This window comes from Urocitellus parryii, chromosome 12 (genome assembly GCF_045843805.1).
Source record: "Urocitellus parryii isolate mUroPar1 chromosome 12, mUroPar1.hap1, whole genome shotgun sequence".
Classification (NCBI taxonomy): domain Eukaryota; kingdom Metazoa; phylum Chordata; class Mammalia; order Rodentia; family Sciuridae; genus Urocitellus; species Urocitellus parryii.
Window position 1 is genome coordinate 52,968,377 of NC_135542.1, and position 263,480 is coordinate 53,231,856.

General features: G+C 43.4%; 2 protein-coding genes and 1 pseudogene across 6 annotated transcripts; all 3 read left to right on the forward strand.

The window, feature by feature from the left end:
• Positions 1–201: 201 nt before the first annotated feature.
• Plb1 (phospholipase B1) lies at positions 202–128,056 on the forward strand. The gene is made up of 56 exons (XM_077791736.1): positions 202–262; positions 22,625–22,683; positions 27,117–27,157; positions 27,807–27,850; positions 29,457–29,547; positions 29,875–29,926; positions 31,517–31,603; positions 34,352–34,414; positions 35,076–35,155; positions 36,060–36,138; positions 37,319–37,417; positions 38,368–38,424; positions 43,417–43,488; positions 44,344–44,418; positions 46,401–46,464; positions 54,273–54,331; positions 56,291–56,364; positions 57,829–57,872; positions 63,635–63,743; positions 64,284–64,335; positions 65,737–65,817; positions 67,516–67,581; positions 67,886–67,986; positions 69,887–69,968; positions 72,829–72,933; positions 73,052–73,147; positions 73,276–73,347; positions 74,455–74,493; positions 75,034–75,094; positions 75,923–75,981; positions 76,897–76,970; positions 80,676–80,719; positions 81,239–81,347; positions 82,712–82,763; positions 83,151–83,231; positions 83,786–83,851; positions 84,874–84,974; positions 86,981–87,062; positions 87,805–87,909; positions 89,215–89,310; positions 90,600–90,671; positions 96,550–96,615; positions 99,651–99,711; positions 100,267–100,325; positions 101,879–101,946; positions 102,215–102,258; positions 102,482–102,581; positions 106,450–106,501; positions 107,400–107,480; positions 116,569–116,634; positions 116,821–116,915; positions 117,929–118,007; positions 119,233–119,337; positions 119,664–119,759; positions 126,104–126,178; positions 127,590–128,056. Exons 1-56 carry the CDS (start codon positions 202–204, stop codon positions 127,791–127,793), a joined length of 4,257 nt encoding a protein of 1,418 aa, XP_077647862.1. The 3' UTR covers positions 127,794–128,056.
• An 86,191-nt stretch (positions 128,057–214,247) lies between these two features.
• Ppp1cb (protein phosphatase 1 catalytic subunit beta) lies at positions 214,248–255,574 on the forward strand. Of its 5 annotated transcripts, none has more exons than XM_077792079.1 (9): positions 214,248–214,272; positions 214,795–214,935; positions 234,944–235,075; positions 237,603–237,833; positions 240,665–240,769; positions 242,542–242,613; positions 248,184–248,335; positions 251,069–251,203; positions 253,765–255,574. In XM_077792079.1, exons 2-9 carry the CDS (start codon positions 214,884–214,886, stop codon positions 253,789–253,791), a joined length of 906 nt encoding a protein of 301 aa, XP_077648205.1. In that variant the 5' UTR covers positions 214,248–214,272; positions 214,795–214,883; the 3' UTR covers positions 253,792–255,574. The 5 variants fall into 5 exon arrangements, with proteins under 5 accessions (XP_077648205.1, XP_077648203.1, XP_077648204.1 ...); XM_077792077.1 differs by lacking the exon at positions 214,248–214,272 and adding an exon at positions 214,480–214,577; XM_077792078.1 differs by lacking the exon at positions 214,248–214,272 and adding an exon at positions 214,544–214,643.
• LOC113196536 (elongin-C pseudogene) lies at positions 238,031–238,373 on the forward strand (annotated as a pseudogene).
• Positions 255,575–263,480: the final 7,906 nt, after the last annotated feature.

A 263,480-nucleotide genomic window follows, 5' to 3' on the forward strand; every position in this document is an offset into this window, starting at 1 on the left:
TTTGACTCCTCTGCCTCGATGTTAATATTTATCATTTACAGCCAGTCCCTGCCCCCTTTCAAAGGTGAACACAGTAAAATTTATGACAGGTGCACTATCAGATCCCAGAGGAGCACAAAAGCAGCAGGAATCATCCCAGCCCATCTATCTGTGGAAGGAAGTCGTTCGTCCAGAGGCTTGAGACACCTGGAGCATTCTGGAATGGGGCTGCGGCCGGGTGTGTTCCTCATGGGGCTGCTGCTGCTGCTGCTGCTGGGGCAAGGTAAGTGTGCCTTCTGCTCAGAGACAGCTGATGCCTCGGCCCTGTTGGTGTCCTCTATTGCGTAGGCATGGTGTGTGGGAGCACAGTGTCCTTTTGATGAGACAAAGCACAAAAGGAACAGTTCAAACACAACAAGGCCATTGGGCCTCTTGTTGGGTGGGAGGTGCACCTATCTGCAAAGTGACCCAGGGTTAGGTGCCCCAGAGGCTGTAGGTTGAGAAATGCAGGTAAAAAACGCAGCCAGGCTGCAGCGCCATGGTGGGCGACTGTGTAGAGTCACGGAGGCCTGTATCCTAGCTCTTTGTGCCGTATGGCCTTGCGCCAGTTCTTCTACCTCCCCGACCTTGATTTTTTTCCGTCTTTAAAATGTAAGTACCACTAGTAATGATGCTTTGATCATTACTATTACTATTTATGGGCTTTGTTTATTGCTGAAAGGATACAGGAAGAGAGATCAAGATGACAAATTCTAGGAAACAGCCTATTGAGCTTCCACAGAGCTGTGTGGGCTACAGGCTGGGTCTGCCTTCCCCCTGGTGATCAGAAGCAGTGGTGCCTTCAGCTTCTCCTCCCTGTCTCTGATTCTTCCTGGGTTTAGGAAGGTAGAATCTTTCAACTCTTGGGCCCTTAAACATGACCTTTCAACCTCTCAAGATGAGATGCCTGGCGTGGAGCAGGAAGGCCCTTGTCCTTGAGCCCCCAGAGGTAAAGGGGGTCAGGGGCAGAGACCTGCCTTCAAGCCAGTTCCTCACCAGCCTCAGGGGAGATGAACAGTGCTGCTCCACGGGCTGCTGCATTTCCCCTTTGACTGATGAAGCTAAGGAGTTGTTTTTTTCCCCCATGCTTTTCAAGCATTAAATTCCTCTTTTCTTTAAGTCTTTCCCCCAGTTTTCTTTAGGTAAATCTTTTTCCATTGACTTTTAGAAGTTCCCCTTGTATGCTCTGAATAGGTTTTTTTTTTTTTATTGTTTTATTTCTTTTTTTTTTTTCTTTTTTGTGGTGCTGGGGATTGAACCCAGGGCCTTGTGCATGCAAGGCAAGCACTCTACCAGCTGAGCTATATCCCGAGCCCATGAACTGGTTCTTTGGTGGTGATATATATATGGCAAATATCTTATCCCACTCCAAAGTGGTCTTTCCATTATCTTTTTTTTGGGGGGGGTTAATTTTTTAGCTAGTTGTATCTCTTTGTTTTTAAATTTATATATTAGTTCTAGTCAGTTATACATGACAGTAGAAAGCTCTTTGTTTGATTCATTGTACACAAATGGTGCAGAATTTTTCACTTTTGTCGTTGTACATGAAGTAGAGTCACACCATTTGTGCAATGGTACATGTGTCTAGGGTAATGATGTCTGTCTCATTCCACTGTCTTTCCTACCTCTTTGCCCCCTCCCTTCTCCCCTTTGTCCCATTCAGAGTTTCTCCACTCATCCCATGTCCCTCCCATAAGGATTAGCATTCACTTATCAGAGAAAACATTTGGTCCCTGGTTTTCTGAGATTGACTTATTTTGCTTAGCATGATATTCTCCAACTCTATCCATTTACCTGAAAATGCCATAAGTTTATTCTCTTTTAATGATGAGTAATATTCCATTGTATATATATAACATAGTTTCTTTATCCATTATTCTATTGAAAAGATAGAAAAATGGTGGGCAAAATTCTCAATTTTGTGAAGGTAAGCCAAAACCACCCAAACGAGAACAGAGGCTATTTATTCAGAGCTTGATAAAGTGAGCCGCCATAATTCACCCAAAGACAGACTGGGGAGTAGGAAAGCTTTGGGTCTGTTGATTGCAGGCTGGTGGTGCAGGGACACGGGAGGCTAGGGGCATGGGTTGGCATCTTGAGGAGCATATTTGGCTTTCTCCAGTTGGCCCTGAGATGGAAGCAGGAATGAAATATCCAGAACGGGGCAATTGTTAACCGAGCCCTGACCATCTGGGCTAAAGGCTGCAGAGGTCATGGTGGCCCCTGGGCCAGTTAGGGCAGATCACAATTCAGAATTCTGTACCATATGTGGTCTGGCCATTATCTGTTTGTATATTCTGTGTTGATTCCTAGGTATATAAATTTTGTAATGTTTTCCCTTATGGTCTGTGCTCTTTGTTCTTAAATTATTTAAGAACTCCTGTGGGGGCACCTTTTATAACTCAGGAGGGTGAGTCAGGAGGATTGCAAGTTTGAGGTCAGCCTCAGTAGCAAGAACCTCAGCAACTAGCGAGAATGTCTCAATGCAAAAAGTTAAAAAGGGCTTGGAATGTGGCTCAGTGGTAGAGCACCCCTGGGTTGAAATCTCCAATACCTTAAACAAAAAAGTCTCTCTTACACTCTATTACTGACTCCACCCCCAGCTCTTTCCCACAGCTCTGCAGAACCACCTCTGTCCACAGGTGAAGGATTCCCTGTGACTCCATGTGTTTCAGAGGGCCCTCTTTTGCTTGGTTATCTCATTTTTCTATCCCCGGGCCAGTAAAACCTTGTTTTAGTTCTGTAGTTTCATAGTAAGTTTTGTTATTTGACAAAATAAGCCTTTGGAAGTTTCTTGGCTTTGAATTTCCATATAAATTTAACTATCAGCTTGTCAATTTCTACCAAAGAAAAATCTATTCGGATTTTGACAGAGATTGCTGGAATTCCATGAATCAAGTTGAGAAAACAGATTTTTATGACAGTGAGTCTTGCCAAACACGACCAAGCATTTAGATCTTGAGTGCTTCTCAAAGTTTTCTCTGTGGAGGTCTTACACATATTCTATTAAATGTTTTCCTAGGTATTCATATTTTTATTGTATGGCTAATGGTTTTTTGATTTTTTTATTTTGGTAACATTTGCTATACATATATAGAAATGAAATAGATTTTTACATCTCAATTTTTGTACCCAACAAAATTCTTAGAAATTTTAACTTATTTTGCACATTCTTTAGGGTATCCTATGCACACAATCCTGACAATAATAGTTTTGCTGATTCCTTTTTAACCTGTATACCTCATTTCTATTTTTGTGCTGACTGGTGCCTGGTCTGTACTTTTTCATAGAAGAGATGGTTGGAAGCATTTTTACCTTATTCCCAAGTTCAAAAAGGAAATGTTTAATTTATCATCAGTAGGTACGGTGTTTGCTCTAGGGCTTTTTTTTTTTTTTTAAAGATACTGTTTGACTAAAAAACTTGTTCTCAGCAAAAGCAACAATCAGTGAGGTGAATAGAGAGCCTACATAAAGGGAGCAAATCTTTACCACAAGCATATCAATACAACACTAATATGTAGGATATATAAAGCACTCAAAAACCTTCATCCCCTCCAAAAAAAAAAAAAAACAAACAAAAAACAAATAGCCCAATCAATAAATAGGCAAGGAACTGAACAGACACTTCTCAGAAGAGGATATACAATCAATCAACAAACATATGAAAAACTGTTCAACATCTCTAGCAATTAGAGGAATGCAAATCAAAACTACTCTAATATTTCATTTCACTCCAGTCAGAATGGCAGCTATAAAGAATACAAACAACAATAAGTGTTGGCAAGGATAGGGGGGAAAAGGGCACACTCATACATTGCTGGTGGGACTGCAAATTGGCACAGCCAATCTGGAAAGCAATATGGAGATTCCTTGGAAAACTGGGAATAGAAACACCATTTGACCCAGCTATCCCTCTCCTCAGTCTATACCCAAAGGACTTAAAAACAGCATACTACAGGGACACAGCCATATCAATGTTTATAGCAGCACAATTCACAATAGCTAAACTGTGGAATCAACCCAGATGCCCTTCAGTGGATGAATGGATAGGGAAACTTTGGTGTATATACACAATGGAATATTACTTAGAATTAAAAGAGAATAAAATCATGGCATTTGCAGGTAAATGAATGGAGTTGGTGAATATAACACTAAGTGAAGTAAGCCAATCCCAAAAAACCAAAGGCCAAATGTTTTCTTTGATATGAGGATGCTGACTTGTAATGGTGATGTGGGAGCAGCATGGGAGGAATGAAGGAACTTTAGGAATGAAGGCAAAAGAGAGGGAGGAGAAGGGAGGGGTTAAAGGGGTAGGAATGATGGTGGAATGAGTTAGACATCATTACCCTATGTACATGTATGAAGACACCAGTGGTGTGAAAATACTTTGTGTACAATCAGCAATTTGAAAAATTTTGCTCTATATGTGTAATTGAAATAAATTATATTCTGCCATCATGTATATCAAATTAGAATAAATAAATAATTTAATTTTTTTAAAAAAGATACTGTTTGAGTATTCCTAATCTGAAAATCCAAAGTCTGAAATGCTCCAAAATCGAACTTTCTGAGCATAGGACCATTTTGAATTTTGAAGTATTTCTGAACACAAATTGGATGCTCATCAGGCCCCAGCCATTTCAGAGAAGGGATGCTTGATCTGTACTCCTCATGAGACTAAGAAAGTTCTATTTTTTCCTAATTTGCAAAGAAAAATTTTGAAAGTTGTAAGTGAATGCTGAATTATGGTCTGGTCCTTTTTTTTTTTGTCATTTATTGACTTGATTGTGTAATTTACTCCTCTGATCTGATAATGTACTGGGTTAATAGATTTTTATTTTCTTAACCCTTGGTTATTAGATTCATCAGAGACTACACACTGCATTTATTTATTATGTATCTTCAATCTCTTTAAATCTAGAATAGTTCTTTGTCCTTTTTATTTGTTACTTTCTTTTATGTCTCTAAGAAATTAAGCTGTGGGCTGTGTGCACGTGTATGTCCGTGCACCTTAAATTGAATCTGTCCAAATTCTTTTTCTTTCTTTCTTTCTTTCTTTCTTTCTTTCTTTCTTTCTTTCTTTCTTTCTTTCTTTCTTTCTTCCTTTCTTCTTTCTTTCTTTCTTTTTTTCTTTTTTCTTTTTGGTATTGGAAGTTTAACTCAGGGTCACTTTTTCTGACCTACATCTCCAGACCTTTCTTTTTATTTTGAGATAGGGTCTTGCTAAATTGCTAAGGCTGGTCTCAAATTTGATCCTCCTTTTCAGCTTCCCCAGTTGCTGGGATTACAGGCATGTTGCTAAAATCTGATGAAACTCTTTTGGCAGAAATACAGCATAGATCATTTTGTGTCCTTTGTGTGCATTCAGGCAGGGAACACAGTGATGTTGGAGAATTCCTGCATTGGTGACTTTAAATTTGATTATTTGGCTAAGGTGGCTTCTGCCAAATTTCTTCCTTGTAAAGGTAGCTCCTGTCTTTGTGATTCATAAATTATCTGCAGAAGATCCTGGGAGCCCATGTGACTATCTTTTACCCAGTGGATTTTCCCATCGTTTTAGTATTCACTGATGTTTCTTGCTGAGTTATTACCAAAGTGTGTGTAAAATGAAGATTTTTTGTTTCTACTCTGCCCTCTGTCTTCTTTTGTTAGTTGACTTTTCCCCATAAATCAGATTCCCTTCTCTTATAATAGGGAGTTCAATTAAATATTTTTTGATGGAATCAATTTGTTATTTTAAAGATAAAATAACATAGTAGTAAAAATAAGTGCACAATTTTAGTTATAATTATTATTTTTATACTATAATATAAAACATTTTATACTATAATATAAGGTGCATTTTCAGGCATATTATGAAGCTGTTAAAAGTGCAAGGTTGAACACTGCACATTGTATTCATTTCCTAGGGCTGCTGTAACAAATTACCACAGACTGAGAGACTTAAAATAGCAGAAAATTATTTTCTCATAGTTCTGGAGGCTTAAAGTCCAACATCAAGGTATTGACAAAGCCACACTCCCCCAAAGGCTCATGGGAAGGATGTCTCCTTGCCTTTTCCAACTTCTGGAGTCTGCTGACATCCCTTGGTTTGTAGATACTTCGTGCCGTTCTGTGCCTGCATGTCTATATGGCCACTTTCCCTTTGTGTGTCTCTTGTTTTTTAAACAAGTCTTTATTGGTGCATTATAGTTATGCTTAATAGTGGGATGCATAATAATTGTTGTCTTACATGAACACAATACAATTTGGTCAATTTTACTCCCCAAAACTCCCCTCTCGTTCCCCTCCTCATTCTCTCTGGTCCCCTTCCTCTACTCTACTAAGTTGCTTTTTCTATTTTCATGTTTTATCTTTTTCATATGAAATGGGTTTAAGGGGGCTGGGGATGTGGCTCAAGCGGTAGCGCCCTCGCCTGGCATGCATGCGGCCCGGGTTCGATCCTCAGCACCACATACCAACGAAGATGTTGTGCCCGCCGAGAACTAAAAAATAAATTAAAAAAAAAAAAAAAGAAATGGGTTTAAGACTCTCTTATTAATCATTGTGTTGTAATTTTCATTTTCTTTTCTATCATCATCATCATCACACACACTGGGGATTGAACCCAGGACCTTGCACATGCCAGGCAAGTGCTCTATCATGGAGTCGCATCCCCAGTCTTTTTTAAAAAAAAAAAATTATTTTGAGGCAAGTTCTCACTAAATTGCCCAAGCTGGTCTTGAACTCTCGATCCTCCTGCCTTATCCTTCTGAGTAGCTGGGGTGACAAGCTTGCGTCACCCTTTTTGACTTCATTTTTCATGTTGATGCCCAAGTTATTATTGCAGATTTGGCCCGTAAGAGTCTCTTCAAGACTCCTCTGTGCTCAATTTTCAAGCACTTTTGAAATTCATGGAACAAGATATTCTAGGCTTAACTTCCTATTTCCTGTGAAAAATGGCTAACCTCATATTTTCCACAGCTGGAATTGACTGTTTCTTCAAAGTTCCAATTGGTAAGGGATGTTGTTTAGGGTCTGCGTGCTAGGAATGTTTGTTGCTGCTGGAGTGTTGCTATGTCTAGGCCCTCTGGATGACAGGGCTTTGAAATATAGTTTTCTTAGGAAAAAATACAGTGAATTTATACAGATATCTTTAGCTTCAGTCAGAATTAGTCTTTCTCATCTATTTCACCCATTTTGTGCCTATGTTGTCCTTCTGGAGAGCAAATCTAAGTTACAAAATGTATTGATGAATTTATTCATTTCCTAAATCCTATAATATACACAACATAATAGTGGAATTGTTATGAAAATAGCACCATAACAATTCTGGACAAATGAAGGTCAGGATTTCTTTGCTGTTCTTTTGTCCTTAGAACCCAGCATACTTGGGGTGTCTAATAGAAATACTGTGTGCAAAATCACTTGGATTGCATCTTTTATTCCCCTCTATGTTATGACTTTGTAATTGATGTGTTAAACTTGTCTGTTTATATTCAGTTTAGTGTTTCTTGTTGATTTCACTTTATTTTTTTGAATATGTAAATGTTAAGATGATTCCAAAGTGAAAATTATAAGAAAAGGTAGACTCAAAGAACTTCTGTCCCCTTATTTAGCCTTTTCATTCCATTTCTACCACCCTGTAGGTAACCAATTTCACTAGTTCCATATCATCTGTTTTTTGAAAACATGTGTTCTTATTTTTCTTTATCTTAAAAGATAACTTATTGTATATGTTTTTGCCACTTGATTTTTTTCCCCGCTTAACTATATATCATGAAGTCAACTATCTAAGTTCAGAGATCTTTAATTTTTTCCAACTCGAGAATATTCTATCATATATATTCCACCAGTCTCCTGATATGGAGATTTGGGTTGTTTCTAATATTTTTGTTATTATGAATAATGCTGTCTTGGACAATATTATACTATGTCTCTTTTGTGTTTTTGGAAACATAGCTTAGGATAAATTCCCAGAACTGGGGATTTCTGGGTCAAAGGATAAACACACATAAAATTTTGTTAGTTATTATTAAATTTTACTTCGTAAGGATTATATCATTTTTGCATCCCCACCATTTATATATATATAAATGCCATTTTTCCGTGAGGGATTTGTGGCTCAGCGGTAGAGTGCTTGCCTAGCACATGCGAGATGCTGGGTTCGATCCTCAGCACCACATAAAAAATAAATAAATAAATAAAGGTATTGTGTTCAACTACAACTAAAAACATTTTTTTTAAAAAAATGCCATTTTTCTACAACCTGATAAGTGTGTGTCTAGGCCTTAGAATTTTGGTAAATGTCACAGACGAGAAATGATATTTTAATTTTTCCTACAAAAGAAGTTGAATATGTTTTCATATTTCTAATGACTGTAGTCTCAGTGTTCCCGAAAGCAATGGGAAATGAGTATTTTCTTATTCAGGCAGATGATGGCCTTTGGGAGTGATACATAAATGCATATATAATGTGTGGTCACATTAGGGAAGTAGTCATAAGTTTCCATTTCATTGGGTATTACCCAGAAATCAATATTAAATTTGCAACAGTATTTTCAGCATCTATGAAAATAATCAAGTGTGATTCTTTCCCCTTAGATTTATTATTATGTTAAATTATATTAATAGATTTGATCCAACTAGATGTTCCTAGTTAGACTCAAGTTGATCATGGTATGTTTTATTTTTATATATTGCTGAACTTTGCTAACATTTGCTTAGAATTTTTTTTCTTATGTGCTCATGAATGAGATTGAATTTTAATTTTTTTTTTATCCCACTGTCCTTCTGGATGTTGGTTTCAGTGTTATAAATTCTCATAAAATGAATTTGGAAATGTTCCTATTTCTGTTTTCTGGAGTAATAAGAATGGGACTTTCTCCTCTGATGTTTAGTAATATTATTTTTGGTAGATTTTTTATTGACTACCGAGTCCATTTTTTAATGGTTATAGAATTCGTCATATATTCTATTTCTTTTTAAATCAGCTTTGGAAAGTTTTATTCTAAGAGTATGTCCACTTGGAGTAGATTTTTAAAAACTTGGCATACAATTTGTGTATGATATTCTGTTACTATCTCTTCAATATCTGCAGGTTTTACAGTTATGTGCCCCCCCAACACACACACGTTTTGTTTTTGAAACTGGTTATTTGGGACTTTTTCCTTTTCCTTTTTGTCCTTTATTGGCAGGGGACTGGAGATTGAACCCAGAATCTTATGCCTGCTGAGCACACACTTTACCTCTGAGCTGCATCCCCAACCTCCTTTTGCTGTGATTCCTGTTATCAGAAGTTTGTCAACTTTGTCAATATTTTTCAGGAGCTAAGTTTTTATTTAGTTGGTTGTTGTATGTCAGAGTTATCTTTTGCTGCATAGCAAATTGCACTAAATCTTGGAGACTTACAGCAGCAATCTTTGTATTTACTCACAATTCAGCAGAGACATTTGGTCCCTGTTTCCCCATAGTGTCATCTGGAATTAACTTGGAGGGGGACATGTTTGGGGACATTGTGGTGTCTTGGTGCTCCTCCACACACTCTCAACTTCTTTACATGGAGACTTCAAAAGAGCACAAATAGATGCCACAGGCTTTCTAATGCTTAGGTCCCAAAGTCACTTCTGTTGGTCAATACAAGTTTCAAGGCCAACGCAGATTCAAGGGGAAGGAAACAGAGGTCACAGCTTGACGGGAGGAGTTACAAGTTTCATTACCAAAGGCCAGTCCTTGCACAGGGGAGGAAATGCCAGGGTCCTCTTTGGAAAAAAACATACCACAGTCTATATTGCATGTTTGTTTCTAAGTTTATCAATTTCTCTGAGTTTATCTTGCTTGGCATTTGTAGTGTATCCTGGATCTTTGGCTTCACACCTTCTTTCAGTTTTGAAGAATTTTTGGTCAGTAGTTCTTGTATTGTTGCCTCTATTCCACTAATTCTGTTTTGGAGACAATGCTGATAAAATGTTTTTTGTTTGGCTTTTTCATGTGCAATGTCTTTTTTCCTCTCTTCCAATGTAACTATCTTTTTCTGTACACATTCTAAGTAATTTATTATGATATATTTAATTTATTCATTCATTTTCAGTTATGTCTAACTTGCTATTAAAGATGATCATTGAAGATTTTGAGAATTGGTAATTTCATTTTCACATTTACACTTAGTTCTTTACCAAATTTACAATTTTTATGTAATTTGGCTTTCTATAAAAACCTCAAGTATAAATTGTTTTTAAACCATAGCCATTTTATAGTTTTTGTCTGGTAATTTCAGCACCCACTTTTTTTAATATTTATTTTTTAGTTTTAGGTGGACACAATATCTTTATTTTATTTTTATGTGGTGCTGAGAATCGAACCCAGTGCCTCACACATGCTAGGCGAGCGTGCTACCACTTGAGCCACATCCCCCAGCCCTTAGCACCCACTTTTTGTGATCTGTTTGAGTTGTTTTTTCCTCCCCTGCTACTTCTTGCACATGGATATCTTTTTTTCTTTATGTGCTTGGTTACTTTTTTTGTATGCTACTCAAACTTCTTAAAAGTTTATTTGTGAGATTTTTTTGAGGCCTAGAATGAAGGTAACAATCTTCAAAGAGTATATAAATGTTCATTCTGTTGGGCACTGGGGATATTATCATTCAAGGATGACTTCAAACTAGATTCATTGTGTGAGGTTCCCTAGAACAATCAAGTCCCAAGCTAAGCACTTACTTACAATTGTCCCAGGACAACCCCACCCCTAACAGTCATGTGTCCACCATGCACAAGTTCCTCATATAAAACACATAGTATTTGTGTATTCCCATGCCCTGTATATTTTAAGTCATCTCTTGATGACTTAATACCTAGTTTAATATAAATAGCTATGATATTGTATTATTGATGGAATAATGATAAGGAAAACATCTGTTATGTGTTCAATGTAGATGCATTTTTATTCAAATATTATCAATCTGCAGTCGGTTGAACCTGTGGGTACAAGAATGCACAGGTGTAGAGAGCTGATTATGTACCAGCTCCCATGACCCCCATTCTACAGATGAGAAAACTGAGAAGTTAGGTGACTTGCACAAGGTCATCCAGCTAGTAAATAATGGAGCCTGAATTCAGTTCCAAGTCTGAGTCCAGAGCCAGGGCCATTTGCCAGCCCTCTGTGTGACAATAGAGCCCAAGGGAGGAAAGAACCAAAATTGAACTTCTGTTTAAATTTCAAAGTAGACTCAAGAAACAAAACATATGAAAACAGATTCCTACTTTCAAAATTTCAGCTTGTAAAACAGAAAGAGCATTATCTCCAAACTGCAATTGGCAAAAGCAAGTTGGCAAGGAATCACTGTATCCAATAAAATACAATTTTTTTTGCTAGAATTTCATTTTCCTCAAGTGGGTCAGAAGTTCCCCAGGAGATTGCTGTGCCTGTGAATAAAAACTCGTTGCCTTGGTAATGCACCCATGACAGGCCTGTCAGTGTGCAGCCAGGAGTGGGAGGGGGATGAACTCATTGTGAGAGCAAAGAAATACCTTTTCCCTACTAAAGCACATAAAGAGGTTTCATGTTTGTTTTGCAAGAACTCCGAGTCCTACCTGGAATTTGGCTTCTCTCCCTCTAGGAATACTATCTTTCTCAATAAGAATGCAGAGGCATGTCAGAGAACTTTTGGTGGCTCAAGAATTTCAGATTATTGATGCAAGAGGGAAGGCCACCTGCTAGGTCACCTGTGTGGCTGCAACTCAGGTGTCATGTCAGGCTCTCTACATCAGGCATCTCTACATCCAGCCTTGGCCTTGATCCCTACCCCACCTCCTCTGCATTGACCTCCAAATGCCTGCCCTCAGCAGCCAGCACAGGTTTGGGATTTTCTGTGGGGCCTCAGGAGCTCTGCTTTCCCAAAATGTCACCTGTGACCTACAGATTTCTAGGACTTCCCTGTCATCAATCATCCTTTTCATCAAGTTGTGGTTTCGCTGCTGTCAATTAGCTGAGCACCCTTTGAAGGACACAAGTTGGGCTGAGCCTGACTGGCAGACACTAACCCAACTCTGAGGAACCCTCTGGGGACAGAGAATGGATCTGCAAAAAGCCACTGGAGAAGAATTAAGCACCCAAATAGGTGCAAGTCGCTGTGATAGGAGTCAGTGGGTCTCAGAAACCAACCTAGGGATGGATGTGGGTTGGAGAATTCTCAAGAGGGAGGTGAACTCCTTGAGTGCTGCAGATAGAGTGACTAAAATAAACCCGGAGGGCGTGCAAGGGGAGGGAGCCACGCACCCAGAGGGGGAGTGGGGCTCTCCACAGGCTGAGGAGCAGGGAGCAAGCTGGCTGGATTAGAGTAGGGCTTGGTTTAAGGGGGAGTGAAGAGATGGATTCTGTGAGATGTTGACATTTCAGCACAAAGAGAATAATATGATCAGAGTGTCTTTGGGCTTAAAAAGACTTCCAAAATGATTTAAGCTCTATCTTTTATTTTATAGTTATAAAATAAAGGTTGAATGACTGACCCAAGGTCACACGGCTGGCCTGGAGTTTAGATTTGCTGTAGTGGGCAGTGGGGAGCTATTAAGAGCTCTTGAGCTGGGGAGTGACATGATATAAGTGGTATTTTAAGCAAGATGAGTCTGCCAGCTTCAGACATAAAAGGTCATATGTTGGAAGAGATGACAAACTGGTGAAGGGAGGCCTCCCGCAGGCTAGGCAAGTCCTTTACCCCTGAGTGACATTCCAGCATCCAGCAGGCAGTTTGCTGGGCTCTGGGAAAGGCCAGTGTGTTGTCACCATTTCCTTGGTAGGAACAGTGGTGCAAGGCTTCTTTCCTGCCACAACCTCCCATTTGTTTTCTGGAAGAACTTCCTGATGGTGAGACCATGAAGCCCCCTCATAGTTCCTCGAGATTCCCTTTCTCTGGGGGCTTCCGGATCATCACCCCTGCTTTCATCCAGCCTTGGCCTGCAGTGGCTGAGGCAGAGCTGGAGCAGGGGGTGGTGATGGAGGAACTTTGAATAGGAGGTGGTAGAACTCTGGAACCTGCCCTGGCAAAGGACTGCTTGCTCATTGTCACCCTGAGACTTGGATCTGGGTCTGCCTCAACTGTCCCCCTAAAAATGTTGAAAAAGTACAATCTCAAAGTAAATCAACCTCAAGGGCAAAACTGCTGGTCAACTTTGGATATGCCCTCTCCTGTCTGGACTGCCTCCTCTTTGGGGCCCCGGAGGAATGGTGTTGGATATGAAGTGGGCACCAGGGGATGGAGACGAAGGCCCCATTCACTGGTCTCTTTAGAGAATGGATCCTGGAATGGGTGGAAGTGTCTGCCTTTGGCCACTGTTACAGGACACAGTGTTCAGAGAACGGTGGCTTGGGATTTTTCAAACTCTCTCTTATGGTTTTTGTAATGTCCTCAGACTAGATGTTGAGGCTATCCACAGGTTGTGACATTGTGAATTCTCGATCGTTCTTAGTAAACCTGGATTGACAGTTGAAAATACTGGTCTCATAGACATAGCACAGAAAACATTTCCCACACGCTGGCAACTCGGGGTGGAAGACCAGACTTCCTATAACTTCCTTCAAAAAAGACTGTGGTCTCCAGGAAGGCATACCCCAGACTAGGTTAAAGAGAACTGAGTTCCACCCGTGTTCTGTTAGCAACTTCCCAGTGGGCTGGGCACATTTGCTAGCCTCTCTGGATCCCAGTTTCCTGAGGCAGCAAACAAGGTGATCTCAGAGGCCTGCCCCGTCAGCGGATAAATATTCAGAAGCCAACTGATCTGCCCTAAAGTGCACAATAAATTCTTGGGTCCTTTGTGTCACCTTCCATTGGCTGTGACACCTGACTGACCCAGCATCACCTGACAGGGATGCCTGCACTCTTCCGAGCTCCTGGAGTTCTGAGGTCAGAGCAGCAGCCAGGCAGGACTCGTGGCTTTCTGACTTAGTCCCACTGTTGGTCACAGGAAGGGAACGGCTCACAGGTCCACAGCTGCCCGCAGGCCTTGATGTGAACGAGAATTGACGGTCACCCGGAGGACCTGCTTACAGTCCAACCTGGTGCGGGGACCACACTGCTGGCTTCCATCCGCCCCTTCCCTGCTCACCAGCATGGCTTTCTGCTTGCTGCCATGGTATCTGGGAGCCTGTGGCCTCTCTGAGTCTGTAAAAATGCCAAGAGGTTCATAACCCTGCCTCTAGAGTTGCTATGAGGTCATTACCCTTCACAAAGGACCCGAGAATTTATTGTGCACGGGGGCATGACCTCAGTTCCACGGTACTGTCCTTGACCTCCCTCCCTAGTGCCCAGGGGACGCACCTTCCGTTCATCCAGGAAGACCAGGCACCTCCCGACTGCCCTCTCCTGCTTCCACAGCAGTTTTCTGTTCTTTGATCCTCCCAACAACCCCAGGAGGAAGGCAGGGAAGTCTCACTTCCATTTATAGGTGAGGATGAAATCCTTGACCAAGGTCAACAAGCGGCTGTCCTTCCTCAAGGAAGGGCTCAAGGGAGGAAAACTGTGCTCCGGACACAAAATAAGTGGACAAACATCAAGGAAATCTACAAATTAGACAGCATGTGCTGCTCTAATTTGGCTTGTGAAATTGCCCCGCCCATCTCTGGCCAGCTGCTGGGCTAAACAATTTGGGTTTCCTTGTAGAGTTGGGCTCTTAACCTTGGAAGCTCATGAATGTCACCTGAAGGACTTTTAAAACTGCCCATGCACAGCTCACCCAGGTCCCTCCCAGGTCAATCAAATCTGAATCTGTGGAGGGGTGGTCCAGGCACCTGGGGAGGGGTCAACAGACACTGCTTTAGAAGGTGTGTCTCAGGTCTGGTGCTGTAATGGCTCTTTGTCGGTTTCAGACCCTGAGGTAGCAGCTCTGTGCTACCTGGATGACTGAGCTCAGCCAGGTGTTCCTCTGAGTGTGCACAGGTGTTTTTCTCTTTCATTACCATCAGAGTGGAAAAATACATGTATTTTTCCCTTGCTGACATTATTGAGGTGGAGATTTTTCAAGGAGCTCAAAGCCCTTCATAGATTCATGAGCTTGAAGAGTTCCCTTGGGGTCTTGTGATTTGGGTTCAATGATGCCACAAGTGTTTTGATAATTTCTTCCACAGTGTCTCAGGGTACTTTGGAAACAGGCAAGAATTTTTCTTCCCATATACCTGGTAGGAAGCAGAGAATGGGAATGGGACCCAAGTCTTTCTAGAAGTCAGTGGGGACATAATTGAAGAGCCCTAAGTATCCACTTGGGTTTTCAGGTCTGGACACTCCTGTTCAGATTCCAGGCACAGCCTCTGTGACATCCCAGGGCAGTTAGCATGCATGACTCACACCATCAAGTTAAACACAGGGACTCTGGAGCATTTAACTTGACATCCCAGAATACTGAGGCTGGAAGGAGCTGACAGATTATCCATGTCAGCCGCCTCTGATGCTAAGATTATAATGACTGTAACTACCAATTAGTACATCTTTCTGTGTGTCAGACACTGTGCTATGTGTTTACATGCATTTAGTTTTTACAAGTGCATGAGAAAGGTATTACCAGGTTCAATTTATAGGTGAGGAAACTGAGGTTGACAAGTCCAAGGGTGTCTAAGCTTTTAACCTCTCCCTCTACGTGTGCCACATGTGCACCATGATGCCTGGCACCTGTGTGGACCAGCACCCTGGGTAGTGCCTTCTTGTTTGAGTAGCTCCAGCTATTCTGACAAGTGGTAGCCTGTCTCTGCTGGCCCAGCCTGGTTTGGGGGCCACATTATCAAGGCAAGTGCCCTTGGTACCTAGTCCTGAAGGTACTGAGGAAGCTCCCATAAGCCCTTCTCCGGGTCCTTCTTGCTGTGTTTAGATATAAGAGCTGCCTGTTTAGGTTTTGGTGTTCACTGTTCATTCTATGGAATTCACAATTTCACTTTGACCATCCCACCCCGAGGGGGCTGGTGCTAATCACCAGCGATGCCATCCTCCGGTTTCACCTATATGACCTCCTTTCAGTAGTAGTCTAGATCAGGAGTTGGTTGGCAAACTGTGGCCCCTGGGCCAAATCCAATCTATTGCATAATTTTATATGACCCCAAAGCTAAAAGTGATCTTTAAATTCTTCTCTTTTTTTGCATGTCTGCATCCAGTTGTTCCAACACCATTTGTTAAAGCATTTCTCTACTGTGTTGCCTTTGCTGTTTCTTATTTATTTATTTATTTATTTAGTTTTAGATGGACACAATATTTTTATTTTATTTATTTATTTTTACATGGTGCTGAGGATTGAACCCAGTGCCTCACCCATGAGAGGCAAGCGCTCTATCACTGAGCTACAGCCCCAGCCCTGCTGTTTCTTATTTATTTATTTGATACTAGGGATTGAACCCAGGGGTGCTTTACCATTGAGCTATACCCACAGCCCTTTTTAATTTTTATTTTGAGACAAGTTCTCACTAAATTGCTAAGGATGGCCTTGAACTTGAGATCCTCCTTCCTCAGCCTCTCATGTTGCTGGGATTCTAGGAGGGTGCCGCTGCTCCTGACACCTTTGCTTCTTTGTCAAAGAAAGGTTAACTATATTTATGTAAGTCTACCCGGGTTCCCTGTTCTGTTCAAATTGATCTATTCATGTTTTCTTATGCCAACATTGCATTGTGTGATTAACAAAGCTTTATAATAAGTCTTGAAATTGGATAGTATCAGTCTCCTGATTTTTGTTCTCCTTTGACATTACATTGGCCATTCTGGATCTTTTGCCCCTCCATGTATGCTTTAGAATCAGTTTGTTGATAGCCACAAAGGTTTCTACATCTTCAATTGGTCGTTAAAATGAATAAATAAATAGGCAGTATTTAATGACACCTGAAATTTCTATGGAATCCAAGTTGTAGTTCCATTAATAAAGTTAATTTGTTTACATATGGCCTATGACTGCTTTAATAAACAGTAGCAGAGCTGATTAGTTATAACAGAGGATCTGTGGTCTACAAAACCCAAAATATGGATTATAGATGGCCTTTATAGACAGAATTGGCCAGCCACAGCCTAGATCTTGGGCATGGGGCTTGCACTTAGCTTGTTGGTTCCAAGCAGGACCCCAGGAGCTGGATCAGTCAGGTTACCATTTCCAAGTCCATTAGTCACCACTTGCTAGCTGTAGCACCTTTAAAATGCCACTTAACATTCGGGGCCTCACTGTCCTATCTGTAAGATGGGGATGAGGGTATGTGTCTCAAAACTGTTGTGAAGATTAAATGGATTGTTTTGTGTAAGTGCTTAGAACAGTGCCTGGTACAGAGAGTTCTGTATGAAAGTGATGGCTGCCATTTGTATTTTTATCCAAATATTACCAAAATAGTCTCTAATCTCTGCCCTGATAACTCATCTACCCTGCTACTCTCAAAGTGATGATCATCTTAAAATACACCTTAAAGTCATTTCTGCAGAGAAGTTAGGGCTCTCAGTCACTCCTGGGCTAGCCTGGCATCTGTGGCTCTACAGCCCTGTCTCTACAGTCTGTCTGGGCAGCCCCGTCTACCCTGCCCACTCTTCCCTGTGCTGTGGTTACAAACCCTGTGTTCCAGCCTTTTCCAGCACTCTGAACTTGTCCACACCGTTATACTTTCCCATCGTGGGGCTCTTTCTGCTCAGAAAGCTTGCTTCTGGGAATTTCAAAAGGATCACTGAGATCTGGAGACAGGTTACGGTCATTGTTCCCTGGGTCAGCTTCCCTGGGGAAGAAGGGCCTGACCTCACAGTGGGCAGAAAATAGAAATGGACTGCCTCTCCTCATGAAACACTAGATAAATTATTTTCAGGGTCAAAAAGTAAAGCTGCAGAAGAAGGCTGGAATGGAAAAGAAATCAAGCCTTGTCCCCCAAGTCAATGCTTTCCTGAGGCATTGTGTGATGCCCTTTGGGGGTTCTTTTCTGGTATCCCTTATAAGGGGAGTACACTCTGGCTGGAGAACCAGGTGGGGAGAATTCAGAGCAGATCAGAAGTGTTGATCAAATCTCAGGATCATCAATGTGTCATGTAGCAGTTGGAATAAGTATAAGATTATGTAACAGCAAAGATGCTCACAATGTAACATTTAAAGGAAGCTGGTAGGGTCAGGAGCTGTAGCTCAGTGGTAGAAGTACTTGCCTAGCATGTGTGAGACACTGAGTTTGAGCCTCACATAAAAATAAATAAATAAAACAAAGGTATTGTGTCCATCTACAACTATAAACATTTTTTAAAAGCTGGCAGGATACAAAATTGTGTGTATGTTGATTAAACTGAATGAAAAGTATGTTTAATCGTGGTCATGAGATTATGAACAGATGAAGTCACATATGAGGGTGAGAGTAAATGCATTGTTAGTAATTTTTTTGTTTTCTTTATTTATAGTGCTGTTAATTTTACCACTTGTATAGTTAAGCTAAATGTTTTATAAGAAAACAACTTGCACATTTAAAATAGACCAATTTATTATATGTAAATTATAATTTGAAAAGTAAACCTAATTTTTACTTTTAATAAAATAAAAAGTTTAAAAAGACTGGCCCAAAGTAAGTGGGACAAGAAACTTCTCCCTTTGCCTCACATTCAACAAGACCCTTGGACACATCCCCTGTCTGGGTACTTAGTACAGTTGTGTTTGCTAGAAATTCCATGGTTATCTTTGCTAAGATCACATCACCCTTTGGACTCTTCTGGAATGTCCTTTGCCTTCCTGCTTTATCCTGGATCCACAAACAATAACAGTTTGTCCAATATTACCTTCATGGAAAGTTCTGCCTCTTGATAAGGAATCAAGAGGCAATCTGTGATAATGTGTTTGTGCATGATACAGTGTGATTGCTGACCCCTCTCAGGTAATAAATACCTTTGCATTTCATCTTGGGATACTGCCCTGTAGTTCCCATTAATGGAAGCACAGTGTCCTGTGATGGCAGGGGGAATGGAATTGGGGTTTTCCTAATACAAAGGTCACCATTGAGCTGGGCACATAGTTAGGGCTGGGAGGAAGGGCGTGGAAGACACAAGTATGGATGGGCGAGTGGGCGTTAATTTCAGCTAAAATATCTGAACTATTTTTGCTGCTTCTTTTTTTTTCTTAAAGGGACCACCCAAATCTATTCTTCTCCTGAAGAAAACTCATTGGATGGACAGCAATGGCCCAAGGTGAGGGCTATTCCTGGTGGGAGGTGGGTTCCTGGTAAAGGACAAATCCAAGTCTGGGTGCAGGTTAATGGCCTCTTCTTGAGACCTGGAGGGGATGGGCAAGATGAGCTGCTCCCCTAGGACAGTGGCTGCCTGGCAGGGCATAACCATATCTCCTGGTATTTGGGGCTCATCATCCCAGACTGAGTGGGTGATTCCCAGAAGTGTCCACCAAGCGTTATAAATGGACTTGTTATCTCTGTGAGCCTTGAAGCAGATGTTGTGAGTTATCTGAAAGCATCTGGATGAGGTCTTCCCAGAACATCCATAAGATAAGACATGAGAGTAAATGCTGTATTTCTTACTGTAACCAAGAGAAATTCACTGGGTCCTTCTGTGGTCCTGAGATGTGGTCCAGCACTTGATTTATTGCAAACCGACCCCCCTCCCAAGTTGGAGTATTTCCCCTTCTACTCTCAATTTTGGGGAGAAAATACACCATCTCCCTTCCCCACATTTTCTTTTTATTCCCTGAGACAGAAGCTGCTCTGGATTCTTGGCAGCACCTACAGAGGCCCAAGTGGCCTTGAGGACATGAGTTCTGGTCGCTCTCAGCAGTCCATCTGATGGGGACACAAGAGTCTTCCAGTTTCAAGTTCATCTAGGTTTCAGCATAAAATGAACATAAGGGCTCATATGCTTTCTTTAGCATAATCACAATAAAAGAGGGAAAGTGATGATAAATAAACTTAAGAAATAATTTTTAAAATTTAGTGTAGACGTATGGATTTCTTAATTACGTCTTTTTCATTGTAGTAATGTATACAACATAAAAGTTATTGTTTTAACTCTGAGTGTACCATTCAATGGCATTAAGTACACTCACATTCTTTTTTTTTTTATTGTTGGTCGTTCAAAACATTACATCTAACTTGATATATCATATTTCACAGTTTGATTCAAAAGGGTTATGAACTCCCATTTTTACCCCGTATACAGATTGCTGAATCACATCAGTTACATCAATTACATTTCCATTGATTTACATATTGCCATTCTAGTGTCTGATGAATTCTGCTCTCTATCCTGTTCTCTACTATCCCCCCTCCCCTCCCCACCCCTCCCCTCTTCTCTCTCAACCCCCTCTACTGTAAAACACTTCTTCCACTTGTATTATTCTTCCCTTACCCCTCACTTCCTCTTGTATGTAATTTGGTATAACCCTGAGGATCACCTTCCCTTTCCATGCAATTTCCCTTCTCTCTCCCTTTCCCTCCCCCCTCTCATCTCTATTAATGTTAATCTTCTTCTCCTGCTCTTCGTCCCTACTCTGTCCTTAGTTACTACTCCCCTTATATCAAAGAAGTCATTTGGCATTTGTTTTTTAAGGATTGGCTAGCTTCACTTAGCATAATCTGCTCTAATGCCATCCATTTCCCTCCAAATTCTATGATTTTGTCATTTCTTAATGCAGAGTAATACTCCATTGACACTCACATTCTTATGTATCCATTAGCTACTATCCATCTCCAGAACTTCTCCATCAACCCAAGAGCAAAATTTTATTCTTTTTCATTATCTGTTCCCTGCCCCCATCCACCCTACTGTTCTGAAACATCCTTATACGCCACCTGCTAAAACATTATCAATAGACATGTTTCCTCTCACCAGGGGAACCAGGTATGGAATTAGAGGAATGTGACCATGGGGCAGTTGTTGCTTCTGGGTTTTAGAACCTAGATAGAACAAGTGCGCGGTCATTTCTACACAAAGTGTTCCAAACCTGCGCTACTCCCATCTAAGGCAGCTGATGTTTCAGATGTTTGATTTCAGTTGCAGACCCTGAAGAATTTACCAATCCGATGCACCCCAGTCGGATCGAATGCATCTTCTAAATCAGGTATGTGCCCATTGGCCATGAGTATCTTCTCTTTGATGTGGCTAGCAGAGTCTCCAACCCTACTTTTCTTGTACCTTTTAGCCATTTAATTCTCCCTCTTCATCCTCAGTCCCTCATGCAATGCCTGTTTCGCCTCTCAGCCATTTCTAAGGAGGGACAGAGTCCAACACACGCCTCAGGGACAAAAACAATTCCGGGCCACAGTGCCTTTCTTGGTTGGAACAACCTCTAGGATCTCACCTCCCTGTGGGTAGACAATGTCACAGCAGCTGTGGGTTGGAGCTTTGTCACTCATGTGGCTTCCACATTCCTGTAATGGAGCCACAGTGGCCATTCTAGCCATTTCCCCTTATCCTGAGCTAGCTTTGCCTAATACCTGGATATTATTACTGCTACTCTTGAGCTGGTCTCCTTCTCTGGCTTTACCATGTTAAATGGCTGGCTAAGTTTCATGGCTTTATGTATACTTGCACTGTACTGACTTGATCAGTGTTTCCAGTTAAGCTTGCTGTTCTCATTATTATGCTGTATAAAGACCTTGGGTAGAAAAATAAGCAGGTGTGCTTTTTAGGAAATGGCATCTTTAGGAGGTTACATTTAAATACTCCCGTAATGCAAGCAGGAAGTTTGGTCAGTGGTTTCTAGGGAGATAGTTTCTAAAAATGCTGGTCCCTCAAGTGGGTTGAGGAGGTTCCCGTGGGTATCGTTTACATACAACTTGCATCTGCTCTTTCTGTGTGTTCACAGGCTTTGGGTACTGTTTTAGTCAGCGTTTTCACTGCTGTGACTAATAAACTTGACCAGAACAATTGTAGAGGAGGAAAGTATGTGAGGGCTCACGATTTCAGAGGTCTCAATCCATAGACGGCTGGCTCCATTCCTCAGGGTTTGAGATGAGGCTGAACATCATGGCAGAAGGAAGCAGCTCACATGATGATCAGAAAGCAGAGAGAGACTCTACTCTCCAGATACAAAAATATATACCCCAAGGGCATGCCCCCATTGACCCATCTCCTCCAGCCTCACCCTAGCTGTCTTCAGCTACCACTCAGTTAATCCCATCTGGAGATTAATTAATTGATTGGGTTAAGGCTTTCATAACCAAACTGTTTCTCCTCTGAACCTTCTTGCATTATCTCACATATGAGCTTTTGGAAGACACTCACATCTAAACCATAACAAGTATTTTTCCAGCCTAAGTTAAGCGTTGGGTACTCAGGTGATTTAAATTTTAATCTGCTGTCCTCTTATTAATGGTGGTCCAGAAATGAATGCTAAGCCATCGGGTAGAGGGAAGTGAGAGGCAGACAGAAGACCAAGTGAGAGGGGAAAATGGGGATCAGGTATGACCTTCCATGGGACACCTGCTTGGACAACCCACGTCCAGGTAATAATATGGCATCCAGAGAGAGGAGAGTCTCACTTCCAACATGGTTCTCAGTAACTGCCTGATCTCCAGCTTTCCACTCCTAAAGCAACAGACTGAACCTCAGCAACTGTGCAAGGCTTGTGAGATAAGGGTCTGCTCCCTGCACCCCATGGTCTACATTGTGAGGAATATAGATCTGACCTTGCCTTGTGGGTTCTTGTCTTCACAGTCCACTCTCTGAGGCCTTCAGACATTAAACTCGTGGCAGCCATTGGCCACCTGGAAACGGTGAGTATTTTAAGTAGCTTGGAGAAGGAAATGGAATTTCATACTGGTAGACTCTGAATGAGCTGCTGGTAATTAGGCAGAGTGTTTTATCTGGAGAGAGCATTATATGAAAAGAAGAAATCCTAAAATCCAGGAGGTTCTGAATGTTTTCATAAATTAAACCAAATGAAAGTTTACCTCTATATCAGTGAGGAGAAATATTTGGAGCTTCTCATTAATAAATTAAATCCATTGCACAGAATTTTAAAGCAACCTTTTAAACTTTATTTTTGTAAGACAAAGAAAACTCCTTGCATACTTTGTAAGTTAAAAATACATCAATCTTTACCAACTTAAAAATATTTTAGGTACAAGTGGGGTAAACACACACCCATAAAATTAACCATTTTTGACCATTTTTAAGTCTACAGTTTGGTGTGAAAAGTATATCCTCATTACTGTGCAACCAACATCCAGAATGTTTTCATCTTATAAAACTGAAACTCTCCATCCACCAAGGCACAATTCATTCTCCCTTTGCCTCAGCCACTGGCAACCACCATACCACTTTGCTTCTTTGAATTCAAGTTCTCTAGAGGGCTCAAATAAATGGAATCAGACAGTATTTGTCTGATGACTGTCTCATTGCACTCAGCATAATGTTCTTATGTGCCAGAATCTCTTTCCTTTTTAAATGATGAATGATGTCCCATTGTATGGCTATACCGCATTTTATTTATCTTTTGTCCATCCATTGATGGACATTTGGGTTGCTTCTACCTTCTGACTATTGTGAATAGTGCTGCTATGAACACGGGTGTGCAAATATCTCTTCAAGATCCTGCTCTCAATTCTTTGGGATATATATCCCAAAGTAGAGTCACTAGATCATTTGATAATTCTATTTTTAATTTTTTGAGGACCCGCCATGCTGTTGTTCGTAGTGGCTTCACCATTTCACATCTCTACCCACAATGCACAGGCTTCCAACTTCTCCACATCCTTAACAATGCATTTTGTGTTGGTATCTTTTTTTAATGGTAGCCATCCTAATGGGTATGAGGTAGCACCACATTGTGGTTTTGATTGGTATGTCCCTAATAGTTATTAAGCATCTTTTCATGTGCTTGTTGCTCACAAATTCTAGTGTATTTTATATGGTCAAGTAAAGGAGAAAGAAAGGTATTGTGCAAAGAAAGGTCCATCTGGAGAGAAGAAAGCTAGCGAGCAGAGCACCCCAGTCCCCTTACACACACAGGCACATCAGTTACAGCTTCCTAAATCCCACCTGCCCTGGTCTTTGCAGGGCTCAGCAGCTGATCAGACACTTCCTTATCAAGCCTCTGCTCTGTTTCTGGGCCCCTCTTACGCCCCCCGCCCCAAGCCTGAACTAGGACGCTGTCCTCTCTTTTCCAGTTCTTCCTCCCAACTCACCCCCTCAGGTTCTTCCCTGCATCCTTCCCTGTCCCTGTGATACTTTCCTGAACCTCAGCCTCTTCTTCAAGCCTGGCCTCAAGCCACCACTTCCTAGTCAGTGCCAGCAGACCCAATGCCTCCAGAGATTTTAGCTCTGTCCTCTGACCTCATCTTCTTGAATAATCAACCTCTCTGGGACACTGAGCCCTGCTGGGGTTGGCTCCACTTCTTTTTGAAGGCCACCTTTATGTGAGCACTGGGACAGGCTGCCGAGAACCTTCCCTATTCTTTTGGCAACTCCATGGCGTGAACATGGGTGTAGGTATAGCAGGCAGAGGGTGAGGAGGTCCTGGTGTGTGGAGGTGGGGATTAACATCAGGAAATGGCATTAGGCCAGTGGCATCTGGTGGCTGGAGCTTCCCCATTCTTGCTCTATTCTTTCTATAACTGTGGGGCCCTGTGTGTGTGGAGGGGGATGAAGGGGGGACTCACCACAAGAACAGTGTGAAAGGGGGGTGGAAACCAGTGAGGAAAGAGGTCTCATGTCTGGACAGCAAGTTGACTTGGCTAAGCCTGTGTCTCCTGCTGATGTTGACTCTACAGACCCAGCAGATGTGACCCACCCACTGGAGGACTCTGGATTCCTCCACCTGGGGCAGAGAAATCTCCACCAAGTTAGGTTCCTAAAATTCAACCCCTCAGGAACTTCCATCCTCCCGCCCCATGTCTGAAGGCTCCCCAGTTCATGAGTGATTCAGGCCTGGCAGCTCCTGCTGTCACCCCCTCCCCTCCTCCCTGGGGAGCCACAGCAATGGAAAGAAGCTCTGTCTAGATGTTCTCCAGCCCTGGAATCCTCAGTCCACGGCCAGGCTCCATGGCCAGGCACCTCGGCCTTTAGGATCCAACTTGAAAGTGAGGTCCCTTGTAGGCCTGCTTCTGTCTGCTCCAACAGAGGTGAACCTCGCTGGGTTTGAGTGCTAAACAGGAATGGAAAACATTGGAAGACAATGGATTTAAAAAGGAAAAGAAAAACAAAGCATCTGTATGCTGATGCTTTTACTTTGAGTTCCTGGAACTTTTGGTAACCAATGTGCAGCCATTTATTTGGGACTGTAATCAACACTTTCTAAATTGCTGTAGACTCCCCCTTTTCCCACAAAACTTTAAAAATCAGATATGCAAACATTCATAAATTTCATTTCCAAATAATACTTGTGTTACATATTGATTATGAGAAATAATAGGACACATTCAGTGTGAAAAAAATAGAACCCTTCACCTCTTATTCCTCTGCCTCACCTCACACGCTCACTCTCTCACATATAGCAATACACAGGGACATAGGTGACATATCAAACCTAAATGAGATCATACTGCAATAGCCTGTGATTTTTTTTTTCTAGTTAACGGTCATAGACATTTCCTATTTCGGTGCCAGGAAAGGGGGAAGTTATAATCCACTCTATTGAATTCCTTGAGGAGAGAGCCTGAGTCTTGCCTTGCCCTGTGTCCCTGATGTCACAGTGCCTGTCATGAGGCAGATTCCCATAGAACGGGAACGAGGGGAGAAAGTGGCTGGCAGTGGAGGGAAGGGAGCAGTGGGAGCTGGAGGGGCTCACCCAGCCCTCCCTGCAGTTACTTGCCACTGAGCTCCCACTCACCTCCTGGCCTTGTCTCTCTGGTTCTCTCACCTTCCTTCTCCGCCTGACCTCTTGCACCGTTGCTGCCCCTCTGAGGACAAGATCTGCTCTCCATCTATTAATTATCCAAAGAAGCAAATTGGGGGTCCCAAGACGTACTGTGCCTTTAACTGGATCAGCTGCCAACTGAAATAAGATGTCAAATAAATGTTTGTGTTTCCAGCTTCTCTTGAAAAATAAGAGCTGGCAGCCGCGGGTCCACATTCCCTCCAGCAACCATCCGCCCAAGCTGGTGGACAGCGTCCCCTCTGGTCAAGCATCCGGTGTCCAAATTGCTCCAGCCCAGGAGGCCTGTTCCCTCACTGTCTAACCTGCCATGCTCTTTGTGTACCACCCCTGACTTGCATCTTAGTGTGATTTTTGTTGACCTTGTCACCACTCCCAGAAGACTGACCTTTCCAAGTCCTCTTATTGACAAACAAAGGCCTCTGCCCCCAGTTGTGGTCAGCCTGCCCTCCCTAGAGGGCTCTGGAGATGTGACCCAGTTCTGTGGTCTGGCCATGGACTAAGCCAGTGGTTAGGACAGCTGGTCTCTGCAAAGTGCCACAGCAGGCTGGGTGCACACAGTGAGCGTGTCACTGTCTACCTGTCACCACCTCACCTGACGTCTTGTCTTCAAGGAGTTTTGGGAGAGATGATGTGTGTCAGAAACTGGGAAAATAATACTAATAACAATAACTAATATCTGCTGAGCGCTTTCTGTGTCCTGGGCAGAGTTCCAAACATCCTTTGGAGCTTGTAAAGGACATGGCTGCCCTCAGGGGTCGGGGGTTTGCTGTGGATTCACTTACAGCCCTCCATTTAGGACTTCTCCAACAGGGAGGGTCCTGTGCTGTCCAGCATTTTACCAAGGGGAAACTCAGAAACTTACTTTGTTCATTTGGAGAATATTTATTTAACAAATATTCGTTGAGTTCTTACCACATACTGAGCACTGTTCTAGGTCTAAGAAATAGAGTCAAGTACATGAAAGTTCCTGCTCATGTGCCTGCATTCTAGTGAGGGAGACAGATGATAAGCAAAGTAAATTTTAGATTATGGAGGGTCCCCCATAAAACAACCTTTCCATTCCCTATAGAATGTAATTTGACTGTACGATGCACTTAAATCGAAGCTCTGGGGAAAACATTCACCCTTCTGGGGCTCAGAGGCCTGGCAGGCTTCCTGCTGGGGCAGCACCTTTCCCTCCATGCAAAATGAACAGGGGAACTTGGTCCTTCTCTGGATCCGGAGGGTCCCTCTTACTGGCTGGAAAGGTGTTTTGACAGGCAGTGTGGAGTCCTGGGAGAGGCTCTGCCCTCTCCTTTGCTGGTTTGTAACACCAAGTATCTTTTCCAGCTGCCAGACTCCGGGATGGTGGACCTGGAGATCCATGAAAGGTACCTGCCCTGGAGCAGAGTGAGCGGAAAAGCAATCCGAATACACTCTGATCTAATCTTCTTGCTTGATTCAAGGGGGGAAACAAGGCCAGAGAGGTCAGGGACCTTGCTCAAGGCCTCCCGGGGAGCAGGGCACAGACAGGGTCCAGAACCAAGTAGCCCAAAGTTCCCAGGGCCTGTGCATCCAGGTAGTTCCTCTGGGTTATCAGGGGGAAGTGGGAAAGGCCAGAATGATGGAATCCCTCTGGGGATGGAACCCAGCGCCTTGTGTATGCTAGGCAGTTGCTCTACCGCTGAGCTCTGTCCCTTGCCTGGAATTCCTGCTTCCTGTCACCAGGGCCTCTCACTCTGCTCTTGGGGAACCATGCAGGAATTGGATCAGGGTCATTTGACACTAGGATCAGCATCCCCTCCTGGCTTTGAGCCAGATTAGAGAGCTGGGAAGGGGGGTCCAGAGGGAGCTGTTTACCCCATTTTAGCTGCTGTGTCACCTTTGAGGTGTGCCTCTGACTCCAGAAAGGATAATTCCAGAAGCAGAGCAAGGCCAGGCCCAAGCTTGTGATGAAGTAGCCCCCCACAGTGGCCAGAGGAAAGGGTTGGGGGCAGTGACAATGCGTTCTGACCCCTGCACACTGGCTTCTGCTTGCAGGACAGAGGAAAGGCCAGACAAGACGTGCATGCACGTGATGACAGGTGAGTTCTGGTCTTCATGGCAAGATTGTCCCCGTCCCTCATGACTCAGAGGCAAGTTTGTTAATAAACAGAATGTACTCTGTTGGTCACCTTCTCACCAGAGCTTGGGGAAGAATTCTGAGAGGGCAGGTAAGGGAGCCTGGGTACGGAAAGGGGCACTCCCTGAATGGAGGGGTGAGAAGTGTGTCCAAGGGTCTCTGCTCAGACAGAAGCCAGGAGACAGTGGTTTAAGATTGAAGGACATGGGAGAGGGGTGACTGGACCAGAGTCCTGAGATTCCTGCTCCCCTAGGGCTGGCCTCCCAGCACTCATGTAGTCTAGCCATGCCCTTGCCCACATGGCCATTTTGCAGGTGGGAAAACTGGATTTTTAAGTGGGCTTTCCCAAATGAAGTGCTTAGGAAGCGGCAGAGTCCCTGGGAGCCCATGTGGTCCAGTCCCCTAGGTGTGCCCTTTGTTCTGACTCCACTGCCACCAGAAAGCCCTGAGAAAAGCCAGTGAGGACAAACCAGAAACACAACAGAGGAGACAAAATGACTAGAAAATTTATCTGAAAACTTCTGAGGTCAAATTTGCTCACCAAGAAGAGCAATGACATAGATACCTTTAATTTGGGAAGCAGTTCTCTTTCAAAGGCTTCTCAGCACCTACTCATGTTTTGTCATTGATCCTTAGAGACCATCCTCGTATAAAGGACAAAGCGTTCCCCATACACACCCTCACACGGTCCCTGTTTTCTTGAACTGGGCTCAGAGTTTCTGATTCCCCACCACGTGTGGGCATGGGCGCTTTTTGCAAACTGGCTTGGGTTAAGGAGAGGAAAATAGAATTATATGCGCATTAGGTCTCTGTCCAGTCACAAAGCCAAGTGGCTGGCCTCCTGACTTCCAGCCCAGCTCCCTGCTACCTGCAGAGTCAGCTTCCCTTACGGGGAGCCTCTTGCATGCTGCCTTCTGTTTCCTGCTCCTATGAAGCCCCGAGGCACTCCTGGATGGGGGCAAAAAGAAAGGGAGACAGGAAAGGGGGTGCAGACAATTCCTCCATGACACCCTTCCCGCTCTGCCCTCTCCTCTCTCGGGAGCAAGACACAACGGCTCCTGACAGCCCTATTTTTAGCAGTCTCCTGGCTGTCAGCTCTGGGATGTGTTTTCTGTGTGTTCCCCAGAGCTTTCCCGCCCTGCTGTCACTCAGGAGGAGGGAGGGGGGCTGGCAGACAGCCCAGACAGCTAAAAGCTTTGGCATCTCCAGTTCAAATCCCGGCAGCCTCCTGTAGCTGGAAGAGCTTGGGTGGCTTGCTTGGTTTCTCTGTCTCAGTTTCCCCCTTGCTAAGTTGGAAACCGTGTTGCCGTGAGTTTGTTCCTGAGGATTGAATGACAGATGCGTGGAAAACGCTTAGCACCGGCCTGACTCGTGCTAGACAGATGTTCATTCCTAGCTCCATTCACCTCCAGGGCCTGCTACAGGGGGGCCCCACAGCCCAGGGCTGGCTGTGAAGGCTGTGCCCTGTAAGAGAGGCAGTGACTCTGGCACCTCACCCCAGGACTCCATAGTCTTTAGAAGTGGCCTCCAGCTGTCCCAGCCAGGACACAAACCAGCTGTCTCTTTAGTCCTTGCAGACATCTTCCGACATTTCAATCCTTCTGTTGTGACGCCTGTGTGTCCTCCTAGAAAGAGCGTTGTCCCTAACCATGGTGCTGAGTAAGTCCCCTTTCTCTCTCTCCAGGGTTGTGTATTCTGCTGGTCTGGGGTACGCAGCTGGTAGAATTTGGGAGTCAGGCAAAGTCAAAGAGGCTTAAAAAATAGAGGTCATATTAAGTCTAAGTCAACACCCCCCCAGTGCTGAGTTCAGTTGGCCAGGTGGGCCTAATTTTAAAAAGCAGGTCAATGTCTGCTCTTCAGAAGCCAGGGGTCCAGCATGACCTCAGGCTCAGAGATTGGCTCCTGAGTTGGGGTAAGGACCAGACTTCCAGACCCTCTAAACAATATTTTACTGATTTTTTTTTCTACTTCCCTCCCTCTGCACAGAGACCTGTGGACTCAGGCTAAGGAACTGGTGAGACGGTTGAAAGAGAACCCGGTAAGGTCCAGCTAACTCTGATGTGGTTGAGCTGCCTCTGTCTGCCACAGGCAATGAGACTGATCCCAGGAGTGAGGACAGCCCTGGCTCCATCTTGCCATGAGCTCAGCAGCCAGTGTGGCCTGGGCTCTCCGAAGGCACGCTTTCCGCACTGACTCTCTGAAGGTCACTAGAAACAAGGCCACCTCTCGTGTGCAGAGTGGTTTTCTGTGTAGTGCTGCCAAAAGGTGGCAGATGATTTCTCACACAGGGAGGCAGTTGGGTTCCAGAGTGAGCCTGGCTTGAGTTCAGATCCTGAACTTTCCACCTGAGGGGATGTCCTGGGTAAGGCACTCAAGCCCCCAAGCCTCAGTTTCCCTGCTTATGAGGAGGGAGTAATAAAAGAGCCTGCTGCATGGGATTTACAGAGGATTAAATAAGGTAGTAGATGTCCCTGGCACCGAGTCAATGCTCAGTAAAAGTTGGTAGCTGTCACTGTCGTTACCATTGATTGCTCAAAAACTGTATCTTTTCTTGTGCTGCCTGTAGGGGCAAGTATCGAATCAAGGCAAGCCTTGTACCAAGCTGGTTCTAACCAAGCACTGAGCCTGAATTCCTCAGTGCTTTATATATGTTAGAGTTCAGGAATTAAAATGGAGGTCACTCCAAGACACATAGGAACAGCACCCAATGCAGGAGCTATGCCACAAAGAATTCCGCTAATGGTTGAATTCCAGAATTTCAGTAATAATAATCATATAGAATCTTCTGCAAAATATCTGGGAGGTTCTGAATTCAGCTGTATAATTTCACAGATGAGGAAACTGAACTTTCAAGAAGTCATGTGACCAGTTCAAGTTCACACAGAGCTAAGCTCTAAAGTATATAATTCACAGTCTAATGTTCCTCAACTACACTGTGTTGTCTCTGAAAAAACAAAGGTTTATTTTTTCTTATACAAGTAACACATAGTCATTAAAGAAAAATCAAAAAAATATAAACAAGGAAAATTAAAACCATCCTTAAACTTAATACCCAAAGATAATTACTGTTAATAACTTGGTGTATATTCTCTTCTACATTTTTTTCTAAAGATATCTGTATATCTTTATATATTTTATAAAACCAGGATATTACTAGATGTAGATTTTTTTAACCTATGTTTCTCAATGTATATTTTCCCATGACAATAATTACATTTTCCCGCATTGTTTTAATTGCTACATCGTGTTTCATTTTATGAGTCCATAATTTACACAGTAATCCCCTATTTTAGACATTTATTTGCTTCCGGTTTTTCATTCCTATGAACAAGGCATCATTGTAGCTAAATCTTTTTTATGTCCTTGTTTCTTTAAAATACATTATGTGAAATAAAACTATTGGATCAAAAGTCATGCACTTTTTAAAAAAAGTTTTTGATGTTTTGCCAAATTGCCTTCTAGAACAGTTATACCACTTGAGACTCCCACTGTATGTTTCTTTTGACAAAAAAAAATCCATAAATATGATTTTAAGGGGGTGGGTGCCTGAAATTGAAAGACATGAAAAGAAATTTCTTTGGGCTTAAGGTCTTACCACTCTCTCTTTTTTTATGCAATTGCTCTTTAGCAACTCGACTTTCAACATGACTGGAAACTCATCAATGTGTTCTTCAGTAATACAAGCCAGTGTTACCTGTGTCCCTTTGCTCAACAGGTAAACGGCAGGCTGGGAGGCTGAGGGATTGCGAGTGCTGGGTGAGAGTGGGGAATCCAACAAACCTGCCTGATTCCTACCTGGAAATAGGGGCTGAGGCCACCTATTCAGAATTAGGGCAGGTGGATGGCCGAGAGGCTGAGCAGATGGGTAGATGCTTAAGGAAACAGGTAGGGACGGGTGTTTTGTGTTTGCGTTTTTATCCAATTTTTTTCTTTTATTTTTGTGGTGACATACAGGTAACACAAAGTTGACCATCTAACCATTCTTGGGTGTACAGTTTGGTGGTTTAAATACATTCATAATGTGCATTCCTGATATCACAGGGGATAGGTGTTTTTGACCTACCATCCCTCATATGGGGAAAAGGAAATGAAGACATAGATAAGTTGAGTCGAAGGTCATCCTACAGCTAAGGAAAGTCAACCTCCTGATTGGTTTAAAATCATTTTGCCTTTCTTAATTCTCATTTCGTGTAAGTACTGACTTTAGGAAATGAAGCAGGACAGGGACTCTGTTGTCACCCTTGGCTATGAGCACTGGTGGTGGTGGGAGAGCTGCCGCTCACTTAAGGTTGATTGCAGACTGTACCTGTATTCCCACAAGCACATCTCAGGTATGATCTTGCCATCAGTAACTGTCAAAGTGTGTTCTGCAGAGTCCCATGGGGCCCCTGGAGGTGCCTCTGGAGGCAGAGATTGACCAGGCAGTTTCCAGATCCCACCTGTTTTCATACAGTCACTGTGCCTTTACCTGTCTCATGTCAAGCATTTCTTGAAAGTTCCTATGAGAACAAGAGTTTTGCCATTAAGAAGAAACTATTTATTTATTTATTTATTTATTTATTTATTTGTACTGGATATTGAACCCAGAGTCATTTAACCACTGAGCCACACCCCAGTCCTTTTTTATGTTTTATTTAGAGACAGGGTCTTGCTAAGTTGCTGAGGCTGGCTTTGAACTCACGATCCCCCTGTGTCAGCCTCCTGAGCCACTGGGATTATAGATATGTACCACTGCGCTGAGCTGACAAGAAATGTTAAAGTTCTGTCCGGCCTTAGGACCTGGATTTCTCTTCCCCTAAGAATTTTGGGTCCCTTCAGTGAGGATCAGATAAGGCATTGTGCCCCCACTTTTTCTTTAGGGGCCTCTTAAGACCAAAGCCCTAAGACAGTGCCATCGGGGACCATCCACTAGGCATTGCGATGTCTTGTCTTCAGAGGGAGCTAGTAGCCTGGCTCACAGCAGTGCACAGGATACTTTCAGGGTCTTGATGCTTGATGCTGCTCCCTAGTTCAAGTCTAGTTTTATTAATGAGTAAGATAAAAAATCATAAGAGAAAAAAAATCCTATGACATGGTGAGAAAACACACATATTCATTGCAAATGCCATTAGGAACAGGTGGCAGCGTCTTGGAGGATACACTGGCAGTATGATTCAAGAGACCTAAAACATTCTTATCTTTGGCTCAATAATCATCTTCTTTGGAAAAAATCCCAAGGAAATAATTTATTAGAAAATGTTAAGTCTGGTCTCTGATTATAGGCTATCTTCTGAATCTGGAGGGAAAAGATATCTTGGGAGAAATAACAATTTACAAACTTGGAGCTCAAGGAGTTTATATGCTATGTGACCTTAGAGAAGAGGGACATTTTATAAGAACATAAATGTCTTCCACTAAGAAACAGGGACAGTTGTTAGCCCAAGTGGGAATCATTCGGAGCCAGGAATGACTGGGTGAGCCTGGGTCCCGTCTACAGCTGTGAACTAGCACCTTGATTTCAGGAGCTACTAAGGCAGGGTTCTCATTTGGGGGACAGCCAAGCAGGGCTTCCCCAGCCCCCTAAGGAAGGTGAATGTCCTGAATGTGGTACAGATGGGCAGCAAGGACACTTTTAGGCTGAGTTCCCAGGGCTCCTCAGGAGGGAAAGTGTGATGCCTAATGTCATGCTCAGGAAGAAACTCGGCTTTGTCACTGGCCATTGGACAGACCAAGCTGACCTAGCTGCCCAGGGACAACCTTGCACCAAAGCACAGAAACAGATGGGAGAGACAGGAACTTTGCACGACCTAGCATGCCGTAGGCAGTGGGCCGCCCTCCCCACAACCCTGCCTAGTGATTGGCAGCTGTCTCTAGCCTGAGTCCCCCAGGAAACAGAACTGCTCTCAGCCTTCCTTATCTTTCTGTCTAAGTCGCCTCAGGGGACAGACAGGTGTGCTGGTAGCTAAAGAGTTTGCCTTCTTGTAAATTTTATTTATTTATTTTTCAGATTGGACAGGTAATCCAGGGTTGGTTTTTGAGGTGATTTCATTTGTTTATTTTCATTACCTGCAAAGAAGGAGCGGGGTGTGTGTTGGGTAGGTAGCAGATGTGTTTAGACTCAGGTGATGGAGCCCTCCTGCCATTCCATCAGCCCCTGGGAGGGTCTCCCACCGGACTCCCACCCCTCAATGTGAACATCAAAATTGCAACAGGGGTTTCTGACCTTGGTCTAACCTTGGGTTTGCCCTTTCCTGGCATGGGACTTCTCACCTGGGGGAGTTTGTTTTTGTCCCTGGTGAATGATGGTTTGGGGAAAGCCAAAGAATGGACCAAACCAAAAAGCAAAACGAGGAAGTCCAGAAACTCTAACTGGTGGGGAGCCAGGGCCTCTAACGGCCTCTCCTGATGGGCTGGCCTGAGACCTGTCATGCTCAGCCTCGTCCCTGCTGCTGCCTCCCTTGCTCAGTCCAGTCTCCTCCCGTAGGAAAGGCAGCTGACGAGCAGCATGAACAAGCTGGCTGGGATGTTGGACTACCTGCATCAGGAGGTGAGGCTGCGGCTCCCCAGCCCCGTGGGACCTTGGGCAAGCTTCCTCCAGGCACCTCCTGCAATGCTTCTGAGGGCTGGTGGGCAGCGTGTGCTTTACTCTCAAATGGCCTCTTCCAGGTTAGGAAGATGGGCTCCTGTGAAGGACAGCAAGACCCTCAGGAAAAGCAGACCTCCAGAGGACTCTGTCCAGTCATCCTCTAACATGACAAGTGCTCAGGAAATAGTATTTTGCTCTTGAAAAAAGGTGTTTCTGAGGGAGGCTTGGTTCCTCCCAGGGACCCAGTGGCCCTGCTCTTTTCTAAGGCTGCTCTCTGGCCTGGTCTGGGGCAGTGACCACCAGGGTCTTGAGGAATTGCAGGGCTTCTCTGCCTAGAGCCACCAGGCAAAGCTGCAGGTCCTAAGGGGCCAGCACAGTACTGTGACTCTGGCCTGCCCGTGTGCTCCCTGGGGGTCTGTGACCCCACTGACACCATGCTGGGAGGTTCCCTGCCCACCAGCTGCAGGGGCCACAGCTTAGGATCAACCCTGATCAAACATCTGCCAAAGGGCTAGTCTGTTTAACCAATAGGTGGCCCCCCAAACCAGGAGTTCCAAAGAGCCCCTGGGCAGCCATGGTGACTTGGTAAATGCTCACCTTCCTATCCCTCATGTCCTCCTAGGTCCCCAAAGCATTTGTGAACCTGGTGGATGTCTCTGAGATTGCAGTCACATCACGGGGGCTTCAGGGGACTCATCTCAGGTAAAAGGGATAGCAGAATGGGACGGACATCTGCTGTGTGGTGCCACATACTGGGCACTTCGGGAACCCTCTATTTAATTGATCCTACGAGCAGACCCAGAGCACAGAGACTGGGAGGGGATCTGCAGCATGTGTGAGCTCACACGCTAGCAAGTGGCAAAGCTGGAGTGGGGTGGGCCTGCTGCCAAGGAATGCTTTGGGGACTGAGTTAAATTTGGTCTGGTTGATGTCGTGCCAGACCCCCTCCCCGCCCCCCCACCTCCTGCAACCACCGGAATGATTTGAGAGTTTAAAAAGCGGGTTTAGCAAAACATCTCTAAACCAAGAGGTGTTACTTCTAGAAATTGGATAGAAAATAAATGTAGCCTGAGTGTATTTTAACTTCTCAGAACTTGATTCCTATGTATTTCAAAAACTTTTATAGAATTTAAACTTCTTGGACCCACATCCTAAAATCCTGGCTTTGAACCTAGAAAAGAAGTTCATGTGGAAGAAGTCAGGGAAGAACAGCTGGAGAGAGGAGAGAGAGCCAGGACTGAGGGAAAGGGGTTCGGAAGGGGAAGAAGGAGAGTGAAGTAGATGAGAAAGGGCAGGTTGTGGATTTCTGGGATGAAGAGCAAAGGAGAGGAAGAGGAAGCCCAGAAGATGGAGGAGCTGGAGAATACCTCCGCAGCCCATGCCCACCTCCTGGGGACAAGGGCTCCAGTGCCTCCCCACGTGCCTTTCTCCTCCCTAGTATTTGCCTCCTCCCTTCTGCAACCTTTAGACTCCAGCTTGCTCCCTAAGCAGCTGTGGGAGGCAGCCCGGCACCTCCTGACTCCTGTCCCTGCGTGTATGCATGTGTGCAAACACACACACACACACACACTCAGTTCTCTCATTTCTGACTCATTCTGACCTGCAGCAGACCTGGACCAGAGCCCTGCAATTGCTCAGGGGACACTTCAAAGCTGGCCAAGGTTATAATGCAGTGGTCCTATCAGGTGAGCCCAGGGGGAGCCTGAGCTGCTGGCTCACAGGTCAGGGTGGTCATGAGGGGAACAGGGATGCTGGGAGCAAGGGGTTACTTTTGCTCCAGTGGAACTTCTTCAGCCAAATTCAGGACCAACAATCAGGAACTAAAGAGACAGTAGCTTTGGTTCACTGTGATGAGCCCATCTTCCTGTATGTAACTCAGGGGCACTGCAATACAGGGGGATTGGGCATAGGGGACCATGACCTCTCTGTGCCTTGGCTCTGCATCTAGACAAGAGAGTGAATAACTTTGCAAATTCACTCTGAAAGGCTTTTTGCCATCATTTCCACTTTTACCATCACATCTGTGGTTGGTGATCTGGTTTTGCCCAGGTGGTACCTATACTCCAGACCACAGCTCAAAGACAACCCAGGGTTTCCAGAGATGTGCATGCCAGTTGACAGAGAGGCCCCAACAGAGTCTAGAGGGCTCAATGAAAGTCATCGCCTTCAAAGTATGACTCTACTCACATGTTAATGTGAGGATTTGTGTTTAAGAGAAAAGTTGTAAATGAAGTTGTGTGACACTTCTGACACTCTGGAAATGACAGCATTTTGCAGTGGCTCATGGCTCATACCTCTGCAGAGCTCAGACCTTGGAGAGAGTCTGGGACCCAGTGGCATACTGGGCCACCTTATATTCTTTATTTTATCTATCTATCTATCTATCTATTTATTTATTTATTTGGTACTGGGGATTGAACTCAGGGGCACTCAACCACTGAGCCACATCCCCAGTCCTATTTTGTATTTTATTTAGAGACAGGGTCTCACTGAATTGCTTATTAGAGCCTCACTTTTGTTGAGGCTGGCTTTGAACTCATGATCCTCCTGCCTCAGCCTCCCCCGTGGCTGGGATTACAGGTGTGTGCCACAGCGCCCGGCCCTTATATTCTTGAGCTTCCAGAGACTAGTCTTCAGTACCTCTCTGGTCTTACCTGATGCTGGAGTTTCAGAAGCAATCGAAAACTGGGCTTAGCCCATCAAGGTCTCCAAAGCAAGAGGCAAAAGGGACCCTCCCCATAGCTTGTTTGTGCACCATGTGTGATGGCAGACCCAGCAAGGGGCTGCTGAGAAGCCCCTGCCGGGGCTGGGCCCGCTCTGCTGGCTGGTGCTCCTGCATGCGCACCCCTCTGCTCTCTTCTTCAGGAAGCCTGGGAAAGCCTCCTGGCCTCCAGCAGGTTCAATGGGCAGGAGTCCTTTGCAGTGGTTTTCCAGCCCTTCTTCTATGAGATGTCGCCACCTCTGGTGAGTGAGGGGCGGGAGGCAGCAGGAGCATGGATGGGGAAGGCCAAGGCCATGCATCTGCTCCCACCTCCCTCTCCCACCCTTCCCCTGGCAGAAGCCCTAGCCCAGTCCAGCTTTTCAAAACCCAAGATACATAGACTCAAGGGGCAGTGATGCAAAATTCTCTTATGCTTTCTTACACAATTTCCCCAGGGGGTTGCATAGCTGCATGAGGCTGGGTAGCCCAAAGGAAAAGAGCAGAGACACAGGCCAGATGGCCCAGCTTTTAATTGGGCTCTGGAATGGGCCAACCAATTAGGCAAGTGGTTTGATCTCTCTGTGCCTTGACTCTGCATCTATAAAACCAGGACTGTTGGTCTGATTCCCTCCCTCTAGGGTGATTGTCAAGGTCACATGACAGGGAGAACTCAGAACAGTGTCTGGGGCTTGGGAAGTGCTCAGTACCCCTGAGCTGTGGTGATTATCAGGTTGGCATTTTCACGGGTACCAACTCTTCTCCTCCCTCTGCACACTCCTCCACCTCCATCCCTGAAGGGAGGAGAGTTTGTGTTTTCCTCTCCCCGAGGTCACGCAGTCCTGGGGTGGGTCCACACTTAACCAAGGCTTCTGAGGGCATCTGAAGATAGCTCCTGCCTCCAGGCCCCCAGCTCACGCCTGTGAGGACCATTGTGTCAACCCCAGGGCTTACCCACATTTAAAGCCATGGTTAAGGAGGCGGAAGAGGAGGTTAGCCTCCTGTCTCACTTCACCATCCTACTTCCACCACACCAGATTGCTTCCCTGCCACCTGCTCCCTCTGTTCCTATAATGCCACCATATCGCTGAGGGGAGGGCCTAAAGGACAGAGTTGGGCCAGGCCACCCAGCTCCGTGCTAGGGAGTGTCAACATGTGCAGGGGCCATCACACCCTGGGGGCACACAGGCTCCTATTTTACCTGCTTCTCTTCCAGGAGAGGCCCCTGCACCAGGATCCCACCACTCTCGCCTTGAACCTCTGGAACAGCATGGTGAGTGGACGGGGCTGGGGCTCATGCTAGCCTGGGAGTGGCCCACAAGAGGGGCAGGGTTGCCATCGCCACAGAGCCCCCTCGCCCTGCCCTGAGGAGGAGGTGCAGGATGTCAGGGGAGCTCGTCGCACCTGGTGCAGGCCCAGGTCTCCTCTGAAGAGTTTGACCCACTGGTCCCAGAGCTGGGCTGCCACCTGCCAGTGACAGGCAGTGAGGGGATAGTGGGGGACCCACTATCCTGCTGTCCCCAGAGTCGGTGTGGTAAACCTCTGCTCTAGTGGGGCTCTGGGCACAGGAACTCTTGGCCATATCTATCCAGTGTCCTCACACTTAGATATCCTTGGGTAGATCTAAAGGCCCAGGGGGCACCTGGAACCAGCATGGACTTCAGAGTGGTGAAGATCTGGGTCCCTTCTGAAATCTGAATCCCCTCCCACAGCTGTGTGAACTCAGGGTCTCAGCTCCTTTCTGCAAAACCCTGACAGCGCCTCCACCTGCATGTCCAGTGTGTGGCTTGCTTCTGGCCCACAGTGACCCTGCTGCTCTTTGTACTGTACCGATAGCGCTCATCCCCACATCCTGAAGCCACCCAGGGTCTTGGGGTTAGTGGGTGGATAGAATGCTGTGCAAGGCTTGGAGCCTTTCCAGGGCACCAGGCAGAGGCCTCTTTTTGTCATTTATCCCCTGCCCCGCCCCTACCATCAGAGCTGCCCTATTTTTAGAATTCTAGTGTCAGAAGTTTGTTTTTCTTCTTCTCTGGATTAGAAACATTTCTTCCATCTCCTCCACTGGGTGTGCTCCCTGGAGTGCACGAGCAGCTACACTTTGGCACGTGTTTGGCACAGAGCAGAGAGGGAAAGGGAGCCTCCTGGCAGTCCCTGAGGACGGAGCCACGCTGTCCTTTGGAGAAAGCACTTGATTTCTTTGAACAGGAAGACTATTCCGTGGCTCTGATCTTTGCGTAGGAAATTCCCGCAGGAAACCACTCCATTGGTGATCTTCCATGGGGGGCAGAGAAGAACCTGGCCCCTCCAGTGGGAGCTGCCCTCCCACCCACTCTCTCTGGGGTGAAGGCTGATTGTTCCATCTCAGCCAGATTCTCCATCCTTCTCCCACATCACCTTTCTCCCGACCAGCAGGCGGGCGCCTTCAGCATGCCTGATGGGAGCCAAGGAGTATTCAAGAGATACCAATGTGGCCTCCATCCTCATGGAGCTTAAGTGTGTGGCTGGGAAGGTCAGGGGGCCAGCAGGGATATCCAAGCTGTGTACCCAGAGGCAATATGGACTGGGAGGTCAGGAGAGGCAGTGAATGGGATTAGAAGAGGCTGAGGGTGTTGGGGGAGGTCAGTGAGAGGACCTTTGTGAGCAAGGGGCATGGAGGAAAGAATGGGCCAGATGTAGCATCAAGGGGTAAGAAGGAGGCTGGTCCGGCCAGAGAGGAAATGTTATCAGGCCCCGAGAACAAAGGGAGCCCTTGAGTGCAAGACAGGGGAGGCACTGGAGGGAGATTGGGGAAAGGGCTGGGTTCCTTTCTCTTTCTCCTTTCATCATGTTATTTATGGTCCTTGGTGTTGATGGCAGCAGGGATGATCATTGCCTTTATTGGGCTGCCGAAGGATGTCCCTGTGCACACAAATAGACAGATGCATGCCGTTTTTCCCAACCCACTAGAGGGAAGCAGGGACACCAAAGGGGGATAGAAGGCCTCACTCTCAAGGCCAAAGGACTGGGGCACAGTTCCCAAGTGCTCTAAGAGGAGGGAGAGCTTTCCTGGCCAGGCAGCTACCCTACTCTCCCCAGACCTGGCCAACCCACCCTAAGTCCACAGAGCCCAGCAAGTCCCTTGAGGCTCCTGCAGCCAGGAAGGAAGGGAGGAGTTCCCTAGGAGTCCCTAACCTAGTTTCTTCACTGGCAAAATGCCAGGCCACCCCACAGCTGTGCTGGAACTCATGGACAGCTCCTACAGGCCGGAACCCATCCCTGAGAACATGACAGGTTAGGGTGAAGGGTCCTGGGCGAGGAGCCAGAACACCTGAGCTCTGGATCCAGGCCCACTCTTGGTGGTTTCCTGAGGCAAGTCACATGGGTCTCCATTTTCTCTACCTGCCAAAAGAATATAATGACCCTCTGCCAACCTCAGGGGGCTTGTGAAAGCACAGGAGCCTTTGGGCGCCCCATGCCCTTTGGTTCACTGACTGTCTTTCCCTGGAGCACAGGGAGGGCAGGAATCTCTGCTATACCTCCTAGATTCTGTGTTGGGCCTCACGGGAACCACCAAGGCAAGAGCCAGGTGTGCACATTCTATGCCCATGTTCACAGACACTCAGCCCTGGTGAAGGCCCCACAAGTGTGAGCTCCGAGGGCCAGAGAAGAAAAAGTTGCACACATCCAAAACACGCCTGGAAGTGTCCCAGCTGCACAGGTCCCCACCCTACCCCCAGGCAAAGCTTAAGCTCCTGGTACCAGAGGAGGAGGACTTTGTGTTTGGGGCAGAACTCATGCCCTAGCCCTTTCTGCTGCCACTGCCTCAATAATTTCTCAGAATTCTTACCCAATGGTGGCATTGAAAGGGACCCACCCTTAGAGAACTAGTCCCAGATCCTTCCGGCAATCACCGACTCCCACCTTCGATCAAGCCCCGAGAAAGGTGCTAGAGCCACGGGGCAGGGTAGGGAGCAAGAAGGATATGTGTGACTAATACAGAGACATGTAGGACAAGGTTCTTCATAGAAATTGATTTATTGGGAAACCCTCTAAATTTTCCTTCTTTCATATCCTTAAAAAGTAGGCTCAGCTCTGCTGGCTGCAAGGGACTAATCTGTGTTCCATGTCTCTGGTACCTATTCTACCAGAATCCTTCAGATGTCACTTGCTCAAGTTTACTTTCCAGATTATTTTATTGCTTGAATTCTTAAAAGATGGGGGAAAGAACAAAAGCAAAACATATTAACATGTGGCCTTCAACCCAGACCCACTGAACATGCCCTTTGCAAGTGGCCCTGAATGTCCTGGGTGAGCCCTTCCCCTTCTAGGAACTGCCACCATCAGAATAAAACTGAAAGGAGCTGGGGAGCCCAGTTCCTCCCCAGCCCCAGAGCTAAAGAGCTGCCACTCCTTTTCTGACATTAATTATGCCCTCTTATCTGACTCTTCTTCCATTTGGTTAAGCCAGTCCCAGGAGGGGTAAAGTTCCTTCCTGGTTCATGTTCACCGAGCACAGAGGCTGCAAAGGAATTTTGTAAAGGATCTGAAATCCTTATGGCAGGTGCAGACCCATGACTGAGCCAAGGAGGGTAGCCCAGCCAGTAGCCTCCTACATCCCCTGCCAGAGTCCTTAGAAGGATACATGAGGGACAAAGGTGTTACCAGAGCTCTGCACCTTGGGCAGCAGGGTGACTTCAAAACATGAGGCTCCCAAACTGTAGAAAACAGCACATACAGAAGAAGATCTGTGATTCCTCAAAACCATTGTGTTTTCTTTTAAAGCATTTATCTATGTATACTGAATGATTTAAAACAGCAAAAAAAGAACTTTTAGAAAACCTTCCTCCTTCATCTAACTCTTCAACTGCCTTTATTTATTTCTTAGTACTTTTCTTGTTGTTGTTGGGGGTGTATCAGGGATTGAACTCAGAGGCACTCGACCACGGAGCCACATTCCCAACCCTGTTTGGTATTTCATTTAGAGACAGGGTCTCACTGAATTGCTTGGCGCCTCGCTTTTTCTGAGGCTGGCTTTGATCCTCTTGATCCTCTTGCATCAGCCGCCCCAGCCGCTGGGATTACAGGCATATGCCACAATGCCTGGCTCTTTCTTAATTACTTTTACCTAAATTTATAATCTTCTGGTTCCCTTTCTGCTATACCATACTCTTTTGAGGGGGAGGGGAAGGTGCTAGGTATTGAACCCAGGCCCTCAGGCATGCTAGGTAAGTGCTCTACCATGAGCTACACCCCCAGCCCTTTTTAAATTTTATTTTGAGTTGGGTTCCCTAAGTTGCTGAAACTGGCCTTGAACTTGAAATCCTTCTGCCTTAGCTTCTGGAGTTGCTGGGATTACAGGCTTGTATCACTGTGCTCAGATTGGCTTATACCACATAACTTTTGTCTGTTGTTAGTAGCTTCATGGTTTTCATTTAAGGAGCTGCTAATGTCAGAGCTGGTACCACACCACTCATTCCTATATTGCTAGATATCTTGGTTGGCTGTGAGGGACTAAGCTGTGTTCCATGTCTCTGTGTTTCTGGATCCTGGTTAGAGATATGGGCTTGCTTGCCCCATAACTTGCCCCCTCACAGCTGTGAAAACTGGGACTAGAGGGTCCTCATTCCCTATTGAGAATGGCAGCACATTGTTGGCACCCATGTAGGTGATGGGCGTGGGGTGGGGACCTGGGCAAGGACCTGTACTTTACACAGAAGCCACGGATTTTCCCTTCCTTCCCATACCTGCGCTTCTCTCGAAGGGAAATTTCATCACTGAGCTGGCCAAAAGCCAGGCAGCAGGACAGAACAAAAAAATACCCTCGATAACAGGCCCCCAGGTGACCAGGGAGCTGTGTGACCCACAGAGAGAATTTTGTTTGGATCCAGGACAGCAGTGTCATGGTCTAGCTGTGACTAGCTGGTGGGGCTGGCTGGGCTCCACCTCACCCTCTCTGTGTTCAGTTCTTCCTCCCATACTGTCAAGAGGGAGGGACCAGGAAGACTCTATAACGCCAAGAATCCGCTGATTCTTCTCAAACAGTGACTCTCCAACTTGAGCGGGCCTCGGAATCCAGAGGGGACTTGTTAATATGCTGAGGGCTGCACCCCAGTCCCGAGCTTCAGTCTCATTAGGTCTGGGATGGGGACAGGGAATTTGCCTTTCTCGTGAGTTCCATTTGGCACCAATGCTGCTGGTCCAGTGGTCAAACTCGGAAACGCTAAAAAGTGTTTCTTAAGAGTACTTCAGAGGGCTGCTATCTGTTTAAGATCACCTTATTTTCTAGATGGAGCCAGTGGGACAGAAAGATGAGCCACTCAGCACAACAGAGAGGAAGCCAGTGAAATGTCCGTCTCAGGTAGGAGGGGCTGGGGGGGGGCGGTAAGGGACCAAGTGACTTTGCTGAGAAGTGGGGTCTTCCCTGACTGAGACTTTAGCCCCTGGAGAGTGTTGGATCTGTTCTTTGCATGTGAGCCACTAGAAGAGTTCTAGAAGAACCAAAGCCCTTCACATCTGTGGAAGGCACAGGAGCAAAGGCACTGCTCACCTGGCCACCAGGGATGGTCCCCCTCACCTACTCTGTTTCCCTGGCTCTGTGCTCCAGATGCCATTTCCAGCCCCCCCCCACCTCGGGTAGAGAAGGAGTTAGGAATGATGTCATCTCAGTGGTGATGAAGGAGAGTCATTGTGGGTGTGTCCTAAACGTGCCTCTGATATGTAGCAGGTGTGTAATTCACGTTGCCAAATATGTGGACCAGAAAATGACGGCAAATAAATAAATGAGATGTCTTCTACCTTAATACTAGTTAAAATGTCTAGCTTTGGTAATGAATTGGTACATTTGGGGTTCCTAGGCAGTAAGAAATATGTAATTCACCCTGTTTCTGACTTGGCTTTGGCTGCTAAGAAGCTTAGAATTAATTTCTCTTCTCATCAAGTTGCATGTACTTAGCCTGGCAGCACCAACATCCAGGGTCATCCAAGAGAGAGAGAGACAGAGGTGCTGACTTGCAAATAGGGCATTTCATCAGTGAGCTCCTCCAGGAAATGATTGGGCATCGCAGGGAAGAGAGGCCAGACAATGGTTTTGTCATTATTAAAAGATGATGTAAATGCTCCCCATTGGCCAAAAGTATTGCTAGATGATAAGCCCTGATTATTAAGAGATACAGATTTCTGGGTCAAGGTTACAACATATTACATTTCCCTGCAGGAGAGCCCCTATCTCTTCACCTACAAGAATAGCAACTCCCCGAACAGGTTTCGAAAACCCCAAGAGAAGCTTGAGGTAAGGAAAGTTCTTTTTGAGACTGACAAATGAGTGGATGGACCGCACACCTTGATGAGTTTTTGGAACCTTCCAAATGGGTTTTATTTTATTTATTTATTTATTTATTTATTTATTTATTTTTCTACTGGGGATTGAACTCAGGGACACTCAATCATTGAGCCACATTCCCAGCCTTATTTTGCATTTTATTTAGAGACAGGGTCTCACTGAGTTGTTTAGCACCTCGCTGTTGCTGAGGCTAGCTTTGAACTCCCCACCCTCCTGTCTCAGTCTCCCAAGCTGCTCAAATGGTTCTTTGTGTCCTGGAATTCCATTTGCCTCTGTGCACACTGGGAGCTGCAGAGGGCCAGAGGCTGCCATAGCCATCTGAAGTTCAGTCAGGGTAGGCTCTGGGAGAGTGATGGGTCTAGTGTGTGGCTAACAAATCTTCCTACAATACTCTCTTGGAACCACCCTGGCACCTGCTCTTATGGCATGGTGGGGTATTCATGCTGCTTGTTATTGCCTGTTCCCAATTAGTGGGATGCAAGACAGGACTCCTCAGACACTTCCCAAACCTCTGACAAGCACTTCTATGTAAATGTGAACTCTTGATCTGACCAGAAAGCTAGGGAAGGGTAGAGGAAAGTGGTGCGGTCTGGAACCAGTCAGTATGCAGACCAAATGGCCCTCAGGGGTTGTCTACACCCACAGAGGTCAGGTCACACTCTCACATCTTGCTTATGGCTTATCTCAGGCATGTCTTTCTGATATCTCCTGTGGAGATTAGATAGGGCACTCTGCACTCCTCTGAGGAGCCAAGAAATACTTAAAGGTGGGTGCCTTTGTTTTTGGGGAACTGGGGACCAAGGTGGGCCAAATCGAATTGGGGCCTAACCCTTGCCTTCCTATTTGACAAAGGAGGGTAAAGTTTACTCCAAGTGATGAAAGTTAAGTTCACAGCCTGGGCCTCCACCCTGAGACCCTGTGTAAAGGACTTGGTGGTCAACTTGTCCCAGCATCACAGCTGAGTCACATCAGGAGGCAGTGTGGTTCAGAGGGTAAGATAACTGGCTCTGGACTCTTCTGCTTACTAGCTGGGTGTCAGTGAGCAAGGTCCTTGACCTCTCCATGCCTTGTTTTTTTTTTTTTTTAACCTGGGAAGTAGTGACAGTATCATCCTACCACAGAATTATGAAATCACATGTTAATAAATACAAAGCATTTATAATATTTTTGTGGCATAGCATGAGTCCTATATAAACATTGCTCTTATTATCATCTGATAGAAGAGAGTAATAAATTCCTTCAGGACACACATTAGGAAGCACAGGCTGTGAACTTCCAGGCTCAGCGAGTGCAGAGTCTCAGGGTCAGTACTCCATAGCTATTTGTTGACTGAATAAATAGAATGATAGATTGATCCAGGCCTGGGAATAAAAGCCTATCTTGGGACATTACTTGCCATGGGAGGGAGGATGGACTTCATGCCGAAGTTAATACAGAGTAGTAATTTACTTCTTCAACCAACAAATACTTGCTGAGCATCTACTGTGCCAGCCGCTGTTCTAGGTTCTGGGGACACAAGAATAAGGAGCACAGTCAAAACTCCCTGGCTTCATGAAGAACTTGGGCAGGGGAGCGCCATAGCTGTGTTCTCTTGAGAGAGGCCACTCTGAAGGGACTTGGAAGGCTGCAAGCCTGTGAGCCAGAAGTTGGTGGCTCTGGGGAAAGCTGCAGTGCTCCAGGCAAGAAATAACCAAGGCTGAGCTCAGGCAAGGAGGAGGCACCAGAGAGGAGGTGGTGGATTTGGAGCCCTGGGAAAGGATGCTGTGGACAGTGGGATAGGAGGGACAAAGGGAAAGGAGGAAGAGTAAAGTCACCAAGGTTTTTGTTTCCTAATCTTAAATTATAGGTTTCAAAATAGAGGTCTACTCCAGACCCAGATTCCAATTTAGCACGGTCCATTTCTTCTTATTTCTCTGTGTGTCTCATTTCAGGTGAGAGAAGGAACAGAAATCATATGTCCTGACAAGGACCCCTCCAACACGGTCCCCACCTCAGGTACACAGCTTTGTTCAGTGAATTTTAAACTCATGGGAAGCCTGAAATCATCCGAGTCAGAGCCACCTCAGGACGGCCAGGCAGCCTAACCCCACTATCTGAACTACTCCCCAGGGGATTTGCAAGGACAACAGAAATTGTTCTCTGTGTGTGTATTTACAAGGGCACATGAGTATTTGATTAGTCTTTAAAATATGATAGCATCATTATCAGGGAGCATTTATTGAGCACTGATCCTATGGTAGGCTGTGTTCTGAAAGAGCCCAAGGGTAGTTGAGTGAATTGAGGTCACCGTCTCTGATTGGAAAGTGAAGTGACTCTTTCTCCATGAAAGAAAAAGTACATTTAAACTGAGAAAGCAAAACTAGCCAGTCCGTAGTTCCCACTGAGGTTACCTGCGGGTTGCACTTGAATGCTACACAGTGCCCACAGTACACACACTCCTACAGATGTGCATTCTCATGCCTCTCAGTATTTCTCAAATATGAGCCTGTTGCTGGATTCTGAATGTGAGACTCATGGAATGTTCTATGAAGTCATCAGCAACCTCCTCAAAGAGGTGCTGCCCTAGGACTGCCCCTTTTCTTCCAAACAAGGAACCTAGGAATGAAGGCTTTGTGCATATGGCCTATATGATGTCACCTGGTAGCTCTCATGACTCAAAACATTAGCCCAAGAGCATCCGTGCAGTGGGTCCCTGTGCTTGGTCCTGGAGGGTGACTGGATGTGTTCATTTATTTGTTCACTTCATTAGTTAAAGAATTGTTTAATGCCTCCTGTGTACCTTCTAGGAGTTTACATTCTAGTTGATCTATTGCTCTCATGGCTTCAAGATTATCAAAAAGATAGAAAATTTAGTTTGGAGATGTCACAGTGCCTCCAAGGAATTTCCATGGATGAAAAGTCTTTGTGGTCAGATTGACTCCTTGTGCTGTGAATAGAGGGAGTAAATGCCATGGCTTACACTCGCCCTCCACATATGTCAAATTAAGCCAAATGACTGGCAAGTAAGTTAAAAATCTTGATATTGACTCTGTTCCATGCTATAACACATAGTTCACTGTACTCTTTTTCATTGCTATAACAAAGTATCGGAAATTTGATACTTATAAAGAAAAGAGGTCTATCTACTCACAGTTTGGGAAGTTAAATGTCCAACATCAGGTGACCTATCTGTCCAGCCTCCGGTGATATCACCTTGACTGGGTCACAAAGTGGTAGAGAAAATGGGAAGGGAATTGGTCATGTGTGGACATGCCAAGTGCATGAGGTGACCACACTTTATAACAACCCACTCTTATGAGAACTAATTCATTTTATGAGACCAGAATTAATGTCTTCCAAGAGCAATGCCCCCAGTGATCTAATTACCTTGCACTAGGTCCCATCTCTTAAAGTAATACCACTACACTGAGGATCAAGGCCAACACTTGAATCTTTGCGGGACAAACCACATCCAAACCATAGAAGGGACACAGATCTTACCATGCATTTATCTCTAGACTTCTTGTCCCTACACTTAGTGACAATTCATTCCTATTGGTTAGTTTACCAATTGGACTTTAATAGCAGAAATAAAAGGCCAACCTTCTACATAGGACCTCCTATAGCAAAAACCCTTACTCAGAGATAGAGATATGTGTGTATGTATATCTGGATAGAGATAAAATGTCAATCTGAATGTTTTAATAGCCATACTTTTTACAATGAAATAAAATCTATTCCTTTCTAATCTTATCACTCTGAAAGGATGATCTATGATTTTGCAATCTTTTGGTTGCATTTTGATTGATAACATTTTGCAATCTTTCTGAATTATGTTTCTGTCATGACAACCAATCCATTAGGACATATCTCAACATCTAAAAACCAGATAAAATATGAGCCTCTTTACCCCCTGACCCTGAAGATCCTTGTGCTTATTGGTGCTTGAAGATGAAAGAGTAAGAAATCTCAAGACCTTAAGATCTGAGATCCCTTGGTGATAGGGGCTGTTTGAATAAACAGCTAGGTAGATTTAGGGCTCCCTGAGCTAGCTGATGTGACAGGGAACCATAACACTCACTTCATCTACCCGGGGGCAGCACTCCTACATGAGTGTTCCAGATTCTGAACATCTAAAACATTTTTTTTTTCTGGAAAGTGTTATCCAGAAAAATGACCACTGCTAACTGAACAATAATGAAAAACACGTTTCTATGACTAACCATACTTGTTCTATTGTGGTCAACGAGGGAGGATGGGTAAGGAGGCACAGGGTCACCACATTATTTTCCCTTGATAATTATCATGTTGCTAATAAATTCTTTCCCTCTTCTGGAGACCATGTTTGCAGTCATGCCAATTCTGATATATGTCTTGGAAGAACTGGTCACCTTATGTTGATATCTCCAATGCCTCAGCATGTGATAGAAGCCCAGTAAATGTTTGTTGGATGACTCTGAATTACTCTAATTCATCAAATCAATTCTCAGAGTTGAAAAGATCTAAAAAAAAATCAGCCAGACCAAAGTAACTTCCATTAAAATTATTTTGCACTATCTTATAACTATTTTGCCTTCATAATTGTTTTCAAAGCCTTCTTTACAGTCCCCTTTCTTAGTGTTCCTCTCAATCCACAGATGCATGGATCTAAATATCACCCAAAATGATATTTCCCCAATAGGATAGTTCAAGTCATCACAGTCTGTTGCCTTTGACAGTCTGGGTACCTCATTCTTGTCACGCTTTATAGCTCATGGGGGATGAACCTCATCCATTGATTTGTGGGGCTTTGAGGTAAGATATAGAGAATTGATACATGTAATTTTTTATAATCAATTGGCATTTGGTAGTTAATAAAAAATAAATGCTATTAAGTTTTCCTTCCCAGTCAATGCATATGTGCAATTTGCTGAGTGCTCTCTCTCTCAAGGGCTTGACAATTTTGTAGACACTTGAATCAATATTTTATGTTACTGGCTGACCCTCTCTCACATGGGGTTAGGATAGCCAAGAAAAAAATATGGTGGGTCTAGTAGCTGACTTGAGGTTTTCCCAGTGAAAAAACTTCCTGCAAATAAGAATGGCCATGAGGAGCGAGAGGGAATGTAGTTTGGTGACTATCTAGTGGAACTGGCTATCTGAGGTCAAGCTGCTAAGTCCATGGAGAGGGAAAATTTTGTAGCTTTTGAAAATAGGGGTCCCCAAAGCTAATTCTATGCTGCTGTCACCAATATGACAAACCAGCAAGATTCATTCATTTTAAACCATTGATTCCTGCTTTAGTTTCCAGTATCATTTATTTAACCCATTTAGCTACATTGAACTCTTCAAAAACTAAAACAGGCAGCCCACTTACAGCACCAGGTGGCCGTTGCTAGCGGTCCCAACCCATTGTGAGCAAGCAGTGTAATGTTCACGTACTAGGTCCTGAAGCTGTTTCTATGGTCACCACCTGCTCACGGCTCCTGTGAGTTGGCCTAGCCTGTCATCAGGAAGTCATGGTGCCCCACAGGGCCAATAGTCTACTCCTCCCCAGGTGCAGCCAGCCTATTGAACAACCTCAAATTCACCCCCAAGACATTTATTCATGTTTCCTTGCCCCACAGTTGTTATCTTTTAAAAGTTTAAGAGCTGTAAAATCCCTGTTACAGACCACATAGCCTTTAATTTAATTCTTTTAAATTAATATATATATATATATATATATATATATATATATATTAATTGGCACATAGTAATTGTACATACTTACGGGGTACAGTGTGGCATTTCAATACATGTATACAACATGCAAGGGTCAGACCAGACTAATTGGCAGACCTACCACCTCGGGCCTGTATCATTTCTTTGTGAATGCATTTCTTGAGCTTCTGCTCCGTGCAAAGTATAATCACATAAACTCATACCAAGGACTCCAAGGGCAGAAACAAGGTTTCAGTCTGTGCCAGCAAACTGCCGCCACTGTGGAGGTAATTTCACAAATCCTTAATATCAGAGAGTGAATGGGATGGGCAGCCCTCGCCGACAATTAAGAGTTGGTTTTTCAGATCATAGCTGCAGTGGTTTAAGTTGCTGGGGTCCATAAGACAAAACACCAGTGCCCAGCCCTGTTCCTGGGGACAGCTTTCCATGTACTAGAGACTGTCTTCCCCATTCCTTACTCTGTGGAAGTTTCCCCGCTCTTCCTAATACTTCATCAGAGCTCAGAGGGCCTTCTGATAAGAGGCTCCCTCTCTGGAAATCTGATGAGTTAATGATATGTTTATCAACTTCTTTCAAGGTAATGGACAGTTTGTACCAGATAATGTTTAGCTAATCAGTCCACACAAATTTAATCTTATCTCTAAATGGTTCTTTTTCCAAGGAGAGCAATTTCTAAAGCACTTTGCTGTGTTTCCAAGCCATGTCTTTGTCGTATATGATGACATTATAAATCTCCAACCAAGGTCTACAGAAAATTAAACCAATGAAATGTTCTGGAGTCCATCCTAACAATAAAATCCCAGATAAGTCACCTCCTCCCATCCAGGCTGATTCCACTGATTTATTATCTCTTGCTGAGAATCCTTCCACCTGATCAAGTGGAAACCAACTCCCCCCCCCACAGCCCTGAAACAATTTGTCTCTCTTTTTCTACACACACACACACACACACACACACACACAGAGAGAGAGAGAGAGAGAGAGAGAGAGAGAGAGAGAGAGAGAGAGAAATGGACAAATTTAGAGAAAGGAATGGCCAATTTCAGCCACCGTTTTAGCAAATCATAATAACAAAGCTTTTTGAAGCAAATCTGTCCATCTCGTCCATATTTTACTAGCCTCCAAAGATTTCCCCTAACCTTTGCATACCAGCTCGTGTTCAGAGAATTCATTCTATTGTGGCAGTAAGAATGTAGTGATTCACTGTCATCACTAGGAGCTAAAATAATCCATCTCAGGTTGAGGGGGAAGGGACTTATTTTCCATTTGGCTGCCTTTTTGACCCACAGCCTGACTCCTTTGAGAAAAGGTCATTTTCAAGGTCTCCAGCTTAGCCCTGTAGATGTGTGCTAACATGTGCAGCTGACTTTGTGATTGTATATTGTTCTTCTAACCACATAGTGTAGCTGTGGAAGGCTGGGAGGTATCAGCTATAATCATGTAGAAGAGTGTGTGTGTGTGTGTGTGTGTGTGTGTGTGTGTGTGTGTGTATTCAAGGCATGGTGACCAGGAGGAGGGAGGACTCAGAAGGTCGTCACTCAGTGAACCCACCCTCTGGCTTTACACTATGGCTGCAGTTGTGTAAGAACCAATTTGTACATAGACATGGCAGGAATGGCCCTGGCTTTTTCATCTACATCAAAGATAAGCCACTGTCAACAGCTTCAAAAATCAAGAGGTCTCTACCATTAGTTCTCAAAGTGTGGTCCCAGATAGGACTGGCAGCATCAGCAGTACCTGGGAATTTGTTCAACTTGCAAATTCTTGGACTCACCCCAGATCTTCCGAATCAGAAATTCTGAGGGGAACCCGGCTGCCTGTGTTTTAACAAGCTCATCAGGTGACTGTCGCAAGATGGAGTATCAGGACTGCTAATCTGAATATTTTATATGCATATATTCAGAACTTTGGGCGTGTCAGTTTGTGTCCTATCATAGGAAGTAGCAGGGACTTTTCCCATGAGAGTAAATGCTCACGGGCATGGCACTTCCTCCCGTACAGACAGCACGGCCAAGGCATCTCATGGGAGGAGACAAGACCTGAAGGTGCTTCTGAGCATCCTTTCCTCTGAATGCCGTACAGCCTGCTATGCAGATATCATTACTCAACCATGATTTGGGTGTTGAGGGCTGCTACGGGTTGATTGTAGTCCAGCTATGCCAAAAGAATTGCCCGTGATTCACTGCAGCAGAGAAAGCTGCCCAGGAGGCCTCCTGAAGACAGCTCCAGTTTATTCATCTCAAGCCATGGGCCACTTAAATGATGGGCTTCTTGTTCCAGGGTGGGCCAGCCCCTGGAGCTAACACTGTATGAGGCTTCTTCCGAAGCAGGAGAACTATTCTAACAACTTAGTAGTGCAAAGATGAAGCCATGGCAAAGTCAGGGTGACCTTGGGAGTAAGGTATTTGGGGGAGAGGGAGGAAAGTTTATGACTGAAGGGACAGAGTTCTATATATGGCATGAGGAATTCTAGGTGTGGTTCCCAAAATGTCTTGGAGTCATGTTGACATGTGTGTGTTAGGCAAAAGGGATAGATACTCATAGGGTAGATGCATGTATGTTCATAAATACATACACAGCAACACTCATCTTCATCTCCTGACTTGTTAGCCAGGAATAAAAGACCGGCATCCCTAGGCTACCTTTCCAGTGTTATTTTGTGTTCGTCTCACAAGTCCTTAAACCAAATTGTACCACTAGCTGTGCTTTAGATACATACATTTTACTCTACTGTAGCCCCTCTACCCTTCCATCCAAAACACCTTGCCCTCCCAGACTCATCCCACCATTCCCTAGGGCCTAATTCATGTGATGCCTTTTCTATGAAGTCTGCTCTGACAGCCTCCCCTGCCATGCCCCTGGGGAGCCCATCCGTCCAGCTCTGGACCTTCTTAACAATTTGCACCTCCTACAGTGCTTATCAAGCCATAATTTTCATAAGTAGGGATGCCCCCACACTCTCCATAGCCTGTGAGCTACGGGAGAGCCATCTCCATTTCTGGTCACTGTGTTGTCCTTAGAGCAGCAGCTGCTGCCTGGTGCCCAGCATGCTTGTTGCTGGAGTCAATAGCTACATGACAGTATGTGATAAAATGCAAGAGATTCTTAAAAAACTAAGAAATTTTTTTAAACATTTAAATTATAAAATCCCATATAAAACAGTTTAGTACTTCTTCCCCAAAAGGTTAAGCATAGTATTATCACATGATTCACCAATTCTACTCTCAGGGTAAATAGCCAAAATAATTGAAAGTAGTTTTCAAATAAATCTTTGCACACAGATGTGTATGGCAGAACAAATGCCCTTGGATGCATCAATGGGTAAAGAAAAGTGGTATGTCCATTCAGTGTAATACTACTCAGCTATGAAATATCTGGCATATTGATGTATCCAAGCATATAGTTGAACCTCAAAATCATTATGCAAAGTAGAAGAAGCCAGACATAAAAGGCCATATATTGTGTAACCTATTTATCCTAAACATACAGAATAAGTAAATTCATAGAGAGATAAAAGCAGATTGCTAAGGTCTGCAGGGAGGGAAGATGGGAAGTGATTTCTTGATGGGTACAGGGTCTTCCTTTGGGGTAATCAAATATTCTGGAACCAAATAGCACTGCTAGTTGTACATTATGATTGTTAACCTTGAAATAGATTATGTTTGTTGACTTTTACCTCAATTTAAAAGAAAAAACTCAGTGGTAAAAGTACTTCCCTTTTCACTCCAGAGAAATTGGGTTGCTCTTTCATAGGATGATGTAACATTTTATCCCAAATCACATCAAAGCCTGGAATAGATTAAATATGGATTCCATCTCCACTTCAATTCTTTCTTTACTCACAAATAGCCTTGTAGCATATGTGTGACCCACAAAGCAGAAGATCCCCTTTTAGAGCTCCTACCCTCTGCCCCAAGGAGGAGACCCACACTTGGGCTCCTGGCTGCCATTGCTTAGCCCTATCGGCAGGATGGGATTTTCAGATCTTTTTTCCAAGGCGTGTTCCTATAAACTCACTTTCTCTCCATTTTCCTGGAAGATGTTCACTGGTTTTCAGGGGAGAGAGGTCCAGAGATTTCCTGGAACTCCTACGTGCCATTCACTCCAGCTTGTATTCTTAGTTCATAGGCTGAAGGCGGCTGACATCAAGGTCATTGGAGCCATAGGAGACTCTCTCACGGTAAGTCACTCTAATTTTAGAAGGGAAGGGTGGGAAGGGAGGTTTTGATGGATTTGAGAAATGTGGAGGAGGAAATGGAGAGAGGAAGTTTCACTCCTGGCTCTTAAAGATGGTCCAGGCCTCATCTCCGGGCCTTCCCCATTCTATCTGCCCACCCCAGCATCCAGCGTTCCTGGCCCACCACGTTTTCCCATCTCTACTCTGACCTCATCACTCCCCCTCCCCGCATACTGGAGTGAATGGGAAAACAGGAAGTGGAAGGACCTTTGAGAGAGTGTGGGTGGCAGAAGTGGCCACCCCAAGTCACACAGCCCATCAGTGGTAGGAGCATTGGACTAGGTCTCCTGGCCACGGTGCAGAAGTCTTCAGACCCAGTGGTTTGATTTGTCCATGAAGGGAAGCTGAGGGAAGGTGCTGAGGCAGGGGTGAGGAGGCCCTGGGACAGGGACAAGTGCTAATGGGGGCAGGGAGGTACAGGGGTGAGAAACTTCCCGAGTCAGTGGAAGAGGTGCATGTTCCAAAGATAACCAAGCCCATCTCTGCAGCTGCCCCATGGTCTACTCTAGACATCACAAAAAGCAATCCACAGAGAACAGAATCAGGCCCTTAGAGAGCGTGGATCTGGGGTGCCCAGATGTCTCCAGACATAAGCACCCCTCCAGAACCCAGCTGCTCTTCCCTGAGGGGTTAGTAGAGTGTGGACTCTCCCCAGGACTGAATGACACCTTTCCTGTCTGTCCCTGTTCACAATGACATTAGCTTCCTCAGTATACCCACAACAAGAAGCCTGACTTTCCTTACATTCAGCCAATAAAGAAGGTGTAGTGAGTACCAAAGGCCACCCAACTTGTGCCCAGGCCAGAACTCAGGGATCTAAGTCCAGGATCCTACCCTTGTACTGTGGCAGCCTCCTCCATGCCCTCTGCAACTCGTTACCCCCAAGGCCCCACTGTAGCTGCACAGAGGGACCTTCACACACTGTGCATCCCAGCCACATCCTGCTTAGTGGAGCCTGACATCCCCTCCATCTAACCCCCTGGGCTCCTGAAAGATGCTCTTAGGAAAAGGAGCCATCAAGAATCCTATGGCTTGCCAGGCACAGTGACACATATCTGTAATCCCAGTAACTTGGGAGGCTGAAACAGGAGAACTATAAGTTCAAGACCAGCCTCAGCAAATTAGTAAGGCCCTAAGCAACTTTTCAAGACCCTGTCTCAAAGTAGAAAAAAATATAATAATAAAAAGGGCTGGGTATGTGGCTCAGTGGTTAAGTGTCCTTGGATTCAATCTCTAGTACCAGGAAAAAAAAAAAATCCCATATCTGCTCAGGACTACCGGGGGAGGCAGCATCTTGAGTGTGACATACCAAGCAGGTAGCATAAGAATTGGGTACAGAAGATTGGGGAGCAAACCCTGGGAGCATCCTCAACACACCCTTTAGAATGACTCTGCTCAGGAACAGCATGCTTCAGGTGAGGGACATGCACCTGGAGAGGGGTTCACACTGTAGGGTTTTAAAAAGCCCTACTTTCAGCTGAATTAAGAAACATGGATTTCATCATATTGCTATTTTTAAAACTGTACATGTATGAGACATAAGGATATGAAAGGATTATGGTATGTTTCCTTTTAGGATGTATTTCACGACTTTAAAAACCGAGGAACATAGGACCCTGAAATAGGCCCGATAAGGAATACATGCCATGGCTTGTTTTGAGCCCTGGGCTTGCTGCTTGCCCTTGGTCCTGGCCCAGGCAGCCTTTCTCAGGATGTGCACAGTGCCAGGCTTTCCCCAGGGGAGCCTTTCTGAAGAGGCAGGAAGTGCCTGCAGATGTGGCGCCATCTAGATCTGGACTGCAGAGAACATCCAGGCGGTGGTGGCTGGGATGAGAATGAGGAGGCGGGCAGCTGGGGGACCCAGGGAAACCGGGGAACTCATGCCTCATTGTTCCCTCTCAGGCAGGCAACGGGGCCGGGTCCAAGCCTGGGAACATCATTGACGTCATAACTCAGTACCGAGGCCTGTCTTGGAGGTGAGTGAGGGCACAGTAGGGCCCTGAAGACCGCAGAACCTTCTAGAAAGCAATGCTTCAAGAAGGGGATGGGCCTCCTAGTTCTTTTCCATGACTAATTCTAGGTTTAATTTGAGGAAGGTATTTACCAGCTCCCTCAAACCCCCATAGTCCCTAATATAGGAAGTAAGATCTGAACAGGAGTGGGGAGTGGGGGCTGGGGAGAAACCACATAAATGTTTGGGTTGGAAATGCTTCTCTGTTTTCTGTTCCTCCCTCTGTGATGTAATCTCAGAGGGAGGCAGTGGCCTGAGTGATGAGTGGGTCCTGGCTTTGAGAACTGAGTTGTATCTGAGCCCCACCTACCCAGCTCTATGTGACCTTGGGTACATGTTACTTAACCTCTCTGAGCTTGTCTCTTCATCTTGGATGCAGGGATAATGTTATTGCTCGAGCGCTGTCTAAGGATTAGAGAGAATTTAAGTGTCCAGCCCAGTGCCCAACACAAAATAGGTCTAAATGGTAGATGGGATCATTATAAATGGCCTTCATTCTACAGAGGAAGCAAGGCTCAAGAGAGGGCAAGCAACCTGTTCAAGATCACACAGCCAGATGATAAAAGAAAAAGAAACCAAGAAGATGGTTCCTGACCCTATTTGGCTCATTCTCCCAACACATATTACTTCAGGCAGGCTGATCCTGCTCTACCTGTGGTCTAACCACTGACACAAGCTGTGGTGAGCAGGACTGAAATGGCTCAGGCACATTTGGTGTGTCCTCAGCCTGGAATGTGGCATCTCCATCCTGCACCGGCTTTAATCCAAGTGCAGAATCCCTGGCTTCCTTTTCATGTTGCGCAGTTAAATCTCGAACATGTGGGGAACCTTTTTGATGCTTCTAGCTGTACTTGGCACAGAATAAGAGGATACAGAGGAGCAGAGATTCTGGAAAATGCCATGTATTTCCATGCCTAGGCACCCATCTACCTTTGGTCTTGTTGGAATTTGAGCACTGGACTGGGAGACGGTTTTCATCTAGACCATGCCCTTTAAAAATGACTTTTAAATAGAAAGAAAAGAGAGCAGGGAAAAATTTTTACATTGTATTTTTACTAGTACCAGGCAGCTGTGGTGGCTAATTGGGGAAGGGCTGGCAGAAGAATGGCCACTGTACCTTTGGAAAGCAGGGTGTGGGGAACCCACCTAGTCACCCCCGCCCCCTGCAGACAGGTCATCGGAGCTCAAAGTTCAAAAGCAAACAAAGCAGCCATGACAGCTTAAATCCATTTTTGGGGTGGATGTGGCAATTGGTGGGAGAGGGAAAAGCATTGTACTCTGGTTTGTTGTTCAGTCCTTTACCTAAATGATGGGAGAAGGCCCGCCCTCTGGCTGTATTTCAGGAGAAAGGTCTGTTCTGATTGTCTGAAGCTGTCAGCATCGCAGCATCGCTGGCATTTAAACCTCCGTTTTATTTTTTGGTTCCCAGTGTCGGCGGAGACCAGAACATCAGTACGGTGACCACCTTGGCCAGTGAGTAGCGCAGCCTGAGTGCCTTGTGGCGGGCTGGGGGACCTGCGCCCTCCGCAGCTTCTCCTGGAGCGAAGCGCGGGCGGCGGGAGCCAGCTGCGTGCAGTAGGGGGCGCTGCTTCCCCAAGGCTGCCACCGCGACCCAGCTTTCTGAGTGGGATTAAAACTTTGGAGTTTGGGGTTTATTGAAGAAGGAGGATAAGAGAGGGAGGAGGATTTCCTTTGTTCAAGGAGGAGTACGAGAGGGAAAAAGAGCTCAGACCAAATCTTAGTGCCGGTTATTAAAAAATGATTCAAAAAGAAGAAAAGGGTGGGAATCCTCTCTACTTTGCCTGTCATTCATTCTGAGCAGAACATCCCAGAGGCCCAGAGAGAAGCATGGGCTGCTTGTGGCGATTCTGTGTGTCGCTTTATGAATCGCAACGAAAGATAAAGCTTCTTTGTTCAGACTGTGCAAACACAGCCGTATTGGGGGCTTAACATTTTTCTTGATTACTTCAATAACAACCTGCTTGGTATGATTTTTTTTTTTTTTTTTTTTTTTTTTTAAAGCCTGGCTGCATTCTCTGGCAGGTCTTATTCATCTTTTGATTTTCTTTGGTACATACCCATCGCAGTGCTTTCTTAAAGTACACCTGCAGTGAATGTTAATGTTGAGTTATTTCCCTTCAGAGTCTTCTGGCTAATAAGTTTGCCTAAGAGGGAATTAATTGGTCTAATTCACATTAACTTTTCTCCTAGATATTTCTTTGTGATATATCTTTAGGAGCTAAGAAATTATTTAAATTATTTTTGTTGTACTAGGGATTGAACCCAAGGCTTTGCATGTGCTAGACAAGTGCTCTACCACTGAGATACCCCCCCAGAACTGCCTTCTCCTTTTAAAAAGTATGGGTGTGTGTGTTTATCAATGGCACTGGGAATTGAACCCGGGGGCATTCTACCACTGAGCCATATCCCCAGTCCTTTTTTTTCCTCCCTCATTTTTTTTTTTAAAGAGAGAGAGAGAATTTTAATATATTTTTTTTAGTTTCCAGCAGACACAACATCTTTGTTTGTATGTGGTGCTGAGGATCGAACCCACACCGCACGCATGCCAGGCGAGGGCGCTACCGCTTGAGCCACATCCCCAGCCCTTTTCTTCTCCCATTTTGAGACAGTGTCATGAGAAGTTGCCCAGGCTGGCCTTGAACTTGTGGTACTACTGCCTCAGTTTTCTGAGTAGCATGAGCCACATTTTAAGTTGCTGAGACTTTGATGACAGGGATGCTAATCTTCACTTAGGCAGAACTGATCAGACTTTACATTTGTTATCTGGTTGGGTTATTGGCATATCATATTGAATTTAAATAGGTACAGTTCTATGCCCCAGTACTCCCTGTCCTCTTGATTTCTAGTCTACACGCAAGAGCTATAAATAAACTGCCCTACTGCTAGGCAATAGTTTGGGATGCTTTTGTGAGCATGATTAACTTGGGTATGACATAGCCCAGCATATACAACAGTTTGCTGGACTTTCTCATTCCCAGGCTGTTATTGCAGACAAGATGATTGGAAATCATCTAGTTTAAGATCTTTTGCCAAAGTGATTTACAAAGGATTAAGGCAACATCAACCCTCAGGTGGATCCCACCCTCTGATACACTTAACCCAAGGAATGGTAGCTATTCCGACTTCTTCTTGCTAGACATGCAAAGATAATTTGATTGTAGGGGCTGAATTATTCTTGGGGGAAATAACTACAGGGAAATGCATGAGAAATTTATGAGATTGTAAACTCAAAAAAATAACCTCTTCCCAAGCCCCTGTTCAGTTTAATTCGGCATATACTCCAATATACTCCACTGCTGGGTGCTCAGAAAATAGGAGAACAATGTCCTGATGACATCACTAAAGTCAGCATTACTCCCTAAAGAGAGACACGATTATCCACATACTGATAATTATATCAATGAACAAAACCTAGGGAGGAATAAAAAAGAAGACTGCTAACTCTCTCTTCTGAAAAGGAACTTTAAGAACCAGATTCTATCAGGTAAGGAAACAGGATGGAATGTTCCTGGCAGAGATAACTGCATGAACCAGCAAGTTCTTGCCCTTTCCAGTGTATCATTCCTTTCTATGACATTCCTGCCGAATAGCTACATAGCTGGTGCTCGACTCCTCCAGTAATGTAGAACCTGCTACCTTCTAGGACAAACAGTTCCGTTTTCAGATAGCTCTAGTGTTTTAATCAGCCTTTTCATTGTTGTGACCAAAAGATCTGACAAGAATAATTTTAGAGGAGGAAAAGTTTATTTGGCATTCATAGTTTTAGAGGTCTCTGTCTGTAGATGGCTGATTCCATTGCTCTGGGACAGAGGTGAAGGAGAACATCATGGCAGAAAGATGTAGAAGAGGACACCTGCTCAGGTCATAACAATCAGGAAGCAGAGAGAGAGAGAGTTCCACTCACCAGGGACAAAATGTAAACCTCAAAGCCCCCCCACCCACCCACAGCAGCATACCAACTCCAGCTACTCCCCACCTAACTACAATTACTACCCAGTTCATTCACATTGGGATTAATCCACTGATTACATTATTACTCTCACAACTTAACCACTTCACCTCTGAACAATTCTTTCCTTGTCTTACACATGGGATCTTCATATCCAAACCCTAAGATCTGGTAATTTCAGTTTTTCTATTGAAGCCATCAGGATAAGCCCAATCTACCTGTATTAAGTATTAAGAAGAACCAGCAATGCTGGGTTCTAAAGAGCATCCTTCTGGATGACATGAGGCCCTGATATCCCATCTGCCATCCAGTTAGTCCCATCCCCGCCTCCTAGTAGACTAGGACAGGGGAAAGTGCCTGTATTGGACCCGAGACACCATGGTTCTAGCCTACCATTGTTTTCAGTGGCTATAGGACTTTAAACAATTCTCCTAGCCTGGGTGAACTTCATTTTATCTCATAAACATTTAATGAGCAGCTTGGGAGGCCCTGGAGTATGTACAGACCCTGCTCTGAGGAGTTCTCCACGAAGTTAGGGAGATGGGAAAGTGAGAAGTGAAGAGTAGATCCATGTGGTAAAGCCCAATAAACTAGATAACTTAGATGAAATGGGCAAATTCCTAGGAAAAAAACAAACCACTGACGTGAACTCAATAAAATAAAAAAATTAAAAGCCGAATAGATTAATAATAATAAAGAGATTAAATTAGTGATTTTAAAACTTTCCATACACACATGGGAAAAAAAAAAAAGGCCAGGCATTTCTGGTTTCACTGGTAAATTCCATCAAAACACTGGGAAACCAAGTCTAGCAATATACAAAAAAATCATACCACACAACCAAGTGGGATTTAGTCTAAGTCCAAGAGTACAAAGTTAAAAAACACCAAAATCAATTAATGTCATATACTATGTAAACAGAATAAAGGATAAAAACTATATGATCATTTTGATTATGATGATCCAGAAAAGACATTTTGTAAGGTCTAGTACCCTTTCAAGATGAAAACAGTCAAAAAAGTAGGAATAGAAAAAAGAATTCCCCAATCTCAGAAAGGGCATTGATTAAAAGCCCACAGCTAATGTCATGCTTAATGGTGCTGCCTGCTGGGGAATAAGATAAGGAATAAGACACTTTACTCAACTTTTTACTGGAATTTCTAGTGAAGACAGTTAGGCAAGAAAAATGAAAGAAAAAGTAAAGATTGAAAGTAATGCCTTGAAGATTAGAACTAATAAATGAGTTCAGAAAGTTTATGGATAAAAATATATACAGAAATCAATTGTATTTCTATATACTAATTAATAATCTGAAAATTAAATAAAACAATTCCATTTACAATAGCATCAAAAAGGACAAAATACTTAGGAATAAATATAACAGAAGAAGTGCATTTCTTTTGGTCTTAAGGTCATGAAATATTGCTAAATGAAATTAATGTCCTAATTAAATAAACCTCCCATTTTCATGGATCAGATTTGATTTTTATATTTCCCAAATTAATCTACATATTCAACATAATCCCTATCAAAATTCCAGGTGTCTTCTTTGCAGAAACTGGCTAGCTGACCTTCAAATTTATGTAGAAGTTCAAGGGACTCAGAATATCCAATATAGTTTTGGAAAAGAACAAATTTGGAGAATTCATACTCCCCAGTTTCAAAACTTAACTATAAAACTACAGTAATTAAGATGGTGTGGCCCTGGCTAAGAATAGACTTATAGCACAATCCACTAGAACTGAGAGTGGGAAATGAACCCTTATACTTATGGTTAACTCATTTTCAACAAGAAGGCCAATACCATTCAATGGGGAAAGAATAGTCTTTTCAATAAATGGTACCAGGACACTTGGATAGTCAAGTACCTAAGAAAAAAGTTGAATTTTTACCACCCACAATATATAAAATTTAACTTTAAATGGATCATAGACCTAATTGTAAGAGCTAATATGACTTCTAGGATGAAAATATAGGAGTGAATCATCATGATTATAATTTAAACAAAATCTTCTTAGATAAGCTACCCAAAGAACAAGTGGAAAATAAGTAAATAAATATTGTTCTTCAAAGGATATCATCAAGAAAGGCAACCCAAAGAGAGGAATATTTGCTGATCATATGTTTAAATGAGAAACTTATATCTGGAAATTATAAAGAACTCTTAAAAGCCAATAGTAAAAAGACAACCCAATTAAAAATGGACTAAGGATGTGAATACCGTATCTTCAAAGAGGACATACAAACAACCAATGAGCACATGAGAAGATGCTGAACACCAGTAGCCATTGGTGCAAATCAAGAGCACAATGAGATACTGCTTCATATCCATAGCATAGGCATAATAAAAAGACAGATCAAGTATTGGTGAGGATGTGGAGAAGTAGGAGCCCTCATGCACTGCTAGAGGGAATATAAAATTGTTTCAGGGTAAAAAGGCTTGGAAATTCCTCAAAAGGTTAAGAAGAGTTACCATGTGAGCCAGCAGTTCTACTTTTAGGTATGTATCCAAGAGAAATCTACACAAAAATTTGTACACAAATTTTCTTAGCAGCATTGTTCATAATATCTCAAAAGTGGAGACAACTCCAATGTCCATGAACTGAAGAATGGAGAAATATAATATGGCATATCCATACACTGGAATATTATTTAACAATAAAAAGAAATGAAGTACTAATGCATGATACAACATGGTTGAACACTGAAAACGTTATGCTCAGTAAAAAGTGCCGGCCCCAAAAGACATTGTAGTGTATGATTTCACTTAATATGAAATGTCCAGAGTAAGAAAATCTTGAGGGACAAAGTAAATTAGTGGTTGCCAGAGGATTGGAGGGAATGGGGACTGACTGCTGATGGTGCAGATTTCTTTGGTGGAGATGGGAAGGTTCTGAAATTGTCATGTTGGTGGCTTGACTGTGTGAATATACTCAAAATGATCACACTCTATGTCCTTTTAAGTTGGTAGCTTTTGTGTCATGAATTATATCTCAACACAGCTTTATATATTTTGAAAAAAGACAAAAATGCCTGAGAACGCACCTAACCTGGACTCGCATGCATTAAACAGTAATTTACTGGGCATCTATTGCGTGCTGCCCATGGGCTGTGTGGTTAAGCTGGGCACATTTTATTCTCATACTGACTAACAGTAGGGTAAGAGTGAGGACTGTCCCTAACACCTAATGGTACTCGTCATAGGAATCTGACGATTGCTTTGGGGTACTTGCTAAACATGTCTCTCCCTTCCTTCTGTTTCCAGACATCCTCCGGGAATTCAACCCTGCCCTGCAGGGCTTCTCCACTGGCAAGGGGACGGAAAACACTCCAGGGGCTTTCTTAAACCAGGCGGTGGCAGGAGCCAAAGCTGAGTGAGCCGGAGCACCCTGGGGGTGGCAACGCTGAGCCCAGGGGGTTGCCTAGATGGGGGTTTACGGCTGAAGGTGGCGAAGGAGTATTTGGGGTCAGAGGCTGGACGGGACTCTCCTAGTGTCCCTTGCTGTTGGACACAGACATCTGCTACTCTATTCCTTGTCACCTTGACAGTGAAGAGGGTGCTAAGGTCATGGCACCTGCCAAAATGAGCACGTGCTGAGCTGTACATGACGTGAAACATGGACAGGCAGACCTGTTGGCCTTGGGCAGGCCTGGCTGGGAAGAGAAAGAAGAGTAGATCACCTAATATGCCACTCACAAATCAGTCATCCTGAAAGTCACCCCTCAAATGTGCAGGGCTCTGCTCTTTCCAAGCACAGTCATTCCTCCTCCCCATCTCCCAGTAAGAGCCCAAGGAGGGAAGGAGCTCTGAGTCGTGGCCTTCAGTCCTGCTTTCCTATAGGAGCCCCTGGTTCTCCTCTGTATCTGATCTGCTCTCTGCTCCTCATCCCACTTTCTTCTGTGTGTGCCCACAGGGATTTACCGGCGCAGGCCAGGAAGCTGGTGGACCTGATGAAGAACGACTCAGTGAGTCTGGGGAGTCAGGGAGGGACTCCTTGGGACAGGAAGTAGGCAGGATAAACCCGTGGACATAGAGAGGGTCGGGTGGGGTGAGAGGGATGTGGGAGTCAGGCTGGGCATCTAGCAGTCAGGTTTAGGCTTGGACCTCTGCTCCTCTGACAAGAGGCTTCCCATTCATTTGTTTGGTCGGTCAGCCAGCTGTTCAGATTAAACACCAGGAGCTGGAAACTGGGCTGAGGTTGGGAATGCACAGAGGAGTGGAACACAGTCCTGTCCTCAAGAAGAAGCACAAGGGGGAAAAAAAAACAATGTGAAGAACAAAAATCACGAAACAGTTGACATATGCTATATAAAGAGGGTTATGTGTAAGGGAGAGTAGGGGTGCAAAAGAAGGGGCAGGCCCCTCTGCTTGGGGGGTCCAAGGAAGGGGACTGAGACTGTTAAGCTCAAAAGATGAATATGAGGTTCTCCCTCAAATGAAAGCAGATTCACAATTCAGACCTTTTGGAGCTGTTCCCAAGTGGATAAAATAATTTTTAAAAAAGAGGAATTGGGATTAATTATTTTATTTGTATTTTAGTATACTCCAAAGTCTATTATTGGTAAATTTCAGAATATTTCTATCCTTATGTCAGACTTCTCTGAATTTTTTAATCTTTCTCCTTTCACCTTTTCTGAAAGCCAAAGAAGCAAAGTTACATAGATCAGGGACAATGTAAGAGATTGCAAGGGCCACAAATTCTTGGGCCACCATTTATAGAATTTGTATGGCCAGATCCTTCCACCCAATCCTGTGACTTCAAATATTTCCCCGGGTCCCTCCTGGAGGATGCAGGTGCCAAAGGTAAAAACAAAACAAAACAAAACAAAACAAAAAACACCTTTTCTGAGCTTCTGAGCATGTGCTTAGAGTTGCCATCTTGCTCTGACCAGCATCTCTAGCTGATCTGTTCACGGGCAGCTTTGACTTTAGTGTATGATCTGAGTTTGAGGGCTCCCTTACTTCATGGAAGATGGTCCTTTCTCTCTTAAGGAAAAGTAAGTATTCCAGGTTTTTAGAAGGTCCCAGAACTAAACTTCCCTTCCCAGGGCAGGGTCCAGCTTCTTGTATTCCCCACCCAAAGCTCAGAAGGCACCAGCATATCCACTCCCACCAGGACAATTGAAAATTGTGACCTGTGTGCTGCTATGTGTACACAGAGCCACATGGAAGTCCAGTGACTCCATCTAAAATAAATGAACCATTTAGCATTGATGACCTCAGGAATCCAAAATCAAAGAACTGGAAATATGAATGTCCACTACATTCTCTGGCCTGTGAAGATCCATCCCTTCCCATGTTCAGCACTTTGTATTTTCCTAGACTTAACTCTGAGACAGGCACTTACTTGTTCATATTCATTTCAGAGGATAAATTTTCAGGAGGATTGGAAGATAATCACCCTGTTTATAGGAGGCAATGATCTCTGTGATTTCTGCAATAACCCGGTAGGTCTCTGGGCCCTTCAAGACTCATTCTCACAAAAAAACACCTCCTTGTTCTAACACCTCCATTTCAGAGGGGCCAGAGGAGGGGGTGTGCCTTCACTAAATCACTACATCTGGTTGATGTAGTAGATCCAGACCTTTCTGTAGCTCCATGTAAAAGAAAGGCCATTTCCCTGAGGACCAGGAGCTTGGGATCAAAGATGGAACCATAATGCTGGTTGCTTGGCTTCTGGAGAAGCACATCTAGGTTCGACAGGGCTCGTGGTTTGGATTGGAACCAGCCTGAGATTAACCCTGGAACTCAGAGGGCATTCACCTCCAGGGAGAGATGCAACAGGACAAGCAGAATCTAGAAAATTGATCCTGATGAAGTTTCCTAACCAGAGGATCCTGGTCAGATCATTCTAGAAACCGGGATAACATTCCCATGATCCAGAAAAGTCTTGCCTGTCTTCAGACATAATTATAAGTCAGCTTCTTAATCATAAGTCCAGGCTTGCCATGATTTTGCGCTGTCACTTGTATAAAGTTGATTTCCTAGGAGGGTGGTTAGTCTGGGTTCAGAGCCACATCATTTGGGGCTAATGGGAAGCCCAAGATTCAGTTGCTGCACGTCTACCTGGAATCCTAATATCTCTGACCAGAAAGAAACCCCTGGGGCCATATTGATAAGTCCAGCACCCATGCACCCATGCACTGCACTAGGAGCTGAGCAGTAGTGAATGAAACAGGTTCTGTCCTTGAGGAGCTGCCCTGTGGGAGAAGGAAGAGAAGCAGGAAAATCACAATAACAAACATCACCATGTGCTCTGGTGCTGCACACAAGGGAGTCTGAGTTGGTGGTACTTGGTGTGTGCGTGGGGTGGCAGTCATCAGAGCACAGCATGGAGACTTTCCAGCTGGGGCTTGAAGATGAGTGTATTGGAGCTGGCAGAAAGGGGATCAGTAGAACAAGGTGTGCGAGGTGGTGATCTTGCTGCAGCTTGTGAGTGCCTGCCCAGAAGGGCAACCCTGCTCCCAGCCCCACAGCCCACAAGAGCCTGGATCAAAATCACGTGGGGCCAGGGCCTTTCAAGTTGTGATCTGAAGCACCCAAGGGAAGCAAGAGGCAGGTGGGGAGCCGGGACCATGGACCACTCCCTGGCTCCTTTGAGTGACAGCTCTGATCTGTTTCATAGAGCAAGGCTCTTAGTTGGATTTCATTCAGAGAAAGAGTTCTGCTGTTTTAACAAAATTTTACAAACCACAAATGGCAAGATCAGGAGAAATAAGAGTAACGTGTCTTTGCTTGGGGGCAAGTGTTCCATGAGACCCCTGTCCCCTCCTGTTATCTCCATAAGCCAGTTGCTTAAGATGTGGCACCCCAGATACCTGAAGCCCAAAGTCAGGGTGCAGGAGATCTCAGAGGCCAATTGTTCTATCACCTCCATTTCAGAGGCGCCAGAGGAGGGACGTGCCTTAACTAAAGCACTACATCTGGTTGATGTGAAGTAGATCCAGAGCTTCTATAGCTCCAAGTAAAAGAAAGGGCATTTCCCTGAGGACCAGGCGCTTGGGATCAAAGATGGGACCCCCAAAGATAAACCCTCTATTTCAATATTGTCTGCTCTGACTCCAATGCAGGTTAAGGAGAAGCTGATAGAGAAAATAGCCCTGGTTGGGGTAAATGGGGTTCACAGACATTCCCTTTGCCTGCAGGTCCACTCTTCTCCCCAGAACTTCACGAACAACATCATGAAGGCTTTGGACATCTTCCATGCTGAGGTACGGAGGCAAAACTGCCCATCCTCTGGCAGCTCACCACAACCTTCATCCGGGGCCTCTGACCCAGGCTAAGTCAGCTCTGGGTTCAAACACCTCCCTGCAGGTCCTCTGTGTCCCCAGCAACCTGGGTGCACGGGCCCCCAAGAGGAACTGAGAGGAGGGATTAGGGAAGGAGGAAGGAAGGGATGGGGCCAGACAGACCTCTCTCCATCTGGACTCCAGCAGGAGGAGCAGCCTGGGTCCACACAGGAGGCTGGAGTCGCCCAGCCTGGTTCTCTTGGTGATGGATTCCGTCTTTTTGCAGGTTCCTCGGGCATTTGTGAACCTAGTAAAGGTGCTGGAGATTGTCAGCCTGAGGGAGCTGTACAAGGAGAAAACAATCAGCTGCCCGCGGCTGATCCTCAGGTGAGATGGAAACTCTCCTCCAGTTCCAGAAAGGGTTGTGGACCCTTAGCAGATTTGTTAGAAAACCCCAGGGCAGAGTGTGAGGAGTGTGAAGGCTTCTCTATTTTCTAAACTGAAAATGGCTCATGGGGGAACATCCTAGGGGTTCTGAGCTGGGCATGGGCCTCAGCACCCTGCACATGAAGCCCATCCTGCTTCTGACACATTGGTGGGGAGAGAAGGGCATTAGGAATGGAGTCGGGCCATATGGTAAGGTTTACTTCTCAGTGTATCCAGAGTGTCACCTCCCAGAGGTCAGCCCATCTCCAGGACAGACAGTGCCTGGGGTTGGTATGTATACTCCAGGCTGGACATTCACAATACAGAGCCATTGTTACTTGTTAAAGAATGAGGTAGCCATATCAGTCAGCAGTGTGCAGAGAATAGAGTCTTCCCCAGAGAAGAGAGAAGCCTGGTCCTGGGAGGGCCCCTGAGAGACTCTCTTCATCAATCAGCCTCCAAGACCAAATAAAGATGGCTTCCCTCTCTAGTATTTCATATTTCCATGACTTTCAGGAATAAGATGCCTTCCTAACTGCCCATTTCCCACAGCATTCTTTCTTACAAGTCCTATGTGAAACATAGGTTACGATGGTTGCGCAACCCTCCCCCCAGCTCTGAATCCCTGTTCAGGCCCTTCCATGTCCCTGAGCACATCATGTGGTAATTATTAATGATCCCCCACCGCCCAAGAACTCTGAGTCACTGTTAGCACAGCACAGGGGCTCAGCAGCTGTTTGCTGAATAGCTGAGTGAATAATTCACAAGGGCCAGATTTGCTCTTGGAAATTAAGGGGTACGTTGGCAATCCCCTGACAATCCATGCCAAACCTTACCTAGGGGGCCCAGACTGCACAGGTCCCCTGGGAAATCATCAGGGACCCTGAGCAGAGACAGGAGGCTGCTGAGTGACATACGCTGATTAAGGTGACTGGTGCCAGGCATGCTATTTTCAAATACTGATTCATTCACTGGCTCCCACTTTCTCCAATCACTGGGCCACACAGGGGGCTCAGGGTATTCATTCCACTTCAAGAACAGCTCTCCAAAAAGTCTTGCTACTGGTTGCTGCAGGGTTTTTTAGACTATTAAAACCAACGGTTCAGAGTAGGCACTTGCCAGGCCTGTTTGGAGACCTGAAATGGCCAGGTCTGTGAGTGTCACAGTTGGATAGAATTAGGGTCACCTTGTCCTGTGACTCTCCTCCAGTGCTCTGTGAAACCCTGTGTCTCTGCTGTCTTCAGTGGCCAAGCCGTCCTGGGTGGGGCTGGGTCTACGCTGAGCCCTCTGCACTATTATTACTTCATCCTCCTGGTCCAAAACCCAAATGTGCTGGATGGCTAGCCAGTGCAGAGCTGCAGATCAGACATGAGCACCAGAACAATTTAGTATAGAGACTCAGAGCTCAGATTCAGAACCAGAGAGACTCAAATTCAAGTCCAGGCTCCCACACTCAGCATCTGTATGACTCTGTGACTTTGAGAAAGTTACTTAACCATCATGAGCTCTGATTTCTCATCTATAAAACAGGAGGATTAAACAAGTTAATACCCATAAATCTCATATCACCAGGATTGGCACAGTTAGCATTTAATGTACATTAACAATTATTTTTGTCACTGTTACTATTTAGAAATATGTGGACCTCTCAGCACAGGATGGGCCTCAGACAGCCATAAGGTGACTCATCTCCGAAACAATCACTCCTACAGCTGTCAGAGTAACTGTTTCATTTTCAAGAGCAAATCTAGGTCAGGGACACCTTCATTGACCCTTAGCATAGCTTTGAAATACATTCAGAGTCTCAAGCCAACATTCCTGCATCACTTATTCGACAGTGTCTCTTCTGTTTTATCTACAGGTCTATGTGTCCCTGTGTCTTAAAGTTTGACGATAACTCAACAGAACTGGCCTCCCTCATCGATCTAAACAAGAAGTATCAGGTGAGCTGATTCTTACTCCTATAGGGAAAGGGCTTTCCAACTGCCAGGGACTGCTGTGTGGGTTAATTGCTGGGTTCTGAGAATGAATCGATGCTAGGTAATTCGGCCCCGACTGTGTTGGCAATGAACCCTGACTAGCATGCAGTTCTCAACACCCCCGAGGGGCAGCAGAGGCTGCGGTTCTGTTTATTTGAATGAAGCCACAGAGCCAAGTCACAGGATGTACTTCACTGAGCCCGAGTTCCTGGCCTTTACATGAAAACAGATGATTCCAGTTGTCATGACGAATGTGTATCACGGAAAGAAGGCTCAGTGTGAATCCACCTAGGTCCCAGCCACTGTGCTCTGAGCTGCTGTCACCGGGAAGCTCAGGAAACAGGCTGCAACATCTCCTCCCTACAGGGTCATGAGGATCCTGAGAGGCCCTCCCATCCCTGGGGACAGCTGTTCCTGGAGAGCACAAGGAGAAGGGCTCATCAGATGGCCTCTGTCTTGTGGATTGTTCTTTCTAATTCTTTCATTGCCAAATCTTTTTGTCAGATAGCTGTCTCCCTTGACTGTCCTGAGTTATCCTCTAAGTAATTGTTCAGTCATTTGAAAGGGACTGTGGTGGCCTTCCTTTCACAGGCTGCTAACAACTTGCGGAGGTGATTACCCCTCTCAAAAATCTATGGACTCCTTGGTTGCTTCTTTTGAGGCAGCCGTACTTGCTAGGCATTCAGGGGCTCTGAGAAATGAACCTATATTCACCATCCTCTGGTGACTGACTCCCCAGCCTCCTTGCCTTCTACCATGAAGAGTCATCTGTCACTCCGGTGAGGAAGTCCATTCTTCAGTCTATCAGGAGAGAGAAGATAGCTGAAGTTATGACAGAGGGATGGGTGCAAGCAACAGAAATTCATGTAGATTTTAGCTAATTTAAGCAGATGTGATATTGAAACAAAATCTCGGAAGAGTTAGGGTGCTCTCAGGTCTGAGGCTAAGCTGTTAAGAATTATAGAATCAGACAATTCTAAGGACCAAGCCAGAAGAATCAACATGAGGCCAGAGACCTCATCCAGGGGAGACATGGTGGATACCACCGTCATTGCTGCCCCTAGGGACTGAAAACAACTGCTACTCTTGGTGGAATGGATTCTGTTGTATCCCTGAGACTGGGCTTGGGTGGGGGAGCCTCATCCTGTGGCCACACCCTCTCTGCAAGGGGGGTTGGAAAAATGACCTTTGTCTTTTCCAGCTTCTCCAGTAGGAAGACTGCTTTTCCTACAGTGGGGAACTTAAACCTAGGAAGTGAGTTCAGATGTTGAGTCCAAAAGGAGAGATACAGGTGGTCCTTTATATTTGCAGATTCCATATCCCTGGGTTCCACTAACCAGAGAGAGAAAATACTCAGGAAAAAAATTGCACCTATTCTGAACATGTACAGGCATATTTTGTCATTATTCATCCCCTAAACGATATAGTATAACAACTATTTTTATGGAATTTATGCTGAATTTCATATTTTAAGTAATCTAGAGGTGATTTAAAATATATGGTGGGTGTGTATAGGTTCTGTGCAAATACTATGCTATTTACGTAAGGGACTTGGACACCCACGGATTTTGGGATTCGTGGGGAATCCTGGAATCAACTCCCCACAGATAATGAGATAACTATATTTTACCAAAATGGCCTTCCTGGACCTCTGTTGATAGGCCAGCTCTTCCCAGGTCTGATCTTGTCATGTCAGTCACATGAGGCCATCACACCCTCTCAGGATCATCTCACTCCCCATTCCCTGCAAAAGCTATGGTTCTCCTCATTCTCCCTAGATGTCACCTTTACTGTTAATAATCACACTCACCACGCGCCAGAGGCTCTGCACACTATTTCTCTCAATTGTCCAACTACAAGTCTTGTGGTTTATCCCTGGAAAATCAGTGCATCGGAAGGGCCCCAAGAGATGATTTAGGGCTTACCCAACATCCTCCATTTAGAGATCATAAAAAGGAATCCAGAGAGGGAAGCAGCTTGCTGAAGGTCACCCAGCTAGTTAGCACTATAGCACCTTCCTCTCCTCTTTGGAGAAGCCACCTTCTCCCCAACCCCCTGACTTTCTCACGGCTTTGCCTGTTACTGAGGAAACTAGCCCAGGAGGTCAAGCAGAGTCTTCTCTGACACAGGGGATCTCTTTCTCTGGCCCTGGGAAAAGACAGTAATTGCATGGTGAATTCTAAGGTGACCACACTAATGTTCCCAACTTCCCGACTTGCTTCTCTGGCCAGAAGTCCTGATGAGCAGTGACATGGCAGAATCTGGCAGAAGCTGGAGCCCTAACTAGGGTGGCAGATTTTCCCAGAACTGAGCCCAGGCAGCACCCATGAGGGTTACTGCTCTGTTACCCTCCTGGATGGATCCAAGAACCTCGAAACAGTGCACACACGTGTGCACACATCCTGGGGCACAAGCAACATGAATATGCACTAAATGGTGTTGATTCACCTTTGATTTTTCTGAAAAAAATATAGGACAGAAATAAATTAAATGTAAGAATTATCTAAAATGTCACTTAATCAAACACCCCCTCAACCAAGGCTTTAATCAGAATAGCTTTAAAAGGGGCTCAAGCTGACAGACTTAGTTTTATCTTACCTTTCCTTTTTCACAGCCTGAATCAAGTATATAAAGTTGCAGCAGAGGTGGGGGCCCAGGGATGAAATTGGGGCTCACCCAAAAATTAGCTATCTGGGTCCTGATCAGTTGAGATTTTACTGAGGTCTGATTTTACCCAACAGCCAGATTCAGAGAAGAGATTGATCGAGGGCCAAGCAGATGCCAGAGGACCACCTGACCCATTCATTTCTTTTTCCTCCTGCAGGAGGGGACTCAGCAGCTGATTGACACTGGGCGTTACGACACGAGGGAGGATTTCACGGTGGTTGTGCAGCCATTCCTTGAAAAAGTGGACATGCCAAAGACCTTGGTAAAGCCCAGATGTGTCCTGGATGAGTAGAACCCCTAGAGCCACACAGCTGTTCTGAGTGTCGGTGGTGCCATCCCAAATCTCTAAAACGGACTCTTTTTTTCTGCCTGGTGACCAGGACGGCTTGCCCGACAGCTCCTTCTTTGCCCCTGACTGTTTTCACTTCAGCAGCAAGGCTCATGCCCGCGCAGCCAGTGCCCTCTGGAAAAACATGGTAAGATGGCTAAGGGAGGACACGCCCTCTGAGTCCTGTTCCTTCATCTCCTCCACCCCGACCTGCGTCCTGACCTCCGGCTCCGGCTGCCTCTCTCTCACTCCCCATCTTCCTGCTTCTTGCTTCAGCTGGAACCCGTAGGCCAGAAGACGACACGGCATAATTTTGAAAACAAGATGGAAATCGTGTGTCCGAACCAGGTACAGTGAGAAGCATGACCCCGCGACACCTCCAATGACGGCATCTTCTCCAGGTCCTGGCTCTCATTAGGCTTCTTAGTTCCTTTCATCCCAGGCATTCACCCCAGTCCCCGCTCTGCCCACATATCCAGCCCACTCAATACCCCAGGTTATTCATCCAGGGTAACCCCTTCGGTTGACCTGAGAGGGATGAGGATTGTGACTTGGAGGCCCTGGAACATTCCTGTCTCTGCATGGCAGGGAGCCCTGGCATAAATCCAGGCTGGGCCCCACTGTTTTGAGCAAACAAGGAGAACATGGCAGCCAAGTCCAGCTCTTATACTGAAGGCTGGGAGCAGTGGAGAACTTTAGGGGCGATGGGACAGAAGGATACCCAGTCTTGATGTGCCTCCATGACAAACTGGGAAGAGCAAGAAACAAAGAACTAGAATGATCTCTGATTGGATGGAGGGTGGAGGCGGGGCGGAAAAAGGGAAGCTAGAACGAGGAGAGCAGACACTAAGCAGGAAGGAAACGTGGAACAAGACCCCTGTTTCATCCACAAATTGTCAGAAACATTCTTGGAGCTCTGCAGCTGCTGCCCTCATCCCCAGGAGTTCCTCTGTGTACCCAGAAGGGTCCCAGGCGGCCTGACAATGAGAACCACTGTACCGGGGCTTGCATGGGAAAGGACCAAATCCTGAATTCCTTGCAGGAGCAGGAAGGAGTCCATGTGGCTGCGGGGTAGGGTGGGCATGGGGTAACAAGGGAGCCCAGGAAGTGGAGACAAGGATTTCAATTACCAGAAAGAGGTGCACTTTGGGGAAGGGATGGGATGCAGAAAGAGAGGGAGCTTCACATCCCCAGCCAGCGGGGTGGCGATGGAGGGAAGACCTAAGCCTTCCTGGGAGTCACTTGAGGGTTTTCTAAGACTTGGTGCTGGATTTGGATTGTAGAGGCCCCAGTACATCCTGGTAAGAAACCCCCAGTGGACAGCCTGGCTGGCAGAACCTGGGATTGGAATGTAGAGTGGGGGAGGCCAAGGGTGTGCATCCAGGTTCACACTAACTGCAGGTTGGTAAACAGAAGGAAAGCAAACACGCTGCTCTTGTGCCCCTCTTCCCACAGGTCTGGCCGTTTCTGAGCACGTCCAAGAACAGCATGCAGGTATCTGTTGATTGCTTTCTTTGGGCTCAGCAGGCAGGGTGATAGGAAGCTCCTGAGCAGGAACTGGCCCATCAGGGTAGGTTCAGTTCCTGACAGAGAGCCTAGGGAATGGAGGGTCACACCCTTTTATAAAGACCATTCACTGGTCCACACCTGCAGCCAGGGTAGAGGGCACAGTAAAGTCCATCGTTAATGGCTGAACAGGAAACCAGCCAACCAGACCACAGCCCATCAGGATGTCATGGAGACACCCATCCTCACAAAACCGGGGCAGGAGCCGAGGTGTCCTGGGCGCAGATACTGAAGCTCCAAGTCTTCATTGGCTGGAGGAAGAGTCTGAACTGGACTACAGATTATCTCAAGCTGGCTGGTATTCAGAATCACCTAGGGAAACTTCAGATGCCCTTTTGAGACCCTTTCCCAGGTGTAGGGCCCAAGATCTTTTATTATTTTTAAAGTCCTATGGGTATGTTTGGTACCCAGCCGGCCTCTCTGGACCCTTCCAACTCTGAGATTCTGGGATTTATTCTGTTTCCTTAGGCCCATGGGACCTGGCTTCCATGCAGGGACAGAATCCCTTCTGCATCACCGCCCACTTCAGGTATGCCCCCACGACACAGCAGGATCCAGGGCCCTTTCACAAGGACTTACATACCCGTGAGCAGTCTGGCCAGACTTTCCATAGCTAATTGCATGGCACAGTTGTGACTGGTGCTTGCTTCCTATCTGGGGTGTGTACCTGCTTTGCCTTCCTATGACCTATGACAGTGTCATGCTAGGAGCTGTTTGCGTCACCTCTTAGAGGGGGCACAGGTGGAGAAGCCTGTGAGGTTCCAGGGGGTGGCTCAGTCCTGTAGTGTGGTGTAGCTCAGAGGGTAGGCCAGGGAGTCCCACGAGAAAGCCTCCTCCTTGGACTTGGGACCTTAGGCTCTGCAGTCACTGAGCCTACAGTAAGGCCTGGAAGATTCCTTGGGCTCTTCAGAAGAGATTGGGGAGGGGGGTAGAGAAGAGTGAGAGAGGAAAAGGCCCCACATGATTTAACTCAGATTCTTGGTGGAAATTCAAAACCCAGCTCTAAGAGGGCTGTATGCAGGCCCAGTTCCTCACCTCTGATGGTCCAGTGCACTCAGGCCACAGCTGACCTCTCACAGGACCATTAGCACTACAGTGGTGGATCCTACTCTGTCCATCCTTCCTTCCCCTTCTGTCCTTTGGTTTCTCTGCCCTCTCCCCTGTCATAGGTCCAAGGTGAGTTATGGGGAAACTTCCTTCATATAACCTCCGCTTCTGTGGCACTACAGAAGCCCAATCCTGCATGGTCCAAATGTACATGTAGGTTGTGTTTCTGGTCTTGCTTAAAGCAAAAAGCACTAGACTCTGACTCCAGCTTCCTTCCCGCAGACTCAAGAATGTCTGCTTATCTTTCCAGTGCATGCCCTGAGGCCCGCAGATATCCAAGTGGTGGCTGCTCTGGGGGATTCTCTGACTGTAAGGACCTTGGGCCCCGGGAGGTTTGGGCACAACTGGGCCAGTTCCAGGTTCCTTTCCTCCTCATTCCAGGACCCTCACTGCACAATCTTGCTCCTTTGTCCTGGCTCTGTCAGTCCAAGAGAGTGGCAATGATTGAATTTTGCAATTACTTTTTCAAGCAGAAGTGCAGGGGAAATCTTTTCCAGGAATGAACTGAAATGTGTCAATCAGCAGAGGTTTTGAACACTCACCAACACTTTTTTTAAAACATATGCAAAAATATGTCATTTTCATTCAAAATTCTAAACCTGCCTGTGTGGGTGCTCTTTCCCCTCTGGATTATGCTTGATGATTCGTCCCGACCCCCATCTGTTTCCTCTTTGCATGGGCAAGAGGACACCTCCGTAGAGGAAAAGCTCTCCTGAATGCCCAGCCATTGGTCCAGGCTGCCATCCCGGAGCACCATTCTCTGGTGGCACTCTTAAACCTTTGTGACTGCCTTGTGGAACGTCCTGGAGGCAAAAAGGAGAAATGGGAGATTTATGAGAAATCTGTCCACCACAGTGGCTCAAGTCTAGGAGCTCTTCATGTTCATAAAGGACTGAGAAGCATAAAGAGGGAACAATATTATTAACAGTCTCTCTGCGTTATTTCTGAAGTACTTGAGAGTGTTCAAAAGAGTTTTTACAACTCTGATCCAACTTGGCCCCCAAATCCCCCTTTGAGCAGGGCTTGTCCTTAGTTCAGTAAGGAGGCAGTCATGCTCAGGGAAGCCACACAAGATGGCAGCCTGGGTCTTCTGGCTCTGGATCTCATGCTTTGCTCCTGCTGCTATGGTGCCCTGGGAAATGTGTCTTCAGAAGCCCTGGGAATTCACAGCTTCCCTTTTCTCTGACTTTCTGCTTTTTCTGTGGATTTGCTATGTTTCCAAAGGCTGGCAATGGAATCGGCTCCAAATCAGGTGACCTCCTCGATGTCACCACACAGTATCGGGGACTGTCATATAGGTAACGTTAACCTTTGAGACTTATTCATTCTCAGAGCTTGTTTTGGAGGTTGGGTGGGGGGTTTTCTTGTAAATACATAAATCCCAAAGAGCAGGGACTAGGTAGGTCTGGAAAGGGCTTTCAGCAGGAAAACAGATTTACTGTAAAGTGTGAACATTGGCTGGAGGGAGAGGTGATTTGACCATTGATTATGTTTTTATTTTTAAATTGCACAGAAAAAGTAAACCAAGGTTCTTATCAGACTCCTGGGACAGAAAATGCAACAGGAAATGTACCCGAAAGACACCAAATCCCTGAGTCTCCACCTGCCTGCTTCCGTGTCTACATGTACATGTCGATGCTCTTCCGTCTCTGTCTGCGTGTACTTATTCATGTCATTCAGTAGTTGTACCTTTTCCTTTGTGTCTATGTACACATCTGTACACAAAGCTTCTGAGATAAAGTCACAAGCAACGGGCATCCCTGAGCCTACCTGGTGCTGTCACAATGTTAGGAGGTGATGTGGGTGAGGGAGGGAGCTGTACGTGCCCAATTCATAAGTGTCCATTAAAAATTGAAGATACCCAAGGCTTCCCAGGGATGGTGATACCCAGCACCTCTAGAAAAATTAGCATTAGACAAGTAGCAGAGACAAGAAGGGCACCCAGACAAGGGAGTAGAGAATGCAGGTGTTGGGTGAGCAGTGGATGTGGGGATTCCTAAGTTTCCTTCTTTCCTAATAAATAATCCCAGTTCTTGCAAGTAGCTCAGAATTTATCTGTAAAGCAACTAGACCAAAGGCAGCCAGGAGAGTGCAGAGCGCAGATGAGCAGTGGGTGGCACGTGAAGGTGTTTGCTGCCTCACATGAAGTCATGTGATGTATATCAGCCCCAGAATGAGAGGGAATAGGGTGGGGTGATCAGGACTGTGACCGTTCTCTGGCCAGAGCCGAGCACAGTCCCAGAGAGAAAGGTAAAGAGAAAGGCTCTTCTTCCAGGGCAGAAGAGGGAGCATCACACAGCCTGTGGCCACCCACGGGGAGGACAGGGTGTCCTCAGCACAAGAACAGAACCTCTCCTCCCCTACAGCTGAGGTCAGTGCCTTCCAGCTCCCAGGTGCCTGAGTTGCCACGTGTCCCTAGCCCAGTCAATGGTCTGGTCTGAGGACAAAACAGCCTGGATTACTCCTCACTCTCCCAAATTGCTACTGAGACTAGAAGAAAAGGAAGAACCACAGGGAGAGACAGTGGGCTTGTTACAAGGCAGAAAAGGCAGTTGGGGTGACCACCCTTGGTCTCCACTTAAAGAGGGCAGTGACCTCACATCGTAATGTGGGAAAATAGAAAATGAAGCAGGCAAATCACACAACAGGCAGGTAAGCTGCACCTTGTGGAGTGACCCGGGCAAGTGAGGTGATTGGCCCAACTTTGCAGATCGTTCAACTCTCTGGGCTCCCAGGGGTCAGGTACAAAGGCAATCTTCTGCTCAAAGTTTCTTTCTCTCTGCAGCCGTAGAAAAATGCAGTCATTGCTCTCTTCCTTCCAACAAGTGAAATGACTGAATTTTCTAGTGCCAACTCAAGTGCCCCATGATCAATGGCTGCTATCCCTTACCCAAAACTCTTTATTTGTCCTAAGTGTTTCAAATATCTGCTCCCAAATGAACCTATGTTAAAGATGGAAGTTCCAGGTCAGAGGCTGAGAGTCAGATTGAATATTGGTAGACCAGATAGACTAGTGTTTCTCAGAATGTGTTCCAGGGAACTTTTAACTCCATCCAAGAGGGAAAATTCCTTTGTATTTATTGGGAAACATAACCTACCAAATCCTTCCTCTGGAGAATTTATATATATAAAAGGCTCTGAGAAGTGCTTCATGAAAAATCTATTTAAGTTTCCTTTGATCCAACTGTTCCTTTAATTCCAGAACTCTTTGTAATATCTATTAACATTTCTGAGAAATGTCTATGACTGATCTGAGAAAAGCCGCTTTCTGGGGCCATTAAAGATTCTAGATTGTAAATAACAGGCAATTAATGATTCCAGGTAAGTTAAGAATGTAGTTTGATCCTCTTCCACCAAGGAAATAGAGAGTAGAAAGATTGGACCTCATTGAGTTAGGGGAGAAGTAGACCCAGGATTCTTGGGGGATAGTGGCTGTGAGCAGGACCTACAGAAGAGGTTTGGTTGTGAATATTTCAAGGCCCCTTAACCTGTGAGATCAAGCACCAGTGGATTCTTCCAACTTCCCCTAGCTTCCCCAACCAACATGGTGGGTCAGAGGTCTTTAGAGCAAAGCCTTTTCTTCCACTGAAATACATTGGCCGGTTTGGGATCATTCAATGGACCAAAATAAAATTTACTTACCAAAAACAAAATGCATTTCTTTGTTTTTTGTTTTTTGTTTTTGTTTTTTTAATCAACAGTTTAATTTTCAACAAAAGTTATCAAGCATCCACTTACTTTTCTGTAGTGCTCTGTAGGGGAACAAAACCTAGCCGTTGAGCTCAGAGTGTCATAGAAATTACATTCAGTGAAGGGCCTAATGAAGACGAGCTGTTTGACATGGTTCTACTTCCTGTCCTGTTTCCATAGCTCAAAATGACAGCTTAGTTTTCTTCCTCCATATTTACTTGTGTGACTGTCTTATTTTCTCCTAGATCAGGGAGAGATTTTCTTACCATCATCTGCCTTCATCTGCCACTACACTTGTTTTAACACCAAAATACCTTTAAATCAAAAATGACAGTAGAAAGTACTTGATGTGTGTGTTTATGTACATGTCCATGTTTTTGTGTTTGTTGAGGGGGGGGGGAACAAAGCAGAGTTAGAAGGCAGTGAATGGAGGCCATGTGTGGATTTAGTTTTCTTACAAATGTAAAATATTCTGATTTGGTGCTTTTGGTCCAAAGAAAGAAGGTTCAGGAAGCAACTAAAACAGCGGCTTCCTACAGAATTGGAAAAGAATCCAAAGAAGCGCAAATGCCCAACCATAGGTCGTGAGGGGATGGTGGAGAGAGCAAGATAGAAGGGCAGGCCTGATTCAGCTTCTTTTTGTCCACCACCTGGGCTGCTCACTGAGCCTGTGAACTAAGCACTTGACCAGCCTGGTACAAAACAGTCAACTTCATTCCAAGTATTCCTTGAATGAAGAACAACTACCACTGATTGCTGGCCTGTCCTATAGAAGCCTCTCCAGGTGGGCTAGATGTGCCCTGAAAACCTATTGTCCTGGAATAACATCTTGGGATTGGGGAAAGAGGCATAGGAGAAAAATAATAGTAAAAACCATACACCTGAACATCATATTTTGTTAAATAGAAATATTTTTCTCTTTACCTCTTGTACATTTACTCAATTCAAACAAATGAAAAGAAATGAAATATTCTAGAACATGTCTGAAGGTTTAATTGGAGGAAATTAGACTGGGCATTGGAAAGCAGTGATTCTGGCCTCCCTCTGAACCTTCCAGTGGAATGCACCTAATACTGGGCAGAGAAGAGTTTATCTAGGTTCTAAAGTTTTCCAGCTCAGGCTAGGTTTGAGTTACCTTTAGCAACCTAACTAACCTCCATGTGCCTCAGTTTCTCACTCTGCACAATGGACATGGTCACATCTACCTCATAGGCTTGCTGGAGAGAGGAGAAAGAACCCACATAGAAAATCTAAATTATTCTTAGGTATTGACTCCATCTCTCTCTCCCTTACTGACTTCTCACCCCCTCCAGTTCAGGCGGGGATGGCTCCCTGAAGAACGTGACCACCTTACCTAGTAAGTAGCCACCAAGGACTTGAGTCGCTCATTCCTTCTGACCCCCAGGCCTCTTGAGAGCACCCCACTAAGAAAGGAACCGCCATTGAAGTAGGAGGGGAGGCCATGGGCAGGCAGCTGGAGGAGGGGAATGAGCACTGGCTTTGGAGCCAGGTGGCTGGGTCCAAGCTCTGTCCCCTTTCTGCTTATGGGGTGACTGAGGGTGAGCTACCAAACATTATGAGCCTTAATTTTTTTCAGCAGCTCAGGGGATGCTGAGACAGATCAGCCAGGGGCCCGTCACTTCACTGTGAATTGCATAAAAATATTTTTTTTTTAAGTGAAGTGCTCTTGTTGATGTGGCTGTCCCTATCATCAAGTCATTTTAGCTTATATCTCCCTGCAAGCCTTGTGGCCTTCCTGCCTTTCCCCAGGAAGCATGAAGATGATGGGGACCTCGCTGTGGGGATCCTGGGCTGCAGGGGACATCCGGCCTTCCTTTCTGAGATCTCTGTGCCCTGTCCACCCCTCTTCTTTCAGATATCCTCCGGGAGTTTAACAGAAACCTCACAGGCTACGCAGTGGGTACTGGTGATGCCAATGACACAAATGCATTCCTCAACCAGGCTGTTCCTGGAGCCAAGACTGAGTATGGCGTGGGGCGTGGGCAAAGTGGGGGAGCAGAGGAGGCACACGGTCCCTTTGAGATCACGTTGCCCACTTCTGTGCACAATGATTTCAGAGGCCAAGGCCACTTTCCCTTCTGTCCCTGTGACCAAGGTGGTAGCAGGGAGGCTGGAGAGGCTGTGCCCTGGGAAGGCTCTCCACAGCAGTTGCCCATGCCCAGCCAGGCTTCACGTGTGGCATTCTCTAAGAGCTGAACTAACTGACCAACTTGCCCAGTTTTTACAACTTACCTCAGCACAGTGGTGCAGGAGAAATCCACTCTTCCCAGAGCCTCAGAAGTGGCAATTCCCCAAAAGTTCAGGCAAAGCCCACCAAAGTGATAGGCAAACAGAACCTCGGCCTGGGAGGCCCCTGGGCACCAGGGCATGACCTCTCCCTCACCCTGTTATGGAGCTATCAAGAAATGAAGTAGAGATGCCCAGAGGCTGCTGAGGCACAACTGCCTGGCCTCTTGTGATGGTCTCCAAAGGGGGCCCTCTGCCTGCTCCTGGAGGCCCCAGAAGCCTGGGTCTCCTGTCTCAATCACCTGAGCCTCTGTCACATGATCATCTAGCTCAAGCCTAGACCCTCTTGTTGGTGGGCAGGGCCCCCAGATATGCTCAACAGCCTGGGAAGCCTCTTTCAGGAAACAGAGCAGCTCAGGACACGTGGTCCCACCATCATATCCCAGGAGGTAGTCATTCCATGGGTATGCCACTCAGGAACATAACAAGAAGTGGGGGTCAGGTGCCCAGGACCAATTCCTTCCCTAAGCATAGGCTGACTATGTGTTTACTCCCCACCTTCTAAAAGAAGCATTTAGATAAATTCACAAAAATAATATATTTAACGTAAGAGAAAAATCATAGCCATTGAGGGAAACAATTATGTCTGTGTGAGCATTTTTATGGTTATTGGGCTTGAACATCAAACTCTCAATTTCCTGGCAGCCAGAGGGGAAAGAGGAAACATGAGAAAACTTTCATAGGACTAATTGCAAGGTCTATAGTCTTGCAAGTGTTTCAAAAGAAACAAGTGGCTTTTAGCCTGGAATCCTAGAAGACATTTTGCATGTGAAGCTCTAGAAAGGAGACTGTGAGCAACAAATGTAATTGGCCCGCACTTTTAACTATGACTTTAGGATAAACACATATCTGGCTTTTCAAATGATAATTTGTTATAATGACTCTCTAGAAGAGGCAAGTAGATTCTAGTCTTTGAGCGTTAGGATCTCTGCCAGCTCATGCAGTAGGGATGATATCATAGAAGCCTCTAGTTTAGATCCTTTAGGAGAAAAAATAAGGGCATGTTCTACAACAGAAGGACTGAGTTTTCTCTCTTTCTCAGGCAACTTGCAAACCAAGCCCAGACTCTGGTGCAGAAGATGAAAGATGATCACGTGAGTCAGATTTAATTTAAGGTTGTTTATATAAACATTAATTTTCTAACCCAATAAATTTGCCCCCAGATAAAACAGTCTACCATGTAAAGCAGTGAGACTCCTGTCACCAGAGGCACTCAAACAGTGGTAGTGCAGATCCCTGTCCAAAGACGCTATGTCAGTGGGGAAAGGGTTGTTGCTGGTCACAGTGACCGTGAAAGTCCCTCCTGATGCTAAGATCCTGTGTCTTATAAATAAACCTCTAAAATTCCAGCAGCTCTGAGATTCTGGTTCTATAAGTTCAAGTGGGCAAGGAAGTCACAGAAGGTCGAATGGATTTCTTAGAGCTGTGATGTTTTTGTTTGTTTCTTGGAAATCATCAAGCATCTCCCTCCCTCCGTGTAGAGAATCAGTTTCCATGAAGACTGGAAGGTCATCACAGTGCTGATTGGAGCCCGTGATCTATGTGACCACTGCACAGATTCGGTAATGGGGGCGGGGTCTGTGCCTACTCCTTGCTCCTGACTTTGACTAGATTGGAGATTCTAAGAACAATCCCTAGAACCAACCCGAGGACTGTCCAACCACACCTTTATCTGCATGCACACACGCATACACACACACACACATACTCGTGCATGCCCGCTTCTGACTCTACAACCCTGGGGTTCCTAGTGCCATCTTCATATCCCAGGTGACAAGGCAGCAGGTGGCTGACATATGGTGCATCTTCTCCCTTTTCTTACAACTCAAGATCTCAGAGAAGAATCTGCAGACACCACACAGTTGGGAGAGGGTGCTCCACTTTCTGCTCCTTTTTAAAGCTCGGGCTGCAGGCTCCTGTCTTCTGGCTGCTTGGTCTTTGACAATGGCGAGCAGTCACCTCTTCAGCTCCGATTCTGATGTGCTGAGCTAGTCACTCTCTGGAGGCCACAGGAAGAACAAGTCCCTGGGGCTAGAGCCAGCAGAAGAGCCTACAACTGCCCCTCTACACTCTCATCCAAACCAGTAACTCCTCTTCCTCCCTTGTCTCTTTCCAGAATTTGCATTCTGCAGCCAATTTTCTGGATCATCTCCGCAATGCCTTGGACATCTTGCACAGAGAGGTGGGTGGGGGCTCCCAAGGTTGAAGGTAGCTAGGGAAAGAATGGTGGAAGTGCCCCCTGCCTTCAAGGAGAGAGCCAAGAGCACAGGCTCCTTCCCTGTCCAGAGGTTGAAGTCCACTCCCAAGCATGTTTCATTCTATGTGGAGTTAATCCAGAAGGATCTGAGGGTTTTATTTTTTTGGGGGGGGGAACGGTACCGGGAATTTAATGCAGGGGCACTCAACCACTTAGCCACATCCCCAGCCCTACTTTGTAATTTATTTAGAGACAGGGTCTCAATGAGTTGCTTAGCGCCTTGCTTTTGCGGTGGCTGGCTTTGAACTCATGATCATCCTGCCTCAGCCTCCTGAGTCGCTAGGACTGCAGGCATGCGCTGCTGCGTAAGGCAGGATCTCAGTTTTGAAGAAATGAAGGCAGTGCATCCCCCCACCACTATTCCTTGGAGGCAGCAGCTGAGTGACACATAATCTGGGCTCTGCATTCTGAGCCATTAGAGCAAGCTCCTATCTGGTTCTATACCCATTTTGTGTCCCCCTACCCAACTGCCATCTCCTGGCAAGGGCAAGTTGCCCTGGCTGCCCAGGAAGGGCATATTATGACCACTAGATGCTCTGCTGAGTGGCTGAGTCCCTGTGCCTACTCAGCAGAGTTAGGCCAGGTTGGGCTAGCAGGAACTGGTCAAGGGCCAGTGGCCTGGCAAACAGATCACCTGTCTCACCAAACATAGAACCAACCGGTGTCAGCTCACTAAATGAGGCTGAACAGAGCTGAGTTCTCAGCATTGATTGTTGGCTCCAGGAGGGGCCACTTCTGCTGCAGCCCACCGGGCAACCACACCCTAGTGGGGCATGTAGTGTCCTAGGTGGTGGCCCTGTATAGATTTCTCTCAGAACTGCAGCCAAGAGATACACTGACCTGGAGGTCTAAAGGGAACTTGTAACTGGCTCCTACTTCTCAGGGGCCCGAGGCAGCTTGAGGAGGAAACCCGGGAGCCCCTCGCTCATCTGCAGCTTTGCCCTTAGGTGCCCAGAGCCCTGGTCAACCTTGTGGACTTCATGAAGCCCAGTGTCATACGGCAGGTGTTCCTGGGGAACCCAGACAAGTGCCCAATGCAGCAGGCCAGGTAGGCAGTGCTGACAGCCCCGGGCTGGAGACACCCTTACCCCATGGTCTGGCCCCCATGCAGCAGTGACTCATCCGGGCCTTTGTGACTTGGTCTGTCTGTGTGTCCATGTCTATAAGAGAGGACTTGTGTCAGAATCATCCCCTTCTGGGAGATAGAGCTTTGACCCAGCCTCCACTCACCTGATCCCAAGGTGCTAGGTAGGAACTTCTGTGACACCAGGAGCCACAGGGCTGGTGTTTGGGAGACCCAGACTATGAGGGGGCAACACCCAGGGAGGTACGTGTATGTGATCAAACATAAGAGAGTGGGGGAAGAAATTCACAAGTCAGTTACTGATGGGGAAGAAGAGGACTGGGAGGGACACATGGGAACTTCAAACTGGAATTGTTCACGGCTTCCACTGGGTGGCAGGTACATGGTGTGTTTCACTATTCTTCGTGCCTCATGCACACCTCCAGCAATTTAACAAACTCTACAGAACTTACTGTGTGCCAGGCACTGTGCTAAGAGCTTTAGAAACACAGCTGGCTGGGGCTGGAGTTGTGGCTCAATGGTAGAGCGCTTGCTTGGCATGTGTGAGGCCGGGGTTCGATTTTCAGCACTGCATACGAATAAATTTTAAAAAATAAAGGTCCATTGACAACTAAACAATATTTTTTAAAGAGAGAGAGAATTTTTAATTTTTAGTTTTTAGTTTTCAGTGGACACAACATCTTTTATTTTAGTTTTATGTGGTGCTAAGTATCGAACCCAGCGCCCTGCGCATGCCAAGCGAGTGCGCTACTGCTTGAGCCACATCCCCAGCCCAAAACAATATTTTTTAAAAAAGAAAGAAAGACATACAGCTGGTTCCTGACTTAGGATTAGTGGCTTTATGATGATGCAAAAGTGATTCACACCCTGAAGAAACCATACCTGGAATTCTGAATTTGACCTTTTCTGAGTTTGGTGGCATGTAGTACCACACTCTCGGGTGCTTCTGGGTGTAGCTGTGGACCATGGCCCACAGGGTACTGTAGTCACCATGGGAAACAACCTACATGCTACAAGTGAGGTGTGGCTGAGCTGTTATGTTGGGCAGGTTAGATGCCCACGATGCACTTCTTTTTGTTGTTGTTGTTCAATATATCTATCTATATCTATATCTATTTTTTAGTTGTAGTTGGACACAATACCTTTATTTCACTTATTTATTTTTATGCGGTGCAAAGGATCAAACCCAGGGCCCTGTACATGCAAGGCGAGCGCTCCACTGCTGAGCCCCAGCCCCGTAACAACGCATTTCTGACGTGCTATTTCACCTTACCAAAGGCTCATTGGGATCAGCCCCACCGTAGGTGGAGGAGCATCTATAATCTTTCCTTTTAACATTAAGGATGGACGAATGTGAACAAATTCATATAAAACAAAAGGGGACGGCGTGGCACTGAAGCAGGTGTCTGAGGGTAGGAGCATCGGAAGCCCCCAAACTCCTGCTCCAACACTAGAGGATGCGTTTTTAACTTTTTAAAAAATCAAACCTTGCATCCTTATGGCCTAAAGTCCTCTCTCATAGTCTGTTGCAGGCCCAGCACTGCCATCCAGTGCGGGCACCGTGTGAATATGGGCCCATGCTTCTTCCAGCTTCTTCCCCAGACACTCTCTCCAGTACCCTTTTTTTTTTTTTAAAGAGAGAGAGAAGAGAGAGAATTTTTTGAGAGAGAGAGAGAGAATTTTTAATATTTATTTTTTAGTTCTCGGCGGACACAACATCTTTGTTGGTATGTGGTGCTGAGGATCGAACCCCGGGCCGCACGCATGCCAGGCGAGCGCGCTACCGCTTGAGCCACATCCCCAGCCCCCCTCCAGTACCCTTAAAACCTGCCCCTGGGCAGGTGCGTTGGAGCCTCAAGGCACGTGTGCTCCTAAACCAGGGGTTGAGTGAGCCACTGCACCCTGACCCCAGGCAGCCAGAGCGGCCCCTGAACGAGTGTGGGCTCTGAGTTCTGCTCTTCCTTGCGCAGCATTTTGTGTAACTGTGTCCTGACCCTGCGGGAGAACTCCCCCGAGCTGGCCAGGTTGGAGGCCTTGACACAAGCCTATCAGGTGAGACAGAGAAGGGCACCACCCTGCATCTTCTCCCCCAGGTCACTCTGACACCACGGCCCAGGGCCCTGGGGAGGGGAGGCGCAGGAAGGAAGAGCTATGCAGGGGTTGAGGAGAGACACGTCACCCTGGGCGCCTTCTTCTGCCTCGCCTGGTTGAGTGTCTCAGGTGCCCTGTGGGAGCCATCCCAATGGCATCCAGTGGCAAAGCTCTCATGGCTGAGCTTAACCCAAATCTTGGCCAGTAGCCCTGCATGGCTGTGGACCACCCTAGAGGCCCACATGCTCCTGTTCCTCTGATTCTCAGTCCCCTTGCTCCCAATCGCCCCCACAGGCAGGCTGCAGGAGGGAGGCTGCAGGAGGGAGGCTGCAGGAGGGAGGCTGCAGGAGGGAGGCTGCAGGAGGGAGGCTGCAGGAGGGAGGCTGCAGGAGGAAGGCTGCAGGAGGGAGGCTGCAGGAGGGAGGCTGGGAGCCTGGGCCCCCTGGAGTCTCTTCCCAGCTGTCTATTCCTCGTGGACCTCCTGCCCGGCCCCTCAGATATTGCAGACCACTTAAAACCAAAGCCAAAATGTGATCTATCCAAATTCTCCAGAAAGGGATTGGCCATCGTGCGCATTTCTGTTCTCAAGGGCTGGGCTGAGTCAGCTCTGCTGTCCAGGGAGAGTAGGGCGGGGACGCAGCCCATACCCCCAGCTCCTACACTACCCTGTGCTGAAGGCCCCCATGTGTGCATGTGTCCCCAGAGCAGCATGCACCAGCTGGTGAACTCAGGCCGCTATGACACGCGGGAGGACTTCTCTGTGGTGCTGCAGCCCTTCTTCCAGAACGTGCGGCTCCCCATCCTGCAGGTATACACTCCCTGTCTGCACACACCATGGGGCCAAAGGAGGGCCAGCCACAGGTGCCCTCAGGGGAGGACATAGGAAGAGATGCTACATGCTTCTTCTGTGTGTGTGTGTGTGTGTGTGTGTGTGTGTAGAATGGGAAATGCACGGAGAGCTCTCCAGATGCTATTCTGGCAGGTTCAGTGTCCTTGAACACCTGAGCCACATTCTCAGAGGCAGCCTAATGTGGAACGGAACAGGAGTCCCCATAGCTCCTGAGAAGAGCTCCATTGTGTTGAGCTCTTACTACATGCCAGGCACTGAGCTTCCCGTAGGTAAAATCATCACAACTGCCTATCATCATCTCCAGAAAACAGGGCTGCAGGGATGGGAGGTGTCCTGCCCCAAATCAGATAGGGCATAAGGGACAGAAAGGCCAGATTCAAAGGTATCCAATTCCGCATTATTAACTTGCTGCTATGCACATCATCTTTCTCTCATACATCCCTTCAGTTATAACGTAAGGTTCTGGCCAGGGCCTGTGGTGCATGCCTGTAATCCCAGTGGCTCAGGAGGCTAGCGCAGGAGGATCACAAGTTGGAGGCCAGCCTCAGCAAGGCCCTAAGCAACTTAGAGAGACCCTGTCAAAATAACAAATAAAAAGGGCTGGGGATGTTGCTCAGGGGTTAAGCGCCCCTGGGTTCAATCCCCAGTCCAAAAAGTAAATAAAAATAAAGTAGGGTTCTGGTATTATGTTTTCACCCCCCTGCAAAGGCCTGAGGCTTCCACTCAGAACAAAAGAGATCTGTGAATGGAGAGATAAAGGTTTCATCCCAAGAGACTCTCTTAACTGGAGGGAAGCCAGAAGGAGAACACTTTGTATATCCCACATGCCACAAGAGAGGAGCTGGAGTCATGTGGCACCCTGCCCTGCTTCAGGCTTTGCCCAGGCCCGCCAAGGCTTTGGCTTCCTTCTCCCCATGGAGACCAGCAGGACCAGTGGCCTGTAGGCTGAGAAGTAGCTTTTCCCACCTAGCTGGTCAAGGCTGGAGTGTTATACAAGTGTGCGGAAAAATAAAGCAACATTTTAAAAATTAAATAAGGGGGAACTGTGGAGCCAGAAAGAAGAGAGGGAGGTCGGAATCACCCGAAGCTCCCCACCTGTGGTATTGCACTCATCTCCCTCTTAAGGTGAGCAGGCCCTAGGGCCCTGACCTGGAGCCCTCTCAGGAGGAAGGCATTGCTTGGTCAGTCCCAGGGATGAGATCAACGGACTATGACTCCCTCTGACCCAATAAGATCTTGAGAAAGTATATTTGTCTCTTCCAGAATGGGCTTCCGGATACGTCCTTCTTCGCCCCAGATTGCATCCACCCAAATCAGAAATTCCACTCCCAGCTCTCCAGAGCCCTTTGGGTCAACATGGTAAGATAAGTGAGTGTCCCTGGGGCTCTAGTCTACAGTGGAGCTGCAGCGCCTATAGAATGGGGCCTGGCCCAGGGCAGCAGTGGCTCGTTCATCTGTAGAAATTGATGGAAGGGAAGAGTCTTTTGTTGTTGTTATTTTTAGACAGACATGACTGGAGAATGTATTTTGGCATATTATTCGTACATGAAGTATAACTTATATACTTCATGTAGGGTTCTGGTATTATGTTTTCACCCCCCCCCTGCAATTCTAATTAGGATCCTGTTCTTGTGGTTGTACATGATGCAAGAGTTTCCCTGGTTGTATATTCAAATACAAGGAAAGTTATGTCCAATTAATTCTACTGTCCTTCCTATTTCCCTTTCCCTCCCTTCCCTTCATCCCCCTTTGTGTGATCCAATGGACTTCCAGTCTTCTCCCCTTCATCCTCCCTTGTTGTGTGTTAGCATCTACATATCACAGAGAACATTAAACCTTTGGTTTGGGGGACTGGCTTTTTCACTTAGCGTGATAGTCTTCAGTTCCATCCATTTACTGGCAAATGCCATAATTTCATTGTGTCACATTTTCTTGATCCATTCATCTGTTGAAGCTCACCTAAGTTGGTTCTAGCTTAGCTATTGTGAATTGAGTTGTCATAAACATTGATATAGCTGCATCACTATAATATGCTTATTTTAAGTCCATTTGGTATAGAACAAGGAATGGGATAACTGAATCAAATGGTGGTTCCACTCCAAGTTTTCTGAGGCATCTCCATACTACTTTCCAGAGAGGTTGCACCAATTTGCAGTCCCACCAGCAATGGATGAGTGCACCTTTCTCCCCACATCCTCACCAACACTTATTGTTACTTGTATTCTTGATAATTGCCATTCTGACTGGCATAAGATGGAGTCCTTTAAGGGTCTGCTTGGCCCAGGTTCCCATCCACACTCTCTTCTGTGCTTGGATTGTGCTAAGGGATGCTTTCTACATGAGAGCCAGGCAGAAACCACATTTCAACATTTTTTGTGTGTCAACACTGTGCTAGGCAGTTTACGCCACAGGATCTCCTTTCAGCCCCTCCACAGCCCTGCAAAAGAACGTTAGATGTTTCTGAGGGAACTGAACCTCAGAGAAGCTGAGAGATTTGCTTAGTGCCCTACCACAGACACCTGGCAGAGCCAGGAGAGGACGCCAAGCCCTCTGAAATGAAATTCTGAGCCTTCTCCACAGCAGGACAAATTAGTACTTCAGCAAGGACAAATTAGTACACGTGCATCTCTCTTTTCTTCCCCAATCAGCTTGAACCACTGGGAAGGAAAACGGATACCCTGGACCTGACAGAGGATATCCCCCTGGCCTGCCCTACCCAGGTACTAAAGGAGACCGTCTTTGCACCTTTACAGAAACAAAAGCTTGACTTGCCCTTCCTCCTCATCCTCCAGCCCAGCTTCCACATCGCCCATGTTGCCCCTGAGCTGATAGAGATGTGGGAGATGGGCTTTGGGAAGTGAGGAGGGGACACAGAAGGCAATAGAATGCAGAAGCAGTTCCACCTGTGGGAATGAGCAAAGCAGCCGGACCCAGGGAGGCGATGGGGTGCAAAAGGGGGGGTCTCCAGAGGAGCAAGAAAAGTGGGGAAAGGGCAGAAGGCTTGTTTGGGCAGTGGTATTTGGGACACATGGGGATGTCCCACTGCAGGTTGGAGGGCCTAGGGAGGGACCAGGCGGGCTCAGAAGTGGTGGTCAGAGAGTAGAGAGCCTGGACTGGGGAGTTGCTGGCAGGAGAGGGGCACAGAGGAAGCACCCAAGGGGAGAGCCCAAGCTGTGGAGGAGGGTGGGGAGGACGGGCCTGTAAGGAGGATCAGCTCAGGCTCCTTTTAAGGAGGAATATGTAAGCAGTTGTTAAACTTGATTTCAGGCCTGGGGTGGGGGCAGTGCCCGTTCCCATTGCCTTTAGCTCCCGTTCTTAGGTTCTGTCTTATGGCTTTTTAGCCAAATAAGGCCAAGGCCAGAAAATCCTCTGTGGCAGTAAAAGCAGAGGGCCTGACCTCATCTGGGAGGCTGTGTTTCCCTCCTGGGATGAGCTGCGCCAACCTCTCCACCCTCCTGGCTGAGTAGAGCTGGGGAATGGGCCTGCAGCTCCCCCATGTGTCTGCTGGGGTCCCTGGAAGAGGGGCACCCCTGCCCAGACCAGCCATGGGCCCACGCTCGGTCTGATGTCTTTTAGCCTCACCAGGAGACGATAGTGGCAGTACAGGCCAGGATTGCTGGGTGTGGTGCTCAGAGCAAAGGAGAGTGTCAACCCAGCACCACATGGATGCCTGCAGTCACACCATCAGACACAGGCCAGAGGGCTGGGGCACAGCCAGGTGTAAACCCTTTAATTGCTAGATCCTGAGGAAGTCCAGGATTCTAGGAGGGCCAGGGCAACCTAGCTATAAACTACACTGTAAATATTTAATTGGGGGGGGGGGAGGGCCTGGGAATTGAGCCCAGAATCCAAAGGTGCTAATCACTGAGCCACATCCTCAATCTTGTTTTAGATTTCATTTAGAGACAGGGTCTTACTGAGTTGCTTAGGGCCTCGCTAAGTTGCTGAGGCTGGTTTTGAACTCGTAATCCTCCTGCCTCAGCCTCCCGAGCTACTGGGATTACAGGCGAGGTGCACCACCTCACCTGACTTTAATTATCGTTCAACAATCCAGATAGTATACTATTGACTATCAGCCATAAAAGGGCCTCTCTAAACTGCCCACTCCCCTTCCATTAAACAGGAGAAGTAATAACTCACACCAAGTAGTCATTGCTCGGAGCCTAGGCACAGGGTCAGGGACATCTCTTTCACCATGAACCTCAAGGCAACTGCTGCCACTCTGTCCCTGCCCCCAGACTCGGCAGGGAGCCCCAGATGGGTGGTGCACCAGCCGAAGCATCTGAAGCCACAGTGGGCTCAGCCCCTCTCTTCTGGACGAGGCCCCACTGAACCTGATGGGCCAGGGAGAGCCTATCCAGCCTCCTAGAGCCCAGAGAAGCCCCACTCAGGAGAAGCTGTTGCTAAGCAGCCCTGGAGGCCATTCCCAAAGGGTCCATCTGTTGGCCAGCCCAGCTTTGCTGCACTGTGCCTCGGGTCCCATCTGCTCTCTCCTGAGCCTCAAAGCCATGCAGAAGTCCACCCGCGTCTCTGAGCCGAAGGGCCAGGCAGCATATTTTCATCCTGCCGTGTTTAAACATAGAAGCAACAGGCAGGATGCAGGGGGAGGAGGTGGCCTGGACGAATGAGCCACCAGTGAGCTCCAGTGAGCACCAAGGAGCTTTCCCAGCTCCCCCTCTCCTCCCCCACCCCCAGCCACACTGCTAGTACATTCTGCCGTGCCAGGTAGGGCGTCTCCACAGCACTCTGTGGATTTCTGTTGTATTTCCAGTTTGGACAAGTGGTTTTATAGCCAATTTTAGATTCGTTCTGTGGACTCTATTTTTTCTTCCATGCCTTCACTGGCTCTCTGCCCATTCCTTCCCTAGCCCTCAGCGGAACCATCTGGAAGGTCAGCTCTGTCCCTTTTCAGCTTTTCTTCTCAACCTGTCTTGTCAACAGAACCACCTCCTCCTTGAGACGGATCCCTCCCTGGGCTGTGGATATTCAGCCACCTCTCACTCCCCTTCTCGTCTCTGTGAACGACCCTGCTCTCTTCTCCTAACCCGGACAGCGGAGACCTTCTCCACTGTCACGCCCCGGGCCTGTTCTCTTCTGTCCCTCCACAGCCCCTCACTCAGAGATCTTTTTCATTTCCGGGATTTCCTGCTGAAATTTCCTTACCATGGATTCCTCTGTGTCTTCATTTTTTCTTTCCTAAACTCCAAACATGTATTTCCACACCTTAAAACACGTTTCTCCTTGGAGGTGTAAGGTCACCCCCATGTGTGGTCAGGGAACCCACAAAACAGGGAACCAGAGAGAGGAAGGGGGAGAGATGGGAACGGGAGCGGGTATGAAATGATGTCACCCTATCACAAGAAAAAGCAGAAGTTTATTGGGTTCCCAAAACTTTATTGTTTACCACTTTTTCTATTCTGAAGTACACCCGGGGACACCATTATCTTTTCGATGCTCAGAGCTTCTAAACCTCCTAATCTTGCCCTGACCCCACTTCAAACTCAATAGTCACTCAAAATAGAATTGTTTTGTTTGTTTTTTTGTTTGAGGTACCAGGAATTTAACTCAGGGATGTCTTACTACTGAACTAAGTCCCCAGTCCTTTTTCATTTTGAGACAAGTTCTCACTAAGATGCTGAACCTGGCCTTGAACTTGCAATTCTCCTACCTCAGCCTCCCAAGCTGCTGGGTTTACAGGTGTGTGCCACTGTACCTGGCTGGCCAAAATATAATTGTTTTGTGTGAAGAATGTCTACATAGCAACTAAATGTCTGTCTTCTCAAAGTCTTCTCCTCGGGGCTTGGCATTTGTGTGTTATTTTGCAGGCACCCTGGCTAATGGGATTCTTCCCAGGGCCCATGCACCTGCCCCTCTTTCCATATGTCACTGTTGCATGTAAAATCATCTCATCCTACTTTCTCATCATAAAGCCCCAGAGGGGTGGGGGGCTTAGAGATCTGTTGACACACAGGAACCACATCCCTCCCCAGGCAGCATGGCCTCTGGTCTACCTGCTGCATCCTCTTAAGGATGCTTCTCAAACTGCAGAGGGCTACCCATCAACAAACAGGTGGTGCCATCAATGGAGATAAAGAACCAGCACACTCTGTAGAGTGTGGATTGGAATGCACAGAAAATACCAGAGGGCGTTCCATAGAGCACTGTTATACACCCCCCTCCTATTACCACCCAAGACCACCTCAAGCCATTTCTTGCAGCCCTGGCCCCAAGTGGACATTTCCTCTTGAAATGTGGCCTCCTTAAAGTTGGTGACCATGTACTTTGGTTTGATTTAAGCAGCATAGAAGGGAAGAACAGCACCACTTCTTCTCTCTGGAATTCAACACCTAGTACTGCAGTCAGGATGCTTGTGGCCTGTCCCGTGGCCACTGACTCAGCTGCTGGCCCACAGCAGGTGATCATTTGGGCTCAGCTCTTGGGGCAGCACACTATCTCAGCACAGCTGGGACTAGATTGCTTTCTGGAGCCGGGACTCAGTCCACTTCACTTTCCACCTGCTTGTGCTCCAAACCTCACCCTTGAGAGCCACCCAGACTCCCCCTGACCTCTCTAACATAAACCTGCTCCACTCCAGGCAAATCACTGGGACTCACTTCTGCATAAAGTGTCAACGAAAACAAGCCCCGGGACCCCAACTCTCCTGAAAACCACTGCCTGGACCTGTTCTCATGGTGCCTGCACTGACCTCACTCCCTGCCTCATTTTAGTGTCACCTTGACCTCTGGCCCCTTCAATACCATCTCCCCTCCCCCAAAGCCATGGATTTCTTCATCAAATAGATAAGACCACAGAAGCTCTCTGGTTTGACTCTCCATTCTCCCGAAAAGACCGAGATCATCTTTGCCCTCTGCTTCTTCCTGTCACTCTGGAACTAGTTCCAGCCCCTGGACCCTAAGCCCAGGCAGAGCCCCTTTGTGGAGAGAAAATCATAATCAGCACGTGCCGCCACAGTCTCCCGTGGAGGAGCACATGTCCCAAGGACTTGCAGCAGCCCCTCCACAATGGCTGAGCTCGCTGCTTCGCTGCCTCGGAACCTCTCCTGTCTATGCCCCTGCCCCTTGGTAACCTCCCTTCCTCCTGGTGCTTAGAACCCCACTCTTTTTGCGGGAGCTGCTGCACAGGTGTGGGTCATTTCTTACAGACTGCCCTCTTCAGAGATGACTATTCAGGGGACACTGAACCACAGGGACTGATACAGCCTAGAGAGCCGTGCAGACCTGCCATCACAGCCCTCCTCTGTCTTGCACTGTGGGGGGCCATAAGGGGCACACTTCTACCCTTGGCCCTGAGCACTTCAGTGTCCCCTGGTTCATGCTTCAGCTGGGAATGCCGAGACTCAGAGGAAAGGGGGACTTGCTGGTACCTGGGGGAATCAGGCTCTGTGCTGGGGGCTGAGGCTTTGTGTATGTAGACTCTGTCCTCCAAAGTGACCTTCTTTGTGTGGCCTTCAGCGTCTGTTGTAGACCTGGTTCTGGGGTGAGGAGTGGAAGCAGGCCAGAGACTGTCAGTTGGGGGTGGGGGTGCAGCCAGCTCTGCACTCAGACTTGCTCTCTAACCTGGAACAGCTCCCTTCCCCACTCTGGGCCTCGTCAGTAAACTGGGGACATTTGGAGTTGCAAAGTCAACTGTCTACAATGCCAGGCAGGAAGATGATTGCCTTGAAGGGGTCAGGCATGAGACAAGAGGAAGAACCAAAGAGGGCATGCCCCTCCTGAGGGCCCTGAGCTCATCCTCCCTCTCCTCCTCTTCTTCCTCAGTTGGCCACAATAAAGCAAAACATCTGTCTGGGCTTGGCCCATGTGGAGTCAATTTCCATCGTTCTGGATTTCCTTTCTTATTTCCATTTTATTTCCAAAGTTTCAGGCCACGGCCTTTCTAGTTCACCGCAGGTTCTGTGCGTGGTCCCTACCCTGGGCCGACTTTGATATTTCCTGATCTGGGTCTTATTATCTTGATCCTGCTTTGCTCTCATTTTTACATTTCCTCATTAGCTTGCTTTCCCTGTTTCTCCTTTGCCTACTCCTTCTTCCTCCTTTAATTAACCCTTCACCTGCAACTGGGTGGACCTGGAGTCTTGATTGTGAAAACTGATTGTGAAATAGGTAAATTACAAGGGGAAAAAAAAAATCCTCTGAAAATAGAGGAAGCCAACCTAAATGGGATAACATAGGTAGTTCCAAGGAGACAGAAAGACAGAAATAACAGATAATTAAATATATTGATGATCATACTATCTCCTGTAAAAGAAAAAACATTGCCGTGTGAATCGCTTGCCAAAGAAATCACAAAGAAAACAGGTAAGCCTGAGGCTCTGGAAACCCATGCACAGCTAGGGTGACAAAGAAAACCTGGGGCCCAGAGTGTAATAAGCATGGAGCATTTTTGAAGCCTTTTATTGGACACCCCTTGCTAAAGCTGTTATGTAAAAACCTCCAGGGAATGAATGAAATTATGTTTACACAGTCCTTTCTATTTAAATGCATCAGAACCTTGTTAAGTAAAAGGAGATGGAAGGATTGATCTTCAGCATTCTTTGGCTGTCTGATCACCCCTCCCTGTGGTTTTTTTCTCCCTTAGGATGAGCCTTTCCTGAGAACCTTCCAGAACAGTAACTACACATACCCCACCACGCCAGCCATTGAGGTAAACCCTGACTCACTTCTGTCTCAGATGCCATTTCCACCTGTCAGGGACCTGGGGTGTGGTCCAGGTTTCAGACTGTTGGATTAAGCAGAAATGTATCCTCCTTACGTACTGGGAATCGGAATGTACAAAAGGCTCCGGAGCCACGAAGCCCCAGGATTGTCCTGACATGTTCTCAAGTTGCCTACCTGACGTCAGCAGCCAAGCAGAGGAAGTGCCTGGGAATCCATTGTCTTTGACCTTTGCGATTCTGTTTCTGATTAGGCAGTACAGCTTTTCAAGGGGGTGGCAGCAGGCACGGTATGCCATCAGCTTCCTGAAGGTGGAAGCCCAGTGGGAAGGAATCTCAGTGCTGGGGTGGGGCCGGACAGGAAGCTGACTCACGTCCACATGGACCCCAGGCAGGCCCTGTTTGGTTCACGTCATTTGTTCCAGCTCTAAGATTTAGGCACTGCTACTCCAAAGATGGCCTGTAGGATCCGGAACCACACGGAGCCCTGCAGGGCAGGCCTGGTCCAGACGAGTTCTATTGGCCACCAGGACAGGGGATCAACCACAGTTTCCATTCCACACCCGTGGTTCCACACCAGTGTCACACCAGTCTTATGTTAGGGGCTGGTGGAGACTCAGAGGAGAGCCCAATAGAGATCTCACCACCATTTCTTGAGTACCTACTATGTGCCAGGCACTGTTTCAGGAGTTAGAGGAGTAGATGGAAGGGTCCCAGTTCTCATAGTTTACCATCTGCTGGGGGAGGCATCCAGTAAATAGCTAAAACTTATTGTTTCAGATAGTGACAATGACTCAGAGGAGGATGAAGTGGAAAAAGAGGGATGGGGCCAGGGGAAGGATGGCAAATTCCGATACATCATGCAGGCTGGGCTTCTCAGAGGAGGGGAGATTTGAACAGAGACATACAAGATAAAAAGATGCTGGCTACATGGACAGCCAGAAGCAGAGTCCCAAGTGGAAAGACCAGAGATTGCAAAAGCTCAGAATTGGGGCTGAGTTGGGTAGAAGAAGAGGAAGAAGGTCATAGTAGCTGGGAACTGGTGGTAAGGGAGGGGGGTGGGACAGGGAAGCACGTGAATGAAGTAGAGAGTGCGGGAGAAGAGATCAGGGGGTGCTCAGGGCCAGATCAAACAGAGACTGAATCCCTGAGTAAGAAGGCTAGATTTTTAAGTGGAGAGAGGCAGGAAGCCTTTGGTGGCATGCTCTGGTTTATGTCTTTAAGAGGTCTCCCTGTCGGCCATGTGGAAAATGGATCGGAGATCAGTGACTGGGGGCAGGCCTTTTATAAGCCAACTGAAGAGTTGAGATTAACCTACATCCACATATTAAAAAAAAAAACTGCCTGGTGCTAAGCTTTGGAGTACAACCAATAACAGCCTCATTGCTAAGGATTACGCTCTCCCCAGCCTGGATGCTCCCTAGTGCACTTAGCATAATGGAGTCTTTTCCTGGATGAACCAGTGCCCAGGTCTGTTAGAACTGAAGGGTCAGCTTCATCTTGTCAGTCAAGCCTTGACTTCTCCATTTCACACTCATTTACTGGGTGCCTAAATGGAGCAGGCGCTGTGCTAAGTGCTGAGTAGACAGTGAGCAGAGGGCTCTGGGGCTGCCCGCTGGGATCCTCATCCTTACCCATCATTTCTTTAGCTGCTGGAAGAGTTAAAAATGCCTGCCTAGAAGGGTGTGTTTGTTTGAATAGCTTCTGCTTAAAGCAGCCACAGATCTGTCACATCAACATTACCCAGAACTTGTCAGAAACACAGAATCCTGAGCACTATCCCAGACCTACTGGGTCAGAATCTGCAACTTCACAAGATCCCCAGGGAATTAGGCTGCACTGGTTTAGGACACAACCTGTGGTTCCCCCTGGTGACAGATGAGCATGCTCAAGCTCCAATCCATGTCTGTTAAATCACAGGCATCGTGCATGTCTCTGGATCCCTGACTATCTAAAGTGCCAATGTGGTATCACTTTTTTTTTAAAATTGCATTTTCCTCAAGTATTTGTCGTTGGCACCCAAGCCTGTTCTTGATTTCCGTAGAGTTTCCAAACAGAAGAAGAAATCCATCAGTGTGTTGAACTGAGCAATCCCTTGGGATAAACTGAATTCCACTGGATTAGGCAAATAACATTTAAGTTTTATTTTCACTCCCTCATGATAGGGATATTTTAATAAGACTTGCCTTCATCTTCATCTGACCAAACTGATGAGAGGAGTGTTCAGGAGTTTTCCTCTGGCAGCCACACTCCAGGGGAACCTGTCAACTGTCAGTGGAGTCCTACTGTGTGTGCAGATATAGGAATTTGCATAGAAATTGAGTTCTCTGCCAACCTCCTTGAACTAGCTGTGTCTGTGCCTCTGTTACCCCCACCCACTCTCCTAACACCTGGAAAATAACATCCTGTATTACAGAGATGAGGAAAGTTTACCAAGAGCATCCAGGCATTAATTTATACACATAGAAGCAAGTTAAATATGCAAAAAGATTAGTGGCTCTTAAGTTAAATATGCAAACAGACGTACAGGTGTACAGAAAAGATAGGCAGAAGCTAGAAGCTTTGCATTTGGAAAAGTTTTGTGTCTTCTTAAAGATATTTTAATTAATGTTTGGTTAGGCCCCAGCGTTGCAATTAGTGTCGATTGGTTACTGTTAACAGCAAAGCTCCTGTGATCTCTGGAGGCAGGCATTCAAACATGGGGTTGGCTTTGGAACAAAGTCATTGTTTCTTCCCCTGCTTTGGGGAAGCTGCTGGCTCCATTCTAGAGTCTAGAGAAATGGGAACAGGAAAGGCTGTGTGAGTGTGCATAGGTGTGTGACCAATGCCCTATACATGGTACATGAAGTAGGCAGATTCCCATTTCTCCCCTCTAATTTCCCTCTTAGCCCATCTATAACTAACAACCCTTGCCCTTCCATAACCTCTTCCAGGGATGTTTTCCTACCCTCCACCAAAAATTCATTAGTTGGTCCTTGCACTGACACTGCCTGCACAATGACTGTGTCTCCTCCTGTTGATTTAGAACTGGGGCAGTGACTTCCTGTGCACAGAGTGGGATTCTTCCAGTAGAGTTCCCACCTCAGGTGAGTGAAATGTCAACAACCCCTTCAACTAAGGGCTTCATGAAGCATCAGGCTGGAGGGGGGACCCCACAGACATACTCTGGGCTTGGAGCAGGCCTTGCTGATTCCCACACAAGGCAGACCTTGGTCCTGGAAGACCCAAGAAGCTGGCTCAGAGCCACAGCATTGGACTCCCATGTGGAGGGGTACAGGCCTCGCCCCCAAATCACTCTTCTTGACTCCTTGTCGTCCCAATGGCAGCCTGTCAGGCTTCCATGTCCAGGGAGGCAGTACAGTCAGGAGTGGGCCCACCTGTGTATGCTCCGTGGACCACTGGGCTCCTCTCAGAATGGGCGATAGCCATCAAGCCTATTGCTGTCAAGCCTTGGTTGCTCTGAACAAGTGGGTGGTGGTGGTGGGGGGGACAAAATTGCTAAAGCTTTAGGCTGGAAATAAGTGACCTATGGGACTCTGGTGACCTATGGGACTAGGGCAGAGCCAGGGGCCCTGGTAAAGTTCCTACTTTGAAGAGCAGATGCTCCACCCTTACTGCAACCATCTCTCTTCTTCCTCTAGTCCACGAGCTCCGTCCAGCAGACATCAAGGTGGTGGCTGCCCTGGGAGACTCACTGACTGTGAGTACTGAGCCACGTGCCAGGGTGGGTCCCAGGGAGCCCAGCCAGGCCCTGTGCGGTCAGCCCTTTCTCAGCACAGGCTCTATAGTCAGCAGTGCGCCCCATGCTATGTGTCAGACACCAAAATAGGTGTCCTCCCCCTTCATCGTCCCCCCACCCTGTTCAAACACCACCTGTTCCATGAGGGCCCCCCCCTCCATCCCTGGGGAAAAGCCATCTCCCATGTCCCCTTGTTCTTAGGTATTTCATTGGTGCATCATGACACTTGTCTAAGCCACCTGCCTTTATCAGGAACTCATCTGCACCAACTCAGATCCAAAGGGTGGTAGATCTTACCACACACTGCCCACTGTCACCCCCAACTTAAGGACATGTTGCTTCGAGGCAGAGGGATTCCAACTCAGCACAGCAGCACAGTCTCGCTAAGTGAACGACCTGAGCCAACTGTTTAGCTCTGGCTGTGCTCATGATGCTCGATCATCCAAAAGAAAAGGATGAGACATAGCCCTCCCGTAGGGCCACAAGAAAATTATGCAGAACCATGGAGGTGACATCCAGGACTTTCAAAATAGAGTATTCATTTCTGTGGAAACAAACCAGCCCCATGTGTGCGGATGTTTTCATTTTGGTGTAAACATGAGAAAGCTGCAGAGGGCACTTCCCAGGCTGATAACCTTGAATTCCCCTGGTGGGGTGGGGGAGGGGGATGACCTCTGGAGCAGGGGCAAGATTCTTGAGGTGGGAGTAGATTGCTCATTTTTTAAAAAATCTTTGTATGTTTTGCTGATTATTGAGTTCCTTTCATAAATTTCAAAGAGCTTCTTCTTTTTAAAGACAGATTGTATAGAGAAAGCTTTATGGAGGAGGTGGAAGTTAATGAGCATCTCAGGGCATGTACTGGAGGTTAGAGGCTGGAAAGGAGAGTGCTCAGCCCTTCAGGAAGGATGGAATGGGTGGGCAGGGGCAGAGTAGTGAGGCCATATGGCTTGGGAAACAGTGACAGGTCAATTTGCTGAGACCTGATGGTTTGTGTGGACAGGGAAAGAGGAAGGAAACAAAGGGAAGGAAAGTGGGTACCACATGACGGAGTCCACATTGGTGAGAGTTTGGCCTTGACCCTTGGAGATGCTCTGAAGGGTCAGAGGTGTACTGGCCAGGGAGGCACGCAGAGACAGAGATGCTCAGAGGAGCAGGTCGCAGCCCTGCTGGTGGGAGGGGAACAGAGAGGAGATGGAAGGTCAGGCAGGGGTCCAGGGTGCTGCCCACAGCAGGGAGATGAGACGCTAATCCAGAAATAAGGCAAAGACAGCGAGAGACAGTCACAGGTGCCAGGGGGCTGGGAAGAAAGAATCCACAAGACTAGGTTCCTGGCTGTTGGGAGGGGCCTGGGGAGAAGAATGTGATAATTTGGATTTGAAGGTGGCCTGGAGAAAGCCAGTATGATTTTCAGAGGGGCAAATCTGGGTGCTGGTGTACCCCTGGGCCTCTCCCAGTATACTTGCTCTGCATCCTGGCCCAGCAGCCACCTGGAAACTTCTCGTTGCTTTTCACAGACAGCGATGGGAGCTCGACCAAGCAAGTCCAGCAACCCACTCACATCCTGGAGGGGCCTCTCATGGAGGTGAGGCTATTTGGGGCTTTTCCTCTGTTGACAATGCTTCCCCCAAGAAGGTATGAGGGTGTGTTTCCCCTCTCACCCCTCCAGGAATGAAGTCAGATCCCATGGCTCCGTGCTGAGACCCCAGAGGATGCCATGATGCTTACCTTAGCTCTGAGGGGGGGGGGGTGTGATGCTCCAGGGCAGATCCTCTGGGTCTGGCTCATACACATGCTGACACATGGAGCAGCAAGTCAGGGTGTTTTTAACCAAGTTTCTTGTTCTTCCCCAGCATTGGTGGAGATGGGGCCTTGGAGACCCACACCACACTGCCCAGTAAGTAGCCAGCACCAAGAAGCCATTATACCCCTCACTGAGGCCAGGGCCTACTTCCTGCAGGAGGGGAAGAGAAGGTTGTCTGCAGGGAGGGAAGTCAGCCTGCTCCAGAAAGACCAGAACCCTCTTGCTCCACACCTGTATCCCAAGACTGTAAGCCTCTTTGTTCCCAAGGGCTCCTGCCTCCTTTCACCTACATTCTCTGTCCCACTCCTCTTTAAAGACATTCTGAAGAAGTTCAACCCCTCCATCTTTGGATTCTCCACCGGTACCCACGAGGAGACAGCAGGATTAAATGTAGCAGCGGAAGGAGCCAGAGCTCGGTGAGTAGCTCTGGGTGTAAGAGGAGGGTTGGGGGGTGAGGCTGAGAGATCAAGATGGGACATGGGAGGGGGCAAGGAGGACAGAGTTTGGGAGCCTAGCCCCTGTTGGGTCATAGAGCTGTGCAGATGCACTTCCTGCATGCTGTCCCTGTGCCAAACCCTCCCTGTGAATTAGCTCATGTCATTCTTACACTTTGGACACTATGATGAGGACACTGGGGCTTAGAAAATTTCCTGAGCAGCCAAGGGAACCCAGCAAGCTCTCCGAGGAGCCAGGATCAGACCATGCCTGAATGCAGCTCTGGTGGTGTATTTTACCACTTCTCCAGGGCAGCAGGAGGAGCACATCTGCCCTGACCCTGGTGGGCACTGGCCCTGCTGACTCCAGCTCTACCTCCTGTCCATCAGAGGTACATGTCACACATATAGGTTGGCTCTCAGCACAGAGAAGCTCAGTGCATGACCCTGTGGGTGTCCACCCTTCCTTTCTTCCCCATATTGCTTCAGAACCTTGAGTCTGACTCTGAAAAATTCATATTCTGACACTAGGGAGTTCAATGTCAGGGCCCCTCAAACAGCATGGGGGTTGGTTGTTTTCACTGGGGTCTCTGCTGTTGACAACAACCCAGATCATTAGAGCTGAAATGCCTGAGCGGGTTCATTGATTTTCTGCATGGAGTGGAGCGGGCTGGGCCTTTGCTTTGTAGAAGGATCGCTGCGTTCAGATCACCAGGGAAACCACGCTGCCTTCACTCACTGTTTACAGGGAACGTTCCTTTCAGAAATGATAACCCGGGCCCCAGTCACGGCGTGAGCCTCTGAGCCACAGGAAACACTGTCAGTTCCTCAGCGTCATAAGCAGGAAGGATTTATTTTTCTACCAAAAAACTGGGCTAGTTGGGGCCATTATAGGAACATGTACTGTTAGGATTGCCATCATCAACACCTAATTATTACCATACAGCTCAGCAGCTGATAGCTCATTCTGTTGGTACATGAGCCCCTTTCTCCTTCTCTATTTATTGCTGCTTAGCTTCCCTGCCAGACAGGGTTAATAGCAGGAGAGGTAGATGAGACCTGCAGACATCTCTGATGTCTGGTGTTAGGAAAAAGAAGAGTAAGTCACTGACTTAAGTAAGGTTGAATGACTGTCCTATGACTTTTTTTTTTTCTCTGTCACTTATTAGCATGGATAAGAATGAGTTCCCCTGAAGAGAGATAAACACCATAGCAGAGCACCTAAAATCATGAGATAACCATCTCATGATCATGGCCAAACCATTTGTGTCCAAATTCTGGCTCAGAGACTTGCTAAGCTGTGTGATCTTGAGCAAGTTGTTTAGCATCTCTGAGTCTTAGTTTTCTCTATGAAAATGGGATAATAATATTGCCTACCTCTCAGGATTGTCATAAGGATTCAATGAGGTAAATGATCCTTGAAAAGAATTTAGAACTGTATATAGTATGCATGTACACATAAAAATGTTTGCCGTTATCAGGTTGCTTAGTTTCAAAGTTTTACTTAACAGTTAACTTCCCTTCCATCAACCAACAAGCAAGAATTCACTCAACACCCGCAAAGGAGGAAGCCTCAAGGTGGTTACTAAGAGACACAAAAGAATCCAAAGGTGAACTCCCTACTCGCAAAGAGCTTGCGGTCTACTTAAGGAGACTTAAGCGAACAGGAAATAACTTTTGGGGAAAGACAGTGTTGTGTGTGGCGACCCTGCAGACTGACATGATTTGATACTTAGTCACACACAACAGTTAGGAGAACAGAAGAGTGTAAAGCGTGAACCAAAGACAGATGTTCCACTGCCCAAGGACAGGCTTGCCCCGACCGGCACCTGGTAGAGTGTGGGAAAATTAGCGAGGACCCCCCAACGTCATTTAGCCCAACCTGCTCCTTTACAAGATGCAGAGCCAGCCCCAGCAGGCAGGGTTCAGCAGGCTGTGCGAGCTCAGAGCAAGGTAACAGCAGCGCTGAAAGCAGAAGCCCTGAGCTCTGGGCAAGGAGGAAACGGAGGAAATGTGGACAAATGAGCACCGAGCAAAGTCTCCCGGGGAAGCAGGACTTGGCCTGGGCCTGAAGGGTGGGGAGAACACGGCTGGGAAGAAGGAGGGCGTGGATGTTCCTCACTGTCCCTTCTACCCCCGGAGGGCTTATCACCTGGGAATTCTCTTCATCACATCTTGAACCTATCAAAAGGTCACAAGCATGCTGTGGTCGGTCACCTTTACCCAGGACAGGCTTCCTTTGTAGTTTTCTGATGTTCTCATCAGTAGCACTAGTGTACAGGAAGCCAACTCTCCTCCAGGGGAAAAGAGGACAGGCGTGGTACCCTGTGGGCTCGGCCACACAGAGGTCTTAAATGGCCATCCCACATCAGTGCTTACTTTTATGGCTTCTTTCGTAGAAACTTCCACTGGCTGTATGCATTTTGATGACCTAACTTCTCATATACATCTCTTTTTTAAAGAAACAAATATAACTAACACATGATAAATGGTATGAATGTAAAGCATACAATTCAGGGCTGGGGATACAGCTCAGTTGGTAGAGTGCTTGCATCGCATGCACAAGGCCATGGGTTCGATCCCCCACACCACACACACACACACACACACACAAACACAAACATAAGTATACAATTCAATAAATCCTGACATATGTATATACCTGTGGAGCCACAATCAAGATCAAACATGCCCATTACCCACAGGAGTTTCCTTGTACCCCCTCATAATTTCTCCATTCCACTTCTTCCTGGCTCTACCCAGTATCCTCATCTCAGACCACCACTGATCTGCTTTCTGTCACCATAGGTTACTTTGAATTTTCTAGAACTTTATTATTTTTAAATATTTTTTTTACTTGTAGTTGGACACAATACCTTCATTTATTTTTATGTGGCGCTGAGGATCAAACCCAGTGCCTCATACGTGCAAGGCGCACGCTCTATCACTGAGCCATAACCCCAGCCCCAATTTTCTAGAACTTTATATAAATGAAATCAAAAAATATGTACGTGTGTGTGAGTGTGTGTGTGACTTATTTCATCCAGCAAAAATTATTTTGAGAAGGATCCATGTTGGGTAGAGCCATAGGTCATTCCTTTTTATTGTTAAATGATATTCCTTCGGCATGCATATCACTTTTTCAAAATGCAGTATTTATTGTTTTCTATATGGCAGGCATCTAGGGGTTGAAGGGAGAACTAACCCTGTTTTGTTAGAGAGGCAAAATTTAAATAAATAAAAAATAGGAAAGGAAGGAAAGAAGGAAGGAGAAGGAAAGAAAAGAAAGAAAGAAAAGAAAATGCGAGGAGACATCCAAGTTACCCCAGGGAAGAAAAACAGAAGGATTAAAGGAGCAGAGAGTGGGACTTAGAAGTAAAGGTTAAAGGAGTCATTAAGCTGGGAGAGGAGAAAGCTGAGGGGTAATTTAGGTCTGTGACTTTTTTCAAATATACAAAAGGTTATTTTTAAAACAGGCAATCGAGTAAGAAACGAACAGGCTCAGCTCCCAGGGAAGCAGACTGACAAAGTAGCAAGAAAATCCCTGATGGGAAGGTTGACCACGTCTCCAGCCAAGTGGCCAGTGAGGCCCGGCCCTGCCAAAGCGGGCAGTTGGATACAGATAACAAGGTGTCAGGGTCTGGGTCAAGGTGGCCTCAAGGTCCACAGCAGCTCTCTGAGGAGGACTTGGCTGAGATTCTGGAGAGCAGAAGCTGGTTGATGGGTTCGGAAAGAGTAACCTTTGTAGAATGTTCTTCTTCCTGAAGCGTCGCTCTTCCCAGGCCAAAACCCACAGCATGAGCCCTTGTTTCTGGGTGACTCTAAGGTCCTTTCTCTTACCCCTGCCTAGGGACATGCCGGCCCAGGCCCGAGACCTGGTGGAGCGGATGAAAACCAGCCCTGTGAGTACAGGCCCTGGGCCCCCACTGACCAGCTGTAAGCACCCAGGGACTCCTAGTCCCAGCTGGCCTTGGAGAGGGGCCAGGGGACCTCCTCTGGCCCTGTGCCCCTAGGGTAGGCTGTGAGAGGGCCTGGTGGAAGAAAGAGCAGAAAGGGGCCTGGGACTCTGGCAGCCTCCTCTTTACCCAAGAGCTGGCTTCTCAGAGTCCTGTTATATAAACGCAAGGTACTAAAAATAGGCTCCTCATTCCAATCCTTCCTCCTTCCTGCTCACCCAGCCCTTCTGAAACTTCGAGCTGGCACTTTTTTTCAAATGCTCTGTGTTTATGCCTTGGAATGGAGCTCCTGGCAGGACTCCTATTATGGTGGTGGCTGAGCGGGAAGCTGCTGCTCCCAGGGCCTCCCCGGCCCCCACCCCGCCTCCTGGCCCTGCGGGCTGTGGCTCCAGTTCTCCCTCCTCAGACTCAGGCCCCAAGAAGGCTTCTAAGAGGCAGCCCGGCTTTGACTTCTAGCTGCATGTTTGCCCTCTGCTCCTTTGAAGGCTTTAGATCACATTTCAGAGGCGTGTTAATCCAGTCAGCCTTTAATGGGCTCAGGGAAGGGTGGAACATGTCCACTCTCCACTTCATGGACTGCAGTTCTTTTAAGAGGATTTCAAAGGGAAATCGACCCTGCTCAGCTGTGTGAGCTGAACACTCCCCCGACACACACACACACACACACACACACACACACACACACACACTCTTCTCTCTGTGGCAATTCTCCCACCTCCTAGGCACCAAGATGAGAGTGAGGCACCCTCCCCTTCAACCTTCTCTGTCATGGGGTCTGTCTGGGTGGCCTGGTGGGTGCCACCTCAAATGCCCCAGGGCCTAAATTCGGGATCTGTTCCCTCAGGAAGTCAACCTGAAGAAAGACTGGAAGCTCATCACACTCTTCGTTGGTGTCAATGACTTGTGTCACTACTGCGAAAATCCGGTAGGCCCCTGGTTGACCCCCTCAGGGACCAGGAATGAAGTTGTTGACCTTGGTCATCATGCTTGCCCCAGGTCCTGGCCCTGTCTCACGTTCCTTTCTCATGGGAGTCACACTTGCCTCGGCTTCCCGTCTCCTGAATCTGCCCAGGCAGCACCCTCCCCCACCCCTTCACACATAGCAGGTGAGACCGGCCTTGCCTACGGCCTGAGTGGCCCCCGGTGCCGCAAGCTGCCCGGACCCGGGTCGAGCGAGCTGGCTGAGCCCCGTTCCTGCCGCTCGCCGATCACTGCCTGCGGCACCCCTGCTGAGCGATCCCCTGCACGCCGGCTTGCAATCTTACAGCCCGGTTGGGCACAAAAACACAAGCCAGTCAAACTGAGACAAAGTTTTATTTAGAGAGAGGCCATGTGCGTCCCCTAACAAGTGGGTCCACACGTGTGTTCTACCTGAGCCGGGGGGGTTTCCCCTTCCCCCGGAACACCCTCCTACCATCCTTTCCCAACCAATGGGAACTCTCCCATTACAAGAGTGACATGAGTAACCTGAGTCCTGAAAATGGGCCCAGCTGGACAGCATGAGTCCAAATACCATATGAATGTGAATTGCTGGCTGGCAGTCAATAAAATCCAAAGGTGCCTGTATCAATATTTTTGCTGTGGCTCCTAACATCTGCCCCCTACTGTTTAAATAAACAACAGGCAAATGTGGCTAGGGACCGTGCCTGTTAGGTATGTCCAATTCACATATGGTTCTTACCCGTCATGGGAAAACTGACCTTATTGCGTCAGTCTCCTGGCTTAGGTTGATACCACTGTAACCGAATCATACCCGTCACTGACTACCGGTCCAGTATATAGCCATACCTGTGTAATAGGCCTATGCACCAGTGGGGGGGTGAGGTTCTTGCCTCACCTCTGTTGGCCCCCAAATTTAACCTTGGTGCCAGTGGGGGGGTGAGGTTCTTGCCTCACCTCTGTTGGCCCCCAAAATCAGACCATCACTAGCAGAAGGGAGAAAGACGCAGAATTGCCACGACACCAAGCCAATTGACGGCTCCTTTGGAAACACTGGTGACACATCGGCTAAGATATTTAGCACTACCAGTTCGCTGTATCAACAAATAGAGCACAATGCATACAGGTGATACATAGTCCAGACAAGTTGTGTAAGCAGTTCAAAGTGGAGGAGTCTATCAATATGTCCATTTCCTCCCAAGGTAAATTAAGTCTTTGATTGAGCAGTTCAAATTGGAGGAGTCTATCAATATGTCCATTTCCTCCCAAAGTAAATTAAGTCCTTGATTGAGCAGTCTTATTGAGTTATTTTGATTGATGTATCAATTTATACAGTTTATAGTGATAGCTATCATAAAAGTTGTAGTTTGGTCTTAGTCTTCACCGGCACTGGGATGGAGATGGGAATTATGGCCATGTTGCTAAAGAGACATTATCCTGAACAGAATTATGAAATATAATGAAAAGGAAAGGTGAAAGTAAACAAACATATCTGTTAACCACCTTTAAAAACAAAATTTAATAACAGCTGTTTACCTAAAGTAAATTAAACCATATAAGTCACGTGACTAAATTTTTTTTTTTTTTGAATACTTGTATCTATATATACATGAGCGCTCCTTATAAATGAAATATGGACATACACACATACAGACATACAACACAAAACAGCATACATAACATAGAACATATAAGACAATAGTAAATAAAGGCCTTGTAGCTATAGCTAGGTGAAATCTCCATTGCAATGTTTAAAAACTTTACAGTTAAAAAAAAAAAATAAATAAATAAAACACAGTCAAAAAAATAAAACTGATCAGAAAAACACTAACCTAGGTTTGTATGAGCTTAAAAAAATAAGGTAAAATAAAATAAAATAAAATAAAACTTTATGATGTGGGAAAAATGCAAATAATAAAATAGATATTGAAAAAGGCACCAATGGTAAATCACTGTCGCAGATGCAAGAATAGCCAGGCTGGAACTCTGGATATCAGCTGTTATGGATTTGAGTCAAATCATCTTCTTTTTCTGTAGAAATTGTTTTAGTTAATCTCTCTGGAATCCAAATTGGTTGCTGTTCCTCCTGTGGAAAAACACAGACAGAGCCCCGACTCCAGACTATTACTGGGTCCGGACCTTTCCATTGTCCTGTTAGAATATCTTTCCAAAGTACCTTAGGCTTATGTACATTTTTCGGATACATATGTCTTTCCGCAGCACTAAGTCCTGATGAATCCAAATTTAGAAAGTTTAGAGTAAAAAGGGTTATTTTAAGTTTATCTTTGGGGGATATATACCCCTTACTAATTCCCTCCCTTTGCTTTAATAAGTACATTTTTATAGTTTGATGAGCTCTTTCAACTATGCCTTGTCCCTGTGGGTTGTATGGGATTCCTGTTATATGAGTAATGCCAAATGATGAGCAAAATTGTTTAAAAGACTTGGAGATGTAACCAGGACCGTTATCGGTTTTTAACTGTTTAGGAACACCCACAGTGGCAAAATTTTGTAAGCAATGAGCTATAACATCTTTAGTTTTTTCTCCGGGATGAAGGGAGCCCATCAAAAATCCAGAAGAAGTATCAACTGTAACATGTAAATATTTTAATTTTCCAAATTCTGGCAAGTGTGTGACGTCCATCTGCCAAATATGGTTAGGTATCAGTCCTCTAGGATTGACTCCAAGATTAACTTGTGGCAAAAATGTCACACAATTTTGACATTGTTTTATTATATGTCTGGCTTGTTCTTTAGTTATTTTAAAACGTTTTTGTAAAGTATTAGCATTGACATGGAACCTTTTATGAAAATTTATAGCTTCTTCTATTGTGGAGAAAATATGTATGTCATGTGTAGATTTATCTGCTAGTTCATTACCCAAACTAAGGGCTCCAGGCAATCCTGTATGTGCTCTGATATGTCCTATAAAGAATGGATCCTTTCTATCCCAGATTAGACTCTGTATAGCAGAAAACAAAGAGAAAACAGTAGAGGAAGGAGAAATCCTACCAGCATCTTCAAGGGATACTATAGCATTAACTACATACTGACTATCAGAAAATAAATTAAATGTAGAATCTTTGAACATCATAAAAGCTTGCAATACTGCATTGAGCTCTACCTTTTGAGCTGATTGTTTGGGTACTAAAAATGTAAAAGTTTGATCAGGAGTAACTACTGCTGCTGTACCATTATTTGACCCATCAGTGAATATATTTGGAGCATTTATGATAGGGGTTTTTCTTGTCATTTTTGGAAAAACTACAGGATGCTTAGACCAAAAGGACAACAAAGGATTAGATGGCAAGTGATTATCAAATGCAACACTAGATTTACACATGATTATTGCCCAAGTATTTAACTCATTAGCTAACTCATCAATTTGATCCATAGTATATGGAGTAATAATTTTATTGGGAGAAATCCCAAACACTCCTTTTGCTGCTTTTATTCCTTTGAGTATTAATTGCCCTACAGCTTCAGGATATCTAGTAAGAATAGTATTAGGAGAATAAGATAAATGTATCCATAATAATGGACCTTCTTGCCAAAATACCCCTGTAGGAATATTTTTTGTCGGTAATACAATAAATAATAAAGGCAAACTTATATCAATTCTATCCAAATGCATATTTTCCATATATGTTTCAATGATTTTTAATGTCTTTCTAGCTTCAGGCGTTAACATGCGGGGTGAATTTGGATCTGATGGACCTTTTAAAATATCAAATAAAGGTCCTAATTCTCCTGTTGGTATGCCTAGATAAGGCCTTATCCAATTTATATCTCCCAATAACTTTTGAAAGTCATTAAGTGATTTGAGTTGATCTACTCGTATTTGAATTTTTGGTGGACGGACCATGGTTGAGGATAATAGAACTCCTAAATAATTAATTGGAAGATTTAATTGTACTTTATCTATTGCTATCTCTAGATTATAATTTTTTAATAAGTTTGTAAGCGTGGCATAACATTCTAGCAATGTGTTTTTATCTTTATGTGCCATTAACACATCATCCATATAGTGAAATATCTGTAGTTCAGGGTTTTGAATTCTAAGTGGCTGGATTGCTTTATCAACATAAATTTGGCACAAAGTTGGGCTGTTAGCCATCCCTTGAGGGAGTACTTTCCATTCATATCTCTGATCAGGACCTTCATGATTCAGTGCAGGGATAGTAAATGCAAAATGTGGACTATCCTCGGGGTGAATTGGAATTGAGAAGAAACAATCTTTAATATCTATAGCTAGAACATGCCACGTTTTTGGTAAAGCAGACAGTTGGGGAATCCCTGATTGAGCAGGTCCCATAATAACCATCTCATTATTAATGGCTCTTAAATCTTGTAATAATCTCCATTTACCAGATTTCTTTTTAATAACAAAAATGGGAGTATTATGGGGAGATACGGAAGGTTGTATATGTCCTTCCGCTAATTGCTGTTTGACCAGATCATGGGCTACTTGTATCTTTTCTTTAGTTAGGGGCCACTGAGGAACCCACACTGGTCTTTCTGATTTCCAAGTAATTTTGATTGTCTCAGTGGCCCTTTTTGAAAACCCAATCCATGTTTATCTATCTCTTGATCTACTTGAATTGGTGCTGTTATATCTTGTTCTTGATCTTTTAATCTCTTTTCTTTTCTAAAGCCTTGTTTTGCCCTAGTAGTGGGCGCGTTAGGATTGACGTTATTTGTTAATGTCAATCCTAATTGATCTAGGACGTCTCGTCCCCATAAATTTATGGGGAGATGGTCCAATACATAGGGCTGTATAGTTCCTTCACATCCTTCAGGATCCCTCCAATCTAATACCATTGCACTTCTATGGGGATTAGTTGCCACTCCTAGGCCTCTAAGCGTTTGGGTCGCTTGCTGTAATGGCCAATGCTTAGGCCATTCCTGGCGAGATATGATGCTGAGGTCAGCGCCTGTGTCCAGCAGTCCATTAAAATCATGCCCTTGAATATTTAATTTTAGCATAGGGCGAGAATCTAAATTTAAAGATAGCATAGCCCAATCTACACCTGTGGAGCCTAATCCCTTGGAACCTCTTTCTACATTACAACTGGAAAATTTATCATGTAGGCTTGGTATTATTAATAGCTGTGCTATTCTATCTCCTGATGAAATTACTGATATACCTCTTGGAGAACTAGCTATGATTTTTATTTCACCCTCATAATCGGGATCAATTACCCCAGGACTTATCATAAGTCCTTTAAGTGTAGAAGAACTGCGTCCTAATAATAAGCCTACTGTTCCCTGGGGAAGAGGTCCTTTTACTCCTGTGGGAATGATTTGAACTCCCATCTCTGGAGTTAATACTGCTCTGGCAGAGGCACAGATGTCCAACCCTGCGCTCCCTCTAGTCTGTCTGATGAGGGATCTGATGGATAATGCGTCCTGGGCACCACCTTGATGGTGCTGCTGGGTTCCTCCATTGCCCCGTATATTTGTGGTTTTGGGCCCCGGGGCATTGGGCCCTCCAATTCGTTTTTTGACAACGGGGCCTGATGCCTTTCTCCACGATATCGTGGGTAGACACTTGGTCTTTGTCCATTTTTTGATAACGGAATACCCTCTATGGTGGTTTGAGAATGGCATTCATTAGCCCAATGTCTCCCTCTATGGCATCGTGGGCAAATACCCGGGATTCTACTCTTTTGATACCTAGCTTTGTTAAACCCTCCTCCTATGGGGCAATTTCTTTTAAAATGCCCTTCTTGATTGCAATTATAGCATGTTTTTGGCTTGGTATTTAAAGCCTGTTTTACTTCAGCTGCCATGACTTGTCCTTGTTCATTAATGTCTCTACATAATTTAATATATGTGTTTAAATCTTCCTGTTTCCACGGTCTAATGACCTCTTTGCAGCAACGATTTGCTTGATCGTAAGCCAGCTGTTTTATAAATGGCATTGCCTGTTCTGTATTTTCAAATGTCTCAGAGGCTGCTTCAATAAGTCTAGCTACAAAGTCAGCGTAGGGCTCATTAACTCCTTGTATTATCTTAGATAGTTGACCTTGAAAATCCCCTTGTCCCTTTAAAGTTTTCCATGCCTTAATTGCATTTATAGCGACTTGAGCGTATACGCCAGGATCATATCTGAGCTGATGCATCTGTTCTTGAAATTCTTCTTTTCCCAGTAACATTTTCAGGCCTCGTTCAGGGTAACCTGCTTCTGCATTTTGCCTAGCTGTCTCCTTGCAAAATTCCTCATTGGCAATTTTCCATAATAAATACTGTCCTCTATTTAGCACAGAATTACACACGTTAGCCCAATCTGCTGGTGTTAAGTTCCAGCCGGTAATAGATTCGACCATACTGACTGTGAAGGGAGCGGCCGGGCCGTAGGCTGCTACAGCTTCCTTTAATTGTTTTATTATTTTGAAATCTAAGGCACGGTAAACTCGTTCTTTTTCTTCTCCCTGCTCAATTACAGGGCATGCTAGTTTTTGGGGTCCCGCCTCAGGATTCTGTTCATCATCTATGGAGGCAGGTAAAGCTGTTGGTTGAACTATGCCCTCTGGTGGTGGAACGGAGTTAGTAGCAGCCTCCCTATCTGACGACCGTTTTTTCCCTGAGCTTGCCTTGTTCAAATTTTCTTCTATCTGACTAGCTTGAGAGACCTTTTGTTTTGCTTGACCTAATATGTTTTCTGCCATGGCTTGGACCTCTAACAATTTACTTAACAGTTTTTCGGTTTGTTTTTTACTAGATTCTAATCTACTATAAAGGTAACGTAACCCAATAAGATAGGATAGAAGAAAGCCAAAACAGAATGAAACAGAAACGGAGAGGAGGAAAATGATTATGTCAATTTTCTCTCTCTCAGGGCCGAATAACTTCAAACCTTGAGTCAGCCATTTATCCCAACTCGTTTGGAAAAATTGTAAGGCTAGAGAGCCTGAAATAAGAGCAGAATAAATCAAAACAGAAATACCCATTCTGTCGCCTTTCCTTAGGGGCGAGTGATATTACTCACCTTTAAGTTTTGGGCGTTCCCAGTACAGGGCCACCAAAATGCCGCAAGCTGCCCGGACCCGGGTCGAGCGAGCTGGCTGAGCCCCGTTCCTGCCGCTCGCCGATCACTGCCTGCGGCACCCCTGCTGAGCGATCCCCTGCACGCCGGCTTGCAATCTTACAGCCCGGTTGGGCACAAAAACACAAGCCAGTCAAACTGAGACAAAGTTTTATTTAGAGAGAGGCCATGTGCGTCCCCTAACAAGTGGGTCCACACGTGTGTTCTACCTGAGCCGGGGGGGTTTCCCCTTCCCCCGGAACACCCTCCTACCATCCTTTCCCAACCAATGGGAACTCTCCCATTACAAGAGTGACATGAGTAACCTGAGTCCTGAAAATGGGCCCAGCTGGACAGCATGAGTCCAAATACCATATGAATGTGAATTGCTGGCTGGCAGTCAATAAAATCCAAAGGTGCCTGTATCAATATTTTTGCTGTGGCTCCTAACACCCCGGATTTCAGAAGAAGGGTCTAGATGGACCCGCTCCTCCAGCTCATGAGGAGACTGATTCTCTTAGGCACTTGGTGCCACCATCTGGTATCCTGCTCACTCAGATAGGTGCCTAGCGCTTCTCTACCCCATGCCCACCTGGGGTCTCCGCCCCATTTTGCAGAGGAAGTAAAATGATCCTATAAATGAGGTTGGTTAGAGTTGATAGGGTGGTCTGCTGCCTTCAGGGCTCTTGTGAGTTGACCAACCTCAGCTGGCTGGCCTGGGAGCCTGACCCCATTCCTAACAGTGTCTCCATGGGGAGACGTGTCCAGGCTAACAAACTTTGGGGAGTTGCAACTTTTGGAACACATCTTGTTCTAAGATGGGGACATCCTGTATTTTATGTGGCCAGAAAAAAAGGCAGCTGCCCTGACTGAGGGGGGTGTGATCGAGTAGTGGACGGTCAGGGCGTGGGGAGAAGCCATTTAAGGCTCCTTGTGGCTCATGGAGGACAACTCTCAATGGGATCATCCTTGCCCACATATGGTCAGCTCTCCCAGCCCCTTCTCTTCCTCACTGCCCAGGCTTGCAAGACAAGAGGGGCCCAGCTGCCTGGGGACTTCAATAATACTGTGTCCAGGACCACAGGACTCTCTAGAAACCAGAGATGTCCAGGTTGCCTGTGGACACTTGGTGTAGGGAAATGCTTTCTGCAGCCCCAGAATACTTGTCCTTCCTGCAAACTGCCAAGCCCATGCTCCTGAGAGCAGGTTTTTGTGAAAAGGGGTGTGGAGGCCACCACCAGGTTACTCAGGCCGAGTTGCAGAAGCAGGAAAGGGCAGACTCCTGGAAAAGAGCATGCCTCGGCCGCGCTGCAGCTCTCAGCCTGGCTTTCTTTGTTTGCTTCCCCTCCTTGCTGACTCTCGGCACCTCTTCTGGCATCCGGGGGCAGGAGCTCATCCATGATCAGGTGTCCGTGGGCCATGATTTGTGTCTAGCAGTGAGCTGGAATTGAGCACACAGCCCTCACCTGGTCGAGGCTCTTTGTGTTAAGAAAAAGAAATAGGTTGTCTAATCTCCCACTTCCTGCCTTGAGCCTGGTACGGCGGCCAGGCACCACACTCTGCCAACAGGCATTTATCCATGTTTGACGTGAGAGCTTTGAGCATCACCCACCCTCTGGTGTCAGTCTTCTTCTGATGCCTTCTAAGGAGCCCAGAGCTATATCCAAAAATATGACTGTCTTCCTCATGCTATGAAGCAAAACCCTGAGTCAGTCAGCAAGCACTTACTGAGCACCTACTATGTTCTCCATACACATCACCCAGAGCACTATAAGGTACCTTTAAATCAGCCTCTAGGCGGGGATATGGGTCATAGGAGTCCCTTGGGTTGAGTCACAAAGTATGACAGGGGGATATAGGAGCATAAAGGGTTCCACTTCTTATAGGGCACGGTCGATCAGCCAGCAACAAGACTGGGCTTTCTAGCCTGGCCAGGACCACCAAAGCCCCTCTGTGCCCCACCTCCTGCTATCAGCTGAAGCCTCCTGTGCTCCTGTCTTCTGAGTGGAATGTAACAACTGAAAAGAGCCCCCCATGTTCTTTGCAGGAGGGCCACTCAACCGAGGAGTATGTTCAGCACATTCAGCAGGCCCTGGACATCTTCTATGAAGAGGTGGGAATGGCAGGTCCTGCCAGCAACCAGCTGTCTAGTGCCTCCCTGGAAGCAAGAGTCCCCAACCCCATAAAAAGAAAAAAAAAATTAAACAGACGATCCCTCAGACTCCTTCCAGCAGTAGCCAGTGTCTTCCCCCCACAGCTGTCTGTGAACTCATGAAGCCCACCCCTCTGTTCCCTGCAGCTTCCGAGGGCCTTTATCAACGTGGTAGAGCTCATGGAGCTGACCAGCCTGTACCAGGACCCAGACAGGAAGTGCACCATGTTGCTGGCAGCTCGGTAAGTGAAAGGTCATGATCCCAGGGCAAGGGCACCTGAGGAGGGCAGGGCTCACAGGTGGAGGAGAGCAGTGCAGGCAGAGCCAGAAAACCTGTCCAGGGGCTTGGAGAATCATGTGAAAGTGCCTCTGTTACTGAATCATAGTGCCTCTATGTTACTACCCTGTGCAGGTCCATTTCTCTGGACCCCAATTTGCTTTTCTGTGAAGTGAGAGACAAAGACCAAATGATCCTTAAGACCTAAGGCAAGGTTCTGGAGGGCAAGGCAAGAATTCCTGTTGGAGGCTGGACTGATCTTTAAAGATCAGCAGGACCCTGACAGGAAGCCGCCATCCTCCGAAGCCAGATGAACTCTCCAAGAGTTTGTGTGACTGTTGCTGTGGGGGAGGAGAGTCAGTGGGTCACTGAGGAGTCAGTCTTATCTGAGGTCAAATGGATTTGCTGTGAAGGCGGCCAACCCATTTCCATTCTTGCTAGGAACCAGGCCCCACGTGGCCAGGGGAGGTTCTGAATGATTCCTCGGGTTTTGCTGGTGTTGTGCTCCAGCTTGTCATGGTGTCTCAGCTCCCAGCACGTTTCCCACACCGGAGCCCTGAGGGAGGGCCCAAAGCACTCAGAGGTGGAGCTGAGGAGCCTCAAGAGCATGGGGAGTGATTCTGTGCCCAGGCCTTCTCTGCAGAAAACCTAAGGGCTAAAGAATTGGGAAGGAGTCATCAGGGGCAAAGGAAATAGGCAGCCTGTGCTCAAGGAAACCTGACAGCAGGGCCAACTCCTCCGACCTCAAAAAGCCCCCCTGGACCTCATGCTCCCAAGTTATGGTTGTGACCTGGGTCCAGGAGGCAGCAAGGGTGTGCTCTGGGGGTATTTGCATGTTGTCCCTTCACCCCATGTGAGGCAGCACAGGCTGCAGGTCCCTGGGGGGTAGCTGCTGCCTCTGTGTCAGAGCAAGTCTCCCAAGAGGACAGAGCCAGGCAGCCCCAGGGGAGCCTCGACATGAGATTCCTTTTCTCACAGGAGCAACTGCACTTGCTTCAGACACTCTCAAGACGCCCCGGCCATGCAAGAACTGAAGAAAGTGAACTGGAACCTCCAGGTGAGCCCCGCTGCCCCCCAACTCCTGCCCCAGTCAGGAGCTCCCCTCAGTCCCCTGAGCAAGGGCTCAGAAACGGTGTGTTTGGCAGGGGCTGGATGGACAGCATGTCATTCCCTAAAAGACAGACTGTAGCCCCCTGAAATGTTTAGCCAGGCAAACTGGACCCCAAGGCCAGAGAAGGGGGGTTGGGGAGATCCCAAAGTGGAAACTGGGAGAATCCCCACCTCCCAGCCCAGGCTCAGCCCTGAGCAGATGAACAGGACTTGACCACCAGAGTATACTCTGTGGAATGTGGTCATTCCCCCACAGAGCCTGTGTAGGGGCCACATCTCCACCCAGGGGAGGTGGGTGACGGTCACTGTGCCCGTCTCTCACCTCTCCACTCCCAAAGAACTTAAGACTCAGTCACACCCACTTTTCCTGACCCCTAGTCCCTCTTCGTCTCTTCCCCCTCTGGCTGCTCTTGCGGCACATTCCTGCTTCTGTCTGTCTCTGCTCTTGTCCTTCCCTCTCTGGACAGGCCGGCCCTGAGCCTTTCTGCAAACTGACCCATCTTCATTCATGAGGTGGTCTTCTTCACCTTTCTGAAAAACTTCCCCTGACTTTAGCCTGAGATGTGTCCCCAGACCAAGTCCAGTCTGCACCTGATGGACCCTAGAGTTCTCTATGGTTCTTGTGTTTTTAGATCTTATTTGCTTTTCCCAGATGGATGACAAACTCTTTAAGGATAATACATCTAGATTGTTCCTTTTATAGTCTATACTTTGGCATTTAAGTCCCACAACTGGGGACTCTCATTCCCCTATGTTCACAGGCATTTTGGGGAGCTAGTGCTAAGATGCTCCCCATTTGAGCTGGATCTGTCATCTTCACGCAGCAAGGGTAGGCCAGGCCTCCGGCCCAGCAAGTTTGGTCAGTGGCTCCGACTCAGCCTTGCAGAGGCCCCAGAAGGAGCTGGGTGGGTGGGTGCAGAGGGGAGGCTTCTCTCACTGTGGCCGCTGGGTTCAGCTCAGCTTTGATCCTGACAGCCAGCCAGGGCCTCAAGGAGCAGGGTGCTCACTAAAGGATACACAAAGAATGAGTGCATGTGTCACTCCAGCTTTGCCCTTGTAAGTCACCTTTGTCTGGAGTAGATTGGCTTCTGCCACAGCCCACCCAAGGCAGAGGAATAGACCCTGTCCGTCCAGCCCTGCCAACAGGGCTGAGCAGCCTCTCCCCTCCCCAGAGTGCCATCTCCAAGTTCTCGTACTGGCACCGGTACATGCAGCGTGAGGACTTCGCGGTGGTTGTGCAGTCTTTCCTCCAAAACACTCTCGTCCCACTGAACAAGGTGAGCTGGGCCATACAGAGAACCTCTGTATGTGGAAAGAAAATCAACAGTGCTCAGCCTCCCCCACCATGGCCCTGATATTTGCTGGATTGGGATAGAATGGAAAGCTTCTTAAAATTATTGTTTTTCAACTTTCAGGGCAGGGATGGACTGTGGGTAGCTACAATTCATGTCTGTTTAAAAAAAAAAAATCCAAAATCTTTGAGATGGTCCATTGGTATCTGAACCCGTTGAAAGGAGGACAGGAGAAATGGCCAGGGCATCTTCCGGGAGGAGCATGGTGGGTAGTGGGGTCAGGATGGTCATCTCCTTGCATCTGGTTGCAGCAGGGTGGCACGGACCTCACCTTCTTTTCTGAAGACTGTATCTACTTCTCAGAACGTGGCCACGCGGAGATGGCCATCGCACTCTGGAACAACATGGTGAGTGGCTAAGGCCCTGCATGGGGTGACTCAAGGACACTGAATCTAAGGCTCACCACAAAACCTTACTGAGGTGGCTCCTTTCTCCCAAAGATTGAAATGGAGACATGCCTTATCTGTCCTGAGGTATTATTTTCAAAGTGTGTGAAGTATGTGTGTGTGTGTGTGTGTGCACGTGCACGCATATGTGTGTATGCGTTGCACACTCGCACACTTTATTATCTTGGCCATGCCCAGGTGAGAGGATGGGATGACTTTGTAATCAGATAGACTGAATGTGAGAACCAGCCTGCTTCCGTGGCTGACTGTGGGACCTTGGGCAAGTGATCTCTCTGGCCATCTGTATCAACATCTATGAAACAGTGAAAACGAGACAGAAAGTTAATTGAGGTGAAGTGTGTGCAGCAGCCAATACTGTAATTAGCTTTCAACAAATGTCCACCCGGTTACCCTTCTAGCACTACAATCTCGACACATTTCCAACTATTATTTCTTTAAACATCAAAAAGGAGATATCCACACAACCTGTTCTCCCAAACTGAAATCTATTGCAGTCCCCTCCAACGGGGGAGAAGAGAACTTTATTCAATGAACATAATGCACCAGGGCACAGGGGCCCCTGGCCTTATGCCTCACCTATGGCCTTTGTGGCTGACCACTCACTACTGAACCATGGTCAGCTGTGTGTGAAGTGCTTGACAGTCACCGGGATACCTGCATCCTCTTGCACAGAGCAAATGAAATGCCTTCCCAATCCAATGACCTCCTTTGACGTAGCCCCACGGTGTAACCCAATCCCCACCCTGACCTGTGTGTTCCCTCATTTCTCCCCTGGTGACTAAACAATCTACAATCCTGCTCTTTTATTGCAGTTTCAAGCCTACGGTGTTTCTGCCAGCCACCGCTGTGCAAATATTCCCACACCTGTCAGCTCCTCCAATATGTCCAGTGTCTTTCTCAGCTGACTCACAATATTGACTTTCTCCTTGGCGACACTTCCTCCTCCTCTCTAGCAACCTCTTCTTTCCAGAACCACTTCTAAGATGTTTGATCTTGGCCTAGTTAATTGCAGACTCAGCCTTCCTCTACTGGGTTGTCCTGGGGTTTTCCTCTTTAAACATCAAAAAGGAAAGATTCACACAGCCTGTTCTCCCAGGTTGAAACCTAGTCCAGTCCTTTCTGATGGAGGAAAAGGGATCCTTATGAAATGACAACCAGATAGCTGTTGACATCATCTCTCTGCCCACTTCTAAAAGAAATCACATCATACTCTTTCAGCCTAGGACTCTGAATTGCCATCAAAACATCTTTGAATTTCCTCCCACCCACCCAACCCCTACAGGATGTTTTAAAATCAAAGTTTGCACAGGGGAATTCCTAAGATCATTTATGTTTCTTTTGTGAATTTCTTTTAGTTTTTCTTCAGAGGCTAAGTAATAAGATTTTATTCCTTTTAAAATACCCTAAAAGACTGAGAATCCCAATTGCGTCTTTCATATCCTCCCCGAGACCTCAGGAGAATCCAGATTCCAAGAAGAGTCAGGAAAGTGAAGCCCTTGGCCTTTCCTTCCCAGCTTTTCCATCAGAGTATGTCCTTCCTACCTAAGTGGTATTCCAGGTCAGCTTAAGTCTGGGACATCTCCTGGGGCTCGATGACCATATTGATGACTTGATCATGACAGAGTCCATTGGTCACTTTCTGTATAAATTAACAGTGTAGTTCTGGCCTCTTCCAAAGCATCTCAGTAGGTCTTCCTGTTCACCCAGATGAGGCTTTTTCTTTCCTAAATGTAGGTATGTGGTGCTTAGATATGAAAAAAGGAGGTGGACCCTGCCCTGGAGCCATATTGATAACCAGCCAAGACTAACCATGGCTTCCTAGCCGTTATTATTACAGCCATACCCCAAATTTTAAAATAACAAAAACAAAGCAAAACTACACTAAAATCACCCCAGAGTTTCTTATCCTGTACTATATAATTTGGTGAAATAATTATAGAGTCTAATGTTTTCAGCCCAAACCACCTAGATGTAAAGCTATAGCCTTGTGCCAACTTTCCCAAACATCTTCTTACTGGAATTTCACCCTTAGGGTGACATCAAATAAATAACAGGCTGTTAGAGCTGGAACAGATATGAGAGGTCATCTAGCCAGAACATTCTGTCACTAAAATACAGAGACACAAAACAATCTGCCCCGCATGGCAGAGATGGTCAGTGGCACAACAGAGAGTAGGTTGTCCATGTCTTCCCCTAGCATCCTGACCACACACCAACCTCCCTCCTGCTCCCAACCTGATAAGCGCGTGTATAACCAGTGAATTCATGAATTATAATTAGAGTCCTATGACATAGTGTCTGCAGTCTTTTGGCCTCTGTTCCCTGGGTGCCCTACTGGAGCAACAAACGCACTAAATTTTTTCATCTCTTGCCTCTCCTCTCTCAAAAGCTCTTATATCTTTCTTCAGAGACCTTTCTAGAGGCGAAGCCAGAAACACCAGCAGTACCAGGGGAGTTTTCCTCTTCCTTTGCCTTCTTTTGTCTTCTATAAAGAGTTTTTATTCCTTCTCTTCTGAGGACTATTTCTCCCATGTGGCATGCTCCCTCTTTTCTAGAAATCCTACTCGGCTAATAGTTGCAACCTCTCCTAATGGGCACCACTGTCTCCAGACTTACAGCTCATAGAAAAGCAATTCCCAGCTTTCTGACTGCACATTAGAACCACGTAGCGGCTTATAAACACTGAGTACCTACAACCACTTTGGAAAACTCTTTGGCAAATGTAATAATGTTGAATATGTGTTATTTCCTGAGACCCAACAATTTCACTCCTGGTTATACCCCCAGAAGAGAGATATGCACATGTCTACCTTGAGATACATACAAGGAGATTCATAGCAGCACTAGTCTTAATAGCTCCAACTGGAAATTTTCCACCCAAGGAAACCAGCTGTGGTACATCTATAGAGTCAGCAGACTTTAACAGCATGGAAATGTGTACATAAATTTTGAAAGCTAGCAATTCCTGGTGTCAGAGTCAGCATGCTGGTCTCTCTTACTGGGAGTGAGCGGTACTGGCAGGGGTGCCTCTGGGTACTGGCGATGTTCTGTTTCTTGATCTGGATGCTGGTGTGTTCTCTTTATTGAACCGATGAGCAGCTCACTTGTAGACTGTGTTAGTTTCTCTTCCATTAACAGTGTATGTGCTTGGCTGGGCTCATCCCAGAGATGGTCTGAGTTGGGTCCTAGATTAAGCACTTTTAAAAGCTCTGCAGATGATTTTTAAGACGCAGGGCTTATGAACCACTGCCTTAGATCTATTTTCCACAGACCTAAGCAATAAAAGAAAACCTGACCAAATCATCCCCTGCCTTTGAACTTTCAAAATCCTACCTTCGAAGGAAGCAGGCTAGCACCTTAGCCCAGCACACAGAGCCTTCTGGGACTTTACTCCTTTTTCATCTCTCTGGCTACCACACCCACCAATCTCTGCTTCCACCTTCCAATCTGTTAACTCCTGAAGCTTTCTGCACCACCCATGCCGTTCACACCTCTGAGCTGGCTCCTGCTCATCCCCTTTTCTTAGGTTGCCCACCCTCAGCGCTCAGCTCAAGTGCCAGCTCCTTCATGGGCCTCCTCTGAATCCCTAGGACAGACCAGTGGCCACTAGCTCCATCACTTCCTGCCCAGTCCCGTCATTGGCTGCTCACATTGTCGGTACCATAGTGCCCAGCTTAGGAAAGGTTGGCTCTAGGAAAACCACTCACTTCCTGTGGCCACTCCATGCCTTCTTCCCTTGAGCTTTTCCATTCAGATCTTGGTGACTTCAGTTCCTCCATCTATTCATTAAACAACTATTGCAGTCAACCACCATGTGGTTGACCATCCAGGTACCATCTCAACCTCACAGTCGGGGAGGACAGACAACAAGAGGTAGACAACTAAGTCACCAAGGTAATTTCTGGCCACATCAGGGCTTTAAGAAAAGCAGAGCAGGGGATGGGACAGGGGGTGATGGCAAAAAGAGGGAGGCATCACTGAAGACATGATTTGTGAACCGACAGCTGGATGTCAAAAGTCTATCAGGCAGGCAGAGGGCCAGAGCCACAGTGTCCCAGGGAGAGGAAATAGGACCTGCTTGGGCCTGGAGTCAAGAATGATCTTGAAGTATCTGAGGAACTTACAAGCCAGAGTGACTGGAGGGAGGTGAACAAGGTCAAAGAAGTGGGCAGGGGCAGATCCTTGGCTGATTTTAAACCAAGGCCCCCCCACTGCCCTGTGCTGTGCAGAGCAGGACTGGAAGCAAGGGTGCAGTTGGAAGGCAGGTTTCCAGCTGATGCATGGAGGTGGCTGGGACCAGGGAGATGGCAGTGGAGGAAAGACATGGTCAGACTTACGATATGTTTGGGATTGGGGAGGGACAAAGGAAAGATTCTCAGTTTGAGGTCTAAGAAACTGAAGAGAGGGTTGACTGATAGCAAGAAATTCATTTGGGAGGGAAAATTCATTTAGGCTTGGGAAGTGGGAACTGCCTTCTAGACATCCACGCACAGGGATCAGGTAAGGTGTTAAATATAGGAGTCCTGAACTCAGAGAAGGAGTTGAGGTGGGAGATTTTAAAAAAAGAAAGTGGGGTTATTAGCATGATACATGGTATTCAAAACCCATGGGATTCACTGAGAGCTCCTGGAGAAAGAGCAGGTAGAAAAGAGTGCAAAGCCAACAGTCAAGGCCTAGAGCATTTATTCAGCCTTTTGAGGCCAGCTAGAGACGAGATGGAGAGTCGAGTGCTAGAGGAAATGGAGGAAGGTATGTCCAGGGAGTGTTCTGAGAGGGAGGGGTCAGTTCTGTCCAGTGTTTCTGAAAAGCCAAGCAAGAGGAAGACAAAAAGTGACCCCTGGATTTAGCCACATGGAGGTGGTTGGTGACCCTGACCAGAACCTCTGTTAAGTTGTAGAGGCTGCCCAGTATCCAGAATGAACAGCTGAAAGAACGGTAGGTTGTCAAGGGCAGCCAGAGACTCCAGACAACTCTGAGCAAGTTATAAGAAACTACAGCCAAGGTAGCAGAGGGCATGCCAGGCAAGGAGAAGGCAGAGTAGACAGCACTGATGAGAAGGAACCAGCAGGAAGGGAGACACTGATATGCCAGTTAGTTTCTGGAATATTCCAGAGAATCAGCTGACCCAACCTCTAGCCTCCCTTCCACCTCTGGGTTTTTCCTCAGCCCTCAGAAAGTGAGAATAAGGCTTTCTTATATACTTAAGCCACCCAGCTCACACGTCACCATCTCATTTTGATGTTCAAAACAACCGTCTGTGGAGTTTTCAGGACAGTGTTTAACACCATCCCCAGTAGGCTGCGTGACACCATATGGTCCTCATTGGCAAAGCCAGGACCCAGACATCTGCCCACTGTGCTCAGTGCGGTCACTGTGGCGTCTCTCTTAGGACCTCCCTCCTTTAATTCTGTTACTAAGGAATGAGTGCAAAAAGTTTTAAGAAAACAGAAAGTGAGATCATGGCTCAGGTGTGCTCATCAGCTTGGAGAGACTACTTTCACTTCCTGAATTGGCAGTCCCTGGTGGCCAGGAACAGTCAGGAAGCAGATTATACAATGCTTGGAGGCTGGGTGGAATCCGAGGTCTGTTCTTCCCAGTGCTGGTCACATGTCAGGGGCAGGTTACTGGGTAAAGATGCTGGGGAGGGTGTGCAGCAGCTCCCAGCTCATACTCGGGCGCAGAGATAGCATTCAGCAGAATCCCACTGAACCACACTTACCCCCACGGATATTTCAATTAAATCTTTTCATCTATGTGACAAACACATAAAGCAGCTCAAGGGAGAAAATTCTAACTTCTTAAGGTTGACAGACCAAGTGTAGTAAGGATGTCATGGTAACCAATATGTTTTCAAAGTTTTTCTGAAATTGACTAGCCCCATGTACTTGGAAAAGTTGGTAAATATGATTATCACCATTTTATAAAATTGAAAATACAGAGTCTGCAATCATAGCCACCCACAAGAGGAGCCAGGCGATGGGCGTTCTGGTCCCAACCCTTCCAGAAACCTGCTGTGGACTCTGGGCTCATTGAGCTCTCCTGGACTTCTGTGCCTCCTCGGGGCCATTGATTCAGGGTCCTGCTCGTCGCTCTGTGAGTCAGAAGCCAGTTTCAGCTCCAGCCAGGGCTGCTAGGCTCTGCTGGGGCTCTTGCCACTCTGCTGGTTTCAACCGACCCTTTCCAGGGGACAGAATATGGTATAAGCTACCTCCTCCATCCTCCACCCCAGAAGTCTCTCCCAGCTTTGGAGAGAGAGACTCAAGGCATCCTTTTTCTCTCTCCAGCTAGAACCAGTGGGCCAAAAGACGACCTCCAACAACTTCACCCACAGCAGAACCAAACTCAAATGCCCCTCCTCAGTGAGTAGACCTTCTGCCTGTTGGGGTGGGGGGCTGCCACCGGGAGGAACAAAGGAGGCCCCTGGAGGCCTTTGGTGCACTATCACTCACTGCCATCATTCCAAAGTCTGCCCTTGTCTCCCTTCCTCTGAAATTGTCCAGTTCCTTGGGGAAGCCATGGAAAAGGGGAGGGAGAATCCAGAGCTCCCAGGACATGAGTGGTCATTCAGGCAGCTAGCAAGCACTGGCAGGTACTTTGAGCTTTTCTTTACTTTGGAAAGGTCAGAGCATCCTTGGCCTTGAGCAAGCATGAAGAAGCTCCCCCATGCCAGGCACTATGTGAGCAGTTGGCGGTTGAGAGGCAAAGATGTAAGAGGCAGTGTCTGCTCGTGGAGCCTACCGTCCTCTTCCTCACTGTCAACACCTGGATCACTGACAAAGCTGCTCCTTAGCTCTCCTCTCCCCCTTCTCTGTCATCCCACACTTGCTACAGGATGCAGATCAGCCTTCCTATAATTAACTCCCACCTTGTCAAGGCTGGATTCCACTGCCCAGTGACCAGAGCCCAGAAGGGAGGCCCACATCCTGCTATAATATATTCTACACCCCTGGAAAACGGATCCAATTCCCAGACAAGCCCCATGGGCCCATGTCTGTGCTTACTTCTACCATCTGCTCCCGGAGGCTCCCCCTGCTCCTTTGCCTGTGAAAGTGCTCACCTCCTTCCAGGCCCAGATGTTTCCCTCTCTGGTCTATGGTTTGCCTCGTCTTACTCTTCCTGCCTCCTGGTGTACCCCTGTGTTGACACGTTGTCCTCTATGACATGATTGTTTCTGCACACATTTCATCCCCCTACTGAGCACTGCAAGCAGGTATCCATTCTTAACCCTCAAGGACTCATCACATGGGGCTCCACACAGCAGGTACTCAATTAATGTTCACTGAGAGAGAAGAAATTGGAGACAGGGGAGAAAGAAAAGGACTGTGGGAGGCAAACCTAGATGCCTCCCACTCCTGGGTTCTTTAATCTGCTACAAAACCAGCTGTTTCTCTGCATCATCTTCCCTGATCCTTGGGCACTTCTGAGCTGAGGGGCTGAGAGGAGATGTCCACTAGTGACCCAGAGGACACAGAGGCAGGAGCTCTATCAGCTTCCCAGGACTCTCTTCCAATGGTCACCTACCAGTTCCCAGTCTTTTGAAATCAGGTTTGACAGAAAAGGAGACGTTGATGAGAAACCAAATGGGTGTTATAGCTGGGTGTTGACATTTGAGAGGCCCATCCTTATACAGAAGTTTCCAGCATAGTGTCAATGAAAGAGTTTACAAACCATGAAGAGCTGTGGCCATCCCTCTCAGGATGGGGACTAGGTGAGTCCCAGGCGATGGTTGGGTGAGAGCTTCACTTCTGATGTCCCTTTCCCCCTCTCCAGGACAGCCCTTACCTCTATACCCTTTGGAATAGTGGGCTCCTCCCAGACCGGGCTGAAGAGGCCCCCAGGGTGCTCTACTGGGCTGTGCCGGTGGCAACAGTCCTGGGCATCCTGGTGGGTGTCCTGGCAATGAGATTGTGGAGAGGCAGAAGATGTAAGCAGAGGGCAGATCCTCCCATGAGCCTGAACACCTCCGAATTCTAGGACCCACGGGTGGATGCTCATCCCAGACCCCCAGCCACACTCTGCCGCAGCAGCCCACCCACCGCAGACAGACTTGCTTCAAAAGCCAAAGGCACCATCATGACTTTTTGAGGCCTGGGCTTCTTCCAGGCCTGTGCTCCTGGAAGTGGCACATTTCAATAAAGGCCAAAGCTGTTCTGTCCTTGGTTCAGTCCTCTTGGAGCCCTCACCTCCCATCTGCCAAGTGCACAGGTGTGGGAGTCAGTCTCTCGGTCCTGTCTCCAGCAGAGCTGCCCAAGAGCTGGCGCAGGCTGGAGCCCAGACTGGCCTGTCGGGCTCCATCTCAGCACCGTAAGCACACCCCCCAACTCACCAGACCCCCGCTTTTAGAGGGAGGGAAAAGGCTGGTCACCAGGTGGTGACTAGAATTTTTGGAGTTGACTGGCCGCTCTCCAATTCAATTCCAACAGATACCTACCTGTTCAGCACCTGTTTTGTTTTGTACCCAGGACAATGGAGAGCATTGTGGCACTATGGTCCCTCCCAGGCTGTGCATGTCACTGCCTGGATGGGAAGACCAATTCCTTCCACAAACAAGAGGCTACATGACAGCCTGTTATTAAGTTCTGGGGCATCAGTAGGTCGATGTGTGACTGTTTTAGAGACTCTGAGAGGGTCCTTGGGAAAAGTTTCCCTGAAGGAGAGCAATTTGGGCATGCCATTTTGAGAAGGAAAAAAAAAAGAAAAGAAAAAAATTGGGCCAAGATTACGCCACGTAGCTTCAACCTTACTTTCTGTGTGTGTGTGTGTGTGTGTGTGTGTGTGTGTGTGTGTGTGTGCAGGTGTGCGCAGTGCTGAGAATTGAACCCAGGGCCTCATGCATGCCAAGCAAGCACTCTACCACTGGGCTACATACATTCCCAGTCCTCTTATTTTCTTAAGGTGCTAATTTAGGCAATAATTCCCAGTTCCACATTATCAAATTTCTGAGAGAAAGTTAGAATGTGAAAATATAGGCTGCTGCTCCTTTAGTCCCTGCTGGGGACTCAGGGAGGGGCCAATGAAAAGTTTTGGAAAATGGAAGGATAGTCACACACATTATGAATGCGCTAAATGTCACTGAATTATTCACTTAAAAAAACTTGTATGCCACATAAATATCATCCCAATAAAAGCAAAAAAATGAATCCAGGGAGGTAGACATCATCATCTACGTCTTAAGTATCACCATGATCCAAAACCTGGGGTGACAAACAACCTGAGTGACAAGGTGGGAGGGGCACCATCTAAATGGAGCAGGCTTAAGGGCAAACCTCTTCACCAACCTGAGCCCCAATTTCTCAGATTCCTCATCTATAAAACTGAAATAAGAGAATTTGTTTTACTTGTCTCGTAACATTTTTGAAAAGAAAAATAAAAAACTGTGTAAAAATATTGTCACTCTAAAATACTGCACAGAGAGAAACCGAGCAACAGGAGAAGCCCAGAGATGGGTTTGGGGTATGGATGAACACTACCTGCCTTTCTCTCCCGAGCAGTCAGCATCTCTTTTTGGAAAAACAAGAGTGGACCCCCGCTGGGCTTCCGGGTTCTCCTGGGCTTCCATTTCTACTTCTGTACAACGCACACCTTCCCCTATCTTCCCTCTGGACTGAAGTGGGCACTTCTGCCTTAGGGCAGTGTAACAACAAAGACAGTCCATTCCATCTGAGAGTTCAAAACCATTTACCTCTTTAATTTTTTTTTCCTGCAAGTTTCTATTCCTCTGCTACCCCCACTTCAAAGCAGTATGGAATTCCTAACCATTTGCATCTAGTTTGGGCTAAGGATCGGAATTTACACTATCAGAATAATCCAGGCTAGGGGCAGGATAGATGGTGGAATGAGATGGACATCATTACCCTAGGTACGCGTATGACGGTACGTATGGTGAGACTCTGCATTGTGTTCAGCCAGAGAAATGAAAAGTTGTTCTCCATTTGTGTACAGTGAATCAAAATGCATTCTGCTGCATGTATAACTAATTAGAACAAGGACAAAAAATAAAGCTGTCAAAACAAAACCCCTCCAAAAAAATGAATATAATCCAGGCTAAAAAATGTAATAAAGAGTCCTAAATAGTCCTAGGCTGGTTAACCGAAGATCACTTGGCAGAAACAAATCTTCCACTGAGAGACACAACCACAAACCAAGCCCTAACTCCCCACCAGATATATTCTAAAAATCCCAAAATTAAGAATACATAGCACCTACTTGTTTTTGTTTTTTTTTTTAGAGAGAGTGAGAGAGGAGAGAGGAGAGAGAGAGAGAGAGAGAGAGAGAGAGAGACAGAATTTTTTTTTTAATATTTATTTTTTAGTTCTCGGCGGACACAACATCTTTGTTGGTATGTGGTGCTGAGGATCGAACCCGGGCCGCACGCATGCCAGGCGAGCGCGCTACCGCTGAGCCACATCTCCAGCCCCATAGCACCTACTTGTAACAGTGGTTTTTATACAGGTTGAACATCCATACTCCCAAAATCTGAAATGCTCTAAAACCTGAAACTTTTAAAATACAAACTGGACTCCCAAGCAGAAAATTCCACATCTGAACTCATAGGATGGGTCACAGTCAAAACACAGGTCCCCTGAAAATGTAGAATTACCTTCAGGCTATGTGTACAAGATGTATATGAAATGGAAATGAATTTTGTGTTTAGATGTGGATCCCAACCTCAAGACATCTCACTTTGTATAGGCTAATATTTTTTTAAAAAGCCAGACACTGCCCGTTCCAAGCATGTTGGTTAAAGGATCCTCACTCAGTATACACTGGATATGTGGCATGCTCTTGTCTTTTAGAAAAACATTCAATCTAGTTTAGATGACACCCAAAGCCATACCATGAACAAAGCCACCAAATCCCAAAGAAGCTACACTCTATGGTAGGCCCATAGAGGCTTTTGAATTTATATTATATATATATAATTTATATATTAGTGTAGATTAATATATATTTATATACATATATATTAGGATAGATTAAACTTGATCAACATTCTTCATAAAGACTTTCAGGGGCTAGGGTTGTGGCTCAGCGGTAGAGCACTCGCCTCTCACGTGTGAGACTCTGGGTTCGATCCTCAGCACCACATAAAACTAAATAAACAAAATAAAGATATTGTGCCCATGTATAATTAAAAAAAAAATTTTAAAAAGACTTTCAGAATTTAATTGAGCTCTGAAGGATGGAGAGATAATTTGGTGGAGGCCCAGGAAATGGGGCCTTTGAGACTGGGAAAATTCCATCTTGGTAGAGAGAACGGAAAGCTTGGTATGTATAGGGGATGACAAGAAAGCCCCAAAAAAATGAGGCAAGTGGTCAGATAGAGCAACACCATGGAAAGGCAGGAAGTTAAGAGTGATTATGTGGTTATCAAATCAGGCTACCTTTGATTTGGGACTATAATTGTTTGTGAGAAAACATTAGCGTAAAGAAAGATGTTCTAGTAAAAGTTGACAGAGTGCTTGCACTAACAACAAACACCCTGAAACTTCACACACCCTGTTACCCCCTTTTTATGGAGGAAGAAACCAAGAGGCAGAGAAGAAGGAACTGGCCAGCCAGAGTTACACTTTCATCACAAAACAGAATATTCATCAAAACCAATACTAGCATCCAGAGCAGGGGACCCACCCAAACATACAAAACACACAATGCCAGCAGGAAATGGGACCAAATGGCAAAGGAGTGTTTTATTTTAAAATAAAATCTAGAAAAAAGGGAAATTATCTTCCCAAGGTAATGATGGTGCCATCCTTTCTTGGCTTCCTATTAATCTGAAGAACTCAACATATTTGGTTAATAATCTGTGACTTTAAAAAAAATTAACTTTAGGGACTAAAGTTTATTTTAATAGGCTTGTCTGATTGGGCTATCAGGGTCATAATATCTTCACAAAATTAATTGGTCCAGTATCCTTTCTGTCATAGTCTTTTAGTCAAGAAGTCACTGAGTCCAGATACAAGGGGAGGAGGAAACAGAGGCTTATCTCTTGAAGACAGGAGAGCAAAGAACTTGGGGGTCATATTTTAAGGCCACTGCACCTTCCTACAAAAATATTAGGCATCTGAGTTTGGACTTAAAATGCATTATTTCAGGAACTGAGCAGGGAAAATATTGGGCTACTCTTCCATTAACAAACCAATTGTTTCAGGAAGAATTTAATGATAAAATAATACTTACTGTGCTTTTAGAATATCAAGCTAAATCCCACAAAACCAAACGCCAAATGTTCTCTCTGATTTGTGGATGCTAACCCAGAACAAGGGAGGTTGGGGAGGAGAATAATAGAAATCCATTAGATTAGACAGAGGGAAACAAGGGGAAGGGAGGGGGAAGGGAATAGGGAAGACTGTAGATTTAATCAGTCATAACTTTCCTAGCCTTCTATTTTATACATGACCAGGGTAACTCCCCATCATGCACCACCACAAGAGTGGGACTATACATAGAATAAGTTATGCTCTATGTATGTATAATCTGCCAAAATATATTCTACTCTCATGTATAACTAAAAAGAACAAATAATAATAATAATAATAATAATAATAATAATAAAAACTACTCATCAGAAAAGGGACTATGAAAAAAATACAACATACAAAGTATGATAAAGTTCAGAGCAAAAGTAATTTCTGTATGGGAAAAGGACACAACTCAGTAAATCTTTAACATTTCAAAAAAAAGTCTTTTAATTAGAAAAAAAAGAAGAAACAATCTTCATGAGAAACAGACATAATTGGCAAATTGGAACCCACAACATGTTAACGTAATAGCATTGAAGAAAGATCACAGACATGTTGCTTTATGATGGGGATGTGTGCTGAGAAATGCATTGATAGGTGATTTTGTCACATGATCACGGAGGTCACTTGCACAAACCCAGATGGTTTGGGTCTGTTAGCCAGCCTGGCTCTCTTGATGTCAACAAACCTGGTGAACACTACATGCCTGAAGCTGCTGCTGGTGCTGCAACATGGTGTACTGCTCTACAGTTCCCTTTTGGTATAGTAGAAGGAATATAGCCCAAATTCATGACAGAAAGTCTAGTAACATAATGATGCATCAGTACACAATACTGCATACATAATTAAGTGTGCTATACTTGTATGTGACTGGCAGCACAGTAGGTGTTGACACCCGCATCACTACCAACACGTGAATATGTGCTAGGACATGAGGACAGTTGTGAGGTCACCAGGTGATGGGGATCTTTTGTTCCATTCTGACCTCATGGGAGCACCATCCTGTATGTAGTCCATGGCTGACCCAAAAGGCATCATGCAGCACGCCACTATGTAAGCATCTTTAGAAAGATTAAAGACAAAAGGAATTTAAAACATGAGATAAGAACAAGGCATTGTTTGCTTTAAAAAACAAGGCAGACTTAGGAAAGAGTGAAGAACCAAACAGAACTTCCAGAAATTAAATATATTGTTGTTAAAAAAAATAAACTTCAATAAATGTATTAAAGCAACAGGTGAGGCTCTCGGTGAACCAACATTTCTTGTGTGTCCACTGTCTACCAGATTTTTAGCAGTAAGTCTCTAGATTTCCTTAGTTCTCATGATAGCATGATGAAATAGGTACTGACTCTGCTAATCTTACAAAAGAATAAAGCACTGTCTTGGATGTTCAGACATTTTGCAAGAATTAAATGAGAGCCAAACATGTTAAAATACAGGTTTTCAACAATTAGTTCCCTCCCTCCTTCCTATATCACCATTGACCCAATATATGAGTCAAGGGCTTTGTAAAATAATCATCTTAATTAAAATATATCTGGCAACCTATTTGCTTGCAAAGCACTTGAATACATTCTCATTTGAGCCACACCACAAACTTGTAAAATAAGCAATGTTAAGAAAAAAGTATCCCAAACTTGGAAATAAGTGACCACGTATCTTGTCAATGTTGTTTAACAAGCTCATCCAAGAGAAATATGCTGTTGTCCAGAGGCACCTATGTTTGGCTTTGAGATTTACTATCTGATTAGAGAGATGCTGTGAAATCCTGTTGACTCGTGGATTTTCTGACTATTAAAAAAGTTACAACCTCAAGCTTATGGCTTGATGGCCGCATGGGGCATTAACCAGTTTTGTATCCATCAGGAAAGACATTGCAGTTTGCCAAGGTTCAGCCACAGGAGGCCCCTCTATTGTGTACCCCCTGCATCTCCTGGCCATGTCACTCTAAGCTCGTTTCACTGTTCTGTCAGCTGGCACTGTGACCTCCTGGACAGGCCTGGAGTCCAGCACTATGGGTCTCTGGCTGCATCATCCAGCAACAAGCATGCTATTATCAGATCGATTTTGGATGATGCCAGGCAGCAGGCGCAAGCAGGGAAGGGAGGAAGATGAGAAGAATCATCAGAGGTCTCCACCACATGAGTGGACTACCACATGTTTCAGGCATTTGGATTTCATTCTTCATGATCAGTTAAAATCTCAAGCACAGTCAGGCTCCCTGGCTGGAGAATACACGCTGCCTGGAGAGTCCGTGCAAGCCGGGACTACCAGTGCATCCACCCGCCCTGCTCTCCCCAGCCTCTGCAGCGCGCGGCCTGCCCTGGTTCTGCGTGTTTTCAACCTAAGCCTAGAATAAAATTTTTGACCCTCTATGTCTTTGGCAAAGGCTTAGCCTTATGCTGCCTCCAGGGAGGCTGTGTGTTGGGTGGAACAACTGAGTCAGCAGCCCTGAGTCCCACACTCAGGCTTGGGAGAAAGGGCCACAGGGCACCCTAGGGGCTGTTCTTTTGTTAGCATTGTTAAGATTCAGTTTGGAACCCACTGCCTTACTGATGTCCCAAAAGACCAATGAAAGAGGTTGATAGTGTGGTCTCCTTCTGTTAGCATCTTTGGGGGACCAAAATTCAAAGTCCAGGAATAAAGGAACAGCAGGCTCTCCGCTGCTAGTCCCCAAGTCACCCTGGGAGACAACTGCCTGCTCCGCCCACTTTGCCAGGGGACTTTGTCGTAAAACCATATAAATGCTGCTTGATCTCTAGACTTGATTTCCAAGGTGGCAATGGACCCGAGGTTGGTTGCCTGCTGGAATAAGTCCTCCAAGCTGGCCCCCCACTGGGACGACCCTGCCCTGGCCTAAAACAACTATATAATTTTCAAAATTAAATTACAGGGTGATTTGTTGAAAACTGAATAAAAATTTTAAGACCACAACAGCAGAGTGTTAGACCAAGCACGAGGCTTCTGAACATGGAGCCCTGTGTGACGTCAAGTTCCACACCCACAAAGTTGGTTCTGCCTAGACCATCTAGTACCAGAGAGACAGGCCATCCCCCCACCTCTGTCCCGTGTCAGAGGGCAGAAAAAAAGGAGGTGGCTGAGAGAAACGTCAAACACCTAGAGAGGAAGGTGGCCCAGCCCCAGGGTAGAGGCCAGCAGGGAGGCCTGCAGGGCAGCTTGCTTTGTTTCAGTCGCTGGGAAAACAGTTCAGAGTCTCTCTCTTGGAATCAGTGGATCAATGATAACGGCATTATATATGGAGGCTTGATTCTGACCTTTCTTTTCCAGTTCTATTTTTGTAACTTGTTTTAGACAACAGGATGCAGGACCAGTCTCTCTCTGAGTCTGAAATCCCCTGGAGAGACAGGGGAACCTAATTTTTTTCTGAATGGTCCCCAGGACAGCCCCGGCCTTCCAGAAGGTTTCCAGATACTGTGAAAACAAACCCCTAGCATCCCAACCTGACATGCCTCTCACATGGATGTTGGAAGAAGGTGGGGGGGTGCAGGGCGGGGGAGGGGGCAGGGGCACTGCCTGGCACAGAGCATTTCGAGCATATCATAAATTGAGCAATTACTAGTATTCTTCATACAAGGCACCCTAACTTCATATTTTATTTGAATCCTTTTGTTGCTCTGCAAATGCTAACTTACTGGTTCAGCGCTGTTGCCCCCCTGAACTGAGATTGATGTTGTTCCTGGACACCTAGACCAGCCTGAGCCTCCCTTCCTCCAGCCAGTCACAGGGTGGAGGTTGCCTCTCACCTGCCCTGTGCAGCCATGGGTGAGGAGTCAGGTAGGAGGGAGTCACAGGCCTGAGGCCAGGGTGTCAGAAACTGCCCTACAGATCCCACTGTCTCATTTTTGTGCCTGTTCAGCAAAGGTGGTTGACACACGCGCCCCAATATAGAGCTATCTGCTTATAAATTTTACACCTATGTATCACTGTACTAATATGCTATGTAAACCACATAAAATAGAAAACTTTAAACATGAAATAGATGAAGTAAGCCATTTGCTCTTACTAAAATAATATTACTATGTGGGGGAGAGCATTTTGATAAAGTATGTTTTACTATTTCTAAAATCTTGATTTAAAACTATATTACCTTTATTTCTAAACTTGATTTCCAAGACTTTCATCACTGATGAGATTGCTTACAAAGGTGGGTAGCTCCAAATGGAAGACATACCTCATCGGCTGTGTTAGTGAACTGACAACTCTCATTCAACATACAAAGATTTTTGTTGAAATGTCACTAACTACCTTTCTGTCCCATGTCAGTGGAGGATGAGTAAATTAAAAGGTATCCCATTTTTGCAAAGGGTTGAAATGTGCTGGTATTCTTCCATTTGAAATTTTAAAACAGGTTGAAAAAATTTACTTCCAAATGTGTTTGTTTGTTTTCTTAATGTCTGCAGATGAGAATTTTTAAGGTTAGAGTTTATTTTTAGCTATGGCATCACATAGCAGTAGCCACATTTCTGAGCATGGTCCTGATTTGTTTTTAAAAATCACCTTTATACCGAGTGCTACAAAGTTACTTCTCAAAAAGCAATTCTTTCCTCTTCTTTCTCATAAAAGTGAGTTTATGAATTTTTTTAAAAATATTTATTAGGTAACATGTTACTAACAATCAGTAGTCGTCACAGGTAAGGGCAGCAGGTTTGAAACAAGTTGTCTATTGATTTAAAAAAGCATAATTCATCTTTAAACTTGGCTGTCCATACAAGAACTTTGCCAGAATACTTTCATAGTGACTCCCCATGTCATTACAAAACATTTTAAGAATTCTATACCTAAAAGTTTTGTTTTGTGACAATTATCACTTCAGTGATATCCTACCACATTATTGGGCATTTCTGACTCTAAGGCAATAATTTGCCAATAAATGACAGTGAGAGAATTTCATGTATGCCCCTGTCTAGATATTCTTTTTTTTTTAGATTGTTCTTTTTAAATATAGATGATAGTAGAGTGCATTTTGACATATTATATGTACATGAAGTATAACTTCCCATTCTTGTGGTTGTACATGATATGGAGTGACGCTGGTCAGGTATTCACATAGGAAAGTTATGTCCAATTCATTCCACTGTCTTTCCTATTCCCATCCCTCCTCCCTTCCCTTCATTGCCCTTTGTCTAATCCAATGAACTCCTATTTTTCCCTCCCCCTCCCCACTTATATTGTGTTAGTAGCCACATATTAGAGAGAACATTCAGCCTTTGGTTTTTGGGGATTGGCTTATTTCCCTTAGCATGATAGTCTCCAGTTCCATCCATTTACCAGCAAATGCCATAATTTAATTCTTCTTTGAGTAATATTCCATTTTCTTTATCTAATCCTCTATTGAAGGGCACCTAGGTTGCTTCCATAACTTAACTACTGTGAATTGAGCTGCTATAAACATTGATATGGCTGCGGCACTATAGTATGTCCTTCGGGTATTTGACCCAGTTATCCCACTCTTGCTATTCTTACTCAGGAGTCATTTTATTCCAGTTAAAGCAGTGATTTTGTTAGGGAAGACACTGCCACAGTATTTCCAAAGCATAATCTTGTTTTTGTGCTGGGGATTGAACTCAGGGCCTGGCACATACTAAGCACACGTTCTACCACGGAAGCATAGTTTTTATTAAATAAGTAATTTTGAGAATATGTTTTATTAAAGAAGTAATGTTGAGAATCTATCTTCCCTGGAACTCTTTTCCTTTATTGGTGCACACAGACACACATAGCTCTGCATGTGCATTTCATAATTGAAACAATTTAATAAATACCATAGGCTGAGATGTGTTTTTTGAAAATCCCCATCTTGCCCAGCTGCCGGATGCTGCATGGCACGTCCCACCACTTGGCGGTGCCTTTTATGTGTCTCCAACAGTGTGCGCAGGCAAAGTCGAGTTCTTTTGGTTGCTGGGTTGTTTTATTTAGTCATCATGACATGTGGCACTTTGCCACTGCTGGTACGAAACCAAAAGGAAAGTGGGGTAGAGAGGGAGGAAGAGGGGGGAAAGAAAGCTTTCTAACTTTTATCATTAAGTGAAATTTTGTGAGGTGTAGAATTCAGAACCTTATGATTTCAAGCTTTGCCTTTTAAAAGTGGACTGGCTTGTCAACTTGGTCCAAGGGCTTACCTATCTTCTCGGTCACCATGTCACCAGCCTGTGTCTGATGGCAACAGCTGCACCCAGGGAGGGCTGGGTGGTGCCAGGGAGGGGTGCATATCAATCCATATCCAATGTCGACTTCCGGATACTCCAGTGCCGTGTCTTCTCAGCTCTGGTTGGATCCCCACTGGTTTTATTTCATAATGTGACTATGAGGTGGCCAGAGAGTCGGAGGCCTGCCTGCTCTACCACTTTTCTTGTTGCTTTAATTTATTTGATGACTCATCATCAGACAGGCTTCAAATCCTAATTCTGTTACTTGTGAGCTCCACAATTCTGGGCGACAATCATGGCACCACATTAAAAGAGAAAGCTGCCCATGTGGTATATGACACGTGACACGTGAAATCTCCAGGGTTCCTCACAAATATTAGAAAGGCAAAATTCTCCCTTACTTTTAGATGGAAAATACATGTAAATAGTACATTTAGTATTTCCTTCCAAGGTGCGGATGGAGCCTCCTCCCTACTCCAGATCGGGGTTGGGTTCTCCACTAAATGGATTGTGTCCCAGTAAGCAGTTATGGAAGTACCAGGGGTATCGCTGCAACTCATCATTCCACACTTGCAACCCACTAAGCTTTCCCGATTAGGAGGGAACAGTCAGCAGTCAAGGTCTCTGGCCTTGGGCTTCACCGGGCTGCCCATGGGAATGTTCTCTGGGGCAGGGGAGAGAGTGTCATGTGTGTATGTCCCAGCCCTTGAGAACCTCTAGTTTGGGTGAAGAAACTGACCCATCATCAAATGAAGCAGGTGCTGTGTTCATATAAAGGTGCTTGAAGGGACTGTGACTCAAGGGAACGAGAGACTGGAAGATGCAGAAGAGATGCAGAGGACCTTGGAGTCAAGCTTTGAAAAAGGGCTGCATTTCAGTGGGAAGGAGAAAGAGTAATTGGAACAGCATCTGCCTCTGCCCAGAGTTGTGGGTAAACAGGGAGTTGTGTGGGGAACATCCAGGTGGTGCAAGGTGATCAGAAGCTGCAGAAGCCAAACCAGTTCCTACCAAGGACCTAGGAGAGGCCTGCCTTATAGTTACCGTGTGTGGCGTTTTATTGAAAGACAATTAGGATGTTTTATTTCCTTAGTGAAACACAGTCTCCCCCTGCCCTGTCTTTGGTACTGGGGATGAAACCCAGGAGTGCTTTACTACATCCCCAGACCTTTTTTTGTTTTGTTTTGAGACAGGGTCTTTCTAAGTTGCTTAGGGTCTTGCTAAGTTGTTTAAAGCCTCGCCAAGTTGCTAAAGCTGGCCTTGAACTTGGGATCATCCTGCCTCAGCCTCTCAAGTTGATAGGATTAGAGGAGTGTGCAAGAGACAGCGCCTCCCACAATGTTTTTATCTTTATGACTTGGTTTGGGAAGCAGAAGAAACTTGAAAGCCACGTAAAAGGGCTGAACTTGGTCCAGGATGCATTTGTACATGCATATCTCATAGAGGATAGGGAAGGATTTTTAAGCAGAGGCGTCTCGTGATTAGGTATTTTCCACAGCATTGAGGATATGATCAAATACAGTCCAAGGTCCACTGAGATCAAATCCCCTGGGAAGATTGTTAAAGAGGCAGGTTTCTGGCACTGCCCCTCCCCCCCTGCCAATCTTCAGAATCTAAATTGCGAAGGCTACATACAGGTAGCAATCTGTATCTCAGCAAACTCCCTGCTATTTTTTTTCCCCTACTGTAATCACACAACTGCTGCCTCATCCCCAAATGATTCCAGAACACATTAAAATTTGAGAACATTAAAATTGAGGTCAGTGTTCCCGAAAATGTCTCCACACTCTGCGGGAAGGGCAGCCGCCTCCAGAAGACTTGCTCGCCTTGCCTCCACCCAAGCCCAGCAAGAAACCTTCCTGGGAGAGCCCAGGTCAGGAGCAATGGCAAAGTTGTCACCCACCCTGGCCTCTCCTAAGCAACTTGTGGATCAGACACAGGCCTGTGGAGGGCAGGAGGAGGCACATCCTCTGTTCCCTGGAACCCAACACTTTTTGAGTCATTCAGATCCAACTTCACAGGGTCCCTTCCCCTCTGTTTCTCTCCGTCTTCTCCCAGCCTAGTCCTCTGATTTCCTTACAGCCCCATAATCCAGGATCACTGTAACGGCCCATGAACAGCACAAGGGGACCGCCTAAGCTAGTCTTTGTGTGACTTCCTTAATGTCTCTGAATGGACAGTGTCTCACTGTTGTTCTCACAGGCCGGTGGCATCATAGGGACGGACTGATGGATCCTGCCAGTACCTTTGGATCAATGCCCAAAACAAACTCGAATGCCTTAGCCCTCTAAACACCTAAGCCAGAAGCTAACCAGCCACTCCCACAGACAGCTCTCTGAGTTTTTCAAAGACCAAGGGGTTTGCATGAGTTTTGTGCCCACAAAAACCTCAAAGGGAATAAGACGAATTGCAAACGATTGCACCAGGTAGCTTACTATAGGATTTCATTTGTTCCTTGCTTGGGACAATTATAATTTTATTGACATAAACTAAATGTAGGCCCTTTTTTGCACTTTGCTGAATAAGGACGTATTTCTAAGTCCTTTTGTCCAGCCTAATGGAGCAGAAACCTGTCTAGTTTCAACCCTGACAATGGATTTGGGCCAACACATAACTCCCACAGAGGAGGAGGGGCAGGATGAACACAAAGGCTCTGAGTTAGGTCCCTGCTGGGACCCCGGTTGGAAGTAGGAGACACTAAGGTCTTGCAGGCTCACCATGAGTCCATGGCCTGGTCAGATGAAGCCAGGCCTGTACCAAGAGCAAAGGCAGGCGGGAGTTGAGAAGAGATGAAAGGTGTAAGCTGGAGAAACCAGAACACACATGATAAGGAGTAATGGTGAGTGGGTAGCAAGATATAGGCTAGGGCACTGGTGCTAAGGAGACAAAGGACAAGGCAGAGAGCAAGGAGGACCAAGGGAAGGCTTTAGGATGGAGGCTTAAACAAGATGGCCATGGAGGACAGACACATGGAGGAAGGAATTCTAAAGGGCCAGTCTTATTTTTCTTCCTATGGAGCCTTTTCTTGGAGATGTTACCCAAATTCTGCCCTTTCTTACCGAAAATTTTGTGTGCCAGCAGGGGCTAGAATAGTTAGATGAAATGTAGGATGCGGCGGAGCTTGAATTTCAGAGAAACAAAAACTAATTTTAGTATAAGTATATCCCAAATACTGCATAGGACATACTTATGCTAAATTTTTTTTAATTGTTTCTCTGAAATTCAAATTTTACTGGGCATCCTGCCATCCTAAATCTGTCAACCTTAGGAGAAGTAGATAATTAAGCTTCCTCACCAAATAAAATGTGTAAGAATTGAGCCTGACTGAAGTCTCCCACCAAGTAGGAAGTTTGCAGACATCCAAATGATGTCGCCCTTACAGGGTACTGAGTTTCTTGCAAAGGGAAGCAATAAACTCAATCTTAAGCACTAAGCAAAGTAAGTGGATGGCCTTCCTAAGAGAAGAGGAACCATACAAATGAGTGAGTTCAAGCAAGACGGTACAAGGTCAAGAAGAGGAGGGGAGAGCCAGGTTCAGCCTGTCATGGAGATCAGGGGAACAAGCTCCAGCTCCAGACCCCACATGCCACTGCTTCCTTGCTATGCCATCCTGGCCAAGTTACTCAGCCTCCTTGAACCTCAGATTCTCAGCTGCAAAATGGAAATGGGGTGGTGGGGGGGAGAGCCTGTTTTATGCCCTAACTCTTACATGTGTTGCTATGAATTCGTTTTACCTTTTCTAGAATTTCATATAAATGGAATCAGAGTATGTGCTCTTTGATGGTTGGTTGCTTTAATGTTTTTCTGATTCATCTGTATTGTAATTTTTTGCTGAGTAGTAGCCCATTGCATGATACATCTGAATGGGTTTCCTTACTCATCTGTTATTGGACATTTAAGTAGTTTCCAGTACTAGACTGTTGTGAACAAAACAGCATCAACATTGTATATACGTATGATTCATTTCTATTGGGTTAATACCTAGATTTGGGGTTGCTGTATCATACAGTAAGGACACATTTAACTTTAGGATAAATTTCCAAGATATTTGCCAAGGTAACTACCATTTTCCATACCTATCAGCAATGTCTGAGGGTTTCAGTCCTCCTAAATCTTCACCAACACTTGTTATTATTAGTCTTTTTATTCTTGAAAGCACACATTTCATAGTAAGTGGATAGCCTTCCTAAGAGAATTCTAGTTCTGTTTCAGGCTACATCCACATTCATGACTAAGTCATTTTATTTTATTGAGGACATTTCCTTCATTTTTAAAACAAGAATAGTTTTCATGCAATGGAGTTTTATGTGACAAGTAAAAAATGAAAACTGTGGGTTCGATTTAATTGTTTATCATATCTAATTGCATCCACATTATACCTAGTTAGTCTCAATTCCTTTGTCTGAACTTGTAACATAAGAGCCCCTCCAAGGTGTTGTTGTGTAAAGAATCACCTGAAATCATGGACAAGCACATGGGCTCCCTATTATGGTTCCCTGGATCTAGTGGAGCCATGGGTTCTGGCTGCACTCCTGCCCCCAGGTAAGAGAAGAGGGGTTTAACCACTGAACGAGGGTTTCTACACTCATCTGGAGTGTGGCCTCCACACACTGGTGAATCAGAAGGATCCTGGGATTTGGAGTCACTAGAAAACTTCTTACATCTTCTGAGCCACCGTATTTTCATATATAAAATGGGTCCAGTGATACTTTTCCCATAGGATATTGTTGAAGATCAACATTGACAAACTGTAATTGCTACCCAAGTGATAGTTTTTATTTCCACTACTGGGGAAAAAAGGAATATATCCCAAGACAGGGACATTAAAATTAATCAAAATAACAAATATAAGTCCTTTGAGTGGACTTTCTAGCCCAATTGGAGGGGATAAGTTTCCATGCATTGGATAGTTGAGGAGGAGCCTACATCCAGCCTCCTTATTTGGCACAGGGAGAGGCCAGGCCAGAGAGAGGCAGGAAAGACACTGACCACCGCCACCCGCTGCTGGTAGCTTTGATTCAGTAGGTCTGAGCCCCAGGAATAAACACTTTAGCCCAAGCTTCCCAGCTGATTTGGGTTTGGAAGCTAAACCAGTAATTCTCAAAGCATGGTTCTCTGTGTTAGCATCATGTGAGAACTTTCCAGAAAGGCAACTCTAAGTTTCCATCCCAGTTCTATTCAATTTTAGAAATTCTGGAGGTGACTATCATCCCAGTGGCTGGGGAGGATGAACACAGGAGGATCACGAGTTCAAAGTCAGCCTCACCAAGAACGAGTTGCTCAGCAACTCAGTGAGACCTTGTCTCTAAATAAAATACAAAATAGGGCTGGAGATGTGGCTCAGTGGTTGAGTGTCCCTGAGTTCAATCCCTGGTACCACCCCCCCACCAAAAAAAAAAAAAAGAGAGAGAGAGAGAAATTCTGGCAGTGGGACCCAGCAATCTGTGCCTTCAAAACCCTCCAGGTGATTGTGATGGACACCCAAGTTTGAGAACCACTGGTAGACAGACCATAGCAGACCAATGGCCATCAAAGACCTCTCCAATATGGAGGGACCGAGGGCAGAGTGGGAGCCACAGGAAGGGTGCAGAGTCCAGACAGCAAACTCAGGAGAATTGCCAGGTCCAGATCAGATGGGTGTGGTCACTGACAGGGTGATAACACATCCAAACTGTCCCCACCCCAATCTGTCACTCCACTTCCTGCTCACTTGTCCCAACAAAGTGGGCAGGTTAAATCCGGGTGGTCAGAGAAAGACTGGGCTCTCCAGGCCTTGTTCTCCTCCTTTATGGCACTTTATATTCTTTTATGGTCGAAAGAGGTACCAACCCCAGAGTACGAAACACTAAAACAAACACTGAAGTGTGCTAGTCTGTGATAGCAAACAAATTTTAGCAAGGCCCAGGAGAAAGCACTGGAAGGAAAAAACAAAAACAAAGATGAAGTGGGGTGGGATTACTCCCAAAATCACAGTGCTGCCTTGGTCTGGGGTCTAACCCTTCCCCAGAGTGCTCACAACAAGGGAAAGGTCAGGGGCCAGACGTGGAAACCAGAAAGTATTGCCGTCAGCCCCCCTGGGGGAAAGCTGGACTGTTTCCCCAGCTGCATTCCAGGAGGTGTTAGCCTGTGTGCCAAGGTCAAAGGAGCTTGGAAAGCTCTGCTCTTGATGGCTCTCACCTGTACACATTGCATATGTGCTTATTCAAAGTTCTGCTCATTCTTTTATTAAAGGACTTGTTGAGTTTCATTGGATCCAGGATTTCTCATCTTTATTGCACACAGGCCGTTCTTGACACTCAGAAGCATCCTACAGAGCAGAGTTTTGCATAATGTCTGTTTGAGAAGCAGAGCCCTTCAAAAATAGCATCAGGAGCTTGCCTAACCTCCTGCTGCAGTCCGCTGATCTGCCTGCCCTCCTAGGTGGACCCAGCCAACCTAAACATGCAAACCTAGTCTGCTCTTGGGTAGAGCTCTAAAAACAGCTTCTACTCTATGCAACCCTCAGTTAATATCAGGCTTCTTTCTTGGTTTTCTCAGTCTCTGACCTAAACCCCTTCTTTCTCTGCTTTTTGTTTTTCTTTTTTTCCTGTTACCAGACATGGGTACTTTGCAATTTTTTCTCCAAAATTCTGGGCCTGAGTTTTTAAAACGCAGACTCCACCCCATCTCTTCCAACATGACCTTGACCTTCCAGCTGGCACACTTCTGCCTGCCACTTCCTATAGCAGCTATCTCTGGGTGTGACATCTGATCTGCTGGTTTCCAGGACCTGTGCATTTCCCATTCAGAAGTGTCCCACCCCTCTCCTGGGTGGACCTCCCTTGTTCTCACTTGAATACCAGCTTGGCTCTCTGAGCCTTTTTTTTTTTTTTTTTGGTTCATCTTTAGGCCTTTTTCTAAAAGCTTGCACTTTTTCAGTAATAAACAATGATAAATCACTGGTAATAAGTCCGTCGGGGCTAGACGGTCCCTGCTGGATGATGATGCTCTGTCTGAGGCAGGCAATCAGCACTGTATGTCCAATATGGTCTAACAAACACCAGCTTTGGAGGAGGACCACGTACATCCCACCCCTAGATCAGCGACCTTGGTCAGGTCCCCAACCTCTGCAAGCTTCAGTTTTCCCATCTATAAAGCAAGAGTAATTACACCTGTCCTGCCCTCTATAAAGGAGGATTAAGATGAAATCAGGTTTGATGGACCCTTTGAAATTGTACATCCCTGTAACAATACAAGGTGTTTATTATCAGTACTTTACAGCTTAGCGTCTTCTGTCCACATCACAGGCTCGGGAGGAGGGGTGTGGTGAGATGGTTTTTGCTTTATTTATTTAGAAGCACAAATAAATGTCTTTCAAAGGCTGATACTACAAACTTATGAAGTGGCAGTGACATCCTTAGACACGTCCCCCATCTATCCCATTGAATTAAGAGTTGAAGGGACACAACTTTTCAGGCCCCTGCTCTAGTACCAACATACCAGGTTGGTCACTGGACTGGGAAGGTGTAAGTTCCCCCTCTGGCAGGAGAGGCACAGTGCCCAGGGTAGGAGGGGTCTGCTTCTCTGCCCAGAATAGGCTCTCCCACCAGAATACAAGCCACAGACCCAGGGAGGAGACTTCAGTGGACAAGGATGCAGACCCTTAGAGGAGACATTGGAACATGGGTGACAGCATCTGCTCTGGAGTCCAGAGACATAGATTTGAGACCCAGCCCTGTCGTTTACTGGTTGTGAGACCTCAGACATAGAACTCAGTTTCTCTGGCCTTTATGCTTTCTTGGAATAGATACAGTGATGCCTACACCATAAGGTGATTTGATGGCGATATAAAAGCTATCAAAGCACTACATGAATTCAAGTGAGGGGTGCTGGAGGTGACGCTGGAGGTGCCAAGGACGTGGCAGGGGCAGCCGTGGTAGGAAGATGCTGGTGGAAAAAGAGGCATCAGTAGTCGTGGAGAGCTGAGGTTAGATTTCAGGGCAGAATATTTGGGTCTGTCCAAAAATCACAAGATTGTCCAAATTAGAGGGGGAACCTTGAGCCTCAACCATCCCAGACCACAGCAAAGCCCCAGAGTAAAGCAGCCCTGGGTCTCACATGCCTGTGGGTCCTGTGGGGATTTAGGAAGGCTTTGGCCACAAGGGGGGCCCAGTGGGAGCTGCAGAGCTCAAAACTTTGCTGTGCAGCGTCCCAGGGTTCTGCAGAGGAAGGAAAAGGGATGTTGGTCTTCTTTTTCTGCCCAGTCCTGAGTCCCTGGGCCACAGAGCTCAGCAGGCTGCAGACAAGGTGGGGACCTTAATTTATGAGTTCCAAACTATGATCTTCAACTCAAAAGCACAACAGCCTTAGGCTTTTTTTTTTTTTTTGGGGGGGGGGGGTTGCTGAGCATTGAACCCAGGGGTGCTTAACCACTAAACCACATCCCCAGCCCTTTGTATATTTTATTCGGAGATTGGGTCTCGCTGAGTTGCTGAGTGCCTCAATAAATTGCTGAGGCTGGCTTTGAACTCTCAATCCTCCTGCCTCAGCCTCCTGAGCCACTGGGATTACAGGAATGCGCCACCTTACCCAGCAGCCTTTAGACTTTTCTAATGAGATTTTAACAAGATCCTCAGGAAATTAACATGCACACTAAAATCCAGGAGGTGCTAATGTCATATGCTGTGTCTAGGCGGAAAACCCCCCTTTGGTCTCTTTTTCACCATTTTTAATTAAATATTTGTTCCTGGTCGATAGATATTGACTATGCACCTCCCTCGGGTCTAGCAATTAAGAGCAATCTCCCTGCATTCAGGGAGAGGTCCAGAGCCTTGGCCATTCATCATGACACCTTCCCCTAAAGCCCCTTCCCCTTGTTTTGAACAGCCAACCCCAGGCCAATAAAGCTACAAGTGCTGGAATGCGCTGAGCCAAGTTCACATCTGGCACACACTAGGGGCACACTGAATGCAGAGCTGAACTGCTCAGCTGCGGCTGCCTATCTTCCTGCTTCCTCCTCCTCCTCTACTTTCCCTCCTCTTCATCTCCCACTCCTCCAGAATTGTCTTACCCAGAAGAGGCCTCCTTTATTCTTTCCTATCATTTCCTTTACCCCCTTTCTTCCAAAAAAAAAAAAAAAATCCATGTGCCTTTTACCAGTCTATGTAGTAAAAACCAGTGGAGAGGCAACAGCTCTCCAGAGTTTCTGTTTCAGCCAGGGTGACAGACAGATCACACACTCTACACACAGCAGTGAGGAGCATCCGTGGCTGTGTGACCTCCACACTCTCTTTATTTCACATGCAGAGTTGGGGCAGGCCAGGCATCTGCCCACAGGCGCCACAAGGCTGGGAGGCCCCCATCTGCTGGCTTTGGGAAGATTGAATGCAGCTGCAGAGCTCTGCCTGCCAGGAGGCCCTGCAGCTGGATTACATTTTGAAGGTCAGGTACCTCCCCTTCCTCTGGTAGATTCTGTTTATAGCAGGGAACACACTCAAACTCCACTGAGGACAGAGGAGCACACAGAGCAAGCAGGGCTGTTTAAAGTGGTATAATGCAAATTCACATCCCGCTTATGAGGCAGGAATGTTAGAAATGTATTCCTCCGAGGGAATAAACCACTGGGTTGTCCCAAACTGGTGGCTAAGAGGATGACCTGCCCAAATGCCCAAGCTCACATCCCACCTTGGTCCTTGCAACCCAAAACCAGAGCCAGACTTTCTGTCCATGATCCTGTTGTGCATGAGGCTAGATCCCAGGCTTTCCTGTAATTGTAAAGGATATTGGATGACCAGACAACATGCCCAGAGACGGAACTTGATCTCTAGGATAGAGTATCCAACATAGATTCTCTCTCACTAACAGGGAAGAAGGAAAATTGCCTCTGGCTTCCCAAATGAAAGAAGTCAAGCAGATTCCGTTGCTCCAAGCCCTCATCTCCAACCAAGTGACACAGATGGGCTAGACGGGGGTTCACCCCAAGGCCTTTGGGTTTTCAAAGTAAGAAAGGAACTCCCACCTTCAAGATGTGTGCAGCTGGGATAAGGGACTGGAGGAAAAAAGAAGGCTAGACACCCCCCTCCCAGCCTCCTCTGTGCTCAGTGAGATGCTGGACCCCCTTTATCACCACTGCTGAAATACTATTTGGGAGCCATTTTCTAGCTGAGGAATCAAGCTAAGCATGGCCAAGAGGCATTCCCGGGAAATGCCCAAATTCACAGAGCCAAGCCAGCGTTCAGAGCCCAGCTGACCCCATTCCAAAATGCTTTACTCTGCGAACCTGCTGTGTTCAGAAAGCTCCAGAAACCTCCCCAGGGCAGGCAAGGGCAGGACCATCAATGAGGAAGGTAGATTTGTAATGAAAGCTTGGAAAATCCATGTCATCGGTGGAGGCTCTCTGACAGAGAACTCTTTCAACATATTTGCCAGTGGTGACATCAGGGCTCAGGTTCCGAGTTTCCGTCTCCTGCAGGTCTGGGCACCTTTCATCGTCCTGAGCCAATCCCGGGCAGGTGTGTGGCCAGGTGTGCAGTTGCCCTTCTAACCACACATCTGTTGCAAACACCCACTGTCCTCTTCACACTATCCCCAGTCACTACCCTCGTTCCCCAAAGCTCCTTCCTCTAGGCTGGAGCTGCTGTATTCCTGGCCAGTCCTGACATAAAGCCATGTCCCACCTGGCTTGCTGTTCTAGTGGAGTTTCAGGTGGCTCCTGTCTCACCCTTGCTTCTCAACAATGTCAAGAGATGTCCCTTTCTGCATCCCACAGCTGGGTCCTGAAAAACCCACATTTGTCAAACTGATGTGGACTTAGTGGCTTTTTTGGTAATCTCTTCAGAGTTCAATTCCACGAATGGGCTACCTCTTCTCTCCCAGTGCCTGCCTCTCAATCCCCCCCCCTTTTTTTTTTTATTCATCCCTGGTTCCATTGCCGTGATGGCCTCAGCCTAAACCCGTCTCAGCCAGGCCTTCTCATTGCAGTGAGCAAGACACAGTTGCAGAGGAGCGAAGCATTATTTAACATAAACGTTACCTACGTCTGCAAAACCAGACAAGAAGAATAGAACTTTCCCTGCCTGATAGTGAAAATGGAGTTGCAGGATTTAATCACAGAACTGGGTCAATTCACGATTTCTCACCAATAACTTTTCAAAATTTCATGATTTATTGATCTTAACAGGAGACACCTAACTCAGGCATCTCCTGACCCCATGTCATATTGATGTGGCCCTCATCTTACTGTGGCCAGAATGACACTGCCCTGGGGCAGAACTGTGAAACAAAAGCCTAAATGCCCAATAAAGTAGATAAAGCGGCACACCCTTGGACATGCTGCCCCACACCACCATGGCAAACTGCTGTGGGGGGTGGGTCAGCAGCTACGAGGTGCCCAGGATACTGCAGAATGCAACACCCAAATTGCTCAGTGATCATGTCAGCTCATGCAAGGCCACAAAGCAGGGCAGGAGCCAATATGTCACTGACAGCAGGACTACCTGGAATCATTGGCCTGTGCCAGGATCACAAGAGTGGCCTACCCTGTGTGTCGGCGCTAACTGGTCTAGCAGGGCCTGCCCGTTCTGGCTGCTGCCTGTACCGTCCCTCTTCAGGGGCCTCCTCTAGTTTCCCTACCTGGTGTCCCTTGCTGTCCAAGGCTCCTCCTTATGAATGGGTTTCCCTTGCCTGGAAGCAAGCTGCAGAGGGAGGATGGTGGCCTCAAAGTCATCACTGCAACTGGACCAGGATGCAGCTCCCCAGCCTCCACCAGCCCAGCCTCCAGCAGCCCAGAGAGGCCCCCAGCCCAGCTCACTGCACTTTTCAACTCTGCACTGGGCCCCTTTTTGAGCAGTACTTCTCAGAATCACCTGGAAAACTTGGAGGGGGGAGGGGAAAGACTGCTGGATCCATCTAATTTAGCAAGTCTAAGAATTTGCATTTCTGACCAGTTATCAAGGACTCGAAGCTGCTGGGACTGGGACCACATTAGGATCCACGAACAAGAAAGTGCCTTAGCAGGCTTTGAATCCCCATGGTGCTGCCAGGCCTTCACCAGCCTGCCAAACCTGACTGAAGGACCAGAGAAGGAAGTAGAGAGGAAAGTATGCAAACAGCCTACTCTCTCACCCAGTGGAAGATTTTGTTGGCCCTGGCTGTATTGTTGTCCTGCTCTCCTGCTTTGGGACAATCAACACTTAAATGAGACCTTTATGGCACTTTAATAGCACACCATATGGGATAGGCTCCGAGGCAAACTTCTTACTGAACTCCATGCAGCGACAGAGGTCGGGGGCTTGGCTTCCCTGCTTTACACAGTGACTGACACCAACCTCAGGGGGCAGGCCCACCGGGGAAGGCAGGCCCTGTGGGGCCTCCCCCAGAGTGGCTGTTTCCTCCTGAAGCTTTCTGTTTGCTTAAGAATCTGGAGCTTTATGTGCTGGAGACAAAGCAATGCAGTAGTGGACCCTGGTTCCCACTTTCTGGGGGGCGGGAAGGACCCAGATTCCAGCCTCTCCAGCTGGATACGTGACCATCTGTTGCTTCCTTCATCAAAGAAAAGAAAAATTCTGCCCTATTGAATGTGTGAAGCTATCACTAATGGTAGGATGAGGCTGGGTGACAGTATTTGGTTTTTGTTTTGGTTTTTTTTCCTAGAACAGGGTTTTTTGTTTTCTGTTTTTGTTTTTTTTTTAATCCAAGGGCAGCTTCCCTATTCTGAGGCAGCTTCTTCCCTATTCTGGGACACTTTCCTGAGTCTCCACCTCCTTCTTATGATTTTTTCTAACAGCATCTGTTTGTTTACCAAATACTGGTTCTGCCCCTTCTCCTTGCCAGGCACTGCACCAAATACCAAAAATGAGGACGCAGACAAGATTCTCAGGCCTAAAGAGCTGTCAGCCCAGTGGGAGTGATAGCAACTGTCAAATAATCCCAATGCAGTGGGATGTGTGGGTGGGCGGGTGCACTGAGGACACACCAAAGCAGAGAAGGCAGCTCTCTCCCCAGAGTCTCTTCTGTCTTCTCCCTCAGCAACAGAACCTCAAACTTTGAGTTTGTTATAGGTCCATCTAGAATAGAAATTATGTTTCCCATTCCCCCTCGCAGCTAGATGTGCTACTTCTAAGACACCTCTTTAAAGGGTAATTGGCATTTGCCCTTCCTCCATCCTGTTGGAATTATGATGTGACGGCTGGACCTCCAGATGCATTTTAAACCTTGAGTCTAGTGATGTTCTTGAGATGATAAATCAATGGACTCCAAAGGGTCTAGTGGATCCCTAACAGCTTTGTGGAACTTCTGTACCAGCAACCTCCAGAATTCATTAAACAAGAGAAAGGAAATTTTTACATCATTTTAAAAACTACCATTATTTTGGGTTTACTGACACACAGCTAGCTGAGCCTAATCTCAACTAATTCAAGGCCAGATTATCAGTGGTCTGAGGACTTTGGACTTCACTTTATAGGCAATTAAGAGCTATATATAGTTTATAAAGCTATATAGAGAGTAATTTTACATAGAGAGAAAAATGAAGATGAAATAGAAAGGGCCGAAGATTTAAAGAGATTATGGAAGTATATTTCTGTCTATAGGAAAGAGGAGCTCTGAGGGGCTGGAGTTGTAGCTCAGCGGTAGAGCACTTGCCTCATACCTGTGAGGCACTGGGTTCGATTCCTAGCACCACATATAAATAAGCAAATAAAATAAAGGTTCATCAACAACTAAAAAATATTTTAAAAGAAAGAAATGAAGAGCTCTGATTTGGAGGGAAGAAAGATGTACATGAGGTTAGATCTGTAGACTTTGAGGCAACTGAAATGCATTTATGTTCAAAAAGAATTCAAAGGGAGCTGGAGATATAGAAGTAAATTTTCATAGGGAGGTAAAATCAGAAGCCAAAGATTTGGGATCAGTGATGTAAAAGTTGACAGGCTCCAGTGTAGGATGAACCTTGAGGACATTATGCCAAGTGAAATAACCAGTCCCACAAGGAAAAATACTGTATGACCCCACTTACAATAAAGAATCTGGAAGTCAGATTCACAAGACAGCGAGTAGAATGGGGGTGGCCAGGGGCGGAGGGGAGGGAGAAACTGGCTGCTGTCTAATGGCCACAGCTCCAGTTTGGCCAGATGAAGAGTTCTGGAGGCAGGTATGGTGCTCTAAATGCACATAAGGCCACTGACCTGCACCTTTTAAAAGTGGCTAAGATAGCAACAAAATATATAAAATACATGGATGTATAGATAAATAAAGGAAATGTTTAGTAGCTTTAAAAAGTAATAATAATTGAAACCCAGAAAGTGCATGGGGCTTCCCGGGAGAGAGAAAGTGAGCCAGGAGGACTCACAGGTGGGGGGTGGGGGACAGAAAAAGGGAGCTAAAACCAAAGAAGGAGAAACAGGTGGCACGAGAGATGGACAGAGAGAGTGTGAAAGAACTTGTTCCACGATCAACAAACCTTCGGAAAGTAGCAACAAGAGGGAGAGATCATTCAACAAGCTGGCTGAATTGTTTTTCCTCTGAGCAAGCACCCGTCACAGGTGGTGACCATCTAAATGGGTTTTTTCAAAGCTGGCCAAAGAAAATGTCAGGTGCAATAAGACCAGGCCTGCATGAAGAGTGACCCGGGCATCGATTCCTTTGTCATCACCCTCAAGGCAAATAGCAGTTCAGCGGATTCAACCAAGGGGAAGGAAGGGGAGGGAGGAGGGACGGGAATGCGAAAGACAGTAGAATGGATCAGACATCACTTCCCGATGCTCATATATGAACACACGACCAGTGTTAACTCCACAAGAATGGGAAGTTATGTAGGATTTGTCAAAATATACTCTACTGTCATGTAGATCTAAAAAGACCAAATTTTAAGAAAATGTTTGCCTGCATGAACTACAGTGGCATATTTGTCAATTCAGAAGTGGATTTCTTAGCTAAGGTGGAAATCCAGCAACGTGGAATAAATAGCATTTACACACCCTGGGCAAGACCCCAAGCCAGCAGAGGGTAAAAGATGATCCCGGAGAGAAGAGATTCCAGAAAAGAACAAACAGCTCACTCCACTCTGACTTCACTTGGGGAGGTGACATGCAACTCGTGACCCATTCTATGATCTCGTTAAGACCTACCGAGGCATTTGAGCAAAGATCTTGGCTCAAAGTCTGGGGACAGAATTCCTCTTAGGAACAAAAATGTTTTCCCACTGCAAAGTGCTTTTGGGAGACTGGAGATGTCAGACTAGAAAGCTCAGCTCCCAAAAGGCAAGCTAGCAGAAGAGAACATGAAATGGAGCCACACCAGCCCGGGGAAGAGAGGACAGAGGAGGCCAGCAGACTGCAGGGATGCCCACGACTGCTGGGAAGAGGAGCTTCTCACGGGCCACTAAGTGTGACTATCATAAACACATATGCCTCCATCTCCTGAAATGCTGGTAAATAGGGAGGTTAGGGCAAAAATTAAGGAACAAGTATGAATTCCGAGTTGGCACACCACCAAGGTTGCCATAAAAGGGGAGGCTCTGGGCAGATACAGAGAACAAGAGGTGGCTGGAGAAAGAAAATTGGAGCCAGCAGCAACCAAGACACCAGGAAGCCCCTGGTCAACATCTGGGTAGGTCACTGCTGTGGCCTGAACATTCCCTCCAAACCCAGGTGGAAATTGAACTGCCAGGGTTAAGAGGTGGGGCTTTTAAGAGGTGATTAGGCCATGAAGTCTCTGCCTGCATGGATTACTGCTGTTGTGGAGGGAGTGGGCTAGTTATCATGGGAGTGGGCTTCAGATAAAAAGGATGAGTTTGGTCCCACTTCCTCTCTGACTCACACATGCTCAGTTCCCCTTCCACCATGTTGTGATATAGCGCAAAGGCCCTCACCAGAGCCGGTACCAAGTCCCTGGATCTCCCAGCCTCCAGAACCATGAGCCAAATAAGCTTCTATTGCTTATAAATTATCCAGTCTGTGGCATCCTATGATAACAGGGGGTGGTTAAAAAAAAAAAAAAACAGCCTAAAACAGCTACCATGAAAGACTAGATTAGTTGTTCTGAAGTTGTTGCAATAGCTAATCAATCTTTTTAGTCATCTCCCCACGATCACAGTCCTATCTCCTACCATCTTACCCAAATTGTAGGGGTGAGAGAATGATCCACAATGTCAAGAGAAGCCAAGAGATCAAAGAAAAAGACAACTAAGGGAAAGTCATCAGGTTTGAAAAATGGCAAGTCGTTGATGATATTGGAAGGGGAAATTTTAGCAGGAATGGGGCCAGAGTAGTGGTGCCAACTGTGCACTGCACAAAGGTGGCATATCTACTGGGTCCCACACCCTTCCTAGTCATCACAGATTGGATGTTTATGACAGTTTTCCAGCCAAAGGAAAAAAAAAAAGAGTGTCTTAAGGAGTGGGACCTTTTCTTAATTGGCACAAAGGTAAATTATGGGCTTGTAGCAACCTTGATAAAAAAAAAAAAAAAAAAAAAAAAAAAAAAAAAAACAGCAGGCACATGGTAGGAAAGTTATGAATGAGAAGAAAGAAATTTAAGCCGTACACTTGGAGCTCCAATATGGGGAAATAAATTATTTATCTCTTGCTGCATTACAAAACACTTAAAGCTTAACAGCTAAATAATAAACATTGTCCCTCAGCTTTGTGGGTCAAGAGTCCACACACAGTTCAGCTGAGTAAGCCTGACTCAGAGTTTCTTCTAAGGCTGCGGTCATCTCAAAACTCAACAGGGCAAAAGGATCCACTCCCAAGCTTCCTCACAGGGGATTGGCAGACTTCCATTCCACATAGGCTATTGGGTTGAGGGTCTCAATTCCTTACCACACCTTGAGGGTGTCTCCATAGGGTTTCTCACAACACAGCATTCGTGCCAGTCCCCCAGGAGAGGAATCCAAGAAAGAAAGGAGGAGGGGACTCTGAGGAGGAGGAGGGGTGAAGGCCCAATACAGAAGCCACAGTCTTTTTATAACCTAATCTCTGAAATGACATTCCATCCCTTTCGTTGCATTCTATTCGCTGAAAGAGCCGAGGGGAAGGGAATGACACAGGCCTGTGAATACTGGGAAATGGGGTCATCTTAAATTTGCTTCTCAGGATGTGAAGGCTCAGCCACTCTTTCAGAAAGCAAAAAATTTTCTCTCATCTTTGGGGTGAAATAATCAAGATCCAAAAAGAAATCAGGAAAAGGTCTAAGTTAACTTTAAACAAGAACCAGAGTAGGTTCCAGTTAGTGACCCAGTGGCTGAATTGAGCAGATGACAGAAATAATGGCCATTGACTGACACACAGCAGGAGCCTGGTCATCAGCTTCACAAGGCTTTATTTAGCTTTGGTGTCCCAAGCAAGCTGCCCGCACCTACCTTACTGGGTATGAAGAAAGTTCACAAATGCCAACCACAGGGTTCTTATCCAGAATGAACAACTCATGTAAAAATCCAAAGAGGCGTTCAAGGAAAACAAAGAGCTTCACAGACAGGCTCTGCTTCTGCTTCCTGTGTGGGCAGGACCTCTGATGCTGAGGTGAGGAGGTAAGAATAGTCTCCAGATCAGCCAGTAACAGGCAGAACCTGTTTCCAGCACTCCCAGGGCTCCTCAGCACCTGGACAAGGGGCTGGGCTGGAGGCTGCCAACTAGTCCCAGATATGGAACTTCTCGGTGGAGAGTTGCCCGACTCCCACCCTGACTCACCCAACATGGCACCTGCTCTTTCTTCTACCCTCCTGGAACACAGGGAACCACCAGGATGAACGAGAGGTGTTTCCAATGTGGAACATACTATTAGACTAGAGACAACGGCTCCAGATTCTTCTAAAGGGTCCTGGAATTTCTGAACTTCATAAATATTTATGGAAGCCCTGTTAGGATGATGGGTCAGCTCCAGGCCATGGGTTGCCTCAGAGGCCAGGCAAAGACAGAACAAGATGAACCAAGCTCCTGAGCATAGTGACAGGTTATTGCCTTGGATATTGCCTGAGGTTGTAGTTGGGAGGGTGGGGGGGGGCAGTTCAACCAGGAAGGAGATGTGCAAGTACCATGAACACAAATGTCAACTCAGAGACGGGCATGAAATCAGAGCAAAGATGTAGGAGAGCCAAGGCTGAAGCTCAGCAGTTCCAAGAGAACAGGAAAGGCAGAGCTCAGTGCTGACCAGAGAGTAGGCCAGAAGCCAGCTTGTGTCCCTGAGAGCAGGGGTTAGGTCTGGCTTGCTTAGCATCCTATCCCACAGTGATAAATTTAGGTGCTGAAGCCAGGGAGAACACAAGGTATGGTCAGTCACATAGACACCAAATCAAGATCTGAAGTCCAACGTGGGAATCAGGAAACGATCAGGGACTGGTTTTCAGACACAGAAGCTGGGAAAGGCAGCTCAGAACCCAGAACAGATGAATGGGGACACTTACCAGCTCAAGTTATAAATACTAATCCTAGAGCATTCTTGGGAGTAATTGTAGATTTAATTAGTTCCAGGATTAAGAATTTGCAGCCGGGGCTGGGGATGTGGCTCAAGCGGTAGTGTGCTCGCCTGGCATGTGTGCGGCCCGGGTTCGATCCTCAGCACCACATACAAACAAAGATGTTGTGCCTGCCGAAAATTAAGAAATAAATGTTAAAATTCTCTCTCTCTCTCTCTTTAAAGAAAGAAAAAAAAAAGAATTTGCAGTCATCTTTCTGCTTCTGATGAGGATTGAAAATATCTGTCTTGCTTACTGGGAATCCCCTGACCTAACACAGGGCCTGGTAAGAAATAGGTGCTCCGTAAATATGTGTTGAGGGAGCAACTGCTCCCAGAGAAAGTGAAAATCTGCAAGAGAAGTAGCACATATCTACATCAAGATCAATGCAGAAACAGGTTATTGTTGTTGTTGTTGTTGTTGTTGTTTATTTTTATCCTCCCAGGTTATGGGTAATCAGGGGGAGGCAATAGAGCCCAGATTTCAAGTTGATATCAACCAATATGATACAGACCTTGTATTCCATAGTCTGGATCTTCTTCAGATTAGAGAAAGGATTGAAATGACCACAGCCACTCACCTTGCTCAGGACTCATTTCCAGATTGTGGGTCTACCTAGGTGCAAACCAAGCCAACACCTTCAACACGAGATGGTAGCTTATTCCCTCTACCCATAACTAGGCCTTGAGCAAGTCATTTAAACTGTCTCAACGATAGCCTTAGACTATTTCCTCATCTGTGAATGGAAGGCATTTGACCAGAAAGAATATCTTTTCTGGTGGTCTGAGATTCAATTATTCTGAGAACATGGATCATGATGGCCCACCATGGAAACAGGCAATGGCTCATCCGTTTCTAACGAGAACTGGAGTGGGCCTAGAAGAAATGCCACGTCCACACCCTCTGCTTTCTGTTTCCATGGAGTCTGACTCTCCTGGAACTCTGTGTCTGTGGAGGAAGCTGGAGCATATTTCCTGTAGGCAGTTGCTTCTGTTTCCTCAGCCCTCTGGGGAAGAGGAACATGACAAAGCTGAAAACTCTCTGGATGGGAAAATGGGGAGACCTGGGTGTTGGCCCCAAACCAGGATGGGAGGCTTGGCCGTGCACCGTTTGCTCATCTTTCGTGGACAGAATACCTGCCCACCAACGGCTAAGCTCCTGCAAAAAGAAAAGACCCCTTTAAAGCACCAAGAGCTAAAACAGGTGTGTAGTACTGTTAGGAAATGAATGGTGGGATGCAAGAGAATGAGTGAGGCAAATGGTCCATATTTTGGAAGTTTAAAGGACTCTTAAAGGTTTGGACATTCTGTAGAATTAAGTTTAAAGCAAGACTTTGTAAGTGTCTCTGGGCAAAGGTGATGTGGCGTACATGTCAAGCCATTAAACCAGAGGATCACAGTTCCAGTTCAGCGTGAGCATCTCATTTCATCTGAGTGTCTATTTTTTTCTTCTGTAAAATGGGTATAATCTTCTTGCCCTGCCTGTTTTCCAAAGTTGTCACAGGGCAACCCTGATTGATCAAACTTGATCAAATGATCAAAAAGAGTCATGTTTCCAGTAGAACACACTGAACATAACTTTCCTATGTTCATATATGGATACACTACCAGTGAAACTCCACATCATGTACAACCACAGGAATGGATCCTAATTAGAATATATTATACTTCATGGATGTATGACATGTCAAAATACACTTACATAAAAAAAAAGTCATGTTTGTAAAACTATGGTCTACTGTCAAGGTTCACAAAACTCGGTATCTTAGTCTGTTTTCTGTTGCTATAACAGAATATCTGAAACTTGGTAATTTATAAAGGAAAGAAGTTAATTTTGTTTATGATTCTGGAGGCTGGGAAGTCCAAGAGCATGGCACCAGCATCTGCCCGGCTTCCTGGTGGTGAAAGGCAGGGAAATGGCTACATGCAGAAGAGACAGAACAAAGGGAGCCTTGCTCTATAACAACCTGATCTCACTGTAACTAAGCTGTCCCATGAGAAAGGCACTAATCCCTCTTAACATCCTAATTGTCTTTTGAAGGATCCACCTCCCAACACTGCCACAATGGCATTCAAATTTCATCATGAGTTTCAGAGGGGACCAACCATATTCAAACCATGGCACAGGTATTGGTGCTACTGGTGAGTTGGGCTATTTGTAGGGCCTCTAGCAATTAATCCTGCCGAGTCAGGGAAGCACAGTCCAGCTTGCAACACCAGCTTTCAGAGTACATGGAATAGACAGAAATGTGCATGAGCTGGGCATCTTCAGGCTTCACTTGTCCCCATAACTTGCCCCTCCTCCCTGAACTAGTCCATTCAGTGGTGGGATAGCTCAGAGCAAAGAAGTTTGCAGGCAAAGGGGCAAGTAGAGACCACAATCCAATCCAAGCTCCACCCACCAAGGCCTGTGCCTGCCCAGAGGAAGGGGCTTGGCAGGAGGAGGGGTGGGAGCTACCATGTGGGCCAGCACATCCCTTCACCTGGAGGTCAGAAAACGAGTTATCAGCGTTTAAATGAACAAATGCTACCTGGAGGGTACTATCTCCAAATACAATCTGGCCCTGGAGAGAAGAAATGCCAACAGGTGGATTGTGTGTGTGTGTGTGTGTGTGTGTGTGTGTGAGAGAGAGAGAGAGAGAGAGAGAGAGAGAGAGAGAGAGAGAGAGAGAGTGTCATCAGCTTTGCGTTGCTGTGACCAAAATACCTGCCAAAACAACTTAGAGGAGGAAAAGTTTATTTTGGCTCACAGTCTCAGAGGTTTCAGTCCACAGTTGGTGAACTGGGCCTGAACAGCATCACTGTGAAGAGTGTAACAGAGAAAAGAGGCTCAGTTCATGGTGGCTGGAAAGCAGAGAGAAAGAGGAAAAGGGGCTAGAGAGCCCTTCTGTGGCACATCCCAGTGACCTTGCTCCAACAGCTCCTAGTAGTCCATTCAGCTATCAAAGGATTAATCCACTGACGAGATTAGAGCTGTCAGGATCTAGTCGTTGCCTAAAAGCCCCACCTCTGAACCTTGCTCCCCTGGGGACCATGCTTTTATTTATTTATTTATTTATTTATAATATTTTTTTAGTTGTCAATGGACCTTTATTTTATTTGTTTGTATGTGATGCTGAGAATTGAACCCAGTACCTCACACATGCTAGGTAGGCAAGCGTGCTCCCCCAGCCCCCAACCATGCTTTTAACATGAGATGAGGGACATTCCAGACCCAAACCATTCCAGTGTGTGTGGATGTGTGTGGAAGAGAGACAGAAACAGACCCAGAGAGAGCGTGTGTGCATGTGCAAATGCGTCCTCAGTGCACACCCTCAGTACATGTGTACACACACACCCATTCTCACTTGTGTGAGCCTTAGTCCTTGAGGGCCCAGCAGGGAAGGAAAGTGGGGTGAGACCCACCAGGAAGCCCAGTGTCAGCCTTGGGAGCTGGGAGACATGCTGGACAAGAGGCTAGAACAGCGAGGTAATTATCTGGGATGGAGGGAAGAGGCATGAATGGCAGTTTGACCAACACAAACTCACCTGACCTCATAATCTTGCCTAAGGTCAACCTTCCAGCTTAGACAATAGGGAAATAACAACAGCATGTGACACTGCCCGGAGAGCCACTGGGCTCTGTCTCCTGACCTCCAAGACAGGCCTTCAGCCGTGGCCCAGAGCACTTGCCAGACTTTCCCACCACTCCTCTTTTTGGCACTGTGGTCAGAACCCTGAGCTCTACTGGGTGACTTCAGTCAAACATGAACAAACAGTCCCGGCCATTTCAAGGTCACTTGTGGAATTGTGTCTAGGAGGACCTGAGTGACTCCCACACTTCTCCTTTTGCTGCAAATGAGATGGCTTATTGTTTGAGGCTTGAGAATCCTCCGGGGAGTTCTGGGAACTGGATGCTGGACAAGGCAATAAATAGAGATGGCAGAACGTGCCCTTCTGCCCTTCTGCCCTTCGTGGGAAGGGAAGGAGCTTTGCCTTCAGGGAGGGCGGCACAATAGCCCACGAGTGCAGCTTCCTATAAACCTTGCCTCGCAGGCTCCAGCACCGAGGGCGCGGTCCCCTTACAGCAAGAGGGCAGAGCCTGTGGCCCAGCAGCTCCCCAGCTCCTAGACAAGCTGCAGGACACAGACGGGGGCTCTCCTCCCAGTGGCAGGAAGGCTCCAAACTAGCCCTTCCTTGGAGCCTCCATTCCTTCACCTCTGGAGCCTGAGGAACTGATCCAAGTGAGAAGGAAAAGGGAGAAGACACCTATAGATAAAGCACACACTCTCCCTGGACTGAAATGCTCCTGGCTCCCAACCTTGTGGGTCTGGATGAAAGCCCAGGAATGAACCCTGCAAAGTGTTTTTTAAATAGTTCCTTCGATTTGCATGTAAAATTGATCCAAAGGTTAAAGAGACACCTCTTTCCAAGAATGGATGCAATGATGTAGCACAACGGATCCTTCCAGGCCTCGTTGACAGCCCATTCACATTTCTCATATCATCGCTGGTGCTTTTTGGTATGTCTGAACCTTCATGGGACAATGGGAAAAAGAAACAAGAAGAGAAGCACTCAGCCATGCTCTTGAAGTCACCTCAGTGGGCAATTCTCTGTGTTGTTGTCAGGGTTCCTCTTAGGGCTCTCAGATCACCATGACATGCTCCCCCCCCAACATTTGTGGGGCCCAGTACAAGACGACAAATGTAGCCCCACATATGAAGTTCTAATATTTTAAAATTATAGATCAAGCTAACAACTTAAATAAAATATGTCCTACCATCCGTTCTTGACGAATATATATTCACAATGGCCTAGAAAACCAGATTGTAATTTAGAGTTCTCACCCTGTTTGGAATTCTGCTACACAGAGAGTGCCAGCTCCCGAATGCTCAGTCTTGGGCTCATAGACTTGTCTTCCCATCCAACTTAAAATCGAAGTAAGGATGAAGGTCCATCCCATGATTCCTAAGCGTTCAGATGGAGGCGGGCTGGCAGGCATGTGGGAAAACCAGGTTTCTCAATATCTTTTCCATTCCCGTAAGATTCTCCAGAGCTTCACAGCCCCCCATTCTGCTTCTGAAGACCCTGCTCTTCAGTCCCCTTGATTCATGTGCTACTTCTCCTTGGTTCACTGGCCCTCCTAGGACCTGAATTTATTGTTTGACCTTGGGCAAGTTTCTGAATTTTCCAGGTCTTCATGTGCTCAACCATTTCCTCAAGTGAGCCTCCTGCAGAGATGACGTCTGGCACCAAACAAGCAGTCAGTAATCAGCAAGAATTAGCATTGTTTTCCTGTCAAATGGAAGAGCAGAGAAAAAAGGGAATGGCTACTCTGGAGCCAGATACACCACCCTCTGCCCGACCCCCAGCCAGACACACCACCTCAGTCCTGCCTCCAACCTTCCTTTCTTCCTCAGTCGTCTTCCTTGCAGGACAACATGCTGCTCCTTCCCTGAGGACCTGGGGCCTTGGCATGCTACACCAGGCACAGGACAGCTTGTAGTCACACAGCGTGGACCAGCCAGCCAGATTGCACCCCTAGGGCCTCGTCAAATATTGATGCCATATATAAAGTCTTCCGAACACAATATGTGCTTCTCAAACAAGATCCTGCCCTTCCGTGACCCAAAGGAGGGTGAAGGTCTTTTGCATCCCTGAGGCACCTGCACTCCTGGCCAATTTTGTTGCAAGTCAGGGGCAAACGTCACATGTGCCATCTCTTTCAAGGCAGGATGCAGAGTCCAGTTGCCTGAGTTTGGAGTTTTCCTAACCACCCTGTCCTGGTTCCTCCAGGAAGGGAAGAAAGGAAAGGTCCGGGGTAGACCTGCTACGTGGACTGAAGGGCAGGCATGCCCACCCACCAAATCCCACAGGATCCCTGCCAATAGGGAGCTGGCTACTGTTTACAGACAAGGAAGCAAGGTGGGGGGATTGCAAGAAAACGAAATTGAGCTCTAATTTCTGCGTGAAAACCTGTGTACTTCTGCTGCCACCACTCAGGACATGAAGGATGTGGAAGGTCCCCATAACCCCAGCAGATCTGTGCCCAGAACTATGCCTAGGGGCAGATATGCATAGCTGTGCCAGTCTCCTCAAAAATTTCATCATGGATTAAGGAATAATTAAGGAGTAACTCCTTATGATTTGTCCCAGACTGGAACCACATTAAGACTGGGAGTTCTCTGGCCCCTGCCAAGCAATCCCTGACCACTGCTCTTCTCCCACCCCTCAGAGGCCATCTTGTTTCTTCCTTTGCCCTGTCTCCTCTTTCCTCTGAGGCCACAGATTCAGAAAGGTCTGGCTGTGTGGGTAGGGGAGGAGGAACTGGGGAATGAAATACTTGGAGAAAACAAAACAAAATTTGATTCATACAAAAAATATTTTCCAGCCACATATGTACCCTGTAATTATCTGCACATATCCACCCATAACCGAGAGAGTGAAAGTAGTCGATCTTCACAGAATAAATGTATCTGAGGTCTTACAGCAAGTAAACACTGACCAGCAGAGAGGAGAGGGAAGATGAATTTTTCTACCAAGCAAGCTAAGGGATCTCCATATCCTTCATAGGGCCAAAGAAGTTGAGAGGAGATAGTGAGATGTCTCCTTCGTGTTCTGATTCAATGTGGGCCACTAGGTTCATTCATTCTTGAGAACTTCGTACGTACCTAGTACTGGAGATTCAGCTGAGAGCAACACAGATGCTAAAGGTATACAGTAGGTCTAGGACTGCAGGAGCCAAGAGGACAGAGGATGTAGGAAATGGACAAGTGCCTGCCTCCCCATGCCCATTCCTCCTGGACCAGCTCAGGCCTTCGGGAGAAGCCAGCCCCTCCCTTGGTCTGACACTGCAGCTCACTGACACCATCCGCAGCCTCATCTCCTGGTCAAGAGATTGCTTGACAGGGCCAGGAAAACTTGTGGAGTTTTGACTTTGCTCAACTCTCTGACTGTCCCTCATAGAAAGAGGTGCAGCTGAGTGGGCCTGACCCTGGGCAGGGACTCCGGGCAACAATCTGTCATAGGGATTTGCAATTCCTTCAGTCCAATGACAGCCAAAAAACTCAACTCAGGATCATGGAACAAGAGGTGGGTTTTGCCAGGTGCCTCAGGGGAAGAGTTCCTTGCTCTTTGGAAGCATTCTGCAAAATCCATCTCTCTCCTGAGTGAAGTGAGATGCGTAAATGAAGGAGAGAGGGGCTGAGGCCATTTCCCCCTCTGAGGGGAAGGAAGCCCTGAAGCATCCTACAGAAGGCAGAGCAGAGGCAGGTTTTATAGAAAAAGATATTATTCGTGTTAAGTCTTCCTGAAAGATCAACCAGACCAAGGAGTAAATCAGGGTCCTCAACTCTGGCATTAGATGGAGCAAGATGATCACCACACTGGGGGCCTGGGAAGACACTGTTCCATGGTAAGGGAAACCAAACAGCTCCGTGCAAATGGAGTCCAAGGACCAGGATGGCCTTGGTCACTAAAGGAGGTCACATCGTGAAACAGCTCAGAGCTGTAGCAGCGGTGGCCTGGCCTAGAGTGCTGGTTCTGCCACTGAGCTGTATAATCATAGCAAGTGACTTTAATCTCCAAGAGCCTCTGCTTCCTAATCTAAAAACAGAGACAAATACACCAACCCCAAAAGGTAGTTGTAGCTCTCAAGTGAGGTAAAGCACTTGCCTGGATCCTGGCACGTGGTCAGCCTCCATGAGCATCAGCTGTGGCTGGGCCAAGTGCTCAAGGCCCAGACATTCAGGTGGATGCCATAGCCAAGTGTCCCCAAGGGCTGGCAGCTCCCAGGGGGAGGGGCAGATGTGAGGTCACATGTGGCGCTCTTGGCAGAATGCCCACTCACGGTGAGCCCTCAGTGCGCAGCAGCTGCGAGGAGCAGTGTCAGTGTTTTAAGTCTCCCTTCCTGGAGACTCTTTTCCCCTTCCATGGACCCCTCCACTGTAGACAAAGGCCAAGCAGAGGAGGGGGAGCACTCGCCATCATCTCAGCCCCAGGCCCGGGGACCTGTGTCTCCTTGTATCAGCACAGCCCTGGACCTTAGGCTTGGCCCTGGAGTCTAGTTTGAAACCTGCTTCCCAGCACAACTCTCACATTCTTCCTGGGTAGAAGGGCTAAGAGGAGGTGAAGGGAGGGGATGCCAGACTTCATTAACTTTTCACAAACTTCTATCAAAAAAAAAAAAAACCCACAGAAGAACAATTCCTCCTCTATGCTTGGGAAACACTGGCACCAAGAGAAAACTTTCATTTGGTTTTTATTCTGCTTTCCTCTTGGGAGACCCTGTAGTGCTAGTTAGCCAGGGTGAGGATCTGTCCGAGCCCCTGGGGACAGGAGTGAAGAATTCTGGGGGCAAGAAAGAGTTTGTTTTGTTGGGTTTGAAGTTGGCAAAACTCTCACCTTCCTACTATCTGCTATGGGGTTTACGACATTGGAACAGATTCAATTCTTGACTTTGAGGTAGGCCCTAAGAGTAAATAGAGAGTGGGGAACACAAAGCATCAAGTAATCTGAAAGGAAGGTGCACCCCTAGACCACCAAGCACTCATAATTAGCCTTAGTTTTGAAGGAGAGGCCGAACTGGTAAGGGAAAAAACAGGTGCAGCTATGTGATCCCCCCTCCCCTCCCCCAGAGAGCTTGGCCTTGGTTAAGGTCAAACAGGAGAGAGGATCCCCGCTTATCTGGGACACATCCACTGCCTGCCTGCTACATACTGACCAACGTAACCCTGCCCGCCTTATCAGGAGTCCTGTCTGGCCTAGTGAGGGTCAGCCCAGCAAGAAGGCCAAGAAAGAGGTTCAAAAGCCCCATCAGGAAAATGAGCTGCTCAGGTCATTGATAGACTATAGCAACAGGCTTTTAGGTCACCCTGGTCACTAGGACTTGATTTCCATCCATGCTAAGATAGGACTTGCACTCTGACTCTGAAAGCCAGCACCTTCACCTGAAACACCTCGCCCTGGCCTCACTGCCAAAATCCTGCCCACTCTTTCAGGTTAACCTCAAATACCCTTGCCCTCATGGAGGCTTCCCTGGCCCACCCATATCTAGACAGTGATGTTAAAAGTGATGGGGAGCCAGGCATGGTGTCACCTGCCTGTAATCCCAGGAGGTTGGGGGGCTGAGACAGGAAGATCGCAAGTTCAAAGCCAGCAGCAATGGTGAGGCACTGAGCAACTCAGTGAAACCCTGTCTCTAAATCAAATACAAAATAGGGCTGGGGATGTGGCTCAGTGGTTGAGTGCCCTGAGTTTAATCCCTGATACAAAAAAAAAAAAAAAAAAAAGGTGATGGGGGAACAGAGCAAGATAAGTGACATTCACAACACGGAAGACTTGGGTGTTGTCATCACCAATTTAGTGTGTGTGTGTGTGTGTGTGTGTGTGTGTGTGTGTTGCTGGGGATTGATTCTAAGGCTTGTGCACACAAGGCAAGCACTCTGACAACTGAGCTATGTCCCCAGTCCTGGTGTTATCATCTCTATAGGATAAATTTGAATAAGAAAAACTGAAGTCTAAGGGGTTAATTCAAAGGAAAGGGACAAAACCATACTATAGCAAGAGCTGGGTTAAGCTCTGTATCAGCAACATAGTCCTTTCTTATAGGCTCAGTTTTCCCATCTGTAAATTGGTAGTAAGACCTGGGCTCCCTTCTAGCTCTGTGGCATACGAAGCTTTTATAATGTGAGGAGATGGTTATCCAAATTAACCCTTGGCATAGGATCAGCTAAATCTGACTACAGCCCACAGTCCTTCCTGAGCCTTTTGGTCCCAGCTGCCAGCTCCTATGCCCATGTTGCCTGCACCATGCATGGGTGACTTTGGCATACACCATGAGGTTTGGAGGATTATGTCCCCCGCTAAGCCCACAGCCCCAGGAAGACTGAGTTTTTCTCACAGCATCATGTTCTGTGAACAAACACAACAGAACTTCACTAAAGACATTCTGGATTTTAAATAACCTGCCAGGTGTGTAAGTCTGAGTTCCCCTGCCTGTGCAGGCCTGTCGTTGATGTCATGGGGGAACCAGGACATAGTCCCACAACAGAGCTTGGAACTGCATGGGCTTTGAGCTCTTGCCACAGCCATAGATCCCTTCTCTGGATTTTATGCCCCCAAAGGTCACTTCATGCCTGAGTGATGCTTAATCTCATCTGTAAAATAAGACTAGGATTTATGTGTTTTATTTTAAATTGATAAAATTCCATTTGATTGGTAATTTTTTAAATTGTAATTTTAATACAAGTCAACTAATGGGAGAAATGGAAATATTTTAGGGAGGGGAATAACATTTCACCTAGGAGTTCAAAGCTTGTATTCAAAGATGTTTATGTTAATGTGTCTTGTGTTTTATGAAATGATATATCAAAAAAGAAGAAATAGAACAATATATCAATATGAAGTCATAAATTCTTCAAGGCACAGAGCTAGGTTCAAGCTCTGACTGCAGAGTGGCATGACTTTGGATGAGCCATTGAACCTCAAGTCTCTTCCATCTTTGCATGCATGACACCCTTTAAACATTTCCTTGTCCAGTCGACATGCTCACACCCTCCCTCCCCTACTCCCAGATTATTTCTTAATCTTTACTCCAGGCCTCAAAAGCCCTGATGCCCTCTCAGGTCAGAATTGCTTCTCTTTCCTTTGGGCCATCATTTGGGGATGATCTCTATCACTGTATCATTGGCCTCATCCCAATTATGCATCTAACTTCCCCTCTCTACCAGAGGCCAGGCAATCTTCTCTGTAAAATAATAAAAATAAATGCCTTGGAATTTACAGGTCATATGACTCCTGTTGCAACTACCCAGTCCCCTAGTTACAACAGGAAAACAGTCATAGACAATATGTAAACGAATGGACACTGGGCCAGAATTGACCCTCAGGCAGCAGTTTGCCCATGCCTACTCAAGACTGCTAGCTCCCTGAAGTGCTGGCCAGACCTTATTCATCTATGTACCCTCATACTCCTAGCCTTGAGGCCAAGTACAGCATTTAACCCCCAGAAGCCTCAAAAAATAAATTAACAGCAATAATAATAATAATGCCCTTTAGTGAAGCCTTATGGAGGACAAAACTCTTGGGGTTCTAAGGTGGGTATTTATCATTCCATTTTATGGGAAAGGAAAATGAGAGATTAAATAATTTGCCCAAGGGCTGGGGTTGTGGCTCAGTGGTAGAGCACTCGCCTAGCATGTTTGAGGCCCTGGGTTTGATCCTCAGCACCATATAAAAATAAATAAATAAAATAAAGGTATTATGTCTAACTAAAATTAAAAAATAATTTTTTTTATATTTTTTATACTTTTATTTACTTTTATGTGGTGCTGGGGATGGAACCCAATGCCTCACATGTGCTAGGCAAGCGCTCTACCACTGAGCCACAACCCCAGCCCTTAAAAAATAATTTTTAAAAATTTTAAATAATTTTCCCAAGTCCACATAATTGGTAAATGAAGAGCGGGGCTCACACCCAGCTCTGTGCAAAACACAGTGGCCCTGCTACGCTGCACGTACTTGCAAGGTTTCATTGGATTGAATATGAGAGATGAGTTTGAGCTGGGTGTCCTCCAGTTCTCCCAGCAAAGTCAGGAAAAGGATCTTAGGGTCCTGGCCAAGCTTCCGGTGCAGTCAGGGGCTGCTTGGCTGGGACTGGGGCAAGTACAATCTGATCGGCTCATTTGTCTCCTCACTTGCCCAGAATCAGGCCCTGGCACACCCACTTGGCAGAGGCTTGGGAGACCTGTCCAAGCGTGAACAAAAACCCACAGGAGGCTGGCAGCTTGTGCACTAAGAGCCCATTCTATCTCTCAGGAGCTGTGAGAAAAACACAAGGAAGCATTAGACATTAGTTTTCCTGGGGCTGTGGGCTTAGCTGGGGACAAAATCCTCAGAACCAAAGTCACCCTTGCATGGTGCAGAATGAGAGCTGTGAGTGACCTCCAGGCTACTGGGGTGGGGCCACCATCTCAGACTGGCAAAGAGCCAAATGAATTTATGGTAGAGGTGGGGTGAGGGAAGGGAATGAGGTCAAGGGCAGAACTGAATTTAGTTATCCAACTTCCTATTCCCCAACCCCGACTCACATCAGGGGAGGATCTCAGGCTTTAAAGGGATGAACCAACCAGCTTTAGGGAACAGAGCTGTGCATAAAAACACTGCCTTCCAAGGAAACCATCCCCCACACACGTTCTGGGCCTAGAGAACCACAGGAAGGGCCCAGGTTTGGAAACATGTAATGGAAGACGAGGTTCACACGTACACAGCAGAATTTACTGGTCACATAGCTAGGAGCCACAAAAGCATTGTGGCTCAAGCAACTGAGATGGTGTCTTTGGATAAATCTCCTGAAGCTGTGGGAGAACAGGAGGTCAGGAGAACAGTTAGGAGGCTGTTGCCATAGGTATAGCCCGTTCAGAAGACCATTCAGAAACAAGGTGAGGGGCTTGGGAACGGAGACAAATTCCACTTAACCTTTGCCAATACTATGCGCAAACTCTACCTGTCCCTTCTACTTATTTATTTATTTACGTATCATTTATTTATTTGGGGAGTACCTGGGGTTGAACCCAGGGCAACTTTACCACTGAGCTACATTTCCAGTCCTTTTTATTTTTGAGTCAGGGTCTTGCTAAGTTGCTTAGGGCCTCGCTAAATAGCTGAGGCTGGTTTGAACTTGCAATCTTCCTGCCTCATCCTCCTGAGGCAGTCTTAGTCGCTCTAATCTCTGTCGCTGGGATTACAAATGTAGGCCACCAAGTCGGCTCCTTTATTCTTTCAATTGTTCAACCTGTATTGTTAAACCTACTACCCACAGACCTGAGCTAAACACCTGTCCCATTCTCTCTCTTCCCATCTTTCCCCTTTCTTCTCCTTCCTTCTTTGTGCTTCTCAATTTTTCTTCTCAATGGCTCCTTGCTTCCAGGAACTTTTGCTTCTTTTCAAAAGAGGTGGGAGGGAAAGGAAACGAGAAGGGGAATCGCATGGAAATGGAAGGCGATCCTCAGGGTTATACAAAATGACATATAAGAGGAAAGGAGGGGTAAGACAAGATAATTCAAATGGAAGAAGTGATTTACAGTAGAAGGGGTAGAGAGAGAAAAGGGGAGGGGAGGGGAGGGGAGGGGGGATAGTAGAGAATAGGACAGACAGCAGAATACATCAGACACTAGAAAGGCAATATGTCAATCAATGGAAGGGTAACTGATGTGATACAGCAATCTGTATACGGGATAAAATTGGGAGTTCATAACTCATTTGAATCAAACTGTGAAATATGATGTATGAGGAACTATGTAATGTTTTGAACGACCAACAATAAAAAAAAAAAAATTAAAAAAAAAAAAAAGAAACAAAGGGGCTAAGGCCTGAAGCCCATCTTCTCCCCAGGGGGCAAAGGCAGGGGCAGGTGTCAGCAGAGTCACTGAAACCCAGAGGCACATCACATATGCAAAGCTTGCCCGGTGGGCCTCAGAGTTCAAACCAAGCAGCCACAACGTGAACTGGCCACCAAACGAACGCCCCCAGCCCTCCCCGTTGAGTTCCCATCGAGTTCTCTCGGGGTTCCCCGAAACTCTCTCAGCTCTCCAACGGGCTCCGTGAGAACTCTCCGGAACCCGAGAGAACTCAACGGGAAACTCCACGAGAACTCAAAAGTAGCGGTCGCCCACAGCAGGGGTCCATATACAACTGCATTCACAGCCTGCCCCAATCCAGCATCATCCAGTCACAGCAATTACACACAGCTTAACTTAATTATCATCATCTTAATGGCTCGCTGGCGTCACCTCTCAACCACTCCTTCTGGCAATGCCAGGCGCCATCCCGACTCGGCTGTGGCTCTCAACAGATTCTATCCTCAGCACCTCATAAAAACAAATAAACAAAATAAAAGGTATAAAAAAAAAAGAAAGAAAGAAATAGCCCCCTCATGGAGAACCCTCTAGTGACAGTCTCCCATAAACAGGCCTGTCCAGTGTGGGACCACCGTGCACCTACAGAAGGAGGTATGGGGGAGTGGGGGAGCTCCGAGGAAGGCATGGGCAAGAAAGGCCTCCCCAGGAAGCTGAATCATGAACAGGTCATAGTTGGGAGAGCAGAAGTTCAGACACAGGCAGCAGTCTGCAGGAAGACATGGAGGCAAGCAAAGAATTATAATCTGATGGGACAGGGTGTGAAGGCAGGGAGAAGGACAGGCGACTTCAGATAAACAGACAGGGCTAGTTGCTACAGGGTAATTGAGGATATTTCACCTGGGAACTAGCAAAAAGGTTTAAAGCAAGAGAAGAAGTGTCTTAGACTGTTCAGGCTGCCATAGCAAAATGCCATAAACTGAGCAGGGAAGCCCAAGATGGAGGAACTGAAAGATTAGGTGTCTGGTAAGACAGAGGGGTGAGCAAGCCCCCCCTGGGCCTCTTTCTTGAGGACACTAATCCTTTCCATGAAGGCTTCACCTTCCTCATCTAATCCCTTCCCAGAGACCCCTCCTCCCAATACCATCACCTTGAGGGTTAGGATTTTTTTTTTCATACATTTGAATCAAATGGGGTATAATTTCTCATTTTTCTGATTGTACAGGTTGCAGAATCACATTGGTTATACAGTCACGTATATACATACAGCAATAATTTTTACTTATAAAATCTGGGGAGCAAACAACATTGAGGCCGTAGCAGGAAGCTCATCAGAATTGAGCTTTAGCAAGTTGACTCTGGCTAGGGGACAGAGGAGGAGTAGGGCTGAGACCTGAGGGTGGAACACAGGGTGACCACAGAAAGCTGGTGTCCCCACAAAAGAAAGTGAAATCAGCGTCCCTGGGAGGGATTGAGATTTGATTATTTGCAAAAGAAGGAGGAGAGAAAAGGGGGGGGCGGAGAAGAAGAGGAGAGGGAGGGAGAGACTAGGAAAGAAAGAAAGGAAACAAACCTGCTAGGAGAAAGTTAAGCTTTATTTTCCAATAAATCAGTTGTCAGGGGCTCTTGTTGCTAAGCTACGGGGAATGTGGAACAGCCCGAGCTCCAGCTCCCTAAAAGGAGCTTTGGGGGAGGCGAGTGTAATCAGTGAAGTTGTTCCCTCCCCCAGGCTCAGAGCCGGGAGCCTCGCCCTGGGTGGGGTGGGGGTAGAAGGCTGCTCCACCTGTAGGAAAGACCCTGGGTGCAAACCACGCAGTGCCTGCAGCAGGGAGAGGCTTGGGGCTGTAGCTGTGGCAGCTGGGATGGAGCACCAAAGCTCCAGGCAGCCCTCACATTGCCAGATGCATAGGCGAGCTTACGCAGAGGCCCCATGCACCCTGCTGCAGACCAGTTAGTGCAGCACCCCTCTGCTAGCAAGTTCCAGTCCCTCTTTTAATGTATATTTAAGCAGTAGGTTTTCCCTGGATTTCAAGAAATTCTCCTGTGATGAGCCAAATAAGTGCCTGACCTTATTCAAATAAATAACAAAATGAATTCCATTTTTTTCTACTCATTCAGATTTGCTCTGTGTAACCGAAATGATTTTTCTCTCTCTCTCATTACCAAAAACTTGATCACCACTATCTGTAGCTTCTTCAGTAAATTCAGGTAACGGGAATGAGGAGAGTTGCATGTCAACAAGAAGCCCAGGAGTGGGAGCTTAACTGACTTTCCAAGGTCTTAAGGGCATGGTTTTGCCCCTGGCATTGAAACTGCATGGCTTTCTGCTCCTGGTGGTATCCGGCCTGGGACTGTGTGTGATCAGGAGCCTCCAGGTGCACATTCCTTCAATTCCATTTCCTTAAAAGAGGCCTAGCACGTGCAAACTCTGTGTGTTTTGTAGAATAGTTGCTTGGAAACAGACTGATCTTAAAGGTCACCCACAAGCAACCTCCTACCTTCTCCTCTGACATACAGACATCCCGACAGTCTCTGCCAGGTCCCACTGGGCCCAGGGCTCCTGCAGGCAAAAGTGTGGGTAGCTGAAGGCAGTGCATGCCTCCTCCCAGGCTCAGACTCAAAGAAGGAAGGAAGGAGTTGGGAAGCCCAGAAATAGGATGAAATCTAAAATTTTGGATTTTGCAATTAAAAATGTTCAAAGTAATAATAATAATAATTGACAGGAAAAGTAAACTGGGTCAGAAGGGTTGCCAGTGAAAAATAGCAATAAGTAAATCAGGGCCTGAGACAGAGAAAAAAATGCTGGGGAAAGATGGTGGGAAAGATCCAGAAGGAGAAACCAATGTCCACATGCCCTGCTGACTTCCCACACTGAGCAAAGACCGTGAGAGGAACAGGCGTGGCATAAGGCCAGCTCTCCCTCAGACCTTGCAGGTTTCCTCCCCGCTAATCAGAGCCCTGTCCCAGGCCTTCATCTGCACCTCTGCTCCTGAATGTAAGTTCCCCACTATCTGTGGGGCTTTGTGTAATTAAATTAAACTTACCTGCTGTGTCAGTTTCCTCATCTGTAAAATGAGGGTAAGCTCTAGGAGATTTATTGTAAGGATTAAATAATATGGGAAGTGCTCAGAACAGTACTTGGGAATTACTCAAAAAAGTTAACTATGATGAGTCTTATCATTATTATCATCCAGCCATTATGTTATGCTCCAAGTACAACGTGAATGATAGAGAAAATTAAACTCAAGGTCAAATACTTGTATAAGGACACACAATAATTGTGCTTTAGTGCCAAGATTCAAACTCAGATCTGTTGGACCCATAGCTCAGGGTCCGACACTGAGTCCGGTTCATTTCTCTTGGTTTGTTGACCCGTGTGGGAAGCAGTGGAGGTTGCAGAGGAGAGCACAAGCCAGCAAAGAGGAACGCCTGGGTTCCAGGTCTTCCTTGCTAACTGAGACCTGGGACAAGTCAGCCCTGCTCTGAACCTCAACTTCCCCATGAAGAATGGGTCACATTGATAGACCCAACCTGATTTTCTCTTAAAATTGGGAGCCATCTCGCCACAAAGCCATGAAAAGATAATTTTGGCTTTACTATAAATTACTGCAAATTCTGAACCTGTTTGGAATGCCTGCCCGTGCCTTGAACTCACCCATGCCTGGCTCTCTGACCAGACAGCAGCCCTCACTGAAACTTTAGTGACGCCTCACAAATCTTGGCCTTCCCTGGCCAGATAACGACCCTCTCTGAGGCTCTAATGACCTTCATAAATTCTGATGTCAGGGCCAGCAAAAATGTAAACTACCATTTGTGTTATGCTCCTCAGTGTTCTGTCATCTGTAACCCCCCTTTGTGTAACTTTCTGGGCTATAAAGCTGGGCTGCAGGAAAGCTGTGGCTGCTGTCTTGTTCCCGCGGTTTTGGGTGGGAGAGGCAGCCCAGCCGGTCGAAATAATAAGCTTGTTTTAATTTGATTTTAATTGGAGTCAGTGGTCCTTTCTTGCATCCTGGTCTAACAACATACCTACCTATGATGGTTTTTGTGTCCTCAAGACAATAAACCATGACAGTGTAAACACCAACCCAGCACACATTCTATGCCCTGGTGTAGACAGCCAAAGTGTTAGATGGTTCTAAGTCTCCTTCCCAACTCATGTGGAGCTTTGATGGTTCTCCTCTGGCTCCCTGTCTGCTTCTCCTGCCCTGGGGAATCATTTCTGAGCTACCTGGCCCTTTGCTCATCCTTTGTACTTGTTTTCTTTCCCTGGAAGTTTCCCTCTCTCTCTATGGCTTCAGACACAGGTCTAGACAATTCATACCTAGACCTATGCCTGTACTTGGGCCTTTAACTGGAGAATTAAAATCCTGTTTTATCATAAGGATCGACCTCAAGCAAAATGGTAGACTGGGTAGAGCCTGTCTTCAACTTCTCAATTCTCATGCCCCTATCCTGCTACAAGCTCCCCACTCTCAGTCCATGGAACCCAAGCCCCTTGGGTTTTCTTTTCTTTCTTTCTTTCTTTTTAAATTTTTTTCTTCCAGGGATTTAACCCAATGATGCTAACTTGTGAGCCACATCCCCAGCCCTTTTTATATTTTATTTAGAGCCAGGGTCTTGCTAAGTTGCTTAGGGTCTTGCTAAATTGCTGAGGCTGGCTTTGAACTTGAGATCCTCCTGCCTCAGGCTCCTGAGCTACTGGGATTATAGGCATGCAACACCATGCCTGGCACCCCTTGGATTTTTCTCCCTCTAACTAGATCCAATCCAATCATTGAACAGAATCTGAAATTCCTTCCCACTAATAGTTCCTAAGAGCATGGCTCTTTAAAGGGTCCAAAACTTCTGTCCAAGCACCAAAGCCACGCTGCCCAATTTCATGTTGGTTCGTCTCGAAAGCGAGGCTGCTTGCTCCTGAGAGCCAGGTCTTCCCTGGAGAAGTCTTGCCAGGTGCGCATTGGGACCCTCCTGGGCATCAGCCAGGTCCTGATCATGTGCCTCGACAGCCTCCTGGCCTTGTGGGAAGTATCAGAGTCACCCTTGTCACACCTGTGACATCTTTTATCTTTCTATCTCAAAGAGCTTTGGAAATGTTAATTAATGCGCAATATCATCTAAAACAGCAGATTGGCTAGCAATGACTGCATTTCCTTTCCTACTCATCAATCTCGTTAAGAAAGAAATTCAAGGTTTCTAAAGCCTATACTTGCTGTACTTGTTCCAACACAGAGATGGTATGGCCCAGCGTTCAGACCACAGCTTTGCCAATATTCCTGGCTGATTTCTAAAAAACCATTTCATTGGTTTGTGCCATTTGTTTTAGTCACCTATGTCAGCATTTGGGTTCAAATCCCAACTCCCAATCCCAACTGCATGACCGTGGGTAAGTCTGGTGACCTTCCACCTTGATTTATTCATCTATAAAATGAGGTAATAGGCTGTCACAGTGGTACACGCCTATAATTCCAACAATTTAGGAGGCTTAGGCAGAAGGATCACAAGTTCAAGGTGAGTCTCTGCAACTTAGCAAGATCCAGTCTCAAAATAAAAACTAAAAAATAAAGGACTGGGAATGGAATTCAGTGATAAAGCACCCCTGGGTTTACTTTCCAGTACCAAAAATAAACAAAATAAACTTAAAAGATAAATAAATATTAGTTTCTAACTCTGCAGATCATTGTGAGCCTTAAATGAGATAATATCTGCCAAGCATCTACCTCAGTGCCTTATACTGAGAGATACTCATTAAGTGAGTTCCCTTCTGTCCCTCCCCACTGTCCCACCCTTTGCTACATGGCATCATGGAAAAACAACAGAAAGACCCTCTTAGGTCTGGCCAGCACAGCCTATTCTAAAAGGAAATGCACTTGCTAACTAAAAATCACAAAGCTACATCCTTATGTATAAAATTTCAAGTTTTCTTTTTTACCTTCCCTACTCTTTGCCAGGAAAGAGGGGGGGAAAAGGAATAAAAATGAAAGATGAACAAGAGAGAAAGTTGTAAAGAGCTGTCCAGGGTGACCATTGTGTCAGACACACCAAAATCAACAGAGTGCTTTGAGCAGAGATTGTTTACAGTCTGTGGCTGCTATTATTCACCTGACTGAGGCTGCAGTGGATAAGAAAGAACCAGCAAAGTGTTCCTCCTCTGGAAGCTGCATGACAATTGAGCTGTCTGTTGGTGTGGCTGGCATTCAGCTCCAGACCCTAATAACAGAAATCTCACCCAGCTCCTTGTGGCTTGCTTAAACCTGCTCTTGGTGACCCATGTCCTAGAGCCAGGCAAGTGGGGCAGGTCAGTAACCGGGAATCACTCACACCCCTTCGGATTTGTTGTCAGAATCAAGAGAGCAAGCAGAAGTCAAAGCCACCAAACCAAACGGGAGGCAAACAAGGCCAGATATTAGGAGGTTAGGTCAGAAAAATAGAATGGCAAATTGTGGATGAGGTCCATGCCAGGGTGCTGGCTGAATGGAGCAGTCGGTGCCAGCTGATCCAGAAGTGCCAGGCTGGGCCAGGCATACAGCAGGGACCAACTGCCAACCCTGGAAAGGGAGGGGAGCTGATGGAAGAGGAGCAGGGACCAGGATATAGCCAAAGCTGAAAACAAGTAGAACAAGAATAGGATAAGGTCAAAGCACATCTGCAATCCCAAGGTCAAATCCCAGCATGAGTGACAGCAAGAACAGAGCTACAGAGACAGGCGGAGACTCATCTGGCTCCTCCAAACTGGAAATGCTGTGTGCTCAGGACCTCAAGCCGGTCTGGTGGGCACATGGTCAGTGTTTCCATGACTATAAGTTGTCCTTGCTACTGTTGAAGTTGGCAGAAGCCAATGAGTAAACAAGGAGAACGCAATGGAGTCAGACTCCGTCATGTATCTCAGCACATGCCCTGACCTGTCCCTAACTGCTGGTGCCCAACACTTTTCGTTTGACATACCTCAGACCTGCCCTCTTTCCTTAGAGCCTAAGTTGCCTATGGCTGCTGTAACAAATTAGCACAAACTTGGTGGCTTAAAACAACAGAAACTTATTTTGTCAGAGTCCTAGAGGCCAGAGTTCAAAATCTGTATCTCAGGGCCAAAATCAAGGTATCAGCAGGGGCCCGCTCCCTTTGGAGCTCTTTAAGGGAGAATCCTTGCATCTCTAGGTGGCTCTGTGTTGTTTGGCTTGTGGCTGCCTCTGCCTTCCAGGGCTGTTTTTCCTCCTTCTTCTCCATATCTCTCTCCTCTGTGCATCTCTGATAACAATGTTTATCATTGGATTTAGAGCCCACCTGAATAACAGAGAACAATGATCTCATCTCCAGATCCTTAACTTGATTTCATGTGCAGGGACCCTCTTGCCAAACAAGGTCACAACTTCCAGGATCTGGGCATCTCTTTAGGGGGCTCTCATTCAACTGACTCTACCTCCTCTGCCAAAAGCCCTGTGTTTTATTCCCTCAGGTCCCAATGAGATTTGAAATGTTCTAAGCAAAAATGTTAATGATTTAATATCACCTCTCTTTTGAGCAGAGAATTCCAGGAGAATGAGGGCATTGGTTAAAAGAATGTCCCTCTAGGGGCTGGAATTTTAGGCTCCTCCAGGTCCCTGAAGAAGACAGCTTTGGTAAGAAGCTTTTTGTCAGCAGCCCTCCCATAAACTCACTGCTGGCAAGGGATGTGTCCCTGTCACCCACTCACCAGAAGTCATGGGAGACTTGGAAATGTTCCTTGACCATTCCATCTCTTCCTGGCTTTGTAAACAGCTTCCACTTCTTTCTATGCTTAATTTTTTCCCATTGAAACTCCTTAATGGCAGCTGCGCTTTGTGCTGAGCCATTGACAAGCATCTCATTTTTTTCCTTGTAACATTCCCTGTGAAGTGGGGATTGTTGCTACCACACTTTGCAGACAGAGAAATTGAAGTTTAGAAGTCAAACAGCAGAGCCAACACCTGAACCAGGTTCTCTCTTGCCCCAAACCCCACCTTTTAAGTACCCTACTGATGCAGCTCCTGTGAATCTTTGACTGGCGCTGCCCTGGGAACTGGACTGTCAGAAGTCTGATGGGCATTGTCAGGGGAGAGTGCCAGGAGCCTGGAAGCTGTGGAGGGAGGGCTGCTCATCTGCTTCCAGAAAGTCAAAGATGATGGAGTTTGAGGCTTGACTTGGGGACAGCATGTGCCTGTCTATTTATTAATGTCACCATATTGAGAGACTCCATTTTCTTCAGGAGTGAGCTAAGACTAGTTAAATTTTAGAGGGGCAGATGTGCAAAAGGATGGAGTGGAATCCTTCCAGGTGTTTCCTGTGAGCATTGGCGGGGGCGGGGGGGGGGGAGCTAGGGGGAGGAGTTGCAGGGAGCGGGGTCGGGGGTGGGCATCGGGGGAACAATTGAGAAAACCAATCTAGTTCCCCCAGTGAGGTGGGAGGTCTTTGACATCAGGCAGCATGATTGTCCCACCCCCAGCAAGAAGAGCATTTGTTCCAATGACCATCTGTCAGGCTCAATGCCTTACCTGTCAGGAAGGCAGGAAACTAACAGTTATTTGAGCAAGTAAATTTTAAGACTATTTCCCTTGCCTCCAAATAACTCGGGAGATCACACACACATAGAAACAGACACACAGAGGACAAGGCCATGTGAAGCAAAGGTTGTAGTGATGCAGCCACAAGCCAAGAAGTGCCAACAGCCCTCAAAAGCCAGAAAAAAAGCAAGAAACAGGTCCCCCTTTGGCGACTCTGAGGGAGCACGGTCCTGTGGCACCTTGCTTTTGACCCCCTGAGACTGATTTTGCCCCCCAGAACTATGAGAGAAAAGGTTTCCACTGTTTTAAGTCACCAAATTTGTGGTAATTTGTTAAAGCAGCCATAAGCAAACTAATCCAGGTCCCAGAGGAGATGAAATTGCTCTCTTGGTTTCTATCAACCTCACTAGTTTTAAATTGTCTTATCTACCTTACTTCTGTTTCTTAGCCCCTTTCTCTAAGAACCTGGACCAATAACCGTGATTTATTGAGCATCTACTCCCTGCCAGGCACCAAGCCAGGGCTCCATCTGAGCTACATCACTAATCCAAACAATAACCCCATAAGATGGGTGTTGAGGTTGAAATAGTTTAATTTGCCCATCATCTTACACTAGAAAATGCTGGAGCTGGAATCTAAGAATACATCTGTCTACCTCCACAGTCTGTGGCTATAATCCTGGTGCCTCCCTGCCCAAATGGGGTCTTTCTTTGGTTGATCAATCGTCAATGCCTATGGGTCTCTCCCCAAAATCCTACTGGCCTCTGAAGCAATATCAAGTGCTTATTATGTGCAAGGCCGTGGGCTTAGGACATTACACACTTATTTTATTTTTATATCAAAGAGACTCCATGAGGCATAAGCTATTATTATACCTTTTTAGACTAGGAAACAACCACTGGTAGTAAAACCAGCACAAGGCCCTGGTCTCCTGGGGTCCTGGACCAGTGTCACTTACTCTGATCTGTCAGCTTTCCATTTGCACCGGCCCGCTGGGCTCTAATTTAACTTGGACTCCATTCAGGCTTCTGAAAGGACTCTGTGTTGTCCAAAGTTTGGAGGACTTCCATCGACTTCATGTGTGGAGCTTGCTTGTTCGTTTCCAGAGAGTTCAAAACACCCACAGTGCCGTATAAATATTCCACTGCCCAAACATTCGCAGGCACCCTACCCACATTTTCAAAAGCCTCTCCACCTAATCCCACCTGCACCCTCCTCCTCCCCCTCATCAGAAACCGTGACACAATTACACTGCGATGTTAATATGCTAAAAAAAAGAAATTTGCAAAATGTAAATTGTTATAACACATTATGTTGATGATAATATAAAAATCGAGAAGAAAAATGTTCAGGGTTTCACCAAAATATGTATTCTAAGTCTTTTTTTAAAAATGCATCTTAATGGAAGTGGGTGGAGGGAAGAGAGCCAGGGAAGAGAGAATGAGAGGAAAAGCAAGATTCTCTATATTTATAAACCCCCGAATACCTAAATTGATTTATTTAGAACCAGTGGTAATTTGCAAGCTTTCATATGAAACAGTGAGAAACTTAATTGAAACAGCAATGCATATGGCCTGGCTAACAGAAAGCAACATGGCTTTGAAAGTGAATTAGGATTCCCTGAATTTCCTGGATCATCCTGGCTCTGTTTAGGCTTCTGGAAGAAAGAAGAATCCACTGAAAGAGAAAAAGAATTCTTCATGGTTGTCAACAGATGTAGAATAATAAAAGGGAATAGGACCAGAAAGCCAGGAATCTGGATCTCAGTCTACTCTTGTATTCATATGCTGTGTGATCTCAGGCCAGATGCTTTCCTTCTCTGGGTTTCAGTTTTTTTCTGATCTGCTGATGATTTCGATGGTACCATCAAATTCCACTAGGATAGTTTTAATTAAAATAGTTTCACAGGCGTGTTTTTCGTTTTGCATTTGTTTTTCTTCTCACTGTCACTTAATCAACCAAGAAAATGAAGCCAGGAGGTGTGGTTGCTGCCGAACTCACGCAATTCATCCAGAGGGCAAAGTGACACAGTCATTGGGTTTTAAAAACCTTCTGACAAAAGCTGTGTCTCACACTGGAATCCCAGGCTCAATGGAACTGCTCTCCGTTGCTGGCTGGGGCAGCCTTGCCTGGAGGAGGTTCATGCCGACCTCTGTCTGAATCTCTTTCATTACGCCACTCCCAGAAAGCCAGCGCCATCATTAAACCTGCAGAGTAAACATCACCCTCTGCAAAAGCCTGGTTGGCAGCTGCCTGGAATGAAAGTTGTCACCACCCACCACTCCTCCAGTGCCTGCTGCAAACCATGAAAGCAAACACCGGACCCCAAGGCTCTGGCCTTTCACCAAACCACTGGGTCTGTGGGCAGGATCAGAAATGTGTTTCCTGACTACAGTTTGTCTGGGGAGAGAAACAGACCCAGAAAACAAAGAGACAGGTTTGGAGGGGCACAGGTAAGAAAAGGGCCCCCTGGCTATTGTTACAGAAGAGCTACAGGAGGTATTAACAGGTCTGGAAAATTTTACTCAGAAGTCCAAAATTTAGACCTACCAACAAACATGTCCTGCCCCAAATGTTCCTCCTACGTCCATCAAGTTTTTACCATGTCATTTTGTTCTCGATAATTAATAAGCATCTTCATGGCTGTGTTAAAGCTATACCTTGTGTGTCTTGAATTCTCACTTAGCTGCAGATTCTTCAAAGCAGAATCAGTTCCAGTTATTTAGTTTCCAAGCCCAGAAAGATGTGTGCTGTAGAACTGAGCAAGACAGTTCTCTGCCTTCGCCAGAGGTCAACCGCAGCTCAGTCCCCAAAGCCCTTCTTGTACCAGTTCATCCCTGCCCATTGCTGTGACCCAACAGCACTGCTTCCTTCTCCAGGTCTGAAAAGATTCAGCAGGGAGTTGAGGAAAGAGTTATAAGGTTTCTTTAACAGCTGGGACTAGTTGATAATTCATTTTTTAAAAAATTACAAATAATGATAATAATGATGGCTAGCATTTATTGAGCACTTAATTTGTGCAAAGACTGCTAAGTGCTTTATCTTGTGCACAGTCCTCATGATGCCCATATGAGATAGCTATACTTATCCCCATTTCACAGATGAAAACACTGAGATTCAAAGCTCATAACTAAGAAATGGTAGATTCAGATCAGGGCGGGCTGACTTGAATACTGTGTTTTGCTGGGTAGGGTAGATAGCTTCCCAAACTAGTTTGTAAATTCCTTGAGAGCAGATTCTGTCTCTTCTGTTCTTTCACAGAGCTTGGAGTCATTCTGAGCCATAGTAGACTCTTGGCATCTACCACTTAACTGTCTGATGAAAGATCCAGGCCCAGGACAGTCAAACACAAAGTGTGACAGGCAGTTGGAGACAGATCTTGGCAAGGAGAGCTAGGAGAGCTGTTACTGGGCAGGCCAATTTGGGGGGGATGGAGCATAGGCACAGAGGCTCCCTCTAGGCAATTTGTAGAAGCTTCCAGAAAGCCCTGGGCAAGAAGATGTTCTTCTCTCCTCTGAGGTAAACTCTCCAAGGAATAAAGGGCACAGGGTGGCTATGGGACCATACTGAATTTCATGTCCTTATCATTTGATAGCCACTAAGGAGCCAATATTGCTCTTTTTAACAAACTGCTCATCTCTGTCCTGGCTAACTTCCATTCAGAAAATTGTGCAGTGCCCAAATATTCTTACACTTCAATTGGTCTGTGGGAGTTTCTTTCCTCCTCCTGCACTAAAGACGGGAAGGATGTAGCCCCGCTTTCCTGGTGGTTTATGTTTCAATGTTTTATTTGTAAATCGATTTTTTGGAACTGAGAACACATTTCCCAGGGGGAAGCATGTTATTTATAGGGTTGAGATCTCAAGTGAGGTCCTCAGGGTCTCACTTCAGACAGTGTTAGTAGTACTGAGTTCAATGGTACATGTCACCTACAGATAATCCTGACCACACAGGAAATGCATTCCCAATTTGTGCTCAGCAGGCCAGTGCAGATGCTCCCCAACCCCAGAAGTAGAGTACCTGACAGCTTCCTGAGTTTGAAGAGAACAGGACTTGAGGGTAGGAGACCATGCTGGCCTTATCACAGAAGCCATGCACTCTGAAAGCAAGTGTTTACCAGCACCCCTGATATCTGCCCGCTCCGGATGGTATTCGAGAGGGTATAAGTCACACTCCTGACCTCCTAGGGCATCTTGAAAGTTTGAAGGGCTATCCGTGCTATTCAGGTTAAATACTGAAGCAAAGAGACCAATGCTTATCTAGACCCAGTTCCATCTCAGATTTCCTCCCTATACCTTCTCAAGAAATTCCTTATTAATAAAAATAATAAAAAAAACCTTAAAAGACGGCTATTATCTTTAAAGGCTTTGTGTGTTAATTTACTAAATTCTCATGACCATTCTATTTATAAATTTAACCTCACTTAAAATATGAGGAAGCTGAAGTTTAGCATGATTGATTAAATACTTGCCTTAGATCATGTAGCCAGTACAAGGAACTCAAAACTTAGTCTGTATGAAACCCCACATTCAAGACTATTAACTGCTGAGGCATACTTGTTACTACAGGGAAAAATCCAAAAGTGAGACTACAAAGCAATACAGTATGTTAAAATTGTTTATCTTTATCTAAGTAACAATCCTAAAAAAGATCCATCTAATTGTATTTTGCATTATCAGGCAGTACAATTAGAACTGAGTCCTGCCATACTATTTAATGGCTCCCCTTTGTGTCTATTTGTGATTGATCTGAGCCAAGCAGTCAAATACCATCATGGTACACTGAAAGATTGAGGTTTATGCTGCAGATTACATGGAGACAAGACCTGGGAGACTTGATTCTTCATAAAGTCATGCAACACACACAGCATACTGAGCTCCCAAGGCCTTCCCTGTAGTGACCACCTTCCCCCGGGAGCAGACACACTGCAAATTCCATGCTTCTGAATCCAGAATTGCACACCGTGCCCACTTGTCATTTTGGGAACTAGCTGCCTAGTTGTTCAACTGCCTTAGTCCCAATGAGAGTTGTTAAGAAATAAAAAGTTGGTTGTTTTTCTTTCCCCAAGTCTCCCCTTTAGCTATTCCCTTTTATTGATGATGCAATGAATAATTCTAAATATCCTCTGGAATCTTTTCATTTTCCTATTTAAAGGAAGAAACAACATAGGAACCTACTTCAGTTGATCCTCCCCTATGAGAAGCACATCAAACACATTTGTGGAAAAGAAGACTCACAAAGTTTAAGTGTGGTACACCACGAGAAAAAGCTGGAGAGGAGGCAGCACAAACAGAAACCACAAAATGAAATATAGAAATAAATAAATAAATGAAATCCAAAGGTGAGTAATCATAATAAAGTAAGTGGATTTAACTCACCTATTAAAGATACGGAAATATTAAATTTAAAAATCTTAGAAATCCAAATATAGACATTTTATGAAAGACTTGCCAAACTATAGGAGCCAAAAATGACAGAAAGTAGAAATATAAGGAAAAAAAAAAACAGAGCTGGAAAATATCCCCTCAAAAAATCATTGTAACTATTACGATCATCAGACAAGTAAGTTTAAAATAAAAAGCATTATTAGGAACAAAGAGAGTTGCTGTGTTTTGATAGACATTTTAATTCATCAGAGAGATACAGGAACTCTAAACTTACATGTACTTAATAATATATATCTTCAAAGTATGTGATCTAAAATTTAATAAAACTTTAATCACATTTTGAACTGAGAACATGCATAACAATGAGGATAAATAATTGAAGAAGGAAAGAGGGAACCAACATTTGTGGAGGGCTTACTATTTTCAAGACTCTGCCAAACACTGGGAAAACAAGGGTGTGGAGATATTGTTTCTGGCCTTCACAAATTTCCATATGAAAATAATTAATGTATAATGTGATACAGGCTATGCAGGGGATATACAAGTTAGAGTATTAGAGGACAAGTGAAGTTATAATCAGGACAGTGGAAGGTAAAGGAAAACTCACGCAGGAGAAAGTATTTTGAATAAGTGGAAGCCTACCAGATATACAAGGGCATAAGGGAGGACAAGGAGAAGGGCCTTCCAGAGGGGACATCATATATCAAAAGCCAGAGGTGAGAGAACAGCATGTACAGAGGTCGAAAGCACCAACTACATCGAGAAAGAAAACTCAAAACAGGTCGCTGTAAAAATTTCACATCTAGGGAGCCTTAGTCTCTGGCACTTACCTGTACTAAAACTGGATGAGGTCCCTCTTTAGTATCAAACAAGAGCCACTAGAAAAATAATGCTAATCATATGGAGCATAGGAAGGGGGTGGAGCTATTAGTTCATTGTTGCTTGGCAAGTCCCACACTGCAGGTTTGCTAAATTCCGGTGTAATTTACTCTGGGGATGTCATTTTAGTCTTAGATGATTACATACCCCAAACAATCAAGTGACTAATACCTTTGGCTGACACCGGGAGTCTCAACAATACTAGAAGCATTGCTCAGCCTCGGTGTGCTTGCAAGAGGCCTCCGTTCCTCATAATTATAATCTGACTTGTTCCAAGTAATAAACAGAGAATAAGAAAGGAGAAAGAAAAACAAGCATGGAGACTATTTCATAGTTGGGCCGTGACCTAACACCCTTGATTTCAGTTGGCAAAGGAAGCCGAAGATCCAGTTTAGCAAAAAAAGTCAAGGGTGGTTGCACAACGGCGATCTGAGTTGGGAACATCCTTTATGTATTGTCGGTCTCTACTGTGACAGGCAAGTCACTCAGCTGGGAACAAAGCACCTTAGAGGTAGCCAAAAGGCCTCAGGAAACAATGTGCACTGTAGAAGGGACTGCTTTTTTATTTTTCCTTCCCACAAAATTATGTCCCTTGAATTTGGATCCCCCTTATGCTCATATGTTTAAGAGATTGTTTAATGTGCAGTAGGAATTGACACCTATCGAACCTTTTTTTTTTTTTTCTTAATTTTTGGTAACAAAAACTGGAAACCTTCTCTGGTGTCTTCCAAAATGTGTTTTTCTTTAAGTCAAGCCGAGTTTTTGTTTTCATGGCAGCACAAAGCAATTACCACCTCAAGGAAAGTGAGAGCAGGCTTCAGTCCCTATTTCCTAATTTCTCTCCAGCTGTCATTTTGTCCTCTGCCCTGCCAGGAGCTCTGTTTCTCTCTCTCTTATCTGTTCCTCCTTTCTTTGTTCATTCCTTCGTTCCTTTTTTTGCCTAACACAAAATGGCAGAGATTATGCAACTGGTGCTTTTAACAGAGCTGCTTTATCGTAACGATTCAGCAAAGGTCCATCAAGTGCCTGCCAACGGCACTGTTCCAGATGCTGGGAACACTACAGTGAACAAAACAGACAGAAGTCCCAACTGTCACTGAACTGCGATTGAGGACATCAGGGAAGGCCTCCAGAGGAAGTGTTATGGGAGCTGAGATCTGAGTAATGACAGGGAGTGAGCCCACTGGAGAACAGCGGCTGGAGTGTTCCAAGCAAAGGGGACAGCCCAGCGCAAAAACTGTGGGGGAGCGAGGGCCACGCAGTGCAAGAACAGGAAGGATAGGGCAGGTGTCTTCAAGGGGCAAGCCCTCACTTTGGTTAGGGGATGAAGGAAATAGAAAAAAAAAAAAAAAGCTGGGGGTGGGGGGGAGGCATTTGGCCCATAACACAAAAAGGGCTGCCTTCAGGTCTAGGAGGGAACATAGATAAGACCAGCGGAAGGTTGGGTTCCAGAATCTTCTTTCTCTAGAGGTCTAAAGTGGGAGAAATGGGGACATGGTGAACCAGAGAGGGAAGACCAAGTTCTTTGAGGACCACGGGGTGGGTCAACCAGCACTAACCCCAGAGAAGTACACGTGCAATCTCAGGAGCACACGACAATAGCAGGTGCCTTTCCAACATGTGCCAGGCTGAAGGAAATGAGCTAAAAGTGTCTTTTTAATTCAGTTAAGGAGGAGGGCAGAGCTCCTGTTTTTATGGACTGCATTCTCTACATTTTTTTCAACATATTTCTAACACTTGTTTCCTTGTAGCAAAATTTAAAAAACGCCTATGCCCTCTTTTTTAAATGATTTGAAATTTCAAAACAAATATAGTGAACAAAACCAAACTAAGGTATTTCCTAAGGTTTCTTCAAGTTACCTATGCCCCCTCAGTCCAGATTTTTGGTTTCTACCCACATTCCCTATCAACGGATTTACCTACCTCCCCTACTCCCAGAGGAGAACTCCTGCTGAGTTGCCTGAAGGGTGAGGGGAAGCCTGTAAATTTGGCCACATCTGCATACCTCAGGTGGACTCATTAATTCAAAAGGGAAAGGAAAATGTCAACAGTTTAGTGGGCTGCCAAAGCTTGTCTTTAAAAATACTTCTGTGGATTTAGTCCTTGTTTCAGAGCAAAGCTTGACTTAGTGATCAAAAGTTTCAGGAAGGGGAGGGAAGAGAGGAAGAAATAAAGGAAGGAGGGAGGAAGGAAGGAAAATTGATTCAGGAAAAGATTTCAGATTAGAAAAAAGCAGGAGAAAGAGAAGGAAGAGAAAGAGGAGGAGGAGGAGGAGGAGGAGGAGGAGGAGGAGGAGGAGGAGGAGGAGGAGGCAGCTCACTGAAGATCAGAGCTTCCTGACAAGTAGAAGTACTGAGAACCTGGCCAGCAGGTTTGAGAAGTGGGGTTCCACCCTCCTTTTTCATATTTACAGTTCATGAATTGGCCTCTTGTCTAAACACCTGACCATAGTGATAGAAGGGGCTGTTCACAGACATTTGTACTCTTCCTCTCTTTTCAGAAATAGCCAATTAAAAAAGAACTATTACCATTTATCATTAGGGAAATTTCATTGAGATATCACTTTTAAAAAAAATGGTGAATATTGACTGTGCTTTTATGATGAAAATATGTCAATGTATGTGAAAGTGTGTAGTATTATGAAACAATATTAATTCTTTATATTGATGACTATATGAATATTAAACCTTTGGATTGTAGTTTTTATTGTTGGTTGTTCAAAAACATTACATAGTTCTTGATATATCATATTTCACACTTTGATTCAAGTGGGTTATGAACTCCCATTTTTACCCCGTATACAGATTGAAGAATCACATCAGTTACACTTCCATTGATTTACATATTGCCATACTAGTGTCTGTTGTATTCTGCTGCCTTTCCTATCTGGATTGTAATTTTTTAAAAAATAAATCTATTTTAAGTGACTCAGTATGTAAGCCCCCTCAGATTTAATCCTCAGTACCAATAAATAAATAAATAGCTTCTAAAAATAAATTAATAAATCCATTTTAAAAGATTTAATAAAACATTTTAAAAGTTAAATTTTATTTTTATTTTTATTTTTTTTTAGACAGATAGAGAGAGAGAGAGAGAGAGAGAGAGGAGAGAATTTTTTAATCTTTATTTTTTTAGTTTTCGGCGGGCACAACATCTTTGTTTGTATGTGGTGCTGAGGATCGAACCCGGGCCGCACGCATGCCAGGCGAGCGCGCTACCACTTGAGCCACATCCCCAGCCCTTAAAAGTTAAATTTTAAAGTTCAGCTTTACTTATTTTATTTAAAATGTTGATAGCATTGTTATTTTTCATTTTGACTTCTAATTTAATAGATAATATAATATTTTAGGATAATAAAATATGCAAAGTAATTATAATTTTAAATTTAACATTCACTTTATATTTTAGTGAAAATATACTCAAATTTTAAGCATTTTGAATACAATTGCACTTTAATTTTTTAAATATGTATTATTTTTTAGTTGTAGAAGGACACATTATGTTTATTTCATTCTTATGTGGTGTTGAGGATCGAACCCAGGGCCTCACTGGTGCTAGGCGAGTACTCTAGGCTGAGCCACAATCCCAGCCCCTGCATTTTACTTTTAATGTGTTAAATTGTTGCAATCAATTGAACACAAAGTATACAAAAACCTTTATTGTAACAACAATGATTTTTGCTGGCATACAGGAAGTAGAAGAAATATTGTAGCATAAATGAATAAATCATGAATTACATGTGTCTTTTATCATTCCTACAAAGTGTCACAAGCTCCCCAAACATGTGCAATAATAGTTAAATTCAGTCATCTTTGATATTCTGCTACCTTTCATCATATAAACACCATAGCTTTACAAATATTTTTGGATGGTGTCATTGATTTGTCAAGATAGAAGAACAGAGAACATTTTATTTATTATTTTTTGGTTTGATGTCTAACTTTCGAATGTGTGCCCATAGGATCTAGGCCCCTGTTTGCACTCCTGGCCAGGCCTGCATGGAGGGGCAGCTTTGCTTCCTGAGACTGCCCAGGTTGGAAGTTTAAATCAAAGCGAAGCATTCATGAGTTCAGAACAAGACCCGAATCTTTGTCTTTCACTCCCAAACTAAGAATTCCAGGAATTTCTTTGGGGGTTAGACTTTTCTGATTATGCTTAACATGCAGATTCACCTGAGAAGGAAAATGAACCCAGTCCCCAATGCCTTGGAGGTAAAGAAGCTAGAGTCTTCTCCTTGGAGTGAATGAGGCAAGTAGAGGAAGAGGAGCCTAAGGAACAAGCCCAGTCTACTCCTGAGTTCTTTGGAAAAGATGCTTCTCAGCGGGGACAGAGGAGGCCTCTCAGAGCCTCCTGCCTGCCTCCCTGCTTCAAGTCCACCGCAGACATGAAAGTTCTGGTGATACTGCTCCTCAAGCTAATCCTAGGGATTGCCAGGAGCTGTGCAAGCCCTGGGGACATAAGGACCAGGAAGACAGGAGCAGGAATGAAGTCTGAAGCTCTCCCAGGAACATCCACAGCCTCAGGCCTGGACCTTGCCAGCATTTAAGACTTGGTGTCGGTGAAGAAAACGATCACCCTTCTGGGCAGAGGGAACATAAAAAGTACCCTTTCCTCCTTGCAGAATCAGTCCCAGTCCAGGGAGCTGGACTAGGCCAGAGGAGATTGGATTGGACTTTAGCCCTTAGTGCCCCCTTGGCGATGCACTGAGCACAGGATACAAACCGCACTACCACACGAGTGGCTGTGGCCAGACAGTGGCCATTTTATTGGAGCAGGAGAGGTGACCCAACTTCTAGTAGTAGGCTTACTGGAGTGGAGATTCCAAAATCCTACTTCACATACCCGCAGGTCCCACTGAGGCTCCTGTAACGCTACCCTCATGTTACACATGGACCGCAGCAGGTGTCTTTCATCTGCTGTGGAGCAAAGGGTTTGAATTTTCATGTTTTATTTTTTATTTATTTATTTTTTAAGAGAGAGAGAGAGAGAGAGAGAGAGAGAGAGAGAGAGAGAGCTTTTTAATATTTATTTTTTAGTTTTCAGCGGACACAACATCTTTGTTTGTAAGTGGTGCTGAGGATCAAACCCCGATCACACACATGCCAGGCGAGTGCGCTACCGCTTGAGCCACATCCCCAGCCCCAAAATTTCATGTTTTAAAAAAGGGATTATCCAGGGCTGGGGTTGGGGCTGGGGCTCAGTGGTAGAGCGCTTGCCTAACCTGCATGAGGCACTGGGTTTGATCTCCAGCACCACATAAAAATAAATACAAATAAAATAAAGGTATTGTGTCATCTACAACTTTAGTAAATAAATAAATAAATAAATAAATAAGGAATTACCTACTTTTTTTTTTTTTAATTTCTGATCTAGATCAGCCATATCATGGTCACTGAAAGCATCAAGGAAGGAAACGTTTCAGAAAATTTCAGCCACTAACTTCTGTCCCCTATCCCAGAGAGGGTATGCCTCTTCTTGACCCCACCAAGCACCATAGCTAACAGTTACTTACAATTTTTCAGGACCTTGAATTGGAGTCTCTGCAAATAAATCCAAATTACTAAGCCAAACACACAAAGTACACACAACACACACACAACACACACACACTTATGTATGTATGTATATAGATATAGATATAGATACAGATATTTTAATATCCACATTTGAAAACTATTCTAGGTATACTCCACTATAATGTAGAGCCAGCAAAGCAACCATACCATTCCCTCATTTCCCTAACTAAATTTAGAAGCAAACATATTCAGAATATGAAATTAAATAATAAAGGTCAGAGGACAATGAATAACACACTATGTGTATAGTTAATTATACTGGTTCTAAAAAAGTCATCCTTGCCTCTATGTAAAAATTTTGTGTGCAGTTATTTCACTTTGAAATGTCATAGGGTTACTTGATTTCAAAAAGAAAGCAAAAGAGCACAAAGATATTTATGTAATACTGAAAGAAAATATTTCTTAAGAGAATGTAACATTTAATTCTTTGTTGTTTTCCTTTGTCCTGTGGCTGGTTTATAAATAGCACAATTCTTTGTGCTCTTGAAATTAAGGGTTCACAGTATTTTTTGTTTTGTTTTGTTTTTTCAGAGAAAAGAACCAAATAATTTAGATATAAAAAAGATATGATTGTTTCCCAACAGCTATTGAATCTGATGAACCATTATAATCATAAGGTGGCTAGAATCATGTTTAATCTTTTTCCATGATGAGATCATCTGTACTTTTAACTTCAAACAAGATGCTCTTTTAATCTATCCTTAGTACTTCAGACTTCAAAGGAAAACGTATCTGAAGTACTTGAATGAAAGTCATTTGTCTGCCCAATTTTTATTTCTGCTATAATTAAAGTAGAGAACTTAATTGGGAGTGAACTCATCTAATATTCTGATCAGACAAAACGAGCAAGACAGATTCATAGTGATAATGGAGGTGGTATCAGTGAGCAGTCTGGCAGATGCCTGCCTGTAACCTGGGCTGCTCACTTAAGAAAAGACACACTGACATCAAGTTCACTTTTGCTTTTGAGGAAACCTTTCCCTGCAATACCATGGGGAATCAAACAATACTTTACAAGTATTTTTATATTGCCCTTGCTTTGTACTCTTGCTTCTTCTAATAATGTAATATATATAATTTGCTTCTTCTAATAGTGTAATATATATATAAATTTGGATGCTAAGTTCCAGACACTGTACTGGATATTAGGAATTGAAAGATAAAGAATATGATCTTCTATTTGGGAGGTTGAGGTAGGAGGATTGCCAAATTTGAGGTCAGCCTAGGAAACTTAGCAAGACCCTGTCTCAAAATAAAAAGGGCTAGAGAGATGTAGCACAGTGGTAGAGCACTTGCTTGATATGCATGAGACCCTGGGTTCAATTCCAATGCTAAAAGAAAAAAACAAAAATAGTCTTTGTGGTCAAGGAGCCTAGTCTCAAGGATTCAAACAATGTAAGTGTCTTATTATCTGTGCTAAGTTCTGGGTCAGAGAAATATACAGGTTCCTGCTGGTTCAATCCAACTCGCAGATTTTGAGTCGGGAACAGGGATTCAGTTTCTCCACCTGGACAATTTCTTTAGGATCCATCCAAACTCTAAAATGTATACAATTCTAGCTGAAGACTCTTATTTAATCACTGCATTGCACATAGCTGTAGTACTTTTATAACATGGATGCCAGAATGAGTCTTAGGTCTCTTTCAGGAGCCTCTTAATGTTTTTGTATTTCTATTAACCTCCTTAAAACCCTACATTTACCTTTTATTCATGGAGGCAGGATGTCATTATGGGTATATTTTCAATCCACCTTCATTGAGTGTAGAATATTTTTGTCATCTTAAGTTACTTGCCACAGCTTCAAACTCTAAAAGGTTTTACTTTGTTTTGATTCTTTTGAAATGAACATAATGAGTCTGAGACACATTCCTTTCTTCTGTTTTAAAAAAGAGAGGCCTTTTCATGATTCTACCTTGTGATTTATTGGATGAATCCTAGCCAGTGAAAGAGGATGATCTTAGCCACTGCCTCTGACTGTGAATCATCCAAATGTGGTTTTGCCTATTCAAGAATCACTCTGTTTTCTATGGTTCCTCTGTTGGCCATATCAAAACAAATAGAACCATTTTCTACCTTGAGTTGTCAAAGTCCTGTTTTGTTTTGTTTGAAGAGGTTTCAAGAAGACTCAAAGAAAAATGACATGAACTATAGATTAGTAAATTTTAACTACAGGTAATGAGGGCTAAGTTGATTGGATAGATTTCTCAAATTGCACTCAGTTGAATGGGCCTCCCTGGAAACTGGATCCTCTAGACCCAGATACAACTGAAATCATCATTTCCTTGAGAGAGGAATAAGACTTCCTGAAAGGACCTAACTTAACCAAATTCCACTGCCCTCTCTCTCCCTCCCTGCCCCATTCCTGTCCATCACAGTATGTGAGAACTACCACCCTGGAGAGTAGAAAGAGGATGTTAGAACACGGAACCCTCCATTTACAATTCTATCACCAACTCCCCCACTGCCCTGTGATCCTGATTTACCTATTGGTCAATTTCATGACTCTATTCATTAGCATATTTTGAAATGAAATAAATAAAAACTGAAAGATGTTGAGAGCCAGGGTCGAGTTGGGATGGCGCCTGGCATTTTGCCAGAAGGAGTGGTTGAGAGGTGACGCCAGCGAGTCATTAAGATAATGATAATTAAGTTAAGCTGTGTATAATTGCTGTGACTGGATGATGCTGGATTGAAACAGGCTATGTATTCAGTTGTATATAGAACCCTGCTGCCTGGCAATAGGGTGGCTCCTGCTGCCTATTGCGCCTGATACTTTTGAATTCTCTCGGAGCCGGTTGAGGGCTGGGAGAGTTCCCAGGGAGTATGCGGGGAGTGCGGGTGAGAGTTCAGGCAATAAAGTAGTTCCTGTTTGAACCTACAAGTGCCTCCTGGCGGCTCGGGTTATTTTGTGCCCAGCCAGGCTGCGGCAGAAAGTGATTCAAATTTCAAAGAATGAAATATATAATTAATAAGCCGTCTTAGAAATAGGTAGAAATAGCAAAGTTGGTTAAGTTGGGTCTTTCAGGTCTTTTTCCTCTCTCAAGGAAATGATGATTTCAGCTGTATCTGGGTCTGGAGGATCCAGTTTTCAGGGAGGCTCATTCACTGAGTGCAATTTGAGAAAATTATCCAATCTGCTGAGGCACTTATACTGGAATAAATGCTAAAGAGCTGATGGGTCCCTGCAGAGCCCGGTGGTGATAAGCCACAGAAGGCAAGCCTAGGGTTTGGAGGGCCTTTAGGAGATGTCTCCAAGATCCCTTGGACTTGGTACTTCCACCAGTGACCTGAGCTAAGCTCATCCTTGCCTAGAGGCATTTTCTCCCTAACTTTCTCTACAAAGACTTATCTTTGGTTGAAACTTTATTCAAACAACCTCTCCTCTCCTTGGCTAGGCTCCATGCACCCTCCCAAAACACTACACTCCTCACCACCAGCTTCCACACAAATTCCCTTGCAATTTGCTCCCCCTCGTTTGACCATCTGGCCCCACAGACTGGCAAAGGTAGAAGCCATCAGCCTGGAGAGGAATAAGGCAGATTACGAGTTGACCATTTGTCTGTGAATAAGTGAACAAATTTTATAAGTAGCTTTTCCAAAAGGTCTCCCCCGTAACAAGGGGCCAGATCAGAAGTAGAGAAGGGCCAGAAAATATGGCCTTCGGGCAAATCCAACCAGAAGCCTATTTTCAAACCAAAAGCAAAGAATGTGTTTTATATATTTTTTAAAAAAATATTTTTTTTAGTTGTAGATGGACACAATACCTTTATTTTATTTATTCATTTTTATGAGGTGCTGAGGATCAAACCCAGTGCCTCATACTGAGCCACAATCCCAGCCCTGTTTTTTATATTTTTAAAATGGCAATAAATATGAAACCAGGATTCTATGTGACCTGTGAAGCCTAATATATTTATTATTTGGCTCTTTACAGAAAAGCTTTGCTGGCCCCTGGACTAAGGTATCCACATCTCATCTGTCTAGGCCTTGTGGCCTCTAGAAGATGAGCCAGAGTCATACTCCTGGCCTCTCATCTTCCCCTTGCTCAGGGCCATATGAGTTACATGAGAGTGAACTTGAGAGAACTGAGCTAGACCAGCCCTCTGTGGAGGTATCTTCTCAGAGACAACTGTGTAAATTTTGGTTCATTCTCTGCCTTGTAGTCTGGGCCCTACATAAGTCACAAGTCACTCTGCTCTGGAGCTTTATTTCAAGGGGAAGACTCACACTAACTCAAGCCAAAAGAGACTGTTGAACAGCCAGAAGTCAAATTTATCCCATTTTACAAATAAATGCAACCAACTAACAGATGGGCCATCACATCTCCATATGAGGGCATGTGTTCCCTGTAGACTAACGGAGCACCCAGGAGCCAGGCTGCTAGAGCATGAAATCTGAGTAAGAGGAGGTAGATAGATGGTTTGTCAAAGGATTCCTTGCCAAAGAGGTCTGAGAGCTCATGTCCTTGGGCATGTCCTTCTCTCCTGAATAGGGCTTGGCAGGGGCTACCCGCTTCTGGCTTCTTAGGCTAATGTTTCCCAGGCTACTGGCTGACAGCTCCCCTGCCTCCTCTGATCATGCAGGCTTTCATTGATGAGTTTTCTACTGGTTAAACTAACAGGAACATTTGATGCTTGCCTTCTTATTCCCAGGTCATCTGGGTGTCCCCAAAATCCAGTTACACACTGGTCACCTCCGATTACTCCCTCAGTTGATTTATCCGCGTGTGTGTGTGTGTGTGTGTGTGTGTGACTGGTTTAATTCTCAGATGGCAACCTTATTTCCTATTTCCAGGCTTTTTGGAAGACTCTTTACTGTTATTCCCATTTGCTGCCAAGAAGGTATTTTTGAGCTGTGTTGAAAGAAAATCTTCAGTGCAACTGTTTTTGTTCCACTTTGAAACTTAGCTTCTTGAATTCAACCACTTACACAATTTTTCCTGGTTTCATATTGTAATAAATTATGAGACTGAGCTAATAATGACAAATATCTAGTAAAGACTCTCAGTGTAACTCATTTGTTTTCTTAACTACTGTTGAACAGTCTTATGCAATAAACTCAACACATCTTCAAGATCTCTGATTTGTTTACAAAGGAGGTGGATAAAAATATTTTACTGTTAAGCAAAGACATAACCCAGTTGGATGCCTCCAGCAATCAGCCTCAGATCAGAAGCATCTTACACCACTGTCTTCATTTTTCTCCTTCCTTCCTCTCACCCTCCCTTTCTGGTTTCCTCCCTTCTCTTTCTCCCTTTCTTTTTTCTTTACTCCTGTCTCCCCAAGCATGTATACAGCATTTTTCCTGCGTTAGGCACAATTTGGGGCAATGTAAATATAACAGAGAAAATATGATATGGGGGAGACAGCCTATAAAAAAAATAAGAAAAATATCAGTAAGTGGTGATGCTATCCAGAAAATAAAATTAAATGATGTCATTTAAGTGGGCTTGTCGGTGAAGGCCTCTCTGAAGGTAAGAGTTTAGCTGAGATTTGAGTAATGGAACCAATCATCAGGAGAACAGCTAAGCACAGGAGGCTAAAGATAAAGAACATGACAGACGGGTGGGGCAAGGCCAAGAAAAGTCAAAAAGGGAGAACAGGCTTGGGGAATGCTGGGGAGGGAAAAGAGGCTATCAAGGAAGGCAGAAATCAGAGTAAGTCTCCCATCAAGAGCACAAGGGGCAAATACCTTCAATAATGTCTTCGTTTAGGAGACCAGGGAAACTGCAATTGCTTTACCCAGCCTTGGTTTTTTTTTTTTTTTTTTTTTTTTGCCCTATTTTAAAATGCATATAATAAGGATAGGAGGGGGCATGATATGGGTTGGTTCAGTCTCCATAGCATTATCTCTGGTCAAGTTCATTGTGTGTCTTTTCCATTTACTGAGTTATGCCTCTTACTGTTAAGGTGAGATTGCAATAAATCGAGTTGATCTTAAAGCAGGAGATGGAAATTTTATTCACCAGTTAGTGGTCTGGTTACACTAGCTGGCGGGCCAAGGGGTGGGTTGCCAGTCTACACCCTCTGACCCCCTCCTGGAGTTTGAGTACACCTTTTATAGTCCAAAACCATATTAAAGCATAAGTGGCTGTTGCTATGATTCAAAACCATAAACAAACGTCATGAGATCATAAACAAAAAAAAGGTAGTGGGCCAAAATGACCCTAGTTGAGTACAAGCTAAAGATGGTTTCTAATGTCTAGACAATCAGTCTCTGACAGGGTACATAGTCCAAGAAAAATGGAAACCAAAGAGAGAACACTTTTACATTATATAAGAATTGCCATTTTGTGTTGTCAAACATGCTATGCTAAGCAACTGTTGATGTGTACAGAGGTGGGGCTTTCCATGGGAGAAGCATTTCTTACATGATGTGGAGTCTCGGGGCAAAATGGAGTCCGTTTGGTCATTGACCATATAGCCTGGCCCATAACAATACCAAAGCAGACAAGTGGTATTTGAAAAGAGGAAATGAGCAAGGGTGTTAAAACTTATCATCATGCTCCTCAATATCTCAGAGGTCATAGACATTAAAGCCAAGGGTGAAAGGTAGGACCAAGGAGACCAACTTTGTATAAATTATTTTATTAAACTTAATAAACTTACCCCTTTTGTAGGGATAAAAGTTCAGGATTTAGAGTCTCAAAATGAGCCTTCTAGGGCTGGGGCTATAGCTCAGCGGCAGAGTGCTTGCCTAGCATATGTGAGGCACTGGGTTCGCTCCTTAGCACCACATAAAAATAAACATATAAAATAAAGGCATTGTATCCATCTACAACTACAAAAAATATACATATATTTTTTTTAATTTAAAAAATGAGCCTTCCAGCTCAGTGCTATGGGAATACTAAAGGAAGGCCTCAGAATGTATGTTAGCTCTGAGGTTTGCATGTTCATAATTCACTGCTTGCAGCTCATTTAAGAGAGGGCTAGCTCTCCAGAAATGACTCATGTTAACCTGAGTTATAATAGACTGATTAGTAAAGTGCAATGCCATTTAATCATTGTTATGGTTTAGATAAGAGGTGTCCCCCAAAAGCTCATGGGTGAGACGGTGCAAGAAAGCTTAGAAGTGAAATGATTGGGTTATGAGAAATTAACCTAATCAGTGCATTAATCCTCTGAGAGGGCTTAACTGGGTCTTAACTTCAGGGAGGTAGGATGTGGCTGGAAGACGTGGGTCATTGGAGGCCTGCTTGTAGGATACATATTTTATCCCTGGTGAGTGGAGATTCCTTCCATCTCTCTCTGCTTCTTGGTGGCCATGTCCTGTTTCCCTCTACCACATACTTCTGCTGTGATGTTCTGTCCCACTTCAAGCCCTAAGGAATAGAGCTGGCTATCTATGGACTGAGAACTCTTATTGTTCTCAGGTTTTTTTGTTTGTTGGTTGGTTGGTTGGTCACAGCAGTGAAAAAGCTGACTAAAACATTCTTTACCTGTGAGAATTATAACTACCAGGTTAAAATACAAGTCTGTTTGGTTATCAGATTCTTTTTGGTAGGCAAATCTATTCAAGAGACCAAATTAAGGTCAGAAGGTTAATGGCAAATATGAAAGCTAGACAAATCAAGTTGGATGTTTTGAAGGACTACTTTCATTCATCAATGGATTGGTGATAACTTAAAAAAAAAAAAAAACAGGGACATATAGTCCCAATTGGGCAAATGACCTCCTATTCAGCTAGACAGGGAGAGCTAGTACTGGAGAATGACTGGCAATTCTTATTCTCAGCTTTTTAATTTTTTCCTCCTAAGTCTGGGCTACTACCACCCAAAGGGTGATATAAAGGCTTGATTTGCCTGGATTTATTAAAATGCATTTCTTCTTAAAATGCACTTATTTTGATAGCAGCTCACACTTCTGAATCAGATCTTCTGGTCTTAGGCTGGGAATATAACTTGTAACCAGTTTCTGGAGGACTGTCATGCAACGAACGCTTTGAAAACCACCGGTATCTGCTAAGCAGTGTAACCTTAAATGAGTTAATTACTGCACTTCCCCAAGCCTCAGTTTCTTTGTCTGTAAAACAGGTATATAATATGTTCTACCTTCTAGGGTAATTTGGGGATCCAATGATATATAAAACTCTTGGAACCGTGCGAGCTTGTTACACTTGTTCTTATCACCACCATCATTGTTATGGGTTTTCACTGTCATTATTTGGCTCACCATATTCCTGTTTGCTCACATAATTTGATTTTTTTTTAATCAAGCACAGCCAAGTTTATTGGCTACTAGATAGAGAGGCCACACTCCTGACAGTACCAGTTTCCAAATTGTTTTTTTTTCTTTCCTATTGGTAATATTTTAGTGTTTCTGCTTCTTAGAAATGGAGAAGATGGTATTCAAAGCCATTTCCAAATCATACAGAAGGATGAATTGATTCTTAGGCAGGTTGCTGATGACATCCACAGCATGTGGCTTACCTTTGGTCTCAGTATTGGGAACATTTTTCTCTGCCTCAAAAGTTGGGTTGCGGGCTGGGGATGTGGCTCAAGCGGTAGCGCGCTCGCCTGGAATGCGTGCGGCCCGGGTTCGATCCTCAGCACCACATACAAACAAAGATGTTGTGTCCTCCAAGAACTAAAAAAATAAATAAATAAATATTAAAAATTCTCTCTCTCTCTCTCTCTCCTCTCTCACTCTCTCTTAAAAAAAAAAAAGTTGGGTTGCATCCTACTTTGGGGTTAAAAGTTCTTCACTGACAATAACAACATATCAACTTGTTAAGCCATCCTTGAAATGTTGTCACTTGTTGTAATTTATCTTATATTTCTATTTTATTTATATTTCTATCTTATATTTGAAAAATGAACAAAATATAGAAATAGAGGCCTCTCAGTTGGCTGAGTGACATCAATTCTAATTCAATCAGGTGAATTAGGAGGTACCCTGCTAAAACATTTGCAAGGGGACACCACATCCCATGTTTCAGAGCTTGCTGAAGTTTGTAAGTAGAACTTAGAGCGGCACCATTCCTATCAACTGCCTTCATCTCAACACTTCAAAGTGGGTTATGAACATTAATTAAGCTTCAAAGCATCGCTGTGATGTGGATAATTACACCAGCCATCCCTGCCTCCTAGATGGGTGCATGAACAAGGAAGAGGTTACATGACGTCCCCAGGTTAGGATGATTCAGCACCTAGGGAACCGTTCATCCCTGCAACCTAAACACTTCTGCACCCGGTTTCCCCAAACATCAGCACAACATTTAAAACCAAGCTGTGGAAAAGTGAATCTAAAAACAAAAACTTGAAAGCCTAACCAAGTGAAGACAAAAGGAAGGTACGCTCTGCGAATAGGCAGGGTTCAGCTGCTCTGAGTTCCTCTGTGTCCAGCATGCTTCTCCTGAAACTTTTTTCTCTGTGTAATTTCCACTTCCCAGTAGACTGAGATCCTACATGCTGCTGCTGGCTTGAGTTCCTGGTGACAGGTATGGCCTACCCAGCCTGCTCAGAGCCATCCCTCCTAGCAGCAATGTCCACTTGGCTCCGCCCCCTATTTCTCTGCCACTTATTGCTAAACATAGCCCAGTTCCCAGCTGGCAAGCCTGGGGACTATTTTTAGGTCCAGGGCTCAGGCCAATAAATTCAGATAGGCTGCTGATATTTTAAATTTAGTTTTTTGTTTGTTTTGCTTTTTTTTAGTTTTTTGTTTTGCTTTTTTAGTAATAACTTCTATTGTTTTCTCAAAAATTTATTGTGTCATTTTAGATGTTTTGGACAACATAGAAGAGTGTGATATATGAAAACAGCAAAAAGAAGAAAAAAATATCCTATAATACTGTTTAGTGAGGCAATACATATATAGCAAAGCACACTAATCTTAATGTACCTTCTGGTACACTTTTATGTAAGCATGTTTTTGTTTACTACCACTTAGAGCAACATAAAGAACACTCCAGAACTCTAGAAAATTTTCATTTGCCCCTTCCCAATCAATGTCAAATGCATATGCCTCAGAGGTAAATCCCATTCTGACTTTTAACACTTTTGATTAGTATTACTTGTTTTTGAATTTCATATAAATGGAATAAAGCAATAGATAATTGTTATGTCTGCTTCTTTTCACTCACTAAAATGACCGTAACATTCATCCACGTTGTTCCATGTAGTAGTAGATTGGGTTTGTTTGATTGGGTTTTGTTTGCTGTGTAAAATTCCACCATATGAACACACTACAACTGATTGATCAATCTGTTTTTGAGAGATATTAAGCTTGTTTCCAAATTTTGCCTGCTAAAAATAAACTTCCTTGAACATTTTGTGCATGTCTCCTGATGGTCATACCTAGGAGTGGAATTGCTAACTCACAGAGTAAGCTTAATAGTCACTTTCAAAGATGTACCTGTTCATCCCAACTGGCTCTCCCATTTTACATACCCAACAGCAGTGTGTGAGGGGGCTAATGGCTCTATTTCCTTATCAACACTTGGTATCATCAGTCTTTCTAATTTTAGCCATTCAAGAGAGTATGGATTGGTAGCACATGGTTTTCATTTATGTTTTCCTGGTAACTAATGATGAGTTGCATACTTTTCAGACATTAATTGGATATTTGCACATTCTCTTCTGTGAAATGCTTATGCAAGTATTTTTCACCCTCCCCCCTTCCCATCCCCTACATCCACTTTCATGAAACAGGGTCTAAATAGCCCAGGCTAATCTCAAACTTGTGATCCTCCTGCTTAGCCTCCCTGGTAGCTGGGATTGCAGCCACCACACCCTGCCTGTTTTACCCGTTTTTTAATTGGGTTGTTTGTCTTTGTCTTATTGGTTTATAGGATTTGAGTTCTTTGATATATTTACATATATTGCAAATACCTCCTCTCAGCCTGTGACTTGGCCTTTCACAAAAGCTCTTAATCTTAACGAAGTTCGATTTATTAATTTTTCTTTTCATGGATAGCATTTTTGTACCCTATTTAAGAAATCTTTGACTGCCCTAAAGTCACGAGATATTCTCCTGTGTATTCTTCAGAAGCTAGGCTGTTTTATCATTTAAGTTTATGATTCACCCAGTTAATTTTTTATATAAGAAGAAGTCAAAACTCATATTTTTCCACAAGAATATTCAATTGTTCTAGAATTGTTTATTTTAAAAACGTATCCCTCTTTTTTGCACACCATTTACTGTGATAATGTATATGGATTCTATACTCTCTTTTCGATCAGTTTGTTAATTCTCTTACCAATGGTACAATGTCTCAATTTTATATTAATCTGATAGTGCCATCCACCAACTTTATTATTTCTCTTCAAAGTTGTCGTACATATTTTAGAGCCTTTGTATTGACATGTGAATTTCAGAGTCAGCTTGTCAATTATGATCACCCCTTAACCAAGAAAAAGGTACTTGGGATTTCTTTAGGAATGAAGTAAATCCATGGATTGATTTTGAGGAGATGGACATTTGAATGCTGTGTTTTCCAATTTATGAACATGAATGTGACAGGTGGTTCCATTTACCTAGGTCTTCTTTAATCGTAATCTAGTCTTACACTTTACTTATATATATATATCTGTGTCATTAAATGTTCCTCTACAACATGATTTGTAAGGATTTCATGTATCCCACTACATGGAAATACCATAGTTACTTTAACTAACTCCTAAGCATTAGGCATTTGTTGCCATTTTTTGTTCTTATGAGCAACACTATGATAGTCATCATTGTATATCGTATCAGAGTAAAGTGACTACTACATAGAAGGAGCTTGTGTGGGTGTGTATGCATGTGTGGGTGTGTGCGCAGGCATTCTGGAGATTGAACCCAGGCTTTCATGCATGATAAGCGAGTGCTCTACCATATTGAGCTATGGCCCCAGACCTAGAAGAGATTTTGAGGAGAAAAGACCAGAGTATTCTTCCTGTCTTACTCTGTGTATCCCTCTCCCCCTCTCTCTTTCTTACCACACTCAGATACCCAGCAACACACACACACACACACACACACACACACACACACACACTCACATTTATGATAGTTGGTAGGCAGAAGGTGTTAAACAAATGTGTTTTTCTCAGACTCTGAAGAGTTTAAACATTCCATTATATACATCTCATGGCTGGAGCAAATGCCATTTTATAAAGGAAAAACATTTACATTTTTCTAGTTTTTAGAAACTAGAAAACATTCTATTCACCCTAGTGAAATGAGAAAAAGCTTTAGCTACTAAAAAATGATATTTTGTGGCATGAAGTAAATTTCTCAGATCCTTGGTTTCTTCATCTATAAAGAGAATACGGATCATGGTGTTGAAGTTCCCCCAGCGTCTAACATTTCACTATTTGTCTTAATGGAGGGGTAGAGATGAAATAGGTGGATTCAAACAAACAAAATACATTAAAACATAAAGGAAAACACAGAAGGAAGAAAGTTACATATGGCAAATATAAGCAATAGGAGTTTCACATCCAAAATATATTGATGAAAATTAATTCAAATATATAAATTCAATATGTAAGGTCAATATCCAATTATATACCATAAATAATCAAGGAAATGAGCAGGAAGTTTGTACACTTGGTTTTAAATATAAATTATCATACAAAAAAGAAAACTCATTAAAAATGGAAATTAAAATGACATTAATATATCACTATGCATATTAAACTAGCAAAAATAAACAGAAATCAGGGTGGATTGTGGCTCAATGACAGAGCACTTGACTAGCATGTATGAGGCACTGGGTTCAATTCTCAGCACTGCATACAAATAAATGATAAAATAAAGGTCCATAAATGTCTAAAAAATTTTAAAAAAATAAATAGAAATCATAAAAAATCAGCAATAGATTAACCATGGAGAAGCCTGATATTTAATGGCTGTGTATTATTCAGCTACACAAAAATACCATTTTCTACTAGTTTCCTAAAGATGAACCTTTAAATTGCCAATGGATAAATTTTACTGAAGAAAAATCTATAAATATGTACAAAAGAGCTGTAAAAGTTTTTATATTGTTAACTAATGATTCCGTGTTGGGAAATATATTCCAAAGAAATATTGCAAATGAAAATTAAAAGTTTACAGAAATATTAGAAATGGTATCTTTTTACTAACAAGATTTTGGACACAGTCCAAACGTTGCAGTCAAGAAATAGCTCTGTAAACCAGGACAAAGTCTTTAAAATAAGATTCACTTAGGTCTTCATTCAATAAACATCTAAGTGCATATTATGAAACAAAAAAGAAATTTTAAAAAATGAGTTAGAACTCAGACTCTGGGATATAGATGCAATATCTATAGGCAATGTTTCTTAAAGGTTTACTGTGTACTGATATTTCAGCCCTTCGTAGGTATTCATTCTTTTTTTTTTTTTTTTTAGAATTTTAATATTTATTTTTTAGTTCTCGGTGGACACAACATCTTTGTTGGTATGTGGTGCTGAGGATGGAACCCGGGCCTCACGCATGCCAGGTGAGCGCGCTACCGCTTGAGCCACATCCCCAGCCCAGTATTCATTCTTAATATACAATTCTGTTAAGTGAGTATTATTATTATTATTATGCCTGAAAGTGATGAAACAGGTTGGTATAAATCAGCAGTCCAGTGTGAGGAAGTCTCAGTTTATTTAATTCACTCCTAATCATTAAGTCCAGCTCTGAAGCTGCTGGACTGGGATTGGGAAGAAGGTGGGGGTGCCTCTAGAGCCTGAGCTCCAAATGCTTTGCTTATTTTAAATAGAAATAATAGGAAAGGAAGTTGTCGTTGGTGCAAAGCACCACAGGAGAACCAATAATAAAACCGTGGGCTTGGGCAGAGCTGGAAGACTGGGCGGGACCAGCCACGGAAGGAAGCCAGGGAGGAGGTGATGCGGAAAAGGAGGCAGAAACACCAGGGATTGTGCAAGGCCCTGTGTCCCAGCTCAGGTACTTAGATTTTATCCTGAAGATGGTGTGGAGTACCTGAAGGATGTGAGCAAGTACGTGGTGTGATCCCGCTATTCCAGTGAAGTGTGAGTTGCAGGGTGGGGATGTAAGGCAGGTGTGAACAGAGTCGTCCCAGTGAAGATGGAGAAGAGTGTGGGCCCCACTGACCAACAGAATGTGCTCAGTAAGGAGTGGGCGTGAAAAGCACAGAACCATACATATATATGTAATATTTGTTATAAATATTTATTATGTAAATTATAATTATGTAAATATTACATGTAGCTGATTAGTGGTGACTCATACACACTGAGCTCTAAGAGTATAAATAGGGGAAGAAAATGAACCTAGACTGAGGTCTCACCATGTCCCACTCTAGGTTCTTTGTGACATGACCTCATTTAGTGCTCCCAACTCTGCCAGTCAGGCATTTGATTCCTATTTTGTTGGCGAGGATGTTGAGATCCCAGAGCTTAGGTGAGCTGCCTGGTGGGTGTGGCTTGCAGGTGGTGGAGCTGGGGTGTGAGTCCTGGGTTGCACGATGCCAGGTTCCTGGTCCTGCCACTCTGTCATGGGACCTTCATTTTAATGGGAAAGATTATATCACATTCTTTTCTCCCGTGACATTTGGATCATGACAATTGAGAAAGACTTCAAACTTGGGCAATGAGAGAAAGATGAACTTTCTTTCCCCTATTACTGTGGTTGCAGTGAGCCCTAAAGTTCATGCATTAGAAACCTGATCCCCAGTGCAGGAGTTGAGAGGTGGGACCTTTAACAAGTGATCAGGTCATGAGGGTAGATTAATGCTGATATTGGGGGAGTAGGTTAATAATAATTATCAAGAGAGTAAATTTATTATGAAAGTGAGTTCAGCTCTCTCTCTCTCTCTCTTTCTCTCTCTCTCTCTCTCTCTCTCTCCCCCCCCCCCTTCATCAGATGTACTCCCCCTCTATCTTGGACTTTCCAGCCTCCAGAATTGTGAGCCAAACAAACTTCTATTGTTCATAAACTACCCCATCTGTGGTATTCTGTTACAGTAGCACAAAACAGGATAGGCCACCAACTTCAGGGAATCCCCTCTCCAAGAAATTCTGGGGCTTCCTCTCCATTTCTAACATCATCACTGTACAGTAGCCGGGCTTAGTCCAACACTGCCCAGTCTGGTCTGTACTTTAACAGACACATCCTCTACCATTTCTTGGATCAAACATTTTGAATGGCCTGGCGCAGTGGCGCATGCCGTAATCCCAGTGGCTTGGGGGTCTGAGGCAGGAGGATCATGAGTTCAAAGCCAGTCTCAGCAATGGTGAGGCACTAAGCAACTCAGTGAGACCCTGTCTCTAAATCAAATACAAAAAATAGGGCAGGGGATGTGATTCAGTGGTTGACTGCCCCGGAGTTCAATCCCTGATACCCCCCCAAAAAAATTTTTTTTAGAAGGGATTCTTGGAGATTACCTAATACCGATGCTTTGTAAGAGGTTTCACGGCATCCATGCTTGGTTTCCCTCACCCTCTAAGCTTAGTAGGTCATGCCTCTTTTCTCCATCCCCTGGTGATCCCCATCACACTGGGAACATGATCCCACAAGCTTACTTCACTGAGCCCTTCTCTACTTTTGCTTCTACAACCTTTCTGGTAACTTACTTATTTTTCATCTATGCTAAGCCTGTTTGCACCCCAGGACCTTTGCATGGTCGTTCTTTCTGCTGGATATAATCCCTCCCCAGTGGGCCCTCAGATATTTACATGGCCCCTTCATTCAGATTGCTGCTCACGTGTCACTTCCTCAGAGATCTTCTCTGACCCTATCAAGAACAACATGCTTCTTTATCCCAACCTCTTACCCTGCTTTACCATTCTTCTTGGCCTTTACACACACACACACACAGTCTGCCTCCTAAGGAACTAACCATCCTGGTTTGCCCAAGGAGTTCTGGGGTGGACTTTAAATGCTGAAACCTTGAGAATCTCTGGCAAAACTAAGATGAACTGATCACTCAATCCCTCTCCTTTCACAGTATAAGCCTGATGAGAGGAAGCACTTTATTTTGTTCTCTGTTGTATTCCCAGCACATGATACAGGGCCCAGGATAGAGTAGGTGTTCAATAAATATGTACTGAATGAATATATGAATTGTTTCCTGTGTCAGATGGTATCAGGTTTAAACTCTCCTACCCACCATCAGTTCCCTCTGCACCTGGCTCTTCTTCCTTATCCCACCCTATTTCCTGCTACTTCCTGATGCACAATCTTCTCCATTTATCCCAGTCTCTTTGCCCTTTCACAAACGTCACCAGAAACAATCTCTTCCCTGAAGAGCCCTCCCCTGTCTCTCTCTCCTGAAGCATTCTCTTTGACCTGCTCTGTTTTGTTTTGCTTTTGAGATCTGCATTAGTTAAAAAAAAAAAAAAAATGTGGGAGGGATGTGTGGGTCCCTATCAGAATTCCCTGGGGCATTGTTTCAAAATACTTTTTCCTCCACTCCCAATGCTGAGAGTTAGTGAGGACATTCCAGGGAGGAGAAGGGGAAATCAAACATTGATATTTTTAATAATAATAATAATAAGTTCCTGGGCTGATTCTGACAACAAACACACAGCTACTTTTAACAGAAAGTCATTGATCTAAATCCCACAATCCTTCACAATCCAGTCCGAATGCTTTTGTGGCCTCCCTGCTGTAAACATCTCGTCTAATCTCATGGTCCCCTCCCTCTCTGGAATTTGAAAAGCTCAGGATTTGATCCACACCCCCAGGCACTGGTCACACAAGACCTGCTTAAGAATATGGACGTGTGAGGGTCGCTTACCTGTGTCTGGCTAGGGTGTCCCAGGGATGTGCACGGGGTAGGAGACAGGGGACCCCCACCCTTCCCCTGGAGGTAGTTGAGATCAAGCTCCTCTTCCTTCTTTCCTAGAGACTCTGCCCAGCTGCCTGCATCACCCACATTCTGTCTGCTCCATTTCTGCAGTGAGGTCACTGTCACCGGGCACTACTACTACTGGCCCACTTTACCCCCTCTCACTTTTTCTCACTTCCTCTCACAACTTTGACCTAGAGCTAGTCCCTATCTAGCCCAAGATGACTAGAAAAAAGCCAAAGCCTCTGAGGCTCTGTTCAATGTAATAATGTCACTGAAAATTCCCAGCACATGCTGGGTGTGGTAGTGTACCACTGTAATTCCAGAAGGTTGGGAAGCTGAGGCAGGAGGATTGTGAGTTCAAAACCAGCCTCACCTTCGCAACTTAGTGAGGTCCTAAGTAACTCAATGAGATCCTGTCTCTAAATAAAATATTTTTAAAGGGAGGGGCTGGGGATGTAGCTCAGTAGTTAAGCATCACTGGGTTCAAGTTTCAGGAAAAAAAAAAAAAAATCCCAGCACATGGCATATCCAGCCTACTAGGTGGAACCCAGGCTCTCCCAGTCAGTATAGTTTTCTTAACAGTAGCATCATTATGAAGAGTACCCTAATGGAATTAGAGTTTGTGCTTGTATAACTATGTTCTCTGGGTGGCTTGTTCAAACCAGAACTGGAATATGAGGAACAGAGCAACCTTGGCGAAGCAACTAGGAAGTCACTGTCAAAACCTGTAGGGACACATGTTAATTGCCAATCATGTGAGTGTAAGTGGGCTTGGGATGCCAGATTCTAGAGAATTTCTGTGCAGCGGAGAAAAAGAGGAGGTTCTCACACAGTGTAGTGTCTTTCTAGTAAAAATCTGAAAGAGACAGAAAGATGGAAACAGAGATCCAGATTCAAGACCTAGTTTTACTATTAAGTCAATGCAATTTAAACTTTCTAGATATCAACTTCAACTGCCAAGTTGAATGAGATTAAAAGTAACCGCACCTTTTAAATAAAAAGTTCCCAGCCCAATATGTTCCCTCCCTTTTTAACTTCTGTCCTTACACTCCTGTTTGGAAGCCAACTCCTTCCTAACAATCAAAACCCAGACCCCATGACCTGTGCTCAGCCCATCCTTCCTGTGGACTCTGAGGTATCTGAGCATCCTCACTCTCCAATCTCCAAAGTTAGTCCAAACTTTGTCTCCCATGTTGGGTCCAGGGCTCTTTGGGAATTGGAATTAGAATTGTCGTCATTCCTATGGCTCAGGGTAGTAAGAAGCAGAGATGTATTTTCTGCCATATCAAATTAGAATCCTCAGTGGATTTTCCCTGTAAACTTTTGTGTTAATTGGTGGTAAGAGTCCATACTATCATGGATACTTTTCTACAGTTGCATTAAGGATTAAATTGATTTTGCAGACTGATGTGGGAATTTAACAACCATTTGTACCATGGTCTCTGTGGGAAAATATATTCTGTGTTCCAAACAATTGACCTTTTGGACTTGATCCAGTTCCTAACTTGGGGACAGCTTGTACAATATTATGTATGCTACGTTTTGGGCTTCATTTGTGTGTCTTAGAAAAAAAAAAGATTTTTTTAGAGCTGGAAGAAACATTGAAGATTGTTAAGTAATGGACACAATTTATAGGTAATGAAACCAAGACTCAGAAAGACAGATTTGTCTGAGGGTATTCAACAACATTGAATACCCATTTTGAAGCCAAAGCTTTTCCCACTAGCCAGATCATTTTGTGGTCATCTTCCCTCATAGTCATTAAACTACTTGAAGGTTGGGAAGTCAGATTCAAACACACTAAGTGTTTCATACATACTTAATTGGTTCAATATACATTTTGCTTTAGAGGTTTATTCATTATGAGATCTTTTAAAACAACAAGTACCATTGGGCATTTTAATCCCATATTTATAATACATTGGGTCTGCTTTAAATCCAGATTCAAATAATAATTCATACATATCCTATTTAAGCAATATTTATGTTGAATGTAACCCCAATGAATGTTTTTCACAGCCTACAGATACATCTGGTTTTAGTTTTAGGAGCTACATGCCATTACTTTTAATGTGTTCTTAGTGGGAATTTACTAATGTTATAGCTACATTAGAACACTTGATTCTTCTTCTTCTTCTTCTTCTTCTTCTTCTTCTTGTTCTTCTTCTTCTTCTTGTTCTTCTTCTTCTTCTTGTTCTTCTTCTTCTTCTTCTTCTTCTTCTTCTTCTTCTTCTTCTTCTTCTTCTTCTTCTTCTTGGGGGGGGGGGTCTTATTTAGCAAAACCAGTTAAAACAGAGACTTAGAAAACCATTCAGACGTAAACCTTCTCTAATCAAAAAGGTAAATAATACATAATTTGGGTACACTAAATAAGAAGAGAGCAACCATCATTAGAAACAGTTAAACTGTTTCATTTGAAGCAAGTTTTCACACTATGTAACCTTTTTTGGGGGGGAAACAAACAGTTATTGGTTATTTCCTGATATCTTGCCTACAGGATGGGAGAGCATCGAGAAAGGAACAACTCCACATCTGTAGATGACATGGTTTCATTGTAACAAACTAGAACTGACCTAAATATACCCCTGGCCCTGCACTCTCATTACAAGATAAAATGAAGGGCTGCAGAGCAACACTTCAACGATCAAATGATGTGGTTAAATAGTTGCTATTTGTGGTAGCTGTTCAACAACTTTAACTGCCTTGTAGTTAACAGTTCTCTATAGCTAGTTAACTCATTCAATTACTAGGCATTCATTTTGCATTCAGTTGGATGTATTAGAAAGTTAGTTTAACATAAAATACTCCACTGAAAATGTGTTTGTGTTTGTGTGTGTGGGTTTGTGTTTGTGTGTATGTGCACGTGTGCACATTTTGGGATAAAAGGAAGGTTATTGCAAAGAGGCATTTAGTTATATTTGCTTTAAAAATTTTGAGCTAGAGGCTGGGCGTGGTGTCTCACAAGTGTAATCCCAGAGTCTTGGGGGGCTGAGGCAGGAGGATAGTGAGTTAAAAGCCAGCTTCAGCAACTTAGCAAGGCCCTAAGCAACTTAGTTAGACCCTATATCTAAATTAAATATAAAAAGAGCTGGGGGATATGGCTCAGTGGTTAAGTGCCCCTGGATTCAATCCCTGGTACCAAATAATGATGATGATGATGATGATGATATCAAAAATTTTGAGCTATGATAAAAAAAGACATAAATGCCTTATGACTTAATTGATAACTTTGGCACTTAAATTATTCTCTTGTATGTGTACTGAAATTAAATCAAAACTAAATATTAAGGAAAAAGTCTTGACCCTGCCCATGTATACCACCTAGGTCTTGTACTATATAGAGAGGGTCAATCTCCTACTAATGTAGACAGATCCCTATTTGATGTTTCAATTTTCTTAAATTGAGCTGGCTATAAAAGCTTTTGACATTTGGCATAAAGAAGGGCTGTTTTCCAGGTATACCTAATAAAATTTAAACTTAATGCCACTCAAGTCTTTATTGAAGACTTGATGGAGAGAATTTCTATCAATGGATTTCTATTTCTAGTATTTCTATTGATAACTCTCTTAAAAGCTGTCTTGGGGGCTGGGGATATGGCTCAAGCGGTAGCGCTCTCGCCTTGCATGCGTGCGACCCGGGTTCGATCCTCAGCACCACATACCAACAAAGATGTTGTGTCTGCCGAGAACTAAAAAATAAATATTAAAAAAAAAATTCTCTCTCTCTCTCTCTCTCCTCTCCTCTCTCACTCTAAAAAAAAAAAAAAAAAAAAAAAAAAAAAAAAAAAAAAAGCTGTCTTGGATTAAGCCAGGGCATCAAAGAGCCATATTATAGCCCTCACACTTCACTACCTATTCCTACTCACTTTCACACCATATTGGTGATTGACCAATACTGAGTGGCACATAAGAAAAGCATCCCAATAAAAGTCTTTGTTGTGTTTACTGTAAGGAGTCACAGGCTGCTGTCTATTTTGTTCCCAAGAGCCTTTTTTGAGGGCAAATCCATAGGGACGTGGCTCTTGTCTCAACACAGTGATTGTTGGCTTTCTCTGAGCCCTGTTTTGCCTTTTTCTATGGACACTAGGGTGTCCCAGACATTACCTATTAGTAAATAAAAATAAGATCATGATTTTATTAAGACCTCCAAGCTGTGAAGCCCCAGACTCCTTTCAATCAGGAAATCCAAATAATAATTAGGAGTTTACCTCTACAGACATTTCTGGAATTACCCCAGGATATTGACATGTGACCCAGATGTCTCCCTAGACCTAATGGTAGGCTGGTAAATGTTCAATAACCATTCTTCAGAAATAAGGCAGAAAAGTAGCTATCTATGACTGGTGAGATTATAGTTGATTTTTATATTTTTCCTTCATTTTCCAAATTTCCTCCAATGAATACATCTTTACTCTGAAAAAGAAAAAGTGAGGTATAGTACCTACTCTAGGGGCAAATGAGACTTGAATTGAAGTGGGTTAATTTTTGTCCTTATTTTACACAATGTGAATATGCATATGATTTTCTTAAAAAAAAAGAAATCAATGTTTTAAATGATGGTGATTTGCCCCCAGAAGCTGTTGGGGTATTAAGTAACATAGTTTTTGCATCAGTTAAGAATTCTGGGCTGGGGATGTAGCTCAAGCGGTAGCACCCTCACCTGGCATGCGTGTGGCCCAGGTTCGATCCTCAGCACCACATACAAAAAAAACACACCGAAAACTAAAAAATAAATATTAAAATTCTAAAAAAAAAAAAAAAGAATTCTGAATTCTTGGGCTGGGGTTGTAGCTCAGTGGCAGAGTGTTTGCCTACCATGTATGAGGCATTGGGTTCAAGTCTTAGCACCACATTAAAAAAGTAAACAAATAAAATAAAGGCATGCTGTCCATCTATAACTACAAATTTTTTTTAAAGAATTCTGAATTCTTATACAAATATTTTGGAAAAGTTGGTTGGGCCCCTAGTGATAAAGTTCTTTTATTTTCATAATGGTCCATTCTTTCCCAGGATTCCAGGGTCCTGGGAAACCTGGTGGGGTTGGAGAAGGGAATAGCTACAGACAGTATTCAGAACTACTCTCCTAACTCTTCTGGCTCTCACAACTCTGCTGAGACTGATCTCTGATCCTCTCGTGGTGATTTCCCCCCAATGCTCACTTTCTTTCTGTGCAATCCACTTTCCTTTGGTTGTCCCTGTCCTTTAAATGAGACTTTTAATAAGTCCTTTAAGTATTTGAACCCTAAAGGTAGACAAGGATCAAAGTTATTTTTCATAAGATTCATGGAAGAGATTTGGGGATGTGGTATCCAACTCTGCAAGCTGCTGTATTCAAGTCCCAATTCCTGCACAGCCAAAACACCTACTCCACTTGTAACTGACCTTTTCTTTGATTGCTAGATATCTGGGAGTCATATTTATGCTCTTTTCTATTTGGTAGTACTGAGGATTGGATCTAGGGGCACTCTACCACTGAATTACATCCTCAGCCCTTTAATTTTTGAGACACGGTCTCCCTAAGATGCTGAGACTGATCTCTAACTTTCCATCCTCTTGGTTTAGTCTCCCCAGTATCCGGGATTACAGGTGTGTGCCACCACACTCAGCTCCTGTGGCCAATCTCTAGCAAACCAATGGGACCTTATTATGCCATGCATTTTCTTTTGTTTTACTTTTTAAATTAACTAATTCATTAATTTAGGTTCCAGAGATTGAACCCAGGGGTGCTTAACCACTGAACCACATCTTCAGCCCTTTTCACCTTTATTTTGAGACAGGCTCTTGCTAAATTGCTTAGGGCCTCACTAAGTTGCTGAGGTTGGCTTTGAACTTTCAATCTTCCTGCCTCAGTTTTCCAAGCTGTTGGGATTACAGGCCAGCACCACCTGGCTCTTGAACTTATTTTAAATTTACCCTGCTGTATACATTTATGTAAGCTATCTTGACTCCTTTCTTCTGGGATGAAGTTGGGTATAAATAAATGTACAACAAAGAAGAAAGAGTGATGATGAGCTATTTCTTTAGATCTTAAGGTCCCAAATGAACTGGCAATAATTGCAGAGTCTGTGAAATCTACTCCAGACAGACCAGAGTTATGACTGGTTGCCTGTTCTAACTTCATACACCGAGAGGGAGTATATGACAAATGTTAAGAGTGAAGATGCTGGCACTAGATGTCTGGATTTGAATCCTAGCTCTGTTCCTTACTTGTGTGATTGAGAGCTAGGTAGGCGCTTAATATTCTGTGCCTGGATTAACCACATCCACAAGGTAAAAATAGGGATGTGTAAGGATTAATAGAGATAACAAGTGTATAACATCTAAAATACTGCCAGGGCACCAGCATGAATCTCAATAATTCTTAGCTGTTGTTAGTGATACATGGAAGGAGGGAGCGCTGCCTTGAGCTTGGGGAAGACTCATGTCTGAGTGTCCAGAAAAAACACCCCTGGAATGGGTCAAGGCCATCTCTCTAAGCACTTCCCAAAGCAGGCTAAACACTGTTGCTTGCCTAGATCCTTCAGATGGATACTTTTTATCCTGCCCTTTTAAAGGCAGTTATTATGTGGCGGAAAGCCAGCTGAGCAACTAACCTTCCCTAGTCCCTGTGTTTCTCCCTTCTATGTGACAGAGACTTGACGGGGGCTGCAAGCACAAAGATAAATGTGTTTTTCGCCTCTGGGAGCTGAGTGTGGGAGATAAATGCTTCAACAACGACAAGAGAGGAAGATTAAGCAACAAAACGGAGGCATGAACAGAAAAGCACCGTGGAAAAATGGTATCCACAGAGTGGATACAGTTGTAAGGTGTGATGTACGCGCTAGTGTGAACGCAGAGAGCAGTACCCATGTAAATTTTTACTACTGAGGACTTTTCCAGGGTCCACTTTAATGCTTGTTTCATCCAGGGACACCTGGGGAACTAGTCTTGGAGAACTGTGGGTTATAAAACCCCTTGTTTGCAATGTCAAACTTTTTCAGCAGAGTAGCCCCTTCATGTTTCCACACACCTGGTTTTCAAACAAGGGTGACTGCAGTCCACGTTTCCTACTTAACGGAAACGTGAGAAATTGCTTGCAAAAGCAGGGAATGACGCCAAGAAAAGAAAAGCAAAGCGGGAAGGGCACAACCACTCCGCCTGCAGTGCGATCGCGCCCGGGGGTGCAGCAAAAGGGGAAGGTCAGCACTGCCTACGCGCCCTCTGCGTAATGGGAGCTTCCTCGGCTAGGCAAGCCGGAATCCCTCCCCGCGCCTGCGCTGCCCCGGAGATTCGGCGCAGTGGACGTGGAAAAATGAGGGCCGAGCACCTCGCGAAGTCTGCCGCGGCGGGCAAACCGCGTCCACTGCGACTGCGCGAAGGCCTGGGAGGGGTGGGGAGCGCGAGAGAGCACGCGACGCGCCTGCGCGGAGGGCGGCGTGGCGCGGCGGCGGGCAAGGGCCGTAGGGAGTGAGTGGCGCTGCGGGTGGGGCCGTCGGCGGCGCTGGTGAGCTTTGCGGAGCTGGGCGGTGCCGAGGAGGAGGAGGTGGCGGCCTGGGTCTGACGCGGCCGGGTTCGTGGGGGCCCTACTTGTTTATTTATTTATTTATTGTGGGTGCCTCCGAGTGTGCGCGCGCTCTCACTGCTCGGCGGGGAGGGGGTGGGGGGAGGGCCCGGGAAAAGGGGGAGTTGGAGCCGGGGTCGAAACGCCGCGTGACTTGTAGGTGAGAGAACACCGAGCCCGTCGCTGCAGCCTCCGCCGCCGAGAAGCCCTTGTTCCCGCTGCCGGGAAGGAGAGTCTGGTGCCGACAAGATGGCGGACGGGGAGCTGAACGTGGACAGCCTCATCACCCGCCTGCTGGAGGGTGAGTGCGGGCGCCGGGCATCCCTCGCTGCCCTCGCCGCGAAGCCGGAGGGGCCCCTGCCCGCCCGGGCATCAGTCCCCGGGAGGGCGGAGGGGCGGTCGATCGAGGAGGGGATGGAGAGGCCGGGGGGCGCGGGCGGGCGGCCTCCGGAGCGGCCGTGCGAGAGGGGCTGGGCCCGGGGACCGAGGCCGACAAACCCATCCGCGGAGACAGCCTTCGGAAAGGGCCTTGGGACTCCCCTGGCCGTCCTGCTGGCCTTCGGTGACCCTTCCAAGGAGGGGGCGAGGGTGCCTGCCACTGGGCATTGTGTGTCCCTGGAATGTGTATTTCTTCTCTGTTCTCTTTGTGCGTTGCCCTTGGTTGCCTCCGATTGTCGTTCCGGGAGTGGATTTTATAAAAATCCTTCTTTTAGGTAGGACAGTTTCATCTGCTCTGCATTTTAAACTCGATGCGCTAGTACGAACTCTTCTTTAAGGAAAAGATCGAATTAGCGGGAGTTTACGGACAGTTTTATTATTTGGCGTGGGGGAAAAAAAGTGAAACAATGTTGATCGGGTTGAAGATACATGTTAAGAAAAGGGAAACATACTGATACGTTTGTTTAAGCAATTGACTTTGGGATTTGAACGTTTAACAGGTTTAAACGGAGTTTAATTTCTGCACAAATTTAGTGAAGATCTATTGTAAAGCCTCTCTTGGGTTGAAAAGGTATTTGCATAGAAGTCTTCGCAGCATTTAAAGTTTTCCGGGCCCTGGTGGTTTTGATTAGTTATGTGTTGGAGCATAAGGGGGAAAGGAAGAGATGGGCAGGCCAGGGTATCTATTCGTTGCAGGATTTTATGCAAAGTTAAACGCAGTTTTCTGCCAAAGGGTCTCTTTACCCTAAAATTTGCATCATCATTAATTGTTTTGTATATAGGAAACAATTCAAGTCTTTTCAAACAATTTAGAGTCGTCTTTGTCAAGACATCTTCTAAGGATTGCATATAATTTGTTGTCATTTCCTAAAAATTACCTGAAGGTAGTTGTATGTACTTATATTTGGAAAATCATCGAAGAAGATTATTTGACTTTAGGGGAGGGTACTAAGTTTCTTTTTTCAACTAAAGCGTTGATATCTAGAATTTTTGAACAACAATTTTGTGTGTATCCCTTGTGTAGTTAAATTGATATATTCGCCCCAGATGTGAAAGCCTTCCAGCAGTCTGCAGACTGAATAGGAAGCAGAAGTTTTATCAGGAATTCTTATTTACCTTTTCTTTTACTATGAAGTTATTCTTGGGAGGCCCCCTGGTGCTTGCAGTCAGTGTTCACTACTTAAGACTTTGTAGTCTTTCACAGATGTGAACATTGTTGTTTTTTGGGGAAAAAAAATTGTACTTTGCATTATCATACGAGGAAAATATAGTTATTTTTAATTTTTTGTATCTTGATAGTCTTCAGAGTTTACCTTATAAGCATAAAATAGTAAATTTGTCTATTTTAAAATGTGCTCAATCTAGAACCTTTCAAGTCAGACAAATGCACCTTTTTATGATTACAGATCCTTAAATAACTTCACTAGTGGGGTTTGAGATTAATGGGGGGAAAAAGGCACTTGGGAAAGTAGCCTAGTGATTTCATTGTGAATCCAACTTAAATGCTTGGTTCTGGTTTTGGGTAATCTTTTCTTTTTGTTGCAAGAACTCTAGACCAGATATATTTTCCTGGTTTAGTTTAGCAAGTGTTTATTGAACTCCTCTGTGCCAGGCACAAGGAATCCAAAGATAAGACATAGTCTATTCACTCAAGGAGCTCCCAGTCTAAGCTAGTAGTGTTTCAGCTTTTCCCAGCCTCTTTGTTTTTATGTTTAAATATTATTAGTGAAGTTTCATTACTTCTTAATCCTGTAGAAGCATATTTAGTTTGAAAGTGCCTCCCTGGGATTCTAAAGTATTACATGTTCCTCCCCACCCTCCCAAATCTAGACCATCTAAGGACTTGTCCAGAGCAGACTCAGATTTTCTAGTAATTATTTTTAGACTTCAAAGAAAAACATTGTCTACCTTGGTTTTTAATGATGATATGTGCTAATTAAACTTAACTCAGATTCAAGTGATGGTATTTTATAAAGCTGCCTAGCAAAATAGCCATGGTTAGATTTTTTTTGTTGTTGTTTAATGAAATTATGACCAACAAAAGATAACATAATTAAAGTTTAGATAAGAATAAATTTCAAGAGTTCTAGTGTAGCAAGTGACTATAGTTAATTATGGTACATTGTATTCTTGAAAAATTGTGAATATGTGCCCTCACCACAAACAACCATGTTAGGGGATACATTTGTGAATTAGCTAGATTTTTCCTCTGTGTGTGTGTGTGTACACACATATACATATACACTTTAAAACAGTACTTTGTACACAATAAAAATATACAGTGTTGTATTTATTTATTTATTTATGAGTTGGCTGGAATTTCTCTATAATAAGGGAAAAAATTCAGCAGGACCTTATATGTCATTTTTAAATGCTTATTGTAGTTCCAGAACATATTCCTGCTTCTTCTTTTTATATGTGTTTGTTGTTGCTGCTGCTTTAGTTTGGTTTTGGTATTGGGTATTGAACTGAGGAGCACTTTACCACTGAGCTATATCCCCAGTCCTTTTTATTTTTAATTTGAGATCAGGATCTCACTAAGTTGCTTAGGGCCTCCCTAAATTGCTGAGGCTGGCCTTGAACTTGGGGCAATCCTTCTGCCAGAGTCACTGGGATTATAGGCATTCACCATCACCCCTGGCTCTTCATTCTCTTTTACTATATCAAATTGGTTTACACACTTCTAGTTTCTCTTTTGGTTGGTCATATCTAATGTATTTTTAGAGAGCCTTTTGGACATTTTAATAAATTTATGCTATTTAGTGTAAAATAATCGTGCTGGTTATTTGGACAGTACATGTTTCTTTGTATATTTTCTTGGGTTAAGTTTTACTTAGAACTAAAAGCCAAAGACTACTACCACTTTATCCCCTGTGGTGACCCTGCTACCACATTTTTGTGGCTCACCATAGTGCCCTTGACTCAACTGAAACTTCTTTGTATGGGTAACCTGAAAAGTCCAGTAAAAAGCTTTTTACTTAGTTCTTCTCTGAGGAGTTAGGGTAAGAGTGGGAGTATAGCAGAATCACCTGGGGGACTTAGTTCAAACTATAAATCTGAATTTATTTTGGAGGAAGGGAAATGGGATGAGTTGAATCTGATGCATTTAGGAGGAGGGTAGTATGGAAAACTGTTGCTGTGTGATTGAGATAGTGCCAGCTGTGTTGCCACCGACGTGATCCAAATATTTAAAAACTAAGCTGATAATTATGTATCATGTATTCAGTATTATGTATGAAATCATTTTATTTGGGATTTGCCTATTTTCTAATAATGAAAGTAAGTCATTCTTATTGTAGAAAACTTGGGAATGGAAAAGTGTAAAAGTGGGGAAAGGTTCTCCATAATGTACTGTATGATAGATAGCTTTTTAAAGTCTTTGTTGTTGTTGTTCATTGTTTTTTCACACACACACACACACACACACACACACACACCAGGCCCAAACAAAAGCTTGTACAGGGCTTTATGTACCATGTGAGTCACAGACTAGCAGCACTACATAAACCTACATGGTAAAAAGATGCGTCTCTATTTGGAACCACTAATAGCTTAATGAAAACCTTGGAATATGTTTTATTCTTGTTTGTTTGTTTTTTAAATCCATTTTCATTTTGCTTTGACCTGTCAGATGTTTGAATTTGTGGAACTGCTGTTGTTGAATGCATATCTCCTTTCCTCCTTGTGGATCACATACTCTTCAGATTTAGTTAGGTTGACAAACTAACATATAGGAAATTTTCCTCTTGGTGTCCTTTTAAAGGTTGAAGAAAAGAAATGGATTTGCAAAATGAAAGAGATAAATGAAACCACATTAAAAACCCCTTCTTTTCAAATGACAGCTTTATTGAGATATAATTCACATATCATATAGTTTGCTTATTTGAAGTGTGTAATTCAGTGGGTTTTTAGTATATCCACAGAGTTGTACATCTGGCACCATAATCAGATTTAGATCTATCTCTCTCTCTGAATTCTGGACATTTTATATAAATGAAATCATGTAACATGTGGTCTTTTGTGACTTTAAAAAAAATGTTTTGAAGTTTAATATATGTTGTAACATGTATCAGCCAGCCCTTTGTTCTTTTCGTAGTTGAATAATATGTGGACATATATACCATTTATCAGTTAATGGACATTTGAGTTGCTTTCCCTTTGGCCTGTTGTGAAAATATTGCTCTCAACATTTGTGTACATGCTTCACAAACATGTGAACTTATGTTTTCCATCCTTGGATATATAGCTAGGCATGAAATTGGTGGGTCACATGGTAACTAGCATTTGAAGAACTAATGCCTTTATTGATAAAATTGTTAATTCTGACCCAGCAGTCTAATGATTAGGAAGTGCTAGTTGCTCCTGGCAACCTCTGCTTCCACAGTGAAAGTTAGTAGAAAGACTAAAGTTAGTAGAAAAGAGCAGGTTGATAACCTTAAGGTTATTTTGTTTCTTCTCTTGATTCTTCTGGATGAGAGGCTAGAGGAGGCATGAAGATGGTGGCATACTTTATAACCGATTTGTAGGTTAGTGAGTTCCTCCCATCTTGTTAATAGTTCCAACAAGTGAGGGAATCTGACAGTTTGAAGAAGTAGCCCAGAAATGTTTTTATTTTATGCTGTTTAAATGCAGTATTCATGGGGGATTTAGAGAACTACTTAAATTTGAGACAGGATTACATTAAGATTTAGCATTAGTGAGGAAGATAGTAAATTGTGTCTAGTAGATTTTTTTCCTTTTATATCCCTCTTCATTTTTATCCAGTGGCATGTATTCTCAGTTATATCAGCCATAAAATACGTATAGAGAAATGATAAGATACTCTAAAATATTGACTAAAATCCTAGTGTTTCTGAAACAAAGGGTAATCCTGGAAGTGTGGGATATAGGGAGGCAAGGAGAAGAAATGGTTTGTAAATATCAGTGGGCTTGGCAGTGGTTTGGTGGGGTGGGAGATGGGGATTTCCAATTGAGTTTTCTGTGATTTAATTTTGATTGGATAAAAATTTATGCCATTAGGCAGAGACTGTTGCCTCTCTAGCAGCTGTAAATAAGCTAAATAAGGTTTATTCTTTCTGAAAAAAATAGAAGATTGATGACAATAGGAGAAGAAAAAGTTCAAGACCAAAACTTCTTTTTCTTCCTATACCACTCACCTTACTCCCATTAAATTGGTTCTCAAAAGTTGTGGTTATTAGTAGGTAAAATGTAATTTTTTACACCTCATTGTTTGAAGTGTACCCTCTAACAGACTTTTCATCATATTGATAAAATGAAAATACTTCAATGGAGACAAAATCGATCTGTTTCTAGAGGTACAAAGACCAAAAAGAAGTTTCTTCTGCAGTGTAAATCACTAGTAGCTAGCCTTTTCCTGGTTTGATTTAAGAAATCAATCTCTGGGTCTAAGTGGGTTCTTGTCATACAGTAGGGGAAAAGGCAGTGGTAGCCTTATTCTGCTTCTGCACTGTTCAAAACTGGAGTAGAGTGATTCGTGAGGGTTAGTGTAACCTTCCTGAAAGTCATTGGCCTCAAGGGCCTCCCTTCCCAAATTCACCTGCATTTATGCAAGGATAAGTAGAAGTATTAAGTTATATGCATAACATAAAAGGATATGCCTTTCATTCTTGATGCATGCCCACACTGTGAAACTTGAGATTTTTTTTTAAAGAGTTAGATTTTTTTATTTTTATTTTTTTAAAATAATTTTTAAGGCAGCTGGGAAGTGAAGGAGAGGAGAACTGAGGTCCCACACCTCTTCAAGGTTGTGCTCCTAGTTACCTCACTTCCTCCCACCAGGCCCCACCCCATAAATGACCCACCAGGAACTGGCCTGCATCACGTGGGCCTAACTTGAGATTTTGACGTAGCTTATTTCACTGTGAAGGAATTTTATTCCAAACATGTTCATCAGAATATCCCTTAGTAACATAAGTTCCCGTCTGGTCAGTTACAAGTAACCAAAATAATACTTTCTTTTAGTTCTTGTCTGACACCATTTCAGTTTCCCCTGATCTTATTTCTTATTTTCAAGATTAAGAGAAATCAAAAAAGTTAACTTGTCAAAATAAAAGATATTTGGTATTACATAGCTTTCTCTGATTTTATATCTTGCAGTTTGAAGAAGTAGCCCAGAAATGTTTTTATTTTATGCTATTTGAATGTAATATTCATGGGGGATTTAGAGAACTAAATATAAATCTTTAAACTAGCTCAATATAAATAAATAGTAAATTAAAAAGGAACCTTCATAGGTACTTCATGTATGTTGTAATATAACTAAACAACGTGTATGTTGTTTGATTATCAGATAATGGAGCCAAAGTAGTGAGAAAAAAATGACCAAATTTCTGAGTAGGAAACTTGCAAATTGTTAGAAAATAAGGCCTAAAGTAGATGATGGAAGGGAACAGATTTTGTGAATTTTAGACCCCAACTTCATGTGAATACTGAATGATAAACAGATGTTTACACAATTAATTGCTAACCCAGAAAATATCAGGAAGTATTGATACAGTGGGGAAGCCATGTTGTATAAGGTTAAGGATACAGGTTTTATGTGTACCTTAATTTCAACTCAGCTTCAGCTTATTGTGCATATTGAGGATGATAATAGGTACCTAGTTTATAATGTATGTGTAAGATTAAACAGGTAAGTCACTTCAAACAATTCTTGACACACAAAAACTTAGAAAATGTTCACTGTTATTATTGCTTAATACAAGCCTGAGCTAATAGTTAATAGAAAACTCTAAATGGTGCCGAGTTATACACCTTGCCTATATGATACTAAATTTCGAGAAGGCAAATTCTTCCCAGTACCTATTTAGTGTGTCTTTCACTTTGTGGCATACAACCACAATTCATGTGTGTGTGTGTGTGTGTGTGTGTGTGTGTGTGTGTGTGAGAATCTATACACACACACACATTACTTTCCCATTCCTTTTATCCATAGTATATTATCTGGTCTGTTATATCAGTATTGGTGCTGAACGGGGAGAATTATTTCTGAGCAGAATAACATGGTGCAAAATTATTTTAGATGATGTGTTATACAGGTTTTTGTTTTGTTTTGTTTTGGTCCTGGGGTTTGCATTCACAAGCTTTACCTCTGAGCTGCATCCCTAGTTTTTTTATTTTTTGTTTTTTTAAAAATTTTTATATTAAGACTGTTTTTTTGAGGTTGGCTTCTAACTTGCAGTCTTCCTGCCTCAGCCTTACAAATTGGGGAATTACATGCATGCCTGGCTTGTGACTTTCTTTTGACTAGGGACTAGGTCATTAGATCTCAAACTTGGGGCTCCTTTACGCTTAGCCCCCTCATACTTTTTAGAAGTATTGAGGACAAAAGCTTTTATTTATATGAGTTATTGATAAATAATTTATAAATAAATATCTACTCTTTATTTCATTTAAAGTAGTAATAACCTATAATATTTTATTATAAATAAAAATAACAGAATGCTGTCATATTCATGCAGATCTCTTTAGTGTCCATTTTCATAGAAGACAGCTGAATTCTCACTTATCCTGTCTAATTTGAGACTCTGGTTTGGTTGAGTATGTTAAGAAAATCTGCATTTATAAACATGTAATTGGAAAAAGGAGTAATGCTTTTTAATAGTATTTTTTAGATGATTATGGGTATTGTCTGGTATTATATCAAAATTCAGCAAGTGGTAGTTGTTTTTGTTTTTGTTTTTTGGGGGACCGGGATTGAACTCAGGGGCACTAGACCACAAAGCCACATCCACTGCCCTATTTTGTATTTTATTTAGAGACAGGGTGTTACTGAGTTGCTTACCACCTTGCTGTTGCTCCTGTCTCATCCTGTGGAGCCGCTGGGATTACAGGTGTGCACCACCACACCTGACTGTAGTGGTAGTTGTAAGGTGAATCTGAAAAGATACCAATGAATTTTTTTCTCTGTACATTGAAGTCCATTGATTTTATACTTTAAATGAATCTTTCTCATGACTTTGTAACATGCGTTGGTCATTTGGAAACTGGTCCCTGAATTGTGTAGATTTCCCAATGTCCACACATCTTGTACAGTATTAACCTATTAAATCTCAAGTTTTCAGTTCAGATATTTCAATGAGGGGCTGGGGATGTGGCTCAAGTGGTAGCGTGCTCGTCTGGCATGCGTGCTGCCCGGGTTCGATCCTCAGCACCACATACAAACAAAGATGTTATGCCCGCCGAAAACTAAAAAATAAATATTAAAAAAATTCTCTCTCTCTCTCTCTCTCTCTCTCTCTCTCTCTCTCTCTTACTCTCTCTTTAAAAAAAAAACAAATATTTCAATGAAGTTTAATACAAAGGTGAGTTAAAAAATTAGTGTAAGTGGTATGTTTATTGCTCAATTTTTTATGGGTGTTCCACATCTGGGACTCTGGGACTTAATGGATTTTTAACAATTACATTTGTTAATATTATAACAGAATATGATCAGAAGAGTCCTTAAGTATGGAAAAGATCATGGTGCTGGATTCAAATATTCCTAATTTTTATTTTGAAGCTTTCAGTTTTATCCTTGGTAGCAAATTCAGTCTGTTTTTCTTGAAGTGACAGGCTGAGTTTGTTCATTTTTTAAAGAATATCGGTGAAATATCAAGTAGCAGTAGTTTGTCGGTTGTGCTTCCAGTAAAAAGTGTTCCTTGACATACACAAGGCTCTGGGTTCAGTTCCCAGGAGTGGGGGTTGTGGAGGGGAGTGTTCTGTTACAAAAAAAAAGAACTAAAACAGTCATGCAAGTGTTTTTATTTGAGACAACAGAACCAATGTGTCATGGTATGCAGTGATGCTTTATGGGTACTTTCCATTTTATCGTATAAAATATTAAAAAGATGTATATTCAAGAGTTAAGGTTTAATAAAATCAATCATTTTTACTTCTTCATCAAGGGCATTGTTGGTGAAGCTGACCTCTGTTTTTTTGCAAGTACATGGCAGTGAACAATACACAGTGACTTTCAATGCTGTTGAGGTACCAGTGATTTTTACCCACTATAGCTTTTGCACCATCATTGCAGATGCTAACACTATGAAAAACCAGCTCATATTTGAAAACAGTATGGCTAGGACATTCCTTTATCTTCTGAAATGTCCAGAGTTCACCTCTTTGTTTTCCTGTTTACTCTTATTATACCAGCTATTTGTTATTCATTGTGCCTGGAACGATTTTTTATTTATGATGATTCACGAACCCTTGGAGAATTCATGGAAGTCATAGGCCTTCTCAGAAAAATATTCATGTACATACATACACAATGTTACAGATGGTTTGGCATACTATGCAGTTTGTTGGGCAGACTCAAGATGAATTGAAAGTATGGCAACTGCCTAATTCTTCAAATTAAAACCAAAATTCCACATTTTCACTAGTTGTAAAAAATGTTTTCCCCATTACCAGGAATTGAACCCAAAGGGTGTTTGACCACTGAGCTACATTTCCAGCCCTTTTTTATTTTTAGGCAGGGTCTTGCTAAATTGCCAAAGCTGGCTTCAGCTTCCAACCTGTGATCCCCATGCCTCAGCTTCCTGTGCCACTAAGATTATATAGGCGTGTGCTACTGCACCTGGCTAGTTGTAAAATTTTTAATTGTCCTTTTTTTTTTTTTGCATACAGACAGACTTTTGTGCTACATATAGACAAATTGACCTCACAAATTTAGAAAATCTAGATTGACTATCATCAATTAGTATATAACCTTGAGTGAATGGGGGAACAGGGTAGAGTAAATGCAAGTTAAAAATCAGTGGTTAATGAAGATTACTAAGATTCCATCAGGTAAACATGTATAAGGTGGAAAAATTAGTTCTTTTTTTTTTCCTTGCTATCCTTCCTATTTTAGAGACGGTAATTCTAAGTAAAAACTTGCTGGAGAAAGATTATTAGTGAAACACTTCGTGTGTATACAACACACACAAAGTATTATCATACACCCTTTGAATTTAAAAAGCAAGCCTGCATTGGGAATTTTTTTTACACAAAAAAAGTTGGAATATAATGGTTGAGTATAATTTTTTAAAACAATGAGAAAATGGAATTCTTTATAAGAGGATAATATTTTGCTTAATTTAGGTTCAAAGTTGGTGTTCTCCATCCAAATTGCAAGTGGTTATCTGCATAGTGATCTGTAATGAGATTTTATGCATTTCATCTTGGAAGATGTTTTCACACAGATTAAAATTGCCAAATATTACTATTAGTCTATGAGCATATGATTTTAGTTGAACATATTCATCATTTATAGAATTCTCTTGATATTTGCCATTTAACGTGTCATTACTCTGAGATTAAATACTTCCAAATAGAGAATTAGGTAGAAGCTCAACTGCACAGTTAAAAAGATTTTGATGTCCAAAAATTTATTTTGCTCTTGAATGGAGGTCTGAAGAATGCTATATTTTGAGCACAGAAAATACATCTGCTGCTTTTTTGTGGGGGAATAAAGATCTCACTTGTTACAACTTTTGGCAGCATGAGAACAGCAGAAAGCAGCTTGTTTATGATTCAAACAGGGTTAATTGTTCTCAAATGACTGACTTACCACAATGTATGTTTACAAATAGGATGGGGTTTTTTTTCCCTTACATTTTAGGGTTGAAATTATTAAGAAACATTACCAGGTTTGCAGCTAAATCTAATTCCTAAAACTATTCTGTTTGATAATAATAAATTCTTCCTATTCACAGAAATTTCATTTCAGCCCTAAGTTTAAAAAAAATTACAACAAAGCTATCACTGCTAGGCCATGAAACTGCTGTGTTGATGGGGCAAATCAGCATATTTAAGAGCAAATGAAGTTAACCATCAATACTACTAGTTTAATAATATATGATATATTAAGATGCTTTTCCACAGAATAACTGCACCATAGTGTTTAAGCACCCTACATTTCACAAGGTAAAATTGTCCAACTACGTCTTTTTCTGCTCCATGTGTATTATATCACTATTGGTTAACAATATGTCTTGGGAGATTGCACTTCAGGTTGTACTAAATTTTCTCAGCTTATTTGAAAATATTCTTGCCTGTAGTTGTTCCACACACACTACTCTTAGAGCTAACTTTTCAGCCACTTCAAATTCAGCATTGGCTCCTTACATAAAGAAGTATTGATGATATCTGTCAGTTTTCAAGAACCAAGTAAAATCACTCAAAACCATTTGTCTTGTTTTAAAATTGTTATTGATCTGAATGTCCTCCAGTCTTCAATTACCATTCTTACAGAAAGGCTAATGAAAGAATACACCACTCCAGACAAATCACCAGAGAAGTTCCACTTTATTACAAAAGGCTATGGGCTTATATAGATCTAAGGAGAGGTGGCAGGGCTTAGGTAAATGACGGGTCACTGTTTATTGGTAAGTTCCTCTAGATGTCAGTTCCGGAGCCCACGAAATTAGTTCTTATTGGGGCTAAGGTTTCCCGCCAGCGGGAAAGGGAGAGGCAGGAAGAGAAGCTCCTCAGGCACCATGTTGGGGTTTTCTGGGGTGTGGCTGCCATTATACCTTTTCCCAACAGCTAATAGCTTTTAAAATTTATTGTCTCAAATTTCTTTGACTTCAAATCAAACACAAAACTATCCCACCGTTGGTAAAATGGCTTTCCTCACTTGACTAACAGATGAGCCAGTTGGAAGCTTTGATTGTGGTGTGTGTGTGTGTGTGTGTGTGTGTGTGTGTGTGTGAAGAAATTCTACTGTGATGAGCCAAATAAGTGCCTGACCTTATTCAAATAAATAACAAAATAAATTCCATTTTGGTCTTAAGCTCATCATTCAGGGTCCTTTTTTTTTTTTTACACTGAGTATGCACGGGTAATAAAAGTAAAATAAAATATCGTGGTATAGCAATAAGCATAACACTTGATGCTATCAAGTTATAGCTGCATCTCTGTAATACGTAGTACTCTGAACAGTAGTTCCACATGTGGTTTCTATTGCAGCTACTCAACTCTGCTGTAGTAGCATGGTAGCTCATTGATAATACATAAATAAATGAGAGTGGTTGTGTTTCAGTAAAACTTTATTTATTTACGGACATAGAAGTTTGAATTTCATGTATTTTTTAAAAACTTTATTATACAATGTAAAAATTTTTATGCGTAAAATGAAAGAACATTTTCTTTCATTTTGAATTTCCCCAGTCATTTGAAAAATGTGTATTCTTAGGTGACAGACCAGCCAGTAGCCTTAATGGGCCAGATTTGGCCTTCAGGCCTTATTTTACTAAATCCTGGTGTAATTTTTCCACCATTCTTATGTAAATATGTTGTATAGAGAGATTACCTTACTAGGATTTAGGAAACTTGGATTCCTACCAAAGTTGTGTTACTGATAAATAAAGTAAAATAATGAGGTTAGGACCCATGGGGCCTAATCCTTGGCAAGATATACCTCAAAATTTTTTACGTAATCTGAATTTCTAGTGTGTACCCAATAATCGCATTTTATGTGCTTCTCAGTTCTTTCTTAAGCAGCTATCCCATTGTTGAAGAGCAACCAACATAGAAAAGTTTTTAGGGGTTTTGATCTTTTGACAGAAGGGAAGCACAGTGTGAGCTCACCATCACCTTGGCTTTTTTCTTGGAGGCATTTCTTAGTTTGTGGCATAGGAGAAAAGATCCCCCCAAAAAATGTGGCAATCTAACTGATCTAGAAAAGATAGAAGTCTGGGGCTGCTAAAGTAGTTGAATCTTAATTCCAGAAGACAAGGGAATAACACAAAAACTAGCCTCAAAATCTGCAGTTAGACCAGGTACAGTGGCGCACACCTGTAATCCCAGAGACTTGGGAGGCTGAAGCAGGAAGATGGCAAGTTTGAGGCCAGCCTCTGCAACTTAGTGAAATCCTGTCTCCAAATTAAAAAAAAATAAATAAATAAAAAATAAAAGGCTGAAATGTAGCCAGTGGTAAAGCACTCCTGGGTTTAGTTCCCGGAACCAAAGGGAGGGAAAACCTGCAGTCCATTTACTCTGAAGTCATTAGCTGACTTCAAAGGTACACATGTACAAGAGAAGATCCTAAGAAAACCAACAGAAAACAGTAGCTGGGAACCTAAAGATCTGAGCAATTACCTTAGCATTCTCTTAGTGCTAGAGTTTTGAAGTTGAAACTTTACACCAAGTTAGAGAAACCTTGTTACATCCTAAGTTTTCTGCTGAGACTCTATTATGGCCACTCTCTATAGATTGTGGGCAGAACTGAAATAGAAGAGCTCTCAAGAAAATGTGGGTGAGTCATTGCTACTTTGCTAAAAGGAAACAACTCTTTGGAGGAAGACGTCACCTAGAATTTTACAGTGTTTCATTCATGATCCAGTATTTCACTCAGCAAAATGCTATAGCAAATGCTTAAAAGGACTAAAATTGACCAGAAACAGATCCACAGATGATTCAAGTATTAGAATTATCACACAGGGATTTTAAAATAATGATTAATATGCTCATAATAAAGAGGAAGAAGATAAAGAATTTGATCACACTTGGAAACTACTATAATAACAAAAATAAAATGACTACAACTCAGAATTTGGTTGTTGGGTAGTGTGCTAGGAAAAAAAAATTCAGTAGAACTTACTCATGCTGAGAGAACAAATGGAGGAAAAATGCAGAAAAGAGAATGAAAGATATGTGGGACCCAGTGGAAACATCTAATGTATAATAGGAGTCTCAGGATACAGTCAGAGAAGAAATACCAAGAAACAATGTATTCCTAAACCAGAGAAAGAAATGGAAACACAGGTTTTAAAAGCTCTGTGGCTTCCAGTCAGATAAATAGAAAACCATATTGAAATTAGTCATAGATTAATTGCCAAAAACTTAAAAGAAAAAGAGAAAATCAAAGAAAAGAAGTCTCCCTTCAAGAAACTTTAATAATATGGCTGATCTGTCACCTAAAACTATGGAAGCCAGAAAAGCATAGAATAGTTGCTTTTAAATACTGAAAGAAAAAATGATGTTAATATTAAATTTTAAATCTAGTGAGCATATCCTTCAAAAGTAAAAGTAAAATAAAGATAGCTAAAGCTGAGAATTTATTGTTAATAAACTGACACTAGAAAATACTATAGGAAGTTCTTTATGTTGAAAGAAAATAATGCCAGATAAAAACATAGAACTCCATAAGGAAATGAACAGTAAGAATAAGTAAACAAATCTATTTGAACTGTTTAAAATAGAAATTTGTGTCTTGTAAGGTTTAAAATATGTGAAAATGATAGGTAACAACTGTAGGACCACTAAATGAGAAATAAAAATATATAACTAGAAAAGTAATAGACAAGAAAGTGGAATAATACAAAATTTACTCCCAAGAAATGCCAAAAAGAAAGGAATAGGGAACAGATGGTAGTAAAGAATGATATGGGCCAAATTATATTGTTATATTATGTACATGTATGAATTTGTAACTGAATCCCACCATTATGTATAGTTATAATGCACCAATTTAAAAAATGGGGGGAAAGAACAGATGGGTCAAACCCAACTTTGTCAGCAATTATAGTAAATATGAAGGAGCAACTATTGAAATTAAGATAAAGCTCAGAAAACTTATATACTGTTTATAGGGGAAGTATTTTAAATGTAAGGACATGATGAATGGGTTAAAAAAAAAACAAGAAAAATAATATCATGCACCCATTAACCAAACTATATTTATGTTAGGAAGAGCTGTACACTAAGAAGTATCACTAAAGCATAATGCTTAGAGGGTAAATATAAGGGAAGATATAATAATCTTACATTTTTTTAATGTATCCAGTAATACAGACCTAAAGTAAAATAGAGTTGAAAGATTTAAAAGGTTGAAATAGATAAAACCCACAATCATATTAGGTTAATGTACTTTGTCAGTAACAGGTAGAACAAATAGGAAAAAAAATCAGAAGAGTATAGATTTGAACACCTCACTGGACCCAGGCTTTTCAAGTATGCATGGAACATTTGCTAAAATATACCATTTAATGTACCATAAAACAAATCTCAGTAAATTTGAAAGAAATCAAATTGCAGGCTTCATTTGTTGTAACTTAGAAATCAGTAATAGATGACAGCAGAATCCTTAGATAGTTGGAAATTAAGTAGTATTCTTTTACATATCTTATGGACCAAAAAGATCTAGCAACAAAAGTGATAAAATATGTTGAACAGAATGAAAAAGTATGTGTTAAGGTGTGTGTGATTGCAGCTAAAAACAGTGCTTAGAGGTTTATGTGTAGCTTAAAGTAAAAGTATTAGGGAAAAAAGGCTGGGCCTTAAGCTTCTATTTCAAAACAATAGAATAAGCAAATTATCATCAAAGAAAGTAGGAGTAGGGAAGTAATATAAAGCAGATATTTTTAAAAATGAAATTATTGGAAAGTATTAATTTTAAATCTAGAAAGGCTGGAAAAATTGAAAACATTACCATTATCAGTGAAGATAAAGGAAACATCACTATTAAAAGAGACCAACGAAGCAGAACAAATAAATGCAATATGTAATTTTGTACTCAAGGACAGGAAAATTCTGTAGAGGGCATGTTTGGAACCCTTGATAAAATTGTGGTATGTTCTTTTAAATATTTGTGTCAATGTTAAATTCCCTACACCAGAGAACTTGTATTGTGGCTATCAGAGAATATTTTTAGGAAATAGATACTGTTGTATTGAGGTATAAATGGGTGTGATATATGTAACCTATTCTCAAATGGTTCAGAGAAAGGCAATATGTGTATTTTTTAAAAAAGAATAGTATAAATGATGCTAATAAATTTGACATAAATAAAAAACTCATTTTGATTAAAATCGGAATGTTTATATTCCCACATTGTAAGGAAGGCTTTATAAAAAGCTGCATCATTTAAGACAGTGTGGTATTGATGTAAAAATAGATGAATAGTAATGGAGTACCAATATCCAGAAACAGACGGTTGTCTATGGTCACTTGATTTTCTACAGAGCTGCCATTGCAATTTAATGGAAGAAAGAATGATCTTTATGATAAATGGTACTGAATCAACTGGGTATCTGTATGGATAAAAATTAACCTTTCACCTCAAACTATATATACAATTAGTGTGAGATGGATTATAATATGAGAAATGGGCTATAACAATAAAGCATCTAGAAGGAATCACGAGATATTCCTAGTGAAGGTGAAGAAAGGATATCCAAATGGCATTAATCATATGAAAAGGTGCTCAATAACCTTAGTCATTAGGAAATGCAAAATTAAAATTTCAGTGAACACCAGTACATGTAAATTTAAAAATACCCATTGTTGGCAAAGATGTGAAGCACCAGTGTTGGTGGGATTATACATTGGAATAACCATTTTGGGAAATCACTGGTATCTGCTAAGTTAATTAAGCCTTCTGTGACCCATCAGTTTCACTCTTATACTATAGACATATCCAAGAGAAATAAATGTGCATGGATATTCAGAGCAGTCATAGTAACTCCAAAATGGAGATGATCCAAATAGAGTAGTAAACATATTGTGGTATATTCATATAATAGAATGCTTTGTTGCTAAAGAAAATTACATGGTTGGATCTAAATAAGTGACCATGGATATTACTGCTGATTAGAACATAAGGGTACCTTCAGGGCTGCAGGAAGAAGTATTCTATGTCTCAGTCTGATGGTTATTAAAGTGTATAATAGTTAAAAATTCATTGAGTTATACATGTAAAATTAGTATACTTTATTATTTGTATGTAACACCTTAAAATATTTTCTTTTTAGTAATAGTGTGGTAGATACTTACTGTGACAATTTACCAGGCTTGAAATAATTATATACTGAGATCCCCCCCCCACCCCGGTAAACTTTTGGTCCCAAAAGTCTATATGGCAAAGTGGAAAGGGTACTGGCCTTTGAGTTTTAAGACTGGTTCTAAATTGTTCTCTTCTGCTTTTCACTTCTTCAGTCTTGTAAAACCTGGATGTCAGTAACTAATCACTGTTACTGTATGGTGAAAGTAACTTTTTGATTCCTGGAATATCAAAAGGAATAAATGAAATGGTTGGTGCAAAGTGCTCTCTACCTTATTTTGCTGAACATTTGGCTAATTCTTTCTAAGATTTGGTCACTTATCAAAGACTTAACCTTTAGAAGAACCTTTAGTTTCTCTGACAGTATTTCATTGACTTTTAATTGATTGATTATGGAAACATGTTTTTTAGTGTCACCAAGAGGGGGGAAACCACTTCATACAGTCATATGAAGGTATTGATTACAAAATATCTCACAATTTTAGAGATATGATTGGAGGCAAATTACATCTTAGAATCAGTGAAATGTGAGATGTTTTTGTGCAGTTTCATTTTGGTAAATTTTAACTCTTATAGATTAGCATGATTGATAAAATTGAAGCATTTTAAAGCTCTGTAAAAATGTTAAGAGAAAGTAAAATAATAATAATGTGGATACTTTAAATGGACAGATTGAAGTGACTTACACTAGTCTTTTTACTTTCTTAATAATAATTGCCCTCAAGGGCTGGGGTTGTAGCTTAGTGGTAGAGTGCTTGCCTGGCACATGTGAGGCATTGGGTTAGATCCTCAGCACCACATAAAAATAAATAAATAAAGGTATTGTGTCTATCTAAAACTAAAAAAAATTATATATTTTTAAAAATTGCCATCAAGTTGCAACTAAATTTTGATAGCTTCTTTCTCCTCCTCCTCCTCCTCCTCCCTTCTCCTTCCTCCTTCTTCCTCCTCCTCTCTTCTCCTTCTCCTCTCCTCCTTTCTCCTCCTTCCTCCTCCTTCCTTCTCCTCCTTCCTCCTTCTTCCCCCTCCTCTCTCCTCCTCTTCCTTCCTCCTCCTCCTCTCCTCCTCCCTTCTTCTCCTCCCTTCTCCTCCTCCTCTCTCCTTCCTCCTTCCTCCTCCTTCTCCTCTCTTTCCTCCTCCTTCCTTTCTCCTCCTTCTTCCTCTTTTTCCTCCCCCTTCTCTTTCCTCCTCTGTCCTCCTCCCTCCTCTTCCCTCTTCCTCTTCCTCTTCCTCTTCCTCTCTCTTCCTCCCCCCCACCCCCCATTTTTGAGACAAGGTCTTACTATGTTGCCCCTGCTGGCCTTGAATCTGAAATTTTTCTGCCAAAGCTTTTTCAGTAACTGGCATTACAGGTGCACACCACCATGTCCTGGCTTTGAGTATTTTTTTTTAAATAATAACCAAGTGTTTCACTTATCTTGTCTATTGGTATTACATTTAACAACTAACACATAGTAGGCTTTCAAGTATTTGTTGAATGAGTTTTAATAAATTTTTAGAATAAAAAAAAAAGAAAAAAATTTTTTAGAATAGTCACTTTTAGCTGTTTATTTGTCATCTGAAAGCAACCAGAGGCCTTCAGTTCTTTAAGAGTGATACTAAAATTTTCCCCATGTAAAACTCATTTGATGTTAATAATTGTTTCTGAAGCCAGGCACAGTGGTATATGCCTGTAATCCCAGCAGTATGGTAGGCTGAGGCAGGAGGATCTGAGTTCAAAGCCAGCTTCAGAAATTTAGTGAGGCCCAAGCAACTCAATAAGACCCTGTCTCTAGATAAAATACAGAAAAGGGGCTGGGGATGCGATTTAGTGGTAAGCGCCCCTACGTTAAATCAATCCCCAGTACCCAAAAAAGAGAATTATTTCTGAATCTAAGCTAATATTCCAGATACTTAATTGAAGGTACAAAGCTAGATGTCTTTTCTGGTCTTGGATAACCGAAATGTTCATTAGAAACAAGTAATTGAAATTTGAGAGGTACTAGTAATGAAGAAGCTATGTTAAGTTCCTGTAATAAAAGCAGTTTTGTTGATTATTGAGTTTCGGAGATAGTCTTCTTAACTCCGGCATGTTTGCTAATACTCATTTGTACATTGCCTCCTTTTATCTCCTCCTTGTTACCTTTGTATTAATGGATTAATGAAATATACAGCTTTTAAATATGAGGTCCTGACTTCTTTAAGCCAGCCTTCTTGACCTGACAAAGGAATTGTAGCAATTTTTAGTAAGAAATGTGTGTACTTAATTATAAATGGAAAGTAATAGGGATGTGTAGAAATACAAATCTTTTTTTTCCTTCTTTTTGACTGTCACTTCAGTTAAGACTGAGAACTTAGTGTATTTAAAGATTAAAGGGAAAGAATCAATAGAGATTAATACAAAAGGGAATGATTACAAGTTTGGTACAGTAGGGCAAATAACTACCCTCTGTATGTACCATTCTATCACTGCAGAACTTACTAGAAATCATACTATTTTGCTTACTCATGTGAAAAAATGCTTTACTTCATGTAAATAGCCTTTTAGAGGTCTTAATATAATCTTATTATGAATATGATATAATAAAATTTAATGAACAATCTGGCACATTTTATGCTTTTTAATCATCAAATGGAAGTAGTGCTTGCTAAAATTCTTGGTGGCTGATAATATTTCAAGAAAGTATGTGAAGCTAAATCATTTACAGTAACTTTTAATCTCCCTTTCCTTATAGCTACTAAGTTCTTAGTGATGCTATTCTTGCCTCCTAGTAGATGCAGGACTTCTTTTGTTAAGCGAATAGGCCAAACCTTTGGAGGTGCTTTCTCTGAAACCTTTTAGGTCTCTTGGGCTGCTAGACCTCAAGTTGGCCACTGAAGAGCAAAGAAGAGGATTATATTTCATTGGCAACAGACTTGAGGAACTTTATTGGCTCTAGCAACATTGGAGATAGAAGCCAGAAATTATAGAATAACCTTCTCATTAGCCATAGGACACCAGTGGGGTAGTTAGCTCCTGTGTGACTCTTCTGAACCTCAAAATAGGGTCATAAGTTTTTTTTTTCAGGATTATTATTTTATGTATACACTTTAGAAAACTGACCATGTATTCATTGTTTATCAGTACGAGGATGTCGTCCAGGAAAGATTGTGCAGATGACTGAAGCAGAAGTCCGGGGCTTATGTATCAAGTCTCGTGAAATCTTCCTCAGCCAGCCTATTCTTTTGGAATTGGAAGCACCACTGAAAATTTGTGGTATGTAAATGGATAAAGTTGAAAGCAAGTCTTTCAAATCATGTTTTTCTTCCCATATTTATACTGAAACTTATATTTTCAATTATAAAACTGAAACTTTCATAAAATTATGTTATAGACAACAAAATATTTGTAGTATTACAACAGAAAAAAAGGTTCCAGAAATTCATAACAAATAAAGAGTCCTTAGAAGTAAGAAAACAACAGTATAATAAGAACAAAAGATACGAAGAGGCCAATCTTAGAAATAATAAAATGGCCACTACGCAAAGTCCTCACCCCGCTTAACTAATAATCAGTGAAATGCAATTTAAAACAAGTCCCAATCAGACAAGGAGGCCCATGCTACTTGGGAGGCTAGGGCCAAGGCTAGTCTGGGCAACTTAAATAAAAAGGGCTGGGGATGTAACTTAGTGGTAGAGCCCCTGCCTAGCATACTCAAGGCCCTGGGTTCAATCCCCAGTACCACTAAAAAATTAAAAATAAATAAAGCAAGTCTCTTATTCCAATCAGATTCCAAAAAAAAAAAAAAAAAAGGTCAAAGATTGATATTTAATGTTGTCAAAGATATGGAGAAATGGCATTCCAGTACACTACTATAGAATTTAGAGGATCAATACAGACCAGTATCCATGGTCTTCTAATTTTTTGTGTGTTTAAATTTATTTTGCAGATTATATTGGTTTATACATTGTATTTGTTCAGTGTCTTTTGGCCAAAAGCATATAAAGTTATGAGCTTAAGTCTAGTGATCTTGTTGTTAACAACCAGAAAAATTTTTGGATAGAAAGTAACAATTTTCTATCTTTCATGTAGCAGAAGGAAGTTGTTTAAATACTGTATCATACTGGCTTTTGCTTATATAATGCAAGTATTCTTTGAAGTGGTTATTAGTATATATGACATTGTTTTCATAGGCTTATATGCTTTTGCTCAAACAAGGATAGTTTGCTGTATGCAAAAAAATTCTCTCTGGCATATTTTTTAATCTATTTTTGTATTGTGTAACTTGTAGATACTTAATATGCTCCTTAAATGATTTTTATTCTCTTTCTTTGTGTGTTTTATATTAAATCATGCACCTGATATTACTTTGTATAGTGCCCAGCAAATAAGAGATATTTGTATTAATTGAATAAATTAATTAGCTTAGAGTAATACCTGTAAGAGGTAGACATTTAGAATTCTCTAGAAATGATCAATCCCTTTTATGAATTTAAGTGAAGCAAATGTAATTATTTATAGATGATCTTAAAATGATTTATTATTATGGGGCTGGGGATGTGGCTCAAACGGTAGAGCACTTGCCTGGCATGCATGCGGCGCTGGGTTCGATCCTCAGCACCACATACAAATAAAGATGTTGTGTCCACCCAAAAAAAAGTAAATATTAAAAAAAATGTTTTATTATGTTCCTCAATTTATGATAGGGTTATGTCCCAATAAACCCATGATAAATTGAAATATCTTAACTTAAAGATACATTTATGCTGCGTCTGGTGGTGCAGGCCTATAATCCCAGCAGTTTAGGAGGCTGAGGCAGGAAGATCATGAGTTCAAAGCCAGCCTCATCAAAAGCAAGTTGTTAAGCAACTCGGTGAGACCCTATCTCTAAATTAAATACAAAATAGGGCTTTGGTTGAGTGCCGCTGAGTTCAGTCCCCTCCAAAAAGAAGTATGAACTAAAAATACATTTATACACCTAACCTACTGAACATCAAAGCTTAACAACACAGTATGCTGTGAAATATAAGTTGTTAGCCTTATTGCATGGCCAACAACTGGGAGCTGCAGCTTATTGCTGCTGCCTGCCATCTCCAAAGAGTATTCACTAGCCTAGGAAAAGTATGGTTTCTACTAACTGATATTGCTTTTGCAGCATCATAAAATTATAAGTAAAACCATCATTAGTCAGGTACCACCTGTACTTTTTAAAGGTACTCTTTCAAAAGTATTTTTAATGTAAAAATAACTTAAAGGTATTAGAAGTTATTTATACTATGTATTTCATAGTTCTTACTATTAGATCAAAGTAAAAGTATTATATAGTAAGAGTAACTATATTAGCAGTTATATATGAAAAAGTTGCCCCCAAAGTTTGTGTCTTACAATATTAACATCCCACGGTTTCTGTAGGTCAGGAATTGGCACAGCTTTGCTAGTCCTCTGGTTCTGGGATAAGGATTGTCAAGGTTCAACAGTGAGAGGATTCAGTTTTTTATAGGCTGATAGACTGAGGGCCTCCGTTTCAAATGAACTATTGACCAGAGGCCTCCCTCAGTTCTTTGCTGTATGAGCTTCTCCATAGACCATTGACAGGGAAGAAGGTGTGAGAATGCAAGCAGAAGTCATGATCTTTTATATCCTAATCTTGGAAGTATTTGCCCATCTCATTTTTGTTGTTTCCTATAAGTCACAAGTCACTTGCTTAAGGGGAGGGGATCGCATAAGAGTTTGAAAACTGTTTTGTAGAAGCTGCTTGTGACAGTAATCAGTTTTTCTAAAACTCACTTTTTCTGTTTTTTAGGAGATATTCATGGACAGTATACAGATTTACTGAGATTATTTGAATATGGAGGTTTCCCACCAGAAGCCAACTATCTTTTCTTAGGAGATTATGTGGACAGAGGAAAGCAGTCTTTGGAAACCATTTGTTTGCTATTGGCTTATAAAATCAAATATCCAGAGAACTTCTTTCTCTTAAGAGGAAATCATGAATGTGCTAGCATCAATCGCATTTATGGATTCTATGATGAATGTAAGTAAAAATAAAAACTTAGAAAAGAAATTAATAGAGAAAGGGTCAGGCAGCTGGGGTAGGAGCTATGGTGGTGGTGGCGGGGGCAGGGGGGGCGCATGGTGGTGGGATGACACAGGGTTATTTATAGTGGCCACAGGGTTAAAAAGAAACACTAAAGTTCCTAGGGAACCAAAGTAAAATTTTGTAAGAACAAAATGGATAAAGAGGAGAGAACCTCTGGTGGCTGTGAAAGTCCTGATGCCATACATGTCAGATTGATATCTTCTGATGGTCATGAATTTATTTAAAAAACAAAAAACAGTGCACTAACATCAGGAACAATTAAAGCCATGTTGAGTAGCCCAGGTCATTTTTCCAAAAATAAAACCAGTGTATTCAGTTTTAGAGAGATTGCTTTTCATGTGCTATCAAAAGTATACTATGTATTTTACTTACAAGGTTTGCTACATTAACTGCTCCACCAAGGTTCCTGAATTCCCAAATGCACCCAAAATTTCCCTGGAACTACTGATAGCTGCAAAATTCCTGGATTATTAAGTAAATTGTAATACAAACTGTTTAAAAAACAAATAAAAAAAACATGAAAGAAAAGTAATTAATAGAAACATCTTCTTAATAATTTTCCAGATCAAAGGAATTCCTCCAGTTCAAAGTTTTTTAAAACTAAAAAACAGAGGCCTAAGAAAGGAAACCTGAAACTGGGAACCATATTACTAATGAAATTAGTTTCTTGAGATCTCCTTGGTCATGTTGTTTCAGATTGACTGTAGTTTCCTTAGGTGAAAAGGTCCTGTTTTAATAATTAGTTTACCTAGTAAGGTATCCAAGTGAAACAGGTCTCTATCAGTAGTGGCTTCAGGTTTTCTAACGTCCAGAAGTTTTTAGCTCACAGCATTCTTGTGATATGACCAAAGCTCTCATTAGCACTGTGTCACAAGAACTATTGAGACATTCTGTGAAACTATTTAAAAGTCAAAAGTATGCAGGCATAGTGGTGCATGCCTGTAATCCCAGCACATCCAGTGGCTGATGCAGGAGGATCACAAGTTCATGGCCAGACTCTGCAACATAGACCCTAAGCAACTTAGTGGAACCCAGTCTCAAAAGAAAAAGTAAATAAAAAGGGTTGAGAATATAGTTCAGTGATGAAGTTCCTCTGGGTTTAGTTCCTGTTAATCCTCCCCCCACAGAAAAAAAACAGGTCAAATTTTATTATTAGAATTTTAATCTATATTTACAAACCCAGAAAGATACTGAATACTCTGGGGTATCCTTATTTTATTGTGCTCTTTTTCATCAGTAGGAAATAATTGATTTATGTTCTGTAGTAGTATTTCCAAGTATTATTATTATTATATTACCCTACTATATTCAAATTTTGTCTGTTAGTTTTGTTAGATTGACTGGGAGTGAGTATGTTTGGTTAATTACAATTTGGAATCAATTATGGTAATTTTCTAATTGAATTTATTCTTTTTTTTTAATTGTAGCATTCCCCATTAGAATCTCCTCTTGCTTTTTTCCATCTTTAAATATGGTAGAGTCTAATTAAACTTGTATCTCCTTGATTTATGTAATGATTTGACAAGTGTTTGAGGACAATATATATGTGTGTATACATGTGTACACATACACACACTACACACACACCAGTCACTTCTGAACACTGGGGATATAGCAGTACATCAGACAGATAACCTATTTTCATGGAGCTTATGTTCTAATGGGAATGATTCTGTATTTGGTTTTATATTATATTTTTAGTTATATAATGTAATGCATAGTTTGACTTGTTGAAAGCAGACCTGTAGAAGGGAAGTAGGTTAAGAACATGAAATCACATCTTTTTCAAGCTATATAAGGATTAGAAGTATATAGGTGTGTTCTTAAAATAGAGGTATGAATATTCTTGACAATAAAAGTGACATCAAATGGAATAATGCATGGGAGACAGCTTGTAAACAGTGCTTGGAGTTACACTTACTCATTAAGAGATAGGCTGTAGCCTAAAAACATAGGAGATTAGTACCTGTGTCTTTCATCCCTTTCCTGGTAGTTGAACTTAAAGCCAAATCAGGAAAATCAAGTAAGTCTTAAAAAGGTGAACATGCACTTGAGGTCATCTTTGTTATAGCTATTTAAGCTAGGCTACAGGAAAATTATAGCCTTTATGTTGTTGCACTTGCTATAGTGCCAAGATGTAATTCACTCAAAAGTGAATACCAAGTTAAGCACTTGTAAATTTTTCTTTTTTGGCAGTTAGTTTATACTTTTCCTTAGTGCATTAGAGTTAAAAATGGACCCCTTTCACTTCTGCTTACTCACTTGGCTAGGTATTTAGTGCTAAAGTTGAAGGAAAAAGATGAACCAATACCTATTAGGCTATTTCTAAACTTCTTAAATTATAGTGATCTTAAAAGACAAAAATTACAATTTAGAATCAATTATGGTAATTTTCTAATTGAATTTATTCTTTTTCTGTGTTTGATGTGTTTGTTTCATAAAACACCCAACAAAATCTTGCAAGTCTTTGTAACTTTACTGAAGGTGCTAGTGTTTAATATATTTGTTACCTTTTTTGAAGTGTTAAACTTAGTACTCTTTTTTTTTTTTTTTTTCCTGGCTTTGCAGTGCTTGGGTTGAAACTCAGGGCCTCACATGTAGTAGACAAGTGTTCTACCACTGAGCTACATTCTGAGCTCATCAAACTTATTTTTATGTAACTTGTACATCTAGGGGGAAAGTGCTGGTTAAGCAAAAGAGAAAATTGAAATCATTATGGGAAAATCTTTTAGATTTTTTAATTTATTTGCTTGTTCTTTTTACAGGCAAACGAAGGTTTAATATTAAATTGTGGAAGACCTTCACTGATTGTTTTAACTGTCTGCCTATAGCTGCCATTGTGGATGAGAAGATCTTCTGTTGCCATGGAGGTAGAGTAATAAATTTGCCTTAGGAGTTTTCCTTATTGTTCCCTAACTCAGAAAAGACCTATAATAATTAGAATGCTATGGGGGAACAAAGTAGTACTTATGTGAAAACTGAAGCAATTAAAACTGTATTAAGCATAGCTAAAACAATTGGAAATTTGTGATATGTATGAGTAATGAAATTTTAATTCTTTAAAAAATTTCTCATAAAAAAAGGATAACTAGAAGTTGTGGTTTTTGTTTGTTTGGTTTAGTTTTTAAATGTCTTGTCTTTGCCTCTATTTGTTTTGTGGTGCTCAGGATCAAACCCGCAGCTTTATACATGTTGGGCAAGTGCTCTACAAGTAAGCTGCATCCCCAGTCTGTCAGTAAAAATTAGGTGATCATTATTTTCTTGCCTATGTAAATACCTTTCATCAGAATCCAAAAGTAATTGAACTTAATTTTTACATATTAAAAGTGCAGCTTTGTGCAGTGTGTCTCCTTGTCCTAAAAGTAATTTCTTGGTAGAATGTAAGTTATTTTATATGATTTGAATTTGTAAAAATTCATTGGAATAACTAACATGACTAGCGCTTAGGTAGATGTGTAATGGATCATCTTGAAGAATTTTTAAGATCTATTAATAAAATATATTTAAGAAACATTAAGTAATAAATGATTTAATAGCGTCAGTACTTCTAGAGACAGTACATTATTATGAGAAACCAGAAAAGGGAGAAAAGTGTAGAGCACGTGTTTATGGAGGCCTGAGTTTTAGAGGGTAAATGGACTTCAGAGAAGTGAAAAGGACTTGAGACAGTCTGTGTGTTGTCTAGTTTAGGGAATGTGTGCCTGATTAGAATGTCAAATACACATTGGGGAATGATGAGATAAGACTAGAGATTTGAAAACTGAGCAAAGGAGTTTGTTAAATGGTTTAATAACAGTATCAGATTTTGGATAGGGAAGTAATTTAATGAAAATAATTGAGGGGCTGGGATGTGGCTCAAGCAGTAACATGCTCACCTGGCATGCGTGGGGCGCTGGGTTCGATCCTCAGCACCACATTAAAATAAAATAAAGATGTTGTGTACACCGAAAACTAAAAAATAAATATAAAAGAAAAGAATTGAGAAAATTTGTTTTCATCACTATATGGAAAGAGTTACACTGGAAAAATGCTGAAAAGACAAATGCACTTGATTAGGCTTAAGGCAATAAATGGTTTATTTTCTAACAACATAATTCATTATATTGAGACATGTTTTCCAGTAGGTATTAAACATTTAAGGGATTATTGTTCTTACACATTGGTATAGCTAAGAATAGAAATACAGCAGTATGAAATGTAATGTTTAGCTTTGTTCTTTGTGATGACATTTGGATTGCCTACCAGAGAGAATTAATAGCTTATGTTTATATACTACAAATATTTTCATGTGTTTTTTATTGTTTATTCTTCTGGTCAGCAGATCCTGCCTTCATGAAAATAATGAGCATGTTAGAGTGGGATGTGAGGAAAGATTCTTAGGGAACCAATGAGGCATTTTAACTTGGGAGTAAAAATGTTTAAGATTAGATAGTTCATAAAGTGGCAAGTGGTAGGAAGGATTGTAATTAAGTGTCTTTGTACAAAGGACAAGGAATGGTTGGAAAGAAAGGGGATCTTTCCTTGAGAAATTTTTTGAAATATAATAAACAGAACTTCATTTCCTTGGTAGGAAAGATAGAGAAGACAACATAATGATAATGTTCTGTTACATCAGGATTATGTTTCATCTTTTTATTTATAGGACTATCACCAGACTTGCAATCTATGGAGCAGATTCGGAGAATTATGAGACCCACTGATGTCCCTGATACAGGTACATATGTAAAGAAGTTTGTTTTGTGTAAAATGTTGACATATTTGAACCTAATTATATTTAGTGGAAGTAGGATTGATTTAATAAATAATAGAGACCACTTTTATAGTCAGTAAGCTAACTTCAGAGTATTCTCATTAATCATTCCCCAAAATGTATGACTTTTAAAATTTTATGCAACCTTAATGTGGTTCTTTCAAATGTATCACAAAAAAAGATCTTGCTGTTGATTCCACTTACTTTTCTAAGTTCCCTCATTCATACCTTTTAAATTGCCGGGCATGGTGGCACACACCTGTAATCCCATTGGTCCTGAGATGGAGGATCTTGAGTTCAAAGTCAGCCTTAGCAAAAGCGAGGTGGTAAGCAACTCAGTGAGACCATGTCCCCAAATAAAATACAAAATAGGGCTGAGGAATGTGGCTCAGTGGTCGAGTACTCCTGAGTTCAATCCCTGGTACCAAAAAAATAAAATACAAAAAATCCCTATTAATCCAAAGATTTTAGTTAAAGTTAGCCAAGGATAGTTGTCTTCTTTGTTATTTTTTGCATCATCTGTATTTCATTCAAACTTTTAGAGCCCTGAAAGCTCTAGAGACATGGTTGATTTTTTGAAAATTATATATGAAGTTTATTAAAAATTTTTGTGTAAATTATTGACTATTCCAACATTAAGAACAACTAATGAGTCAAGTAGGGGAAAAGCAAATAAGTCTAGTTGATGATACAATGCTGAATTAACAAATGAGCCTGGTGTAACTTTATAAATAGATGATAGGCATAGTTTTAACATCTCTATTGGTTTTAAAACATTGCTCAGGGCTGGGGCTGTAGCTCAGTGGCAGAACACTTGCCTAGCAAGTGTGAGGCACCGGGTTCAATCTTTAGCACCACATAAAAATTAAGAAATAAAATAAAGGCATTCTATCCATCTACAACTATAAATTAAAAAAAAATATTGCTCATATTTGAGTATCTAACCATGGCATTTGTATTGTAAAATGCCACTGAATTGAATGTAGTTAAATTCCTCTGCTTCCTCCTGTGAACTTTTGGTTAAGCCAATATGTCCCATTGTCCTATATATAGGACACTTAAAAAACTTAAAATGAATAATTTATAGGACTTGGAATTCTCCTGCCTTGCTTTCTTATTTATTTTTATTTATAGTTTTTATTTTTTCATATTTTAAAAAAATTTTAATTGATTTTAAAAAATAAATGACAACAAAATGCATTACAATTCTTATTACATATAGCACAATTTTTCATATCTCTGGTTATATATAAAGTATGTTCACACCAATTCATGTTTTCATACATGTACTTTGGATAATGATGTCCATCACATTCCACCATCCTTGCTAATCCCCTGCCCCCTCCCTACCCCTTCTACTCCTTTGACTGATCTAGAGCTTGTCTATTCCTCCCATGCTCCCTCTCCCTACCCCACTATGAATCAGCCTCCTTGTATCAGAGAAAACATTTGGTGTTTGTTTTGGGGGGGATTGGCTAACTTCACTTAGCATTATCTTCTCCAGTGCCATCAATTTACCTGCAAATGCCATGATTTTATTCTCTTTTATTGCTGAGTAAAATTCCATAGCTTATATATGCCACATTTTTAATCCATTCATCTACTGAAGGGCATCTAGGTTAGTTCCACAGTTTAGCTTTTGTGAATTGTGAGCCAAGTACCAAAAAACCAAATAACCCAATCAATAAATGGGCCAAGGATCTAAACAGACACTTCTCAGAAGAGGATATACAGTCAACAAATACATGAAAAAATGTTCAACATCTTTAGCAATTAGAGAAATGCAAATCAAAACTACTCTAAGAAATCATCTCACTCCAGTCAGAATGGTAGCTATTATGAAGACAGACAACAAAAAGTGTTGGTGAGGATGTGAGGAAAAAGGTACATTCATACATTGCTGGTGGGACTGCAAATTGATGCAGCCAATATGGAAAGCAGTATGGAGATTCCTTGGAAAACTGGGAATGGAACCACCATTTTACCCAGCTATCCTCAGTCTATACTCAAAGGACTTAAAAACAGCATACTATAGGGAGAATCACAGTCCTGTCTCACGTTCTGAATAGCTAAGATTACAGGCATGTACCACCAGGCCCAGCAATTTTATTAATTTTTTTAATGGGATGATAGTACATAATGGGTTAAAACATTTATGTGTTGTGTTCTCTGATAACAAATGCATGTGGATTTTCAAACCATAATAAGTTCTTCAATACCAACTGGTGTCTGGTTAATTTCTGGTGCTAACTTCCAGAATTAGCACAAATTCCACACGTTAAGGGCTCCATTCCACAAGACTATCCCCACTTCAGACAACAGCTACATGTGGAGTCCTCAGGTGACCCACACTTACACCCACCTATCGGTGAATTCAGGACATCCTCCTTTTCTGATACATTTGCTTCTTCATTATAAAGGTTATAACTGAGGAGCAGCCAAATGGAAGAGATAAACAGGGAAAGACATTGTGGGCAGGTAGCCCAACTTCTGGGCCCTCTCCAGGCATGTCTCCTTCCCAGCATGTCAGCGTGTTCATCCACCCAGAAGCTCCCCAAGTTGTGTTGGTCTACAGTCTTTTTAATATAACTTTATTTTCAGGCCTGAAGTGGTAAGAGAAGAAAAGGGCTAAGAAATCCAACCCTGTGCTCACATGGTTGGTCTTTCTGGTGAACAGCACTTATCCTGAAGTTTTTTAGAAACCCCTTTATGAATCATCTTATTACCATAGAGTCAGAAGGGCCTTGTTACAGAAAACAAAAGATAACTCAAATTGCAAGGGTTTTGGGAGATCTGTGCTAGGACAAAATGGCAACAAAGACAAAACATCATTTTATTACATCACACTTTTATACTACTATTAAAAATATTAACATTAGTAAAACTGCCCTTTCCCTGTTTCTGCCAAAGACTTTTTTTTTAAACAAAATTATTTTATTAATCATTCCATTATTACTTATGTAATCAGATCTCCACTTATTGGATTCATCAGTTCTCAGCAAATTTAAACATATTCACCATGGAAATTGGGGTAAGAGAGGGACTCAGAATTCTATTAGGAACATAACTGTATATGGAAAAAAAAGTCATAAACTTTCTGATGAGGATTATTTGTAATTTTTTAAAAGGGAGATGAAAGTTTGAGCTGAATAGTAACCAAGTAAGTTAATTTCCTAGAGACTCGAAGACAGCTAGGCATTAAAAATTATTCATTGTTCAGTACCTGAGTAAAACAAGGTTAAACCTCTAAATTGGACTTCACTTGCATTTAGTTGTTCATTTTGAAGTATCGTTGGATTGTTTTGTTCAGTGTACTGAAAACTTGATAGTATCACTCTAAATGCAGTTCACGACTACACATTAGCCATTATAAATGGTTGTACAGTCCTCTGATATCAGTAGGCCATCTCAAACACTGAATGTTGTAATGTTACTTCACTACATATATCAATAGCTTACTTGTATCACTTATCAAAGTGAAAAGTGTTGAATGTCACCACAGATTTTGATTATAATTATTGAATGTTTGACTAACCCTAATAGAATTTTGTCTTTAAATAACATTTTAAAATAAGATATTATATATATATATATATATATATATATATATATATTTAGTTGTTTATACTTTTTTATAGTTCAGATATAAATCAGTGACATTAAGATTCTATTTTCAGTATATTTTAATGGAAATTTCTGAGATGCTGAAAAACGGTTATTTTGATCTTTGGTGTTCTGTGCAGGCTTCAGAAATTAAATTTATAAATTAACACAGTCTTTGAAATAGTATCCTAATTGATCGTGGTGCTTATTCATTAATCATTGAATCTTGACTCCAGGTTCTCTTGTTTCGTTGTTTTGGTGGTAATACTAAGGCCTGAACGAACAGGCACTCTGCCACTGAGCTGTAGTTCAACCCTTTTTTATTTCTATTTTGAGACAGGGTCTTGCTAAGTTACCCAGGCTGGCCTCAAACTTTCAATCCTGCCTTACCCTCTCAGAGTTACCAGCACTACAGATATATGTCCCCATGCCAGACTAAAGAATTTTAGATTCTTATTGTTACTATTGTGTTTCACTTTTTATACAACAGACTATCACATTTCCCAAATCTTAAGTAACTGTATTTTAATTTTGTATAGTTTTGTTGTCACTCTGAAATTATGAATTCTTAATAATTTAATGAATTCTTAATGGTTTTCTGCTCACCGCTTCATCCTTGAAAACAGACTAGAATGTAGAAGCATTATAGAAGACTGGAAGTGTGTGTGGTTTTTCAAGAGTCATCATCAGTCATAAATAATGACTAAAAACCCATAGGTTTTTGTGTGCTGGTAGATTTCTTAAAACATCATAGTGAGAGCTTAGTAAAAAATAATTATTACTATTATTATTCAAACATTAAGTAATTATTATTATTGCCTACCTAATGTTTGAATTCCTCAAGATTTCGTTTAGTAGTCTTTATATTCCCAAAAGTAATCTGAGTCACCCCTATGATTTCTACTAGTATTACTATCATGAAGATATCCAGATAAATATTTTTGTCCTGAACTCTTTTTTTTTTAAAGGGAGGGAGAGAGAGAGAGAGAGAATTTTTTTAATATTTATTTTTTAGTTCTCGGCGGACACAACATCTTTGTTGGTATGTGGTGCTGAGGATCGAACCCGGGCCGCACGCATGCCAGGCGAGCGAGCTACCGCTTGAGCCACATCCCCAGCCCTTGTCCTGAACTCTTGCTAGACCCAGATCATTACTAGAGTCAAGGGTTTGATCCGAGTTTGTTCCTTCACTTTTTTTTTTAAAGTCCTCCAGGCCTCAAGTGTATATTAGCCCTATCAAATATAGCAACTTATTTAAAAACTTTAGTGTGTTGGTGACTCAGGGTTAGATAAAATATGCAAATGGAATAGAACACAATACTCAGAAACACAGTTTGTGTCTTTTTTTATTTTAAAAAATATATGTTGTGTGTGTGTGTGTGTGTGTGTGTATTAGTTGTAGTTGAACACAATACCTTTATTTTATTTATTTATTTTTATGTGGTGCTGAGGATTGAACCCAGTACCTCACACATGCTAGGCAAGCACTCTACCACTGAGCCACAACCCCAGCCCTCACAATGTATGTCTTAAGGAAAGGATAAACTATTCATGGAATGATGCTGATCATCTGGTTATTCAGGTGGAAAAACTATACACAGATTTTCATATATTGTTGTGCTCAGAGTGTGCTATATACATATTTCCTATATGTGGAAAATAGTGGAAAGTACTACCTTAAAAAACTAGGCAAGATTATATTTGCATAGTTGCTTTATAAGACAGATGGGCGTACCTTGGGGACAAGTGATTTGCCTTGTTTATTATAGGAAATACAGAACATGTCTTTTTTTAATTTAAGGAAATAAAACATTTTGTGAGGGTAGAAGTGAAATGTGATGGGCCATGTTTTTTACAGGGTGTGAGGGTAGAAGTGAAATGTTATGCTTTATCCTAACTTGTATTTTTCATTACTGTATTGTTCTCTAAAGGTTTACTCTGTGATTTGCTGTGGTCTGACCCAGATAAGGATGTTCAAGGCTGGGGAGAAAATGATCGTGGTGTTTCCTTTACTTTTGGAGCTGATGTAGTCAGTAAATTTCTGAATCGTCATGATTTAGACTTGATTTGTCGAGCTCATCAGGTATGAAAGAAGACTCGTGGATATTTTATTATTTGTTAACTTCATACAGCCCTTTCATTTTATTTTCAAGGAAACATCTAAAAAAGCTCAAGTGACTTAGTATAAGGAAAGCAATAGGAGAAGCAGAGCCAGTACTAGATTTCACAGTTGATAGTTGATCTGTTAACCTTATCTTGCCCTACATGAAATGTTTGAAAAGAATGTTTTTGTACACAGTATAGTGCAACCCCATCAACATTTTCAGTGCTTTGCTGAAGCTTTCTATATGATGTCTAGTTTTTTAATGTGGTCTTTATATATTATGGACAATAGTCAAATGTTATCCTTAATTATGTGGATATTGTTTTTTGATAATGACAAACTACACTATAAAAAATGAAACATTGAAGAATTAGATTTTAGACTGGATATTAGATATCAGAATGTGGGGCTGGGGATATAGCTTAGTTGGTAGAGTACTTACCTTACATGCATAAGGCCCTGGCTTCAATCCCTAGCTCTGCACCCCCCCCCCCAAAAAAAAAGGATATCAGAATGTGATCATTGTATTAACTGTGACACAATCATTGTTATGTAAGAAAAATTCCCATGTTTTCCAAACATAACTAGTGTAAAATAAATTGATCAAAAGCGGGGCTGGGGTTGTGGCTCAGTGGCAGAGTGCTCGCCTAGCATGCGCTAGGTACTGGGTTCAATTCTCAGCACCACATAAATATAAAATAAAGATATTGTGTCCACCTAACACTGAAAAATAATTTTAAAAAATTGATCGAAAGGCATTTTGGATCTTTCTTGGCTAGGAATATATCTCATTGGTAGAGCACTGGCATAGCATGGTGGAGGCCATGTGTTCTATCCAAAGCACTGCAAGAAAAAAGAAAGAAAATGGAGAGGAAAAATGAGAATCTTTCTTGGCCACATTTGAGGTTACTGAGTTTTTTAAATTTACAAATATATTAAGATTCCTTGTTATCGATGTATTAAAGCAAAATTTATTAAATTCATTCTATACTGTTTATAGTACTTTCTTTTTCTTTAGGTTTTATTCCCCACGATGCTTGCCTAGTTCTCTTTCTTTGTGTAATCCTAAGTGATAAACAAAAATGACTGTTTTCTTCTCCTCTGTATGTTATATATATATGTATCACATGTTTTGCTTGTCATTCTATTGAATGAAATTCCCTTTTGGCTTTTGACTGTCTTTTAATCAGTAAGTATTCTATTTATAATTTTGACAATTAAGCATTCTGTTAGGTTTCAGAGCAGACTTGCTAATAACTTTCCTAACTAAAATCCACACTGATAATTATTTTTCCAATTGTATGCTTTTATTCAGTGGTCTTAATACATGTAGGTTATGATTTTTAAAGCTCAAGTTATTGAACTATCTAGTTTGTTTGCTGTTTTCTAGAAACTTCCCAAATCCTGTTCTACTTGGTTTTTGGTTTTGGTTTTGTTTTCTTGGCAGTACTGAGGGATTGAATCCAAGAGTGCTCTACCACTAAGCTGCATCTCCAGCTTTCTTTTTATTTTTTATTTTGAGGGGGTTTGGCTAAGTTGACGAGGCTGGCCTTGAACTTGAGGTCCTCCTCCCTCTCTCTCTCCCTATCTGTGAGATTACAGGCATGTGCCATTACACCTGCCGTTCTGCTTGTTTTTAGTCATGTTGTTTCAACAGTTGAGGCTTATAATAAGAAATAACACAAACTTCACATTTGCTTTAAAAAAGTGTTTGAAAGAATAAACAAACAACTAAGAAACATAATACTGAGTGCCAAGCACTACTATGAGCTGGGGGTAGAAGAGGTGGCCACAGTTTTTAATATTTTTTTAGTTGTTGATAGATCTTCCTTCCTTCCTTCCTTCCTTCCTTCCTTCCTTCCTTCCTTCCTAGAATCGAACCCAGTGCCTCACACATGCCAGGCAAGTATGCTACCACTAAGACACAGTTCCAGCCCGAGGTGGCCACAGTTTTAATTGAAATGGATAATATTGAAATCTTATCATAAGGTAAATGTCAACAGAAACATGTTCCTAAAACTGAGGTAGGAGTTATTTTTAAAAGTAAATTATTTTGGAGCTCTTTTTTATATTAGCAAACATTGTAGTGCAATTTTGCTTGTTGAAGGATATCTAAAATAGACTTCAAAAGGTAATCTTCTGGGCTGGGGTTGTGGTTCAAGTGTTAGAGTGCTCACCTAGTATGCGTGAGGCACTGGGTTCAATCCTCAGCACCACATAAAAATAAAATAAAGATATTGTATCCACCTAAAACTTAAAATTAAAAAAAAAGGTAATCTTCCTATTGTCAATAAATATAAAATGCTAGTACCTCTCATTTGTAGAGTTGAGATTATTTAAATCACTTAGGAATTGACAACAGAATTTAGAAATCATTAAATCAATAAGGAAAAGCATTTTAATAAAAGTTCAATTTATTAGCAGCTAACAAAGGAGCCTGATATGTGTGACTTAAACCCAACTTAGTAAATGTTTTCAGTATTTCAGTATGGTAAGTTTAAAAGTGAAACAAGAAAAAGGATCTTAGCACAGTCTCCTTTTTGTTTTTGCTCATTTAATTAAGAATTCTATAATTGATTACAGTGTTATCAAAGATGTGGTTGGTATTCCAGCTCCCTGTGGACATTATACCTACCAGGTTCTCCCCCTTTCCTTTATGAGTGTTGGAAATATGATTTTTTGAGTTTTCACTTTTAACATTTCCTTTGACAGGTGGTGGAAGATGGATATGAATTTTTTGCTAAACGACAATTGGTAACCCTATTTTCAGCCCCCAATTACTGTGGCGAGTTTGACAATGCTGGTGGAATGATGAGTGTGGATGAAACTTTGATGTGTTCATTTCAGGTATGATATATATGTAAATTTTTAACAACTGGAAATATAATTGAAACTATTGTCATAATGATTTTTCTTTTGGATTTGTGATCTTCCCTTGAACGGAGTGTTAAAAATCAGTTTAATGCAGGAATGATTGTCACTGAAACTCTTTAGAGATCCTATTTCTAATCACAAAAGTTTCCAGCCTCTTTTGGTATATATTAAAAATGAGAGTTTTAGGAGCTCTGAATTGTGTCAAGGGATCCTGATTCAGTTGAATTCCTCCATATGACCTGTTGGATATTGGCTTACCTAGTAATGTGAAGGCAATGGATAGGTTTTGTTTTCTTTTGCAAGATGAGCAGGTAGGATAGACATTTTCTTGTGAAAATGAAGTAGAAAATTTACCTAAGGTACTTTCTAAATCATCTTAAAGTATCTTTTGTAAACATAGAAACATTGATATTTTGAAAAGGGACCAACTGTAGTTTGCTGTGCTGCTCACAGATGGTTCTTATTCACTGACTTAAATAGCTTCAGTACTTTGTTTTTGTAAAGGTTATTTTATATCCTTCACATGTACACACTGTACATTTATTCCTTGGTACCCATGGGGTATTAGTTCTAGAGCTCCCTGTGGATAATAGAATCTGAGGTTGCTCAAGTCATTTTATATAAACAGCACAATGTTTGCATATAGTCTGTGCACATCCTCCAGTATTCTTTAAATCATCTCTAAATTACTTACAATGGCCAATGCAGTGCATATGCAGTGTAAGTAGGAGTTGTACTCTATTGTTTAGAGAATTAATGATGAGGCAGAAACATCTGTACATGTTCAGTATATATTTTTTCTTCTGAATATTTCAGTCTACAGTTGAATTTTCAAATGCCGAACCCATAAATACATAGGGCCAACTATATTTCTCTTTCAGGTCTTATCCTAACAGTTGTTGTCATGGAAAGTGGGATTAATATGTTCCTTTCACCAAGGCATTATAATGCTCTTGAATAGTTTTAAGAAATACTTTATAAATGTTCTCTTTATATTTTTCCTATAAAATCATGGTATTTTTCTGTATATAATGTAGGTTAAATTTACACTTACTAGGGAGCTAGAATTGTGGCTTAGCAGTAGAGTGTTCCCTAGCACATCCGAGACCCTGGGTTTGACCCTCAGCACCACATAAAAATAAAGAAAGAAAGAAAAGAAAGGCGTTGTGTCCAACTACAACTAAAAAAATAAATATTTTTTTAAAAAAAATTTATACTCACTAGGATGAGTATAAAACGTCAGATGGCAGCAATGGAATAATTCAAAACTTTATACATTGGTGGCAATGTAAATTGGTACAAATGTTTTAGAAAACAGTTTGGTAGTCATCAAAAGGTTAACCATGCCCAGAACCACCTCCCAAAAAGGATAAACATACAGTTGACCCAACAATTTCTCTTCTAGGTATATACCCAAGAAAAATGAAAACATAGGTCCACACAAAATCTTACACATGATGTTCAAAGCAGCATTATTCATAATAGTCAAATAGTGAAATAATCCCAAAGCCCATTGGAATAACAAAATGTGGTATATCCAGTGGAATGTAATTTAGTAATTAAAAAAAAGAATGAGTTACTAATACACATTGTATTATTGGGAGCTTTGGAATCAAAAGTTGAAAGAAGCTGGTCACAAGCAACCATTTAGGATGCCAGTTATGTGAAATGTCCAGAGTAGACAAATCTACAGGAACAAAGTAAGTTAAGTGATTGCTTATGATTGGAGGGAGTTGGAGAGCAGAAATGGTGGGTGACTGCTAATAGAAACAAAGTTTCTTGTGGGGGTGGACAAAAATGTTCTAAAATAAGATTATGGCCATGGTTGGTTTGCTGGGCACTGTGGTGTATGCTTGTAATCCCAGCTATTTGGAAGACTAAGTCAGGAGGGTGCAAATTTGAGGCTAGCCTCTGCAACTTAGACCCTGTCTCAAAAGAAGAATAATAAAAAAAAGTGGGGGGTATAACTTAGTGATAGAGTGACCCTGAGTTTAATCCTTAATACCATAAAATAAAAGAAAATAACCTTGACTTGACTACTTCAAATAGATAAACTTTAAAGCCAGTCTGAGATCTGTTTACTACAAATTGGCAACACAAAAATGATTTTTTATTAAAAATAATTTATAAAATCTAAAGAATTTATAACTTGAAGATTAATTACCTGCTAAACAAAATATGTCAGGATTATAAGAGCTTGGGTCTTTTGACTCTTGAAATCGATGAGATATACTAATTTGAAAAAAGTCTTAAATTTAAGGTGGGTACTTGATAGAGTTAGTGTACTCAAGCTTTCTACTAAAATATTAATGGAATAATACACAATAAGTTTTTGGATATTTGTATTTTCTTTTGTTTATTGTTGTTTAGTCCTGGAGATTGAATCCAGGGCGTTGTGCATACTAGGCACTTACTCCACCTCTGAGTTACACCTGTAGCCCTTGCACCATCTTCAAATATGAGAAATATTTATTGTGTTTTGCTATTTTATTCTACATTTTGTTACATTTTGATAAATTGTGCTATTTTGAAAGAATAATATTGTGGATTATTTACTTTAAGATATTGAAACCATCTGAAAAGAAAGCTAAGTACCAGTATGGTGGACTGAACTCTGGACGTCCTGTCACTCCACCTCGAACAGCTAATCCCCCGAAGAAAAGGTGAAGAAAGGAATTCTATAAAGAAACCATCAGATTTGTTAAGGACATACTTCATAATATATAAGTGTGCACTGTAAAACCATCCAGCCATTTGACACCCTTTATGATGTCACACCTTTAACTTAAGGAGACGGGTAAAGGATCTTAAATTTTTTTCTAATAGAAAGATGTGCTACACTGTATTGTAATAAGTATACTCTGTTATAATATTCAACAAAAGAAGTTAAATCCAAATTCAAAATTATCCATTAAAGTTACATCTTCATGTATCACAATTTTTAAAGTTGAAAAGCATCCCAGTTAAACTAGATGTGATAGTTAAATCAGATGAAAGCATGATGATCCATCTGTGTAATGTGGTTTTAGTGTTGCTTGGTTGTTTAATTATTTTGGGCTTCTTTTGTTTGTTTGTTTTTGCTAGAATAATGGCAACTATTTTTAATTTTTTTTCTGAAACATTTTTAAAAGTGAAACATGGGAAGAGCTTTAAAGACATTCACCAACTATTATTTTCCTTTACTTATCTATTTGCTCTTACTAAGAAAACATGCCTCATTACAGTAAAAGGAGTTTTAGAGATTGATAGTTTTAAAAATATGCGAACTATCCAATAATTTTTAATCAAACAGTTTGGGCATACTTACAGCTGATAGTGAATATTTTGCTTTTTACAGAAATTGCCACTGATTTGGATTTGTGCACTCTAATTTTTAACTTATTGATGCTCTATTGTGCAGTAGCATTTCATTTATTTTTAAGATAAGGCTCATATAGTATCACCCAACTAGTTGGTAATGTGATTATGTGGTACCTTGGCTTTAGGTTTTAATTCGCACGAAACACCTTTTGGCATGCCTACTTCCTGATAACACCCTCACCTGCATCAGTTTTGTTTTTGGGGTTTTTGTTGTTGTTTGTTTGTTTTTAGATCCACAGAACATGAGAATCCTTTTTTGACAAGCCTTGGAAAGCTGACACTATTTTCCTCCCTCTGTACGAAGGATGTATTTAAAATGGATGCTGGTCAGTGGGACATATTGTCAACTATGGGTATTGGGTGCTTCACTGTCTAATATTGCCATGTGAATGTTGTATACGATTGTAAGGCTGTGTCACTAAAGATTTTAATTCTGGTTTTTCATAATCAAAGGTCATATGATATTGTATAGATATGCTTTGTAGTGAACTATAGTAGCAATAATTTCTGTACATGATCAAGAGTTTATTGCAGCATTTCTTTTTTTGTTTTTGTTTTGTTTTGTTTTAAGGGTTAGAATTAACAAATGGCAAGGAGTAGAAAAGTCAACATAAAGATTTTAGAAGGAGAACTGATAGGACACAGGTTTGTGATTCATTGGATGTGATTCTAAAATCTTTTATTGAGCATTGTCAAATTTGTAAGCTTCACAGGGATGGACATCATATTTATAATACCCTTCTATATGTGCTACCATAGACGTGAAATTCTTGACCTTAATATTGTCTTTGAAAATGTTTAAATTGAGAATTCTGTTAACTTACATTTTATGGATTGGCGCATTGTATTACTGCAAGAAATATTTGATTTTCAGCACAGTGCAAAAGTTCTTTAAAATGCATATGTCTTTTTTTCCTAATTCCATTTTGTTTTAAAGCACATTCTAAATGTAGTTTTCTCATTTAGTAAAAGTTGTCTAATTGATATGAAGCTTGGCTAAGTATTTTTATTTCATTTTTTTCTTTCTATTGAGACATTTAAGTACATATTTTGACATTGGATTTTTTTCTGAAAGTGTTCATGACCTGCATATATATTAGATTAGGTCACGTGTGTGCGTGTGTGTGTGAGTGTGTGTGTGTGTGAGTGTGTGTGTGTGTGTGTGTGTTGTGGGAATTGAACCCAGGGCCTTGTGCATGTGAGGCAAGCACTCTACCAACTGAGCTATATCCCCAGCCCTCACACATGCTTTTATCTAATGTGATTTAATAACTTCCTGATTGAAGTATAAATTGTGCAATTTCTAATAGAAGCTTTCTATTGAAGACATCTACATCAGAGGTAGATCTATAATAAAAGTCTTTAGCAAGAAAAGAGCAATCTTTTACATCAGTATTTGTTAATTCACAAATACTGGATCCTGGCTTTTTTTAAAAGTCATCTCTAAGTCAAGACTAAATATGAAAAAATAATCACTAAGCAAACTAATATTGGTCATAAATTTAAAGTATAGAAATTTACCATGTTGAAAAATTATTTAAGCATTCTTTTTTTTAATTGGTTGTTCAAACCATTACAAAGTATTTAAGCATTCTTAAAAGCACTTTAATAACATATTCACAAGTAGTGTGTTCATCACAAGTTGGTAATATTGCTACTTAATTAAATTTCTCAGGAGAAAAATAACCTGGATTCCAATGTCACTGACTTATGTTCTTCCTTTGCTTTTTTCAGTGTAGTGATTTTCTGAATACAGTTTAACCCAAATGTTATGACATTCAAAATCATTAAACATACTAGATATGTATTATAAGGAGGATCACATGGATTAGAATAAGCAAGGTTATTATGGTCATTTTGTTTGTTCTTGAAAGAATCAACTGCAGTCAATCTTTTGCACTTAAAATTGTTTAACATTCTTTGTTTTAGTTTTGTCTAAGGACAGGTTTTAATTATTAGCAAAGGACTGATTGGTTTAGTGTTGTCATCTTTTACTACTCAGTGTTACTTTATTTTTGTAGAGTACTCAGTCAATCCTGAAGTTATTTTTTTTTTTGTTGTTGTTGTTGTTGTTTTAACTGAAAAAAGTCAGGAAGAAAACTTTTAAAGCTTTAAATAGGAACTATGCTTGTAGATCAAAAGTATCTAATTACAGTTATAATAACAAAAATATGAAGAAAGCATGAAGTTACTTACAATGGGATTATTCAGATATATTCCCAAATTAGGATGCAGTTTCTTTATGTATTAAGTTGTTAAAGAGAGGCAGGCTTAGGTCAAGTTAAGTAGTTCCCATCTTTTCTATCATGCCTCTCAATTTTGGATATTAAACAAAACCTTGGAGCACTAACACCACTTTCTGTCACTATCAAATGGACATGTTTGGTCTCAGTACCTAATTCACAATTCACATTATTGGGTTATTTGAGTGATAGTCCCTGAGTTTAAATGATTTGACTTAAAATTTTGAATTTTGATCTTTTTACAGGCTAGCAGTAAGTTCTAGGATACTGTCTCTTGATGCTGGATCAGAGGCTGTTAGTTCCCAGTCACACAGAATATAGTCAGGAGAGTAAATGAATTATAACTCTATGTCTACTGTTTACCCTTTGCACAGACCAGTCCTTTGTAGTAAATGCATTTTAGACTTAACGATATTTTCAACTTCTTATGGATTTATCAGGACATAACTCTGTTGGATGTGTAGAAACATCTGTCCTTGTAACAAGTAAAACAGCTGAGTCTCAGCTAATCATAGCAGCTGAGCTTTCAACAAGTCAGTGCCCTCAAACTGCCAGAAATGTCCATAAAAGGTAAATGCTGAACCATAGCCAGTCAGGCTGTTTCTGTGTGTCCTTTGCTTCTGTACATACTGCCTATCCATGGGCAGAGCTCTGAATCGTAATGCATCGAGAATGCTACCTCAGGGGTTGCGGTTATAGCTCAGTGGTAGAGCACTTGCCTAGCATGTATGAGGCACTGGGTTCAATTCTCAGCACCACACACACACACAAAAAAATAAATAAATAAAGGTATAAAAATTGCAAAAAAAATGCTACCTCATTTATGATTTGTTTCTTTGATTAAATAAATTCAGCTAAATTGAGAGGGGGAAATGGATTAATTTGGAGTATGAATCTGTTTGGGGCAACACACCTTTCAAAATAATTCATCAAAGGCAAGCCAGGAACATCTTACACTGTATCTCTTAAGAACACAAAAGTCTGTTATATTCAGCCAGGGGAATGAAATATGCTCAGTTTTATAAGTTCAGATATGTTCCTTTTTCTTTGTAAGAGCCAAAAGAACAAATTAACTTTTTTACATCTTTATGCTAAAAATGCAGTTAGAGAACAATGATGATCAGGCTGAATTTGCTATCACAGCCAACCTAATCTTCCATCTCCCTTTCCTTGTGAGATCACACCTGAATTAAAGATGCATCTGAGCCACATAAAGTAACACACACCTGTAATCCCAGCAACTTGGGACCCTGAAGGATTCCAAGTTCAAGGCCAAGATCAGCAACTCAGCAAGACCCTAAGCAATTTAGCAAGACCTTATCTCAAACACAAAAAGGACTTAGGATGACATAGCTGTAACATTTGAAAGGACTAATTGCCTGAGGTTTCTAAGTTCAACATTCTTTTCAAGTGTTACATGCAAAAAGATATAACCTAAGATCTATTTCTGAAGGCTTCCAGTTCAATCAGGCCTGCATCACCAAGTGAAGTGTGTGTTAATTTTTACAGCTGCCTCATCTGAGTAATTCAATAGATGTATTTAGGCCAATTTATTCCCCCCAAAGCAATGATGTCACAGCTAAACATCTGGAACTATCACAGATTGTTATGCAAATTTGTTGAAACATAAGTTTAAAACCCCTAGTATATTTCTTGCGGGTGTGGGAGGTGGTTGAGAAAATAAACTACAGTGATAAAACTTTTTATATCAGACTATCCTCAGCATATTACCCCCTGGTAACAGTTGCTGAAAATGTTGACAATAAGTTTTTGATGGGCTGACACCTGTTCTACCATTCATGGATTAACATGAACTTTGTCTTTTGCTCTTGATTTAATAAAAATTCCTGAGAAAATAAATGTGAAGTTTAAATTATTTGAGGTTTATGTCTGGTAGAACTCATGAGTCTATTCAGTTTATCAAATTAAAATTAGTAAGATACTCATTACCTCAGAAAATCTTGTGTGAGACCCAGGATCCAACTCAGCACATACAACTGGGTTCCAAACATATCAGTAAGAGATTTTAGAAACAAATCTCCTGTTTCCCAGGATAATTGCCAGGTTTTGTAGCCCACTGGGGCTTGGTGACTCCACCTAATTCAACTAATCAAAGATTTAGATTAAAATCTTCCAATTATTATACTGCATGGCCTCTTTTGAGTGAGAGACCTAATCTGTTTTAGCAAGCAAAATCCTTAAACTCTTTGAGTATGTTCACTGGCAGATTAACATGAATTGTAATCCATTCCATTTTCCATCATAGCAGTTACTGATTTGGATCCATTAAGACATTGGGTGTTCCTTAAGACTGTTAACATTTGACCCTTAAAATCTTGAGGTTTAGATCAGTCTCACTGCGTTGATTTGAACGTAGCTCATGGGCAGAGATCTTTTTTTTTCACTGACCGATCTAGAGTGCTTGACCCTTTATAAATGATAGAAAAGGTCTGTCAGTAACAATATTTGTTTAATGAATGGTAAGAGTTTCAAAATGACTACTTGTATTACTGTTTTGTCACCTTGGCCTTATGATGAAATTTGCCACAAATAAACAGCTCAAATTTTCATTCTCCATATAATTGCTTTTGTCTCTTTAAGAAAGAAGTCTCAGGAGAAAGTTGATTTGAGTGTGTGCTGCCCAAATGATTCATTGTCAAAACTGTGGCTGTTATTTGGTAAAATATTGGTAAATCTAAGAAGTAAAAGTGATGAGTTACTTGAACATTTTGCAGCTAGTATCTGACAGCCACATTGAGGAAGTTGTCTGTTCAAAACCAACCAAACAGTTCAAGATACTTGTAATTAGTTTCTTGCCTTCCTTTCTATAGATTATATTCTGTTTTGCTGATCTCGAGGCAAAACTTCACATTTTTTAGGAAAATAGTATAGTTTGTGTGATATTTTGCCCCAAAAGTAAGAGCACTTAAAACTAGGAGTAAAAACTTTAAAGTGGAGAGGCTATTTCTTCATTTAACAAATAAGGATTAAGTCAAGACAGAAGTACAGGGAGAAAAAAAATGTTTACACACACACACACTTCAGTAAGGAACAAAATAAGTGGTACAGTGGAAAAAACTCTTCCAGGCAGAAATTTAATAAGTTCTGTTATTTTGTTAGATTGATTATTCCTGATACCCAGAGTTTATATAGGTCTTTTCTGTTTAAGAATAATTACGCAGCCTCCATTCATGGAGACCCTATCTCAAAACAAAAAGAACTGAGGATGTAGCTCAGTGATAGAGTGCGCCCCTGGGTTCAATCCCTAGTACCAAAAAATAAGCCCATATGACTCCTACAGGTGAAGAAGAGGAGGGAGATTGCACAACATAGCCACTATCCCTGCACCCAAATGGCTTGGAGGGTTGGGTAGAACACATAGAAAAGGAGTGCTGAAAAACATCGATTGGTGTCCTCTATTTAACCTTGTAAAGTTGAACATGTACATTTCTCAACAGCCCATCGGTTTTATTTTGAAACATTTATAGAAAAACTGCATGTGTGCATCATAGGACATATACAAGAAGTATCAAAACTATTTGACTTTAAGCCATGAACACTGACCAATCAGATCCTGTGCCAGGTATAAACATTGCAGCTGATGACCAAGTCTGTATGAGAATGCTCAATGCATTCACAATAAAAATAAATAAAAGACTCAAATACCCATTGACAGGAGCATTGATACAATATATTAATAGAGCAGAAGGAATGTAATAATGATCTGCAGTGTCATTCATTAGCGTGGTCAAATCTATGGTGAATACAAAGGCTGAGTATTAGTTCACAAATAAAACTTGTGTTTTAGGATAAATCTGAAGAAAAAGGAACCAGGGAAAAAGTGACCTATTGGAGACTAATGGGGGGAAGAGGACCATATAGAATCTAAACAGTACTATTGTTCTGTTTCTTGGATATATAAGTCATGGTTTTGGTGGATGGTACTTTCATGAGTTTTTGTTTTAGGCTTCAACCTATATATGTGTTACATGTATATTTTGTACACATATTTCTCTTTTTAACCTTTCCTATTTTTAAGTTTATTTATGTCAGGTATTTGTTACAATAGCAGAAAACTGACTAACACATTCAAGTATGAGAACTGAATTTACCTTTTTAATTTTTTTGTTTTAGTTATACATGCTAGTAGAAATGCATTTATGCACTTTGATATATCATACATAGATGTGATATAATTTCTCATTTTTCTGAGTGTACATATTGCAGAATCATTGGTCATGCAGTCACATATATACATACAGTAACAATGTCTGTTTCATTCTACTATCTTTCCTATCCCCACATCCCATCCCCTCCTCTCCCATCACTTACTTCTATCTAGTTTAAAGTAAGGTGGTAATGCTATTTTCCCCTAGTGCCCCCTCGAACCCCCCCCCCCTTATTGTGAATTAGCATCCGCATATTGGAGAAAACATTCGTCCTTGTGGGATCCGGCTTATTTCGCTTAGCATGATATTCTCCAACTCCAACCAATTACTGGCAAATTCCATAACTTCACTCTTCTTTTAAAAAACATGCATACAGATTCCTTCATGTAAAAATATATACACAAAAATATTTTTAAATAACTGATTAATAAGCTTCTGTAAAATGAGAACTGCAGAAAATGCTATAGGAGTTCAAGGGTGGCACAGAGCTCTGCACTTATTATTCAAATGATGATGGGATGATATAAGCTGGGTGTTAAAAGATGGAGACCAGATAGAAAATTTAAACAATAAGAGTAATGAAGAGAGCATACTATATGCAAGGTCAAAGAAGTGGGAAAAGTTTAAGACATGTTCAGAAAAAAGCAACAGAGTTAAAGAATTCTTACTTGTAAGAATGGAAAGAGATACATTTGGGAAAGTAGAATGGGAACAAACTGGAGGAGTGTGGACACAGTGCAGAAGATAGTCAAGGTTATGGGCAATCAGCAATGATTTTTTAGTAAGGGAATAAACAGGGCCATCTTGAGAGATGGTGAACTGGATGGATAAGAAGAGAGAATAATTCAGAGTCTTCATTCAAATGCTTGGGTCCTCATTCAAGTTTCAGGTCAAATGAAAGATACAAGGAAGAAGCTAACAAAATCTACTTATGTTCCCAACCACTGCTTAACTGTTTACCCACAAAATGAAATTGTCCTACTTTTACAAATCAGGTGGTATCATTGCACACGTAGATTTGTTGACGTATAAGGTAAAATAATTTTCAGTAAGCTGTTTCCCCAACAACTTTAACATTTATGTGTGTTTGCTGAGTTTAATATTTTACAGATTTTGTAAAATGCAAACTGCAAAGATTTTGGGATTCTAATTGGGACTATTTGTGTGTGTGTGTGTGGGGGGGGGTGACTGAGGATTGAACCCAGGGCCTTGTATACTGGAGGAAAGCACTACTACCAACTGAGCTATCCCCAGCCCAAGATCTAGGGATTCTAAGGAGTACTTTCACTTAATTTCCTTTTGATTTTATATATATATATATATATATATATATATACTTGTATTTTAGTTGTGTATTTATCTGTTTAGAAAGTTCTAGAAGGGTAGCGCCATACTGTATTAATTAATTTTCCTTCCCTGTGTGTTACATTGTGTTGTAGTGGGTAGTCATTATTCAGTACAACAAAAACACAAGTCTGGGAATTGATAATCACAGGAAACCCTGATACCTTGCGAAAGAGAAACCTTGGACGCATCCTTGGGAGCTCAGGAAATAAACTTGAAGCAGCCATTTTCCTGAAAATTTTCACAACTAAATGGTGCTCTTGATCCATTCCCCCATTTAAAGGCCATGAAGAAAATGCCAGAGGACTTTGTCAAGAAAAATTAGCTCTTAAGATGTCCTCTCTTCTTACCTGCTAACAAAGAAGGGAACTTAAGACTGGGTTTTCAGAGTTGCTGAGTGAAGAATTAAGGGAAGTATCACAAATAGGCAAGCCTAAATTACTTTTCTAAGTGTAATTATAGTAGCCAAAAAAATCTGCAAGAAATCTAAATATCAAGTGATTTAAATACGACCCATCCATTCTGTAATATTATGTAGTCTTAGAAACAAGAGAGGGGCTGGGGATGTGGATTAGTCATACAGCGCTTGCCTGGCATGTGTAGAGGCCCTTGGTTGGATTCCCAGTACCACCAAAAGAAAAAGGTAAATGAAAGACTAGCAACGTGGAAAAAAAAAAGTATTTTTTTTAAAGTGCGTGAGTGTGGGGCTGGGGATGTGGCTCAAGCGGTAGCGCGCTCGCCTGGCATGCGTGCGGCCCGGGTTCGATCCTCAGCACCACATACCAACAAAGACGTTGTGTCCGCCGAGAACTAAAAAAAATAAATATTAAAAAAAAATAAAGTGCGTGAGTGTGAACGGAAGAAAAGCAGGTTCTGCGTGGGAAAAGAAAAGGAAAGGATGTGTGTGTGGGGGAGGTAAAAGCTGTGAAGGCTCATTTTATTAAGTACCTACTACATCTTAGGCGTGGCGGGGGGCAAAGTCCTGCGGTTGACGAAATTTAGGGCTTAAAACAGTAGAACATCACTGTCTCATTAAAAAAAAAAAAACAACTTATAAAACACACTCTTGGTTTAAGCGGGTAACGTGACCGCGTACGTGGTAACTGCGCTGCTGCATTCTCCCGGGAACCTCTC

Excerpts from the sequence above, each read along its gene's own strand:
- Ppp1cb (XM_026404412.2), top strand. The coding sequence starts at position 214,884 with ATGGCGGACGGGGAGCTGAACGTGGACAGCCTCATCACCCGCCTGCTG. Across the intron at positions 242,614-248,183 it reads CACTGATGTCCCTGATACAG|GTTTACTCTGTGATTTGCTG; the intron begins GTACATATGTAA and ends TGTTCTCTAAAG. Across the intron at positions 248,336-251,068 it reads TGATTTGTCGAGCTCATCAG|GTGGTGGAAGATGGATATGA; the intron begins GTATGAAAGAAG and ends TTCCTTTGACAG.
- Plb1 (XM_077791736.1), top strand. The coding sequence starts at position 202 with ATGGGGCTGCGGCCGGGTGTGTTCCTCATGGGGCTGCTGCTGCTGCTG. Across the intron at positions 83,852-84,873 it reads TGGACATCTTGCACAGAGAG|GTGCCCAGAGCCCTGGTCAA; the intron begins GTGGGTGGGGGC and ends CTTTGCCCTTAG. Across the intron at positions 90,672-96,549 it reads CCCTGGCCTGCCCTACCCAG|GATGAGCCTTTCCTGAGAAC; the intron begins GTACTAAAGGAG and ends TTTCTCCCTTAG.